Source organism: Medicago truncatula, chromosome 8 (genome assembly GCF_003473485.1).
Source record: "Medicago truncatula cultivar Jemalong A17 chromosome 8, MtrunA17r5.0-ANR, whole genome shotgun sequence".
Classification (NCBI taxonomy): domain Eukaryota; kingdom Viridiplantae; phylum Streptophyta; class Magnoliopsida; order Fabales; family Fabaceae; genus Medicago; species Medicago truncatula.
Window position 1 is genome coordinate 6481231 of NC_053049.1, and position 241282 is coordinate 6722512.

The 241282-nt window shown below is 33.4% G+C and overlaps 18 protein-coding genes and 1 long non-coding RNA gene across 23 annotated transcripts; 12 read left to right on the plus strand and 7 right to left on the minus strand.

Annotated features, from left to right (window-relative positions):
* Positions 1–4960: 4960 nt before the first annotated feature.
* LOC11422014 (seed linoleate 9S-lipoxygenase) lies at positions 4961–10012 on the minus strand. Its single transcript, XM_003627153.4, has 9 exons — positions 9708–10012; positions 8107–8393; positions 7758–7998; positions 7344–7664; positions 7050–7135; positions 6841–6948; positions 6445–6746; positions 6010–6273; positions 4961–5714 (listed from the first exon to the last, which is right to left on the minus strand). Exons 1-9 carry the CDS (start codon positions 9937–9939, stop codon positions 4961–4963), a joined length of 2595 nt encoding a protein of 864 aa, XP_003627201.2. The 5' UTR covers positions 9940–10012.
* Positions 10013–11193: 1181 nt separating this feature from the next.
* Positions 11194–15148, minus strand: LOC25500504 (seed linoleate 9S-lipoxygenase). Its single transcript, XM_013588938.3, has 9 exons — positions 14839–15148; positions 14285–14571; positions 13851–14091; positions 13434–13754; positions 13239–13324; positions 13026–13133; positions 12630–12931; positions 12272–12535; positions 11194–12181 (listed from the first exon to the last, which is right to left on the minus strand). Exons 1-9 carry the CDS (start codon positions 15071–15073, stop codon positions 11428–11430), a joined length of 2598 nt encoding a protein of 865 aa, XP_013444392.1. The 5' UTR covers positions 15074–15148; the 3' UTR covers positions 11194–11427.
* Positions 15149–25310: 10162 nt separating this feature from the next.
* Positions 25311–29363, minus strand: LOC11419911 (disease resistance protein RUN1). Its single transcript, XM_003627156.4, has 4 exons — positions 28633–29363; positions 28158–28449; positions 27009–27102; positions 25311–26098 (listed from the first exon to the last, which is right to left on the minus strand). Exons 1-4 carry the CDS (start codon positions 29124–29126, stop codon positions 25524–25526), a joined length of 1455 nt encoding a protein of 484 aa, XP_003627204.3. The 5' UTR covers positions 29127–29363; the 3' UTR covers positions 25311–25523.
* A 9100-nt stretch (positions 29364–38463) lies between these two features.
* LOC11423972 (dihydrolipoyllysine-residue acetyltransferase component 2 of pyruvate dehydrogenase complex, mitochondrial) lies at positions 38464–45994 on the plus strand. The gene is made up of 19 exons (XM_003627158.4): positions 38464–38636; positions 38739–38823; positions 39495–39571; positions 39694–39782; positions 39877–39920; positions 40972–41027; positions 41113–41187; positions 41278–41370; positions 41541–41786; positions 41892–41964; positions 43164–43261; positions 43525–43610; positions 43687–43762; positions 44378–44445; positions 44532–44598; positions 44685–44780; positions 44874–44976; positions 45079–45174; positions 45596–45994. Exons 1-19 carry the CDS (start codon positions 38604–38606, stop codon positions 45664–45666), a joined length of 1632 nt encoding a protein of 543 aa, XP_003627206.1. The 5' UTR covers positions 38464–38603; the 3' UTR covers positions 45667–45994.
* Positions 45995–49130: 3136 nt separating this feature from the next.
* LOC11421246 (mitochondrial import inner membrane translocase subunit TIM23-2) lies at positions 49131–50013 on the minus strand. Its single transcript, XM_003627159.4, has one exon. It carries the CDS (start codon positions 49898–49900, stop codon positions 49352–49354), a length of 549 nt encoding a protein of 182 aa, XP_003627207.1. The 5' UTR covers positions 49901–50013; the 3' UTR covers positions 49131–49351.
* Positions 50014–51336: 1323 nt separating this feature from the next.
* Positions 51337–57946, plus strand: LOC11418915 (aminopeptidase M1). Its single transcript, XM_003627160.4, has 19 exons — positions 51337–51641; positions 51735–51877; positions 52096–52198; positions 52269–52455; positions 52705–52798; positions 53181–53334; positions 53505–53609; positions 53697–53813; positions 54036–54149; positions 54416–54598; positions 54697–55018; positions 55188–55309; positions 55401–55498; positions 55787–55964; positions 56061–56172; positions 56504–56571; positions 56667–56744; positions 56918–56995; positions 57395–57946. The coding sequence occupies exons 1-19, from the start codon at positions 51417–51419 to the stop codon at positions 57575–57577; spliced, it is 2664 nt and encodes an 887-aa protein (XP_003627208.1). The 5' UTR covers positions 51337–51416; the 3' UTR covers positions 57578–57946.
* A 52-nt stretch (positions 57947–57998) lies between these two features.
* On the minus strand, positions 57999–60741 carry LOC11418916 (uncharacterized). Its single transcript, XM_003627161.4, has one exon. The coding sequence runs from the start codon at positions 60395–60397 to the stop codon at positions 58343–58345; it is 2055 nt and encodes a 684-aa protein (XP_003627209.1). The 5' UTR covers positions 60398–60741; the 3' UTR covers positions 57999–58342.
* Positions 60742–62348: 1607 nt separating this feature from the next.
* On the minus strand, positions 62349–65550 carry LOC11421247 (60S ribosomal protein L18a-like protein). Its single transcript, XM_003627162.4, has 4 exons — positions 65325–65550; positions 63221–63355; positions 63001–63118; positions 62349–62814 (listed from the first exon to the last, which is right to left on the minus strand). Exons 2-4 carry the CDS (start codon positions 63337–63339, stop codon positions 62761–62763), a joined length of 291 nt encoding a protein of 96 aa, XP_003627210.2. The 5' UTR covers positions 63340–63355; positions 65325–65550; the 3' UTR covers positions 62349–62760.
* Positions 65551–68198: 2648 nt separating this feature from the next.
* On the plus strand, positions 68199–72944 carry LOC11422015 (U-box domain-containing protein 35). Its single transcript, XM_024772829.2, has 8 exons — positions 68199–68364; positions 68621–68721; positions 69344–69471; positions 69584–69787; positions 70778–71039; positions 71273–71380; positions 71491–71919; positions 72246–72944. The coding sequence occupies exons 1-8, from the start codon at positions 68199–68201 to the stop codon at positions 72942–72944; spliced, it is 2097 nt and encodes a 698-aa protein (XP_024628597.1).
* Positions 72945–78335: 5391 nt separating this feature from the next.
* On the plus strand, positions 78336–80919 carry LOC112417292 (uncharacterized). The gene is made up of 5 exons (XM_024772830.1): positions 78336–78445; positions 78539–78828; positions 79224–79359; positions 79459–80356; positions 80794–80919. Exons 1-5 carry the CDS (start codon positions 78336–78338, stop codon positions 80917–80919), a joined length of 1560 nt encoding a protein of 519 aa, XP_024628598.1.
* LOC11434046 (midasin) lies at positions 80810–123699 on the plus strand. 2 transcript variants are annotated; one of them, XM_024773834.2, is made up of 77 exons: positions 80810–81195; positions 82305–82627; positions 83641–83707; positions 83791–84011; positions 84100–84309; positions 84584–84753; positions 85358–85467; positions 85563–85682; positions 87216–87285; positions 88632–88754; positions 88870–88945; positions 89068–89161; positions 89253–89387; positions 89463–89519; positions 89618–89794; positions 89889–90014; positions 90102–91820; positions 92506–92573; positions 92654–92849; positions 92977–93081; positions 93214–93519; positions 94110–94303; positions 94385–94460; positions 95072–95222; positions 96027–96100; positions 97962–98109; positions 98326–98424; positions 98690–98790; positions 99135–99224; positions 99308–99373; positions 99550–99714; positions 100021–100228; positions 100356–101239; positions 102410–103909; positions 103979–104150; positions 104242–104310; positions 104875–104963; positions 105043–105294; positions 105597–105732; positions 105851–105936; positions 106026–106120; positions 107274–107415; positions 107529–107618; positions 108732–108855; positions 109011–109171; positions 109353–109466; positions 110438–110587; positions 111916–112095; positions 112176–112358; positions 112457–112558; positions 112658–112882; positions 112980–113102; positions 113613–113694; positions 113794–113924; positions 114035–114199; positions 114427–114502; positions 114585–114697; positions 115501–115562; positions 115666–115779; positions 115992–116060; positions 116162–116318; positions 117523–117623; positions 117720–117832; positions 117946–118169; positions 118280–118528; positions 118706–118930; positions 119025–119183; positions 119270–119491; positions 119572–119859; positions 119936–120079; positions 120252–120458; positions 120544–122256; positions 122358–122639; positions 122748–122927; positions 123006–123104; positions 123182–123307; positions 123407–123699. In XM_024773834.2, exons 1-77 carry the CDS (start codon positions 81091–81093, stop codon positions 123437–123439), a joined length of 16161 nt encoding a protein of 5386 aa, XP_024629602.2. In that variant the 5' UTR covers positions 80810–81090; the 3' UTR covers positions 123440–123699. The 2 variants fall into 2 exon arrangements, with proteins under 2 accessions (XP_024629602.2, XP_003627214.3); XM_003627166.4 differs by having other exon boundaries at positions 117946–118166.
* Positions 123700–126349: 2650 nt separating this feature from the next.
* On the minus strand, positions 126350–135997 carry LOC11430425 (probable ATP-dependent DNA helicase CHR12). Of its 4 annotated transcripts, XM_024773836.2 has the most exons (7): positions 135876–135975; positions 135282–135343; positions 134777–134852; positions 134572–134685; positions 132666–132857; positions 132490–132584; positions 126350–126572 (listed from the first exon to the last, which is right to left on the minus strand). In XM_024773836.2, exons 4-7 carry the CDS (start codon positions 134624–134626, stop codon positions 126507–126509), a joined length of 408 nt encoding a protein of 135 aa, XP_024629604.1. In that variant the 5' UTR covers positions 134627–134685; positions 134777–134852; positions 135282–135343; positions 135876–135975; the 3' UTR covers positions 126350–126506. The 4 variants fall into 4 exon arrangements, with proteins under 4 accessions (XP_024629604.1, XP_039684308.1, XP_039684307.1 ...); XM_039828374.1 differs by lacking the exon at positions 126350–126572 and having other exon boundaries at positions 131894–132584; positions 132666–132827; positions 135089–135343; positions 135880–135997; XM_039828373.1 differs by lacking the exons at positions 126350–126572; positions 135282–135343; positions 135876–135975 and adding an exon at positions 135089–135145 and having other exon boundaries at positions 132336–132584.
* Positions 135998–151134: 15137 nt separating this feature from the next.
* Positions 151135–151866, plus strand: LOC11422016 (uncharacterized). Its single transcript, XM_003627176.4, has one exon. It carries the CDS (start codon positions 151135–151137, stop codon positions 151864–151866), a length of 732 nt encoding a protein of 243 aa, XP_003627224.2.
* A 23111-nt stretch (positions 151867–174977) lies between these two features.
* Positions 174978–176108, plus strand: LOC11418917 (uncharacterized). The gene has a single exon (XM_003627178.4). It carries the CDS (start codon positions 175105–175107, stop codon positions 175666–175668), a length of 564 nt encoding a protein of 187 aa, XP_003627226.2. The 5' UTR covers positions 174978–175104; the 3' UTR covers positions 175669–176108.
* Positions 176109–181289: 5181 nt separating this feature from the next.
* LOC11419912 (uncharacterized) lies at positions 181290–181949 on the plus strand. The gene has a single exon (XM_003627181.4). The coding sequence runs from the start codon at positions 181290–181292 to the stop codon at positions 181947–181949; it is 660 nt and encodes a 219-aa protein (XP_003627229.3).
* Positions 181950–191839: 9890 nt separating this feature from the next.
* Positions 191840–193011, plus strand: LOC11425534 (uncharacterized). The gene is made up of 2 exons (XM_024772605.2): positions 191840–191883; positions 192310–193011. The coding sequence occupies exon 2, from the start codon at positions 192313–192315 to the stop codon at positions 193009–193011; it is 699 nt and encodes a 232-aa protein (XP_024628373.1). The 5' UTR covers positions 191840–191883; positions 192310–192312.
* Positions 193012–193349: 338 nt separating this feature from the next.
* LOC112417294 (uncharacterized) lies at positions 193350–194161 on the plus strand. The gene is made up of 2 exons (XM_024772832.1): positions 193350–193365; positions 193605–194161. Exons 1-2 carry the CDS (start codon positions 193350–193352, stop codon positions 194159–194161), a joined length of 573 nt encoding a protein of 190 aa, XP_024628600.1.
* Positions 194162–211861: 17700 nt separating this feature from the next.
* Positions 211862–212839, plus strand: LOC112417264 (uncharacterized). The gene is made up of 3 exons (XR_003007845.2): positions 211862–212392; positions 212501–212667; positions 212746–212839. It is a non-coding gene; the product is annotated as an uncharacterized lncRNA (long non-coding RNA).
* A 5788-nt stretch (positions 212840–218627) lies between these two features.
* LOC11429454 (uncharacterized) lies at positions 218628–219577 on the plus strand. The gene is given in 4 exon segments (XM_013588948.3): positions 218628–218823; positions 218825–218868; positions 218871–219064; positions 219066–219577. Coding segments are annotated over 4 exon segments (540 nt in total). The 5' UTR covers positions 218628–218656; the 3' UTR covers positions 219201–219577.
* Positions 219578–241282: the final 21705 nt, after the last annotated feature.

The window sequence follows — 241282 nt, forward strand, 5'->3', positions numbered from 1 at the left end:
CACAAGAGGTTGACCGTCGGAACCACTGCCAAAACTGTCGTGCAGGACCATCCACAGATCTGGAGGTAGCTGATGCGGAGGACACAAGCCGCTCGTCACACCACCATAAACGACATCTAGATCTTAAGGAGATAGATTTTATTTATGGGTGGCGGCGACAAGATTTGTGTCGTTCATTCTTTTCAATCTAGTTTAAATTAAAGGGTAATAAAGTAATTTACTTATATAAAACACAATTAATTTCTTATTTTGTTGGTACTCCTTCTTCCATTTCTCTGCACTAATTTTTTTTTAACTTTGCACTTATTTTTTATGGACTTTGCACACATTTTTTCTTTTGACGAAAAGAAGTCGAAAACTTAATTTTTTCGATCAATTCTTTCGTAAAAGTAATATTAATAGTTTGTTTTTCTTAAATTGTTTTTTATTACATTTTTTTGTGTGTGGGGTATAATATAGTTATTGTGGGTGACGACTTAATTGCGTTAACAACATTCTAGTTTTTTTTTTCTTGAAAAAAAGATTAAATGTTTAAAAAAAACATAGAGTGCTTTAGAACACAACAAATATTAAAGAAACATGTGCAGAAGACTAGTGACCTACTCAAAAAAATATGGTCGCAAATGTTTGCAATGGAATTTGACCGCCGCAAAAGTATATTTGATTTGGCGAAAATCACTACAAAATGTAAGGTTTGAAAAAACTGCTGACATTTGCTTGAGCCAAAATCCGTCAGAACACATTTTCTTTTAAAAAAATTGCTTGGGCCAAAAGCCTCCAAAATTGTTATTGTTTTTTATAAAATGTTTTTGCGTCAGTTTTTAACTATTGTAAACACTTGCAGATTTTTTTTATATGTTTTTATAAAGAGAGATGATATTTGTACAACCATTTTATGATAATTTTTGCAGCAAACTTTCTCTTTTATACTCACATAATGTTTTTACTTTATCTCTCTATTGTTTTGATTTTTGTGTTAATATCTACCTTTTTTTTTTGTAAATTTATGGTTGTCCCATAAGTTGTCAATCAAATGGTCGTTCAAATAACACATCTCTTTTATAAATATAATGAGAAAAGTAAACAAATTTTTTTCAATAAATAAAAATTGTATATAGTAAATCAAATATGTAGCAAATATATGAATAAAAAACAATTTAAAACTAAACAAATAGTAAAAGAAAAAAACATAATAATTTAAAATTAAATGTGAAGAGTGAAAACTTAACAAAAAATATAGAAAAATTTATAGAGAATGATGGTAGAGAAAAGAAAGATCTTTTTGAGGCGTATAGAGAAGTATATATTTTTTTTGAACATTATGCATTTGTGGAGGCATTTATCTGTCGCAAAATTCAATTTTTTCCTGTCTTGTATTTGCGATTGCTTTTGTTCGCCACAAAACTTATATTTAAAAATACAATTCTCGTTTTACATCTGCGACAGATTTTATCTCCTGCAACATTCCTCTTCTTTTTACCCCTTACATATGCAACAATTTTTGTGTGCTGCAATGTTCAAAATAAATTCAGTCTTACATTTGCTGCAAATTTTGTTCACCACAAAAGTCGTTTTCTTTTGTCTTACATTTGTGAGTGACTTAGATCCGCAGCAAATGTTTGGACGAAAAAAAATCCCGCCACAAATATCATTTAAAAAAAAAAAAAATTAACCTTTTCATTTGCATGTGACCTTGGCCGCCGCAAAATTGCGTGGGTCTTATGCCCCCTCAAATTTCAGCTGCAAAATCTGTATTTCTTTTAGTATTTTCATTCAAAAGATCTTGATGTGTCTTTTATAAAAGTTAATATTATATTGGCTCAAATAATTAGTAGATAACGCTCTACTTAATGTATGTGTAATTTTTGTGGGCACTTCTACGGTGCAGTCAAGAAACTGACTTTTTTAAAAAAGTTGTTTTTTTTAGCCAATAGAATAAGTTGGTGGTGGACGGTAGCTGCTGTTTTTCGTCTTTTCTTGGTGGCTGTTTTCTGCTTGCTAACTGTTGTTCCTAGTTTAGGGGTTGTTCTGGCAGCAGCTGCTGCCTGTTTTCCTCTGGGCCAGCAACATGTTGCTGTTGTTGGGATCTTGTCAGTAGGCAAGAGTTTTAGCTTGTGTGGTGTGTGTATGGGGTTAAGATGTTGGCTTATATATGGAACCTTTGTAATTTTCCTTACGATTTTGCAGCTTGTGCGTCTTGTACGGGTTTGCTTTTCAATAAAATTTGCTAATTCAAAAAAATAAAAATAAAAAGTAAAAGATTCAGAATAAGGATTATGTTTGTGTTAGATTTATCATATTTTCACTTAATTGTGTATATTCGACTACTTACTTGCATTCGAAAATACACAAAAATCAAATGACATTAAATTTGAGGTCGAAATTTTGAAGTAATTCTCATGACTTCACCAGAAAAGTCATTATCATGACTTCACCATAGAATTTTTCAATTTTTGTTCGCACTATATTGTTCACTGACAAATTTTTCTTATTTAAATGAACAATATTTGTTTGCATTGTATTTTTGGAAAAAGGACAATATTGCTTATTTTTGAAAAATTGTTCATTTAACATAAATTTTTTGGATAAATTAATTTAAAATTGTCTCCGTAAACTTTAGTTCAGTTGGTAGGGACAATGCATAATATATACAAGGGACATGTTCGAATCCCGAACACCCAGCTTCTCCGTATTTATAATGTGTGAATTCTATCTACTATACTACTTGACAAAAAGAAAATGATTTATTTTATGTGTAATTTTTTTGGTAATTTAACAACATTCATACCTTTTGTGCGGGTTTTTACCTTACCTATTAGGTATGAGTCCAATTGTCATTCATAATAAAAGTATACGTAAAGATCAATAATCAAACGGTCCTCGTGAGTTTAACTCAGTTGGTATGGACAATGCATAATATATGCAAGGTCCGGAGTTCAAATCTCAGCCACCACAAAAAAAAAAAAAAAATTACATTGTGTATACTCCTTATAAGGTGAATTCTAACTACTAGACTACCTGACCAATAAAAAAGATCAATAATGAAACGATTTGACTTACAATTAATTGGATTAATATCAAATCAATTAGAAATACCAAGTTTGATTGATGATTGAAATAATTATTACCAGATTTTACTATCTCCACATCAAACCGCACATTATTCTTAAAACAATATTCTTAAAATTAAAAATATGCATCATAATCATTAATTTATCTCCTTAAAAAAAATCATTAATTTATCATTCTCTAAAACAATATTCTTTCAATAAAAAATATGAAAGATTTCTCCATTCTCCCTTATATTTCTCACCCTTCAAAGTTCTCTCTTTTCCTCCCCTCCAAACTCCTAAAAAACCTAAGTGATCGTGTTCGATTAAGATTCATTGATCCAAAGGATATGAATTTCGTGAAAGAAGCTCAAAGAATACTATTTGAAAAAAAAAATATTAAAAGAATTTAGTGATAAAAGTAAAATTATACTTTTCCTTATGATTTAACTCTTTAATTTGACTTTTTCAATAGTAGAAGAATTTGACAAGTGCAACATTGTGACTCCATTTCAATTGTGGGAAGGATAAAATATGAAAACAGGACATCAACTGTGGGGAAGGAGAATAGAAGACTATATATGTGGTTGAAAATCCAAGTACAAAAAGCATTTGAATGGACATCCATCTTGGAAGATTATTTATCGACTGCAGAAAGCAAAAAAAATGTTTAATACCGAAGATGACTTCTTTTTTTTAATACATGAGAAAAAGAAAAGTAAAAGAAAAATGAAAAACTACTACTCCCTAATAAAAGAGGCACCTAAAACTTCGCGAAGAAATCTGCACAAGCATTTCATTTCCGAAGAATATCATCAAGAGAAATCATACAATCCATACTCAGATAAACCTTTATACGCTCCAACAAATTAGAATACATGCAAATAGTCATAGTAACATACAAAAGACTTTATTTCCGCTTTGTAACACAAATTCTAAATCTCAGCATGAAGGATATTAGACCAACCAACACTCCCGTGGAGCCCAAATATGAAGCTTCCATCTTGCCTTCTAAAGAGACAACCAAAGCCTGCAAACTCTAGATTCGTCGGTGCACTTCCATCTACATTAAGGATCACTGAGTCTTGATTAACTCGTTGTCAAGAAACCTCTCGACAAGGTTTAAGAGCATTTTACTCCTTAATATTACCAAAGCAGTTCTAGCCACTTGAGGTTGAGATAAAATAGTTGTTTTGCATTAAAATTCCCTTAAATAAACAAATTGACTAAAAAATTAGAAGCCTTCGTTCATCAAGCAACATAAGTCAAATCCACTCATATGTAGTTAAATTTAAGCACGTACTTTTGACAGCAAATACATCATGTTTGTTTAAGGCCAAACTGACATTTGTGTTCAAGAATTGCCTTTTGTTTCGCTCTCCAGGGTTGGGATTCAAACTTTAGTTTGCTATATTGTGGAAGTCTAACTCTCTACACTATACTCAACCTCTGTTGATCAAAAATTGTCTTTCTATTTTAGAAATTTTCAATTTCTACTTGTTTTTTATATTTATAATTATAATTCAGTAAAAAAAAAATATCAAGTGTTTATAACTAGTACTAATTAAATAATTTTCAAACAATATATATACTACAAATTAAATGAGTTTGTTTGAAAAAAAATTCAATGAATCTTTATAGAACTTTTTAATTTGATTTTGTATGCAAAACACTTGTACTGAACACACTTTACTATATGTGATAGAAAGTAGAATACATAGTGCAAAGCAAAAGTGGAAATTAAACACACTTTATTATATGTGAATAAGAGCTCCCAAATACAGCAGTGATGTTGTAGTAATAGTAGTGCAGACATAGAGACAATAATTATACATAAACCTAATCATCACATTGATGTTATTGGAAAGCAAAAGTGCACAACATATATGAGGAACCACACACAATTTTTTCTAAATAGAGATACTGTTGGGAATTCCTCTGAATGTTAAACCTTCTTCACTTGAACGAAGTAGCAAAGTGTAGGGCAATTGCACTGGTCCGGTGCGGTTTCTCAAACTAGACTCATTGTTCCTCTTAGTGATTTTCCCTTCAATTTCAGTTAGTTTGCTTCCAAACTTTTGGAAAGCTTGAACTGCCCTTGTATCAGATGTCCAAAACTTGTTATTATTCTCTCCAAGATACACTTCATCGGACGCATGTCTTGACAATATCTCGATCACAGAAAGATCAACAAGGGTTTGATACTTTGGTGTAATAGTTCTCAAATACGCCTTTTGAGGACTTTTCACCATCTCATCGTATTCCGGAGTTCCTGGCTCCGGAATAAATCTTCTACTAATTGTTGGACGGTTCAGGATATATCCTCCGTAAGGATATTGTCCGAAATTAACAGCTGCATGAAGAGCAGAAGCAGTCCATATAATAATGGAGCAAGATTGAACCAAGTCTTGAACAGTTTGCATCTTAGGCCACCATGGCTTGTCTTTCAAGTCACCGTGACCCTTTTCTACAGCTTCCTTCCACCATTTTTGAATTTCAGTGTCTTTTTGCACCGCCTCATCTGTTGGATAGTATAAGGAGACATAGTCTTGGACCCATGCCTTAATAGCATCCCATATTTCTAGTCCATCAACAGCATAAGGGTAGTCCTCTATCACAAGTCGAAGGCCGTGAGGGGAAGAGGGATCCTCAACAGCTAATCCTCTGAATCAAACAAACAATATGTTATCAATGCCAATTAACAAGTTGTCCTAACTTTTTATGTAGTAATATACATTTACTGTTACCAATAATTGCAGAACTTTTGAATTAAATTATTTACACATTTTATCATTGTTTAACATGAAGAAAGTGTTATTTTCTATTTTCAATTTAAATTTTAGGAAAGGCAATGATGACAATCAAAATGACTAGATTATGGTTTCCAATATTAGATGGGAAAATCTTGATCTTTATCTGTCGAAATTATATGTTCTCGTGAGTCTTGGTGAAAAATTACCTCTTGATAAGATCAGCTGGTAATGCTTGATCAGTGAAAACCCAATTCTTGTAAACTGCAGAAGAAATCTCAATGGAATTTGGTCCTGGACAAAATGTTTGCTCTATAATGCCGCCAGCATTGATTAGAGCTTGTCGAGCAAGTCCATTGATATTTATTGTGTCACGGTAATGGGGGAATAAAAGCTTATTAATCGGGTGAAGTACACTTAGATGTCTATTTGTTGCTATGATGAATGGTTCCATCACTGCATGAGTATTCAACCTGCAATGTCGTGCATTTTCTTATTAATAATTGCGGTATACATTATCTCTTGGCCAATGCAGGTGTAGCTATGCAGAGTACGTAACTATGTCTGCATCGGCCAAGGGTTATGTATTATATATAGAGATAGAATGAATTTATTTTGTAGATATAGCTATGAAGAATTCATACCAATGGCTCATGAGTTGATGATAGCATGAGTCATTTACAATTACATGAGCCTTTGCCAACATCCAAATTGTACTTTCAACACCTTCATGTGCAGGCAAGAATACTTTGCTTTCAGCACCATATTGGACCCCATTTGAGTGTGGCAAGCTTAATTCGATGGCTAATGGCTTCAAAGTCCCATCATCTTGCAAAAACAAGATTGTCCTTGTAGCATAAGCTTTTGCATTTAAATTTATCCTCTCCAAATATGGCATGAATGCATCATGGTAATCTAAGAGGAATAATCTCTTTCCATCAAGTGCCTGTTCCACAAAATTAATTTCAATCACATTATTTCATAAATTTTGATTGATTTACAAGCCAATGAGTTTGATTGAAACATGTTCATATCATTACCTCTTCTACTGTGATATCACCAAGATTAGTCTCTAAGTGTTCTTTTGTTATTGTGCTATTTTGATCACCATAGACAGTGGCATCTAGTGTGCTTTTTGGTGGGAACTCCTGTTATATCAGAAAATAATTTATACAAAGAAATATGTGAATATTTGAATATTGATAACAAAATACATATTTTAGCAGATATTAATACAATTGGTACTTACTTGAAGAAGACGAATCACATTAGGATTTACACCAGCAAGCATCTCTCTTCCAAATTCTTCATCAGTATTCCATGCAGACTTGCTAACTACACAACAACAAAGAAAATAATGTGAAATTTGATTAATCTAAAATACATCAGTTTACAAATAATGTGACAACAATGATCATTTTACGACTGTCTCCTGAGAAAAAAATACGAGTTTTATGTTGTTTGATATGCTAATACTATAATATGTGAGTGTGACGAACATGTTAACTATAGGTAGGTGGTTTGATTAAGATGAATAAAGTACCTCTAATTACTTGAGGTGGTGGAAACTTAAGGGCTTGTTCACCGTCTGTGCGGAGGATTTCCTTAAGGGCTGGCAAGGGGCTGATTTGGCTGAGTATATCTGTAGGAAGCTTAATTCCACCTTCGAAAAGTCCACGCACTTCATCGAAGCTATCAAACTCATTCGGGGTGAAATTCAGATCAAAAATTACAGATTGTAACAAAGGCAAAACGTCTTGTGACAATGACTTTATTCCATACATAAGAAAGTCTGATGACTTCAAGTGACCAAAATTTTCATCTCTTGGAACATAAATGGCACCAGGTTTCTCACTCTTAAGATCTGTTAAGAATCATATAACATAAAACCAATTAGAACGTTCATATAAAATAGACATGTTAAATTTACTAACCGTTACTTTGGTAGTGAACCAACCTTTTCTAGTTGGTTTTCTACCAGTTCTAACCCTACGAGGGTAGGGATGGGTGCTAGATCCTCCAAGGATTGGACGAACAAGGGCGTCGCCACCATCAGGATTTCCGAGATCATTATAAACATCATAATCGTATATCCTATCCCATTCTTTGCGTTCTCCGGTTCCATCTCCTCTTAGATTCTGCAACTCTTCTTCTCTAAAGTGATTTAATGGAGCTGGTGTTTGACTTGGAAGATACGCCTGTAATAAATTCAATTTACCTTTATTTTCTTATCAAAAAAATGTTAATAATTAATTGTTAGATTAATTTTTTTATAGGTTTATGGTCATATAAAATTCAAAGCTTACATCATTGGTGAAGAAGATGCGATTGTTTTTGTAGCTTTTGAAGTTGTAAACCCATGAATTACAATCAAATTGAACACTTCCACGATTAGGAATATCTTCAAGGGTCACCCTAACAAGGAAGAACTCAGCTTGTGTATAATTTCTTATGTAAAATGCTCCTGGGATTCCAAAGTTAGCATCATATTCAAAGAAAATACTGAATGCATCTTGTCTTGCTCCCAAAGTTGGTAATTGAGGAAGATGTTTGCTCAAAAATGTTTCCTTTCCAACTAGTCCCTTTCCACTTGCTACAAAATTAAAATAACAGATATGAAATTATTTCAAAAAATAAATATTTTTATTGGTAGAAACCAATATCCCAATAAATAAATATAAGCATGATCTCGTGATCTAAAATAATCACTAAAAAGGGACAGTTAAGTAAATAATATAGTCTATTAATGTCAAATTCAAGAACATCTGGACCATAAAGAAAATGAACACATCATGATCTGCCACTTGTTTATGTTCAATTAGTGGAAAAACAATGACAAGGCACCAATTATATAATCTAACGCGTCAGCACTTATTTACCCAAAATATTATTTTATTGTTTTATTTTTATCTCAATATATATTTTAATACTCTGTACATTGGAATTTGGTTGGATATATATGTCATTTAATCATTCATTAATGTAACATTCTTTTTATATTTAATCATTTCATAATAAATAATAAATTTTAATTTTGATTTACTTTTGCATACAAGCACTATAACATCTAACTATACGTGTATTTGGATTGAGGGTTTGGGAGAAAAAGGGAGGGGAAGACTCACTTTTATTTTTTTAAATTACGAATAATGTAAAATATTTTTTTTAAAATATATTAAGTGTTTTTGAAGTATTATATGATTACTTATCATGTTATTAATTCAATTTTCTAAAAATCATTTTATAATGATTGTAATTTAAAAAGGAAAAGCAAGTCCTCCCCTTCCTTCCCCTTCTAAACAAACTCTCAATCCAAACCCACCATAAATAGCTCATGTAGTATTTTCCTCTAAAAAAAAAAAAAAAAAAAACTATTCTCATTTCTTTTCTTTCTAAAAAGTCTAGCAGCTAAATATCCACAAACACCCTTAATGCTGAAAAATAAGAAACTGCAAGTTTAGATCTGCAAATCAACATTATCATATGTTTATGGACTTTTTACAATCTCAAATATACTTATAAGATAAACTAATTGGTTCCTCAATATTTTTTTAACTATTGCTTTCTGTTTCAAAAAGAATGTGTAGAATAAGATAATAAAAAGAGTTAAAATTGTCATAGGAAGATAAATTATTTCATTGGCATGGAACGTAGAGAATAATTTTTATATGATTTTTTCTTTTTTGATAGTCGTATTCACAGTTGATTATTATTAACAACATGAAGGCCATGGTCATGGTGGGGTCAGTTAGCTAGCATATTGAATAAATGTGTGGGGATTCCAAAAACACATAAAGTTAAATATGTCTCTCTATAGATTCAGATAGATTACGAAAGATAATGAATCAGTTTGAATAATTGAAGTATATTTTGGAACAACTTGAATAATTGAAGATAGAGAACAAACCATCAGTCTTTGTAGCACTAATCAACTGCATAGAGACATTACGGCCTAAGAAGGCAGTGGCAGTGTCAACAACTCCACCAACAATGCTGGTGACTCCTCCGATCAAATTTCCGGCAGCGTCGAGGACACCGCCTTTACCGATGGACGTTATGGCGTTGAAGTCCAAAACATTTTTGGGCATCAACACCACAGTCCCCTTGATTTTTTGGCCCTTGTCAAAGATGCCAAACATGTTTGCTAACTCTTTATGTATCAACAAATTAACACTTAATATTTGATGTAGTAGAGTAGAGAAAGAAGCTTGATGAGGTTTATGAGGAAGTCATGTATTTATAGATGGAATATAATGTATACACCAGCTGCAATAAATTTTTTAATCAGAAGCTGTGCTATTCGTGCCAAACGTGGAATATAAAATATGAATTAATCATAACAATGATATTTTTTATTATTATAACAATACGGTAGGTATGAAAGTATTCACAAGATCACTGATTTAGATGGAGAAAATCTGTTGGTCACACAAACAAAGTAGCTCTCTTATTCTAATTGAGTTTTTTTTTTTTTTTTTTGGTATATGTAAAAGAAAGAGGTTAAATCTTTAATGTGTATTAATCCATTTAGACTTGGACCAATCAATTATAGGTGAGATTGATGGAACCAATCAATTTTGGGTCAAGTAGGACAATGACATGAAATCTCATAGCAGCTCACTCCCCGAATGTGGATGAAACCGATTTCTTCTCCACACTGGGAGGAGACACCGATCCAGGCACCTCTGGTCCATCCAAAAACCCTTTTTTTTAACCGAATTCTTCCCTCATGAGTGGAAGGAACCGATTTCTTCTCCATATTGGACACTAAGACTACACTAGGAGGAGACACCAATCCAGGCACCTCTAGTCCATCCAAAAACCCTTGATTACCGGTTGGCACCTCCAGAAGCACAACATCTCCAACTCTCGTAGTCGGTACCCTGCTCGCGCTGATTGCGAGGTAGAAAACCTACTTCACACGTGAGTATCACTTCTTTCTTCAAAATGCCTCAATTTTACATTGATTTCCATTAAAATATCAATTTCAAATTTCCTTCGACAATTAATATAATGTGTAGGTTGAAAGAAACTTGCAAAGGAAGTTTTAAGTTAGTAAAAAGACATGGCAAACATGAAGCATAGAAGTTAGTTCATTTCTTTTGCTATTAATTGGGGGTTTGTTCTCCTCCATGCGGAGTAGTTCATTTCCATTTAGTAAACTTGCCTAATAGATTATACATTTGTTCACATAAAATAAACATTTAACTAGTTGTTGATCAAATAATGTATCTTTGTTAATAATAATATCATTTCTTTTTAATTTTTGTTGTTGCTTTTCTTCATTTTTATACTAAATCATTTTGTTCTTATATTCATCTTCATGTGTTTGTTTCTTGCTCTGCAAGTCTAAACTTGAAACATAAACCTATTAACTAAGAACCCCGTAAGAATTTAATGTCCTAGATCAATCATCAAGTTTATGTGTGTTGAAGAGATATTTATCCCTATCAACAAACACATTATTATATTCGAATGAAAACACCCAAATACAATAGTAGTACACACATAGAAACAACAATTATAAATAGACAATCATCATATTCACATCGATGTACATCGATGTTATTGGAAAGCGAAAATGCACAATAGATAAGAAATAATCCACACAGACTTTTTTTTTCTTTCTAAATAGAGATACTGTTGGGAATTCCTCTAAAAGTTAAACCTTCTTCACTTGAACGAAGGAGCAAAGTGTAGGGCAATTCAACTGGTCCAGTGCGGTTTTTCAAACTAGAATCTTTGTTCCTCCCGTGGATTTTCCCTTCAATTTCAGATAGTTTGCTTCCAAACTTTTGGAAGGCTTGAACTGCCCTTGTATCAGATGTCCAAAACTTGTCATTCCTCTCTCCGAGATACACCTCATCAGAAGCATGTCTTGACAATATCTCAATCACAGAAAGATCAATGAGGGTCTGAAACTTTGGTGTAATAGTTCTCAAATACGCCTTTTGAGGACTTTTCACCATCTCATCATACTCCGGAGTTCCTTGCTCCGGAATAAATCTTCTACTAAGAGTTGGACGGTTCAGGATATATCCTCCATAAGGATACTGTCCAAAGTTAACTGCTGCATGAAGAGCTGAAGCAGTCCATATGATAATGGAGCAAGATTGAACCAAGTCTCCAACAGTTTGCATCTTAGGCCACCATGGCTTGTCTTTCAAGTCACCATGACCCTTTTCTACAGCTTCCTTCCACCAAGTTTGTAGTTCAGTGTCCTTTTGCACTACTTCATCTGTTGGATAATATAAGGAGACATAGTCTTGAACCCATGCCTTAATAGCATCCCATATTTCTAGTCCATCAACAGCATAAGGGTAGTCTTCTAACGCAAGACGAAGTCCATGGGGGGAAGACGGGTCCTCAACAGCTAGTCCTCTGAATCAAGCAGACAATTTGTTATCAATAATAATTATGAAATTGCTCCTAATTTTTATATAGATGGTCCAAATCGTGGTCAAAAAATACCTCTTGATAAGATCAGCCGGTAATGCTTGGTCGGTGAAAACCCAATCCCTGTAAACTATTGAAGAAATCTCGACTGAATTTGGTCCTGGCAAAAATGTTTGCTCTATAATGCCACCAGCATTGATTAGAGATTGTCGAGCAAGTCCATTGATATTTATTGTGTCACGGAAATGAGGAAATAAAAGTTTATTAATTGGGTGAAGAACACTTAGATGCCTATTTGTTGCTATGATGAATGGTTCAACAACTGCATGAGTATTCAACCTGCAATGTCATACATTTTTTTTATTAATAATCATGTCATACAATGCATATATTAGTGTTATTTTTTAGATATATGACTAAATAGAGTTCATACCAATGGCTGATGAGTTGATGATAGCATGAATCATTTACAATGACATGAGCCTTTGCCAATAGCCAAATTGTACTTTCAACGCCTTCGTCAGCAGGCAAGAATACTTTGCTTTCAGAACCATATTGGACCCCATTTGAGTGTGGCAAACTTAATTCAATTGCTATTGGCTTCAAAGTCCCATCATCTTTCAAGAACAAGATTGTTCTTGTGGCATAAGCCTTTGCATTTATGTTTATCCTCTCCAAATATGGCATGAATGCATCATGGTAATCTAAGAGGAATAATTTCTTTCCATTGAGTGCCTGTTCCATAAAATTAATTTCAATCACATTATTTCATAAATTTGATTGATTTACAAGCCAATAACTTTTAATTGAAACATATTTATATCATTACCTCTTCAACTGTGATATCACCAAGGTTAGTCGCTAAGTGTTCTTTTGTTATTGTACTGTTTTGATCACCATAGACAGTGGTATCTAGTGTGCTTTTTGGTGGAAACTCCTGGTATATCAAAGAATAATTGCATAGAAATATATAAGCATTGAGCTATTGACAACAAAATACATATTTTAGCTAATATATATTAAGAATACATTTGGTACATACTTGAAGAAGGCGAATCACATTAGGATTTACACCAGCAACCATCTCTCTTCCAAATTCTTCATCTGTCATCCATGCAGACTTGCTAACTGCTCAAAATAATTGTCAAATTGGATTAATTCAAAAGTGCATGATACTAATATATGCATGAAAGGAACTTGTTAGCTATAATTGATTCGATTTGGATGAACAAGGTACCTTTGATTACATGAGGAGGTGGAAACTTGAGGACTTGTTCACCGTCAGTGCGAAAGATTTCCTTAAGGGCCGGTAAGGGACTAATTTGACTAAGTATATCTGTAGGAAGCTTAATCCCACCTTCGAAAAGTCCACGTACTTCATCGAAGCTATCGAACTCATTTGGTGTGAAATTGAGGTCAAAAATCACAGATTTAAACAATGGTATGACATTTTGAGACAGTGATTTTATTCCATACATAAGGAAGTCTGATGACTTCAAGTGACCAAAATTTTCATCTCTTGGAACATAAATCACACCCGGTTTCTCACTCTTAGGATCTGTTACGAATAAAAAAAGCATAAAACCAATTAGAACGTTTCTACAAAATGAACACATTAAATTCGCTAACCGCTATATTTCGGCAGCAAACTAACCTTTTCTGGTTGGTTTTCTACCACTTCTAACCCTGCGAGGGTAGGGATAGGTGCTTGATCCCCCAAGGACAGGACGGACAAGTGCGTCACCACCATCTGGATTTCCCAAATCATTATAAATATCATAATCATAAACTCTATCCGCTTCTTTGCGCTCTCCAGTTCCATCTCCTCTTAGAGTCTGCAACTCTTCTTCTCTATAATGATTTAATGGAGCTGGTGTTTGACTTGGAAGATACGTCTGTAACAAATTCAATTTTTATTTTATTTTCTCATTTTCCTAATGAAACAAATAAATCCTAGATTGTAAATATAATATTTTGAAACCAAAAAAATAATGTGTAAAAAAATTATAGGTAAAATATGTAAGTTTCCTAAACTTTGCTACAATCATATAAACATATTTAATCCTTAGCTTAGAATTTAAAACTTACATCATTGGTGAAGAAGATGCGATCTTTTTTGTAACTTTTGAAGTTGTAAACCCATGAGTTACAAATAAACTGAACAGATTCACGGTTAGGAATATCTTCAAGAGTCACACTAACAAGGAAGAATTCAGCTTGTGTATAATTTCTTATGTAAAATGCTCCAGGTATTCCAAAATTAGCATCATATTCAAAGAAAACACTGAATGCATCTTGTCTTGCTCCCAAAGTTGGTAACTGTGGTAGATGTTTGCTCAAAAATGTTTCTTTTCCAACTAGACCCTTTCCATTTGCTACAAAATTAAACACATTTAAACATAATCACTAGATAGTATATAATGTCAAATTCAGATATTTCAAGACCAAAAAATATCTAAGTACATCACATCTCTGCCACTTGTTTATGTTCAATTAGTGAAAATTTTATTCTTGACTAGGAAATTAATGGACAGAATAATTTTTGCATGATAGTATTCATGGTTAATTATTAATTTTTTGGTCACGGTTAATTTTTTTTCTCCATGTAATAGCTTGAAAATTTGAATAAGTAGAGAACAAACCATCAGTCTTAGTAGCACTTATCAACTGCATAGAGACGTTACGGCCTAAGAAAGCAGTGGCAGTGTCAACAACTCCGCCAACAATGCCGGTGACACCTCCGATGATATTTCCGGCGGTGTTAATAACACCGCCTTTACCGACGGAAGTTATGGCATTGAAGTCCAAAACATTTTTGGGCATCAACACCACAGTTCCCTTGATTTTTTGGCCCTTGTTGTTTAAGATGCCAAACATATTTGCTAACTCTTTTTTATCAAACAAATTAACACTAGATATTTAATGTAGTAGTAGAGAACGAAGCTTGGTGTAGTAGGAGAAAGCCAATGGTATTTATAGATGGAAGATAATGTATCCACGCTCTACCACATATATTTTTTTAATTGGAAGATAAGCTCCACGTGCCAAACGTGAAATACTATAAAAAAACTTAATTGTACTGTTATTCTTTAGATTATAAGATATCTTTTATAAATATATGATATGATAAAATTTCTTTCTGTTTGGCTCTGGATAAAAGTCTTATTATGTTATGAAAAAAAAAAAGTGTTCCTTTCTTTTTGCCTTTAGGTGTAAATAAACTAGTATTTTCCTTTGAGATGATTTTTGGAAAAAGTATAGTTTGTTTTATTTCATTTTGGAAGCGGTCTTATTTTATTACCTATAAAATTAATTAATTGTACTTTTACTCTTCAATTGTACTTTGACAAAAAATATAAATCCTTTTTGTTTGGCTTTGGATAATTTTCCTATTATAATAAGAAACTCATGATCCTATCATTGTGCTTTTTTGGAGTAAATACACTATATTTTCCTTTGAGATGAAATGTCATACACTCTAGCTTCTTCTTCTTTTTTTTTTTTTTGAGATGTGATGCACTCTAACTTGTGACAAGGATTGTGAATAAGTATTACGGTAGCATTTGAATTACCTTGATGTTTTTTTTTACGGAATATATATCTTGAGGTTACAAAGCTAATCTCTTATCCATAAATTAGTATCTTGTAAAACAGTAAGTACTTGACAAAACAGTACAGGACAAAACAGCACAGCACAGGGCAGAGTAGCACAGGACAAATTTTTATGGTATTGAATAATTTTGTCTTATACGATTTTTTATGGACAAAATGTTATTTTGGTATTTTAGACAACTTATACGTGGGACAAAAAAGTTGTGATGTGGTTTGGTGAGAGACAAATTTTTGTCTTGTCCCTTGCCTCCAGATTGTCATGTCTCTAAAACAGCTTTACAAAATCAAACAATGTACAACTTGGGTTATCATGTCTTATCCTTCATTTTTTTTTAGCAAATCAAACGCATTCTAAGAGTGTGTTTTGATATGCATTCTAAGAGTGTGTTTTGATGAGACAATTAAAAAATTTAATAGAATTTAAAATTTTAGGAAATTCAAATGATTCAATCAAATATCCTTCATTTCTAATTTCAAATAAGAAAATTGAAATTAGGGGTAAATTTTCAAATTTCAAAATTATTAAGGGGTGAATTTGTAATTTCCAAAAAAAATGGGGTTAATTTGCAATTTTTTGAAAATTTATTGGGGTCAAATTTGAAAATTTTGGAAAAAATTTCGGGACCAAAATACAAATTTTAAAAAATTAAACAAATGAAGAAGTTTGAAATTCCTAACTTTCAGGTGTCATTTGAACTTATTTAAATTTAACTTGAACAAAATAATTCATAAATTTCCATCATTTTGAAATTTCTTCAAATTGGAATTCCCTCAAAACATTTCCACATCCAAATACATTTTAATTGTAATGTGATAATATAATATAATGATGATGATTGAGGCAAATACATTATAAATGTAATGTGATAACATAATATAATGATGAACATTGAGCTCAAGTCATTAACCGTTCAGGGAAACAAAAAATCATAGCCTGAATTTTCATCAAATTAGTTTGGCATGCTTTAAAAATGCAAGTCCAGGTCGATACAATATAGATTAATTATAGATTCAATTGTGTGTGTGTTTTATAAGTCATGAGAAATTTAAATCTTTAGAAGAGTAAATAATTTCAATCTATTATAAAAAAATAAAATAAAAAAAGGTTATTCTAAAACAAGAAGTGTTTTTGAATTTTCTCTCTTAGAGGTAAATCTTTTCTTTTTTTTTTAACAAATAGAGGTAAATCTATTTAAGCCACTCTCAGGTACAAAATATAGGCACACCTCTCTTAATTTGAATTCTATCTATTTCTTCCTTTTGAAGAGATAAAGAAAAAAAAATTAATCATGATGAGATTCACTTAATAATTAAACACATTATCTATTTTTTATGTTCATCTCCCTTTAAATGAAATATTCCATTTATTTTAAAAGACGAAGATGATTCTAACCCACTTCTCTCCACTCAAAGTCACAATTCCAACCTTATTATTGGAGTCTATCTCTTTTCAATAGACATAGTTTTATTGATAAGAGTGAAAGCAAACAATTGTTTCTAGTAAAATTTTGTTAGGAGGTTCTAATTTTATACATTAAAATAACATTAATTAGAAAAGTTGATCAAAGATCATGTGGCTAATTAATTAGGTTCTGTGACAAAATTCATTATCAAGTATTCATTATCAAGTATGTAGGGGTGGTTATATTTAGACACGCTTAGATTCTTAACCTTTCATGCGAGAAAAATAGAGTAACTTTAGACAACATTTGCATAAAACATGAGAGATAGTGATGTTTAAAATTAAGGGAAGAAGATGTGAGGAGTTCATCTTTGCTCCATTTCGGTTTGCTCAATTTATTTCATTTCAAGTTATAGATGTATGACATGTGGCAAAAATAAAATCAATGGTTGTGATTAATAAGTTTGGAAAATACATTTGTTTGATGAACAACAAATCCCACGCGCATTTCCTCTTCTGTGGAAAACAACACGCATCCACTGTCCTTTCCTTCTTCCTCTTCCCATAATCATCGCCGTCTCTCCCTCTCGCCGTCGGCGCCGACGCGACTCTATCCCTCTTTTGTTGCACATCGCCTGGCCAATTTTGACCTTATTTACTTTATATAGATCCATTAATCCCTTGCCAAAATCACATTCCTTCTCCAACAAATAAAATAACAATTCATATGTTAATTTCATGATTCAGTTTCTTCTTCTTTCACATCGAATTTACGTTTAGCTCATGTTAAAGAGATTGGAGACATAGATCTTTCTCTTTAGCCGTCGGATTTGTGTTGTTCCACTTCTTCAATTTCTCTCTTGATTTGATTTTTGAGCTGTGGTATGTGGTTCTCTCCAACGACGTTGCGTCGTTTCGCCGCCGCTTTAGAACGGTGGTCGGAAGAAGAGTGGCAGCGGTGAGTATGAGAAGAGGAAGAAGAAAGGTGCGCGTTGTTGTATCTGATAAAACGACAGAGGAAACGTGCGCATGGGTTTTTCTCTTCATCAAACAAGTGCGTTTTCCTAATCTTTTAATCTCAGCCATTTTATTTTTGCCACATGTCATACATCTAGGACTTGAAATGGGGTAAATTGAGCAAACATAAATGGAGCAAAGATGGACTCAGATGTGAGAGAAAATAATCAAGAGAGAAAGATAGAAAGAAAGGCAGAAAAATGGAAGACATCCTTATCCTCTCTCTCTCTCTCTCTCTCTCTCTCTCTCTCTCTCTCTCTCTCTCTCTCTCTCTCTCTCTCTCTCTCTCTCTCTCTCTCTCTCTCTCTCTCGATACGATACGATACGATATGTATGTGGGTCCATGAAATATTTTCTTAAAAGAAAAGTTATTGAATGTTTTACACTTGTTAAAGAGTTTCACATCGGATAAGAGATGACTTGACAATGTGTTTATAAGTGGAGGCAACCTCGCTTAACAAACAGGTTTTGTGCGGTTGTGTTATGCCCAACCACAATTTTTAAGATGATATCAGAACCTCCTCCAAGATCTTTTGTGCCACCTTCTATTAGTTTTTCGCTATCAGGTCACTCATCATTTATATCCATACTCTAGATGTCCAGTTATAGACGTGCGGAATTGTTAAAGAGTCTCACATCGGATATGAGAAGACCTGACAATTTGTTTATAAGTGGGGGTAATCTTCATGTCACGAGCCGGTTTTGTGCGGTTATAAGTGGGTATATCCACACTCTAGATGTCCAGTCTTGGGCGTGCAGTGTTGTTAAATAGTCTCACGTTGGATAGGAGATTGCCTAACAATGTGATTATAAGTGGAGTCAATCCTTGTAACCCCTGAGGCTAACAAGGGCAGGGTGTAACATCCTAGACGACTTTAAGCATTGTCGACTGACCCTAAAAAACCAACACGAGTCTTTTCAGCGTGTTTTGTCCTCACTCGCACGCTTACCGAGAAGTTTTCTGGTAGGTCACTGATAAGTGCTAGAAAGTTGTAATTTAAGTGATATATTTTAGGCACTTTTGTTACTTGTTTTGCAAGTTATTAAGGGAAAAGCCGAGAAATAAGTGATTATTGCCCTTTTACGCTTTATCTATCTTACTTCACCCATTTGTGCAGGATTCGAACTCAAGACATCAAGCAAAGAGAAGAAAATCGAGAAAAGTACAAAAAGGCAGAAAAAGGAGATCACTCGCCTCCAACTCGCCATGGCAAGCAGCAAAGGCGAGCAATTCCAGAATGCAACAAAGATCACACGCCACCAACTCGCAATGGCGAGTAGAAGGCGAGCTTACTCGCCATGGCGAATGGAAGGACTCGCGAGGCGAGTAAGGGCGGTTTAGCCTCTAAATGCTGACGTGGCACAAACCCAATGGGGAAGAAACTTCAACTCGCCATGGCGAATGAAGCAGCTCGCGAGGCGAGTGAAGGCAGACTCAGAATTCTATAAATAGCCCACTCAACCATTTCAGAGAAAGATAGTTTTTACATAGTTTTTCACTTAGTTTCTATCTGTGTTTTTACTTGTAATATTCTTAGAGAGAGAGAGATAGGGCTTGTGCTTTATAGAGTGAGAGTGATAGAGAGTGGATTCTTCATCCTTTGTTGAGACATCACAAGTTGTAATGAATCTTGCTTCTTCAATTCATTCTTGCAAGGCTTCCATGACAATGAGTAGCTAAATCTCCTTTGTTGGGATTAGAGGTACTTGATCATAGTTTAACATGTAATCGTTTGATCTATAAATATATGGTTCTAGCATTTGAATTGATATTGAGGTTATTCTTGCACTTTAATCTTTATCTTTGATTTAATTGTGATTGAGAAATACTTTTGAATCTAGGTTTAGAATAACCATCTATCAAAACATAGTTTCTAGACATGGAATCGATGTTTTGATAATCACCTTGAGTATCCAAACCTAAAGCTTTCTTATCATTTAATAGATTGAGAAATCATCGATTGAACGATAAGATCGACTCTTGAATCATTCAATAGTTTGAGACATCGACCATTGAATGATACAATTGATTTCACAATATTGTTTGGACACGAATGGTGTTGTCGAGGGATACGTGATAATATCAAAGAAAAGCTAGAATCCATGTATGATCATTAGGTTACGTGCGACGCTCGATCAAGGAACTCTAATCCTAACGAGTTTTACGCCCTATTAATCTCAATTTTATCATTTGCAATTCAGTTACTAAAACAAACAATCAACTATCGTTTAACTTGAAATGATATTTGGTGTCGAACGGTCCGCGATATCGCACTAGTCCCTGAGGAGACGATATAAATACTTACTATTGTTTGATGCAAAAATACTACATCAGTCACCCATCCAAAGACTACTCCAAGTCAAGCACGCTTAACTGTGGAGTTGTTATGGAATGAGCTACCAAAAAGAAAATGCATCTTGTTGATATAGGTAGTACCAAACAATTCTTATAAGCCTTCCTTCAACCATGTAGTTCCATACCTACACGGCCTCATGATTCCTCTCATTCCAATGTGATTCGATTACTCTAGAAGTTGTTGGGAGCCGCTCATTATCGTGCCTTGTGCACCGGCGACCACTCCTCGCCCTCGTCAGACGTGGGTGTTACATGCCCACCAACTTCCACTTGGTTTGTCCTCGAACCACATCATACTGAAAGAGGTCTGCTCTGATACCATTTTTCATGAAGAGATGAAATTCTAACTTAAATGGTAAATCATGTGTAACAAAGAAAATAAATTATTTCGATCACTGAATGAAAGTTTAATAGTCCACACAAACCAATTCTCACAAATTGGCATTCACTCAAAATTAAATATAACAAAAGTATAATGGGATGCAAAACATCATAATTCGGAAACAGCAAGCACAAATTTTAAAATATGTAATTTTGGATTCGATAAAAACAAAAGCCAAAAGCCCCGAAATTAAAACAAGGGTTCACAACAATCTTAATAAGACAGACACACAAACAGCTGGAAGGAACACAACGTAACTACAATTGAATCATGAATTTAGCACATCATGAATAAAATAAGAACATACCCAAAATCATATCAACAAATTATAACACGAATTTAACATGAATTTATTAAAAGATCGTAAAAAAAAAATCAATAGAAACTAAACCATTCACTACCCACATGTTCATACAATCCTTATGGTGATCCTTATGGTGAATAGAGACTCCCTTTTACCTCTAGTTCGGAGAATTTGATGAATTTCTATAGTAAAATCTCTCTCCAGGTTCTTCTTTGTGTGTCATCTTGCTTTTTCTCTCCACAACCCTAGTTTTTCTTTGATATAATTTTCTGTTTGTTGTAACTCTAATTTTCTAATGTTCTCGTCTATTTATAATAATCAGCTAAGTTTGTTACTAATATTTTTAGATTACTATCAGCTAACTAGACTGTCTTGCTATTTACACTCCCCTCTGCTTAAATCATTAAAACACTTCTCATCTTACTAATTACACCTCTTTTCTACCTAATTTTACTAATCCACCTCCGTTCGCACTCTACTTTCTTATTCTCTCAAAAAATTCTAATAATTAAATTAATAATATCAAACAAATCAATACTATTGATAATATTAATATTAATATCATCTAATAATAATACTAATAAACTAATATTAAAAATTGGGGTGTTACACGGGGAGTGGTCGCCGGTGCACAAAGCATGACAGTGAGCGGCTCCTGATAGTGTCTAGGCAAATTGAATCACATCAGAATGAGAGGAATTCTGAGAGAGTGCATGTATGGGACTACATGTTTAAAAGTATACTAATATGAATTGTTTGGTACTACTTATACCAACAAGTTGCATCTTCCTTTTGGTAGTCATTTCATAAGAAATCCATTGTTAGGTGTGCTTGACTTGAAGCAATTTTGAGATAAGTGGCCTTTTGGGAAGTTTCTCAAAAAGCATACGAGTGAGGACAAAGCACGCTAAAAAGACTTGTGTTGGTTTGTGGGGCCAGTCGGCAATACTGAAAGTCGTCTGGGATGTTAAAGTGGTATCATAGCATACCTCTCACAATACGATGTGGTTCGGGGACGAACCACGCGGAAGCCGGTGGGCATGTAACACTCGAGGCTGGCGAGGATCGGGAGTGGTTGCCAGTGCACAAGGCATGACAATGAGCAGCTCCTGACAGCTTCCAGGCAAACCAAATCATATCAGAATGAGAGGGATTCTGAGACTGTGCGGGTATGGAACTGCATGGTTAAAGGAGACTTATAAAAATTGTTTGGTACTACCTATACCAACAAGATGCATCTTTTTCATAGCCATTTCATAAGAACTACAAATTTAAGTGTACTTGACTTGGAGCAATTTTGGTATGGGTGACCTTCTTGGAAGTTTTCTAGAAAGCATACGAGTGAAAACAAAGCACACTAAAAAAACTCATGTTGGTTTGTGGGGTCAGTCGGCAATGCTTAAGTCGTCAGGGATGTTACAATTCTCATCTCACAAGTCGGTTTTGTGTGATTGTTGTAGACTCAACCATGATTTCTAAGAACACCCACCATTTGAAGAAAAAAAAGTCGTGAGGGATGTTACAATCATCTCACAAGTCGATTTTGTGTGACTGTGTTAGACTCGATCATAATTTCTAAGAACACCCACAATTGAAAAAAAAAAAAAATCGTTAGAGATATTACAATCATCATCTCACAAATCGATTTGTGTAACTATGTTAGGATTGACTTTGATTTCTAAGAAAACCCACCATTGAAAAAAAAATATCTACAACTTTAGTAAAAGATAGGGTCCATGGTTCCATTCCATACATGTATTGGTTTGTTTTTAACTTCATTGAGGAGTTGTCTTCTTGGTGAGGAGTAATCTATCGTACTGTTATTGTGATGAATCATAGCTATATGGGTTGCATGGTGGGTCCGTGTAGGGTAGTAGCAGAGTTATGGCTTAAGATTTGTTTCATATTGATGACCTTTTGCGCTTGGATTGCTCCAGTCCCCAGTTTGATGCTCTCTTTTACGGTAAGTACGATTAATTATGACAAATTAAAAATGAAAGGTACATCTTTATTCTTGGCTAATGGACAATTATTAAGAGGGCAAAAATAATTATTTGTAAAAAAGAGAGAGCAAATATAATTGCAAAGACTCACAATAATTTGCATTGATATTTTAAATTGATAGTGGCAGTTAAATAAATCAATACACTGACGGGAAAATAATGCAACCAGAGGCATTAAATGGAAAATGAATTATTTCTACCTATACATATAATCATGCTGCTGCTTGACTAAAAAAAAAGAATATAAGTTGTTAAAAAAAAAATATATATATATATATATATATATATATATATATATAATAATGCTGCTAGAAATATTTGACAGCTCTTTTCCCTTTGATCGATTTGCATGTGGTGGATCAATAATGGATCATAATATGGCTTGTGGAACACATGGTGTTTGTACTTTATAGGAGGCCATACAGGTAAGGTTCTGATATGTAAATTAATCTGCATTTAAAAGAAGATTCGTACCAATGCCAACCCATATGAATATGGGTAGTAAATTCAATTTCCATATGGTAATTGATATATAAGATAAGATAACATTTTGCATCGTTGAGTTTTTTTTTTCTGCTTAATCCTATAGGTGTAAAAAGTAGTAAAAAAACTTCAGGGAAATTTAAATCAATCCTTTATACCTAAATTTGATTTATATATAAAGACTAAATTTTAGTTATCTTATCTTATACTTAAATTCTAGATTACTAGAACCTCATTTTTTATTCTCATCGAAAAAACCTTTGATCTCTACAATGAAAATTTTAAATCTTATTCCTTTATTAAGCCTCGGATATCCACTACCTAAACATGAGGTAATCTCTAAAGAAACAAAGAAGTGTCTCACCAACATAGCTCCCTATTCTCATGGTTTCTACGTTGGCTCGAACATTAAACCCGATTACCCCTTTCATCCAAATGTTCCTAGCTATTCTCATGTTTTGAACCTTTTATCTAGACTTATATTTCTAGCAACAACCTTTTGTCTTTTGGTCGATACCTAATATTTTAAACTCATTAAGGATAGATTGGGTATTGAATTCCTTTAAGAAAAGAAAATAATGGGATTATGAAAAGATTGTCATAGGACTACCTTCCATGATCTCAAGACAAATAAAGACTATTAACTCATCATGGTGATGAGCTACCTAATAAAATAGATAAAGCAATAAAATGAAACTGATTGAAAACGAGTACAAGATTAAGAGTTCTAGGTAAATTTTGGTGTGAAATTAATGTTAGCCTTGTCCTGTTTATAGCCTAGAATTTCTCACCTTCAAAATTATAAGTGATCATCCAAATGTCCAAGAGAAGAAACCACTAAATTTATTTCTTAAAAATGTTAGGATCGTAGCCTGGCATTACGGCAGGTCGTAATAACTTTTGATCTTATAAGCTTGATCTTTTACTTGTCTTCCTTCATTGGTAACGTTTTTGAAACTTATATGTTTATAAATTTTTGAAGTTTTGATGAGTTAATTCTCACTTCTTCATTGTTGAAAACATATTCATATTTCAACACGCGTAATTTTAGTGTCCAATTAACGAATCCCCGTAGTATCATTACTGCAGCAAAACCAAATGCATGAAACGCAACTTGAGGATACTCATATTTCACAAGCATTTGTACAACAATTTTTTTTTTTATGGTGCATTTGTACAACATTGATCTATGACTAGTATATTATTATTATTAGGCTAAAATATGGCTTTCGTCCCTGCAAATATGCCTCGTTTTGGTTTTAGTTCCTGTAAAAAAAAATTGTTGTTTTTGGTCCCTGCAAAATATTTTGCTTTTGAAAATAGTCCTTTTCAAAAATCAAAAGATTTTGAAAATAGGACTATTTCAAAAGCAAAATATTTTGCAGGGACCTTTTCAAAAATCAAAAGATTTTGCAAGATTAATTTTCTAATAAATGGGTTCAGTCATAATGTGCCACGTGTTTAAATAATCACAAAAGTGGGGTCAGGGACCAAAACCAAAATGAGATATATTTGCATGGATCAAAAACAAAAAAAATAAAATTACAGGGACTAAAACCAAAACGTAACATATTTGCAGTGACCAAAATCATATTTTAGCCTAATAATAATATATCGTACGTACATAAAATAGACAGAACGATATATCATTGATCAACTTATTATCATCATGTGATGATTCCATTTAGGCACATTTTCTCCTCTACATATTCCATCAACAAAACACAAAAAATATCATATTGTTCTCTCTGTTATTCATATGATGACTTTATGAAATGCTGCATGCATTAGGATTTTCATCACTGAATAGTTGAGGAGGTGGAGTACGTTCAATCACATAAAGTGGAGGATATTGATAATAATACATCATTCCTTCATCAATATTAACCACAGCACCACTCTCTTTTTTCTTGGTTTCTTCTTTGCTTTCTTCACCCCCCATTTCTTCTTTATTCTCACCCTCCTCTTCTTTCTTTGGTTCCTCTGTTGGTTTCTCTTCTGGCTTAGTTTCTTCTTCTGCTGCAGCTTTTTCACCTTCATTCTGTTCTGGCTTAGCTTCTTCTTCATCTGCAGGTTTTTCACTTTCATTCTCTTCTGGCTTAACGTCTTCTTCTGCAGCTGTTTCACCTTCATTCTCTTCTGGCTTAGCTTCTTCTTCATCTGCAGGTTTTTCACCTTCTTTGTTTTCTTCTTCTTTCTTTTCTGGTTCAGGTTCTGGTTTAGGAACTATTTTTGCTTGTTTTTTGGTTTTTTTATAGACATAATCCACTAGCTTGTTTGCATCCATTGTTCCTGTCACAGTTACTTTCCTTGTGCTAAACTCTGCCACTGCTGTTTGAACTCCTACATTAATCAATACAAGTTTTTACATTAATTAATGCAAATAAATTTTGTGAGTAACTTTCACAATGGGGCATGGGGCATACATTACACAATCACCAAACAATTTGCTCAAAAGAATGCCACGATAAGAGGGATCATCATCAATTCATGCTGACTTGGCAATATGATGATGCAAAACATGAAAAGATGGACATGCCCAAATTATAGTCTCTCTGTCCCTTAATAGATGACCTAGTTGACAATATACATTATTGATTTGAGATATTTTGACGATACTTTTCTACTAATTCATAAAGATAAATAATATCATGTAAGATGTTGTTGGATTCGTCTCGATGAATATTTTAAAATATTAAATTTTTATAATTTTTTTTAGTAGAGAATTGAAGATATCAAAGATAAAAATTGGTACATGTGGTTATATCGTGTAACAATTACTCCCACCGTCCCTCAATATATGACCTAGTTGACTCTGACACACGTATCAATGCATATGTTTTATCTTTGATATCTTCAATTCTCTACTAAAAAAAATTATAAAAATTTAATATTTTAAAAATATTCATCGAGACGAATCCAACAACATCTTACATGATATTATTTATCTTTATGAATTAGTAGAAAAGTATGATCAAAGTATGTCAAGTCAATAATGTATATTGTCAACTAGGTCATCTATTAAGGGACAGAGGGAGTACATTGAAATCAAGAATAAACAAAGGGTCTTGTTAACAAGTGTTCTAAGAGCATTATTTAAGAAATCTACTAAAAGAAAGTTTGTCCATAAAATACAAGTCAAACATATATAAAAGTAATAATTATACAATTTCCAAGATAAAAACTACTAATTTTGGATACTTAAACAATACTCTAGGGATACTTGTTAGCATTTTTCATAAACAAATTATACCTCTCATTTGGAGTATCTTTCTCTTGAGTTGTTCAGCACAAGCCTCACAATGCATGGTCACATTAAGTTCTACTGTTGTTTCTGGTCCACTAACCTGAAACACCAACATATTCCCATTGTAGATTAAGGACATATTTATATTGACTAATTGAAATTTATCAATTGACATAAAGACTATTTACGAGGTCCTCGTGAGTTTAACTCAGCCGATAGGAACAATGCATAATATATGCAATGTTCGGGGTTCAAACCCCGGCCACCACCAAGAAAGACTATTTATGAGAGTTTATGGAAACATGTCCACAAGTTCTTTTTAACTGATTTTCATATGCTCTTTTGGATAATATAAAAATGGCGAGCAATAATTTTAGGTTTAATGATGTGTTTCGTCCTTGCAATTAGGCGTCATTTAAAAATGAGTCTCTATAATCGCTAATCCTGGCAATTTACCCTTGCATTGTTTAATCATTTAAAATTTCGTCTTTTTATCAACTTAATCACTGCCACGTCATCAAATTAGCAAAATGACATGGGAATGGATAAAAATATCCTCGTCATCCATTCGTAAAATGACATTTTTACCCCTGTCTTCATCTTCTTCTCATTATAAAGACGAGGGTATTTTTGTCAATTCCCATGCTATTTTGTTAATTTGATAACTTGGTAGTGATTAAGTTGGTCAAAGGACAAAATTTTAAATGATTAAACAATGCAAGGGTAAATTGTCAGGATTGGCGATTACATGAACTAATTTTTAAAGGGTTAATTAAGTTTTTAGTCCCTATAAATATTCACAGTTTTGTTTTTAGTCCTTACAAAATAAAATCACACTTTTTAGTCCCTGTGACATTTTCCTTAAGCATTTTAGGGACCAAAAATGTTGATGGAAATTTTTGACAGGGACTAAAAATGCTGACGGAAAATTTTAAAGGGACTAAAAATGCTGACGGAAAATTTTATAGGGACTAAAAACACTAACGGAAAATTTTGTAGGGACTAAAAAGTGTGATTTATTTTTATAGGGACTAAAACCAAAACTGCAGATATTTATAGGGACCAAAAACTTAATTAACCCATTTTTAAATGACGCCTAATTGCAAGGACGAAACACATCATTAAGCCATAATTTTATTATAATAACTACTTTACCATGTTTTCTGAGATAACATTGTGAACATCTTTGTAGTCCCACAACCAGTTCCACTTTCTTGGTTCTTTCATTGATTTTTCTCTAACGATGCTCTTCCCAAGTTCTTTGAACAAATCATGCATACAAATTCTCCCCATCTCGCTGGTTATGAATGATTTATCAATCAGAAAGTTTTGTAATTCTTCCACTTGTGAGTGCATCCCAACTATATCACCAGTTAAAGTTTCAGTCTTATTTCCCAATAAGCTTCTTACCTTTTTAATAATTTTTTCAATCTCCGCATATTGTGACCTAAAAGACCAGAGAATAGAAATTCCAAATCATCACATGAAAACCACGAACATAAATAACAAAGATTAATTGATAAAACAATTCAAGAGCCAAAAATTAATTGAAAAGTTCATTGAAATTTTGTTAGTATAAACTTAAAAGTGTTGATCACAACTTGCGGCAAACATAGAAAATACTACTTACTTATCCTTTATATCCCAACCAGAGAGATTGGCTACTTGTGTTAGGGCTCCCCTCCATCTTTGCACTGCCTCTAAGTTTCCTTTGAATCTTTCTCCATGCTCAAGAAAGGGTTTTTCATAATCTCCGGTTTGTTTTCGTACCTCAGATGGACTCACATCATAGAAAATAGGTAGAACAGTTTGTCCTTGTACATGGATGCAATCAGCAATATTTACCAATTCTTGCAAGCACCATGTGGAAGAAGCATAGTTTTTTGAGAAAATTACAATCAAGATATGAGATTCTTTTATAGCTTGTAGGAGCTCAGATGATATGTTTCCCCCTTTTTTTAGGTTTATATCATCCCTGAAGACAACAATGCGATTTTTATGAAGAGCACCAAAAAGATGATCAGTGAAATTGTTGCGCGTGTCTTCGCCTCGAAAGCTCACAAACACATCATATTTCCATTTCCTCCTATTTGAAGAGACACTTTGGATGCTACTACGAGTCATTCAAATTGTTAAAGCCAAAGGCCCAAAACTAACTTGCTAAGGATTTTGTATTTTGTTTGCACTGTTGCTTGCTATGAAACTAACATGCTAACTTTACATTGCAATGAATTATATTGCAGCTTAAATAGTTATTGGAGTATTCGTACATTTGAGCCTTTTCCAGGGTCTTTCTTGCTAGCTAGCTTCCACCAACATTCGTATGTAACACCCTTGGAATTTCCCACTGCTAACATATTCTGGTTTTATCTTCCACTACTTTTTCTTCACGTTTCAACGGTACGTTTATCAAAGGGCCTATAGGACCCACTTGCATTGCATGTCGGTTGTTTTCAGCCAAAATGGAAAATTGCAGCAAGTCTTTGATGCATCAAAAAACCTCTTTTTACTAGAATTTTTCAACAACCGTTCATCCTAGGTGGCATTTCTACAGAATTTTAGATTATTTTTTGAAAAAAAAAAAAGTTTTTAATAGGGAGTAGCAAGAAAATACTTGAATGACTTTGTATTTTTGTAACTTTAATGACTTTAGTGTATTTTAGACGAGAAAATAATATATGAGTGATTAAAATAAATTATTTTAATGAGATAATTATTAGTTAGAAGAGAGATATAGACAAAATCACCAAACTCAAAGTCACCGAAGTGTTACCCCATTTAAGATGGGTTGATTAGTAGATGGTTTTACGCTAATAGGTAATTATTGTTTCATGGTTGATTGCAGTTTTTTATTGATCTTTTTTCAATCAAGGGTGATGTATTTAGTATTAGGTTAGTAGATGTTGTCCTCGTAAATTTAACTCACATGATAGAGATAACGCATAATACAGTAAGATATGAGTTTCGAATCCAACCATAAAAAAAAAAAAAAAAAGTCTAGTACATGTCATTTAAGGGGGTGGTTTGATATATTGGGTTGGCACTAGATCTTTAGTGTCCTAGATGACATGACATTTTTAGCTGTACTGACCAGCTATATCTATCTATCAACACATCCTCTTTTATAATTGGTTTAAAAAAGTCCAAAAGTCAACAGGCTACACAAAAAGCCTAAACTTCCGGACGTACAATTTTGTCTTATTTGGTTTCATATTATGCTATATATATATATATATAGCATTCCATGCATCTTCCTTTTCCTTCCACTTTGTTTTCATCGTTTTGCCAGATCTCTTTTCCCGTAATCTTCTTGTGTTGATTCAGTATTCAACATATGTCTTAGGAGTTCTCTTAAGTTTTCTTTCCTGCATAATATTGTGATGAAAGAGCGAGGTTATATTACAAGTGAAAGTGATTAAAGACAAACAATAAAGGGTTAATAGGGTTTTCTCCCGTGTAATATAGGTTATTTCTATTCCTTGTAAAAAAAAAAAATTGATTTACCCCTTTATAATTTTTTTTTTGTTTACTTCTTAATAGGTCATTCAAAAATCAATTTTTTTTTTAGAAATTTTCGTTTTGGAATGACCTATTAGGGGTAAATCAAAAAAACAATTACAACGGAGTAAATCAAAAATATATATAATTACAGGGTATAAATTCAAAAATAACATATATTATAGGGGTAAAACCCTATCAACCCAACAATAAATATGAAGGAAGATGAGTGATTGTTTATTGCTGCCAACTACGCTACACTACACTATTTAACATCTTCATTCTTTTAATTTCACGAATATTAATAAAATTTCTATTATACATCATTTTATATATGGTGTTGATTAAATCATATATAAAGTTGGATTTTTTTTTCACTAAATCATACAAAACTTAAACTGAAATTCAAACTCAAGAATTTAAAGTTTAAAGCCGGATTTTTCATCTATAAATCGCTAAATCATACAAAAGTTATACCTAAACTCTAAACTCAAGAACTTTTCGTGCAAAGCTAGATTTTCACTAAATCATACAAAAGTTAAACTCGGACTCTATAAATTATCAAATCACATTTAGGGTTAAATGTTTTTGATCCACATAAATATGAAAAATTTCAAAGGTCATTGCACGAATAGAACTCTAATAGGCTCCCTGCCTTAAAATAAATAATTGCCACATCGCCTCTAAATACTCATAATAGGCTCCCCGCCTGTAATGGTTCATATTAGAATCCTTGCCTTGAAATCAATAATAGGCTCCCTGCCTTTAATTATACATATTAGACTCCCCGCCTTAAATAAAATCGACAATAGGCTCCCCACCTAAACTAAGCTCCCCGCCTGAAATAGTTCATATTAGGCTTCCATCTTAAAATCAATAATAGGCTCCCCGCCTTTAATTATACATATTATGCTTCCCGCCTTAAATAAAATCCACGATAGGCTCCCCGCCTGAGATAGTTCATATTAGGCTCCCCGCCTTAAAATCAATACTTTCAAAAGTTTAAATCATGAATTATTCTTCAACAATTTCATTTTATTTTTCAGATCATTGTATCTTAGAAATCATGTTAGGTTCTCAAAATAAAGTGTTTCAACAAGGGTTATTCCCACAACTTATATTGCTAAAAGAAACATAAAAGTGAATTGATAGCAAAAGTTGACTGATATTGAAAGCAATAAGATAAATTTGTTACAATCCCAATTATTTACTCGACTTAATTTTGAGTTGATCAAATCTTGAAGTTCGTAATGCAATTGATTGAGGTAGTAAAATCTTCCCTATTTTGATCTCATAATAAATCATCCTTTATGTATCCTTTTTCTCCTTTACTCTGCAAAATCACTCTTTCACTTCAAACCCTTCAATCTTTTCTTTGCAAGCATTTTTGTTCTTCAATTTGACCAGAGAGAGAAGCTTTTTATTTTCCATCTTTCGCAGCCTTATACTTTTCTAACACACTAATCCTCCCACTTCCCCCCCTGCTTTTCGTCTTACCCTTATCTCTCCCTCTAACTCTTTCCTTTTCTCTCTCGATGCTTCTCCTTCTATCTTCTTCTCTATCAATTTGAAATCCTAACCCCAAAATTCGTCTTCTTCCACTTCAATCTTCATGATTTAAGTTCCTTCTAAACCTTCAATTGCGTGTGAATTTCCTCGAATTTTGGTTTGGAATGGTGGAGTATGGTGGTTATGGTGTTTCAGCCGAGAGCTAGTGGAAGGAAGATGGGGAAATTGTAAAAATCCCCTCCCCCTCTCTCTGCATGGTGAATTTACAAAAATGCCCACTAAATTCAACAAAGAACCACATCTTTTCACATGAAAACGAGCTTCTAAACCAAACGCAGGACAGAGTCCTGCGCTCTCGTGATTTTGGGCAAATTTTACCGGTTAAGGGGTCAAAATGACAATTTTTTATTTAATCAGAATTTCTCAAGTATAAAGGTTGATATAAAGGTTGCCGAAGTCGACAACGATAGACAATTGTATCTGGCCAAAATTGAAATAACAAAATGAAAGATGGTGATGTCAACGGCAAAAGTCGTTGTCGGTAGCGCTAATGAAATATGTATGGGATGATTAATAGAGCATATAATCAGTTTATGAGATTAGGAATTGACATAATATATAGGATAAAAACAATTGGAACCAATAAAGGAACCAATAATGTGTGAATATACATATTATCCAAAATTATAAAAAAGAGTGTTGTTGTTATAGAGTTACCAAAAAATGATTGATACTCATATTTACATCAAATGAAATCAAAAAAAGAAGTAGCATCGGTGAGTGAAGATAATCTAATCTAGGATTAGAGTTAAGGTGATTTGTTGAAAGTGCGGATCATGAACACCAAATCTTTGTTTGGAAACGACTTGAACGTGCATATTTTTAGGTGGCTTCTCTAGATAAAAAATTAACTTATCACCTACCTCTAACATATGTTCTCGGCAAAATTTGAACCATTGGCCGCCTAAGTATTTTTTGTAAATTACTCTCTTTGCCGTTATCAAGCGACACTTGTACCTTTTTTGAGCTTGTTTGTCGATGAGTGTGATTGTTTTCCGTGTTCCTTTTAGAAATGTCATTGATATCTCATTTGAGAAGTGTTAGGTATAAAACAAATTGCAGTGTTAATTAGAAGTTATATATATGTACATTTCTAAAACATTTACCAAAGCATTATAAAGATTTATTGTAGGAAAAGAGCATGTTTTATTTTGTTCAAGAGATTAGGAAAACAACATTACAATTAACATGATACTAATTGGAATCAATGAAGGAACCAATGATGTGCAGATTAACATTACATAATAGTTAGGTTTATAAAAGAGATTGCAAGTTTCATAGACTAACCAAAAAGGGATTTTTGCCAATATTTACACCAGACAAAATGAAAAGAACAAATGACATCACAAAGTCAAGATAGTTTACGACTACAGTCCAAAGCGATACGTCAAAATAGTAGAAGTTCAAATAGTTCAACAACAAAGATCTACTATAGAATAACTTGAATTTGCAAGTTCTTCTGTGACTTTTCGAGATCAAAGATGAGCTTACCACCTTTTTCCATCACTCGTTATCTGCAGAAATTGAACCACTGCCCATCCAAATAATTTTCATAGCTTGCTTTATCGGTGGTAATGAGATGACAGTTATGCTGTCTCTGTGTCTGGTCATCAATGAGAGTGATTGTTTTGCGCTTTCCTTTCAGAATTGTTCTTGACACCTCATTTGGGAAATGTTAAACAAGAAAATAACTGCAATATTAGTCTAATGCATATTTACATGGATAAGATGTATGCGAATATAGTTACATATAATTTATAAAATAAATGTAGCATAACTGATTTTAAGCTAAAGAAAATGTAGCATGACTTCTAATTTATTTTCCTATTATCTTCCCATAAAGTCTAGATAAATGCATGCATGTACATTATATGTACCCCGTTGATCAATTAATATTGTTAAAACAAATGGAAGTTAAGCATCACTTCCGCATGTGCATATATAGCTGCCACCATTTGACATTGATTTCTTCGAACATTTGGTGCAACTCTCATAATACAATCCAAACTGTTTAGGATTGAATTTAGTTGTTTTCCAAGTAGCGATGAGTATGTTTCCTAACACAAATTATGCACATGAAATAAAGAATAATGCAATATGTATTTTTAATTTGTGCGTAAAAAAACTCAAAGCATGTTTGTGCATAAAAAAAGAAGACATTGACTAAGTTTATAAATTCAGCAATTGACCTAACCTGAGACAGTTTGGAAAAATCGTTGTACGAAGTACGTTGAGAAGAAGTCGAACTCTGACTTAAGTTCTAACTGAAGCTTTGACTCTGAGCTTGAGAAGTGTTAAGGTCACGACAACAATTCAAGAAGCATGGTCAAAAACAATCAAATCAGATTGTGAAATAATAAGTTACTCTAACACTGTAATATGAAATCATAATGCAAAAAATTATACGCATTAGCGTAACAAAAAAACAGACACACATAAAGTATTACTCTAAACGCTAATATATGTGTTTGTATATTTGCGAGGTTGAAGAAAGAAAATAAAAATATTTTGTATCATTAAATGATAGCGTGAATAAAAATATTTGTGAGGTTGTTATGATTAAACGATATTTAAATTAAATATATAAGTGATAAAAAGATAATAAAATTTCTTTGAAAAAAAGGTAATAAAATTAAATGGAACCTCCTTAAAAAGATTAAATGGAATGGCTACAAAAAATTAAAGGGAAGAAAAAAATATATTGAAATATAATATTAGAAAATAAAATAAAAGGTTCCCAACGTGAATTGAAGAGAGATGCTTGTGAAATTAATTGTCGAGAATTAGTTTATTGAAGTAGCATTCAACAACTTTTGGCCAAAGATCATTCCATTCAATTTTATGCATTAAAAAAAGTACCTATTTTAGTAAGTATTTAATTGATATTGTACTTGGCCTAACTTCTCCTTAAAAATGTAGAGAAGTTGAAAAAAATCGGGTCAAACGGTATCTTAATCTCCCATAACGACAGTGTAGAACCAACTGAATTTGGGAGAAAAAAATTAGAAAATAATTAAAAATAAAAAATATTGCAAAATAGTCAAAAGTTTTTTTTTTTTTGAAAGAATGGTCAAATGTTTTTAAAAATATGAAAATTGGAAAATAGCTAAAAAAAAATCGGTGAGGTATCACTCAACCAAGCAATACTAAAAAAAATTATATGCATTAACCTAACAAAAAACAGACAGACAGACATAAAATATTATTTTAAATGTTAATGTGTGTGTGTGTATTCGCGAGGTTGAAAAAAGGAAATAAAAATATTTGGTATCATTAATTGACAGCGTGAATAAAAATATTTGTGAGGTTGTGATGATTAAACAATATTGAAATTAAATATATAAGTGATAAAAAGATAATAAAATTCTTTTTAAAAAAATAATAAAATTAAATGGAACGGTTCAAAAAATGAAAATAAAATAAAGTTAAATGAAAAGAAAACATATTGAAATATAATATTAAAAAAATAAAAGAAAAGGTTCCCAGCGTAAGTTGAAAAGAGGTGCTTGTGAATTATATTGTCGAGAAGTAGTTTTTTAAAGTAGCATTCAATAACTTTTGGCCAAAGCTCATTCTATTCAATTTTATGGATTAAAAAAAGTTCTCTTTCTAGTAAGTAGTTAATTGATATTGTGTTTGACCTAACTTCTCCTTAAAAATGTAGAGAAGTAAAAAAAAAAATCGGGTCAAACGGTATCCTAATCTCTAACAACGGCAGTGTAGAAGCAACTGAATTTGGGAGAAAAATTGAAAAATAGTTAAAAATAAAAAAAATTGGAAAATAGTTAAAGGTTTTTAAATATATAAAAATTGAAAAAAAGTTAAAAAAATTAGTGAGGTAGCATTAAATCAAGCAACACTAAAAAAAATTATATGCATCAACGTAACAAAAACACAAACAGACGAACATAAAATATTACTCTAAACGTTAATGTGTGGGTGTAAATGTTTGCGAGGTTGAAGAAAGGAAATAAAAATATTTGGTATCATTAAATGACAGTGTGAACAAAAATATTTGTGAGGTTGTGACTATTAAACAATATTGAAATTAAAATAATTGATAGTGTGTTTGACCTAACTTCTCCTTAAAAATGTAGAGAAGTTGGAAAAAAGTCGGGTCAAACGATACCTTAATCTCCCACAACGGCAATGTAGAAACAACTGAATTTGGGTGAAAAAATTGACAAATAGTTAAAAAAATAAAAATTAGAAAATAGTTAAAAGTTATTAAAAATATAAAAATTATAAAAGTTAAAAAATAGTTAAAAACTTCTACTTAAAAATGTAGAGAAGTTGAAAAAAAAGCCGGGTCAAACGATACTTTAATCTCCCACAACGGCAATGTAGAAGCAACTGAATTTGTGTGAAAAAATTGAAAAATAGTTAAAAGTTATTAAAAATATAAAAATTATAAAAGTATTTAAAAAAATAAAAATTATAAAATAATTAAAAAAAATGGTGAGGGGCAAAATGGAAAATGCACCCTATGAATGATGAGGTGACACTAACTACACCCCATCAATAGGAAATTACCAAAATGCCCATCTTAGGGGCAAAATGGTAAAATCATAGGGATTTATCTTTATAATATAGTAAGTAGATGTCTATGTCCAATTGACCACACTGATAATGTATTTATATTCATATGAATTGGCTAGTTGATTAATTGATTCTTAAGAAAGGAACACAATTTGACCCTTGATTATATGCTTACTCATATCAAAATTGCAATTTTACATGTTTTGGGTGAAAAATTAAAATAAATTGAGGCTAGTCGGAATGCTACGAAACTTTACAAATCATTTCTATGTATTTTATATAGAAATATTTTCAACAAAAAAAAATTAACTCAAAATTCGAATTCTACATTGAGATTTTTGTTATTTTTTTTTGGGTTTTCGTCGCTTTAAAAATTTATAATTAATCTATCATTTTACATGCCTATAAAAAAAAAATTACTTGTCACTTTTTCAAACTTTATGTCTAGAAAGAAAAAATATGTAGTAAAAAATAGGAAAAGTATCATATTACAAAATTAAAATATATAAAATTATTTTTCGGACGCGTATATTACATGATCACTTTGAACAATTAACTTTAGAATAAATGATTTTTACATCTTCCTCTTTCGAGAAAAAATTTGAAAACTCAAAATTATATTTTTAAAACTAATAAAAAACACTCAAATTATATTTTGAATTTTTGAAAAATCCTAAAAATGTTAGATGTTGAAAAATTCGATACCTACTTGAGTTCCTAATTCTTTTTCTTTAGGCAGAGTTCCAAAATTTTCAAACTGTTATTGTATGCAAAAGAAAAAAAAATCAAAAACAAAAAAGCTCGCGTGTCCCTCGCTGCTACGGTGTGCTACCTACCAAGAATGAATTCAACAAGCCAACCAACACGAAGCATACGGACAAAGTACGGTACGGTGGATATGTTAGAATCACGATAACTAAAAATAAAATTTGTTTTAAAAAATAAAATTTATTTTTAATTATCTGCATTTAAACATTTTACAATAAAATTTTGTTATCTATAATTGTTTCGTTAAGAGTTAAAATTATATGTCACACAATGTGAATTTATTATTGATCAAAATCATGTTTTTAATTTTATTTGAGATGGTTGTGAAGACATAGTTTAAGTCTAAGTGGATGACCTTGTCAAAAAAAAAATAATTTAAGTGGATGATTGCTAACTCAGTGGGTATATTAAAATTACGAGATTCACCATGATTTTTCAGACATTACATTTTGTAGCTTATGCATAATCATATTGGGTCATCGCGATTCTGACATACCTACCGTGATATCAAACATATATTAAATTTTGATTAATACGGTTGCAAAAATCGAAAAAAGTCGGGAACCATTAATTACCTTTGTAATCAAAGTAGCGCCAAGTACTTCGACCACAGGGGAGGGAAGTTTCGTAGACAGCTTCGCGTCCTCGCTGCTTCTTTCTGGCGACTATGATATCTTAATAACTTTTATTTTGTCTTATAATTATTAAAAAAATATGTACAACATTTTAACTAACTATTTGTCATAGATAAAAATAGAATGTGTGCAAAAAAATAAAAAATAGTTGAAAAGAATGAGTAACTTTTTTTTGGTGGATGGAGGTTGAACCCCAAATCTTACATATATTATATATTATCCCTATCAACTGAAGATAAACTCACGAGAGCAAAATAATAAGTAAAGTACTAACACTGTTTTAAAAGAAAAAAGAATTTATGGGTGAATTAAAATATGGGTGTAATATGAAAATTTTTATAAGCAGTAATAATTTATTGAAATTTATTTAAAGTAGTAAAAAGTAAAGGTATTTTATAAAATAAAAAATAAAGATAATAATTAAGGAATAAAAAAAAGGAAAGAAATAAGGAATAAAATATGTTCTGGTTTGGTTTGCTGGGGTTTCAGCTGCAATGCCCTTTCCATCTTTCTTATATTTGATTTGATCCGATCTCCCACCACCAAACCCTAATTTCAATTCTCATCGCCGTATTCTCAATTTCAATCAATAATGGCTTCTCATTTACTCAATCACTCCAAAAAGGTCAATCATTCTATTTTCCCTTTCACCATATTCTATTTCTTCTTTTTTCATCGAATTCATTTTTTTTATTCAAAGCTTCTTTTTTTTTTTTTTTTATTGCAGTTAAGAAATGCTTCGAGTTTGTTACACCACGACCGTGCTCTTTTGCTTCGTATGTTTTGCAGCGATGTTCAGCCCAGAAATCCTGGTACTTTTTTTTAATTGTTATTTTTCAATATCTATTGCTACTTAATTCCAATGCAATTTTCATTTTTTTTGAGTTTGTTGGTTATAAAAAAAAAATTGAAGTTTTTAGAGAGAGAGAGAGTTGGGGTAGCTGGTATAGTAGAAAAGAGGGTGGAAACTTGGCTTAGGTGGTTTGGGCATGTAGAGGGAAGTTCCGGAGATTTTGTAGCAAGTCGAGTAGATCAGCTGGAGGGCAGGGAAATCACTAGAGGCAAAGGAAGACAGTAAATCCTGTGGTAAGACGAGTAGATGAGATGGTGGGTAGAGGAAGACCTAGAAAAACTATTAAGAAAGATTTAAAGGTTAATGAATTGGATTGAGATGAGATGTTCGATAGAATATTATCGCGTTGTTTGATCCATGTAGCTGACCCTACTTAGTGGGAAAAGGCTTGTTGTTGTAATTTGCTATAGGTACATTGATAGTGATCAAATTAAGAATTTGTGTTTTTAACTTCTAAACAATCTATCTGTGCGAGCAATAGTATAACATTAGAGGTGATGTGGGAGAAAATCACCTTTTGGTGAATGGTAATATTGTGCAGGAACCTAATGATATTATGCTATTGTTGCTACTTTGTGTTCTTTATTTTTTATTTTGATGTATTTATAGTTGTAGTTGGTTATTGTTTAGATGTGTGGAAAACTCAATTACAAGAGCGTGAGTCTTCAGCGAGAAATCATGTCTCTGAATCATCCCCAAACTTTACTGTGAGTAGATATCATTTACTTGACAATGCTACTCAGGCTGTTTCTTGCTTTTTTTACACCCTCCCCTCTGAGCTAACATTCTAGACTGACCCGTATTCTCTTTTTCTTTTTCTTTTTCCTAGAAACTTTCATTTGGTGTACAGAAGAGAAACATGTCCACCATGAAAAGGGGTTACATGAGGGAGTCGTTGTTGAATAGAGAGATTTCACAGTAAGTTGTTTTCATGTCAATTTATTTTCTTTTTTGCTTTAAGATGGGATTACCTGTATCTTACTCATTTTCATTCCACCATGCCCTTCAACAGAAATTCACAGGTTCTGTCTAGGAGAAGCTATTCATCAGCTTCAGGTACAGTTCATCATTCTTTGTCATTTGTTCGTATTGTAGATTCTTTGGTGATCATATCTAAATTACCTTGGTTAAAATATCCATGAGTTGTTTTGTTCTTTGGTTTTATATTCAGTTGAATGTTTGGATTTTGAGTGAACCATCCATATATCTAGGATTTGCAACGTGGGTGAGGCTTCTCACCCAAATGATGCTTTTGATGCAAATTCATGTCTACCAGCACCCCAGTTCTGAAACTTCTATTTTGTAGCTTTTGAAAAAATGAATTCTGAAACTTAACCAAGTAGAATTGTGTATTAAATACTATTAGCCTGCAATAATCCACCTAGTATTTTGACCTGTTATGTTAGTTTTGTTGCTACTGTAAATTATTAATAGTTTCGTTGCAACCCAAATGGAAGGTTGCAAATGTTGAGCTACCTGATCAAATCAGTATGACTTTTTGACTAGTGTTCTTGACAATGGTTTGAGCTATGAGGCTTTTTTAATGTGGTTTTCTGACAATATGTTAAGTATCCATTAATATGTATCGAATCATGTGGATGATTATTCTCCTAAAAGCTTAAGTTGATAGGTAGAGGTGATGCTTTTGTATCTTTAACATGCTCCCTTACATTAGAACTCTGAGCTTGAAGCATGGATAATGCACATACTTGTTATACCTTGTGTTACATTTAACTTATTTACAAAGAATATAGTAGAAGATTCAGGCTCTTGAAAACTAATGGGTTTTTAATACCATGTCAAAGTCCAACTCTCCTAAAACACTTCACTGCTGTCTGCTGCATTATTTATCTTGTTTTGAACTTGTGTTTGCCCCTTACACCCTTACAGGGAGAGGTTAGGTTATGTACTTGATTGTTACCCAAAAATCTCATTGTTTGGAGAATAGTTCTGTTTTTCCAAAAGTTACGAGGATTTTATATTTTTCCGTAATTCCTATTCTTGTTTCCATTTTTTATTATGAAATGAATAGTTAATTTTGGGAATATCAGTATCAATGATTGTGTACTTAATGATCTCATTACCAAATATGGTGAATATCTTTCAGATCTCCCCCCACACCAGGAAATTGGAATGCCTTCTCTCTCGCCTACAATGACAGAGGTTTCTACTGCTCTGAATCCAATGAGATTGCCGTATAGTATTAGTAGGTAATAGGTTATATTAACTGATTCCCAATGATGTGCAGGGTAACATTGCAAGATGGTTGAAGAAAGAAGGTGATAAAGTTTCTCCTGGTGAAGTGCTCTGTGAAGTTGAAACTGTACGGTTCTTGTACCAGAGATTACATCAAATATAAAATATCACTATTTAGATTCCTGTCTGAAATGTGTAAATTGTATTTCAAATGAAGGATAAAGCTACAGTTGAAATGGAGTGCATGGAGGAAGGTTTTCTGGCCAAAATAGTACGTAAGGAAGGCGAAAAAGAAATTCAAGTTGGTGAGGTATTGATATTGTCTAACTCTCTGAACTTTCACCTTTTCTCTTTGGAAAGAGCTCTTTATGCTGTTGTTCAACAGATTGAATTTACCAGAATTATTTATTCCTTTAAACTCCAAACTCTTTTCTCTTATGAAAAGATCCATGTTGGTAACGGGAAGATTTTCTTTCATAGGTAATTGCCATAACTGTTGAAGAGGAGGCGGACATTGCCAAATTTAAAGACTATCAACCTTCAGCATCTGAATCTAGTGCCCCCCCTGCCAAAGAAACACCTGCCCCACCTCCCCCAAAGAAAGAGGTGGCAGAGGAGCCTGCCCGAGAACCTGAGCCAAAGGTTTCCAAACCTAGTGCACCACCTTCATCTGGAGATCGCATATTTGCTAGTCCCCTTGCTAGAAAGTTAGCTGAAGAGAAAAATGTCAGTTACTAACACTTAAACACCATGGTTGAATAATTTTCTGTTAAAGAACTGAACTAAGCCATTTTTATGGCATTATGCAACCTGTTTACTTCATGTATGCAGGTGAATCTCTCCAGCATCAAAGGAACAGGACCTGATGGGCTCATTGTCAAGGGTGACATTGATGATTACTTGGGTATATTTCTAATTTTCTATATGTATGTGTCTGTATTATTTACGCAGTATAGTAGTAACACATGCTTCCCTATTTATTCCTCTGCCTCTCGCTAGTTCTAGGATATTTTTTCTGCGAAGAACTGGGTCAGATAAACAATCAAATTGAAATTTTTTTGAACCCTGATTCCCAAAATTGTACCGGGTAGGTAGCAGAATTCTCCCACAACAATGATTACACTCAATGCTTTTTCTCTTCCCTCTCAGTCTCTTAATTTCCTCCGCTACCTACTATCTCGACTTACAGTTAGTTAGCTGTCCTGTTACACTGTGTAGCTGTCTTAACTTATTTAGAGGTTGTAATCCTCTGCTCTCCTTTTATTTCTCGTTACATATCCAAGTTGGCTGCTGCTTACCGATACCCCCTCAAAGAACGAGTCATCTTGTCCTCTAGTTGGAAATCATGTATTGCTCTTGGGATGCTGGCTGCAGCCTTCCAACTATTCTCCTGATCTGGTAAATTGAAGCCATTTGATCAACATCTCCAATTCACCTGAGGAATTTCCCCTTTTGTCAACAAATGCTTCAGGTTGTACCTTCCATTCATGTTCATCTGATAGCATTGGGGGAAGGTTGGCCCTCTGCTGACTTGGATGTAGGGCTTTCTTCAACAAAAAGACATGAAAAACTGGTGTATTTTGTTGTGTTATGGTAATTGTAATCTCTATCTAACCTGTTGAAATATATCCAGTTCCTCATAAGTTCCAAAAAAAACCAGCCTATATCAAGCAGCGGTTGCAGCTTGATAAAAACCCAGCCACCCACTTGGAACTCTGTTGTTCTCCCATGCTTATTCAACTGTGCTCTCAACTGGTTTTGTTTGTCTCTAGAACAAACTGCCTTCCAGTTCAATCTACAACAGACTGCCTTCCAGTTCAACCAACTCATCAGTTTGCCGAGTTAACGATTTATTTTCTGACCTCAAAAGGGAATAATAACCCCTTTCTAAAGCAAATATAGGAGGATATAGGCGATGCAAAACTTTGAAATGTGTTGTTTTGGTTTTGGTGCCGTAGTTAATGAGCTATAATAAAAAATTGTGTCTGCTTAGTTGATTCATTTAGGCCACTATTTAAGCCTTGTACTTGTAATCACTTTCATCTTTAGTTGATTCGTTGATTGTGTTGATTATATTATAAACCTTTTTACCATCTAATGCAGCTTCTGGTGCTAAAGAAGTTTCAGCACCTTCAAAGGCCAAGCCTGCAGCAGATGCAGCATTGGATTATACCGACATTCCTGTCTCACAAATAAGGAAGGTAGTATATCAAACAAGTCTTTGAAATTTATCTTCGATGATACTTTGTTTCGCACATGAACCAAATACCATTTGTTTAGGACAACGCCATGTATGTTCTCAATTTGTGAACAAAAATTGTGTATGCTTATTGATATATTACTGGAACATTTTTTTTTTTCTGTATGTTTTTTTCTGCAACAACAGTAACATCCTGATCATAATATATCTTGTGCATGCATAAGTGATGCTTTTTCCTTGAAACTAACTCTATATATTTGACAGATCACGGCTTCACGTTTGTTGCTATCAAAACAAACTATTCCTCATTACTATTTGACAGTAGATACATGTGTTGACAAACTCATGAGGTGAGCTTCTCCACTATTATCAATATATTACCTATGATACAAATAATTTTTTATAACTTGAACTCCTCATCTGCAGTTTGCGTACCCAACTCAATTCACTACAGGAAGCTTCTGGTGGTGCCCGTATATCAGTAAATGACCTTGTAATCAAGGTATCAATTTTTTTTTACCAAAATATGTGTTTGATAGTTGCAGATTGTCTTCCTTCGATCCCGTGTTTTGGTTGGGTAGATTTTCACTTGTTTCAAGGACATTATATTTGATAAACATACGTTGTACTCTTTTCACTTGTTTTTGATTAGCTTTGAACAACATCTGAGCGTTTGCTTAGGTAGATTTTCCCTCAGACCTCTGTTGTCTCTCTTTTTGGCCCCTTTATAAATTGTGACTCTTATTCCAGTTTTTCTATCTCCTTATGAATTTATAGAACTCCATGAGTTTCAGGCTAAGACAATCCAAAGAGCAGTGCATTAGTTTTTGCGATTGTCAATAGGAAAGATAGATTTTTAACTCCGACAGTGGTTATTAATCGGCTGTGAAAATCACACAGTGCAATGTAGTGTGAAATTAATTTTAGCCCAAGTCTGTTGCATCATCACTCCTCCAACTTTTCAGAGCGGCTTTACAGTTGTCTGGGTTGCAATTTGTCTGAAATTTACTCATAAGTTGCCAAAAAAAAAGACTTTTTAGCTTAAACCGTCTGTCTTGTGCGGCAGAGATTATTGTCTACATATAACTAAGTTTGATGCTTGCCTTTTTTATTACAGGCTGCTGCTTTGGCTCTCCGTAAAGTTCCTCAGTGTAACAGTTCATGGACAAATGACTATATTCGCCAGTAAGTTAACAGTTTTTAAATGTATGGATTGCAATCAAATTTGTGAATGACCGTATGAAACATTTGTTATTATGTTTTTTGTGCAGGTATCATAATGTGAATATCAATGTTGCCGTGCAGACTGATCATGGACTCTTTGTTCCAGTCGTCAGGGTGAGTGATGACTTCTTTCTAACACTTCAAATACATACACAACCTTTACTTATTCTAACTCAACCTTGTATTCACAATATTTGCAGGATGCAGACAAGAAAGGCCTCTCTACAATAGGTGAAGAGGTCAAACAATTGGCAAAGAAAGCCAAAGAAAACAGCTTGAAACCCCAAGATTACGAGGTTATTGAAGTTTCATGTTAATTCTTCATATTCATCGACCAATGACAACGTCTTGTCCTAGTTTCTGAATTGTTTGGTTGATATACATTGCAGGGAGGTACATTTACGGTGTCTAACTTGGGAGGGCCATTTGGAGTCAAACAGTTCTGTGCCATTGTCAATCCTCCTCAATCAGGCATTCTTGCAGTTGGATCTGGTGAGAAAAAATTAGGATTTTTTTCACCTTTTTATTTATTAGCTGCACTTGTTTTTGTTTATCATAATGATCATCTTTCTGCCTTTGCTTCTACATGAGCAGCTGAGAGGAGAGTCGTTCCAGGTTCAGGTGCTGAAGAATTCAAGTTTGCTTCCTTCATAGCCGTGACCCTCAGCTGTGATCATCGTGTTATAGATGGTAATTATTCTTAATCTGATGCTGTTACTTATGCTATATAATTTATTGATCAATGACATAGATTATTTTACTGTTTAGTGGAGCTAAATCCCTTTTGTGACTTTAAATTTAAGCTTATTTTTGTGATCATGGACTGAATCACCATTTATCCTTGATATTGTAATTGTCTGACAATTTAGTCCCTCAAATATAGGAAATGACAATTTAGTCCATTAAATTAAAAAACAGTCAATTAATAGTCAGTCATTTTCTCAAATTTAACACCACAATTTTAAATGTTCTATATTGTATTACTCTTATGCATACAAGAGAGAAGCTAATATGCAGGCATTTAATTAGTTTTGATGGATGTTTTTTAAAGTGATATTTTGGTGATTCGCGCAGAGAAACATGCTAACAATATGCTTATTATTCTGTTCAGGGGCGATTGGTGCCGAATGGTTGAAAGCATTCAAAGGCTATATTGAGAATCCAGAAACCATGTTGTTGTAAAAGTAAATAGAATGCTCCGATGAAGTACTCAATTCCTTTTTTCGAGTGATATTGTAGGCGGGGGATAAGATTTGATCACCTGGTATTTACCCATTTGGGTTTGGTTGATTTCCCTGACCAATTTTTTATTTAAGTATTTACTCTCTTACAATAAATTTTGAAAATTTGTAATTTTTTAATAAGTGAGGGTAGATAAGGCATTGAATTTTGAGTCCTGAAATCATGTTCTTCGAAGAGAATCCGCCCTTTATACAAACGAGGATTTAACATTTTCTTTGTTAGATGGTGTGAATAATTGAAACACTAATTTTATTTTATTGGCATCTCACCTTGTGTTGATTGAGTATGCATTTCGGTACTAGTATATGTCTAGTGACTAAGATGCAAACTTGAAATCATCAACTCAATTTATATCAAAGGTTAAGATTGTTGAACAACTACTGAAGTTTTCTATTTATTAAAACCCTAATTATAGTTTGATAGTCTAAGTAGACTACAAAGACACACTAGATTTAGTTAGGGAGCTTCTTTTCTCACCTCGTAAGTTATTTTCAAAGAAAACTTTTGGAGAAAACTGTTTTCTACCCTCCAGAACCAGTAGTATACTTTTGAACACTTCTATTTTTATTTTCTGTGTACGTATTTTTTTTTAAACTTGAGGTGAAAAGAAAATCTCTTTTAATTTTATATATTCATTCTCACGGCCTTAAATTGAGTAAAATTTACATTAAATTCATTGAATAAGGTGATGTTTAAATTTCATCAGTGATTTGTCAACAAAACATAAGTTAGAATCAATTAATTGATTTTAATTAAAAAAAAGGGCGATGATATTTCAATTACTCTTGATGACGGACTTGTGTTTTTTAACTCATTAAATAATATGTGAACTGTCATGTAAAAGGGTATGAAATTATTTTTAATATATTGTTGGGGTAAAACTTTTTACTATGTGAACCAATCACAATTACAAACTATTATTTGCATAACTTTTAAGATAAATATGGTTAAAGTTAAACATTTGTAATGATCCAACAGTTGAGACTAATTGACAGTAAAAATCTTTACCCTATCCATGCATGTCTGTTAAATCCTTTTCTTATTTTTAAAATACACTTATCAAGTTTTCTTTAATCACAGAAAGTTAATACTGTTCTTATTCACTAAATGATCAATACAAATTAACAATTAAATTTCAAAAGGGATTGGAGATTTTAACCAATAATTTGGCATGAATCAATGCATCATTCTCTGTACACTACACACAACGGAGTAAAGTCATGGAAAAGGGGGCTAGCTTCGACGACAACACTGTCAAGTGCAAAAAGCAATTTGGCAACATCAAAGACCTCCACCCTTGGAATTTTTAAGGAACCGGGAACATGGAAGAGTAAAAAGCAAAAGATAGATGGATAGATAGATAGACCAAGGAAGCATGAGACACAAATACACAATAAACCATACGAAACAAAAACAATAGGATTGAACCAAATCCCATATCTATGTCCCTTTTCATTTGCTTTAAATCCAAATTACCTCCTAATAATAACAATGATTTTACTATCACGTTGACGAACAAACCACTGCGAACCCATTAACCTCACACCCTCTTGCTATTGAGTGTGTTGCCTTTGCATAAAATACTCAAATTGCTGAGAAGCAAGGCAACACACTCAATAACAAGAGGCAAACTAATAATCAAACTATGTATGCATGATTTTCGGGAACAAAGCAGCATTTAGACATATATAAGTAGTGGTTGATTGTTAGTCATGATACTTCAGGACTCTAGAGTAAATTGTTCATGCGCTCATCGCAACATAACAAGAGTAATCAATATCACCAAAAAGAAGTTCATACAAGGTATGACCAGAACATAGAAGCCACAATCAACTGAAATATACTTAAGTATCAAGCGCAAGGATGAAATCATGATGAAATATCATCAAATGGCACCAACAATTCCTACCACAGAAAACTCTAAAACGAACAGTAAAGTAATAGTGGTTTAACACCCAAAAAAATTGTTCAATTCTGATCAAGCACATGCCAAATCTATCAAATCAGCCATTCAAATCATACATATTGATCCAGCTCTACCCATAACAAAAAAAGAACAAGCAAAAACAAAAGGTCAATTGATGCTATATCCACCTTTAAATTAGTCCTTCCAATTCACAGTTACACATTATAACAGAGCCATAATCGAGTTAAAAAAACATAGCATTAAACTAACAGTTTGCAACATAAGCATTAATTACCAACTACAAACCAACTAGTGACCCAGACACCAGATGCAACACTACTGACATCAAAAAATTGACACTAGTAATAATCTGAGAAATAGAATTATTGAATGCAATCACATGTATCATTATCTTGTCGACAAGTTTTGGTGCAACAAAGCTAACTACCATCACCACATTACATATGGCATACACCTTCCAAACAATTCTATATAATCTATAACTAAAATTAACATCAACAATCTCTCAAAATTGATATTTTTAAGATCAAATCTCACCCTCACACTTCAAATAATTTTTTTAATCCAACGGCAAAAACTAATTGCTTAGAGTGAACAACACAGAAATGTCATTCACTCTATAATTTGCCATTAAGTAAACCTCCATTGTACCGTAACCCAGACGTAAATAAGATTTGGCATTATGATCAATCAAATTGCCCTTCCAAACTACCATATATTAGCAAGTTTAGTTAGGCAAAAGCAAAGGCAACACACTTAACAATAGCAAGAGGCAAACTGTAATATTCAACCTAAGCGTGCATGATTTTCTGGAACAAATCAGCATTCGGACATATAAAAGTGCTAGTATATATGATAACAATGATTGATTATTGACCATGATACCTCCTGACTCTCAAGTAAATTATTCATATGTTTAGTGCAACATAACAAGAGTAATTAACATCAGCAAAAAGTTCATAAATAATATGACTAAGGCTCAGAAGAAGCCACAATCACCTAAAATACATAACCTTCAAAGTGCAAGGATGAAATTCAGATACTAGTGATGAAAATGAGTAAAATATCGCATCAAATGGTACCAAAATCCTGCAAAACTCCCATGATAAGGTGCCAACAATCTCTTCAGTAAAAATTCTAAAATGAGCAGTTTTATACCCAAATAAAAGTTGTTAATTTCTGATCAAAGACATGCACAATCTTTCAAATTAACCATTGAGGTCATTCATATCGATCCATCTAAACCCATCACATAAAAAGAACAGGCAAAAACCAAAGATTAATTAACACTATATCTATCTTCAAATTTAATTTCATCCCAATAATCATAATTACTCATTCCAAGACAACTTCACAAAGTTACACATTATAACTGAAAGCCATAACCAAGTTGTAAAGATATACCACAATAGTTAGCAACAGAAGCATCGATTAATTACTAATTATATTAAGTAGCAACATAGACACAGACACGACATTGATAATAATTTGAGAAAACAGAATTTTGAATATAACCAACCAAATATATAATTATCTTGTCGACGAATTTTGGTGCAATAGAGTTAAATAGTTAACTACATCACCATAATACACATGGCATACAACTTCCAAACAATTCTATATAATATATAACTAAAACTAACATCATTAATTTCTCAAAAAAAGATCTTTTATAAGATCAAATCTCACCCTCACACTTCAAATAGGCACATATCGTTTCGCTACCCGCTTCGCAGCCACAGCAGCTCCAACCAAAACACCACCAACAGCACCAGCAACCGCAGCCGATCTCACCCCTCTCGCAGCTCGATAAACCGCCCCAGTCCCAAGCCCTGCCGCCACACTATTCCAAACATCATCAACATCTCTCACAGCCTCAATTCCACTCTCAATTCCAGCATACAACAACCCAATAATCCCAACCCTATTTCCCCAAGTCCGACCCGAATGCCCAGACGCATTCAAAATCCGATTCACCCTAAGCTTCGCTGTGTCGGTTGATTCAAAGGATCGGATACCTTCGACAAGTCCAACTCCGGCACCGGCGATTGAACCGCCGAGGTAACCGCAACCGGTGTAAAAAGTAAGATTCTCACCCCAAGAACGGCGTTTACGTTTGGCTTCTTCGTCGAAGAGATACTCCGGTGAGGTTGGGAGTTTGTAGAGGTTTTGGATTGGAACTTCGAGGTCTTTGTATGGATTGTAGAATCGGGTTTGAGGATCTTGATCGGATTCGTTATTCGCCATTAGGGTTAGGGTTTCGTGGAAAGGAGTGAAAGCACGCAACGGTGCTTTTGTGTTTTCGAAGGTGAAAGATGAAACTGAACTTTCTATTTATGAAGGAAAAAGAAAAGTGTGGTTTTTGGGTTAGAGAATCTGTTATTAGATTGGAGATTCGGTTCGAATATGGATGGACCGGGTTTGGTTCGACCAGATTAAAGTGAATTTGGTTCAATGGACCGGCAAAGAGTGTTTGTTTTGTCTTTTTCCTTCTTTTTTTTCTTGTCAATCAGTTGTTGTCTCATTTGTGGGAGAGATTAATGGGTTTTAAGTGGAAGTGGTTAAACATGTGAGGGATTACGTTCTACACGGAGTAAAATGTTGGATTTATAAGAGAAGTGACTCATATACCCATTATCAAGGTTTCTTGTGGTCTTGGAGCATTAACCTCAATGTTTTTCTCGTGGTCTCGAGTCTGCTATTGGAATTTGGAAGGGCTCCATGTAAAAGCTTAGGATTAAGAGATAGTTTTAGTATAGAGAAATGTCACCAACACACATTCTAACACACTCTCTCTAATTGGTTGAAATTCTAATGCCTTCTTTTTTTCTCTTTATCAACTAATTAAATGGAGTGTGTTCAGAAAAGTGTGTTAGAATGTGTGTTCCTAACCTTCCTTTTCAGGATATTAGTTTGGGTAAGAGTGCAAACTCCACCATATCTCAAACTTTTTTAACACTGATATTCACCTCTATTTTATTATCTAGATATTCATCTCACTATTATTTTTGCCATGCGCAAAATATTCGAGAGATCACTCTCGAATAATATTTTTTTATGTTTTAAAGGTTTTGAGAAATAACTTAGAGATCGTTTTTTATGATAAAGAGAAAAAAATGGTCTCATATTCAAACCGAAGAGGCTCATATATTCAACATTACTTTAAACGTGATTTACTTTTAAAAATTATTGGATCAGTCGTGTGTATACAAAAGTAATTTATTAATAATAGTTAACACACAAAATATATTATATATACTAATTACTACACAACCAATCTTCCTAAAAAGTGAAATATGCAACAAGTGCTTATAAAAGCAAGGGAGGAAGTATAATCTAGGAAGAATCAATGGATGCCGTGGCTTGCTCATCAAGCAGATTCCACTGACATGATTTCATTATGGTACCAAAATATATTTTAGTATACAGCAATATCTTACCGAAAGTTAAGGTTGGCAGATTATAATAAACAGTGATGCATTACAAAATAACAAATGAAATAATACTAAAAGTTTTTGTTAAAAGATATTCCAACTCACAACTTGCAACCACTAATCATCTAAGGAGGAAAACGATAACCATAAAACCCAATTCAACGTTTCAATCAATGGAATATCTACTATGTCATTTTCTCATCTTGTAATGTTATGACTTATAATTTTCCATGTATAATATAATACTTTAGCCTTTGAAAAGAAAATGTTATAAGTAATCTTTCACTTGGAAATAAAAGAAATTTAGAGTGAACTCTCTTTGGAAAAAAATGGAAAAGAAACATATCATAGATGAATTCAAAGGCCAAACAAGATTACCTAATTTTGCAATTCCAAAACAATATGAACTTCACTTAATACCTAATTTTTCATCATGCACTTTTTCTGGCACAGTGCAAGTTAGGCTTACCATCAATGAAAAGACCAAGTTCATTGTCTTAAACTCATTAGAACTTGTTATTCAAAATACTTGGTTCACAAACTCTTATGGAAAAGTGAGTATTCTTTAAGCACTTTGTGAAATTATTTGGATTAGTTTGTTTTGTTTGGTTGACTTTTTATGTGGCTTTGATTGATTTTTTTAACAGTATACTCCAAGTGATGTTGTGGTGGATGAAGAGGATGAGATATTAGTCTTGGTGTTTGACGAAGCACTTTTTGATGGAGAAGGAGTTTTGGTGATTGAGTTTTCTGGTATCCTCAATGAGCATCTTAGAGGATTCTATAGATGGTACTTCCTTTTTCCCTTTACTATGTTACATTGAACACCTTATTATAACGTAAATATGCGGCTACAATTGCAGTTGTGATACCGATGTAAAGACCTCTAAAACTTTTATGTCGCAGCTGCGATACCGTTGTAAACCTTAAAAAAACTTGCTTGATGAATTAAACGACTCTCACTTGATGCCTTTAGAGTCAATCAAACTTGTGCATTAATTTGAACAGCACTTATGTTGATGGAGAAGTGAAGAAAAATATGGCCACAACACAGTTTGAGGCAGTAGATGCAAGAAGATGTTTTCCATGCTGGGATGAACCTGCTCTAAAGGTATGTGTGTAGAATTCTATTCTTATCATCAATTTATAAGACTAATAGCTTTGACCATTCTAAATTACAGGCAAGTTTCAAGGTAACACTTACTGTGCCATCAGATTTAACTGCATTGTCTAATATGCCAGTTGAAAATGAAAAGCTAGATGGTGAATTAAAGACTGTTTATTTTGAGGAGTCTCCTATCATGTCAACTTATTTGGTGGCTGTTGTTGTCGGCTTATTTGATCATATCGAGGATAGAACTTCTACTGGTATGCAAATGAGTTTATCTACTGGCATAAGCACTTATGAGACCGTTTGGATTGACTTGTTTGAGTTTATCTACTAACATAATCACTTGTGTGACTGTTTGGGAAAGCTTATGGAAATAGCTTAAGACATCTATAAGTTGTTTTCAGCTCATTTTCATAAGCACTTGACTTCAAGATAATCACTTGTGACACATTTGCTTATGCAATCCTCTTATGCTGTGTTGATCATTTTTTGAACTTTCTTTATAGGGGTTGTGGTTGGTTTATATTGTGCTGTTGGAAAGAGTGATCAAGGGAAGCTTGCATTGGATATAGCTGTGAAGGCACTAGAAATATATACCAAGTGAATTCTTCCTTCCCTTTCAACTTTTAGAATACTCATTGTATACATAAATCTACATTTGCATGGAAACTCAACCACCTTAATTTTGTTAACAAAACTGTCTAGATATAAATAAACACTATACGGTATACATGGAAGGAAAGGTAAATATCAATTTCCTTCAATAAAACTCTTTGCTTGTATGAGAGGAAAAGAAGTAAAGAAAGAAGGAAATGATCCATTCAATGGAAAGAGTGTCCAGTGTCCGATATTAACGCGACACCGACACAAGTCGTTACATTTAGTTATTATATTTCCTCAAACTATTACTGATGTGTGTTATGTCCGGTGTTCGTGTACTCTTCCGTTGCTGTTGGTTAATTTTGTCTTTGACATCATCTAGGTACTTCTCAGTGCCTTATCCACTTCCTAAGCTGGATCTGGTTGCAGTTTCTGAGTTTTCTGCTGGAGCCATGGAGAATTATGGTTTAATCATATATAGAGAAAGTGATCTTCTTTACCATGAATTGCACTCTGCACCTGCAAAGAAGCAAAGAGTATGTTTCATAGTTAATCTTATTTTTGACTTTCAGCATTATATTTGTTTTGAAAAATTACTGTGTTTTTGTGAACATGATTATTTAGTTAGGTTCATCTATACTTGAATTGCATGTTGGTGAATTGAATAATCCATCATATATTAATATCCTTCATTTGTTTCCTTTAGATAACAATTGTCACAGCTCATGAAGTAGCTCATCAATGGTTTGGAAATTTGGTAACAATGGAATGGTGGACTCATTTATGGCTCAATGAAGGTTTTGCAACATGGGTAATTGGTTCTCTTAACCTTCTGGATTTGAGTTATAACCATTGATTGATCTATGAATAATCTTCATACTTTGTAACATGTTTTCAGATAAGTTATATGGTCACCAACATCTTATATCCAGAATGGAATATTTGGAGTCAGTTTCTTCTAGAAACTGCTAGTGGTTTACGAATGGACGCATTGGAAAAATCACATCCAATTGAGGCAAGAAAGTTACAGTATTTCTGACTGTAAACAAATAATGATGTTCCACTTCTTTCATTTATCTTTTTCTAATGCGACAGTTATTTGGACGGAGGGAGTATTATTTTGTCTCACACTCCACTTTGTCAGCAAAAAAGGAAATTGGCATTACAAATGTGATTCTCAAGCATATAATGTACATAATATATTGACACAAGTTGCTCCTGTATAACACATTTTCAGGTAGAAATATATCATGCAAGATCAGTTATTGAAATTTTTGATGCTGTCAGCTATGAGAAAGGATCTTCTGTAATTAGAATGTTGCAGAGTTACCTTGGAGATGTTACATTTCAGGTGACAACTGAACTATTGATGTGGACCTAATTATGTCTTTGCATAGAAAAAAAACTATTCATGATTTCATCCTTTATATATTCATTGAATATTTCTATGAAGTTTATACATTTGATATGAAAACCCTCAATGGTTTACTTTTAAATTTAAACTTACATTATTTGTTTGAATTTAGACTTGCATGAAATCACCTAAACAAATATGCTTCTTCCTGCAACATTTCTATCAGTCTGTTTTGACACTGCATTATTTTATTTTTAAACAAGAAATCATTAAGCACATATATAAGGAAATATCAAGCCAAAAATGCAAGAACAGAAGATCTATGGAATGTGCTTTCAGAGGTATCTGGTGAGCCAGTCGACATAATGATGCACAATTGGACAAAGAGCACAGGATATCCGGTTATTCATGTTCAATTAACAGCTAACATTTTGGAATTCAAACAGGTATTATGAAGTTGCAATCAAAACTAACATGCACCATAGACAACAAGTTTTCAACTTTCACCTTTGAAAATAACATTTATTGGCAATAAAATTTGCAGTCGCGATTCCTTTTATCCGGTTTTCATGTCGATGGACAGTGGATTGTTCCAATAACCTTGTGTATTGGTTCATATGAAAGACAGACAAAATTTCTTTTGGAGAAAAGCGACGGAAGGGTGGATATATCTGAACTGGTTCAATATATTGGTGATGATGTAAATTCAAATGAAAATAAGCATGAGGAGGATAGTCAAGAAAATCTATGGATCAAAGTCAATGTTGATCAAAGTGGTTTTTATAGGGTAAATTATGAAGACAAGCTTGCAGTTCGATTGAGGAAAGCCGTACAAAACAATTACTTGCTTCCTACTGATAAATTTGGTGTGTACAAAATCGTAGTGTTATATAAATAGAAACCTATGATATAATTTTTTTCTAGGAAGTTTTATTTAAGAGGATATGATAAGTCACCAATGCATGATCGCAAATGAAATGAGAAGTTTAATACAAACTACAAAAGCCATAAGAGACGTGAATTTTTATTTTACAGGCATTTTGGACGATGGAAACGCTCTTTGTCAGGCTTGTGAACAGTCACTGTCATCTTTGCTTATGTTGATGGATGTTTACAGAAAAGAGTTAGATTATGTTATTGTATCAAGGCTGATTGATGTAAGCATGTACATCTTCTCTACTGTACTTTCACTAATAACCTTGATATCTATCTATAGTGGCACAATATCGTAATTCTTTTTTATGACAGGTTTGTTATTGTGTTCTGAAAATCGCCATTGATGCCATTCCAGATTCGGTGAATGAATTGAAGCAATATTTTATCAGCCTTCTCATGTATTCAGCAGAGTAAGACTGTTGCAAACTTCACTTAAATAATTCACCATAATGGTTGGAATTTCCCTTTGAGTGAATATTTACTTTGATTGTGAATTTTTGTCATGTTCAGAGCATACTATAGATATAGGGTCCACACATATTGTGCACTTGTATTGTATAGTATCATCAGTATGATTTTCTGCATTCAACTTCATGATTAATATCATGTAATCTGAATATGTCTTAAAATCCATTTCTGTTAAAGGCAGTTAGTTTCTTACCTTGCAAGATATTACATACTTTATACTGTTTGTGCAGACAGCTAGGTTGGGATTCAATATCTGGCGAAGACCATTCTAATTCACTTTTGAGGGGGGAAGTTATTGAGGCATTGGCTACCCTTGATCATGATAAAACTCAACGTGAAGCAATGCGCCGTTTTCAGATTTTGTTGAACGACAGAAACACTTCTCTGCTTTCAGCCAACACCAGAAAGGTAATATATATGCAAGCCTTTTTCCCCGTCAAGAATACAAATCATTGTTTTGATTCTATTTACTTTTGACATGTATATTTGTAAAATATTTGTCAGGCTGCTTATATAGCTGTAATGAGGAGTACTACTGGTGAAAGGAGTGGATTGGAGTCTCTGTTCAGTTTCTATAAGAGCACTGATGTTTTGCAAGAAAGAGACAGGATATTGCGTATGACACTAGCCTTTAACCCTTGACTAGCTAGAAGCTTTATTGATCTCTTATGGCATAAGCGCTTATCATATAAGTGCTTAGATAAAATAAAGTAAAAACTGTTTTTATAAACAATCTTTGAGAGCTTATGAAATAAGCGGAAACGGTTTATGGACGTGTCACAAACTGTCTTCATAAGCTCTATCAAACAGTCTCACTCAAGTCAATTTGCTTAATCTGTCAATTTAAACAGACTCTTAATCTGAATGCATCTTCTAGAATTCTATGATTATATTGCATAGAGTGCTAAGTTACTTGATTAAATATGTTTTGTTATGAACTCATGCAGGTTGTATTGCATCAAGTGCAGACCCAAATGTTGTTCTAGAGGTTCTGAATCTTTTGTTGTCTGATGAGGTATTATAGTTTTCTAATGCAAATTCTGGTTATAAGCAGATAAAATGAATTCCCTTCTCAATTGATTGACCTTTGTTCATTGAAATTATTTATAGATTCCAGATCAAGATATTGTTTATGTGCTAGGCGGAATAAGCTTAGAAGGCGGTAGAACTGCAGTCAAATGGTTGAAGGTATGTACTTATCTTGATCCGTGAGAAATAACTAACAGCAATGAGTATGTAATATTTAGCTAATAATATGTTTGAAAAAAGATTTGCAAAGCTGTTCTGAAACTCAACTTAAATTAGTGGATGTCTATTTTGATTGAATTTATGGGATCATTCTGGTTTGATACCTAATGCAGGATAATTGGGAAAGAATCTTGGCCAAATATGGCGGTGGACTCTTACTCACCAACTTCATAAGTCTAATAGTTCCACGGGTAAGAAAATGCAGAGAAAGATGAGTTAGTGGATAAATTACTGAATTTCCAATTTGCTTCAATCTATTCAAACATATTTAATGTGGGTTCTAATGAATTAGTCACATATTCAAGTATACCGAGTGTGAGAACCTATGATGCACCGACACACACGCGAACACCGGACACGAAGTTGACATTGACACGTTGACACTGGTAATAATTTGAGAGAATGAAATAATTAAATGTAACCACATGTGTCGGTGTCAGACACAAATGTACACAGGTGCTACATAGGTGACAACTGTGAAAATTAAGATCAGTAAATGATGTCAATTCCAATGTAATGAGAGGTGACAATATCAGTATGTTTTCAAAATTGAAACCTCTCATTCCTTGAATTCATTCATGATGTGGTAGGTTAACAGCAATGAGGAAGCAGATGATATAGAAGCATTTTTTGCCAGCCGCATGAACCCTTCCATCGTTATGAACTTGAACGTAAGCATCGAAAAGATCCGCATCAAAGCAAGGTGGATTGAGAGTGTGAAGCAAGAACACTCTCTGCCAGACTTGATCAAACAATTAACTCAAAGAAAATGATAACTTTGACATCAATTTCCTATTAGCAAGTAACAATTCAAGTAAGCAATGTGTTCTGCTTCAGCAGACTAGGATATTCCTAATGTTGTTACTATGCATGGAATTATAAACATTGAGTACAGTCTAGTTTATCAATAGTTTGGGCAAAAACAAAGTTACCAAACTACTATATACATCGTTTCAAGTTTGTATCTATGGATTGGACACCAACATGAACACCGTCACACTTTCAATATAAAGTGTCGGTGCTGCATAGTTTGTATCATCCTCGTTTGTATGAACTTTGAAATGTCATGTCTACTCGCTGGATGTTTAAATTTTCAGGAGACTCATAGTTATCTTTATAAAACAACATTCTTTCTAGTCTCATTCATGTGACATGCAATTATGAATAATAATAATACTGTGAGTGACAAAAAGATGATGTTAACTATCCTTTGAATTTTGATTACTTAAACAATGTTTGAACCATAACTAGAAAAAACATTCAATAATCTTACAATCGAAGCATCCAAAACTGGCCATATCATATACACAAAGCATACAAAAGCCACACCCCACTCAAGAAAAGAAAAAGAGCACTACATTACTACAATATCTGTATGTCAGAATTCTCTTTGCACAAGAACTAATTCCTCTGTATGAAAATGAAATCTATATATCTGAATATCTATCAACAAACCATTTAGAGAAAAACTGTTTTAAATAACAATCAAGAATAAAGCAAATATCAATCTTGTAACTTGAACTTGGTCTAGTTTCATTTTAAATATAAGGGTTTTGTAAAGGACCAAGATTGGACCTCCCAATTCCTTGCTTCTCCCTCAAGGAATTCATCTTAGCCATCCTCAACCCAGCTCTAAAATTCTGTATAAAGTTCTGAGCTTTGGTATCAACATCTGGACTAGGACAAAACAACGGATTTGCACTTGCATTTCCAATTTCAGTGGCATTCTTCTCTTCACCATCTTCAGCATAGGGACTATTACTACATTGGCTAACTGGTGACTCAACAACTTCATCTGAATCTGGTGAACCACTCCTCGAACTACCAATGCTATCAACCCTAACATAATCACCCTGAACTCTAAACTTCCACGCCGGTAACTTAAACGGTGGAGGCGGTGGCGGAGGAGGGATAGGAATCAAGGGTGACTCATTACCAGTCATCACCACATTCTTTTCCAATCTATAATTAGAATTCTCTCTTGCCATAGGAACAAGGTAGGTTTTTTTGTGTTTGCTTTTGTTCGAAGTGAACAGGTTGTGAAAAACCGACGCTGGGGGAGGCGGGGGTGGCGGCGGAGGGGGTTGTGAAACAAGTGGCGAAGGTTGAGAATTTTGAATGGTTTCAAAATTTTCAACACTTTTTGATCTTTGTTTCTTCTTCTTTCCTCTTAATGAAGCTAAAAACTCTTTAGTAGCATTCCCTCTTTTCTTCTTAAGAGGAATGCCTGTCTTTCTCTCCGCCATTGACCGCTGTGGCACCGTCTGTGGTAGATAATTCTCAACGAAAAAATCATTATCTTCCAATTTCTCGATCGCTTTCGGTTGATTTGTTCGCTTGAAATTTCCTCGAACACCTTTAGTCCTCATCACCGGCAGTTGTGGATTTAGCTCCTGTTCCGGCACTGGCGAAGAAAATTCTGCAGAAGTAACTGCTGCCGTGTTTACTTCAGATTCACTCCTAATTTTCTTCTTCCTCGCAGCCGGTTGCCGATGCGGATTAAGCTCCGGTTCCGGCACCAGAGAGGAAAATTCCGCAGAAGTCACTACTGCCACGTTTTCCATAGATGCACTCCTGGTTTTCTTCTTCCTCAACGCAGGTATCGGTTGCAGAGGCGGCGGTTGTGAATTCTCCACAACAGAATCATTGATTACCGATTTCTCAACCGTTTCCACTTCATACATCGGATCAACATTTCTTCCAACATCTTCAGTTTGAGAATCTGGCACTGGTTTCACCTCCGGTCGCCGGGAAACTTCACCGGAAGTAACCTTTTCCCGGTGAAATTCATCTTCACTTTCCAATCTAGAGTTCCGATAAGGGAAGTGAATATGAGTATCATCATAAAACCGGTACCGTTCATCGTCAACAACTACCGCCTCCGATCGCCGGAGATCCGAATACGATCCTCTGCTTCTCAACCGGTTAAACGAAGACAGACTAGAATTCTCATACCAAAACGGCGGTGTTTCACTTTCGGTTACTGGTTTCACCTCCGGTTGCCGGAAAGTTTCACCGGAAGTAACCGTCTCCCGGTGAAATTCATCTTCATCTTGAAATCTCGGATACCGATAACGAAAATTTACACGAGTATCATCATAAAACCGGTACCGATCATCGCCGCCGTCAGCAACCACCACCTCCGGTCGACGGAGATCCGGATACGATCCACCGCTTCTCAACCGATTAAACACCGATGGATTTTCATTACCATACCAAAACGGCGGCGTTTCAGTGTCAGGATTCGAAAAGCTTCTACGATGAGTATTATAACTATCAAAACGACGCGGTGTCGTTTGCGTTTCATTGGTGTCGTTTTTAGTAAGAAAACCGCAAACGACAGCGAAGAGAACTAGTATAAGGTTTAAGTAATCCCAAGAGTGTTTAACATCTTGTGGTTTGAATTTGAAGATGTTTGAAATGAAAGAGTATATAGTGGGGACCACAATGAGTATGAAGATTAGGATTGTTATGAGGATGAGGAAGAGGGTGGTGGTTGTTGTGAGGAGGAGTGAGTATGTGCGGCGGAGACGGTGGTGGTTTGTGGTGGTTTTTGGGAGCCAAAATGGTGATATGTCTTCTTCTTGTTCCATTGGAATCTAATAATGTACTATGATGTTTGGACAATGTACTATGATGTTTTTGTGTTTGTGTTTTGGTTTGGTTGTTATGATGCTTTTTGATGAAATGGTTAATATATTTTAGGGTTGATTTGTGACTTTATAGTATAGTATGAATGAAGGGGTGGTTTAGTTTAGGGATGGATTTGTTTTGTTTGCCAGTTGGGAATGTGAAAAAGAAGGAAGAAAAGGTCAGTTGGCAAATGGTAAGCTGTATTTTATGATTTTATGTGAATGATGACAGCTAAAGTAGAGATGGAAATAGGAAGGTAGTAAGGTAAAGCATGTGCATTTTGGGTTGAGCTTCTTGATCTTGACTTGACTTCACCCTAAGAAGAAGTGAGGAGGTACTTACTATTAAGAAGTAACGTGTTTTTATCTAATCTTAAATTCTCAATAGTGGAGCATGGTAATATTTTATGGGGAAAGTATATTTGTACAACTATTTTTTTTGGATAATTTTTCAGACAACTTTTATTCTTTAAGGATAAAAACATTGGATATAATTTATACTTTTCTGCTTTTTTTTTTTTTTTTTTTTTTTTTTTATAGAAATTGACATCATATGCTTTTTACCCGCTCTTGGTTTTTTTTAAGAGTCTAGGAAAAAAACTTACGATTGGAGGCCTAGTAATGCAATTTGATGTTACTAGGACAGAGGCAGTTATCCAAACTTGCAAGTAATATAAACTTGAAAAAGAAAAACAGGGACGGGTATTTTCTTTCTCCATTTTTCCAGCAAATACTACATGATAGCAAGTTAGCAATCCTAAATGAAAAATGTTTGATAGACACTTCGATAGAAAAAGAGAATAAAAAATCTTATGATAGATGTAATATATTAGCGATTTGATAGAAATAGAGATAGAGATGAACGAATCTTGAAAAAATTAGGGTTTTCAAATTCATTATTAATCTCAAAATACATGCATTCCAAAATAAGTAAATGATAATCAACAATCTTGTTCAATTAAAGAAGAAAGTCGGATCAACATTTGCGTATCCACGCCAAGAGAATACAAGCAAAGCTACATATATAACATAATATCTCATTCAACAGTTATACTTGCATGAGTATCTAACATTACAAATGACAAAAAAATAAAAAATAAGTTAAACCCTTCTGTCACTATTATTATAGTAGATTGCAAGGAAAAATTTAATAATTTTAAATTAGAAAAGTGTCACTCGGGGTAGATAGTTAATCTTATTTTTAATTTTTTTAGTTGCGAATATTATTCTATATAATAATATGTCAGCATTTGCAAAATAATTAAATATCTTCAAATGACTTATCTGTTAAAATATGTCTAATGACTTTTATTTTAATTTTTTAAATAGAATATTACTATCAAGATCATCAGAACTATCATAATTTGGATAAGTTTCAAGATGTTTTGAAGATAATTTTATGTTATTATCGTAGAATGATTTAAGTTTTTTTATACCAAATAAAAATAGAAAAATATTCTCATGTGTTGTTAGAACTCACATGTTTATATTTTTGTGAGTAGAATTGATGTTCATTTTCACACATGATTCATACTGTTTGTAACTGCAATTCAGATTTCTTGAGAACTTCATGAAAGTAGCACTCAATTCGATGTGGTAATGTGATGATGTTCTAACTCAATTATGTGCATAAATCATTCCTTACATCGAGTTATTAATACACATTTGTGTCCATATTGTAGCACTCAATTAGGGAGAGAAAAAAGACAAGAGATCACATTTTAGAAAAAAACCTTCAAGACTGGCATACATGAGTGAAACATTTTTGTGTGTTTAAATCAGACTACACTGACCTCTATTTTAATAGCATAGAAAATAACTGTAATAAACATTTATTGATATGATTTATTAATTATAATCATAAAAGTTTAAGCATAATTAAACAAATAGATATTTGAATTTTATTATTTGGTTTTAACAACGACAAAAGAGGCACCAAGTAGAATACAAACTTAGAAAAAAGGACACCACGACACAGAAAGCAATGGATCTTTTCTTTTTCCATTTTCCTTCAAATACATGATAGAAAGTTAGCAACTACTAATTAACATTCCCAAAGACACGTGCATGCATACTAAAATAGGTTCATGAGAATCTAGTTAATTAGGTACATCATGCCTATAATAAGGGAATAGAAACATAGCTTTATGCACCTCATAAAATGGAACTGAACTAGTTTTGCATGCCAAGAGCTTGATCTACCATGTGAATAAGCCTTGCTTTCCTCGTGTAGAAGCTGATGATATTAGAAGTGATTTTCATTTGCTTTTTTCCGTGGCTAATTGATTACATTTAGGTTAGTTGATTGATATTCGGATCTAAAGTTACAAGAAAATAACAAGTATTGTTATCACCACAGTAATGGTGCAGATCAGAGCCTGCAACATCAGCAAAATGGAATAGTTGAGAGACCAAAATCACATGTGGCCGTAAACTAGAGAGACTTAAATGTAATTATCCATAATTTTATTTTCTCGAGAGAAATATAAATGAAAATATTCAAAGCGTGGTTATTGTAAAAGAGGGAGTACTGATGTAAACTTGCTCTCAAGTACAACACTTACAGCGATTGCAGAAGCAGCGAGTCCAGCACGCTCCCTTGGATCCTTATGATAGTAATTTCCAAAGTAGAGAATTGTTGCATAATACCACGTCAATGGGCATGCAAATCCTAGCAGAAAACTGGTAAACAAAAGGGAGGGAAGAGGAGAACATTTAAACATCAAACTATGTCGGCTAAAGAATTGAGACTTGAGAGAGATGAATCTTTACAAAATAACTTACGAGAACCATCCAATGCCGCAACCAAAACATGGAAGTGGCTTGTCAAATTTTCCCAATGGTGGGTGTTCTGGATCTAAGATAGGAGCATAATCGCCCTTTATTCCGTCAGCCGTGGCCATCTAGAGTCTTATCTCTCTGTATATTAAACTCAATTTTAGCCCACTTTTTAACACATATAAGATGCATAATTTCGTATCTGCGTGTTATTCTTCACAACAAGGCATGAGCTTTATCATAATCATCATAGAAGGTAGCAATAGACCGAAACAAAAACCAATACAAAAAGAAATTAGACAAGTGGCTCGCGAACCAAAAGCGTAGCGCTGAACCCTATCATCGCTACTCTATTCTGCTATAGCGCGCTATTGACTACATTCACACCATTACATTATTCTATCATAACCATGTCATGAAACTACCACAAAGAAGACAGTTATTCACCGCCAGCTCACGGATGGCTAAAACGCTTCGCTTTATAATGTTTTTTTTTCCTTCTAACAGATGTAACAAAAACCCAGTCTGCTGTGACGGATACTACTCATTGTGCACGTATGAAAATGAATAAGTTCTACTTTTTGTGACGCCAAGGACCTTTTGACGTGCGATTATGTTTGTCTCACTATTGATAAGAAATATCTAGATTTGAAGTTTAAGTGTAATAGTTAGATCCATCTTGAATGATAAAGGAGTAGGGAAAACAACCTCTTATGGGCTAGCAACTACCATTTATAAAAGGCAAAGAATCTTCTTATAAGGTCAAAATAATCTTTAAACTGTACTGCATAAATTCATTTAAATTCAAGACACCATTGCTAGCTCAATATGATGAAACACAGGATGCTGAGGTTCATTTGCAAACACTACTTATAGTTCAACGTTTAATAGTCGAGGGAGGCATATCCAAAAGTTTCTAAGGTATTGTATATGATGGTATAAGCCAAGATAAAGAGAGCTAACATTCAATACTAATTATCGGATACATTATATTCTAAATATATGAAAACAAGGTTAGCATTATCATATCTACAAATCTTCTATGGCATCTGCATACAAAATTATTGACGCCCTCAGTGTAATACAGGCAGTAATAACAGAGTAAACATCCAGAGCTCAATCCTAGCTACCTAGAGCTAACAGTGCAGAAGAACTAGATAATTTGCTTCCTTCACATGACAATTCAAAATAAAATGCTGTCAAATTCCGGAACTTTACTAAAAAGTACTATCGGACACTAAACGACATCCTCAAAAGAGTCATCCGATCTCAATACTGAATTTCACCAAACTAGTTACTTAAAGAACAGTTTTCAACAAATACTTTTCAGTCCTCAATTTTAATCTGCTTCGCATCAGAGAAGTATAGCATCCACAAATTGAAAATGTTTTGATAATGGATTTAAATAAGGGATTATAATCAGCTCAAAAAAAAAAAAATTTAAGTCAAACTAAGAGGGTATAATATGTTACCTCTAGCTAGTGAAAATATCTAATTCAATAGCAGATCTTCTTCTAAGTCATATATAAATAACATACGATAAAAATATTACACACACAAAGTGAATTATGTACCATAACCTCAATTGACACTTAAAATAACCAAGCATGCAACCAATAACAAATTATAGATGCTAAATGCATTTCAATATTTCATTTCATCTTATACAATCAAGCGGATGCATCACTTGCAAGGCAGAGCAAGAAAGTAATAAACTTAACCAGTTTCCTATCACTGACCATGACCCTGTTTGAGAGAGCTTATAGAAACAGCTTATGACATGCCTATAAACTATTTTCACCTTATTTCAATAAGCTCTCCAGGATAGCTTATGAAAACAGCTTATAGCTTATATAAATACAATTTGACTTTATTTTATCTTGTTATAGATATAACTTATGATACGCACTTAATTAAACAGTTTATGCCTATAAAAATGAAAGATTTCATTCAACAAAAGAACAATTTCAATGAAAAATAGTTCCTACAACGAAGACCCATTTTCCAACAACGAATTTCCTTGAAACCCACCTAAAAAAGTTCCATTTTTACCCCATAAATAGCAGTAAAAATAAATAAAAATTTAAAATTTAAAGGTGTTAAGAGTTACCTGTGAAATGAAAGCAAGGAAAACCAGAAAAATGGATAATTGGATTGTGAAGAAGTGCTTCAGCTCTACATAACAGTGAGGGTTGTTTGAGGGGTATAAATGGGAAGTGAAAAGCGAACAAATAACGACAGTGAAGTGCAGTGAAGTCGAAACTCACGATTTTTTTTATTGTATCTGTTTCAACCATTTGACAAGTACTTTGTCTTCTGCTTACACACGAATGAAAATGTTAAATTCAAGGATCTTGCTTGTGAACTAGTTAAAAATAAAAGCTAAGTCTTGCATTAAAAATAACTTTCTTTTTTAACTTTTAAAAAGTAAAATACACATTTGTCAAAAAAAAAAAAAAAAAGTAAAATACACATTTTTTAAGACAATATTTCATTTTATAATTCCTTAACAAATGTCACAAGGGCATTTGTTAACATTTCATTAAATTTAATAATATCGATATTGTGTGTTGAATTTTCATAAGATACAATTTTTATCGACTATAAATAAGGTATTTAAATTTAAAATAGATAGAATACATCGAAAACAATACAAATTTTTTGTCCCTCACATCAAAGAGGTTTAATATAAGAACAAACTTACTTGATCTAGTTAATAGCATAAAACGACACATAATATATAAGATACAATTAGAATTTTTTATTTTTTTTAAGATACAATTAGAACTTATTATGTTAAAAAAAAGATTTATTTATGAAAACAAACAAAAATAGATATTTTCATAACAATAATGTTGTAGGACAATGCATAAAACATAACATTAATGAAATGATGGTGATGGGTATGTTGAGGGACATGGATTCCAACGGCAGAAATTTCACATAGATTTCAATGCAATGGATTGTAACCGTTGATTTGAGATCGGAAAGTTTAAATTTTAAATTTTGTTTTACAAGGTAAAATAATTTTGACTATCAAACTCATTGACCTCTAAATCTTTTCAAATAATTTTTGTTATAGTTTTCCTACTCTTCTTACGACGGCATCTACAGATCTTCTCTCTACATGCCCAAACCATCTAAATTTGTTTTCTACCAACTTTTCTATTATAGGTGCTACGCTCTCTCTCTTCAATGGTGTCATTTCTAATCATATCTCATCTAGTCTTACCACTTATCCAACACAACATCATCATCCCGCTACACTTACTCGATTAGTATGTTGGCACTTAACCGTCCAAGACTATGTCATCGTCGGTCTGACTAATGTCTGTTAGAACTTTCCTTTCAACTTAAGCAGTACTTTCTTATCACATCAAACCACATGAGACTCTTCTCCATTTCAACCACTCAACTTGAATGCAATGATTTATGACCTGCTTCCATTTCTCCTTCACTTTATACTACGGATCCAAGATATTTATACCATGTAACTTGGGGTTATGTGATCTTCAACCTTTACCTCCAAGGTATAACTACTTCACCTTTTGCTGAAACCACACGCTTCTAAGGCTTGTGATCTCCAAGTCTCTAGTCTCCCATTCAATTCTTCCATCGACTCTTCAAGATAGACTACATCATTTGCAAAAAAAAAAAACATAAATTTCGATGCTAACACTTGGTAGATGTTGAATGAGTGTTCTTTAAAATATGGTTGCCTAAGTATCGAGACTCGAAAAAAAATATGGATGTCAATTTTTTTATAATCTTTATGAATATTTTTTTTACAAGAATAATCTTTATGAATATGACTCTACATTTTTTTTAACGGAAAATATGAATTTACTTTGTAAATAAGTGAATATTCAAAAGTTACTTTTATGACCGTTTGTATTCTTTGATTAAATCGGTTAATTAAATTAGCGGATTTTTTTTGTCAAGTTGTTTAGTGGTTAGAGCTCACACAATTAAATTGTGAAGAAGTGGAGCGTCTGGGGTTCGAACTCGAGCCCCTACATATTATATGCAATATCTCTACCAACTGAATTAAGCCCATAGAGATTAATCTAGCGGATTTTAATAGATAATAATGTGTTAGAAGGTGTTCGTGTAATATTACTAAGATAAGATGGGGATGTTGCAAAGCATGTGCATTTGAGTTGTTTTCATCAGCAAAGCATAGGTCTCTAAGTAGTTCCACAAGATTTATTTCATTTTTTTACAAGTGTTTTATTTCAACAACCATTTGATTGATAATTTTTAGGGCAATCATAATTTTATAAAGGAAAAGAGGTATTGACACAAAAACTAAAATAATAGAGAGAAAATAAAAACATAATATAAGTATGAGAGAGAAAGTTATCACAAAATTTATCAAAAAGTGATTGTATAAATATCATTTCTCTTTTGATAAATCTTATAGGTGCAAGTTGATATGACCGTCTATATTTATACTTTATAAAGTTTATGCACTATTCTTTTAATAAATTAATAATAATGTTTCAAAAGAAAACTTGAGAAATTGTAAAATAACAAAATCAATCAAATGAGACAAGTCTATGTATAAAACCAGGTGCCTTATTCATTTTAAGTTTATTTTTAGATAAGAAGTGCCTTAATTGAAATTGTGGTGTATATATATCATGCCAGCTATATATCTATCTGTATCCTTAACCATCTCTAATAATAAGCTTTAGAAATATTTGTGACTTTTTATTAAAGTTGAATTCATCATTATTATTTGATCCAACTTAGGTACACATATACATGCACGTATAATGAAGTAAACAAACAAGTGTTTGTTAGAAAATAAAATCCAACTAATGGGTTTTGTACTTGAAGCCAGAGGTTTAAAAAGTGGTTAGTAACGGTTTGGTCAATTTAACAAATCAGTTATTATTCATGTATTACATTGAAATGGGATAGAAACAGAGACAAGAGCTTATTTTTCTAAAAAAGTAACTAACCTTAATTCTTCATGCAAATGATTACTAATGAATTAGGAGCTGCCACCGCCGCCAAAACCACCGTCATTGCCATCAACACCGGTCGGAATAGCCAGTGCGCGGTGAAATGGGCGGTGGACCACCTTCTAAAGAAGAACTCCAATTGCATTCTCATTCATGTTCGTACCAAACCTCTCAATTCCAGTAGGTATTCTTCTCCTTATCTCCCATTCATCCTTCTCACATCAACAAAAAAAATAAATCAACCTTTCATCATAAATTTTAACAAAACCCTGTTTTTGTCCTTTCACCTAGATTATCATATTTTAACCTATGATATGATGTATGGCTATAATTTGAATTTAAATAAAACTATTTATGAATATAGAATTGATAATGTGTATGGGATCATGCAACCAAATTATTTGTATTATGAAATTTTGAATTTGGTTTAATGCAGGTGATCATATTGTCGATGTTCCTAAACATGGTCGTCCACCAACTCATGAAGAATTGCACCAATTTTTTCTTCCCTTCCGTGGATTTTGTGCTAGAAAAGGGGTAAGAATTAATAAATTTCCAAAGTTTGAGTAATCTCTATTAAATTCCTACATTTACATCTGAATTAGAAATTATATTTGATGAATAGGATAAATTTCCCAAAAAAATATGTCATGTTTATTATGTTTATATATAGGCTTAATTACTCTTTTGATCCTTAACTTATTTTTTGGTTTCGTTTTGGTCCCTTAACTATTAAAAGTTTCGTTTTGGTCTCTTAACTTACTTTTTGGTTTCGTTTTGGTCCCTTAACTATTAAAAGTTTCGTTTTGGTCCTTTAACTTACTTTTTGGTTTCGTTTTGGTCCTTAACTCTTCCTTCGTCAACCACTTTAGTCCTTTATGTTAGGATGAATGTATTAGAGTTAAGGGACCAAAACGAAACCAAAAAATAAGTTAAGGGACCAAAACGAAACCAAAAAATAAGTTAAGGTACCAAAACGAAACTTCTAATACTTAAGGGACCAAAAGAAAACCCAAAAATAAGTTATGGGACCGAAACGAAACTTTTAATAGTTAAGGAACCAAAACGAAATCAAAAAATAAGTTAAGGGACCAAAAGAGTAATTAAACCTTATATATATTATATACAAGTTGATAATTATGAATGTTGATCATTTTAGATTGAGGCAAAGGAATTGGTCTTGCATGACATTGATGTTCCTAGTGCTCTTACTGCTTATGTCATCGAAAATTTTATCAACTATGTTGTCATTGGTGCTTCTGCTTCCCCTTGGAGTGTTCTTATAAGGTCTTAATAACTAATTAATCTCACATTATATACATTTATTTATAATTACATATTGTAAAACCTTGATTAACATATTTCTCTTTTAACCAATATTCTCATTTACATGTGACAGAAAATTTAAAGAAGTGGATATGTCATCTACCTTAGCTAAGTCATTGCCTAAATCAAGCACATTGTATGTTATATCAAAAGGAAATGTACAACATATTCGACCAACAGGACCTATAAGAGACATAGTTACACTCTTGCAGAATGATCAATTGATGCAGCCAAATAAACTTTTTGCTCATACCCCTAATTGTGAAGATTTAAACAGGTATGATACAAATTATATATTTAATTTTAAAAAATAAGGTTTTGGTCTCATTATCTTAAAAACCGTTTTTCCCCTCCAAATTAAGTTTTTATGAACTTTGGTTCCTCGTATCATTTTTGGGGTCATTTTTTGTTATGTAGTTTGTGAGAGTGTCAACCTAATGTATATGAAGAATTAAAATGAACTTTAATGAAGAACATTTTTAAGTAAAGCATCAAAGGTGTAATTGTTCAAGGAAAAAACACATGGGGTTATCAACTGTTAGGTCGTCAACGTCAAAATTCTACAAATATTAAAATAGTAAATTTAAAATTGTTAGAATAACGACTTGGTTCAAAGGTAAAAGATATGAAAGCAACACAAACAAAGAACATAAAATGTTTGATCATGGAGTTCGGTCAATTGTGTTTATCTCATCGACTATGGCGCAGTTGCATAACCTTTTTATTAATCAAGCATGAGATTTACATGACACAACTTACATTTAAATACTACAATTCAATTCAAATATTGATCTCCGTCCGAGCGACCGATAGACTAATCGATAATTATGAGCCATATCTAGCAAAAATAGTTTAGGATGAATCTAAGAGCCTCTATATGCTATTTTGAGATTCTTGTCCATGATAATTTGTTTCCATGTCACTTAAAAGCAACATATCTGAATTTTTAATTATAAAAAAAAAAAAAAAAAAATATTACTTGAATTTTTTTCTTATTTATTGGTAGGACTAACAACACACATTTGTACAAGATTAGTTGGATACAATTAATTCTAACATATAAATCAGTCATCCTAAAAATAAATAAGATAACTTGCCAAACAAGTGAACAACATGTTCTAATCAAATAAAAAAAAGAGAAAGAATTAATATAGTTGATTTAAAATTCATCAGTCTCTACTAATTTCATGATTGGTGATGAACCTTAAAGTTTTACTCTACTAATTATATGATGTTGTGTATTTTCTTGTCTCATTACTTTATAAAGGAAACCATTCAAAGATGCAAACAAAGCCTGGGAACCATTACATGATATGAAAGATGTTACACTGATGACACCATGTAAATCCAATATTCTTGAAGATAACAATTCACCCAGAGGTCCAAGATTATCAGCCGGAAGCTCCTCGTCGCAAACTTCATCGAATAGAAGTTCTCCTGCCAATAGTAATGATAGTTCAGGGAAACATGGAAATCATGAAGTTATAAATTCAGACAATACTAAGCGCTTACTTTCTTCAAAACCACCAGTAAGTACACATGCCCTTTTCTTTTACACTTGCATTGACGAATTCTAGTTTATCAAGTTATGCATGTATCAAAATAATGAGGTTCTTGAGTGTAATATGTTATATTGGTATGTGTCACAATTTTTTGTACTTTCATGCAATAATCACTTCCAATCATTGATTTGATATCAAACTACTTAGATCATATATGTTTATTAACTTTATTTTCTCCTTTTGCATGAATCATCATATAGTTGCAGATAAGGATTGAGGCAAAAATAAAGAAATTAAAACTAGAATTGAAGAAAACAACTGAGCAGTATGGTATGGCATGCAGAGAAGCTGTCTTAGCAAAACTGAAGGTAACATCATTCATAATGTTATGAAAATTATGCTTGAATTTAACTTTAAACAAATAGATTTAATAAATTAATGAAAAAAATAGTCTAAAAGACGATTATTTTTCATTTAGGCAAGTGAAATTGAAAAGTTTAGAGAAGAAGAAGAGCAAAATGTTGAAAAAGCAAGGCTTGCTGAAGAGGCTGCATTAGCTTTAGCTGAAGTAGAAACACAGAAAGCAAAAGCTGCTTTGGAAGCGGCCGAAATGTCACAGCGTCTTGCGGAAATAGAAACTCAAAAGAGAAAGCTAGCTGAATTAAAAGTGAAACATGAGAAAGAACAAAGGATAAGAACATTGCAAGAAGTTGTGTATAATAGCATTCCATATAGAAGATATGATATTAAAGAAATTCAAGTTGCAACTAATGGCTTTGACAATGCTCTCAAAATTGGTGAAGGGGGGTATGGACCTGTTTTTAAAGGTGTGCTTGATCACACTATTGTTGCTATAAAAGTTCTTAAACCTGATTTAGCTCATGGAGAGAGGCAATTTCAACAAGAGGTAACTATATTTGTTCAATAATTATAAAATATATGACCTTTTTAATTATGAACTAAAAATGCTGACCAAAAAAACTACAAGGACTAAAAAGTGCATTATTTGTAGGAACTAAAAAGTGCATTTTTTATATATTTATAAGGACCATTTACTTAATTAACCTTTTTTTTTTTAAATATGAACTGTCTAGGATGATGTATAAGTGCCAAATACTAGCACTATGACACTGTCTTTTCAGTACCCTCTTTTATTGGCTAAATTTTTTGTATATCCTTACTAATTATTGCGAGTCTCATCGCCCTTATGTACCATCAATATTTTCAATGCAGGTTCTTATTTTAAGCAAAATTAGACATCCCAACATGGTGCTCCTTCTAGGTGCATGTCCAGAATTTGGATGCCTTGTGTATGAACACATGGAAAACGGAAGTTTAGAAGATCGTTTATTCCAAAAAGACGAGACTCCACCAATTCCATGGAAAAATCGTTTTAAAATTGCATATGAGATTGCCACTGGCCTTCTTTTCCTTCACCAATCAAAGCCAGATCCAATAGTACATCGTGATATGAAACCAGGAAACATTCTCTTAGACAAAAACTACGTTAGCAAGATCAGTGATGTTGGTTTGGCGCGACTCGTTCCTGCTTCAATAGCCAACAAAACCACTCAATATCGCATGACAGGCGCAGCTGGAACATTTTGCTACATTGATCCTGAGTATCAACAAACTGGATTATTGGGTGTGAAATCAGATATATTTTCATTTGGTATGATTTTGCTACAAATTATCACTGCAAAGCCTCCAATGGGTTTATCTCATATAGTTGAAGAAGCTATAAAAAAAGGAAACTTCATGAACGTGCTTGATCCAAATGTACCAAATTGTCCTGTTGAAGAGGCTTTGGCATGTGCTAAGCTGGCTTTAAAGTGTATTGAGTATAGAAAACGTGATAGACCTGATCTTGCTACTGTTATTTTGCCAGAGCTGAATCGAATATCACATATTTGGAACTCTGATGAGGAATAAGGATCCATTCACAAAAGTACATGCACATTTTTATTTGTATGTTAACATAAATAAAAGTATCTATTTTATGTTATTATTGAGGTTGCATCTTGATTATGAGATCATGATAAAACCGTAATTTTGTTAAACTTGTAAAATGTAAATTTTGTCAAAATTATAATGGTTCAGTACAATTATGTCGAATTTTCCTTAAAAAAAGCGATTATGTCGAATTCACCATTAATCAAAACATACATTCCATCTACAAAACAAAGTTAGTCAATTTGCGACTTCGAGGTTGTGACTCTAATGACATATGTATGTGACCTAAGTTTCCGATAACAACAAATTACCAAATGAAGATCTTCACATTTGTTAATAATATATGGAGTCAAAGGAAGAGAAACTATAACAAAGACGACTAGGTTTTATTAGTAAAAAGAAAAAAGACGACTAGGTTTTATTAGAATAACAATAACGTGAATTTGCATAACTTGTCAAAATATTACAAGAAAATATGTAATTAAACCTAAAATGTCTCTAATAACTAATAACTTAAAAACCTAAAATGCCCAACAAATAGGAGAATCTAATAACTTGTTATCTAACAAATTTCTTCATTAACCAAAAGAGCTTTCAAAATTAAATACGAAAACATAAATCTTCTTTTGTCCTAAAAACAAAAACCATATCTGAAATATGAGTTGATTTTATTTTTTATACGATATGTATTTTTTAGCAAACCTTTGCCACACTTTAATCTTTGTTTTTATATTTCCAACATCTCAACCTTATTTTGTACCTTCTGCTCCTTAAATTGAACTTGGCGAGAGGCAATCCACAAACTTGCCAACTCCACAAATTTGGCAGTATACTTTGTCACTGACATGTTCCCTTGCTTCAGCTAAGGAACTCGATCTCTTTCTTCCCTCGAACATCTTCTAGAAAGTATCGGTTTAAGAACTCTCTCCTAAACACAGCTCAAGTAACCACAACACCGTCTTGCTCTAGGGTAGGTAGAAGACTCACCCACCAGTCATCAGCTTCTTCAGCTAGCATGTGCGTACCAAAACACACCTTCTGAACCTCTGAACACTGCATCACACGGAACACTCTCTCTATCTCCTTGAGCCTCGTCTGAGCTCCATCAGGAACATATCTACCCTTGAAAGCAGGAGGATGATTCCTCAGAAAAGTCTCTAGCATCCTCGCTTCAGCATTTGCACCAGCATTCGCATTAGGCTGCTGTCCCACAGCTTGAGCCACGGCTTGTAGTGCAGCAGCTAACGCAACATCGTTTCTTCTAGCCATTCTTAATCTCTACACAACAAGCAACAACAACATAAGATAGTATTGCAACTGTTACTAAACTCGAAACGACTCAACTACTTGGCCGGACGGACCGACCTGCTCTGATTCCAATTGTAACACCCCATTTTTCCCAACTTAAAAATTTCAAACATATATCAGAGTATTCAACACAAACGGAATGCTACACTTCACAAAATCATAAATAAGATAATTAACTAATTATCCTTCAACATAATTGCCCAACTTTATAGGGGAGAGCTCAATCAAGTCCCATATCGATGGAACAATGAAAAGTACTCTTAGATTAAATTAATTGCCCTACTTTATTTGAAACAAAAATGAGAACATTGGCATAATTATGCACAAAGTCTTCCCCCTTCATCTATCTCTCCCCATATTTATGCACCATGTTCTCTTTAAGAGCATCTACAATGGATACACTCATTTTTTGTTCTTAAATGGGTCCCACGTGCACATATCACTTATTTATAATTTTTTAATAGTAGTACCTAATAAGAATTCAATCTCTCCAACCCAGCATCTCACAAATTTCTTAAATGAGACTCACTAATCAACTATCAATAACTTTATATCATTACATTTCAATTTTTTAATACTAAAAGAGTGCGGATCCCGCTTAAAAGCGGAGGTCTTAAGTAAGACCCCGAGTATTACAAGACCTTGAAAAAAATTCTCCTCAATGGAGGTGCCTAATAGGTACCGGGTCTTAAATGGTTAAGACTCTCCCATTGGAGATGGTGGTAAAATTTGAAAAAAAAAAAACTATATTTTTTATTTGGTTAATAAAACTTCGAAGTAGTAGTATAAAACTACCTTATTGTTTTCCATGATCATTCTTATGGAGTGAGAACACTTGTTATAAGAACTTATTTGACCAATCATTGGTGATTTTTTTTTATTAGGGTTAATAGGTGTTTACACCGCTATCATATAAGTGAATTTTGATTTACCACTATAAAAAAAAATTGAAGATTTCCCATTGTAAAATGTAGATTCTTTGATTTTGGAGTATCATAATATATGACTGAGCAAACTTGCTTATGTGACATGCTGAATGTGTAATTAAATTTATTTTTTCAATTTTTTGTGTACACATTGATAATGCAATAAAAAGTCATTATTTTTATAAATAAACTAAAAAAAATGTTGTTATTGTAACACCCCGTTTTTCCCAACTTAAAAATTTCAAACATATATCAGAGTATTCAACACATAAACGGAATGCTACACTTCACAAAATCATAAATAACAGCACCTAAAAGACTCAGTGAGGGATAACCACTCACGACAGCAAAGCAACAACAATACTCTCGATCACCTGCAAGTTACTCATACGAAGAGTAACATTTCCAAGCAGAAGGGGTGAGATTTCACAAAACAATAATATTAAACATATAATTCAACAATTATATTTAACAACATGAAAACATCATAATATTCATCATAGATAATAATATATCATTTATCACTTCATTAATAGTTTATATAAAGAATCACAACTTCAACAACTTGGCAACTTAACATCTTTGACTCGACAAATACGACTATGCAACTTAGACCTCTTATATGCATGTGGTACCAATCCAGGGCATCAAGCCCTCAACGTAATAAGTATTAATATACTTTCAGGGCATCAAGCCCCCAACATAATTGAGCTAAAGCTCCAGGGCATCAAGCCCCCAACGTGGTGAGCAAAGGCTCCAGGGCATCAAGCCCCCGACAATGAATGCTAATGCATGGACACAACAACTTAACTTCTTATAAACAACAACCTCTTAAATATATCCAATAATTTGGAACATCATCATCTTAATCAACTTAGACCGACTCATGCAGCTTAGTTAAATAACAAACAGCAACATAGGCAGTATGCAAATCATCATGATATAACAATATCGAATGCAAGTCATCAACATCATAAACATCAACATAATTCATGTAATGTATATACAATTATATAACATTAGCAACAACATTAGATTATACAATTCAGGCTTACTGAAACAACAACAGCAAGATAAATAACTTAGTTTCTAACCTCCAAGATCAACTCACATCAACTCATGCAACAAAGATCGCATTTAACCTAACAAAGCATTCTGTAATTGGGCAGTTTGCGAGGCGAGGGCCTCTACTCGCCATGGCGAATTCAGGTCTAACTCTCAAAAATCCATTCTTAAACTATTTCAGGTTCAGTCTTAATCTCCAATCTTTCCTAATTATTATTAGACATGTTCAGACACTCAAAAACATCTAAGGTTCAACTTAAAGGTCAAAATTACGAAATCATGATGCCTCTCTAGTCACACTTGCTAGGCGAGTGAATCTGCTCGTTATGGCGAGCTGCAAGGTGCAACTCGCGAGGCGGGGAAAACTTGCTCGCGAGGTGAGCGATGAAGTTCATCACTCGCTATGGCGAGGATCATAGCTCGGGAGGCGAGCGATGAATGTTGGCTCGGGCAGAAGTGCAGTTTTTACGAAAATTCACTATTTCTCATGGTTTTAAGCCTAACATTGATTCTTGTAATCATCTTATGACTTATCTAAGGTCTGTAAACAGTTTCTACATCAATCTAACCATTCTACATCAATTAATCCTCAATTCCTTTCATTAACCCTAGTTTTCCAACTTTTCTAATTCAATCCTACACTTGCTAAATACAATCATATGAATCATATAGGTTAATAGAATTGAATGCTAGTCTCACCCTTACCTTAATAATCAAAATCGCAGCTTTCTTGGTGCTTCTCTCTTCTCTTGACTTTTTCTCCCTTTTTTCCAAAAACTGATCGTACGTAATGTTTTTCTAAACTAGGTCTTTCCTACTTATATCTCCTCTATCTACTTTATCTTATTTCTCTTTCTCCCCCAAAACTCTCTAAAATCTCAAAACAACCCCTCAACTCAATATTTATTTTATTTTCAAATCTTATTTTATTAAACAATAAAATAAGTCACAACTCCTCATAAAATCACATAAAATCACCTCAATCATATAAATCTCTTAAATCACACATATATCATATAAATATAATATAAACTCATCTTAATAAATTATAGACTCAATTAAATAATTAAATAATTCAAAGAAGGCGTTACAGTCATCATCCGCGTGTCTTCCTCTCTCATCCATCATTTTCATTTCTTTTTAACCACAAATTTATCTTCAATTGAAACTCATTTTCCTTCAAAATCCAAAGCCCTGATATTGTTTTCCTTGGTCTGTGAGTCTGATTTTAATTTGAAGTCTAAGCTTTGTATTGATATTTTGCCTAATTACTATCTTGTTAATTGTGCAAAATATAAGGGTAGGAGGTCTGGTGGTCTAGCTAGGCTATGGTTTAATGATGTAAATTTGACTATTCACAATTATAATACGAGATTCATTGACCGTTATATTTCTTGTTCTACCACTAATCTTGGTTGGTATGCCACATGAATCTATGGTTTTTCAATTCACGATGAAAAACACAAAATTTGTGATCTTATTAATTCTATTAAATCTAACCATATTAATGATAACCGGCTTTTGTTTGGTAATTTTAATATGGTGATAGCTGATAAGGAAAAAATGGGTGGCAATTCTATTGATTACAATTTAGCTGACTCTTTTAGTAATACTATTAATGGCTGCAACTTAGTGGATTTAGGTTTTAAAGGGAATATATTCACTTGGGCTAATAATCAAACTGACACTAGTCACATTCAAGAGAGACTTGATAGGTTTTTGGCTACTCCTAGTTGGATTGATTCTTACCCTAACTATTGTAACAATCATTTGCTTAGATATGCCTCTGATCATAACCCTTTGCTTTAAATTTTTGGCCTAACAATGCTTGCAGGTTCACCAAAACAGATAGATACTTGCCAAAAGTTGAGCAACTGTGATTCAAAATTCTGACAGTAATCAAATTGTTCACTCTACCTGGTCTCACAGTAAAGGGGATATTCCTAGTAAAATCAAGTCATCTTCACAGCTGGGGAAAAGAAACTTTTGGAGATATTCCTAGGAAAATCTCCAAATCCAGAGGGACCTAAAGCTGCTCAAAAATAAAATTCTTGATACAACTACTTTAAAGATGATCAAAATTCAGGAACAAAGTCTTGATGACCTTATGAAGGAAGAAGAGCTCTGGTGGGCTCAAAGGGCTAAAATTAATTGGCTCCAGGTTGGGGATAAAAATTCCAAGTATTTTCACATCAAAGCTTCTCAACGGAGGAGAAAAAACACTATTAATCAAATCTAAGATGATAATGGAAATACTTGGAGTGATATTGACAGAATGAGCTCAACTTTCGTGGAGTATTTTAGTAAAATCTTTACTTCCTCTAACCCTTTAGATATGCAGGATACTATAGATGTGGTGAAAGACAGAATCAATAATGACATTATAACTCTCCAAAAAGATTTCAGTACAGAAGAAGTGTTTGAAGCAATCAATCAAATGAAAAGTACTGCAGCTCCAGGCCCTGATGGCATGCCTGCTCTATTCTATCAATCTTATTGGGAGGTCATTGGTAATGATATCACTGATTATGTCCTTAAAATCCTTAACCATAATGGGGATCCTGGTAATATCAATCACACTCACCTTTGTCTTATTCCTAAAATAAAACATCCTTCTTTACCTTCAGATTACAGACCTATTGCTTTATGTAATGTCCTTCTAAAAATTGTTACTAAAATCATAGCTAATGGACTCAAAATAATTTTAAATACTATTGTAAGCCCTCAACGAAGTGCTTTTCTCCCTAATAGGCTTATTTCTGACAACACTATTTTGGCTTATGAAGCTTTTCATTATCTAAAAACTCACAAAAATAAAAATAAAAAAGGGAGTGGTTGGTATCAAACTTGACATGGAAAAGGCATATGATAGGGTGGAATGGAACTTTCTTGAGGCTACTCTTTTAACTATGGGTTTCCCTAAAAAATTGGTGTCTTCTATTATGGTTTGTATTAAGAGTGTTTCTTTTTTTTGCGCTTATTAATGGTTACCCTTCTTCTACCTTTAAACCAAATAGAGGTATCAGACAGGGAGACCCTTTATCTCCATATCTGTTTATCATCTGTGCAGAAGTCCTATGTGGCCTTATTACTAAGTATCATAACCAAGGAAAAATCTAGGGTATCTCCATAGCCAGAAATGCTCCTGCTATTTCCCATTTATTCTTTGCTGATGACAACATGATCTTTTGCAGGGCAAACAAATCAGAAGCTAAACATCTAAAGGAAATCTTTGATGAATATAAAAGAGTTTTAGGCCAGAAAATCAATCTTAACAAATCTGAAATGGTGTTCAGCCCTAATATTATACAAAGTGTCAAAAAGGAGTTTCAAGACTTCATGCCTATCCAGATCACTGACTCTATTACCAAATACTTAGGTCTCCCTACTCAGGTTGGCAGATCAAAGACTCACACATTCAACTTTATCATGGAAAGAGTCAGAGCTAAATTAAAAGGGTGGAAGGAGAGGAATCTATCCTTCTCAGGAAGAGGTGTTTTAATCAGAGCAGTTATTCAAGCTTTGCCTACTTATGTCATGAGTATGTTCCTCATTCCCGAGGGCATTTGTGATAAAATAGAGCAGGCAATCTGCAGATTCTGGTGGGGAGGAAATGAAGACAGAAGAAGGATCCACTGGAAAAACAAAGACTTCCTATTCAAGCCAAAATTCAGTGGAGGCCAAGGTTTTAGAACTATGCGCAGTTTTAATGAAGCTTTGTTAGCAAAGCAAGTCTGGAGATTAATTAAATACCCTACATCCTTCTTAGCCACTTGCCTAAAAGCCAAACACTTCCCCAATACAGATGTTTTAAAAGCTAAATTGGGTAATCAACCTAGTTTTGTTTGGAGCAGTATCTACCACACAAAGTGGATTATCAAAAAAGGGGGTCGCTGGTTAATTGGAGATGGCAAAAAGATAGATGTGTGGGATGATAACTGGCTACCTCATCAGAATGGATTCAAAACTGTCTCTAAGCCAACCAATAACATTGATATCAGAATTGTGAAAGACCTCATGGTGGAGGGCCAAAAAAAGATGGCAGCAGAACTTACTTACAATAATAACTTCTACAGGTTTGAAGCTGTAGAAGTTTGTGACCAATACTTTTTTTTTAATATTTTTTTTCAATGTGTAAAGTAAAAGTAGTATTACTACTTATAACATATATAATATAATAGTTTATATTGTTTGTCTCAAGTTTATAAATTAAGTTGTGTGAGCAATCTAAAAAATTAAAGTTGGGTTAAACATATAAAAATATGGTATTATTGGTTAAAAAAATTGACAAAGAGTAGGGTCAGCTGACCCCAAATGCTGCTTCTACTTGCATCCGTGTATGTTACTATGTATAATCTATAACAATGAATATTTAAGTTAGTAAATGTCAAAAATTCATTTTAAACTTATATAAAATGAGTTTGAAATAACTTTTTATTATTTTTGAATATATTTTAAAAATAATTCATTTTTAAAAATATAAAAAAATTTCATTATTACCGACCTGTACGAAAACGTACATATAAAAGCCCTTAAACCCTAAAACCCTTTCACCGCGCCATTCAGAAACCCTGCACGGCACCACAAACCCCACACCTGACACCACCGCTTCCTCCGTTCCGACGAAGCTTTCGATTCTTCAACAAACTCTCTAATTCTTCATCTTCAATCATCTCACGCGAACACAGTCTCCAATTTCATCTCAATTTTCATACTCGTTGTTCAAACGAAACTATTTTATCATTATTTTCGATTTTGATTCTTGTTTTTATATATTCTTACTCGATTAACGTTAAATTTTGTTAGAAAAGTGTTTTTAGGTTGAAATGTCGATTGACGGAAGCTTCACCCTTCATTTGGCGCTTCGGAGATTGCTTGATCGTTGTCCAAAGCTTCAATCATTTCCTCAGATTGAGGCGTTAGCTCAGAAGGCATGGCTTCAATCTTTAATTCCTCTTTTTACATTCGTTTCATGTTTGATTTGACTTAGTTGAGCTTATAGGATCATATAAGTTTAGTGTGAAAACAACTTATGAGTTATTAGGTTGTTCATAAGCTGTTTTCAACTTATTTTTATAAGTTTTCCAATGTGAAAACAACTTATAGCTTATACGACGATAGGTTAACTATTAGCCATTTGCAGCTTATAGTACAAGTGCTTAGCATGATAATTGATAAGCTTGCATAAGCTATTTTTATAGCAAAAACTAAAATAACATTAAATTATTTTTTAAATACCATACGTTGTTTTTATAAGCTATATTTGAGAACTTATGAAAACAAGTAGTTGAAAGTTTATGAAAATTGTCATAAACAGTCATCATAAGTTTTCCCAAACAGTCACACAAAACTTATGTTAGTAGATAAACTCAAATAAGACAATCCAGGTGGACTGTATATTTTATCTGCAATTCACTTAGTTTTTCTATTGTATATATGGTCATGTTTGGTTGACTTATTTAATCTTATCCGATGACATAAGTTTTTCGAGACCGTTTAGAGACTGTTTATGCTTATTTTCTTAAGTTCTTTGATATGAAAAGTGAAAACAACTTATTGCTTATGCAAAATAATTTATCTTTATTTTTGGCCTGTTTGGATTGACTTATTCGAGCCTATCTACTGGCATAAGCCCTTGTGAGATTGTTTGAGAGAACTTAGGAAAACAACTTATAGATTATACCTAAACAATTTCACTTTATTTTATCTTCTGTTATAGAGATAACTTATAACAATTTCACTTCATTTATCTTTTGTTATAGAGATAACTTATACACAAGCCCTTATCATATAAATGCTTATGTATAAGCTGCAAATTAAGCTGTTTATCCAAACAAGGCCTTTATCTTTTCCTTTAGAAATAGCTTATACATAAGCTCGATAAGTGCTTGTGCTATATATATATATATGTTCAAGTGATTAATATAATTATGAGTTATTTTTTAAACTAATTCATTAAAACAAAAAAAGAAAAGAAAAATTGGATTGACGCAATTCAACTATTATGCATTTTTATTTTTTTGTTTATTGCTGTGTACAGGGGAACTTGGTTACACAAGAGGAAGTGGTTAATGTGTTAGTGGGTTTTTTTCTGCATCCTAGTTATACAATTCCATTGATGGGATGTTTCCGGGCAATTGCTAGAAAATTTGTAGATAAAGCTGTTGCTTTGCTTCGTTTGGTACCAAATTTGAGGTCTAATACCGTGGATGATGCTATGGAAATTGACGCAGACATTGTCTTGGATGATGTTGCCAATGTTGTAGAGTACTATGTTGAACAGGGAAGGGGTCTTGATCTTCATGAACATGTTTGTTTAGCCTTCTGTCGTGCTCTCGATCTTCATGAGCAGAACTTGATGAGGTCGGTATTTTATTTTAAAATATGGTAGTAAGAGCCTAATTTTGAGTTATTTTTTGTCTCTAGCCATCTATACTTTTTATGCTCCTTTTAGATTCAGTTTATTGTTAGTAATGTTAATTATTGTCATAGAAAATTAAGATTTTAAATTGATGTTAATTATTGTCATATAAAATTAGGATATCTCTAGTTTCTATTTCTATGAATTATGAAACACTTGGTGTAAAATTTTGTTTATTTGCAAGTCTTGGGTACTTCCCTAAATGCTATAGAAATATTATTATATTGCTATTATGTGGAAATTTATATCGAAAACGAAAAAAATATAGGTATCTGCGTGCACATGTGTGTGGGGAATTGGAGAGCAATTATCATACTACTGGCCTTGTTTTCCAGTTCTATATCTCTTAGGAGGATATAATCTTTCCTTTTTTTATTTGCAATATATTTTTTTATTTTTAAAATTTAATAATGTTAACAGCAGCAATGCAACAATTGTCCTATGTGTGTGCAGTTTGTACGCACTTCCGCATGGATAGTATTTATGTTTAGTTGTAATAATTCTTCCATTTTGTCCAACAAAAGAATTTTTTTATTTTCTTTTATAATTCCTCCATCATTTTTGCATTGTTAAGTAAACTACTTGTAAAAAAAGAAAATGATGTAGAAATCTGTCATCCAATTCTAAATTCTAAATTTCAAACTCAAGGGAGTGATGATTATTATCAACAACTTTGACAGTAGTTATCCTTTTATATTTAGAAATTTGTATTATAGTTAGCTAGCTCTTTTAAAGGGCATATACTTGTATTAATTCTAAGTTTTGTGCACTTTTATCACCATCTATCACCCTATCTTGTCAAGTAGCATACCCTTTTCATAATTGACAATATTCGTTGCTTATTGATAATTTATAATGATCCAGTTATAGTATTGATTTATAGTGATGTGAATATAGTATTTGCTAATTTGTTAACAAGTTACAAAATTGTGATTTGATTCTCTCTTTGGTGCAGTTCTGTATTAAGCTATTTCAAATTTGCACCTGCTCCATTTGAAAGATTTTCAGGGAAACATGTTATGGTCAGTGCATTTATGATGATTTTTTGAGAAATGATTTTAGGATATGCTTTTGCGTATTACCTAGCAATGTCCTCTTTTTTCAGGTTGAGCCCCATGGACTGCATGTTGCTAGCATATCATACCGTTTTCTTGTTTTAAATCCTGAAATTTTCTCAAAGCTTTGGGACTGGTCTTGTTTTCTAGAACTCGAGCCATGCAAATCAGACCTGATATGGTGCAGGGGTGAGATATTAAAAGTTGTGCTCAAATCAGGTTCAAGAGCCAGTGAAAGCTTGAATATTGAAGCTCAGGAAGCATCTGCACGGTCAGTTTTGTATAATTTTTTTTTGCTTTGATGTTGCACTCAAAATGTATTGCATGTTCAATGATAATTTTCAACTTGTCTTATTCAGTTGGAAAGAGTTTTGTGAGGACACATTACTAGAGAAAGCTGGTTGTTTTGTCGAACCAACAGCAGACTATGTTTCTGATTCTCCTAATAGTAGCTTGGATTTCAATCAAGAGATCTGTTTAAGTTCCTTAAGATTTAATCATCATCCCATTGGTTCTCCAAAGGTTCATGGGTTGCAGCCACCTTATAGGAGCAAACGGCTTACCACAAGGTACAACTTATTTGACTCCATACTTTGGTCTATTTCTGCTTTCTATAATTTTATTTGGCAATAGTTAAATTTCAATACAGTGGAGAGAACCTACCGGAATAAAAAAAAGAACTCTGTCTATCTGTTTCCAATTATACTGTTTGAACATTTTTAAATGCTAATTTTATGGTTTTCCTTTGTTAAGCTGTGTAGCTTCTCTCTGGATTGTTTTACCGATACTTCTGATTTCATTTTAGTTAGAACTTAGTTTTTGATATCTTCTCTATAATTTTAGGGATGATATATCAGCAAGTTGTACATTTATATTGACATCAGCAGTGAAGGAAAGTTATGAAAGAGTTCTATTGGCAGCGAGTCAGAAGTGGCCTGTTCTTTTAGTTGGTCCCTCTGGTTCCGGAAAATCTGCTCTTATTTCTAAGCTGGCTGAGGATAGTGGTAACCAAGGTAAATTATACTATTGACCTTGTTATGTTATTAGTTTCTATTTCTTGTTTGCCCATATGGTATAATTTGACCGAGCATGTTTAGTTGGAAGATCACATCTCTTGGGATTTCTTTTTCATCTGTTCTCCGCTATTAGCTAGTCATTATATCTTTCGTGAAAACAATAATCCTGTCTATCTTTATACACAAGTTATGGTGGAATATGTTCAAACATGATTATAAGTTCTTTAGTCAAATTAAAACTCCATTACTCCATTAGGACTTGAATACAGTTAATAGAAGAAAAACAAAATAGTATGAAAGCAATTGCGCACGTATTTTTTCCTGTGAATTACTGTTCATTTTGTGAATTCATGGTGTGGGAAAGAGGTGTGGAAAGCTCATGGTCTTCCTTACTGGGTTTCCCTCAAGGATATGCTTAGGGGTTGGAGAGCTTTCCCTGGTTTCTCCTCGTTTATGTTTGTTTTCATCTTTCATGTTTTATTCTGTTTTTAAGAGGATTTATTATCCCCTTCAGTCTTTCTAATTCTCTCTTTATCTAAATAAATTTCATTTTCTATCAATCTACGTTAATAATTGTTTATGCTCTTATTTTCTTATGCAGTTATATCCATCCAGATGGATGACCAGATTGATGGCAGAACATTGGAAGGGGGGTATGTCTGTACAGATAGGCCTGGGGAGTTTAGATGGCAGCCTGGGTCACTTACTCAGGTTCCAATTCATATCTAACTCATGCAGATGTTTTGGTATCTGTGCCTAGACAAGTTAACAAGAATCTCATTTCTGTATTGTCTTTGCTATCACAGGCTGTGCAGAATGGATTTTGGATTGTTTTTGAGGATATCAACAAAGCACCATCTGACGTACACTCCATATTGTTGCCTTTATTGGAAGGGAAGGATTCATTTGAGACAGGACATGGGAAGGTGATTTTTTTGGCTGTTCACTTCTCTTCTTAAATAAAGTAAATTGTATTCATTTTCTGGTTTTTCTGGTCCATGACCTCCAAGAAGATCATTTTGTAAGATACAACAGTTCTTTGTTAAGTTTTTATTAATTCTTTCACATTATATGCTACTTTTGGATGGATTCTATGATGCGATCTATTCTTACCTTAATTAATAAGCAATATTTCAATTTGACAATTGTAAGTCATTATCATTTAAGGAATACAAGTAACAACCAAATAGATAAACCTTTGGTTGATGAAAATGTTTGGTTTTAAATAAAGGCAAATGCTAACTTGTGCCCTCAAGGGCACATGTTAAGGAACTTATTAAAGAAATATAAGCATAAAAAGTCGTGCATTCAACTTCTTAAAAGTCAATATATTATGTTTTCCAATGCAAAGTTGCTCTTTTTGGGTTGCTTAACATGTGTCCTTAGGACACAAGTTAACATGACCCTTAAATAAAAGTGTATGTGTGTATACACACCATTTGTATATTGGAATGTCTTTCTTATGATGATGATAGAAAATCCAATTTTTTATTAAGACACACTATCGAAGCATGCGGTTTGGGAAACTATAGCTTATTATTATCATTTTGTTTTGCAATTCTTGCATGGAGTACTTCGTTTATAGTTTCTTAGCGAACGCATGCTTGTCCTGGCACCTTGGTGTTATTTCTCATTATGTATTCTGATTTTTTTTTTACAAGATAACAAGGCTGAGCCTTAAAGTACTTGTAATTTAGAGTGAATGGTTGTATTTTAAATCAACTCTCTTTGACCTTAACCCACTTGGGTTGGCCTGGTGGTGTTGGCTTGGGACCTAGGAGTGTGCTCCTCTCAATGTCTCAGGTTCGATTCTCCCCGGTGCCAATATCGGTGGACTAGTTTGGCATCTTAAAAAAAAAAAAAAAACTCCCTTCGCCCTCACATATATAATTGCTGAATAGGATTATGATCGGTTTTCTGTTTAATAGGGTATCATTCTCTCAACAGAGCAGAATGTTACATTTCTCTTCAGTAAAACTTTTTCTTTGGCAAAGTTTAATTTGGGATAAAAAAATCTTTTTATGAAAAGCATAGTAACAAAAAAATGTTACAGTGGTGAGTTTCAAGCATCCTGATGTTGACGCAACATAGTAAAAAAGATAATGAGAAGAAGTTTCTGCTGACTTATCAGAAATAACCATTGGCCAAAAATATAAGCCAATCTCCCTACAGAGCACAGAAGAGGAGACTTCTTTTGAAAATTCTACTACGTTGAGTTGGTTCAAATGCATCTGCTATATGCATACGATTTGTTTATGAACTGTTGTATTTTTCCTTGATATCTTCCACTCCTCTTGCTTAACCAGTTGATCATAATTGATAAGATAAAGATTTACTCTAGGAATGGAATGTACACCTTACCAGAATTCTAGATGGATAAATTCTATCATTCATGTCTAATCTGCGTCTCAATTCCTCTCTACCAGTAATTAATTGTTCAAGTGTTACATATTCTGCAGATAAAGGTGGCAGATAGTTTCAGGATCTTTTCAACTGTTGTTTCTGATTTAGACTCTTCCGAGAGTGCAGGTTCTTACCTTCACCGTTCATGATTTTAGTTGATATGTTTGTAATTCTTTCGGTGTTTATGTATATCATGTTGTTTATTCATATACTTGTTCTCCATTAATTCAGTTGATGTTTGGGGGGGGGGGCTAACTACGTGTAAATTCGTAGATACCCTTTTTAACGAGCATTGGTAAATGCAATCCTTTGCTGCACTTGATTGAAATCCGTCACATGCATCTTTGAGGGTGATTTGGCATTGATTGTTTTAGGCTGTGCTTTATTTTTAGTTTCTATACAGACATCCAGAGTTGAGTTGAAAGGAACTAGGTATTTGGAAAGAGGCTTGGTAGTTAAATGGCTACGAAGTGAAAACTATCCAGAAATACATCATTATTGTAACTAGCAATTTGAAGTAAAAGTTAAGAATGGGCATTGCTGCTCTTCACTGCCTCATCACTATTCCAGTGAAGAGTTCCCAAATGTCTGGGAGTGTAACAATAGCTGTATTCATAATTTATTTTCCTGAACCCTCTTTTATATCCCCACAAATTCTTTCACAAAATAATCCATCTTTTTCAGGCATATTTGTTTTGTAATGAAGAGTATAGGGTTTTGTTACCTTGCCAACAATTTCAACATTAAGTAGTATTTTATTTGCCCAAGCACTTATTCAGGAGAAACCGATCAAATTCGAATAATACAGTCCAAATAAACTCATTTTCTTTGAATCTGGAAATCTTCCTCAGATATAAGGAAACAATTCCGTTCAAGAGCCAAAGACTGTAGTCTTGATTCTTTTTCTTCGTTTCAACCGGTTTTCACTTTCTTCCAGCTTTTACAGCCTCCTGGGTGAAACCACCAGCTTTTGACACTTCTTTTCTAGGGATCTTTCCTGCAAGCGACCCCACCTCAACAATCGTCTCCTCTAGATTGACCTTTCCACAGAATCTTTACTGCCTACATCCCCACACATGATATGTAGGGCCACCTCCTTGATATATGTTCACATACAAATGGTCACCTTCTTCTGGCCGTCCTAACCTAGTCACTTATGGCCCCAACTGTTCACACATGTCTCTTCCACCATTGTTAGTGTCGTTCTAGGTATCATTTATTTGTTGGTTTTGGTGTTCTAGTCACAGCTCCTCACCCGCAAGGGTCTCTCGCTTCTATTAGACCTTCCTCAAACTGACGGGTCTTAGTTTTTAGGCTTGTTCCAAGATTTGTGTTGTTGTATCTATGTCTTTTGCCCATTTTCTAGGTACAATGCAGTTGTACAAGTTTTTTGTTTTTTCTCCCACATTGTGAAATTGGCTTCTCCTATTTTGAGATTATGAACTAGTTGCTGACCTCGGCTGTACTTTAAGGTCAAGATTCACTCAGTGTCCTTTGGAAAAAAATAAGAATCCGAGCACCGGAAAATGAAGATTTGCAAGAGATAGTCAAAGTGAGGTATCCTGATTTGGGGATTCATGCCAACAAACTCATAGGTACTGATTTACAATTTATTTAATATTTTAGTTTGACAATCCATTTTTTAATCATAAATTTTTGCTACAGACTCCTTTAATATCTTGCAACAATATAACTTTATATTTTTGGCAGAAACCTTTGATAGGGTCAGCAACTCTATTTCCATGTTTCAAGTAGCGGGATGCTCTTCTGTCAGGTTCTCATTAAGGTATTTTTTTTTTTTTGAAAACTCGGTATCTGGGCCAAGGATATTTTTAAGAGTAATTATACGCTACCTGTGCTTTTTGGTAATTTTTTATTATTAATGTGGCATTTGGTTCTCCATGGCAGGGATCTCTTAAAATGGTGTAAAAGAATAACTGGTTTAAGGTTTTGCTTTGATGGTAGCTTGTCAGAAGAACAATGTAATTCTATATATACAGAGGTCTGTTTTTTTGGTTTTTTGGGGTTTCTTCACTTTTTTTTTTGATATATATTTCATAGATGCTTCATGTGTAGCTTGTATTATATCTCAGGCTGTTGATGTATTTGCGACCTTCCCTGCTTCATTTGATAACCGGTTATCAATAATGAAAGAGATAGGGAAGTTGTGGAAAAGACGAGATTCTGCTGCTGAGACCTTATATCCCCTCGACAAACCAATATATCAGGTTTTATTTATTGAAGTTTAGCCTTTACTTCATTCTTTTGCCTCATCAGTTTCTCATTTATGATGGTAAATGCAGGATTCTGTCCCAGGTTTAAAAATAGGCCGGGTTTTACTCCAGTACACAAAAACACCTGTGAGTATATTCTGTTGACAATTTTTTAAAGATGATGACATAACTTCTGCGGAATAGTCTCATTTTTCGTTGACTTCGCTTTTATTTTTCATATGCAGTCAAACGAACGCAGAATTCCATTTGTTGAGATCCGTAGTTCGTTGTTTGTATTGGAGCGTATAGCTTGCTCTGTCAAGCATAATGAACCTGTACTCTTGGTTGGAGAAACTGGTACTGGAAAGACTACACTTGTTCAAAATTTGGCTTTAAGGCTTGGTCAGAAGCTTACTGTTTTGGTCTGTTACATATTGCTCTATTATCTGCTCTGTTATTTGAAATTTCAAGGTTTTTTGAGTGTGAGACATGACGTGGTTTATATTTTTTTCACAGAACATGAGTCAGCAAAGTGATGTTGCTGACTTACTTGGAGGATTCAAGCCGGTGGATGAACAGTTTGTGTATTCCCATCTTTATCAGGAATTTATGGCTCTGTTCGCTAGGACATTTCCTATTGAGGTATTTCTTATATTTATTTATTTATTTATTCATTTGTATTTTGTGTGTAACTGTTGTTAATAGCTCTATTTGTTTGTTGACGTACAGCTAAATTCAGAGGTTTCTAATCATCTAGAGAAGATTTTAAATAGCAAGAATTGGGAAAAGCTACTTAGAGGAATTCAACAAGGAGTTGGGAAGACACAACCGCTTATAAGATCCAAAAAGCGTAAAAGGCCAGAAGAACTACTCCAAGCTTGGGAGAGCTTTTATATGAAGTTTGACAATGTCTGTAAAAGTAATCTATCTTCTGGGATGCTTTTTTCATTTGTAGAAGGAAGTTTTGTTACTGCTCTTAGAAACGGTGAGTGGATTTTGCTTGATGAGGTGAATTTGGCTCCTCCGGAAACCTTGCAAAGAATAATCGGTGTTTTAGAAGGGGAAAATGGGGCATTGTGTTTAGCTGAAAGAGGGGATATTGATTATATACACCGTCATCCAAACTTTCGTATATTTGCTTGTATGAATCCAGCAACTGATGCAGGGAAACGGGATTTGCCATTTTCATTGAGGAGTAGATTTACTGAATATTTTGTTGATGATGTTCTGGATGATAATGATTTAAGTCTGTTTATTAGTCAGTTCATTAATAGTGGCCATATACAGCTGGTGAGTAAAATTGTGCGATTCTATAAAGAATCGAAAAAGGAATCTGAAGAGAGGCTGCAGGATGGTGCTAATCAGAAACCACAATACAGTTTAAGGTCCCTTTATCGCGCTCTAGAGTATACAAGTAAAGCAGAGAGAGAGTTTGGATTTCAGAAGGCTTTATATGATGGCTTTAGTCTATTTTTCCTCACATTGTTGGATGGGTCTAGTGCTGACTTAATGAGGCAAAAGATATTGTCTCTTTTATTGGGGGGGAATATGCCTTCAGATGTACCTTTTCACAGATATTTGAGTACCTTTAAATCTGATGGGTATTCTGGGAACTATGTTAAAACTAAAAGTGTCCAGGAGCATCTTGGTAATTTGGCTCGAGCTGTTCTAATAAAGAGATACCCTGTTCTCTTGCAGGGACCGACGTCTAGTGGGAAAACTAGCCTTGTTCAATATCTTGCGTCCATAACTGGGCATGAGTTTGTACGAATCAATAATCACGAACACACCGATTTGCAAGAGTATCTAGGTTCTTATATAACTGATGCTAGCGGGAAGCTTGTTTTCAATGAAGGTGTTTTGGTAAAAGCGGTAAGAAATGGTTACTGGATTGTACTGGATGAGCTTAACTTGGCTCCATCTGATGTGCTGGAAGCATTGAACCGATTACTTGATGATAACAGAGAGCTTTTTGTTCCTGAACTTCAAGAAACAATTAAAGCTCATCCAAACTTCATGCTTTTTGGAACACAAAATCCACCTACACATTATGGCGGGCGAAAAATGTTGTCTCGGGCATTTCGTAACCGTTTCATAGAGATTCAAGTTGGTGAGATTCCTGACGACGAGCTGAGTAAAATATTGGGAGAGAGATGTGAAATTCCATTAAGTTACGCCTCAAAAATGGTTGAAGTAATGAAGGAGCTTCGAATGCACAGACAGAGTAGCAGAGTCTTTGCTGGGAAACATGGATTCATAACTCCTCGAGATTTGTTTCGTTGGGCTGAACGTTACAAGAAATTTGGTAAATCTCAAGAAGACTTGGCCAAAGACGGTTATTATCTTTTGGCAGAACGGCTACGGGATGAGGATGAGAAATCTGTTGTTCAAGAAGTTCTGGAAAAACATTTTCGGGTTAAACTAAACATAGAAAATTTATATGGTCAGGTATGGTCATTTTTCTTACTGTTTAGTTGTTACTGTTTGCGTTGAGCTGCTGCTGCTTTTCCCCACTATATTGCTTCTTGATTATTGATTTGTCAGAGTAATCAATAATTTTGGAGGAAAACAATGGTCACTTTGTATATGCTTTCCTTGAATTAGCTGCACTGCGAAGTGCATACTTCCTGACTAAAGTTTATCTTTGCATGCAATAGTTCAAATTGTATCAATCCAATTGTTGTGAAATTCGCATAAAGATTCTCCATATTATTTCATTTTTCTTTCTTTTGTCATATTCATTAGTTGTTCTGTTGATTACTGGATCATGTAATTTGGATTCAAATTCAGAATACCAATTTATTTTAATTATTACGGGCCATCAATAACCCACTTAGGTTGGCCTAGTGGTAGTGGTATTGGCTTGGGACCTAGGAGTGTGCTCCTCCTCAAGGTCTCAGGTTCAATTCTCTCTGGTGCCAATTTAGGTGGGTTAATTTAGCTTCTTCTTCTTCTTCAAAATAATTATTATGGGCCATCATGGTAATTTCTGTTGTTTTGGGACTGAGTTATTGGTTTTTACTTGAGAAATTATTCCCTTTTTTAAGATTTAAATCAGATTATTGCCTCTACAATATATATTAAAAGAATAAAGCTGAAATATGCTCAGCAAGCTTTTTTAACTGTATTTCAGATTTTGTCTGGAGAAAGCTCTTCATACAATTCAATTGTCGGTTTAGGAGGTCTGAAGAGTCTCGAAAGGTATTGGCTTATTGCTGCATTTTCTCTGTTGACCAAAATCCTTGGTTCACTATGTCCAACTGATGGTTTTGCATATGCAGTGTATTCATGACCAAAAGTATGAAGAAGCTATACTTCCTTGTGGAGCGCTGTTTTGAATTACGCGAGCCTGTGCTACTTGTTGGGGAGACGGGTGGAGGGAAGACCACTGTTTGTCAGTTACTAAGTGCTTGTTTGCAGTTGAAGTTACATATCTTGAATTGTCATCAGTATACTGAAACATCTGATTTTATAGGGGTTGGTTCTTTCATGTTTTTTCTTCCAAATTTTCTTATAACCTATAAGGACACTTAAAAAGAGACCTGTATTTGTGTTTATTTCTATGTACTATTAGCAGAAGTATTGACTAGATGGTGTTTTGCAGGGTTTTCGTCCTATACGAGATAGATTTAGACTGATTTCCAACTATGAAGAGATCATTGAACAGTTGAAGAGACTGAAGGCTTTCAGATGCTATCCTGAAGACCATGTGAGTATAATCATATATAATCATATTTCACTGCATTCAGAAAGCCATTCCTTTCTATGATTGTTTTCTTCGCTTCTCTTCTTCAGTCTATTATTCACAAAGCAAGTGCTGATTTGTCATTTTCTGCCACAGTTGATTTCTTCTGGCGTAGACCAAGCTTCTTTAACTATTGATCTACTGAATAGTATGATAAGGAAATATAAAGAGGGGCGAGTTTGTACTGCTGATGTCATCAAAGAAGAACTTTATGCTTTTGAGCAATTAAAGTTGAACCTTGATGTCTTGCATCGAAAGTGGCAAAGCATATTTGAGTGGCAGGATGGTCCTCTTGTAAAAGCAATGAAAGATGGTGATCTCTTTCTTGTGGATGAGATATCCTTGGCAGATGATAGTGTACTTGAGAGATTGAACAGTGTGTTGGAGCCAGAAAGGACGCTAGTAAGTCAATTATATGCGTAGACATTTTTCTTTGAACTTGCTGTTTAAGCTGGTTTTAGATCGAGCTTTATCGTTCATGGTGTGTTGAATGGTGGTGTCATTACTTGTTCTATTGATTTAGTGGTGATTTTGTATATATGTGTGTTCAGAGTATAGTTAATGCACTTGAATTTAAAAGACGAAGGAGGCTCCTTGTCCCTGCTTGTCCGAAAAGGGTATCAGGACATATTTATCAAGGGAAATGAGAGTTCTTTTGTGCTGGTTATAGAAGTATTATAATTTTTGTTATGATTATTATTAAAAGCAAAATGTAGGAAATAATGTTAACAAAAGAAGAGGATGACATGGTATCTCTCCCAACTAAACCATAATCCAGAAAGATATGGTTAGATAAGAGAGTTCTCTTTTCAGATTTCATGTCTTCTGTGGAAACTGTTGAAGTATGAAATTTTGAGCACATTTTTGACATGAGTATGTACACAATATGCGTATGTAAATTTAATTTGTTTATTGCTGGTGGTAGATATAAAAATCTAATATAATTCAACTCACTCTTCAATTTCTGAGTCTTCTTTTCTTTGTTGCTGCAGTCTTTGGCTGAGAAAGGAGGGCCTGATCTTGAGAAAGTTGTGGCACATTCAAATTTCTTTGTTCTTGCAACAATGAACCCTGGTGGTGATTATGGTAAGAAAGAGCTCTCTCCAGCACTACGCAATCGATTCACAGAGATATGGGTTCCCCCTGTTATTGATTTAGACGAGCTTCAAGGAATCGCTATGGAAAGGTACATTTATTTTTAACTATTAGACGAAATGTTTTTGGAAGAACAGATATTTTATTTATGATTTATTTGATTTATATGCAGAATTCCCAAGTTTAAAGTCCCCACATATGAAGAAAAACTATTATGCATTGTTAATGCTATGATTAGTTTTTGGGAGGTATGTTATTCGTTAATTTACTATTGAAGTCATTAATCGGACATCTTTTGCCTGTACAATGTTCACCACTTCGCTGATAGGATGGTGCCATGATTATCGTGTTTTCACGCTAGCATTCCATGTGTTTTTCTCTTTGTTGAGCAAACCATTCTCTTTACTTGGCTATTTGGCTAGTTAAGTAGAGTCTTGTCACTATCATATCGTACAAGTTTATACAGGCTAAATTGTAGTCCATTCTCACCTCTTCTTTTCCTTGCAAAATCTGTAGTTTTTCATTTTGCAGTTCCTGTTTTCCCCTCTATTGTTTATAAGATGTTCTTTTTTCATGTTTCTTATGAAAGGAGTTGCGTTTTGTCTTTTGTAACGGGTTTTGCGAGTTTGTTTGAGTTATCATTAGGAGGAATTTTTTTCTTCTATATCTTTGTATGATCCATGTAGCACACTCTTCCTTGTAGAAAACGTTCTAGGGTTTTGTTATGGTTGTGTCTAACTTCTTGCTTTCAGTTTTGCAGCTTATAAGTATACATTTATCTGTTGCCATTCCACCATTACAATTCATTGATTTGTCATATATTACTGTTAATTTGGGTTATTATTCGTATGTTTTTCAGTGGTTCAACAAATTACATCCAGGGAGAATGCTTACTGTCAGAGATCTCATTTCCTGGGTTGCTTTTTACAATATAACGGAAGAAAGCTTAGGACCCGAACATGCACTTCTTCATGGAGTATTTCTTGTTTTGCTTGATGGGTTAAGTCTAGGTATGCTCAGTTCGTAGTGATTATTCTTTTCAGCCTCTGTTACTTCTTGTATCCTTACTATATTGAATGATTGATTTTCATTACCTGATTTTTGAGATTGTAATTAAATTTACCTAATCTATATTGCGTTTTTTGGTTTCATCATCTACTTTATTTAGAAGAAATCTAAAATATTATTGTCCTCAGAGTGTCAAATTTTGAAAATGATATGAAACTAATATTGTTATGGTTGTTGTGGTCATGGTATTGATATTGGCAATGAGATAATTTTTTAAAAGGATTGGGAGACAGTGGTGTTTAGTGGCGTGGCTGTTGTAGTTGTGATGGATATGGTTGTTGATTTGGAACTTAGGTAGCTAGATCTGTCATGTCAAAGGCCCTTGGTTTTATAATTCATCAACAACCCCAAAGCTCCTTGGGTTTAATATTTCATCAGCAACCCAATGTCCGATCAATTTCGTCCAAACAGAAGTCACCATGGTACAAAATAATGAAATATGAATAGCTGTTTCAAAGCTTTTTTCTAATATGAAAATACACTTCTTGGGAGAGAATGCTTCAGATGTTCAAAGTATTTAACAAGAATAAATTTCAGAAGCATCAGGGGTATATTGTTTGTGTAATCTTGGCTATGTTATATGGACTACTAGATATTCAAGGCAGAGACACTATCTAGCTACATAGACATTTCACAAATTGTGTTGACTCAACATATTTTACTACATGCGTTGAAGTCCTCGAGTAATAGTTACACTTTATTTTTCTCTTTCTTTCTGGTCTATTGACACTTCCCCACTTTATCAGGTACAGGAATTTCAAAAACGGATGCTGGAGAGCTAAGGGAGAGGTGTTTATCCTTTCTTCTACAAAAGCTGAGGGTATGTTTCTCCCCTTGTTATCATCATACACTTTCTCTCTTTCACTCCCTATTCTTCTAAGGTGAAGTCATCTGATTGGGGATAGCTACTAATAAGACCAACACTGATCATTGGAGGTTATTGGGAGGTCTAATGCCCTTCAACTATTACTTCTGGTGTGTGATAGAAACCAACTGATATAGAAGAATAAAATAGGGAAAATCCCTTTGATTACAGAATAATATTGCAGAACTTCAAGGGTCTGCACCTCCCTAATGCCACAAAATGGCCCCTTCCCAGTCAAGTCCTCAGATGCCCCTCAATCTTCCCATCCCTCCCCTATTTATTCTTAAAACTTAACCTCCCACTACTGACTTAATTAATTATTAATCATAATATAATAATAAACCATAATTGCATAATTAACTACTATAATTATAATAAAACTGACACAATTCTAATAAGATATCTAACAGTGTGTGATCTAGGTCAGAATGTTTTCGTTCAAATGAGTTACAGTAGATGTATAATGTCTTGGATCGAAATCACTCTTATAAAAGAGTAATATTAGTTACTACTCATTATACACGTGCTCCTGTTCCTCTTGTAATCAATGTTCTATATAATATATTAATCTACCATCTTCCGCTGATAACACAGTTTTGCATTATTAGTTCCTCAAAATTTAATGCTATCAGAACAGTACCAGCATTCTTGACCCAATATTTTCCACTGCCAGTTTTCCAAAATTTGGAATCCTGTTGATTGACCCTAAAATGTTTGTCCACTTGTTTTTTGGTGCTTTATTCCAATGCAAAAGATTTGCTTTCATGAGCTGCAATTTCCGGAGATCTTCATTCACTTTTTTTTTATTTTTTTTATTTTTTTATTATCATCGTGCTGGCTTGTTTATGCTTGGTTTTGTTTCTTTTTACTTGCCAGTTGCCAGTGCTACCATATTTTTCTACATTTTTTCTTCTTCTGGGTTTTCTGAACTCACCTTTCAATAAGTTGTGCTTTTTTTTGAAACTCTTAGCTTGGCCAGCCTTCAGATCCTACCTTCTACAGCTGGGCCAATTTCTTCCCGTTGTTTCCGTTTTTTTTTTTTATGTCCAGTAAAAAGTCATGAACTTCTTACTTCAATGGAGTGCTTTTCTGGTTAAATCTACCCTTTGTATATTGTTTCTACTATGAATGTCTCAGAGGCTAGTTGGCCGTACATCCTATGCAACCCATCTTCTGTTTGGATTTGATGCTTTTTGGAGGTGATCTTGGTCTATTTGATCTCATTGCTTCATTTGTTGAATTCCTCGAATCTGTTTCACTAGCTTTGGCTATGATTGCCACTGTTTGGTTATCTGTATTTGTAGTGAACTTTGGGTATGATTGCTATTGTTTGGTTATCTCTATTTGTAATGAACTGAAAGCTTAATAGTTCAAGCTCCAAGGGGATCGATAGCTTAATAGTTGAAGCTTGAAGGGGGCGTGTTAAGAGTCCCACATTGGAAGTGAGATGGCCTGAACAAGTGCTTATAAGTGGGGGGTAATCCTCACCTCACAAGCCGGTTTTGTGGGTTTGTGTTAGGCCCAACCGCAAATTCTAAGAATATTTAACTTTGCAAATGTTCTACGCTTACACAAAATTGTTTTTTTAAATGTATTATGAGGTGAGAGTTAGTCTTGTCCCATGGTTTGGTGCTGTTCTTTTGATGGTCCTATATCTGTGGTCCCACGTTGTATTTGAATTGACTGAATGCTCGTTTTCTTTGATGATAAATATTCATACTGAGCTCAAGTGTGACAAAGCCATTTTTATTGTTTCTAATTCTTGTTCTTCACATTATTTTTATAAATTGGTTGTAAATGGCAACTATTGCTACAGGTTGATGAAAGTAATTTACTATATTCAAAGCTTTCAAGAATGGGAAACTATGGATGGGGTGAATATGGCACAAACGTGGATGTGTCACACAGTGATGATAAGCAACATGATGATTTATTTGGCATCGATCCGTTCTATATCAAGAAAGGTAATAAATGTATATATTGTTACTTGATTTAGCTTTGTTTGCTTAGTGCTTGGATGTCACATTAAGCGTAATGTGGTCCAAGTATAGATATATTGGAGATACAATCATTTTTATGAGGATTGATTTTCCTCCTGCATTGTGGCTTTTTTTCCTCTGAAATACAACCATATAATGCCACATGTGCTTTATTCTGTGACTTTTGGTCTGCTTATATAGGTTTCAGCAGCTGTGAGGACGGTGGGTTTGAATTTAAAGCGCCAACCACCCGCAGAAATGCCTCGAGAGTTTTGCGGGCTATGCAGCTTCCAAAGCCTGGTATGCTTCTTTATTTACTTCTGGTTATCCTTATATTCGGTTATCTATTGCTCATGTTATCGTGGTATCAGTCTCTTGCAAATGCAAAGTAAGACTGTCCACATTAGACCAAAATACATAATGTGTCCGACCCTTCTCTCTGAACTCCACCATGAATTTTTATGGCATAGGGTTACTCTATTTTCTATATATTTCTCATCCAATTCCATCATCAATTTTTCATTGAAGTTATGTTTATGTGTTTTAATTGGATGCTGGTTTCCAGTTTTACTTGAAGGTAGTCCAGGTGTTGGGAAAACAAGTTTAATCACTGCCTTGGGAAAATATTCTGGGCATAAAGTTGTACGGATAAACTTATCCGAGCAGGTCAGTCCATCTCTTTTCTGTTAGGATATAAAATAGGGTGGGGGAGTGTTAGGATTTGAGCTGAAGAGTTAGCTTGGGTAGTTATTAACTAGTGGGGTAGTTAGGATTATCGTGTATAAATAGGGAGCTTATGAAGTTAGATAGGATATTATTGACTATTGGAATCATTTAGACTCTAATGTAGAACGGGAAACCCATGGTGGAGAGGTCTCTCTCTCCTATTCTTTTCTATTTTCTTATTAAAAGTTTTCTTACTTTTCGATACAAATTTTCAGTTCTTAACATTTAATGTCTTTGCAAAGTCCTTTATGGGTATTTATTTTTTGTATGTATTTTTTGTGCAGACTGATATGATGGATCTGTTGGGGTCTGATTTACCTGTGGAAAGTGATGAAGGAATGAAGTTTTCGTGGTCTGATGGGATACTATTGCAGGTTGAAATGTCTTACAATGAAAGCTATCATATTCTTCTCTGCTCTTGATATGTAGTTAACTTCGAACTATCATGTCTGTGCAGGCCTTGCAGGAAGGCTGTTGGGTTTTGCTGGATGAGCTTAATCTTGCCCCACAATCTGTTTTAGAGGTAAAATGTTAATCTCTATTTGTATCCCTTTGTTTCATCAACTCTTTATGAGCACTATTACATTCTTTCTACCTTAATTATTGCTTTTCTGATGCCACTTCTAAAGGTTTGTGTTGGGGACGGGTAAGGGTTTTACCAGTATACAGTATGAGTTGTAACACAGTTCTTTAACACAGGGTTTGAACGCTATTCTGGACCATCGAGCTGAAGTGTTTATACCGGAGCTGGGTAATACTTATAAGTGTCCTCCATCATTTAGAGTTTTTGCGTGTCAGAATCCATCACATCAAGGTGGTGGCCGGAAAGGCCTTCCGAGATCCTTCCTAAATCGATTTACCAAGGTATACTTGTCGTATATTTTGTATTTAAATGTGAACCTCAAGAAGTTGGATGGAGGACTTTAGAAGAAGCTACCTAAAAAAATCCAAAGTCCGAACTCCAAATTTATCTGGCTGTATTACTGAAATTACTGAAGTTATTTAAATATCTTGTAAAATAATAAGGCAATCTTATTACTTTCTTCTTTCCAAGAAAAATATGACCGTAGAAATGAAACAGGTCTTTTGATGTGTTTTTTTGTTAGTAATATGTTTTTTATGTTCTCAACATGCAAGATTTATTAACTGTTCTTTGGTCGTTGACGATAGGTATATGTGGATGAGCTAGTTGAGGACGATTATCTGTCTATTTGCAAATCAAAATTTCCAACTATCCCGGAGCCTTTACTTTCAATGTTAATCTTATTTAATAAAAGGATGCATGAAGAAACCATGCTGAATCAAAATTTTGCAAAGGATGGTTTCCCATGGGAATTTAATCTTCGCGATGTGTTCCGATCTTGTGAGATAATTGAAGGTCTGTTATTTTTATTCCTTATAATTCTGATTTGACATGTATGTTTCTCCAGGTTCTATCTTTTATTACCAATATCCCATGGAGAGTTGTTTTCTTTTATCTTGATATTTCATTGTATTCAATTTAGGTGCACCGAAGCCTTTGGAAGTGCATTCCTTCTTGAACATTGTCTATATTCAAAGAATGCGTACCGCCGCTGATCGAAAAGAAGTCTTACAGGTTTTCAACGAGGTATTTAAGGCCACACCATCAATAAATCCGTACCCCCGTGTTCAGCTCAATTCAGATAATTTAATTGTGGGGAATGTTTCTATCAAGAGGAATGTCACCCAATTTTATACTGCCTCAAGCAATCAGCTCCTGATACAACCTAAAATTTGTCAAAGTTTGGAAGCTGCAGCTCTTTGTGTAAAGCGTCAATGGTTATGTATCTTGGTCGGCCCATCATGCTCAGGAAAAACTAAATTGTTACGATTACTTGCGAACCTAACAGGCAATGTACTGAATGAAGTAAATCTTTCATCCGCAACTGATATTTCTGAATTGCTGGGATCTTTTGAACAATATGATGCCTTGCGTAACCTTCGCACAGTTGTTTCTCAAGTTGAGGGCTATGTTAATGAATACTGTAGTTTGCAACTGAAAGTTTTGAATGGAGCAACATTTAAGGAAACAAATTTATATAGAAGATGGTTTGATTTTTCGTCTAAATTTGACACCTTAGCTTCTGCTTCAAATTATCTTGAAAACTGGAGGAATATAATCTGTTCTCTTAGTTTGTTAGATGAGATCATTGAAAAACTGAAGTTGTGTATAGAAAAGAATTCTCTTCTCTTATCTTATTCAATTCAGGATCTTGATTTAGTCAAGCATACAATTTTAAAACTCAAAGCAGATGATCAGAAAAGGTTGGTTTCCACAAAATTTGAATGGGTTACAGGATTACTGATCAAGGCTATCGAGCGAGGGGAATGGATTGTACTGGAGAATGCAAATCTATGTAATCCCACGGTATGTGATGCATATAATGTTGATAGTTTGCCTTTATTTGGCTGTGAAATTGGGCTTATCAGTGTGTACTTGTGTGTTCTATTGTTAGATATTTTTATCATATTCTGTAGTTTTTTTTTTTGGTAATTATTGTGTACTATACTTGGCTCGGTTATCAACTCGGCGGGGGTACTGGGTCACTGGGTCAATGGTCGAACCAGCGAGTCATTGGTCGAACCGCATAACTGAACCGGATTAAACCGGATAACTCGGTCTATATGAAAAATGTGTACTTGTATTAAACTGATATGGATCAGATTAAACTAATCACTCAATCTCAAAAATAAAAATAAAAAAAATCATAAAACCTACCAATTGTCAAAATCATCAAAATTAATCACTTTATATGCACATTTCATACCTACACAAATGCATACCATATTTAAATGAATATTAAAAATATATATTTAGAGAGAATCAACAATTATTTTTTTTGAATAAAGAGAGAAACAACAATATTAAAAAAATATGTATTTTACTTATAAATATGTTAAACTGGGAACGTTAACGGTTTATTATAATTTAAAATAGAGTTAAATTAAGTTTTTTTACGAGTTAAATTAACAACTACTTGAATCATGGGAGCAATGGCCAGGGTGTTGCTTTGTCTAGGGAACATTAAAAATATAATAAATAAAAAGTAACAGTTATCATAAAAAAGCATGTGGTGTAATGGTTAAGGTTTCTGCCTTGGTTGTTGCTGGTCGCGTGTTCAACTCTTGCCCATGCCAATTTTAAGATTTTTTATTAAAATATCAGAAGCGCGGTACACTGACCCGGCCGGTTTTCAAAAACCGCCGGGTCACCGGTTTTTACCGAGTTTGACCGGTTCTTTCCGGTTCACACCGGTTTAATAGCATACCCGATCCAATACTTGGCTCGAGCCGTTCAGGTGTCCGCTTCCCGGTTCAACCGGCCGGTCCGAGCCGGGTTTTAAAACTATGACTATACTTCTATCTTCGGTCATAGGCCGCAGTGCCCACATGCACCATATTTTTATGCCAGATTTTTGGCTTGCTACCATTATCCACTATTTGCCATTGATAACATTTGATAAAATTATTTGTGTTATTGTGCATAGCAATGTCAATCTGTATCTTTTAATTTTTTTTTACCTGTTTTTGTTTCTAGGTTCTTGATAGGATTAACTCTTTGGTTGAACCTAGTGGATCAATCACGGTCAATGAGCGTGGAATTGTTGACGGAAACCCCCTGGTTATCCACCCACACCAAAGTTTCCGCATGTTTCTCACCGTTAATCCCTGCTACGGTGAGGTTTCTCGAGCTATGCGTAACAGAGGAGTTGAAATATTTATGATGGAGCCTTACTGGGCTTTGGATGATGCAAGTGTAAGCTCTGAGATTATTGAACTCAAAGATGTGAAGAGATTTCTCACTTTAGCAGGTATCCCATTTGCTCAATTGATTGATTCAATGGCCAGAGCCCACATGTACGCTAAAAGTGAAGGTTCAAAGCTTAATGTTCACTTAAAGTATCTTGAACTTTCACATTGGGTCCATCTTTTTCGGCAGCTTCTCATGAATGGCTGTCGTCCCATCTGGAGTCTACAATTGAGTTGGGAACATACATACCTCTCATCATTCTATGTCGATGGGGAACAAATTATCAATTTTGCAAAAATCAAATATTTATCTGTTACTGGTTTGTGTAGATATGATCCTTTGACAGAATGTCCATTGGGCTTGCCAGGAGGATGGCCTGCGACATTGGGGTTAAGGGATTATATATATTACTCAAAAGAAGCTTCAATCACACAGAATTGCATGTATCTGGAGTTCCTGGGAACTCAATTTGCATCACATCAATATCAAATTGCTCAGAGAAGGTACTCCAGAGATAGTTTGCAAACTACTGCTGATCATGTGAGGCCATATTTGATGGATATGAGGATGTTACATGATATTATGTTTCCTAAGACTTCAGTTGGAATAATGCCACAATGTGAAAGTGAATTTGAATTCAACTCAGAATTGGCAAACAAAATGCTCTTATTTGCAGCCAATTGGACAATTGAACAAGCAACGGAAAGTGATTTTAAGTTGTATCTTCTCAGGTTTGATTGGTTTAGTTCTCAGCTGCAGCCTTTCTGCCAGTTCTTCGATAACTTCCACAAACTGATAGGGCAGATCATCAAACATCCTATTTGGGAATATATATCATGCCGAAGCAAACTAGATGTTGATATGCAGTTGATGCCATTGTTATCACTTGATTTAGTTGATTTGGCAGCTCCAGATAGTGAAATTAAATATCTCTGTAATGCCATTTGTTGCTTTGATCCGCTAAGGTTAACTTACCAGCAATGGATTACTGAGATTCAGTATAGTTTTACAGATGCAGTGAGTTGCTTTCTTCCAGTTTTGAAGTCTCTTCATGTGTTGGAAGATGAATTTCTGAAGAAACTCGTAGCTTCAACTCCTAAGCTAATTGAAGATAAATCTTTTGATAATTTAATACAGTTATACTCTGACCTTATTGAGGATCATGTATTATTCTGGCGTTACTTCAGCTCTTCAATGTTTGACCAGATGATAATTTCTTGGCATTCTTTGCTGAAAGCTGCTGAGAAGCTTATGACTATCTGTCCTGAAGCTGTAAACCATTTTTTGGTAAGCTAAGCATAATGTTTTTCTTACAATTATTTTTAAAAAGTAATTAACTTTTATTTCCTTAAATAGATGGAGAGCAAAAATTTGGAAAGGTTTTCATCTTCAGAAAAATCCTTGCTGTGGATTCATGGCGGTCACCCATTTTTGCCCACCTCGTCTGATTTACATGATAAAAATCAGCAGCTTCTAAAATTGACTGAACCGCTTTGGCCAAGGAAGAGAGCAAACAGTAGTAATCAAGGTTTAGTTATGCATTCCTTTCTATTGTTTTTTTATGGGAAAGTTTAGCATGGATATTGAGCATCCATTAATTTCTCTGTTGGATAATGCAGGAATATTGAACATCGATCAAGTCGATGTTGTAGCATTTGATCATGATCTTCGCTTCCTTGTAATGCAAGGTATGTTAATATTATATTTTCCCACTCATACATTGATATTTCCAATATTAACCCACAATAATATCCTTAAGGAAAATACTTTGTAGCTCTAATGGTTTTCTGAAGGTGTGGGAGTTGTCCTATTTATTATTCATTTTGATTGGGATGATTAAATATTTATTCTGCAGATATGTGGTTGATTTGATTTTACGTCTGAAAGTTTTCATCAAACATATATTTAGAACAGGACTTGGTCTCAATCACACAAACTAATTGTGTTCTTTTGGCACATAATGTGATTTCTATGTCAATATGTTGTACGAATCATGATAGTTCTCTTGAGAAGTCTTAGCCCAGTTGATTATAAAGTTATACCCATTTATGATTTTAATCATTTCTGCGTATATATGGTTGGCAATAAAAATCCACGGAAGATGTGATAGCCTCTTAAAACATGTAGCCTGAATGTTTCTGGTTTATAACTGATTGACTGTGCACATATGCCAATTTTATTTTCCTTTGAATATTTCTCATTTGTTTAATTGGGAATGCATCTTTTTCATTGTTTATTCTGTAATAATGTAGATATCTCCAACTCCTCGTTTATGATAGCGAAACGGAGTCATGAAGATGATGGTGTTCATATTATTGAGAAGTTAGATGAGGCATATCAGGTTCGTGCCTTTTATGTTGTCATTGAAAACTATAAATGCATGTGTTTCTCTTTGATTTGTTACTGAACTTCATTTACAGGTGCTGTCAGGAAGGTTAGAGCATGAACAGAACAAGTTGCAAATGAATACTGGAACCAAAGATCTTTCTGCTTATGCCGAAAATCTAGCTTCTTGTTGTTTGTCTACACCTGAGTTGTTATGCCAAAAGTCTGTATTTGAGGGTGTGCAGGATACGTTTCCTCCAGCTGATGCTACCAGTCTATTCTGGGACATGGAGTTACTAAAGGAGCTCACATCTGTGCCTTTGGACGAACTCGAAGGGTTACACCAAGTAATATCGAGAACAATTTTCTATTCAAGTGTTTATTGGTAGATGTCTGTTTAGCAGCATAATCAATTCAGTATGCGTGTCTAATTACGCACTTAATTAAGTCAAGCTTGGTTCTCATGAATTTTTTCAGCTTTAATAGTATTTCCTTCTTTTCGGGTAGTTACTATAGCTGAGAGAACCTACAATTTGGTTTTAAATGAAGATTTGATTTATTAGATCACTTTCTTTCTGTTATACTACAAGTAGTTTGTATGTATAATGGATTATTTTAAACATAATTTTCTCTGTTTATCTGGTTGTAGGTTGTTGGACGTCTTTCCTACCTTTTGGACTCTGCTTTAAAATTTTCTTTGAGTTTCTCATCAAGACCCCCACAAATGTTTTCACCACATCAAAAGATTTTGTGGACCCTGAATGCTTGGACTTCAATGGATGCAGGTTGGTGCAGGAATTCAGATGTGTTGTATTAACATTCTTCTCTATGAATTGGCTCAGATAAGGTTTTTTAATTTATTTTTTCTTTGGGATTTTTTTCCTGGGCTGGCCGGGTTTGTAGTGAATATGAAAATTGCAAGCTTTGTTCTTGAGATGTGGTTTAACTGGCATGAGTCTTTGTGGGCATGCTTTCCTGAATTTGTTAAGGTATGTGTTTGTGCAATTTCTCTTTTTCATATTTAGTTTTTTGTGGTTGTGTGCTTTTTGACCATTTGTCATGTTTGTTCTTGCACCAGAATTTCTCTAAGATCGAAGGTTTTGATAATATCAGTATTGCATTACCCCACACGCTCATTCAGCCTGTTTGTGCTTCCACTGTGTTACAGATCACGTGAGTTCATTTTATTAATTATTTTGGTTTTTGTTATATACTGCTTCTATTTGTTTTAAAATATACTGAGGTTTTTCTTTTTCATGTTGGATGCTAGAACACCACATTGGTCTCATTTTTACGATTCCTTTTTGTTTTTCCTTAAAACAGTTAGGGAAGTATAGCAATTTTAGATTATAAGCTACTTTTTTTTTTTTTTTTTTTTATCCTTCCTGTTTATGCCGTCTGAAATAAAAAAAAGAAATTTGACAAGTGAAATAATATGAAAGATTTGTTACACCTGTGTGTGCTAAAATTTGTTAAAAGTGAAATACGACTGTAGGTGAATTTCATAGAAATGGTTTATTAATAAAATGGACAAGTCTTTCTGATTTCTTCCAATAATTGAATGTCACTGCTTAATTCTACTGAGAAATGAAGCAGTGAGAAAATGGATCAGTCTTTCTGATTTCTTATGAACTGAATATCAAGATTACAAGGATAAAATGTATGGTATTTTTGGAGTAGATTCTAGACTACAGCAGTTACACAACTGCATAACTATCTATCTAACTAACAGTTGTCGACAGCTGTTTGAAACAGAAAAGATACATAAAAATAAAAACGTTCATTTGGTACATATCATAAACATACAGACACCCATTACTAATTTCAATATTGTGGCTTATTTGCCCATGAAGTATGAAGATTTTTGATTTGTAGAGATTCGGTGAGAGAAAGAAGAGTGTTTTACTGTCCTCAAGAACAGCAAGTAAAACACAGTTACAGTGGGATTATTACTACAGATACACTATATATGTAGAAATATTCTGCAATGAATAAATATGAGATAATTTCTAATTTTTGGAAGCTATAAAAATCGGGAAATATATCCGAGAGCATAGAGTTCAAATCCTAATTAAGAACGACAATTAAATGCTGCTAAATACTAGATATTTACCAATACATGTAGACAGATCCTTATTGAATTCAAATCTGAAGGCAGCTATTTTTCTTCCATCACATTTGGTTAAGTACTAGTCAATGTGCATCTTGCCAGTATTGTATCATTTGTCGTTTGTTGCATGAGTACTTGTTATCTGTAACTTGTGGATATTGGAAGTCATGAGCTTGGCCTATGATATTTCTCATCACTGTTCATCATATATTTCAGGGAAAGCTCACATGCTGTCAAGGAGTTTTGGGTGCAATCTCTCAAGTGTAGAGCTTCCTTGTCCAATTTGTGGAATTGCTCTCACCATGGGACATATTTGCCTAAATTTCTTTTGTCTGCTGCCCGTGCCCTTTTCCAACAGGTAATATTTAATGTTTTTTTTTTTTGTAATTTTTTTATTATTCGTCATTCATTGGACATAATTTATATCAAATTGTTAAACTAATTCTTGTTTATGGCTTTGCTTGAATGCAGATTATTTATGCGCACAGAAAATCATTTGATGCTGATCAATATGCTGCAATTAAATATAACTTTTCTTCTTTTGAGAGAAATATGGCTACAGTATGCTCTTTATTTATTTATTTAAATTCTTACTATGGCTTTTTGACTGTTTTGGTTGTTTTGAGAGTTATGGGCATTTTGAAAATATCTTATGTTGGGCATTGCTTGTCTGTTTTCCTAATTATTTAAACAAATCGTGGTACTCCTTTTTTAATTTCTTCTTTTTCAACAGTTTAATTTTTGTTTTACTCAAATATCTTCCCAGAACATATTTATCAGAATAATGCTACAGTTAAGCTAACTAATAAATGTAGCTATACCTGAGAACAAAATTTAAGTGGAGTTAAGCAGTTGGCAATGCCTATGGGGCTGTTCTCTGATAATAACACATATGTGGATATGTATATTCTGGAAAAAATAATACATATTTTGTTTTTGAAGATCACCACAAGCACATCCGAAACTTGATCCAAGTTTTGACCTAAGCCTCATTGGTTCTTTAATCGAATTGTTAGCTTCTGAATGTTGTGTTAAATTTTAGTTTCAATCTTCATTCAATTTCATATGTTCAGCAAATGAGTAAAACATGTTTTGATGTCATTGAATTCAATTATCCTTGTTCTTCTGATATTTTGAACATGTAATGCTAAACAACTATAGGGATGGCATTTGACTCAAAATTAATCATGAGCTAATCCCTCCCTTAGTTAACAAATATGTTAGGCTTTCGGAAGGTTTTCTTAACACGAAGAAATCATGGAATACAAGGGAGGATATATATTACTACCTCCGGTCCTATTTATAAGAGAAATTTAGGTCAACAAAAGTGAATGTATTTGGACTGAATTTTTAACTAGATACATCAACTTTTGTTGACCCAAAATTCTCTTATAAATAGGACCGGAGGGAGTACTCCAGTTTATATTGTACTGGTGATACACTTAGTTGGACAATACATGCAATGTGTATATATAAGTACATTTATATATAAGTTATAAGTGAGATTCATGGAATTCATAACAGAGTCTTTTTTTCCCTTTGTTTTAACACCTTTTTGATTCATGTTAGATTTTATTGAATATTAAATTTTTTGGTTTTTTATTCATTTTAATTAGTAGTTCTGATAATGATACTTCAGTGGTCTTATTCCCATTCCTTTGTAACTGAATCCAGGAAGAAAGCATCCATTTGGTGAGCACCCTTGTTGGTTCATCACGACACCACAGATTGAAAAACTCGGTGAATAAGTTCATTGTTCCGCTGCTTAGGGAGCTGTATATTCAGTCCACTACCACTGGTAATTATTTGCCTCTTCTTCCCCTCAATTAATCAAAATATATAATTACTGACTATTTGTCCCTTTATCTATGGCCAGAGAAGTATAATCGTTTTGGTTCATGGTTTTGAACCATCTCACTTCTAACTTTTTTTTCCTTCATATATATATACCAGATTTCAATTTCAATTATACTATTGGTTGTGCATGGGCACACATTGGAGCATTACGCATTCATCTCTTGCTCAGCTATAATGAAGTTGATCCTGTCATGAAGTATTATTGCAAGTACACTCAGCTTGAAGAAACAATATCATCACTTGAACTTGAAATTCAGGTATTCCAAAAAGTGCCTTAATTTGACGGATAACATCTCAATTTTCTATTATATTAAGCTCTCCGTTGTTTAGCATTTATTACATCACTCAGCAATATTCCTCATTTACCATAGTTCATTACTGGAATAGCTCTGTGCATCTCTAGAGTGAATTAGTTTTCATTTATTTAATTATTTTCAGGTTCGGAAAGAGTGCGGGTATTTATCAGGACAGTTTTTGACAGTAGAAGCTGATAAAAGAAAGGCTGAAAGGCTAGAAAAGCTTCAAGCAGAGCTTAGAAAGCTGCAAAGAAAGGTTTATAGATTCTTATCTCTTGATTCTCTATCTAGATATTCATACTTTTTTCCTTATGCGTACTTAAATATATATTTTATGTTGGATTTTTAGTACAAACTCAGTATTTTTAATAAATGATGCCTACTTCAAATGAGTTTAATAATTTACTGTATCCTTGCTAAAAATATGTAGTCTTTGCTGACGCTATGCATTTGCAAAATAAAAACGGCGCCTCTTTGAATTGTAGGTTGGTGGTCCAAAGTTCTTGATCTTTGCATATGGCTTTCCCTAGTTGCCACTACCCATTTTGCTTTTATCTTGTCATAATTCTTCCTCTAGCAAGAGACTAAATTAGTGCTTTTAATTCTTTCTTGTCTTGCAACACCGAGCTTACTTCATTGGTGGCTTTTTACTGCTCGACATTCAGTCCTATACAATATTGTGGGTCCTATAGTTTTTCCGCCAAGTTTTCTTTCAATCTTGAGTAGCATACTTTTTCTATCTCATATCAGATTCAAAATATTCCTCTATTTACATTTTGGATCTTCTGGGTTTACATCTCCCTCTATTTTCTCGCCATTTTGTATGATAGACCCAAGAGACATGAACTGTGATTCTTGTCTTATTGTACGATCAGCAGTTTTCAACTCTTATTTGGAAGTCATATGGTTTATGCTAAACTTGCATCCCACACGCTCTTGTTCGAATGCAATTGGCAGTGCAAAAGTATAAATTTTTATTAACATATGTTACGACTAAATTTCTTTAAATGGAAGATTGGGCTTATTCTTTGTCCAATTTCCTACATTACTCATATGCTTGTGTTATTATTGTTTTATTGTTTTCTTCGTGCATATCTTTTTTAAACTTTTTTCCCTCTTTCTATCTGTAATTTGACCGGAATGGCGGAAATTAACTTGTTTTATGTCTGTGGGCGTGCTTCACTATTGTCTTCCATTACTTCTAACTTACTTTGGTCTTTTACTCAGATTGTGTTCCGCTCTGAATCCTGGAAATACAAAAAGTTAATGAATGAATGTGATGAGTTTCTCAAACACATTGCTTCTTTGGAAGTTTTAGTGGGTAATGTTGAAGCAGAGGATCTACAACAGGTTATTGACCGCACTCACAGTTGGCAGGTATAACTATCTAGGCATGTCATTAAGGTTGAACTAATTTGGATTACTATGTATAAATATTTCTAGTTTTCTCATTCAAATGTTACTATTATAGTTTATTATTATAGTTTATTCAAATGTTAGTATTATGTTAGTATTTTGTTTATATTATTTAAAGAAAATTAAATTTTATTTAAATCATCTTGCGGCTGAAAGATATAAAAATATAATAAAACTGTTGGTAAGATTGTCGTATTTATAAAAACAATAGAAGTTACCAAACTAAATTATATTTTGAAGTGATAAAGAAATGGAATTCAATATATAGTTGTTTTTAGATTAAATAGAAACGTAAGAGTAATTAGTTGAAATTTAAAGGAATCAACTACTTAAACCAGAGATCATCATTCATCATAAAAGAATAGATAAGAAAATAACAAAACTACCTAGACCAGGTAATTAACTATACAATGCTCACCAATCTCTCTTCTTAAAGAAACCATCCTCTGGGAAACCGTAAGGAGGCTATGAACACTACTTTTATATACTTCAATTACCTGTCCGCGAGAGTTATGATATTCCTTCTAATGAGTTTTTGACCAATGAAAGAATGCTCCTAGGTTTTTATTGACTTAACATTCACTCAAAATGCCATCAGAGTCAACAGCATGTCATCTAACAAGGTGACAATACAAAAGGTAGCTGTATATAATTGATCTAGTCACAATGGATTTGAATTCTGAAGGAAATGGTCATTAGAGTAATGAGAGAAATTGAATTCAATAGAAAAGGAAGGATTTTGCTAAAGTAGCTGCTAATCAAGTACTCTTGTAACAAAGGTAGAAATGAAGAAAGTGAAATCCGCAACCTGCAAATCCTTTCAAATTCTGATATATGAACCATCTGTTAATTTAGAAGAAACCAAAGGAATGATAATTCTTAGCATTGCGAGATAAATTTTCCAGGGCTAGAGTAAGTGTACCAATTATCTTGTATCCCAGTGATTTTGCCAAGCCCAATAGGTATTCTTTATTTGCACTGGATTTCCTGACATCACAACAAAACTGATTGAATAGGTATTCTTCTACAGCCATCAATTATATGAGCTAAGAAGATCAGATGCAAATACCAACCCTTACTGATTGGCTTGAGACTAACATGCCAACTAAGAATTAGATGATCTCTTGTACCAAGTCCTTCTTGAAACTAAATACAGTCTATCATGGTAGAAAAAAAGGTCGCGTTGAATAAAGTCTATCAGCATATATCATATCCCATAGAGGTTGTAGTGAAAGTTATTATCGTTGGGCTGTCATTTATTTATCTTTATTTCTGATTTTGAATTCCAGGAAACAGCAATGTGTTTCATTAATCGATTGACGGATGAGTACACGGCATATAATGACATTATCCAACCAATTCAAGTCGCTGTATATGAAATGAAATTTGGGTTATCGCTGGTTCTGTCAAGCTTCTTGGAAAAAGAATATTTGAGAAAAGTTGGGCATGAAAACATCAACCTGGTTACGGTAACACTGTCATTTTTAAATGTTTTCTTGTATAAATTCATTTATTTCCTATTTGGAAGCTGACATTATGAGCTTTACAGGATATGATATATATACTTATGCGCTTCCCTCGAGCTGCTTCATGGAAATTCATTTCCGTTGAGGACGTTGGAGTAGACTTGCATTCATCATACAAGCTAGATTTTGGGACAGACTTTTATTTGAATATGGGTTTGATAGAAAGGCTTATCACTCTTTCAAGCGGCGTTTCTGCTGATAAGAAGGTAAATAAATTATTGGATTAAAATCTAACTCTAATTTAATATATGGATTCGGCAAGTTCTATTTTGTTAATTACTTTGCATCTGAATTCTGAGAACAGGTATCTGCGATGCGATGTAGAGCTTCCATCTACTGGAACATTCTTGTTCAAATTGCATATTCTATAGCAAACGCAAAAATAATCGACCGTGAATCTTATATGGTCTGTTCCCATGCTCTGGTTTTGTATGCCAACTAATTCAATTTTATGAATCTGTTGAAATAATTATATGCTTATAACACCCTATATCTTCTGTACCAGCTTTTGCACAAGATATTTGACGAGTTTGCCAGTCTTTGGATGAGTATGAAAGTTTATGCCAAATCAAAAAGCGATCATGACGCTCAACAGTTCAAGTTTAAGCCTCGAGCATTCCAAATTGAGAGTATTATGGAGCTTGAAATACCAGCTCTTGCAAATTCAAGTGCAACCGAAGCATTTTCCGATTGGAAAGAGTTTTCTTATGAAGAAAAGTCTGCTGACAATGTAAGACTAATTTTTTATGCTCAATTTCTGCTCTCAGTTAATTGATTCCATCGTTTATATATTAGTAACCTGAAATGAAATCTGTTCAATTAATTAGATGGAATCTTCAGAGGAATGCGAAATATTGGATGAAGAATGGAAACATCTGGAAGAGTCTATTCTGGACAATGTGGTTCTCATTCACAGTCAGTTATTTGGATCTGGTGATCTAGTCCAAGCTGTGAGTCTGTGTAGCCTTTACTTCTTTTTAAGTTAAAATATGATTTGCAAATTGGCGTTGAAAGATTTTTATGCCTTATTTTTTTACTGGATACATGTTATAAATATAATCAAGTCTATATTAGTTAATGTTTTATGCGTTTTATCCAGAATTGGAGCTTCACTGGGTACTGCATCAAAATATTGAATTTGATGGGTTGGCCATGGTCTTATCACCAATTTGTATTTTAAAATAAATTGGTCAATATTAGAGTGATTTGTTTTTATTTTTATTTTTATTTTTATTTTTGTATTTTTCAACATGACTTTTGATTGCTTCATCCAATTTAAGTAGTTTTTTTTTCATGATCACCTTACACAACCAAACCAAGTGAGTCATATGACTTTTATAAGACCTATGTCTGATCAGTTGTTTTCAGTGGTCGTCCGTCCACCTGTACCAGTGCTGATTTTTATTTTTATCTGCAGTTGTTTTTTGGTATCTCATGGTAATATGACTGTATTTTTTCAGCCTGGAATCTTCGAAATTTCTGATGAAGATCGGTTGCATTCCTTCAGCGAGTCATATAAATTGGGTATCAATTTAATCAAAGGTAATGATAAGTTCTGGATATGATTTCAAGTTTTGTGTCTGGGCACGACTTATGATTTTATATTATATTTTCTAATTCTAAATTTTTTCCTTCGCTCAGGTGCCCACTCTTCAAATCTGGCCAGCTTAGATGCTAAGCTGATTCCAGAGCACTTATTTTATCTCTCTATCGACTATAGAAGGAAGTTTCATTCATCATCCAAATCCGCTAATAGATACAATTTTTACAAGGTGTTTCCCAGTTCTGTTGTTTTGATATTTTGGAGCCTTGGATTTTTTCCCCTTCTTCTTTTTGTGGTTGTGTCATGACCTGTGTATCATTTTGTTCTTTGTGGATCCAGGATTCAAATGCTCATGAGATTGAACAAATGCTGAAAGTACTTGCACCGCTAAGACAGCAGATCACATCCCTTTTAAATGAGTGGGAAGAGCAGAATGATCTTCAGAGATTTTTGGATGTCATTGACATGCTCTTGACTCTTCCATCTGATATCCCTCTAGCTAAGGTGAGCAATTACTGTCTAGACTCCCAATCTTTCACAAAAGTTGATTTCCAATTTAGAGATTAATAGAATTAGAGCGGTGTTTGAACCTCTAATGAAAATGAAGTTGTCATATATACTCATGCCCTAGCACACTTTTTCAGTTAATATACAGTCTTATAAAAATAGAAAACAAAATGATTTTATCCATGACTCAACTGTCTATTCTTCATCTATTCTCTCCTCTTTAGGCTTTTTCAGGGTTGCAGTTTTTACTTCACAAGGCTCAAGTTATGCAAGAAAATCATTCAAAGTTCACCTTCTCAAGTATGAATTTTCTTTCAAGTAATGTAGTTAAAATTTTCTATGCTGTGTTTTTACCAATTTTTATGGTTTTAATGACATGCAGATCAGTTGAAATCTGTTTTTGATCTGATGTCATCATGGCACAAGATGGAACTGGGCTCTTGGCCCGTGTTGCTCGATGAGGTGATGGATCAGTATGAGAACAATGCTAAAAAAGTGAGTGGCACATTACTTCATTTTGTTGTTATAATTTGTTGTAGTTGTATTGTAGGACCCCACAATGGTTTGTAGCGTGAAAGCTTTATAGCACTAGGTCACCTTTTTTTTCCTTCTTATTTGTATCTTGAAATGATAAAAATTTACTAAAAGATCTAAAAACACGCGAGTGGAGCCCCTGCTAGAAATGCACTTATAAAGACTAAAGGCTTTTCCCACTTTAGGCCGTTTGACCGTATGAACCAACAGGCACAATAAATCCTTGTCATGATCGTTTTAATGGTACACAATTCAACTCCTAATCTCTGCAATTGTTGCACCTATACCTATTAATTAACCTTTCACTCTTTGATTTTATCCAGTAATGAAAATAAGAATAATAGCAAATTTAAATAAGTCAAATTAATGAAAACAGGAGAGTGGGTTGAATGGTTATCTTAAAATTTGTGGTTGGGACGAACATAACCTCACAAAACCGGCTTGTAAGGTGAGGATTGCCCCCACTTATAAACATATCTTTAGGCCATCTCTCAATCAATGTGAGACTCCTAACAGGTTAATAGTAAATTGATAATCAGGAATCAAATACCTAGTGTTTAATTTTCATATTTAACTTGCTAATCTAGGGCAGTAAATTATCATTAGCTTATTTTGCTGGCCGTATTAAAAGAATGATGCATAAAGTTCTACATGTATTTCAGAACTAGGGAAAGTGCTTGATCTAAATGTTATTCTTTTTGGTGATATCCTGCTTTATTTTATGCCGCAATAACTTAATTCTTTTTGTCTTGCTCTTGTTGCAGTTGTGGTTTCCTCTGTACTCTCTTCTTCTATCCACTACTTCTGATCAATCAATTTTCCAAAGGTAATCTATAATTAACATTCAGCCTGCTCATTTGATGTTTCATCTTTTTAGATTATGTGGCTTTCTTTTAGAGTAACTTTTATTTTTCATATGAATCTTGTAGCCTGGAGGACTTTATTCAGACTTCCAGCTTTGGGGAATTCAGGAAACGGCTTCAGCTTCTTTATGCTTTCCTTGGTCAAAATCATACAAGTGCATGCCTGAAAATTAATTCCAGGTATATTTAGAAGTTGTGTTTTCATTGATATGTATAAAAAATACAAGCGCTTATTGAATCCAATAGATAATATCAGTTTAATATTCTTATGACACATCCTATTTTGTTGCAAATGTTTAGAATTTTGTCAAACTTCTTCTACTTGCAATTAAATAGATTCTTTTTTAGTATAAAGTAATATAGTTTTTTTTCTTCATTGCTGGACACTGCAGCTGTTGTCGGACGGAGCAGTCAACATTCTTGTACAATATGTTTGGATTTTATGTGCAGTTCTTACCAACGTGAGTTCCTTTCGGTTGTTGTTTATCCAATATCTTGTCTTTTATTTATTGTTTTCATTGGCCTTGTTATGTGTCTGAATGTATATTATGCACCTGAGCAGTGTATCGAAGCACATTGATGCTAGTAGGAAAGAGATTTTGACTGAACTGAAAGATTTGGTGAAACTATGTCGGTGGGAGCAGGATAAGAGTTATTCATCGATTGAAAATTTGAAAAAGAGTCGACAGAAGCTGAAGAAACTTATAAAGAAGCATACTGTAAGTAGCATTACTCTGCCTGCCTGTGGTTTAGTTTTATATGTAAAGATAATTGGCTATTGAAAAAATAGTCGAGTGAATTTGGCCTCTCTTCTAATTTTAATATTTATCCACAAATTTTGAGTTGACTTTCAATTTTTGTGTTTTATTATGCTGTTCAAGTTATTTCATGTTAGACCTGTGTGTACAAATGCTTTTGTATAACTTTATTGGCTTCATACAGGGTTTTAGTTTCCTCCCAATTTTAAAATCTTTTATTTTAAAAATTTTAATATTAAACATATCTATATTTATATTTTATTAGATATTAAAAATTATTTTTAACTTTTGTTAGTAAATGTGGGAACAAGACGTGTCTCATCCTATTGGTTTCTAACACAACCCTCCTTTCAGGAAAAAATTATGACTAAACAAATATGATGAGAATTGTGACTAAATATGATGAGATAGGCGGCATCATTGAATAATTAAATCATGTTGGCACAATAAATACTAAATTTAGGCAGCATATGATAGCTTACCTTACTATGTCTCTCCTATCCTAACTATCAAACGGGTCCAATCTATAAATGTTGTACTCCTTTGATACTTTGTTATGCTTATTTTTCATGCAATTTTGTTATACTTTGTTATATAAAATTTTAATTTCTTATTCTGTGTGTGACTATATATACTCATTAAGGATAATAGTTAAGTGTGTTTAGTTTTCGGACTCATTAAGGATAATAGTTAAGTGTGTTTAGTTATCGGACTCATTAAGGATAATAGTTAAGTGTGTTTAGTTTTCTTGATTTCATGGGAAACAAGCTTAATTATAACGGTCATCTCACAATTTGAAGGAATTGATGTAAGGCTATTTTTGGAATAATAACATTAAATGGGCATAGAATAGTTAACTTTTGCTTTTATTCGAGTCCAACATTTTTTGACATTTTTTTGCTTGTAATGAGTCCAGAGTAGTATATCTTCTTTTATTTATTTATTTATTTATTTTAAATATATATAAAAATTGCTGTCTTTGTTGGATGGATACCTAACAGTTTCATCTTCAGCTTCTATATTCTATGTATGCATTATAAACTGTAAAGCATTTTTGTAACGGTAGCTGTTCTTATTATACTGTCGCTTCCCGATTTGTATTTTCAATGATTGTGTAAATATTTGTTCGATCATAATTTTCTATGTTGTTCTCTTAATGGTGAAGGATATTCTGCAAGAACCTATGGATAAGCTCATTCGTGATGTTCTACACAAGGGTTCAATCAGCGGTGTTTCTGATTTGCCATTGTTCAGTGATGAAAACAGGTTATCTTATTTGACATCTTATGGAACATGGACTCTGCAATTTAATAATATTTTGGTAGTTTTTTATTCTTAAGTTGTTGGCACTCTCCGGTGTAGGTTGATCTGGTTTGAAAACTGCAGCATGGCATTAGACCATGCTTTTGAGAATTTGCTGCTTAAGAAAACCTCAGCATTTGATGTTTTACTTTTACAACAGAAAAATGCTAAAGGTAGGTATTTTTTCCTTTTGTTTTCTTGTCATTTTATTTTGGTGTTCCTAGTTTATTTTTTTGGTCTGATTTGCTTCTTATTGCGAAATGCTGGAAATTGGTAATTTATACAGAAGTTGGAAGCACATTAAGATCTTGTGATTCCCAACGTACACTATACCAGGAAGGATGGAAAGATGTATGGCATATGATTGAAAATATTTATATTAAAGCAGTTGACTCCGGTAACATTTGGAAGGAAGATAAAAATAATCAAAGGAAGAGTAGAGCTTTGTCTGACCTTCTCAACCTTTTAAAAACGAGTGGGTTGTCTCAACGCAAGTCTACGCATAAGGTGGTATGAAGCTGAGCTGTTTCTTTTCATGAATATCTAGATTAATTATTCATTAAGAATTGATAAAAATATTTTGTTTTTCTTACCTATCTTTTAATTAAACTAAAATACAGGATGAGCGAAAACCTTGGTGGTTCCTTCAGCTTTCCGGGAACATGGAGTGTCTACTTCTAGAAAATAGTAGATTCGCCAGTCCATCCTTGGAAATTGATGGTAAAGTAAAAAATAAAGATGCCCCTGAAGAAAGCCCACTTACGGAGTGGAAGACAGCTATTGAGCATTACTTCAAGAGTGTTATGTGTGTGCGTCTTCTGCAGGAAGAGATATGCCTCGATCCTCATAAAGATATAGCTCCTCAACAGGTAGACATTTTTTCTAAATACGTGTAGTGTTAGGTCTCTAATTTGTTTCATACCCCACCTCAATGGTAGGACTGAATATCACACCCACCTCTTTCTGTGTGCCTTCTGAGTGTTTTTTTTTTTTTTTTTTTTTTGTCGTACATTCGGTATATTGAATGTGAGCTTGGTTCTCTTTAGGTTACCAGGTCCAGTTCTTTCCTCAGTCAGCTTGTCCAGATACAACAGGACCAACTTGCTGCTGCCAGTGTATTTAGCGAGAAATTGAAATGCTTTAGAGAATTTGCAACTACTATGGGAAAGTTGTTTTCATTTTCCTCCCCCACTGATAACAGTAAAAGTTATATGTGCTCTATTGTTCCGCCAAATCAGCTTGCTACTTACAAATGCATGTGGCAACAGAAGGTAAAATTGTAATTACATTTTTATTTGGATGCTTTATTTGCTTTAGTGTTTTAAGCATCTGATATTAATTATCTTTATGTATTTTATTATGCAGCAATTATTTGATAGTCTGTGTGCTACATCAAATGGAGAATTACTTTTACTAAGGATATTAGAAAATAGCCATTTAAACACTTGTCAAAGAACAAGACCTTCAGCGAGTGAGATGACCGCTTCCATTGAAGAATTCTTACCAGTGTTCTGTAAATCAAAGGTGAATAAATAATGGTTTTTGGTTTTGAATTGCTTTAAATTTGCAACTTACATATGGTCTTATATTTATGCAAAACATAATCACAGGAATCATTGGATTGTTACCTTATTGGGGGGTCGAAAGCTGTCACTACAATAGCATCCTCACATCTTTCTGTTGTTACTCAAGAAATGGAGCAGCTGGTATCCGAAAATTTCAAGGTCATAAAGGATTTTAAGGATCATTTTCTTGTACTACAAGCGAATGGTATGGATAGAAGCTCAGTTAAAAATGTTCTGATTCATCATTTTCAAGAAATAATTGACAAGGTATTTAAACTTTGGACTTGACCTTCTGAAATCCAGAAAATTGAATGAGAAGCCTGGATTCATAAATTTTCTCTTTTCAGGCAAAATCAATTGAGGAAGAATTTATCACTGCAAAGAATGAAAATTCTAATCCTGTAGATTTATCTGAGAAGGACCATTTTTGCGGAAGACAGTGTGCGGAGCCTAATGCTAGGTTTGATGAAGCCCTGAAGTCCACATATCAACACATTACATCTGTGTTGCAGAGTTTATGTTCGCCCAGCACTATCCCTTCCATGATTAACCTTGGTTCATGGGAACTACAATTTGTCGCAAATCTCAGTTTGGACATGCTATGTGATGATCTTTTCAAAACAATCACTTTTGGGGTAAGTTTTGTTTAACGGCAGGTTATTTCAACTGTTCCTTTCTTGGTGACCAAAATGATGATATGGTTGCTTGTAGGCGAAACTGGTGAATTGTTGTGACAATAACATTAGCAGTTCTTCCAAAGTCGGAGCCCATTTCCAAAATCTACATACGCTCGTGGATCTATTACTGAAATTCAGTGACGAGCTCTTGAAAAATTTCTTTGCTATGCACAAATCAGTAAGCTTAGCACTCACTTACCTCTTTCTGTGGATATGCATAATTTTTTCTCCTGATAGCATAATATATGTAATTGGCATATTCTACAACATTTTTAAAGTTCTGTGAAGTTTTTAGTATTGTTGTTTGAGATGGATAATCTAATTCTGTATATTTATATATCGATTTGCAGGTAGCAGTAACAACTCATGTGATTGCAAATATTTTAGTTTCTCTATTTTCAAAAGGTTTTGGAAGATTAACAGAAAACCAGGAGGATGATGGAACCCTTGATAAATCTGAAGATGCAAGTGGGACTGGCATGGGGGAAGGTGTTGGACTAAATGATGTCAGTGATCAGATAACTGATGAAGATCAGCTGCTGGGAACACGTGAACAGGTTAGTTTTTGGGCTTTAATATTGCATTATATATGGCAAAATTGGATTCTCAAGGTATGTTAACTGTCTTTTGTCAATGATGCAGAAAAAGGAGGAACAAGAGGAGTCCAAAGAAGTGCCAGGCAACGATAATACAGGTATAGAAATGGATCAGGATTTTCAGGCTGATGCTGTAAGCCTTAGTGAGGATTCTAGTGAAAATGAAGATTGTGATGGTGAGAATGAGGAACTTGAATCAGAAATGGGTCCCACTGGACCAGATAGTGAAGCAGTTGGAGAAAAAATTTGGGATCAGAATGAAGATGAGACTCCCGATGATACAGGAGAAAAGTATGAATCAGGACCTTCAGTTAAGGACGGAGATGGAAGCAACAAAGAGCTAAGAGCCAAGGATGATTCTACCAGCGATCAATCTGGGGATGACAGTTGTGATGAAGGTGATGCTCAGAATGATGAAGCTGCAGCACAGAATGAGTTTGATGATGAAGAAAATGGAGACGATGTAAATATGGACAAAGAAGCAGCACATTCTGATGCTACTGGATTGAAGCCCGATGAACCGGATCACTCTTCTGACATGGAAATAGATTTGAATGCAAACGAAGATGTGGATCCTATTGAAGAGGGAGATCAAGAAGGGCATGATGATTCAGCTGAGAATGGAAACCAGGAAGATGAGACATGCCCGCCTGATGAAATTATGGAAGAAGCACATACTGAAGTTGATGTATCCTCTGAAAAAGATGATCTAGGTCAAGAACATCAAGAGAATGATGACATGAATTCCATGGATCCAAAGAATGATACATCTGAATCTTCTGACGTGGTTAATCCGCAAGTTTCCAATGTTGATTTAGCGTCACAGTCCAAAAGTGATTTGCAGACATCTGGTTCAGAAAATATAGCGTCACAGTCAAATTTATCAAATAGCCATCACGATTTCGGCAACCCTGCTGTAACGGGAGGTTTTCCTTCAAGTGATATGTCTGAGATGGATATTAATATGTCAGATTCATCAAATACTGGGGGATTTAGTAAAACTCAACCTAAATCACACCTTCCACAGCACGAGCATTCATTTTCTCAAGAAAAACAAACCAATCCTTCCCGAAGTACAGGGGATGCACTTGATTTCAGGAAAGAAAAAATAAATGTATCTGGTGATCTCCCTGAGGATAATATAGAACATCACGGTGAAATGGATGATAATAATGCTGATGAGTATGGATATGTTTCTGAATTTGAAAAGGGAACAACTCAGGCTTTGGGACCTGCAACGTTGGAACAGGTTGATAGAAACATTGATGTCGATAAGGTTGACACAGAAAGTCGTGCTGGAGAAGATGCAAATTTGCAGCTTGAGAAGCAAAACTCAGAAATAGATTCTGTAAGTAATTCTTCCTTACTCCCTAAAAATGAAAAAAGGGATCAAGCGAATATGCCAGTCATGGAGAAATCTCAAGATGATGGATCAGTAAAGCCTCTTGGTAGTGCAAATATTGATCCTGAAAGTCATTTGGAAGATCTAATTTCTATCAGTAGATCATACTTGGGTGAGAACACACATAAATTAAGTCAACTTTCTGTGAATGATGAGGAATTGGGAAAATATCACGAACCTTGTGATGCTCCTGATCATGTGAAGGATAATGCTACTGCTCTCTGGAGAAGATATGAACTTAGCACTACAAAGTTGTCTCAGGAACTGACTGAGCAATTGCGTCTTGTATTGGAGCCCACAGTGGCCAGCAAGCTCCAAGGGTATTATAAAACTGGAAAAAGGATACATATGAAAAAGGTAGCTGACGTGTTCTGATTAATACGTATGAACCTTATAATAGTATGCATCTGTTCATGAAATGTTAGTGCTTACTCTCTTTTCCTTTTAAAAAATCCCAGGTAATACAATTCATAGCAAGTTATTATCGTATGGATAAAATATGGCTTAGGCGGACCAGACCCAACAAACGTGATTACCAAGTTGTAATTGCTGTTGATGATTCACATAGCATGTCGGAGAGTTGCTGCGGTGATGTTGCTGTGGAAGCTTTGGTTACAGTATGCCGTGCTGTTTCTCAACTTGAAATGGGGAGCTTGGCAGTTGCAAGCTTCGGAACAAAAGGAAACATAAATTTGCTGCATGATTTTGATAGCCCATTCACTGCAGAGTCCGGGGTTAAGGTTAGCAGGATTTACACAAGTCTAGTTTTTTTCTTTATTGACATCAGTACTGTGCATTTGTTGAATATGTTGAAAGGATCTGATTGTTCGTTTTTGACTGAGGAACAGATGGTCTCCAATCTGACATTCAAGCAAGAGAATACTATTGCCGATGAACCAGTTGTTGATCTGTTGAAGTTTTTGACCAACAAGCTAGATGCTGCTGTTGTAAAAGCACGACTTCCATCTGGCCATAACCCCCTACAGCAACTTGTTTTAATAATTGCAGACGGTCGTTTTCATGAAAAGGTATGTGATTAACAATCTGGCTGCCTCATTATATATTCATAACTATTGCCCTCTTTAATTCAATTGTATCGTTTTCAGGATAACTTAAAGCGGTGTGTTAGAGAAGCATTAGCCAGTAACCGGATGGTTGCGTTCTTGCTTCTTGATAACTCTCAGGAGTCAATAATGGATCTTATGGTACTTATTCGCTTCCGCAAGTGACTTTTATGATTTGCAAATTTTCTTTTCCCTAACCTTGACTTTCTGTACTCCAGGAAGCATCCTTTGAGGGCGGAAAGATGAAGTTTTCCAAGTACATGGACTCCTTTCCCTTTCCCTATTATATCGTTCTGAGGAACATTGAAGCACTGCCTAGGACTCTTGCAAACCTACTGAGACAGGTAAGCTTGAGTTCTTTTTCCTTTATCCGAGGCAGAAAAAAAAGTGGAAAATAAATAGTATTACGAAAATAATGTTATGTTTTGTTGTGTTTATTTCAGTGGTTGGAGCTTATGCAACATTCAAATTACTGACTGGTTAAAGACTCATTGAAGACGTGCAAAATCCATTTTTGATTTCAAGAATGCAGATACAACATGCTTTATATTGAAGAGGGATTAGAAAAAATCATTGGGTTACTTGGGTGTGAATTTTGTATATATGAAAAGTACACGAAATTGTATAGTATTAACAATTATACAGTTACCAAAATAAAACAATTATACAGTTGTGCAATCCAATGTACAGATCTACTTTGATTAATAAGAATGTCATGTTTGCTGCATTTGATGAATCTTACTAGCAAGTGATTTTGAACATGTTTTTGTACTTTAATTTATATCTTTGTGGCTACCACGGCCGCTTGGGTAAGATTAAGCTTTAGAATTGAAGCATTCAAAGATGATTAGAGATTAAAATATTATTAGAATTTGAGCACAAGTACAGTCACATTTCAATTGTGCGAGTGAGATCCAACATGATGAAAACAACACAACATAGCAGTAAAAACCAAAGGGTTGTTGTTCCTTTGCTTTACAGAAGTTACTAGCACAAAAATAACAACAATGGTTTGAATCCCTACAAAAAGTAGTTTATGAAACTGTTCTAGACTTGATGGCTTATTTTTAAATATCTGACTGTTCCTTTGCTCTTTAAGTCCTTTCAATTGCTCACAAAATGCTAGAAATGCTTTCATGGGGAGTTATGCCATGTTCGTTTGGATCGGAGTTACGAACCGATCACTAGATTGGAAATTAGGATGCACGAGCAGCAACAATAGTATGTTAATCTTTCCACAATTAACTCATAATTCAACATCAAAAGTAAAAGCTTTAGGGTTCAAGTCCTCACAAGGAGAATACTAACATAACAATTTAAATACTAACATTTGTCATTATAAAAAAATCATTCATAATTTGACACCGATAAACTATAATTTAAAATTCAACAATACGCCAAAGATTAAAATTCAACATGACCAAAATTGACAACCCAATATAAAATACACCAAATTTCTACTAACACTTTATGCATTTGCAGTTCGAACTAACACATATATAACACTCCATCTTTAATATAACATCCAAAGATATACCACCATATTCCTTGTCAATTCAACACCAATATTTTTCTCTTTATCAGTTAATCAGCAAGAGGATGACCTTCTAACTTTGGCTCCATCGGATGGTTGTGCTCTCATTAACAATATCCAATGGCCATTCATTGAATTTTGACAAAAATACACGCAACCTAAATAGGCATTCATGTTTTTTTGACTCAGTATCTTCTCAGTTCAATTTCTTCTTTCTTCTAGATTACTTTGTACACCCTTTCACAACCCAACACTAACATTGGCGACCTTCTTTCACCACCATGATGGGATTTCTCTATAATTAAGGTAAATTCGACCTTTGTTTCTTGTTAAGGAACCCATTTAATTATATCATCTCTAATTTTTCATTTGTTATATACGTGAAAAAGTAATGCGCCATATCTACTTCATTATTGCCAAGTTTTGAAACATCGGAACAATGTTATCTTTAGAATCGACATTAGGTTTCAAATCAACAAAAGCTCACACAATGTTTGGTTTCAATCCGACAGAAGCTTTAAGAATAGTTGATTTTAATTCACCGCTAGACTCAACAATATTTGTTTTTGACTCAACAAAATTATCAATCGGATGTTCAACATAACTATAAATAAATAACAAAACATAAAAAAGTTAAATTATAAAATAATATCTTACAATACAACACAACTGACGGAATAAAAAAACAACCAGGGTTGACTGGATCAATAGTTAGAACCCGACCTAGGATCGGTTGGTAACTCTCCATATGTTCGTCACACCAGTTTCTAAAAAAATTCAACAAAAAACAACAATATAAACAGGTTATTAAACGACTATTATTTAAAGACGAAGCGAGTATTGTGAAACCATAAGGACACAACACAATTATTAACTGTAATTACTAATACAATCATCCTAATACTATTTTTTTTTTTTTTAAGAAGCTAAACTAACCCCCTCAAATTGACACCAAAGAGAATCGAACATGAAACCTAAAGGAGGAGCACACTCCCAGATCCCAAGCCAATATCACTAGGCCAACCTAAGTGGGTTCATCCTAATACTATTATTTTGCAGTATGCAGGTCTGTCCATCCCATAGTGGGACATAGGTCATGGGATAAAACCGCAAGTGCACGGTCTTACCGAAGTAGTAATAAAAGAGTATCGTTCCGACAGAGAGTTGTTCAATTCAATTAACTTTAGTTGATAATTAGAAAAGAAATCAGTTGCAAAAATGGGGTTTTCAAACGGTTGAAAGATAATATAATAATAAAAAGAGTCTTGGGATTATTGGTTCATCATAACGACAAATCCTTCACAAACCAAACTATTAAACCTAGAACCTTATGTTAGATCTAACTTCTAAAGACAAGTTTCTCTTATGTTCTTCTAGCAATCAAGCCTATTTCGCCGACTTGATTACTATTAGATTTTGGTTCCTTTAGCAACCAAACCTATTTCGCTGACTTGATTACTATTAGAATCCTTGAAGTTTGAAACTTAGATGTCTCAAGGATTGCAAAGACTATTTCGCTGCCTTTACAATCCTTAACTAATTTCACTTGTTCGAATATCAAAACTCCACTTTCGTTTCCACAGTTTGATAATGGTTAATTCATGTTAAAACGGTGAATTTAGATTAGAAACTAGGGTTACATAAGATTAGGGTTAAAGCTTGGTTTGATTAGGATTATGTCATTAGACTTATCCAACAATCCCAAGACAAGAGAAGTCTACTCACTCATGTTCATCGTAGACATGGAGAAGAAGGAAAAGAACTTTTATTAAGAAAGACAATTGTCACTTATTGAATTCCAAGAATAAAAGATGAATATTTGTGATGGCTAGCTCCTCTATTTATAGTCTTATTGTCGACTTAAAACCTAAGCAACTATTCACTAGAATATGAAGCAAAAGCAACAAAAGAGTCTATGGGGGGTGGCACGGCCGTGCCAACTGGTGACACTGGCCGTGCCAAGGTTCTGACTTGGGGAAACATATTTTTGTCTTCAATCTTTCGTATTTTCAACCCGAATCAGCTCCTAATCCTCTTTCTTTTGTTTCAAGACTCAATCCATCAAATATTCGTTCCTGAAATATAATAATATGCAATTGAAGTAAAATAGCTCTAAAAAGAAATAATATTTAAATAAAATAAACTTAAATCTAAATAAAACGAAACTAAATATTATACTAAAACGACTAATTATTGACTCATCAAGAGGATAATTAGATTATAGTAACTTGTTTGGAAAAGGTTCCTTTTGATAATGATAGAAGATGTTTTAAAATATGGCTGTTCTAATATGGAGGCTCTAATTAAAATTTGGACTTCTATGGCTGCTCTAGATTCTAGTCGCATTGTTTTTGAATTAATTAATAGTTAAATAAAATTGTAAAAATAAGGAAATAGTTAAATAAAAGGTCATGCTGCATATCAAATGTCCTAATGAAACTTGTTAAAAGAAGTCAAAAGTAATAGATTTGCACCAAAAATTATAAATTTTTTTGATGATTTATTTTTTAAAAGGCTTAAACTCACTTTTTATCCCTTAAGTTTGCAAAAGTTGCAATTTTGATTCCCTATTAAAAAAAATGGCAAAAGTGATCCCTTATGTTTAGCCCATTTTGCAAAACCTCAATTTTGACCTGGTCAACCATAGGTGTCATGCAACATCACTTAAAAAATTGCCAGCTAGATATTTTTTAATTAAAAAAAAGAAAGGAAAAGCCACATGTATTTATGGAATTAAAAAAATAAAATAAAATAAAAGGATTAAAGAGGGGAGCCACGTGAGGTGTGAGATGATTCTTCTTCTTCTTTAATTTTTTCCCATCTCCTCTTAAACTCATCACTTCAATTTCAAATTCAAAGTCATATGTAGCTTAAAAATCCAAAAATTCATAATCCCAAAAACTAGCTGAAATCTCTTTCAGATTGTTCACCCTAAACCTTCACTAATACCATACACCTTAACTGACTTGTAAAACTGATTCATGAACAGAATTCAATCCCTTTAATATTGTTAACCATTACAATCCAACAAATCTCAGATCTAGAATGATACTGGAATAATGTTTGCTATTTTGAGGTTTTCAGTTTCGAAATTGAATCGTTCCTTGTTTGGATTTCGTTTTAAGCAAGAGTGAAATCAATGAATAAGGAATGTTGTGAAGGGGTTTCTGGGTTTTGTTTCAAAGAAGAGTGGACCCATGACCGTTGAAAATGAATTGATGAATGTTGAAGATGATTCGATGAAAGTTTGGAGCATGTGAATAAGAATCTCGCCTCAAATTCATGTGGAGGGATTAATGAAAAGAAGACGAAGGCCATCTATGTGGGTCAGATTCATCTGTTTTGTTGGGGAGGGAGGTGGCAAACAGACAGCAAGATGACGGCGAGGGAAGAAGGGGGTGGTGTGGATTCGGATTTGTTTGGGAGAGGAGGTGATGTCTGCTTCAGTCACGTGCTCTTCAATATATATTTTTTAATTTGTTTAATTATACGCGTGGAATTAAAAATTAAAAAAAAATCAAAAAATTTACAGGTGGCATGACACATAACGTTGACCAAGTTAAAATTGAGGTTTTGCAAAAGGGGCTAAACATGAGGGGTCATTTTTGCCATTTTTTTTTTAATAGGAGGCCAAAATTGTAACTTTTGCAAACCTAAGGGGTAAAAACTGGGTTTAAGCCTTTTTCAAAGTAGCTAAATATACCTGTAAATAAAGTAGCTAAATATACTACCATTGTGTATGCTCTTAGACCTCAAGACATGTTAAAACGACTCTTATTCTATATATATATATGTGTGTGTGTATAATGAGTGAGAGTGTAAAAAAATTTAGAATAGCGACTTGCAAGCCAATAAGTTTTCTTTCATTTGCCAGAAAGTGCACAACAAATTTGCTGGAGAAGTTGCAAAGATGTTTTCAAATCCATTTCACAGAAGCCAAAAGGTGAAGGGGACAGTGATATTGATGCATACGAATGTTTAGGATATCAACGCCCTCACTTCTGGTTTAATCAAAGGTGGAATCAATTTTCTTGGTGGTATGACTAGTGGGGCAAATTTTTTAATTTTTTTTTTGAAAATCACAATATCCGTCACTTTGTTACTCTCGCTTTTACTAGCTTTGTCCCTAAACAGTACTTGAAAAAAATATCTTCGTCCAGTTTCAATTATACAACAAACAATATATTAGATTACTACTTCTTTCAAAAAAAAATAATAATATTAGATTACTACTAATACAAACAATTGTAAGGGTGAGACTAACTTTCTCTAATTCTAAGTTGTATAATTTTGAAATTGAGTTTAGCATGTTGTAGGTTGTAGTTATGGGAATTTGGGAATGAGGTTTTGAAGTTGTAATTGGTTGTTAATAGAGTAGAAAATTCGTTGAATTTGTGTAGAATTGATGTTCAGATCATGAGTTATTCTTAGTGCAATGTTTTATATGGTTTTGAGTGCCTTAACATGTATAGAAATTGTTAGACAAGTTTTTGGATCAAATTTGGGCATAAGGAAGTTAAAATTGGGATTTTGGGGTGAAAAGTGGGTTTTTTCCCGAGTTGCTCTCTGACAGCACGTCCTGTTTCATGTTCTTGCGTCTTTTTCACACATTTCTGTTTTGAATTGGCCTTTGGTGTAAACATGAAAGTTGTAGATAATTGTGTTAGCTTTCCGGTGGCTTTGGTTTGACTTGAAAATGATTTTTGATTTTGAGATATGATGAAAATACTCCAAGGAGGTCTTAGTGAAATTTTATGAAAATTCAGCATAACTGTTTCTAAGTTAATCCAAAACTTATGGAATAATTCCAAACCTCAAAACTAGAGGTACTAGGGGTTCAATTAAGTTGTTTAAGAGTATCTAACATATGCTTGATGAATTATTATATGAATGTATATGTTGATGAATATGATGTTATATGATATTGTTCATGATTGATGAATTATTATATGAATGTATATGTTGATGAAAATAATGTTATATGATGTTGTTCATGATTGATGAATTATTACATGAATGTACATGTTGATGAATATGATGTTACGTGATGTTGTTCATAATTGATGAATTATGATATTATGATGCAAAGTCGTCGTTGTTGTCGTTGCCGATGTTGTCGTCAATGTCGTTAAAGTTGTAAGTTTTTGTCTAAGTTGTTTAAGTTGTTGGTTGCTGAGTCCATGCATACTCATATTAAGTTGAGGGTTTGATGCTCTGGAATGTATAATCATTCATTTAAAGTTGAGGACTTGATGCTCTGAAATTTATAATCATTCATTTAAAGTTGGGGGTTTGACGGCCTATGAGCCTTTTTCGCTCTATAGTTGGGGGTTTGATGCCCTGTGAGCCTTATTCGCTGTTAAAGTTGGGGGCTTGATGCCCTGATTGGTACCACATGCATATTGCATTTGTTGAGTCGCTGTTGTTGCATTGTCAAGTTGATGTTGTTGTCGTTGCATTGTCGTTGATGTCGAGTTGTCGGTGTTGTCGTCGTGTTGTCAAGTTGTCGAAATAATTAATGAGTAGTTATTGAGGAATTATGTAAAGCATTGTTAATGATGATTTGAAGTTAATTGATGATGTATAGTTGGAATTATGTGAAGCATTAACATTGTTTAATTGTTGTTGTTTATGTTGATAAATTCTCTTACTTAAATTATTGTTTATTAGTTTTACTAATGATGAATATATGTTGTTATGTGTTGTTAAATTATTGTTAAATTATATGCTTATTATTATTGAATGTGAAATCTCACCCCTTCTGTTTGAATGTTGCCTCTACGTGGGTAACGTGCAGATAACCAGGATTAGCTGTTGGAGTGAGTTGACTCTCTCACGTGTCGTCTTAGGGTCGCTCTGATACATAACAGGATGGGGATCTTTGAATTGTTTTCCTTGTGTTACGTATTTTTATGAATTATGTTGATGAACCACTTAGAATGGAATTTTAATAAGTTGTTTATGTTTAGGCCGTAGTGCCATTTTGTTGAATAAAGAAATGTTTTTCCGCTGCAATGTAATTTGAATTATTGATAAAAGATATTTTAAATAAATAGTAATTTTACTCTATTTATCTTTTAAAGAAGTGTGACATCATGTTTAAGTTGAATACTCTGATTATTATGCAAAAGTTTTCAAGTTGGAAAAACGGGGTGTTACAATTTCAGTACAGTACAATCTCAACTTCAATTTCAATTTCAGTACAGTAACCATAACTTAACCAAAACCTAATTCAAACAATTTAAAGTAACCAAAACCTAATTCCAATAATTTTGACAACTCAATTTCAATTTCAATGTTTCATACAATATAACCACTGACCTAAAAACTAACGTGAGAAAGCAGAGATCATGGTGTTTCATACAATATAACAACTCAGAACGATCTTTCATTAAAAATACCCAAGTACATCTTGAGAAATCATCAATAAAAGTAACATAATACTTGTAACCTAAGGTAGAAGGAACACGACTAGGACCCCAAATATCAGAATGAACAACATCAAAGGGAGCCATAGCTCTATTATTAATACGATTAGAAAAAGAGACTCTAACATGTTTTTCTAATTGACAAGACTCGCACTGTAAATACTCCAACTGAGGAAGACCATACACTATCTTCTTCAATTTTGATAGACTTGATGATACCCAGACAACCTCTGAGTCTTCTGCTCTTGTTTCTAATTCCAATGACCGTGGTAGTGGAGTTCGTGGACGTGGTCAAGGCCGGGGACGTTGTTAAGGGTCCGTTTGGTTCGAGAGTTTTGGAGGGGAGGGGAGGGAAGGGGAGGGGAGATTTTTAATTTGAAGTGTTTGGTTCAATTTTTAGAAGGGAAGGGAAGGGGAGGGGAGCAAATCTCTTTAAAATTTTATTGCATTGCCATAATTATCCTTAAATTAATTTCAAATCTCAATATTAACCTTGTAACAATTTTATGAGTTTTTTTAGGGAGACTGTTTTGTTATGATGTTTATCATTATTTTTTTTAAGGAGAAATAGTTAACAATAGTCATAGTCACTTTCATGTGTCTTATTTGTTCATATGCAACAAATTTCATTTATCTTACAATTGTTAATTAATAAGCACTATCCATGATTTTGAAAATTCTTATGTCATATATTTAAGAGCTATGCTATTTTTTACGAAAGTAATTGGAAAAAAATGCAAGGATTACAAAGAATTGCTCTTATAAAAAAAATATTACAAAGAATTGCTCCGATAAAAAAAGCCAAAAAAAAAAAAACAATATGATGCTTGGAGCAAAATACATGAGCCAGTTTAAGATAAAATAGCGGCTTAGATGTGTGCTTGTCTTTGTCAGTTTCTGAAATCGTAAATGTTAGAACAAAATGTGTTTCACAATGAACCTTATTAAGTTTTGATGATAACAAGGTATTAAAAATTGTCAATTGGTTATTACTAATAATTGTTCAAGTGTACAGGACCAAAGGCTACTCAAGTTATTTCAATAGGTCTTGGAAGAACAATGGAAAGAAAAAGAAATTCTGAGCATCTAAAGAAAACTGCTCCTGAAGCTGAAGTGCTTCTGAAGTGATGACGTCATCAGAAGCAATATCTTCACCAGAAGCTACGTTTGATCCTTTAATCAAACTGAAGATTCAAAGTAGCTAACTCTCAATTCAGTCTTATCCAAGAAGAACGAAGAATTGAAAGGGAGGTATCAACGGATATATGGATAGCACTGAGCATTTGTCTCTCGTTAATAGAGTTGACAAAGTACAAGTGTACAACCACTACCTCCACTACTCTGTTTTCTGTCTACGCTACAAGACAAAACAACAGCCATGCCTGCAGAATTTGTACACTCAAGATGGGAATGAATTTGAAGCTTATTCTTCAAAGGACTACACCCAAATCAGGCAAAGGATCACTGGTGGATAATTTAAATTAGCAAAGGCAGGTGCAGATGAGTAGCAGCTTGGCCACAAAAAGGAAGCAGAAAGGCACAAGCACAGAACTCTAAAGCATACCTTGTGATTCCGTGCAAATAGCCGCTCCAGCAATCGGTCGACCAATTGAAATTTTCCACATTTTCCAATTATCTCATTCACAGGAGGATAAAAATCTATACAAAAGCAAAATATAGCTCAGTTTAAGTATAATTGATAATGAAATTAGTTAAATCATCCAATCCGACATTACTTACATGAACCATCAAAGACTGATTCTAAGAGGTCAGGATGGTTACAAACTTTCCTAAGCTGAATTACCAAATTATTAAGACTCGTTGGAGAACGTCCTGCATCAAATTGGCACACAGAAGGTGCATTTTGTACGCTCTTTCTGATTTCCGATGAGGAGTGGCCTGCTGTTGTAAAAAGCCAACATAGTTTTGTGCCTTCAAATTTTATGTCATCAAGCAAACTCAATATTACATGTACATAATCAATTTTATGACCCAATTTGGTATAGAAACTACATAAATGGTGCACCAAATCTCTATAAAAGTTGGTTCAAGACAATTGAATAAGGGTTCAGTTCAATTTTTCTAAACTGTGGTAGTTGTGGCACAAATAAAAACAAAACACCAGGCCAAAACAAAAAACATGCAACAACAAATAAAAACCTCAGAATCAAAACCAACACAACACACATCCATGTACTTGTTCAGCTCAAGGAAAAGGATAAACATGGACTCCCACTTAAAAAATTCAGATTTAAGTGCATCAGCCATCAATCAAATTAAATATCTTATACATATCAATAAGTTACTATTTTATATGTTATCATATTATTATCCATACAATCATTGAAAACTGCGGCACTGCCTGTGAATGTCAAGAAAATAAGGCCACTGAAAACAAAATTTCAACATATTAAACTATTATGTTTGTGTTCAAAGCATTGCCTATATATAAGGGATGATAAGCACAAGACAGCTTCCATTGACCTTAGCACAAGTTTTTAGCAACTCTATAACTCTTCAGCATGGCCACAACCTTAATTAACAAAAAAAAGTCATTCCAATAAATCTGGATGTTTTAATCTTCTGAAAACATTTCACAAATAACAAATAAAGCAAGTTTCGATTAAGCCGCATCCAATATGTCATGAGCCCAATTTTTACAACTGTGGCTGTCACCATAATTCCTAGCACTCAAGGACCATGACAAAATTGCAATAGTGAAATATTATACCAAGAATCAGGTTGAGTTAAAAATGTTGATTTCCTCCATTAAAATGGAAAAAACTCCTCAAATCAAAGGACCGATACACCCTCATGGGAGCTTTAGCCGATATGAAGATTTTCAATCCCACAGATACTCACACCATCCAGGTGTCCTATTTTAAATGAGTTGTCCTAAAATTAACTGACCCTGTGTAAAACCGATACTGCTTCAAATTTTCTCAGGTTGAACAACAGACCCTAACAGAGCAAATTAACAATAGAAATTAAGAGTTACTACAGTTGAATTTAACTATTACTGAAATCACCAAGCACCACAAAATCACCAAGCACCACAATCAATCATGCTTCTTACTACCTCGCACAATCAGAAAAGGTAATTGCATAGTCACAGCAAGTGATTCAATCTGACAGACATGTTAAACATAGAACAGAATCGATGACACTGAAATTAATACAAAAAAAGGTTTCTTGAGCTTTTACTGCCTCACAAAGAACTGAACTAATGATACTATGAAATGAATACACAAAAGGTTTCTTAAGCATCAACACTTTAATTTCTTCAAAATCTATTCAAAACATTCCAATGCAGAAACCAAGGAAATACGAAAAGTTCTTATAAAAACTAAACTTTTGGAATAGTAGCTTCTTGTATAAGTTGACATTAGTTTCTGATCGCAATTTTCTCATCTAACTCCTTTGTGAACAGCGTAAAATAAGCTAATAAAACTTTTCCACAAGTGATGTATTGTATACCCATTTCAATCGAAAAGATTCATAAGATAGACTGGCAATGTTCAAAAAAGTAAAAAACCACTACGCAACATTGAAGAATATCTAGAACCACATAAACCATAACGAAAATTGGAAAGGCAAAAAAGAAAAAGGAGACATAAACCAAGCAGACAAGAAAAAGAATCTTCACCTGTGAAAAACTTGAAAGCAGCTGGTCTACTTCTCCTGTGTAATCCAAAACACATCTTGCTTCTTATTCATGTCCAACCCCGGATCAGCAATTATAGGCCTTGCACGTTGATGACTAATAAACAACACAAGCACATCAAATAATCAATCTCCATCCCTAAAATAAAACAAAGCAACAATGATGGATAAATGAAAAGAAAACTCACTCTTTCCATCCAATGTCACTGGTATGATCGATGAAATTAAGATCCCGCGGCAAATAGCTAAATGTGTGAAGTAGATCTACTCATCCAAAACCAACAAAACAAAAACAACAGTCAATTCTCAAAGCCAAACATCATAAAAAACATACAAAATCTTAAATTTCAATGCTCAAAATAGATGAAAATGCAGAGAAATTTCATGGCACAGAAGGCAAAATCCAAAGTATATTCAGAAATGCACATGTAGCAAACAAAATCTGATTGAAGCGTTGGTTCATGACACAAAACACAATCACAAAATTCACAATCACTTACTTGAAAGACCAAAATCGAACCGTCACAGTTACATTTTATTTAGTTTTATGAGAATCCAATGACACAACCTCTAGATATAACTGTTACGGCTTCCTACGCATTGACGAATACGCAGGTGAACTTGGAGCGTGATTGGAGACTCCATAAAACCATTTAGATGACGAAGTTGTTAAAGATGACGGCGAATTCGCACCTTTCATAGCTTCAATCCTTTCATTGCTTCAATCGATCTGAATCATTTTGATCACACCGAGCCTACAACAATCAACAAATTTCAACAAAAAATTAAATAAAATGAATAATAATCCAAACAATTCAAATAAGTAAACTATCAAATCAGCCACACATAGCTTAAAATTTCTTCAACTCATAAAAACCGATCCAAATTGTAATTAAAGATGAGTAAATTGCTTCTTTTTTATTCTAAGAACAACAACACAAATTTATCTCTCACAACAAACCAAGTATTTCTTTTCACTCAAATTTTTAAAACCCTTTTCTAAATAACATATATTTTGTAAAAAAATTCTGAAAACATAATTTTCTGGAAATTTCTCTCAAATTTTTTACAAAACAGAATCAATAAACAACAACACAAAACCAAGGAATCAAAACCTCAATTAAAATCAAAAAAACCCTTTTCTGAAAACATGCAAGCAAATTTCAAACCAAAACCCACAAAATTTCTGGAAAATTAAAATATTCGACATGCAAAACACTGATTGAACAAATAACACAAAAATAATCCAATCATGATTTTCAATTGATCAAAGGAAGAGGAAGTTACCTACAATGAAGACCAAAACCAAAATTTGTGGAAGAAGGAAGAAAGATAGCAGCAGAGGAAGGACTGTTTTTTTTTCTTTTTTGAGAGATGGAAGGAACGATTTTTTGTTTTGAAGATGAAATGAAATGGGTTTTGTACCACTCCATATATATAGGGGGAAAGACAGAAATTACTAATTTACGAAAATGCCCTTTCATAAGGGCAAAATGGTAAAAAAAGGGACAAAGATTGTCCTATATAGTAAAGTAGATAGAAGTTCCGAACTATCTTTGTTAACTTTATCTCTTAGTAAGCGAAATCTCCTTTCAACATGCTTGCTTTTTCCATGGTTAATTGATAATTTTCTAAATCAATTGTTAGCGAGAAGTTTCATTCAAGCAATCTCAGTAATCTTCAATTCTTCAAGCAACATTTTAATCCATAGTGCTTGACAAGCAACAAATGTATCATTTCATATTTCTCTTTTAACTACTCATTCTCTCTCATATAATTGATTTATTTTAATTATTACTAAAATACACTTGAGGCACCAATACATCAAAAGTAGATGATAGCCAAAATGAGATTCTTTTTATTCTCTATTTTTCTCACAACATGGTGTCAATGCTTTTGTCCTTCCTGGTCTCTGTCACTCTTGTTTTTTAGGTTGAGGAGTGCTATGGACAGTCTCTTTCTAACATTCACCCTCTTATTGGGTGAAATTCATGTGGGTACCACACATTGGAAATGATCCCACATAAAGTGGTGAGACCCACATGAGTTTCACCCAATAGAAGGGTGAGTGTTAGAGAGAGTGCTAGAAAGAGAGTGTTCTTAACATTTCTCTTTTTAGGTTTACTTGAAAGAGTTGAAGTTGTGGTCCCTTGTATCTCTTTCCTTAAAAAATCTTCGATGTGGGTTCTTTTATACATCTATTATATATGCTTCATATTTCTCTCCTTATCCCCTCCTCTCTCGCCCTCTCTCTATCACATATTCCTGTACATAAAGATATGCTCTAACTTTAATAGGATCCCTCAGCAAATGGATGGTGGGACTGAACCCCTCAGATTATGCAGTCCTTAGGTCAAATACCAAGTTTTTTTTTTTAAAAAAAAAAAAAATCAAATAAGATACCATATAATTATTTGTCTTGTGCATCAACCTTTAAAATGGAGTACAAAAAATTGTCATGTACATTTATGTACTGTCTTATACTTTTTTGTTCATTATTTACTATTTTGTGAATCAAACGCACCAAGTAAATATTTTCAAGCATAAATAATTTTTTATTTAACATTATAACTAAATTAAATTTTGCATAAATTGATTTATTAAATATAATTTTACACTATCACAAAATCGAAGACACTGTGCTATTCAGCGAAACCAACATTAATCCATCTATTATCACTATGTAGTTTTTGTACATTGGCAATATAATTATGTGGACACAGTGCTTTGTTACAATTAAGTGGGTCAGAGTAGAATTAGATGTTTTCCAATTTCGTTGCTCAATTTAAATATATTAAAACAAATTTATTCATATTATTAAATTTAAAAGTAAAAACTGATTTTGTTTTTTGTTGAATGTGACGTGGGGTTTAGGTTTCAATAGAAGATAATTTAAAAATATTTATTTTTAGTTCAATTTGATAACTTAGTTGGTGAGTTTTGAGTGAAATAATATTTTCAATATTCAGTTAATTTAAATTGTAGTTTTGTTAATAGATTATGAGAATTTGAAAGTTTTAAACAAAAAAGAGAAACGAGAAAGAGACTTAATTGAAACAATGTAAATTTGAATAGAGAAAATCAGAGAGATCAAAACCCCACATACATTGAACTAGAGGAACCAAAATTGCAGTTAAGTTTTAAATTTGTTATTATAATTTTGTGCCATATTATCATATTTCTATAATAGGATGAAATTGTCAAGATCACAGAGATGACATCATACAGACAAATACAAGTTTCCATGGAAAAAAGGAAAATATAAAACTTTCCATGCAATTGACTTCAACACAAATGTCATTTTAGTTAATATATACTAGTTTTATCTCTTTTCTATTATACTTTTTAAATCAATTTATTATTAAAAATTACTTTTTATTGTTCTTGTGAACTTAACTCAATTGATATTAACAATACATAATATATACAAAGTCCGAGTTCAAACCCCACCACCACAAAAAAAATAACTTTCACTACCACAAAACCTAAAACACTATCCCGTAAAATTAAATGTGTATTTAAATTTACGGTAAATTTAAAGAAAATCACGGATTTTGTCAAAACCATTTTGATTCCAAACCACTCACTTCAATGCTATCAATTTGCACTATGTAGGGCCTTCCATCACACATACTACTAATATAGTACTCCACTTGTTTGGAAAGGAAAAGGTCCCTCTTGATAATGATAGATGTTCACAAATAAGATGTAGTTAGTTTTGACAAATCAACGGTTTTCCCCTAAATAGCAAGATGTTCTTGATATTATATTGTGCTCCCTGATTTTCGGATATCAAACCATTAATTGATTTGAATCGTCAATCTTTGAACTCTCAATTTTTATTCGTGGGAAGGGAAAAAATGAGTAAAAACCCTTATCGAGACTTTGGATTCGGGGGTTGGTTTCGAATAGGGAAGGTGTTAAGCACCCTAAACGACTTTGGTACTCCGAATGAACCGCTTACCTAGATTATCTTGTGCTAAATTCATTTGCTTACTTGAAAAAATTATTACCTAAAAATCTAAGTGAAAGAATGGAGGGAGAAGAAGTATGTTTTTGGTTATTTTTATTTGATTTGGAAGGACAAGTCCTCTGCCTACGTACCCTTTTGGGAAAGGGATCAAAATCGACGTAGTTCCACTAAAAAATTTCTTGTGGGTTAGGTTGATTTTAAGATTTTTTGAAAATGGTTTTAAGAAGAGAAAGAGGCCTCAAGGCATGAGATAAAAGAAATGAGTGAGGTTGATTGAGAGTTTGATTAAGAAAATAAAGGAAAAAAAGTTATTAAGAAAATGATTTTGAAGTTTTGCATATTTGATTTTTTTGAGAAAATGATTTTTTCTAAACTAACGGTGGAAACTAACGTAACTTCGTAAAAAAAAAACGAGCGGAAAGCGGTAAATAAATTGTGGTAGTGTCGGTGCTTGTGTTACCTACATTATTACATCAATTCCTAAATATAACCCTAAGGCCTTTATGCCAAAATAAAATGCAAGAAATAAAATTACACCAATTCCCTATTTATACACACTAAGTCAATGACAAAATAAAATGATGAGAAAATTAAATATGCATGCTATGATTTAAGACAAAAATTAAATCGTTAGTAAGCATAAGAAATATCATGGTGAATGAGACATAAGAAATAAAAAAGCAAGGAATTAAGACAAGCAACAATTAAGATCATCATATAAGAAATAAACAACAAATTTTAAGAGAAAACAAATAGGATGGATTTTTAAAATTAGAGAAAATTAAAATGAGGAGAACAATATTTTGGATTTTTTCTAAACACAAAAAAAAAGACAAAAAGTGTAAAAACAGTATTTGAAAATAAAGACAATTAAAAATAAGAAATAAAAAAATTGGCTCAGCAGGATTTAATCTTGACCGTTGGATGAATCCAGAGGTCCAGATCTGAATCTTAAGATCTCATCACAGCCATAGGATCTAAGATCCAACGGTTTTAAAAAAAAAACAGAAAAAAGGAAGGATATACTGGAAGCACAGTGACCGTCAGATCAACGATCTGACGGTTCAACAGCAGGCACGCAATATTCCACATAAAAGAAACAAACACTCAACCACATACGAGATGCATCATCGGCCGTTAGATCTACGATCTGACGGCGTAGCTTTAACCATACACGACAATACGATGGAAAAACACACATGGAATTAAAATAAAATGATGAGGTTATATAAAGTGGTTTCAACAAAAAAAACAATGTAAATCAAACAATCCTTCTCTCTCTAAGTTAAACTTAGAGAGAGAAGCTCTCCCTTCCCTCTAAAAGAAACGTCGTCGGAGAAGATGAGGAGGAGTGGTCGGAGCTGCTCCGGCGCGGTGGTCGGCCACAGCGCCACCGCGTCGGAGCTTTTTTTTATTTTTTTTTGAATTTTTTTTACATCAAAAGCTTCTTCTCCTTCTCCTCTATACAAATCCGGTATTAGTTTTAAAAAGGGCAGAGAGATTTGAGCTAGATCTAGCAAAGAAAGTTTGAGTGAAATTACCTTCGGTTTCAAATCAGAGAAGTCTGGATCTACTACTTTAAGCTCGGATTCACTTCCTTCTTGCTAAATTCCTCCGATCCAGTTCGAATCCAGTCCGATTTGCTTCACTCTTCTTCCGTTTCTTCGCGATTCGGTTTGTACAGCTTACGTTGATGATGATGACGAGTTTGGTTTGTTCTTGTTGATGTAGTGGTTGAATGGTTTATAGCTTATGGATTACGAGATCACTGTGTATGATTTTTGTTGTTTCTGTTGGAATTCGGAATATGTGAATCAAAGGAAAATTGTTGTTGTTTATGTGCTTTCTGTGATTTTGTGTTCATGAATGTTCATGAGGATTCATGAAGTGTTCATCGTTTTGGGGTGTTTTGATCTGTAACTAGATGAGAGAGAAAGGGAAAAGGTGTTTGTATGTGATAGGGACCAATCTGACCCGTTTTCTGACTCTGACGCGTTTTTCTGACTCGCGTTTTTCTGACTCTCTCCTTTAGTGTAGCAGTAATTGCAGCTATTTATACTGCTAAAAACTAGGGTTTTGGATCAAAGGACCAATAGATTTTGGACACCTGGACATGACTGAAACTAAAGACTTAAAAAAAATCGATAAAAAAAGTTAAAAAGGAAATACTTGTAATGAAAATGGGAAACATGACATTCAAAGAAAAGAAGGAAGTTAAAATCAAATGATGAAAAAATAAAAGAGGAAATTAAATTATGAGAATCAAAGATAAAGATAATAATAAAGATGGAGAAAATGAATTAATAAAATTAAAAATTGTCTCTTTCGGAAACCAGAATGAGGTACTCCAAAGTAACCTCCCTGTCGAAATTTCGTTTGAAATGATTAAAAAGACGCGATTTTTTTTAAAATACGATTATACCTTTGACTGTTATGACTAAAAACACTATAAAATGCGTTATAAAAATGCAGATTAAGTGATTTTAATTGTTGTAAAAATGCAAGCGGGGACTTAAATGCAAGATAAAAGTTTTTTTTTTTAAATGATTAAAGACGAAGAAACACGAATTTTAAATAGTAAAAAAACGAATAACAGAGAAAATGGATTATTTTTAAATATGGACAAAAAAGATTTTAAATGGTCCAAATTTAGGATATGACATATATTGTACCAAACAAGTCTTTAAGTTTATTTTTATCCATCTCTTAAATGTTATTTTTTAAATTTGCTTATCCCTCACTCTAAAATTCCTATTTTGTCCTCATTCGAAATATATAATTCAAATCCTTTTCGCAGAATTTTGGATAATATAATTTGAGTTCTGCCAAACTTGAAAAACATATTATAGTTGATACGAAGGTCACTGTTAACCATCGTATCATCCCCATAAAAATTGCACAACAATTTTAAGGATGATATGAATGGTCAGTCGTGACCATGATATTATTACCCCACCTAAAGAGTAAGTAAGAAAGAAAAGAGAGTAAGGAATGAAGAGGGGATTTGTAAATGGAGAATAATGCAACCAATGATGAGTTGTGCTCTTCTGGTCTTCTATTTTCTCTTTATACCGAAAAACAACATTCGAAGTTATCTATCGAAACCTTTGAAAAAAAAAATCGTTTCATAGTTATGAACCAAACAATTCAAGAATTTTTAGGGGCCAAAAGAGCTCAACTCATCAAAAATATGTTTTTACCTCCAACGACAGTTAACTATCACTCGGTCAATTTCCAGCAGTGGTTAACTGTCCTTTTTGTTAGTTATGCAGACAATGGTAATTGTAATGTCAACCAAGCCACAAATCGGTCAGTACCTGTAACTAAGAACTACAATTCCCGAAGCAGTACAGCAAATATGACAACAACACTTTCTCATAAGCAACAACATTATACATAATCATTCATAATTCACTATTATTACATCAATCTGACACTACATTAACTATTCATAATCATTCATAATTCAGAATTACGAGTTTTTTACAACATATTACACAACAAAGCATAAAGAAACTTAAAAGTCCAAAAAATGACAGCAAATCTCTTCTGCCAATTTGGGTAGTTGTAGTTGGAACGAATACAAAGATATAGTTTATTATTTTCAATCACCGACCTAAACATGGATGCGACATCACCATCATTATGAATAACATGAGGATAATAGACAATTTTCTAGAAGTTTTTCCCCCCAGATCTACGCATGATACTTGTACAAATACATGAGATGTAGTATGATTTTCACCAAGATGGACAGTATTCGTTAAGTTGCCCCTTCAACTCATCCAACTTGTCTGCGTGGGTTAAAAAAACCTTAACCGTCCTCTTGAAGGTGTAATATTGGACATGAGCTTCAACTTTTTCATACTGAGACATGATTCACTTGACAGAAGTTGATACAAGAGCAAATATTAGAATAAAATGAATGAAAGGTAAAGTAAATTTTTTATCAAACAGATACATATATTTATATAAAGCATATTCCCATGTCTCAGCCTCTTCGCTCTTGTATAGCTTCTACTCTGTAGACGATGGATGTATTGGAAAATCATCTTTCAAAAAAGCAAGAACAAAATGATTAAGGATTAATCCAAGACACATGATGTGGGTTTTTTGGTTAAGTGACGGGCTACCTCTAATTGAAAAAAAAGCCTATGAAATTCTGATTTCATGAGTTGTCAACTCAACTACAACCTTATTATAACAAGTTGCAATGATGTGACCTATGTCTGGTAATGTCAACTGTTGAAGCAAATGTGTTTTATACAATGCCTCTGAAGTTTTGATTATAACAAAGTCTAGAAAGAACAATTGGATATGTTAATGTATGTTTAAGTATGCAAGACCTTAGAATAAATAAAAAGTATCAAATCAAGTTTCGGTTCTAAAAGACCAAGATTCTGAACATATACAAACACATTTGAATCAAGTGAGAAGGTGAAGAATATACAAACACTCTGAAGATCACGTTAGGATCAGAAAACTCTAATTGGATTTGTCATCTACTAAATAGCTCATTATCAGATTTGGATGATATAGTTTGTCCTCTTCTTGTAACACCCCGTTACCCAAAAACAATTAAATAACAAATATTAATCAGAGTTAAGCACCAAACGGGCATGCCACATTGCAAATTCAAAATTTCTTAAATAGAAAATAAAACTCTTTAATTCAACATGTTTAATAACTTCAAAATCATGCAGCGGAAAGTTTGCATTTCAATAACAACAACAACAACGGTTAAATTCTCCAACAACATCTTGGCATTAAGCCTAATCAACAATAAGTCAACCAACAAAGGGCCACATCAACAAGTTCCAAAAATTGATACATAGGAAGGAAAACAACAATAATATAATATAATAATTCTCATCCCACGTATCAGAGCCCTAGACACGACTCTTGAGCCACCACCGACTACTCAGGATCACCTGCAAGTTACCCATAGGAAGGGCAACATTTTCAAGCAGAAGGGGTGAGATTCACAACAATAAATATAGATATTAAAAATCTTCAATTGAATCTAACACCTTATAACATCAAATACATCATCTTGTAAATATAAATAATTAATTCACAAGCAACAACAACATCATCGGAATCCACCCATCAAGTATGTATATAAATGTACATATTCATCAACAACATCATCATCATCAAAGCAACAACTAAGACTCATGCAAATGACATGACAACACTGCTAAGACAACACCTTAGACTCCTCAATAGATGCAATTATGCATGTGGTACCAACCAGGACCGAAGCCCTCACCGCTGTTGAGCAACTAGTGCTCCAGGACATGAGTCCTCTCCGCTGTTTATGCATATGCAATGGACCTACTTGTGTATATCTACATACAACTGACCATGCATACAAACTCCATGTGACTCCACTTAAACAACATCTATGATTCAATAAATTTTAGCATACATCACAGTCATCAGTAACAACATCTAGTAGAGGTCCAATCATCCAGAACTATGCACAATTAAATATAACTATGCTTAAACAACAATATTCCATCACAACCATTCATGCAAGCAAAACAACACTCAAAACTGCACAGCTCGCCTCGCGAGCACATCTGCTCGCTATGGCGAGTTCACAAAACCACTTGCTCGCCATGGCGAGTTCAAGGCAAACTCGAGGCGAGTGAAAAATAGGTGCTCTCGGGAAAAATAACATTTTCTCACTCAAACCTCAATACTAAGCTCCCTATTCATCTTTTTAACCTAAAACTTGTTCCAGTCATCATTAATATCATCTAGGTACCTTAAACCATCCCCAAAACATCTTATAACAACTTTTCAAAAATCAAGTTTTGTCCAGGCTTGCTCGCCATGGCGAGTTGGTCTGCTCGCGAGGCGAGCGATGAAGTTGCTCACTCGCGAGGCGAAACATGAATGCTCGCGAGGCGAGCGATGAACTTCTGTACGGGCAGAAAACTGGTTTTTCCCAAAAATCCCATTTTTCTTCCAATCACTCCCCAAATCAGTTTACAGATATAAATTAACTTTCTGTATGCACTTAGAACCTATTTCTAGTATCAAATTCACACTTCCAACTCCCAAAATCATCATTCCAACATAAAATCCAAAATCCCCAATTTTCACCAAAACCTGTTAAACTCAAAATCAGAAATCAATAACTACACTATTGAAGTAAACCTCACCCTTACCTTAGAATTTGCAGAAGAAATGCACAGCAATAAAGATTCTTGGCTCTAACTTGCTCTTCTCTCCCTTTCTCCCAAAAGTTGGTTTTCACGTAAAAACTGCTTCTGACATCTATTTTCCTTACTTCCCTCTTACTTAACTCCCTTTATTTTCATTTAACTCCCCATTAATTTTAATAAATTCTATTAACTCCCCTAACACCAAAATAATTATTATTTCACACTTATTCTAATTATTATTAAAATAAACCATATAATAAAATATACACACCACATAAATCACCAAAAATCATATATATATATAGACTCCACATAAATCAAATAATTAAATATGACAATTAGGGCGTTACACTTCTGACCACGTGCAGAAACAAACAAAGAACTTCAAGAACAGTTGGAATGAATCAAATAATTTCATTTGAAGCAAAGGAATTTCGAATGACCTTTCAACGATATTATCCAAATCAAGAAACATTCAAGCATCTATGATTAAGCTTTCAAAGACTCAAATTTATGCGTTGGTACCTCTTACACGTCTCTCAGATTTCTTGCTATATAAGGATCGGAAGACATGAAGAGAAAAAAACACTTTGTAGTTTTTGAAATTGCTCTTACTCTGTCAAAATCTTAGCGCAATAAACACTTAAGAATTTCTTAATTACAAACTTATATCTTAGAAATTCTAATATCTTAAAGAGTCCTCTCTGAATTGTATTGATTACACCTCTGATTGTATATCAAATGTAAAACTCAAACGATCTTTATTTGATTAAGTTAGATTATTAGAAGTCTCATTCAGTTGTGATTGAGCATTATAAGTATCTTGCTTGTGTGCTTGAACATTGGGAGTATCTTGCTTGTGTCCTTGAGCATTGGAAGTCTCTTCTTTGTGTGCTTGAGCATTTGTAGTTTTTAGTGATTATAGTAAAAATCTCTTGGACACTAGAATACTTTCGGTTTGTGAGAGGAACTAATATAAATTGTTCGTTCTATGTTATATATCTATCTCTCTCTTTGTGTGTGTTTTTAAAACATTGTATTCATATTCTTTGTGAGACTATGAACTGAAGCTCGAGACTCAATTTAGATTTAGGGTTAAATATGTTTTTGGTCCCTATAAAATTGGGATCTTTTAAGTTTAGTCCTTACTTAATTTTAATAGTTCTTTTAGTCCCTAATAAAAATTTATGCACTCACTATTAGTCCTCCTCAATTCAAATTTGTTTAATTTATGCTTAAACTCTTGAGTTTTTGAACAATTTTTTGGAGACGTGTTAAGAACATTACTAAAAGTTCCTCTGCAAAAAATTGTCGCAAAATTTGATTTCTAGGCTCAGATTTTGTTAATTTTATATTTTATTTTTCTCGTTTTAAAAAAATCATATTTAATTTTTTTCATGTTAAAAAAATCTAAATTTTAGTAAATGAACCTTTCATAGTGTTCTAAACTTGTCTCAAAAAAATGGTTCAAAAATTTAAGAGTTTAAGAATAATTAAACAAACTTTGTTGTAACAAGGACTAAAATTAGAAGTAATTTTCTTTTGTAAGGACTAAAAAACCTATTAAAATTAAGTAAGGACTAAACTTAGAAGTTCCCAATTTTATAGGGACAAAAATATATTTACCCCTTAGGTTTATATAAATTCTGATAGTGACCTATATAATACGAGATATATATCTCCTTCAAAAAAATACGAGATATATATAAATTCTGCAACATATACTCCCTCCGTTCACATTTATAAGCAAAAAACAACTTCTTAGGTACATCCAATAATCAATGTATCTAACCCATAAATATGACCGGATACATTAATTATTCAATGTACCTAAAAAGTAATTTTTTGCTTATAAATGTGACCAGAGGGAATGTGCTTTTAACAAAATTTTGTAACCCTATAAGAGTTGGCACCCGACATGTATATCCTTTGTTGGGTAAAGTCAGTGGCGTAGTCAGGACCCTAGGTCAGAGGGTTCAAACTTTTGAGCGTTCAAACATTTGAATACTTGAATGTGTACTTAAATGACGTATTGAATTTCGATGTATCGAAATTGGGAATACATTCATGTGTGTCTCTTTTATTAGTTTTTATCCTTGAATTTATTTTTAGATCATCAATTTAATACTCATATGTGTTTTCGCTGTTCATTTTAGTACATAAAATTATGGGTGTTCGCGGTTTGTTTTGGTTTGGTTTGGTTCGGTTGACTTTTAAAATAAAATTCTAACCAAACCAAACCAAAACAATGTGGTTTGAGTTGGATTGGTTGGTACGGTTTTTTTGAGACAATACAATTTTTTATTTCCAACTTTAAAATCGAGTTAAAAAGCTAAAACACAACATTTTCAACAATATTTTTAATTTCATCCAACATTACAATTTTATTTTCACCAAAAAACACATATCAAATAATAAATGTGGACAAAAAGTATTTCATATGAACCCACCGGCCACTGTGGCTCCGCCAGTGGGTAGAGACTAATTATTAGTGAAAGTGGTTTTACTAAACTATCTCTCCGCCAGTGGGTAGATAAAGTTGATACTAAAGTAAAAATCCCGCAACAAAATTGGGTGGGGGCTTTGCCTCTTACCATTAAAAAAAATAAAAGTTGATATATAGATTATTAAATGTAGATCAAAAGAAAATTATTCCAAAAAAAAAATAAAAATTGATACATAGATTATTAAATGTAAAGGAAAAGAATACGATGTTTTATAACATGTCGGGAAAAGCAAAAGGTTGGGGAAAGAATAAAAAAAAAATTGTAATTGATAAAGTATACTATTATGTATCATTGGTTGATATTGATCTATTTTTTATATTAGGTAATAATAAATATTTATCATGTGTCTTTTTATGTATCATAACAAATATTAGTTCTGTATCTTTTTTTTATTGTATTTTTAAAGGCAATCTATATATAGAGGGTTAAAAAAAATGGATATGACCATGCAAGGAAAACGTGTAGAACAAAATGGCTCAAACTATTAAAATTGTCGAATTACTTTTATGGAAAGCAGTGCCTCTACAAAGATATAGAAATGTGCCAATCTATTTTTATCCCTATTGAGATATGTTAAATAATTTAAAAATTACACATTCTAACCCAAAAATCCAACTGCATCATAGGATTTTAATCATCTTCGTTCAAATCTCCTAACTAAAAAAATAAAATTTCAAAAACTCCAAATTTCAATTAATTTTTTTTGGTAAAACCAAATTTAATGAAAAATCTTACCTTTAACTGCCTCTCAACCGTGTATTTAAAAAACTTCACAATTGGTATATATTTACCTAATAAACTAAAACTCTACTATAGTATAGTGATGCTACTTTATATAGTCTTTTCCTTCTTTAATATGTATCACACTCGACCGTTATTAACACTTGAATTGATGACAAATAGGTAATAAGCTGTGCCGCTAGACCTTTCTGGATGACAAAACCAATACTCGTAAACACAACATTCATGAACCTATGAGACATGACATTATATGCATGACCTTTTGAACTCTATGCAGAAGGTCAACAACCTCTGGAGCTAGGAAACTGAAAGTGTCAAAAGCAAATGGTTTAAAATCATGTTGATTGTGAGAACACGCTTTCTCATGTTTGGCCACTTTGCTTGACGCAGCTTTTACGACTGTCTATCCTATCGTAAAAGGCCGACACCTAATCCCACAAACGGTGAAAACCCAGTACAAGTATAGTCTGTTAAAATTTAAAATCATTTCAAGTTGCAACAGCCATGCATTGCAATAACCTCGACGGCCGCAATTTAAAAATATTAAAAAGCATCCCAAACTAACCTTATGAAGTAAGTTTAGTCTGTATATATATATCTGCCTTACATGGCTTCAAAAGTACAGTCCACATTCACAATACACAAATAGCATTTTGAGCTATACGAGTGAATTAGCTAAGCCAAATTAATTAAGGTACGTACTCAATATATTCATTGTCCTACGATTAACTTTTGTAGTGTTTATAAGATACAAGCATTTAGCAAATAATAACCATACATTCATGATATTTTATGTACAGTTAATATTGCATTAACCCTAGTGTGCATCTGCTAAACTTTCTTTCTGCATGTATTGATAGTTATCTTGCAAAACTCATCAATTTGTTGCAGTGCACATTTGATATTAAGGTGGACGGTGACAACATAATTTTTTTAAAGTTGTAGCTGTAATTCTATAAAACTCACAAAGAATCCAAAACATAATATGCTAGGAAACAATTAGTTTTCCACAGTGCAGGAGTTTACTTGAATTCTCTTTTCATTTTATTTTTTTAGTTTTTAACAGAGTTAACAATTAAAGAATTTATTTGATTAGTAAAATTGTTTCATTTTTTAAATAGGAAAATAGAAATGCATATAATAGTACAAGTACAAATGTAAGAAGAGTACCGCAAGTAAAGTTTTGATTCTGACAACCTTGACCCAAAAAGAAGAATAAAAGGAAAATACTTCAACCCAATTAACATACAAACAACCCAAACTCCCACTCAAGTACCAAACCAGAAGAAATCATGCTCCATACCCACTCCATCAAAAACAAGCATCACAGGAAGCCACAAAGGAGCCAAACCCTACTCAAAAGCACCCAACCATGCAGACTACACAAAGAACTATCAGCACCAATAGAGAACATAAACTGAAAAAACGATATCATTACGGGTCGTTCAAATGGATCATACAACAAAATGTCAGATCAACATAACCCCAAACTTGGAGTACATGTTTGCTGCAAACATGGTCATACCGAATTCCATTTGGAGTTATCTTCCTTGGCAACGTGTTTTCTCGTGGTTAGTTTTTTTGCGAGGGGTATGAACAAATGCTACAAAAAGTTGAAATATATATATTATTAAATGTAAACCATCACTAAAAAAGTTGAAATATATATTATTAAATGTAAAGCAAAAGAAAATTCTTGACCAAAATAAGGAAAAACAAATTATTCACCAAAAAATAAGTTGATATATAGATTATTAAATGCAAAGCAAAAGAAAACTACGATGTTTTACAACATGTGGAGAGAGCAAATGGTGGGGAAGAATAAAAAAACATGTATCTTGTATTTATCATATATATTTTTTAACGCATCAATAACAAACATGTATCTTGTATTTTTTTTAAATTTATTAATAACAAATATTTTTCCTTTTTACGTATCATTGCTTGACATTTATCTCACTTATTTTTTATATTTATCAATAATAAATATTTATTTTATGTCTTTTTTTTATGTATTATAATTTTATAAAAAATACTGTTTTCATATTTTTAATATTTTTTATTTAATTTGTTATACGTATTATATATAGAGTCTATCATGAACATGACCAAACAAGTAAAAGTGAAGAACAAAATGGATCTAACTATTAAAATTGTCGAATTACTTTCATCAAAGTAGTGCCTTTACATAGATATAGAAAGAGATAGGTTATTTGAACAACCATTTTTTAGAACAATTTGTGAAACAACTAAAATATACAAAAAAAATTGTAAGTATTAAAACAAAAACCAAAACAATAAAGAGAGAGTAAGAGCATAATATAAGCGTGAGAGAAAAACTTGTCTAAAAATTATAACAAAATAGTCGTAGAAAATCATTTCAGATATAGAAATATGTCGGGCTATCTTTATCCCCTGTTGAGATGTTAAATCGTTTAAAATCTCTCCACTCTAAACAAAAAGAATAGAGAACTAAAATTCAACCGGATCTCCTTCAAAAAAAAAAAAAATTCAACCGGATCATAGGATTTCAGTCATGTTACGTTAAATCTTTTAATTGAAAATTAAAATTTCTATTACCAATTTTTTTTCTCTAGAATTTGAAATTCCAATCTACTTTCAATTTAATGAAAAATCTTACCTTTAACAACTTCTCAACTGTGTATTTCAAACATTTCACAATTTGTATACTTTTTGGTGTTGACTATGCTCCTCATAAAGGGGCTCAAAACAGTCACCAGTAGCAACATGATACTTTTCATTAACCCAACAAAAGTAACCTCTCATGATATTTATTTATCCCAAAACCAAAAACCGTAGCAGTAAAGTAAATATCCCTTCTACTCAAATTTATTTATCTTTCTAGTAGTATATTGAGTACATATTAATAACTATAATAAAATAAATCAGAAAATAAATAATAATTTTCTCAATTTTGTTTCATCAACACTAAAAACTGCGGTCTTTGATGCTCCATTTTTTTTTTTTGCTTTCAAAGTAATAGGTTTTTTTTCCATAGGTCAAAATTGTTGTTGTATGGTATCATGAAAAATTACCAAGTCTCACTTCGTAAGTATGAGATATATGGTACATTAAACAAGTTATGACACTAATCTTTAATATTTCATGGTTGTTTTGAAGGAGAAACGATGAACAATGAAGTGGCAAATTATGGAGGTTCAACAGAAACCGCACCGAATAAGGAATCAAAGAAAGGATGGAGAAAGGTAATAGAGAAGATACGGAGTTGGTTGTCCTACAAAAACAAGGACAAATGGTTGGAGGATATGAGAGGGAACTTGGGTTTAATAGCGACAGTCATCGCAACAATGACATTTCAAATGATTTTAAATCCACCCGGTGGCGTTATGTCGATTAAAGATGGGGAAAATCCACCCAGTACCGACGCAAGTCCACCCAGTACTAACGCAAATCCACCAGATGCCGACAATTATGACAAAATTTGTACTTTTGTCTACAAAGAACGTCTATGTCCAGGTGAAGCTGTCTTAGCTGTTAGGGACTCTAGTGGATATCTTGAGTTCCTTATTTCGAACACAATTTGTTTTATTGCATCACTAAGTGTTTGTCTCTTGCTGGTGAGTGGAATTCCTATGCATCACAGGTTTCTTATGTGGCTTTTATCAATAGGGATGTGGGTCACTCTCACAAGCCTTGATTATTCTTATTTAATAGCTGCGGTAATGACAATCCCAGATAGTGTTTATGTTCGAGCTACCGAAGTTGTTAACAAGGTTTTTTTTACGTGGATCGGATTGTCCGCATTTATTGGTTTATGCCATACACTAAGGTTGGTTACTTGGGGAGTGATTGTTTTCCTGGAAAGAAATAAGAAGCCAAAGGAGACTCCGATTTGCTAGTTTTTTTAAAATTTCATTACTATGAGTCTTTATTTGGGACGTCTCGACTGTATAATATGTATGAACTTGTCTTTATTACGTGGGAGCTAGTGCTAATAAATTAATTAGTGGTATCCGTATGGTTATAAGTTATCTATATATTATGTATGAACTTGTCTTTTGTTATATGAGAGTGCTTGTAAGTTCTGTATAGCTCAGAGAAGTGTGGATATTTTACAAAAGTTTTGGGGGAGTTATCATACTGAGGAGCATGAATCTAGCCTTGTATGTTCAACATCAGCTAAAAACAAAAGGAAAAAGAAGTAGACAAATAGACAAGTTTCACCGAAAAGCATAAGTAGTGAGCACATCCAAACTCATTCTAAAAAGGGTGTAATCAAAAGCAATCCTAAATATTTGTGATTGTTATGTAGATGGTTCTTAATAAGTGCTGGTAGCTAGCTCTGTTGTTTCTCATCTTAGTTTCTTTGGTTTAAAAGCAATGCTTTAGCTAGATGATTGTAGTTCCTTTGTTTCTTAAGAATAGTCTTGGCTTGCTCTCTCAGGTGTAACCTATCTGTATCGGGTTCAGGCCCTCTCCTGCCTTTATTGCTTTCTTTTGCCTTTATAAAAAAAAAAAACTTGGCTTAGGTAAATGGTAGATAAATTTGGAAAAATAGTTTTATATTTGGAGTACGGTATCCATTATTTTTGGATCAATTCAACATTCCAACAATTACCAAGCAATTGTGCCTTCCTAGTAAATTCAAAATGAGTAGAAAGAGAACTTTTAAATTTTTATGAATAGACCTATTTTTGAAGTTTTTGTGGTCTTGTTTTTCTTCATTTTTTCTGTTTTTGTTTATGAGACTTATTTTTTACAAGTGTCTCTTAGTTCTCTTCTACCCCACCCCCAACTTAGAATGGTGTTAATTTCAGAAGCATCCTCAAACTTAAAATCAAATCGAAGAAAGCATTTTAATGCTTCTACCTAAGACTACAATAAATTTGTTATTTTGCGACACATTTCTATAGAATGTTGACCTTACTTTGCGACACATTTCTATAGATTAATTTTATATTTGGGTAATTGTAACTTATGCAGTTATCGATATCGTTGGCATTGGTGTATCTTCATTTTCCTCATCGACGTATCGACATCAGAGCAACATGGTAACGCGTTTTCGCCACTTTTATCTTTCCCGCTCCTTGGCTTTATTATTATTTTCACTTTTGGTTGTCAAAGTTCAAATTCTTTTGCTACTTTTATATACGTTTTGCTACTTGTTGGTTCCAGTTAATATCCACACTCTACTTTTTGCATAAATCAATTCAACTAAATATGTTACCATCAACTCAAGATACTTTATTGAATCACTTGTTTATGTTTTATTGAATCATTTTATATGAATGTAAAATTCATATTTTAGTTTATGGATTAGTTCATACTATCGATTAAGAATTAATTTAGTTGTGTCATAAAAATATTACTCTAACTTTCTATTAAAATTACTGTAAGACTGATTTTTTTTTTTATATAAATAAATTCTCCAAATAGCGACGTTTCAAGACCGCCACAATACCCCTTGCAACAGTTGTTGCAACAGGTTATTTGAACCGTCGCAAAACAGTCATTGATTAAAAAATATAAGTTAAAATCGGCAAAGACAAGTGCCCTCAGCCGATGACTAAAGAGTATATATATATATATATATTGTTTAATAAATGGAACACGATTAAAAATATTGTTTAAAGAAACTATAAAGAGTATATATATATATATATATATATATATATATATATATATATATATATATTGTGTTTTGAAAATACAAATCAAGTATTTGTCATTGATTAAAAAATATAAGTTAAAATCGGCAAAGACAAGTGCCCTCAGCCGATGACACATCAAGTGAGGATAAATAATACATCCAAATTGTATATATGGAAAGTACACGAAATTGTATAGTATTAACAATTATACAGTTGTGCAATCCATTGTACAGATTTACTTCTTTGATTAATAAGAATGTCATGTTTGCTGCATTTGATGAATCTTACTAGCAAGTGATTTTGAACATGTTTTTGTGTACTTTAATTTATATCTTTGTGGCTAACACGATTAAGCTTTAGAAATGAAGCTTCCAAGATGATTAGAGATTTAAAATATTATTATTAGAATTTGAGCACAAGTATAGTCACATTTCAATTGTGCTAGTGAGGTCCAACATGATGAAAACAACACAACATAGCAGTAAAAACCGAAGGGTTGTTGTTCCTTTGCTTTACAGAAGTTACTAGAACAAAATTAACAACAATGGTTTGGATCCCTACAAAAAGTAGCTTATTTTTAAATGGTTTTGTTGATCGTCGGGTATCATTTAATGGATTATTGTTGTAATTTGCCTTCAAATTAGTGTTGCTGGAAACTCACATATCGTGATACGATTTTGAGTGGCACGTCACGATTTTGGTGGCAGAATGGGTGGTTTATGCTGAAGGCAAATCGTGGCGCGATTGGTGCAGGTGTGACGCGATTTGTGGATAAGGTTGTCGTACCTTGCGCCATACGCTTCAACCGTGGCGCGATTTTCTCTGGCGCGGCGCGATTTTGTTTGTCACTATGTACTATTTAAGTGTTTCAGCTCATTTTTGAGTAGAGGGGAGAGAGAACTTCAAGAGAGGAAAACTTGGGAAATCAAAGGAGATAACTTTAGGGTTGAGGGTCTTTGATTAGAGTTCTCTTGGGTTGGGAAACATTGTAAACACCTTGAGTGAGTGAAAATCATTAAGTGTCTTGTTCATTTGTGAGATTGGGAAAATGGGTAGAAATTAAGTTTGTTCTTTGCGAGCTTGTTTAAGCTAATTTCTTGTAACCCATTTGTATACTTTTGTAAGAACTCATTGATAGTGGATTAGAGAGATCAATCTCTCCCCCATATTAGGTCAAGTTGGACCGAACTGGGTCAACAATCTTTGGTGTGTTTTGTTTCTCTTCTCCCTTTATCTTTTTCTTGTGGTTTTGTGCTTTTCACTTTGATTACTAGATTAGATCTAGGTGTTGTTATTATTGTTGTTTGTGTTCACTTTGATATTGGTTACTACTTTCCTTTGCTCTACACATCATAGTTTGTATTGGTGTGATTTTGAGTCCGAATTCACAACAATTATCTCTGTTTGTTGCTATACAATTTTGATATGAGAGATGAGTTTCATCTAATCTCTTACCATTATCTTGTGGTCAATTGTGGGTGGTTGCTATATAACTTTGGATCACTAATGGGGAAACATTCAAATGAAATTTTCTAATAGGAAATGTTAACTAGTGCTCGGGCACTAGTTAAGGAATTATAAAAATAAATATTTTCTTGTAAATTGTCTGTTTTACTTTTTGAAACTTGAAAAAATGTTGCTTTTAATGTTAACTTTGTCCTTTCTTTATATTTTTATTTGCTTAACTAATGCCCCAAGGCACTGATTAATATGACCCTTTTCTTATAAGTTGATATTGCTCGATGTTGGAATATTTGCTTATTATCACACGTCTAATGTCATTTTACTCTCGGTGGCGGAGCCAGAAAAAAAAAAACTCGGATGAACCACTAAAATTAATTATAATATATAAATATAAATTAAAGTTATAATAAACATTAAGTTTGACGAAGTTTAATTAAAAAGTTAGAGTGGATACTTAAATAATTAGCTTCTTCTTTTGGTGTTGTAAATTCTGATTTTACGACAATCGCTTTTAAGTCCTTCCAATTGCTCACATGTACCTCAAAATGCTATAAATGCTATCATTGGGAGTTATGCCCCGTTACTTGGCAGAGTTACGAACTGATCACTGGATTGAGAATTAAGATGTAGAAGCAAATGTAGAAACATGGTTTGAACTATTTATCTAGACAAACTCAACACAAAAACATTTCAACATTTTTCACAATTAACTTGCTCATAATTTAACAACAATACATCACCATTTAAGGGAGCTTGAATAACTCATCTGATTTAAGCTTATAGATTAAAGCAACGAAGAAGTTAAATGTCTAGGATCCAAAGTCTTGGCAAGGACAATACCAACATAACAATTAACACACTAAATTTGTTTTAACTTTTAACAAAAAAATCATCATTCATAATTCAACACCAATAAACCGTTAAGCTTATCCTCTTCTTGAACTCTGTGTCGATAAGGACACATCTCAATCTTATCTTAGTTCATAACAAATCTGACCACCAAACTGATTGGCTTCAATTTGCACCATGTAGGTCCCCCTATCTTGTACATTGGCAATAATACTACGTAGACACACTGATGTCATCTATGTGACCTTAGCATTTTCATGCTATTACATAAGTACGATAATATTCCTTAAAAAAAAACATTTTCTTATTGGCTACAATTACGCACACACTGTCATCTATGACCTATTATAGAAATATTATGATATTCCCTAAACAAAAACACTTTTTTTACAAATACAAGAATTTATTGACATGACTTATATTTAAAAAAAAACTTTATGTTATGAATATCATAATTATCTCATAAATTATGTCGACAAATTAAGTGACATCATTTTATTTATCTCATAAATCATACTTTTTTTTGTAAATAGCCTTAATAACTTATTTATTAAGTTATATCATTGTCCTTCTTTATAAATAGAGATTATTATATGTAACATAATTGTACATTATAAAATAATCATAGAATTTCATCTCATTCTCTTTAATCGTTCTTATTCTAATAGTTTCATAACACTTTCTATAAAACTTGCTTTCAACATAATTATTTTTTTAACAAATAAAAACAGCAGAAACACCGGTTGAAGCTTTCAACAAAAAATTAATTCACAGGTAATCAATTTGTTCATGAGGTGCTAGTGGTTCATTGGTAATAGTTGACCGTATAATTTTATGGAATAATAATTTTTTTGTCAAAAAAATCATTTTTTTACCATTTTTTTTTAATAAAATTGATTTATTAGAAAATAACTTTTCATCTGCCACAAAACCAAAAACACTATCTCCTATTAAGTGTGTATTTTAATTTATGGTGAATTTAAAAAGGGTTAAATATTTTTTTTCTCCCTATAAATATATAAACTATTCGTTTTAATCCACTTAAAGAATTTCTTCAACTTTTAGTCCCTAAAATTTTTCCAACTTCACTTTTGATCCTTACTCTTAAATCAACTCATGTGTAACATTTATATTTTTGAATGAAATTGTACAGAAATATGTACAATATTATAACAATTTATAAAAACAAATGATTTGTTTAACGAAACGTGAAATAAATATGAAATTTTCAGTGTCAAAAGCATAAAAATTCATATTTAATATTTTGTTAATAAATTCTAATTATTTTTAGAGAGATTATTATAATATTCTAAAAATTCTTGAAAATTTTATTCTAAAATATGAATATATGCATGAGTTAACTTAAACACATGTAGCAAAAGTGACGATGAAAAACCTAAAAGTTAAAGAATTAAAAGTCATTAAAATAATAGAACAAAAAAACATATTTAATCCTTAAAAAAATTACGATCCATCCAATTTATCACAACCATTTTGATTCCAAACCAATCACTTCAATCCTACGAATTGTCACTATTTAGTCCTTCACATTGACAATAACACTGCAAAGAATAGGAGTCACAATTATTTGCACTATTTAGTCCTTCACACAATAACCCCGCAAAGAATAAGAGTCAAAATTAAATGGGACAGAGGAGAATTAGATTATAGTACTCCACTTGTTTGGAAAATGCCCCTTTTTGATAATGATTTATAGATGTTTTCAAATATTGCTGCTCTAACTAAAATGAGGATTTCAATGGTAGTTTTGACAAATCAACGGTTTCGATGCATCTGTTTTTTTTTTTTTTGGAACTATAATAGTTAAATAAATTAAAATTTAATAAAAGTTATGTGCTTTACATTTTTAAAAACCATAGTAACTAAATACATTAAAATAATATAATAGAGAAAATGTATGCTTCCGAAAAAATAATAGATAAAAAATATAGAAAAAAGGAAAAAAAATCTCTTGTAACACATGTATTTATTTTAAAAAGATTATAAAAAATTTAAGGGTTTTGCAGGGGATACAACATTACAAAATTTCGGGTCCGTTTGGTTCGCAGGTTTTGAAGGGGAGGGGAGGAGATATTTTAAAAATTTTGTGTTTGGTTCAATTTTTAGAAGGGGAGGGGAGGGAGAGGAAGGGGAGCAAAATCCCTCATAAGTTCATTTATTGCTCCTCCGTCAAATTGAAGTTTTTTGGAGGGGAGGGGAGGAAAAGAAAGATGAGTTAATGCAATTATTTTTTATTTTTTTGGTCTTAGATGAAGTGGTAATCCACTGAAAATAAACTCACACACAACTGTGAGGTCCCGGGTTCGAACCCGGGTCATGACGTCCGGCCTTGCAATTTCGGCATTTGCCAGTTGAGCTAGGACTTCTAGACGAGTTAATGCAATTTTAATTACATTGAATTCTTCAAAAAAAAAAATTAATTATGTAACACCCCGTTACCCAAAAGTAAATAAATAACAATAATCATCAGAGTATTTCACCAAACGGGTATGCTACATTGCAATTTCAAAATTCCTAAATAGAAAATAAAACTATTTAATCAAACCACTTGATAAAATATGAAAACGTAGCAGCGGAATAGTTTTCAATCCAACAACATCCTACAGCATTAAAGGCCTTGGTATAATCAACAACGTTGTTCAAAAGACAATAAAGACTCCACATCACAAATCCAAAATTCGATACATGGAAAAGAAACAACAAGAATATAAATAACAGTTCTCATCCCACGTATCAGAGCCCTAGACACGAATCTTGAGCCACCACCGACTACTCAGGATCACCTGCAAGTTACCCATAGGAAGGGCAACATTTTCAAGCAGAAGGGGTGAGATTCACAACAATATAGATATTAAATCTTCAATTGAATCTAACACCCTATAACTTCCAATATTTTCACTTAACTCCCCATTAACTTTAATAAATATTAAATAACTCCCCAAACTCCAAAATAATTATTATTTCATACTTATTCTAATTATTATTAAATAAATCATATAATAAAATAATGCACCACATAAAACATCCAAAAATCACATATATACAAATATATGCATATATATACTCCGCATAAATCATCAAACATCATATATAATAATATATATATATACTCCACATAATAAAATAATTAAATAAATAACTAGGGCGTTACAACTCTCCCTAAATTACAGAATTTCGTCCTCGAAATCTTACCTCAAGCAAACAACTCCGGATACGACTCCCGCATCCTACTCTCCAGCTCCCAAGTCAAACTTTCACCAGCCGCTCCACCCCAAACGACTCTCACAAGAGGTATCTCTTTACCTCTCAAGGACTTCACCTTCCTGTCATCAATCCTCAATGGCATAGTCTCAACTGTCAGGTTGTCCCTAACCTGCACATCATCATCCCTCGGAATCACATGAGAAGGATCCGCAACATACTTCCGAAGCTGAGAAACATGAAACACATCGTGCAAGTTCGAAAGATGTGGTGGCAAACCAACTCTATATGCCACTGTACCAATTCTCTCTGAAATTTGATACGGACCAATGAACTTAGGAGTCAACTTTCTCGACTTCAAAGCCCGACCAACACCCGTCAAAGGAGTGACCCTCAGAAAAACATGATCACCCTCCTGAAACTCAAGATCCTTTCTTCGCTTGTCATGGTAACTCTTCTGTCGACTCTGCGAAGCTTTCATCTTTTCTCTTATCAACCTGACTTTCTCAGTAGTCTCATGAACCAAATCCGGTCCCAACACAACACTCTCACCCGACTCAAACCAACACAAAGGAGTCCTACACCTCCGACCATACAAGGCTTCGAACGGTGCCATACCAATACTCGAGTGATAGCTGTTGTTATACGTAAACTCAATCAAAGGTAAGTGACTGTCCCAAGCTCCACCTTGCTCAAGCACACACACCCTCAACAAATCTTCCAATGATTGAATTGTCCTCTCCGACTGACCATCTGTTTGAGGATGATAAGCCGAACTCAACCTCAACTTCGAACCCAAGGCGTCCTGTAAACTTTTCCAGAACCTAGAAGTGAACCTCGGATCTCTATCCGACACAATACTCGACGGAACACCATGAAGTTTCACCACACTGTGAATATAAATCTCTGCTAACTGCGCTACCGGATAACTGATATTGATAGGAATGAAGTGTGCCGACTTCGTCAACCGGTCGACAACAACCCAAATAGCATCATGCCCTCTCGGAGTGTTCGGTAAACTCGTCACAAAATCCATAGAGATACTGTCCCACTTCCACTCCGGTACATCTAACGGTGTCAACAACCCTGCATGCTTCTGATGCTCAACCTTGGACTTCTGACAAATCAAACAGGCATAAACAAACTGAGCAACATCTCTTTTCAAACCGGACCACCAAAACAATTTCTTCAAATCATGATACATTTTTGTAGCTTCCGGGTGAATACTCAACCTACTCTTGTGACTCTCCTCAAGAATCAACTTCTTCAAATCATCATTGTCAGGAATACAGACTCTACCCCTGAACCTCAGCACACCCTGATCATCAACCTTGAAATCACTATCCTCAGTGTCATTACCTGAAGTCACCAAATCAACAAACTTCAAATCCTCCTTTTGAGCTTCTCGGATACTGTTCAAGAAGTCACTATCAATCTTCAACATTCCCAACTGTATACTCTGGGGTGACAATTCACAGACAAGACTCATGTCTCTGAACTGTTCTAACAACTCGAACTCTTTCACCATCAAAGCAGACATGTGCAAAGTTTTCCTACTCAAAGCATCAGCAACCACATTGGCCTTACCAGGATGGTAATTCAAGCCAAAATCAAAATCTTTCAGTAACTCTAACCATCTTCTCTGCCTCATGTTCAATTCCTTCTGATCAAATAAATACTTCAAACTTTTATGATCACTGAACACCTCAAATCTGGAACCGTACAAATAATGCCTCCAAATTTTCAAAACAAAAACCACTGCAGCTAACTCCAGGTCATGTGTAGGATAATTCTTCTCATGAACACGCAATTGCCTAGAAGCATACGCTACCACCTTGCCATCTTGCATCAGAACACCACATAAGCCCAGCTTAGATGCATCACAGTACACAACAAACAGTTCTTCTGGTTTAGGTAAAATCAAGACAGGAGCAGTTGTCAATCTTCGCTTCAACTCATTGAAACTACTCTCACACTGAGCATCCCACACAAAAGACTTACCCTTACAGGTCAACTGTGTCAACGGAAGAGCCAATTTTGAAAACCCTTCTATGAACCTGCGGTAATAACCAGCCAAACCCAGAAAACTTCTGATCTCAGTTACCGACTTCGGAGTCTCCCATTGTGATACCGCATCAACTTTTGAAGGATCCACTGCAATACCACTACCAGAAATAATGTGACCCAGAAAGCTCACTTCACTTAACCAGAACTCACATTTTGATAACTTAGCATACAACCTCTTTTCCTTCAACACCTGCAATACAATTCTCAGATGCTCTGCATGCTCCTCCTCATTCTTGGAATAGATTAAAATATCATCAATAAATACCACAACAAACTTATCCAGAAAAGCATGGAAAATTCGGTTCATGTACTCCATAAAAACACCAGGCGCATTAGTAACACCGAAAGGCATCACTTTGTACTCGTAATGACCATAACGTGTCCTAAAGGCCGTCTTCTGCATATCTTCATCCTTCACCTTTATCTGATGATAACCAGACCTCAAATCAATCTTACTGAAAATCTTAGCACCAACCAACTGATCCATCAAGTCATCAATTCTAGGAAGCGGATATCTGTTCTTGATCGTAACTTTGTTCAACTGACGGTAATCTATACACAGTCTCATACTACCATCCTTCTTCTTTACCAACAACACCGGTGCTCCCCAAGGTGAAACACTGGGTCTTACAAACTTCTTATCTAACAGATCCTCCAATTGTTTCTTCAACTCAGCTAACTCAGAAGCTGACATACGGTACGGTGCCATCGACACCGGCTTAGTTCCTGGAACAAGATCAATTGAAAATTCAACCTCCCTCTCCGGTGGTACATCAGGAATCTCATCAGGAAATACTTCTGGAAATTCATTCACTATAGGTAACCCATCAATCACAGCTTGATTTTCTAACGACAATTGTGCCATTAGAGAATACATCAGGATACCATCACGTTCAAACTGTTTCATCTGTTTTGTAGACAGAAGCTCAACCTCACCTTCTTCTTCAGCAGAAGAGAAATGTAACGTCTTACTAAAGCAGTTGATATGAACTCGATTATACTCTAACCAATTCATACCAAAGATAACATCCATACCCGTCAACGGCAGACAAACTAATTCAATCACAAAATCTCTACCAAACATAGATATGGGACACCGCAGACAAACAAGAGAAGTGGTTACTGAATCCTTAGCTGGAGTTTCAACAACCATTTCCCCTTTCATATCAGATATAACCAAACCCAACTTATAGGCACATTCAATAGCAATAAAACAATGAGTAGCACCAGTATCAATAATAGCAATTAAAGGAATACTATTAAAGAAACAAGTACCTCTGATAAGTCGGTCCTCATTAGGAGTCTGCGTACCAGACAATGCAAACACCTTTCCACCAGTTCTAACCTTCTTCGGCTCAGGACACTGTGAACTGATATGACCCTCTCCATTGCAGTTGTAACAGACAATGTCCCCACGCTTGCATTCAGCTAAACTGTGACCCTTCTGACCACACCCGAAGCACTTCCTATCATCTCTTCCACATACATTACTCTTGTGGCCTTTCTCACCACACTTGTAACAGACAATCTCAGCTGGAGCATCTCTCCTCTTGGGCCTCCTGTCATCACTCATCCTCTGCTTTCCCTTGTCAGCAGGAGCACTGTAAGGCTTAGGACGATTCTGATGTCCCTTACCCCTCCTCTCACTCATTATCTTGTAATGAGCTTTGGTGTCTTCTTCATAAATTCTACACCTGTTAACCAACTCAGAAAAGACTCTGATCAGTTGATATCCAATGGCTCTCTTGATGTCAGCCCTCAGTCCATTCTCAAACTTGATACACTTGGAGAACTCAGCTGTCTCCGCACTGTAATGAGGATAGAATGTGGCAAGCTCCACAAACTTTGCAGCATACTCTATGACAGACATGTCACCCTGTTTCAACTCCAGAAATTCAATCTCTTTCTTACCTCTGACATCCTCTGGAAAATACCTGCCCATAAACTCCTTCCTGAACATGGCCCAGGTTACCACAGCATCATCCTGTTCCAACACAGGCAACAGACTAATCCACCAATCATCAGCCTCTTCAGCTAGCATGTGCGTCCCAAACCGCACCTTTTGAACCTCAGAACACTGCATGACCCTGAATATCCTTTCGATCTCCTTCAGCCATTTCTGAGCACCGTCAGGATCATACCTACCCTTGAAAGTTGGTGGATGATTCCTCAAAAAAGTCTCTAGCATCCTGGTTCCATCACCACCAGTCTCAACCTTAGGTTGCTGTTGAACAGCTTGAGCTACAGCTTCAAGCGCAGCAACAAGGGCAGCATCACTACTTCCAGTCATCTCGGAATTCTACACGACAAACAACAACTCAGAACAACAACAAAAGCAACATTAAAGTTGACACTCTAACCTAGGTGGCTCAACACGACTCTACTACTTGGCCAGTGTAATGCCCCAATTTTATTTAATTATTTTTAGTTATTTAAAGTCTTTTTATATGATTTTTAAATGATTTACGTTGATTTTGTGGTGTGGTATATTTCATTAAATGACTATTTTATTATTTAATAGAATAAGTGAGAAATAGGATTTAATTGGAGTTTGGGGGTTTTACGAGAATTAAGTAAACTTAGGGGGAGTAAAGTGAATATTGAGAGGTTATATTTATTAAGAAATAGAAAATAGAAGGGAGAGGCAGTTTTCACGTGCAACAGAGAAAAAAAGAGAAGAGTCAAGGAAAGGGAAGAGAACCAAGAAGGGCTGCGATTTCGATTATCTAAGGTAAGGGTGAGGCTAACTTGCAATGATTTTAGTTTATATAATTCTGATTCTGTTTAATAAAGATTATGAATAAATTTGGAGAATTGGGAATTAGGGTTAAGGAGAGAATTGATGATTAAATGATGGAATTAGGGTGAATTGATGTAGAAATGATGAACAGACCTTAAATGTTTCATATATTGATGTTTAGAATCAGTTTTAAGGTTAGAACAATGGGTTTGGGTGAATTTTTGAGAAAAACTGTAACCTGGCCGTACTGTTATTCATCGCTCGCCTCCCGAGTGATGAACCTCGCCATAGCGAGTGATGAAGATCATCGCTCGCCTCGCGAGCAGGAGTGGTCGCCTCGCGAGTTGCATTTCGCAGCTCGCCATAGCGAGCAAGTTTACTTGCCGTGGCGAGTGTGGGCAGAGAGCTTGCAAGATTTCGTGTTTTTGAGCTGTGAGTTTAACCTTGGGTGTTTATGAGGGCCTGAACATATACCTTAATGATTAGGCAAAGTTTTAGAATGAGATTGAACTTGGAATGGTGTCAGAATGGAATGGTGAGTAGTTTACCCTAACTCGCCATGGCGAGTAGAGCCTCTCGCCTCGCGAGTTGTCCCATTTCAGAAGCCTTGTTTAGGATTTGGCGATCATTTGTCGCACGTGATGATATGAGTAGACCCATGAGGTAGGGGAGAAGTTATTCTTGATTATACGGAGATTCAGAGAGGATGTTTATAATGTTTAATGACGTCGACTTAGGTTGATGAACAACGAGGGGATAGTTATATAATATGAAAGATGTTGATATGAGTCCTACTTGTTGTATATGATGATTATTATTATTGTTGTCTCGCTGCTTGTTATTATATGTTGTTGTTGATTGAATATGATTTGCTGCTGATTGTTGGTGTATGCATACATGCATTCAATTGGATTATACAAGATGTTGGTTCAGGTTGTAAGGTTGCAAGTTGTCGTTCTAAGTAACGGAGTCATAGATTGTTGATGTTGACCAAGTTGGGGAGTAAGTCATAAGTTATTATGCACAGTCGTTGTCGTTGTTGTTGCCTATGTTGTCGTTGTCGTAGTTAAGTTGTATGCTGATATACACAAGTGGAGTCCTTTCATGATTAGGAAACTGTTGAGGGCTCATGCCCTGGAATGCCTTGTCATTCAATCTGTTGAGGGCTCATGCCCTGGAATGCTCGTCATTCAACCGTTGAGGGCTTATGCCCTGGAATGCCTTGTCATTCAATCTGTTGAGGGCTCATGCCCTGGAATGTTAATCATTCAATCTGTTGAGGGCTCATGCCCTGGAATGTTCATCATTCAAAGTGTTGGGGGCTTATGCCTCGGAATGCTTAGTCATTCGTTGAGTTGAAAATAGTACCCTGTCGTTCGTTGTCGTTGATGTAGTGGATGATGTTGTCGTTGTCGTTGATGGTGATATTGTCGTTGTTGTAGGTTGTGTTGTGGTCGAGTTGTTGTTGTCGTTGTTGGTTGATTTAGTAAGAGTTATTAAAGTCGAAGAAGTATGAATATTATTGTTGACTTATATGTTGCTTATTACGTTATTTAATTAAGTTGATGATTTATATATCTATTATTATTGTTTGTGAATCTCACCCCTTCTGCTTGGAATTGTTGCCCTTCGTATGGGTAACTTGCAGGTATTGAAGTTTATTAGAAGTGGTAGCTCAAAGTGTCTAGGGCTCTGATACGTACGGGATGGGATTTTCTTATTGTTTTTCATTCCTATGTATCAAATTTGAATATTGCTGACGTAGCCCTATGGTTGTTGAATTTATGTTGATAAGGCTCTATGCCAAAGATTTAATTATGGAGATTTAAACTATTGCTATCGTTGTTTTGATGCAAATTTTCCGCTGCAAATTTAATAATGACTTGAAGGATGTTTGTTAAATAGATTTTATATTCTATTTAAGAAATTTTGAAAATGTAGTGTGACATGCCCGTTTGGGAATTACTCTGATGCATGAATTATTAATTAATGGATTTTTGGGAAACGGGGTGTTACAATTGGTATCAGAGCAGGTTGGTCCGTCCGACCATGTAGTAGAGTCGTGTTGAGCCACGTAGTGTAGTGTGTCAACTTTAATCTGTCTTTTGTTGTTCTGATTTTTGTTTGTGGTGTAGAGTTTTAAAATGGCTGGGAGAAATGATGCTGCTATTGCTGCTGCGCTTGAGGCTGTAGCTCAAGCTGTAGGACAATACCCACAAGCTGGTGCTGGTAACGATGGAGTAAGAATGTTGGAAACTTTTTTGAGGAATCATCCACCAACATTCAAAGGAAGGTACGACCCTGACGGAGCCCAGAAGTGGCTCAAGGAAGTTGAAAGAATTTTTAGAGTTATGCAGTGTTCAGAGGTGCAGAAGGTGCGGTTTGGTACGCACATGTTAGCTGAAGAGGCAGATGATTGGTGGGTAAGTCTTTTACCTGTGCTTGAACAAGATGGTGCTGTGGTGACCTGGGCTGTGTTTAGGAGGGAGTTCCTGAGCAGGTACTTTCCGGAAGATGTCCGTGGAAAGAAAGAGATCGAGTTTCTTGAACTGAAACAAGGTGATATGTCGGTAACTGAGTATGCTGCTAAATTTGTGGAGCTTGCAAAATTCTATCCACATTACACTGCCGAGACTGCGGAATTCTCAAAGTGCATTAAGTTTGAAAATGGTTTGCGTGCTGACATTAAGCGGGTCATAGGTTATCAAAAGATCAGGGTATTTTCTGAATTGGTGAGTAGTTGTAGAATTTATGAGGAGGATACGAAGGCTCATTATAAGGTTAGGAGTGAGCGGAGGAACAAGGGTCAGCAAGGACGTCCGAAGCCCTACAGTGTTCCTATTGACAGAGGAGAGCAAAGATTGAATGATGAGAGGAGACCTAAGAGAAGAGATGTTCCTACTGAGATTGTTTGCTACAAGTGTGGTGAGAAGGGCCACAAGAGTAATGTTTGCAATGGTGAGGAGAAGAAGTGCTTCCGATGTGGAAAGAAGGGGCATACGATAGCTGAATGCAAGCGTGGGGATATTGTTTGCTTCAATTGTGATGAAGAAGGACATCTCAGTTCACAGTGTACACAGCCTAAGAAGGTTAGGACAGGTGGCAAGGTGTTTGCTTTAGCTGGTACTCAGACAGCGGATGGGGATCGTCGGATCTGAGGTATATTTTCGAGGACGAAAATTCTTAAGTTGGGGAGAGTTGTAACGCCCCAATTTTATTTAATTATTTTTAGTTATTTAAAGTCTTTTTATATGATTTTTAAATGATTTACGTTGATTTTGTGGTGTGGTATATTTCATTAAATGACTATTTTATTATTTAATAGAATAAGTGAGAAATAGGATTTAATTGGAGTTTGGGGGTTTTACGAGAATTAAGTAAACTTAGGGGGAGTAAAGTGAATATTGAGAGGTTATATTTATTAAGAAATAGAAAATAGAAGGGAGAGGCAGTTTTCACGTGCAACAGAGAAAAAAAGAGAAGAGTCAAGGAAAGGGAAGAGAACCAAGAAGGGCTGCGATTTCGATTATCTAAGGTAAGGGTGAGGCTAACTTGCAATGATTTTAGTTTATATAATTCTGATTCTGTTTAATAAAGATTATGAATAAATTTGGAGAATTGGGAATTAGGGTTAAGGAGAGAATTGATGATTAAATGATGGAATTAGCGTGAATTGATGTAGAAATGATGAACAGACCTTAAATGTTTCATATATTGATGTTTAGAATCAGTTTTAAGGTTAGAACAATGGGTTTGGGTGAATTTTTGAGAAAAACTGTAACCTGGCCGTACTGTTATTCATCGCTCGCCTCCCGAGTGATGAACCTCGCCATAGCGAGTGATGAAGATCATCGCTCGCCTCGCGAGCAGGAGTGGTCGCCTCGCGAGTTGCATTTCGCAGCTCGCCATAGCGAGCAAGTTTACTCGTCGTGGCGAGTGTGGGCAGAGAGCTTGCAAGATTTCGTGTTTTTGAGCTGTGAGTTTAACCTTGGGTGTTTATGAGGGCCTGAACATATACCTTAATGATTAGGCAAAGTTTTAGAATGAGATTGAACTTGGAATGGTGTCAGAATGGAATGGTGAGTAGTTTACCCTAACTCGCCATGGCGAGTAGAGCCTCTCGCCTCGCGAGTTGTCCCATTTCAGAAGCCTTGTTTAGGATTTGGCGATCATTTGTCGAACGTGATGATATGAGTAGACCCATGAGGTAGGGGAGAAGTTATTCTTGATTATACGGAGATTCAGAGAGGATGTTTATAATGTTTAATGACGTCGACTTAGGTTGATGAACAACGAGGGGATAGTTATATAATATGAAAGATGTTGATATGAGTCCTACTTGTTGTATATGATGATTATTATTATTGTTGTCTCGCTGCTTGTTATTATATGTTGTTGTTGATTGAATATGATTTGCTGCTGATTGTTGGTGTATGCATACATGCATTCAATTGGATTATACAAGATGTTGGTTCAGGTTGTAAGGTTGCAAGTTGTCGTTCTAAGTAACGGAGTCATAGATTGTTGATGTTGACCAAGTTGGGGAGTAAGTCATAAGTTATTATGCACAGTCGTTGTCGTTGTTGTTGCCTATGTTGTCGTTGTCGTAGTTAAGTTGTATGCTGATATACACAAGTGGAGTCCTTTCATGATTAGGAAACTGTTGAGGGCTCATGCCCTGGAATGCCTTGTCATTCAATCTGTTGAGGGCTCATGCCCTGGAATGCTCGTCATTCAACCGTTGAGGGCTTATGCCCTGGAATGCCTTGTCATTCAATCTGTTGAGGGCTCATGCCCTGGAATGTTAATCATTCAATCTGTTGAGGGCTCATGCCCTGGAATGTTCATCATTCAAAGTGTTGGGGGCTTATGCCTCGGAATGCTTAGTCATTCGTTGAGTTGAAAATAGTACCCTGTCGTTCGTTGTCGTTGATGTAGTGGATGATGTTGTCGTTGTCGTTGATGGTGATATTGTCGTTGTTGTAGGTTGTGTTGTGGTCGAGTTGTTGTTGTCGTTGTTGGTTGATTTAGTAAGAGTTATTAAAGTCGAAGAAGTATGAATATTATTGTTGACTTATATGTTGCTTATTACGTTATTTAATTAAGTTGATGATTTATATATCTATTATTATTGTTTGTGAATCTCACCCCTTCTGCTTGGAATTGTTGCCCTTCGTATGGGTAACTTGCAGGTATTGAAGTTTATTAGAAGTGGTGGCTCAAAGTGTCTAGGGCTCTGATACGTACGGGATGGGATTTTCTTATTGTTTTTCATTCCTATGTATCAAATTTGAATATTGCTGACGTAGCCCTATGGTTGTTGAATTTATGTTGATAAGGCTCTATGCCAAAGATTTAATTATGGAGATTTAAACTATTGCTATCGTTGTTTTGATGCAAATTTTCCGCTGCAAATTTAATAATGACTTGAAGGATGTTTGTTAAATAGATTTTATATTCTATTTAAGAAATTTTGAAAATGTAGTGTGACATGCCCGTTTGGGAATTACTCTGATGCATGAATTATTAATTAATGGATTTTTGGGAAACGGGGTGTTACAGCCAGACGGACCAACCTGCTCTGATACCAAATTGTAACACCCCGTTACCCAAAAGTAAATAAATAACAATAATCATCAGAGTATTTCACCAAACGGGTATGCTACATTGCAATTTCAAAATTCCTAAATAGAAAATAAAACTATTTAATCAAACCACTTGATAAAATATGAAAACGTAGCAGCGGAATAGTTTTCAATCCAACAACATCCTACGGCATTAAAGGCCTTGGTATAATCAACAACGTTGTTCAAAAGACAATAAAGACTCCACATCACAAATCCAAAATTCGATACATGGAAAAGAAACAACAAGAATATAAATAACAGTTCCCATCCCACGTATCAGAGCCCTAGACACGACTCTTGAGCCACCACCGACTACTCAGGATCACCTGCAAGTTACCCATAGGAAGGGCAACATTTTCAAGCAGAAGGGGTGAGATTCACAACAACAATATAGATATTAAATCTTCAATTGAATCTAACACCCTATAACTTCCAATATTTTCACTTAACTCCCCATTAACTTTAATAAATATTAAATAACTCCCCAAACTCCAAAATAATTATTATTTCATACTTATTCTAATTATTATTAAATAAATCATATAATAAAATAATGCACCACATAAAACATCCAAAAATCACATATATACAAATATATGCATATATATACTCCGCATAAATCATCAAACATCATATATAATAATATATATATACTCCACATAATAAAATAATTAAATAAATAACTAGGGCGTTACAAATTACATTGACATAATTATCCTCATGTTTATTTTTAAATGATAAAACCGTCCTTATTAAAAATTTAAGTGTTTTCAACATATTGCTTATTACCATCTTTTTTGTAACATGCCAATGTCAATTTTTTTTTTTAATTTTTTTTTCTTAAATATTTTTGTAAAATGACAAAACCATCCTTAACGAGAACTGCATATTCTTGTCTTCTATTTTTTTTTTACGTGAATTCACTTTTTTGACTAACGTTGCTTTTATTTTTTTATTTTATTTTGATATATTTATTTTATAGTTTTTAATTGTATTATATATTAAAACATAATTAATAAAATTTGTAGAAGATTTTTTTATAAATATATTTTAAAAATAATTTCTAGCAATAAATTTTTTATAAATATTTTTATATTGTACTAGATTATTTTAGAAGTGCTCTAATATTTATGAATATCTAATATTTTGTTAGAATTTTTGTATTTGATTATTTATGGAGTTTTTGGTTACTGAGTTTTCATGTTTAAATTTTTATGAAGTGAATAATATAAAAATCATGATATTGTTTTAAGGTTAGAGGGATAAAAAAGTAATTTGGTTTTAAAATCCCTCCCCTTCCCTTATGAACCAAACACATATTTAATTAAAATCCCTTCCCTCCCCTTCCCTCCCATCATTTGAACCAAACATATATTTAATTGATATATCTCCCTTTCCCTTCCCTCCCTTTCCATTCCCTCCATCCCCTCCCCTCCCCTCCGTTGAACCAAACGGACCCTTAAGGTTTGTCAAGGCATTAAAAATATGAGAAATAAAGTTTGAAAAGCGAAAAACTCTACATTTTTTTTAATTTGTATGAAAATCTTGGTCAAATAGTTTTAAACTAATTTGTTCAAAAGAAATTCAAAACTTAATTACTAATAATTCAGTGAATGTAAAATATATTTGTCATAATGAAATCATCTTTGAAAAGGAAAATGATTGTTCCTACGAAAACTTTTCCAAGAATAAATAACGAAGGCATCTATTTTAACCACTACCTGCATGTTTTCTGTTACAGCGCTGCTTATACACAGCGGAATTGTTTTTCAAGAAAAATCAGTCATACATTTCGCGGTTTTTCGTTTTTTTCTCTCTTCGTGGTGAATAGCACAACTCGTGTAGGCAAAAGGGAGGATATGAGTAACCATTTTTTGTTGTCTTACTAATGAAATTTCAGAAGTTTAGACTTAGTCTTTTAGTGTACTCATGTTTCCTAACCTTTTTTTGTCTTACTAATGAAATTTTTATATTAAGTTCCTCAACATGGGTCATAAACTTAGGGCACATGTACTCATCATCACTCACTTGTAATTTGTTATTTGTTCCACGATATTGATGCTCCATCATAGAAGAATATGTAGCCAACAATCGACTTTCTATCCCCCGTGTCTCCACACCAATTTGCATCTCTTTAGGCAACCAGTTTGTATATCTTCCCTGGCCCCAACTTAGAGTCCATATGTTATTACTTTTAAGAATATGATACCACTAATTTTACCATTGAAATCAACATAATTAATCATTTTTTTAATAATCGTGTGTAAATCTTAAACGACTAATATTGTAAGATGGAGGGAGTACAAATGATTAGTAGCTTATTTATAGCAGTTATAATAGCGTCATTGTAGTTTGAGATACATGACAATCAATGTTTTAAGAGTGTCGATTATATATGTATTGAAATAAAAAAGTATCAGTTATATAGTTGTCTTAAATCTTTATGTTTGGTGCTTCTGTTGATATGGTGGACTAAATAATTGAGTCTAACGTAAATGGTTGTTGTACAAAATGTGTGACTATTGTGATTTGGAAAGATAATGAGTTTGATTTCAACTAAAAAATATATAGCAAGATGTTCTTGATATTATATTGTACCAAACAAGTCTTTAATTAAGTTTATTTGTTTTTCCATCTCTTAAAAGTAATTCTCTTTCACTTGCTATAAACCCCAATTTTTTCTCTCTCTTTCAAATCCATCAATGAACTAGAAAATCTATAAATGAATCTTAATTTGTACATGACTCTACTCCCCCGACCTCCCTTAACCCGTAAAATCTCTATCCCTTCTTCACTCTTTTGTGTCTCTCTTCTCTCACTATCTTATCTACGTCTACTATATATGCCTCATATTTCTCTCCTTATCCCCTCCTCTCTCTCTCTCCCTCTCTCTATCACATATCTCAGAATGGAGATATATGCTCTAGCTTTAATAGGATCTCTCCGCAAGTGGATGGTGGGACTGAACCCCTTGAATTATTCGATCCTTAAGTCAAGTACCAAATTTTAAAATAAAAAAAAAAAAAAGGTGTCGTATAAATTATTTATCTTGTGCATCAACCTTCAAATATAATGGAGTACAAAAAATTATCTTGTACATTTATGTATTGTCTCGTACTATTCTATTTATTATTTACTATGTTGTGAATCAAACGCGTCAAATAAATAATTTCAAGCATAAATAAATTTTTATTTAACTTTATAACTAAATTAAATTTTGCATAATTGATTTATTAAAATAATTTTACACTATTCGAAGACAGAAAGATGGCATCACATACAGACAAATACAACTTTGAAGACTTGTATATGGAAAAAGGAAAACATAAAAATACACCTTTCCATGCAATTAACTTCAACACAAATGTCATTTTAGTTAATAATAATTTTATCTCTTTTCTATTATACATTTTAAATCAATTTATTAGAAAAAAACTTTTCACTACCACAAAACATAAAACACTATCACGTACAATTAAGTGTGTATTTAAATTTATCCTCCTAAGTTTAACTAAGTTGATATGTATAATACATATGACATAATATGTAGGGTAAATTAAAAAAAATCACGGACTTTATCAAAACCATTTTGATTCCAAACCACTCACTTCAATCCTATGAATTTGCACTATGTAGGTCCTTCCATCCTACATAACACATAGTACTACTAAACGGGACAGAAGAGAATTAGATTATAGTACTCCACTTGTTTGGAAAAGGTCCCTCTTTTGATAATGATAGATGTTCACAAATTAGATGTAGTCAGGGTTGACAAATCAATGGGTTTTCCCCTAAAGATACTTTATATATATTTTTTATTTTGTTTTAAAAGACCAAAAATTAAAGACTTATTAACAAACTCTCTTTAAAGCATAAGACGTGTCTAAAAGAGATTAAAAAGCATAAGACATTCACTTAAAAAATATAGTTAACTGCCGTTCAAATTTTCTTAAATCAGTTAAATCATTTTTTAAATTGGCAACGAGGGGTATTTTGGATAACTTGAGGTGCATAAGAGCAATTGATAGGTGCCTAACGAGCAATTTTCCCTTTTTTTTTGTGTGTGGGCGAAGCATTGAGTTTGTTTCATACCTTGCAATGTTTAGGCGACATGCAATTTGACAATGTCGTGGCAGACTCAAAAACAACCAGTAATTTCATTCTAACCGAAAAAATGGTACAAAATTCAATCATATTGTTACATCTTGTAGACGTCTCTTCACTACCCACTTTACAAACTCTCGGTCGAGTTTAATAGACGGAAGCAAATGAAGTAGATCATGCTCTTGTAGGAGAGACCACATTATAAACTTTTTTCTTTTGGATAAAGACCAGGAGGAAGGTTAGGTATCAAGGTGAATCTGAAACATCCCAACTAGGTTGCCACCCTACATAAACCCCAATCCTTTACCACATTATAAACTAGTCTCTACATTTATATCGATATTCCCCATTGCATTAACAATCTTATTATTAATAAAATGCTATAATCAACTTTCCTTAAAATATATATATAAAAAAAAGTTCACATAACCAAAATTATTATTTCATCATATTATGTTTCAAAAAAAATGAAAATGACAAGCTTATAGAATAGGGTTCATACAAAATTACCAACTTTCAATTTACGTCCCCATAAATTTTTTTGGCACATTTTCATTTATTCAAAATATTTTTCCACGCAATTTTAATTCATGTTAAAATCCATATTGTTTACCTATCTTTCAATTTTTAAATCATTTAATGCAGACAAGTTTATGACATTTTAAAAAGTTCTTTCACAAAAATTTAAAATTCTTGAACATTGTATGAATTAAATATGCTTTTTTTAATGTCGAAAGTTCAAGATAAAAACAATGAAAAAATTGGATCTTGAAATCAAATTTTAAACTTAATTTTTGCGGAAAAACTTTATACAATGTTCTAAACATGCTTAAAAAATAGTCAAATATATATTTAATTAATAACAGAGACTTAAAGCTTGTGCATAATTTTTTTTAGGGACGAACACACATATATTTTTTTCATTTGGCACAAACAATGAATGTTGGCCGTTGAAATACACACACACATATATATATATATATATATATATATATATATATATATATATATATATATATCTTCTGGTCACTATTATAAATAAAAATCAACATTTTACATTCATTTACTAAATTATATATGTGGTCTATAATAAAGACAATATATATAATTAATTGAATAAATAGAAAATATAGATTTTTACTTATAATAGTGATCAGATTGTGACAGAACATGTCAGCCGTATAATAAAAAACATGCCATTTAATTATAATTCTTTCTAATAGAGTAGTTATTGTCAATTTATGTCATATAATACCAAAATCTATGAAACACAATTTCCACAAACTCTTATGAATCTACAAACAAAAGTTGCCTATATATAGTGCAATAATTAAGCTTTTACCTACAACACTCTACCTAACATTCAAAAACGTTAGACAATTGCAATTGATCATCCACAATCAAATCAAAAATATGAGTATAATTCCCCAACAAAATCCTTCTAAAGATAATAAATGGTTAGACGATATGAAAGGTAGCATAAGTTTAACAGCTTCCCTGATCGCAACTCTGACATTTTCACTTGCCACTAATCCACCTGGTGGCGTTGTGCAAGCTAGTCTTGATGATAGCAACTATTGTTCCACAATATTAAATACCAGAATGGTAAATACCACAATATGCTTAGGAGAAGCTATCTTGGCAACTAGATTAAAGGATGACTATCTAGCTTTTTTGATATGCAATACATTTTGTTTCATTGCATCACTTAGTGTTATTTTTGTGCTTGTTAGTGGAATTCCTATCAACAATAAATTTTTAATATGGCTTTTATCAATAGTCATGTCCATCATACTCTCAGGCCTTGCTCTTACCTACTTGTTTGCTGCAGGAATGGTCACTCCAAACTCCCTTTGGGATACTCCTGGGTCTGGGTTCGGTAAAGCTCTTATTTCTTGGGTTCTCGTAGTTTTAATTGTTTATATCATTGTCCTGGTTTGCGCCTGTGTGAAGTGTGCCAAAAAATGTTGCTCGTAGTTGTCTTATAATACTCCCTTTGGTTTCAACTATAAGAGAAAGTTACCTTTTAGGTTCATTCGGTAATTAATGTATTTAGTTCTTAATATAGACTAAATGTATCATTTATTGAATGAATCTAAATAGTAAATATTATCTTATAATTAAGATCGGAGCAGTACTTTTGTTTGTGTTTGGCTACCTCATTTGATATGGTGGAATAAGTGGCAGAAGCCACAGTTCTGGTGTAGCGTAAGTGGTTATTGTGTAATATGTACGTCTATTGGAGAGTTTAAAGTTCGATTTCATGTGTTAAAATATTGGCAGAAAGTTCCTAGCTTTTTGATGTTATGTATTGGCAAGCATGCACTAATCATGTGCAAACTTGCATGGTGTAAGAAGTCAAAAATAATTGTGTTATCATTTTATAATAAATAATTGTTGTTTTCAATAAATAAAAATTCCTTGTCTTTAATTATAGCACCATTATAATTTCTATTGAAGGGAATGCACATTATCGATGAATGGACTAATGCTGATATACATAGTCATTTCAATCTCTAACTTGTTCCATAAGTCATGAAACTACCAATACTAACTGTACTAATCGACTAACTTTCATAATAACAAACTAGAATGTTAGTTAACAACATAGATAACTTGTTTAATTAACAAGTAATCAGTATCTAATCATGAATTACAACATTCAGACCTCCTAATTCATGATTGCCTTCTTCAAGGGTTTTATTTGAATGTTTGTCAATTGCAGTTCAGTTTTGCAATAATAAAGTTCCAAACTATCTTTGTTAACTTTATCTCTTAGTAAGTGAAATCTCCTTTCAACATGCTTGCTTTTTCCATGGTTAATTGATAATTTGCTAAATGAATTGTTAACAAGAAGTTTCATTCAAGCAATCTCAGTAATATTCAATTCTTCAAGCAACATTTCAATCCATAGTGCTTGACAAGATACATTAATTATTCCATGTACCTAAAAAATCATTTTTTGCTTATAAATGTGACCGGAGGGAGTGTGCTTTTAACAAAATTTTGTAACCCTATAAGAGTTGGCACCCGACCTGTATATCCTTTGTTGGGTAAAGTCAGTGGCGTAGTCAGGACCTTAGGTTAGGGGGTTCAAACTTTTGAGCGTTCAAACATTTGAATTTCGATGTATCGAAATTGGGAATACATTCATGTGTGTCTCTTTTATTAGTTTTTATCCTTGAATTTATTTTTAGATCATCAATTTAATACTCATATGTGTTTTCGCTGTTCATTTTAGTACATAAAATTATGGGTGTTCGCGGTTTGTTTTGGTTTGGTTTGTTTCGGTTGACTTTTAAAATAAAATTCTAACCAAACCAAACCAAAACAATGTGGTTTGAGTAGGATTGGTTGGTACGGTTTTTTTGAGACAATACAATTTTTTGTTTCCAACTTTAAAATCGAGTTAAAAAGCTAAAACACAACATTTTTAATAATGTTTTTAATTTCATCAAATACTACAATTTTATTTTCACCAAAAAACACATCAAATAATAAATGTGGACAAAAAGTATTTCATATGAACCCACTGGCCACAATGTGGCTCCGCCGGTGGGTAGAGACTACTTATTAGTGAAAGTGGTTTTACTAAACTATCTCTCCGCCAGTGGGTAGATAAAGTTGATACTAAAGTAAAAATCCCGCAACAAAATTGGGTTGGGGCTTTGCCTCTTACGATTAAAAAAAAAAAAGTTGATATATAGATTATTAAATGTAGATCAAAAGAAAATTATTCCAAAAAAAAAAAAGTTGATACATAGATTATTAAATGTAAAGGAAAAGAATACGATGCTTTATAACATGTCGGGAAAAGCAAAAGGTTGGGGAAAGAATAAAAAAAAAATTGTAATTGATAAAGTATACTATTATGTATCATTGGTTGATATTGATCTATTTTTTATATTAGTTAATAATAAATGTTTATCATGTGTCTTTTTATGTATCATAACAAATATTAGTTCTGTATCTTTTTTTTATTGTATTTTTAAAGGCAATCTATATATAGAGGGTTAAAAAAAATGGATATGAACATGCAAGGAAAACGTGTAGAACAAAATGGCTCGAACTATTAAAATTGTAGAATTACTTTCATGGAAAGCAGTGCCTCTAAAAAGATATAGAAATGTGCCAATCTATTTTTATCCCTATTGAGATATGTTAAATAATTTAAAAACTACACATTCTAACCCAAAAATAGAGAACTAAAATCCAACTGCATCATAGGATTTTAATCATCTTCGTTCAAATCTCCTAACTAAAAAAATAAAATTTCAAAAACTCCAAATTTCAATTAATTTTTTTTGGTAAAACCAAATTTAATGAAAAATCTTACCTTTAACCGCCTCTCAACCGTGTATTTAAAAAACTTCACAATTGGTATATATTTACCTAATAAACTAAAACTCTACTATAGTGTAGTGATGCTACTTTATATAGTCTGTTCCTTCTTTAATTAATATGTATCACACTCGACCGTTATTTACACTTGAATTGATGACAAATAGGTAACAAGCTGTGCCGTTAGATCTTTTTGGATGACAAAACCAATACTCGTAAACATAACATTCATGGACCTATGAGACATGACATTATATGCATGACCTTTTGAACGCTATGCAAAAGGTCAACAATCTCTGGAGCTAGGAAACTGAAAGTGTCAAAAGCAAATGGTTTAAAATCATGTTGATTGTGAGAACACGCTTTCTCATGTTTAACTACTCTATTTGACGCAACTTTTACGAGTGTCTATCCGTAAAAGGCCGACACCTAATCTCACAAATGGTGAAAGCCGAGGACAAGTATAGTCTGTTAAAATTTAAAATCATTTCAAGTTGCAACAGCCATGCATTATAATAACCTCGACGGCCGCAATTTAAAAATATTAAAAAGCATTCCAAACTAACCTTATGAAGTAAGTTTAGTCTTGTATATATATCTGCCTTATTTGGCTTCAAAAGTACAGTCCACATTCACAATACACAAATAGCATTTTGAGCTATACGAGTGAATTAGCTAAGCCAAATTAATTAAGGTACGTACTCAATATATTCCTTGTTCTACGATTAACTTTTGTAGTGTTTATAAGATACAAGCATTTAGCAATAATAACCATACATTCATGATATTTTATGTACAGTTAATATTGCATTAACCCTAGTATGCATCTGCTAAACTTTTTGCATGTATTGATAGTTATCTTGCAAAACTCATCAATTTGTTGCAGGGCACATTTGATATTAAGGTGGACGGTGACAACATAATTTACTTGAATTCTCTTTTCATTTTATTTTTTTAGTTTTTAACAGAGTTAACAATTAAAGAACTTATTTGATTAGTAAAATTGTTTCATTTTTTAAATAGGAAAATAGAAATGCATATAATAGTACAAGTACAAATGTAAGAAGAGTACCGCAAGTCCGCAAGTAAAGTTTTGATTTTGACAACCTTAATCCAAAAAGAAGAACAAAAGGAAAACACTTCAACCCAATTAACATACAAACAACCCAAACTCCCACTCAAGTACCAAACCAGAAGAAATCATGCTCCATACCCACTCCATCAAAAACGAGCCAATAGAGAACATAAACTGAAAAAACGATATCATTACGGGTCGTTCAAATGGATCATACAACAAAATGTCAGATCAACATAACCCCAAATTTGGAGTACATGTTTGCTGCAAACATGGTCACACCAAATTCCATTTGGAGTTATCTTCCTTGGGAATGTGTTTGGTATTGCTATTGTTGTTTTCGCTGCTGTTTTTATCTTTTCTCGTGGTTAGTTTTTTTGCGAGGGGTATGAACAAATGCTACAAAAAGTTGAAATATATATATATATATATATATATATATATATATATATATATATATTATTAAATGTAAAGCAAAAGAAAATTCTTGACCAAAAAAAGGAAAAACAAATTATTCACCAAAAAATAAGTTGATATATAGATTACTAAATGTAAAGCAAAAGAAAACTACGAAGTTTTATCTTTTCAAGAAAAAAAAACTACGATGTTTTACAACATGTGGAGAGAGAAAATGGTGGGGAAGAAAAAAAAATTATTGTAATTGATAAAGTACATTGTGATAAATAAAAAATATATATTTCTTTATGTGATAAATACTTTTTTAAATAACTATTTATCATATATATTTTTTAACGCATCAATAAAAAACATGTATCTTATATTTTTTTTTAAAATTTAATAACAAATATTTTTCCTTTTTACGTATCATTGCTTGACATTTATCTCACTTATTTTTAATATTTATCAATAATAAATATTTATTTTATGTCTTTTTTTTTATTTTTTATGTATTATAATTTTATAAAAATACTGGTTTCATATTTTTAATATTTTTTATTTAATTTTTTATACGCATTATATATAGAGTCTATCATGAACATGACCAAACAAGTAAAAGTGAAGAACAAAATGGATCTAACTATTAAAATTGTCGAATTACTTTCATCAAAAGTAGTGCCTTTACATAGATATAGAAAGAGATAGGTTATTTGAACAACCATTTTTTAGAACAATTTGTGAAACAACTAAAATATATAAAAAATTGTAAGTATTAAAACAAAAACCAAAACAATAAAGAGAGAGTAAGAGCATAATTTAAACATCAAAGAAAAAATTGTTTAAAAATTATAACAAAATAGTCGTAGAAAATCATTTCAGATATAGAAATATGTCGGGCTATCTTTATCCCCTATTGAGATGTTAAATCGTTTAAAAACTCCCCACTCTAACAAAAAGAATAGAGAACTAAAATTCAACCGGATCATAGGATTTCAGTCATGTTATGTTAAATCTTCTAATTAAAAATTAAAATTTCTATTACCATTTTTTTTCTTCTAGAATTTGAAATTCCAGTCTACTTTCAATTTAATGAAAAATCTTACCTTTAACCACTTCTCAACTGAATTTGTATACTTTTTGGTGTTGACTATACTCCTCATCGAGGTTCCAAATTCTTATTAGTATGGTGACGTGGGGACATGAGTATTGATCCCCATTTAAAACGAAAAACCATAGCAGTAAGGTAATGATACTTTTCATAAAGGAGCTCAAAACAGTCACTAGTAGCAACGTGATACTTTTCATTAACCCAACAAAAGTAACCTCTCGTGATATTTATTTATCCCAAAACACAGTAAAGTAAATATCCCTTCTACTCAAATTTATTTTATCTTTCTGCTTAGAAAGGAAATAAATATGAAAATTTAGAGAGTAAATATTTAGTGATAGATTTTTTTTTTCCATTACTAATTTCTCTTGGTAAAATTAAATTTTCTAGTAGTATATTGAGCACATATTAATAACTATAATAGAATAAATCAGAAAATAAATAATAATTTTCTCGATTTTGTTTCATCAACACTAAAAACTGCGGTCTTTGATGCTCCATTTTTTTTTTTTTTGCTTTCAAAGTAATAGGTTTTGTTTCCATAGGTCAAAATTGTTGTTGTATGGTATCATGAAAAATTACCAAGTCTCACTTCGTAAGTATGAGATATATGGTACATTAAACAAGTTATGACAATGATCTTTAATATTTTATGGTTGTTTTGAAGGAGAAACAATGAACAATGAAGTGGAAAATCATGGAGGTTCAACAGAAACCGCACTGAATAAGGAATCAAAGAAAGGATGGAGAAAGGTATTAGAGAAGATACGGAGTTGGTTGTCCTACAAAGTCAGGGACAAATGGTTGGAGGATATGAGAGGGAACTTGGGTTTAATAGCGACAGTCATCGCAACAATGACATTTCAAATGATTTTAAATCCACCCGGTGGCGTTATGTCGATTAAAGATGGGGAAAATCCACCCAGTACCGACGCAAGTCCACCCAGTACCAACGCAAATCCACCAGAAGCCGACAATTATGACAAAATTTGTACTTTTGTCTACAAAGAACGTCTATGTCCAGGTGAAGCTGTCTTAGCTGTTAGGGACTCTAGTGGATATCTTCAGTTCCTTATTTCGAACACAATTTGTTTTATTGCATCACTAAGTGTTTGTCTCTTGCTGGTGAGTGGAATTCCTATGCATCACAGGTTTCTTATGTGGCTTTTATCATTAGGGATGTGGGTCACTCTCACAAGCCTTGCTTATTCTTATTTAACAGCTGCGATAATGACCACCCCGGATAGAGTTTATTTTGAAGCTACCGAAGTTGTTAACAAGTTTTTTTTACGTGGATTGGATTGTCGGCGTTTATTGGTTTATGCCATACACTAAGGTTGGTTACTTGGGGAGTGATTGTTCTCCTCGAAAGAAATAAGAAGCCAAAAAGTACAAAAAATACAAAGGAGACTCCGATTTGCTAGTTTTTTAAAACTTCATTACTATGAGTCTTTATTTGGGACGTCTCGACCATATAAAATTATGTATGAACTTGTCTTAATTACGTGGGAGCTAGTGATAATAAACTATTATGTATGAACTTGTCTTTTATTATGTGAGAGTGCTTGTAAGTTAATTACGGTAGTACACATGCATTGCATGAGTAAAAGTTACCTATAATGGATTGTCATAATATAAGTTATATTGTAACCGTTCTAAGGTGCACAGCAGCAAAAAAACCATTCAAAACAGGAGCCAAGGAGCACAGCAGCACCTGCTCTCTAAGCCAAAATATGAGACATCAAAAAACACCACCTTTCAATTTTATCTTGACAATATCAATCACTTTGGAGACCAAACATTCTGTCAAATGCACTCAAAAGATTAAAGCGGATTCATCAACCAATTTGAAAATACAAAACATCCGTTTAACAAGGTATTTCTGTTAAAAATAATGTCATTAAGTTACAACCAAATACATCAAGTCGTTGCATGCCAAATTAAATGAGACACTTTTCTACCTTTCTTGCCTTTGCAAAGCGAATTAAACAGCAAAAAATTATCGACGAACTCAGTGCTCCAACATCCAACTTTTCAATCCAACCATATAAGAATTAAATCCCAAATATGTTGATCTTAGTGCAATTTAAAAACAAATGACTTGCTGGTTCTGTACCATCAAAGTAGTAGACGCAACACTGTTGATAAACGTCCTGAATGACTCCTCTCCTCCATAGTTCCACATTGTTGGAAGCCTATCATGCAGTAATTTCCATCTGATTAAAATAATTTTTGACGGCACGGAAGTGTCCCACAAATATATACCTCACTGCAAATCACGATTTCACCTTTTCTTGTTGGTAGAGTGTCTTTTTCAAGTAAGGTAAGACCTCTCTATTTATAGGCGAGTAAACCCTAATTTTGCGAAAAAGCTATTGCACGATGCACACAAGCTCCTGCACATCAGATCTTAGAAAACATTGTTTCTCTGTTTTCTTGTTATGTTGGTGTGGCACGTGGCTATTAGCAGGCATCACGTCATTGACAGTAGTTGACCATTTGATTGTGCAAGGCATGGCTCCTGGCAGGCATCATGCTTCTTCTAGTAGTTGACTCCACCGTAATTCTTCATCCCTTGTTCCATTTCACTTCACTGAAATGTCAGTAGTGACTATTCCCCAAGAAATCACTTTGATAATCTTGTACAAAGTATAACATGACCACAAACAGGGGCGGTTTCACCACCCAGCTAACCTGGGCACGCGCCCGGGCTCAACCGATACTCAGGACGGATCTTTTTGGGGATCTATGGGAGCCATACCATTCCTCAAGAAGTTTACTCGGTTGCATTGGAATGTAGGGACTTGAACCGGCTCCCACACTAAAATCAAAACAAGCTAACCATTTTATCTACTTACCACTTCTTGTTACACATTGAAACGGTTTTGTATATATTATATACAATTTTGGCACCCCTAACAAATATAATCAGGATTCGACACTGCGCATACTTTCTTTGTATCGCTACAAGAAATTTACAACAAATTTGAATTTTTGTGACGGCCAAAATCCGTCAATATAGGAAAATTTATGTAGCTAAATTCGTCTGTCAGTGCCAAATGGCTGTCACGACATGTTTTCCACCTTTACCTACGGTTTTTTCCGTAGGTAAAACTTATCATTATTTTATTTGCCTAGACTCTATAAATTTCCTGACTCCGCCACTGACCACAAAGTTGTCTGGTTTCCATAATTTTCATATTCTAAGGTCGCTGTTCTTCATTATTTTGCACTTCTATGTGTATCAGTCGATTTGTTTACAAAAAAATGAACTAAAACAAATGATACTATGCTAAAAAGTCTCTAAACTCCTAAATAATGCTAAATCTCATATATGACATACCGTCATCACAACCCACACTTGAATTTTTGTTTGTAATCAAGCAATACACTTGTGAAACAAAATTTGGAATAAAATAACAGTCACCCTGAATGATAAGAACACCAAAACGTGTTTATCTCAACCGACAATGGAACTACCAGTATTTCATGCATTATTTTGCTCAAAGGGTTCCAGTTCTCTAGACTTCATGTCAGTAGGTCCAAAGAATTTACCACATAGATGCTAGCTAAAGCATAACCATTTTCTACCTACTTAATCTACTTAAAATTGAAATATGGCAAACACCAATCGCCATGCATGTGCCAGTTGACCATACAACTTGAGGACATTCTAAACGCGAATTAAAATACATAAAATATACACACTTTTGGAGTACTTTATATGTTAGAACTTGGCTAGGTAAATGATGGATAAATTTGGAAAAATAGTTTTATATTTGGAGTACGGTATCCACTATTTTAGGATAAATTCAACATTCCAACAATTACCAAGCAATTGTGCCTTCCTAGTAAATTCAAAATGAGTAGAAAGAGAAGTTTTAAATTTTTATGAATGGACCTATTTTTGAAGTTTTTGTGGTCTTGTTTTTCTTCATTTTTTCTGTTTTTGTTTATGAGACTTATTTTTTACGAGTGTCTCTTAGTTCTCTTCTACCCCACCCCCAACTTAGAATGTTGTTAATTTCAGAAGCATCCTCAAACTTAAAATCAAACCTAAGAAAGCATTTTAATGCTTCTAGCTAACACTACAATAAATTTGTTATTTTGCGACACATTTATATAGAATGTTTACCTTATTTTGCGACACATTTCTATAGATTGATTTTATATTTAGGTAATTGTAACTTATACAGTTATCGACATCTTCGTTGGCATTGGTTTATCTTCATTTTCCTCATCGACGTATCGACATCCGAGCAACATGGCAACACATTTTCGCCACTTTTATCTTTCACGTTCCTTGGCTTTATTATTATTCTCACTTTTGGTTATCAAAGTTCAAATTATTTTTCTACTCTTATCGTCTTTTTGCTACTTGTTGGTTCCAGTTAATGTCCACACTCTACTTTTTGGATATATACATCAATTCAACTAAATATATTATCCAGAATCCAAAGTTAATTTATCTTATTGTCAATTTAGATATCTCGTATGGAGTTAAAAAGGGAAGTGTAATGTTTTATTTGTTTCACATTGAATGGGATTAGGTGATCTTGTGAGAGCTTCTCCGAAATAAATAGCTAATGAAATCAATATTGCGCTTTAGGTGCAGTAGAGAGTGATTTGGTGTATCGGCCGAAATGTGCATTCTTTAAAAAATATATCAAAAAGTAGTATTAATAGTTTAATTGCATATTAAGTTAGAATCCATGACTTTAATGACTTTGTTGCTTATTTTTGTCAATTAATGTTATATCTAATTTATTTTAGGTGGAAGACTAAGAATCACCAAACGGAGTATAATGTTCTTTGGAGTCAATTCAACTTGAGTTGATCAAAACAATTTTCTTGCCTGACCATCTGAATAATTGATTAGTTTTTCATGTTACCAACTCAAGAAACCTTATTGAATCACTTGTTTATGTTTTATTGAATCAGTTTATATGAATGTAAATTTCATATTTTAGTTTATGGATTAGTTCATACTATCGATTAAGAATTAATTTAGTTGGTGTCATAAAGATATTACTCTAATTTTCTATAAAATTACGGAAAAACTGTATTTTTTTTTTTTTTTTTATAAATAAATTCTCCAAATAGCGACGGTTCAAGACAGCCGCAATACCCTTTGCAACAGTTGTAGCACGGGTTATTTAAATTGTCGCAAAACGGTCAGCGACACCCATCACCTCGACTATTGTGTAACTATCGTAGGTGGCAAAACTTGCGACGGTTTGACCTATTGCAAATCCCCTTCTTAATCGTCACAAAGAGCTTTTTGTTGTTGTAGTGTAAATCCATAAAGCGGAAACAATATTAAAACAATTATGAAAGTCTAATTGGCTTATATAGTGGTTTGCCACTGAAAGAAAGGAGATATGTATGAAAACTCAAAGTGGTTTAGCGTAGGATATTATAAACATAAAGAGTCGCTTGAAAAGGCTCTATGTACCAATAAAACTACCTCAACGTGTGTACGTACAACCAATAAGCAAGTAAGGAATGAACGAAAAGCTCAAGAAATGAGCAATGGATGGAATCCATTCCACCTGAAAGAAAAAGTAGAGAATGGAAGGTTATGCTAGGTAACACATAAGATGTTTTTCTTCTTTCTTCTGAAAATTCCTCCTTTGAACCGTCGAGCAAAATGCATTTATTTTTGTCCATTAGAGGTAGACCAAGAATTTCTTGAAATTTTCATCAATCAGAGATTAGTGTTACTAAATTGATAAATCTAAAAGAACAAGTAATATTTGTTTAATTAAAACAAATCCATATTTAATATTCATGCATCATAGTCATCATATCAAGAGCAAAAAAATTGTCTAAGCAAAAAGGATTAAGCATAAAAAAATGATTGGAAAATCCCATGGGTTACCTCCCATGCAACTTTGCTTTTACGTCTTTAACTTGAAGATTGATGGCATCATGGTTCGTTTAAACCGGTGACACTCTCTCGGTTTTAACCGTTGACCATATACCTTAAACAATGTGTTTTTTTTTTAGGTTTTGCAGCTCTACTGCTCCATAAGGTGACACATCTGCAATGATGTAAGGACAATTGTGATGATTAATTTAAAATTAAATTTTCTTGTATTGGACTTTCATAATCTATTTCGTCGGATTTAAATAATATTTTTCATTTGGTGAATGATCACAATGTTTTGAAAAGCAGTAATGGCTCATCTACTTCTTTTTGGGATGACAATTAGCAATTGGTTACAAATTACAATTACAGGATTTGGAGCCACTCCCATATCATATCTCTCACTTGGTGACTGCCAAAGTTGTAGATGTTGTTCAAACAACAGTTCTTAGAAATTACTTTTAGTATTCTAGTCTTGCTTCACTCTCTTCAAAAACAAATTTTGCTGCAACGTAACATAACATATTTAATTGGCGAGTAAAGTGCATCAGAGTAAGCATATTAACAGAAAGAAGAATTTTGAGTGTAGATTGAATATAATTACAGAGATTCAAAACTAAGTGTAATTACAGTATCATTCATGTATTGAAATTTATCTCTGCAATTTGACATGTAATTACATGACTGTTTTGTTTTGCTCCGTGCAATGTAAAAAGAGACATGTTAGGTTTCCATTGAGTACATGCACATAAAATAGTGTATCAAATATCCCTGCAACTTAATTTTTATCATGTAAATTGCTCTTTTTCTCTTTTTCGGTATCTAAAATAAGTACAAACATAGTACAGTTCACGAGCACGATGACTTCTTCTGCGCCAGCTGCTCCTTCATCATAGATTCATAGGTACAAGTATCCCCAAATGGATAAAATAGCAGATAGTGGGTTAAATCAAAGATAATTATTGATAATAGCTACCATAAGAGAAGAAACAATCAAAACCTATAACCCATTTATAATCAGGTTTGGACCATCAATAATTTTTTGAGTCATGGTGAGCCTCCATAAATAATTTTACCCTTCAGTCCACCGACGATCCCATCAATAATTCCACATGCAATTTCAAAATAAAAACAACACAAAGATAAAAACCCAAATATTTGCAAATGATAGTCAGATTTAAAAATACAATCCTTCTAATTGCACTCCCCTACTACACACTCTCCAACACTTAAAAAGTTCAATTAAAAAGATCAATCAACAATAATAAAAACTAAAAAACATTTATTATTCCATCCCACTAGGAGTTGGAATAAGCCGGGCTGGGCCGAGCTGAGTTTTGCTTAAATAGGTCTGGCCTAGTTGAAAAAACTAAGGTCTAAGCTTTGACCTTTTACTTGTCAAAGACTTTATTTTAAGTTTGACCTGACCTTTTTAAAAGTTTGGCTTGACCTATTAGCTTGTCTAAAAGCCTAGTTTGTATTACGAGTTTCAAATAGAGTTCATTCATCTATTTTTCTTTCTTTTCAATTTGTCCAACATACTTAATGTAGAGATAAACATTAATTAGATACACATTAAAATAATAAAACAAAATTGTGAAATTTATAGATGGATATAAACTCAAAAATAATCTTGTCTGATAACAAGAAGAATTTCAAACTTAATCTGATAACCATACTTAACTTTAGTCATATTATTAGTACCAAGCCTCAAAAGTTCACTCAAATCAAATAACAATATGGGTATTTAATGATAACTTAACAAACTTTCAAATAGATTGAAACTGAAAAGTAAATCAGCACTTAAGCAAGAAAAAATGCATAAAATCTTCAATGTGATAAAATCATTTTTTTTTTGTATTGCTATATAAATAATAAATGTGGGATAATGTAATATACTAATATACGGGTCGGCCTAATAGGCTTTTTTATAGCCTAAGCCTAGTCAATTTAAATTAATAGGCTTTTTAAAAAGCTCATGTTTGACCTATTTATTAAATGAGTAAGGTCGGGCCGTACTTTCAGTAGGCCGAGCCATATACCCTTGACGAGCGGCCTGGCCTATTCCCCGTCAAACATCCCACAATTGAAAGAAAAAAAAAAACACCTCTAACTTCAATAACAGCAACAAAGCCAGCCTAATTAACAATCTACAAAACAATAAATTCACCAATTGGAACTTGAAAAAATATTCTATTAACATTTTTCTACAAAAATTCATTTCTTTGTTCAGTTACAAAGAACATTGATTGAGAATTTGAATTCCATGAAAAAACTAGGTGCATTGTTTTTTTCCTTAAAAATAGGTACATTGTTTGACCCATCAAGTCATCTCCATTATTTGATTAGGGAGGAGAACCAGGTGTTTGAGAGTTGCTCTTGTTAGATAACTTTGTTTTTCAGCATAATGATCATTTTTTTTGAATTCTCATTCAAGTTTCTTAAAAAACAAATGATGACGTTACAATGCTTATGAGGTTTGTTCAAGTACATCAAAAAAAATTTATTACATAGAAAACTACTCACTATGTTTATAATGTATTAAGACAACAACAAAAAAGTTTATAATGTAATTTTGATTAATTTTATTCAATCATTTAATCTAAATTATATATGAAGAATATACATGATTTTGGGATAACTTTTTCACTTCCAAGTATACTCTTAAATGAATTTGCCTATAAGAATACTATATTGTTGGTGTCATTAAAAAATATAGGAATTTAATTATATTATATTTGTTATATTGTTGGTGTCATTGAATAAGATAAATATAATTTATTACAATATGAAAGTGAAACATATCTATAATCTATAATTTTAATCGAAATCAACACTTTTTAAAAACTATTGTTAATAATTTGTATGCGTTAACAGCGCCATAACAAGAGTGGATATAGACGGGCACGAATTCCCGTCTCAATGCTAATTAATGTACATTATTACCAAAATGTTTTTTTTTTCTTTTTGCATTCTTGAAAGTAGAAAATAGATCAATAGTTAATAAAATAATTTGATAAAAAATTTAATTAGCATTTATTTTAAAACTGTGGGAGTAGAAAATTGAAGAAATTCGTTTAAAAACCATCTTCAATTCCTTTTCTCTTAAGACTTTCGTAAAAAAAATAAAAAATATTTTTTAACAACAAAATAAGATATTATTGTTAAATCAGATGTAAGAATAAGAACTACTAAACCCAACAACTTAGTCGAAGTACATGTAGTACTAAACCCACGAAAAATTAGCACCAAGAAAACCTAACCAAAGGGAAGTAGGAAAGTCACAAAACCGCTAGACAACCTAAAAGACCACAAAAGATGACATGGAAAAAATACCATTCCTAAAGGAATCCCTAAAACCTCGAACTAACGAACAAACCACTCGTGATAAAGGCATAACCTCAACCCAAACCCACCTCACACACACCTATCCAACGAAAACTACGCATTGAGACCCCAAAACCCCAAGCCAAGCAAGTGTATACAATCAACAACCACCTCATCCATTCCCACAACACACATTTTTCACTAAATCACAACCCTCATGCGTTAAGAGTTTGTTAATCAGCGTTGGCCTATCTTCATTAAATGACGCCTCAATATTCATCTCCATGTTGAAAATCCTCTCCATCTCAACTCTATTGGTGTCAATTTTAGAATTAGGATATTTACCCAAAACACCATAAAAAATGCAAACCTCTAACCCCCAAAATATTCTCTTAATACCTCTCTTTTAAAACGGATCGAGAGAGTAAAAAAATGAAGAAATTTGTTTAAAATCAATCGTCAACATTTTATATTAATGAATAGATTTCCTTTAAATGAAGAAATTACCCTTTGATGAATTGAGAGTAATTTACCCCTAATGACAAGTAGGATTTGATTTTGAAATGAAGGAGATGGATAACACATGTTGAATGAAAAAGATGAAAAAGTTGATGTTCTTGAGATAAAAAAGGCAACTGATAATGAGAAAAAAAACCCAAAATACATTATCTTTGATGAATTGGGGGTACCCCAAATGACAAATAGGATTCAATTATAGAACGAATGAGATGGAGATCACTTGTTAAATGAAGGAGATGAAGAAATTTAATGATCTTAAGATGAAAATGGTAATTGATTTGAAGAATAAAGACGAAGAAAAGAGGATTTATTTTTATTTTTTTTAAGGGAAAAGAAGATTTTTCTTTGATAAGGATAAATTACCCCATTTCATCAAGGGATAATGTAAAAGTGACAAATTCTACGGTACCGGTACACCAACCCTTTAATTTTATAGGTAAATGAGTTGTTTTTTGAAGAGAAATATTATTTTTTATTATTTATAATTATGATGATTAAACCTTATTCATCAAAAGTGTAAACAAAATATATATATTTTTTTTAATTTGTATCGCTCATAATAGAGAACTTTGATTATTTTATGGAAACTTCTATGGTATACTCACAAGATGAGGTATACCGGTAGTCTTGCATCTTAATTTTATAAATTAATAATCATTTTTTATGTAGTAAATAGCTATTTGTCAATATTTATATTTTATCGAACAACATTTCATAAAAAAAACATTATTTTAGTGTTTATAAGAATCATAATAACTTTTTTTTACATATTATCGTAAAAAATAATAAATGTTCTCAATTATGAGTGATAAAAATTCAAAAAAAATAATATTTCGTTGCCACTTTTGATGAATAAGATTTAGTTATTATAATTATAAATGATAAAAAAAAATATTTTTCTTCAAAAAACAACTAATTTAACTATTAATTTAAAGAATGGGTATACCGGTACACTCAAATATATTGGGTGTACCATAGAATTTGCCTTATTTTATATGATAATATGTAAAAAAAAAAATGACTATGATTCTTATAAACAATGAATGATGCGTTTTTCTTCTGAAATCATATTTTCTAAAATATAAATGCCGACAAATAACTAATTATTTCATAAAATTGATCGTTAGTTTATAGATTTATGAAGCAAGAGTACCGATACACCTCAATTTACGAGTGTACCGTATAAGTTAAAAAAAAAAAAACCAAATTGGAGGTCTATTCATTAGGCCCGTTAATTTAGTCAAACATTAATATTTCTCATTTCCATTCACACTTACTACAAAATAGTTCAAAAAGGAAGAAAGATTTAAAAAATAAATAAAAAATTCCTTTAACAGTATGCAACAAAACAACAATTTCTTGCCTTCTGGTTTTTCCATTTTCATGCAAAATGCATGGGGACATGCGGCATGTGCATTCATCATCACTTAAACCCAAAAACCATAGCAGTAGGAATCCAATGCTGCTTGCCTATATAAAGGGGGCTCAAAAAACTCAGAATTCTACGTCATACTTTCACTCAACCCAGCAGAAGCAATCATAACTCACTCCCCGGTAAATATCTCTTATACTCAATTTTATTTTATATTATCTTTCTGCTTATTAAATAAAACAATCAAGCAGTGATAAAAATAATTAGAGAGCAACAAAATATGAAAATTTATAGAGTAAATATTTAGTTATGAATTTTTGTTTCCTCAAAAACTAAAAATTGTGGTCTTTGATAAACTAAAGCAACAATTTTTTTCTTTCAAAGTAATCGGTGTTGTTTCCATAGATCAAAATTGATGTTGTATGGTATCAGGAAAAACATTCTAGTCTCACATTGAAAAATTAAAATAAAATCTTAAAATAAGTTTATAGAGAGTCACTATCATCCGTCACACACTTTAATTAGAAACAAATTTTTAAGAGTTGTATATGGTGCATTAAACAAGTTATGACAATTCTTACATATTTCATGATTGTTTTGAATGGCAGACAATGAACAATCAAGTGGATAATCATGGTGGTTCAACAGAAACCCTAACCAATAAGAAACAAGAGAAAGGTTGGAGAAGGGTTTTCAAATTAGCAGTGCGTTGGTTGTCATACAAAAACAAGAATGACTGGTTGGAAAAGATGAGAGGGAATTTTAGTGTAGTAGCAATATTCATAGCAACAATAACATTTCAAATGGGTTTAAATCCACCGGGTGGCGTTAGGCCTGCCGAATACGGCAAAGATAAAATGGATGATGATATATTAGGTGCTGAAAATTCCACGTCGACGCTACGTGCGGGTGAAGCTGCAATGGCTGTTGTAAGCCCTGAAAACTATTCCAAATTCCTTTACTCGAACACAATATGTTTCATTGCATCACTTAGTGTTTTACTCTTGCTTACCAGTGGTATTCGTTTGAGTCATAGGTTTACTATGTGGCTTGTATCTATAGGGATGTGTTTCACTCTCACATCTCTTCTTGTTACTTACGACATAGCAGTAGGAATGATTACCCCAGATATTCTCTGGGATGATACGTTGGATTTTCTTTCAACGTTGCTTTATATTTGGATGGGATTGTTTTCCTTCTCGGGTTTGTTACTCACACTGCGTATTATTATTTGGGGAATTAGTGATTTCCTCAATAAACGTGAAGGTAAAAAGGCAAACAGAACTCCAACAAAGACTCCAACCCCTTGATTTAATCGTACAATCTTTAATTTCGACTATAATTAGTGTGTTAGATGTTGAGTATATGTAAGATATGTATATGTTTAAATTTTATCCTTGTAAGGACTGGTATATTTTTTATTTTTTTCAATAAGCAAATGTTAGTGATTATAGTTTGCTAAGGGGAGGAAAAATATTTGGGGAAGTGATCCAACCATGTATCTCTTAAATGTCCTACCCCTAATTAACCACTTCATTTGCTATGTATTTGTGTGGAAATTGTATTTTTTGTGTAATATAAATGTGTTTATGTTTTTGTTTGCTCTGTACTCTTTTTTCCTTGCTGGATTCTTCTAGCAAGGTTTTTAATGAGGCAGATGTTAAGTTTCCTTAATTATTTTAGTTTGGGTATTGGTCTAATCCCCCAAATATCTTTGTATTTTCTTTTTATATTAATAATATAGCTCTTGAGTGTTGCACACTATTTTTTGTTTAAAAAAGGTAGTATATGTTTGTTTAAACTCGATCGTTGTAATTTGTTTTGTTTAATAGGCTAAAAGAACTAAATTAAAATGTAGAGGGGTACTCCAACCTAAAACGACAAAAGATAATTTTTTGTTTAGAACTAGCATTGAATTGGTTGTCATACAAAAACAAGGATGAATGGTTGGAACAGATGAGAGGAAATATGAGTGTAGTAGCAGTATTCATAGCAACATTAACATTTCAAATGGCAATAAGTCCACCCGGTGGTGTTAGGTCTGTTGAAGAGAACAACAAAGCTCAAAAGGGAAATATATTATGTGCTGACAATGCCCTTTCGGAGCTATGTCCGGGGGAAGCTGCTTTGGCCATTGTATACCCTGCTGACTATTATGACTTCCTTCTTTGGAACACAATATGTTTCATTTCATCGCTAAGTGTTTTACTCTTGCTTATGATCAGTGGTATTCGTTGGAGTCATAGGTTTACTATGTGGCTTTTTTCTATTAGCATGTGTTTCACTCTCACATCTCTTCTTGTTACTTACCGAATAGCAATATTAATGGTTACCCCAGTTCCTGTCACGGGTGGTATTAATATGGATTTGCTTTCAACGTTGCTTTATATTTGGATTGTATTCTTTGGCTTCTTAGGTTTGTTACCCACAGTGCGTATTATTATTTGGAATACAAAATAATACGAAATCAAAGATGAAAAACAAATACAAAATCGAATACGAAATCGAATACGGAATTGATGGTTTGAAAATTCACCTGTGATCGGAATCGACCATGTTCAAACGTTTGCTTCATCTTCGATTTGATCAGAATTGAAGGTTAGTTTGAATACATGAGAGAGAGTTGAAATGTGTTTTTGTTTTAGTGGAATAGAAATGTGTTCTGATATAAAACACTACTAAATTAGTAATATTAACACTACTGAAAAAGAAAGTTACCAATGTAACACTTATTAAAAAATGTTAGAAAAATCTCTATATTAGTAACCCATTAAGTAAGTGTTGCAAGGTGAATGAATGTTACTAAAACACATAAGTGTAGTAGTGGCATAGTCATCATATCAAGAGCAAAAAAATTGTCTAAACAAAAAGGATTAAGCATAAAAAAATGCTTTTACGTCTTTAACTTGAAGCTTGATGGCATCATAGTCATCAAATTACAATTACAGGATTTGGAGCCACTCCCATATCATATCTCTCACTTGGTGACTGCCAAAGTTGTAGATGTTGTTCAAACAACAGTTCTTAGAAATTACTTTTAGTATTCTAGTCTTGCTTCACTCTCTTCAAAAACAAATTTTGCTGCAACGTAACATAACATATTTAATTGGCGAGTAAAGTGCATCAGAGTAAGCATATTAACAGAAAGAAGAATTTTGAGTGTAGATTGAATATAATTACAGAGATTCAAAACTAAGTGTAATTACAGTATCATTCATGTATTGAAATTTATCTCTGCAATTTGACATGTAATTACATGACTGTTTTGTTTTGCTCCGTGCAATGTAAAAAGAGACATGTTAGGTTTCCATTGAGTACATGCACATAAAATAGTGTATCAAATATCCCTGCAACTTAATTTTTATCATGTAAATTGCTCTTTTTCTCTTTTTCGGTATCTAAAATAAGTACAAACATAGTACAGTTCACGAGCACGATGACTTCTTCTGCGCCAGCTGCTCCTTCATCATAGATTCATAGGTACAAGTATCCCCAAATGGATAAAATAGCAGATAGTGGGTTAAATCAAAGATAATTATTGATAATAGCTACCATAAGAGAAGAAACAATCAAAACCTATAACCCATTTATAATCAGGTTTGGACCATCAATAATTTTTTGAGTCATGGTGAGCCTCCATAAATAATTTTACCCTTCAGTCCACCGACGATCCCATCAATAATTCCACATGCAATTTCAAAATAAAAACAACACAAAGATAAAAACCCAAATATTTGCAAATGATAGTCAGATTTAAAAATACAATCCTTCTAATTGCACTCCCCTACTAACACTCTCCAACACTTAAAAAGTTCAATTAAAAAGATCAATCAACAATAATAAAAACTAAAAAACATTTATTATTCCATCCCACTAGGAGTTGGAATGAGCCGGGCTGGGCCGAGCTGAGTTTTGCTTAAATAGGTCTGGCCTAGTTGAAAAAACTAAGGTCTAAGCTTTGACCTTTTACTTGTCAAAGACTTTATTTTAAGTTTGACCTGACCTTTTTAAAAGTTTGGCTTGACCTATTAGCTTGTCTAAAAGCCTAGTTTGTATTACGAGTTTCAAATAGAGTTCATTCATCTATTTTTCTTTCTTTTCAATTTGTCCAACATACTTAATGTAGAGATAAACATTAATTAGATACACATTAAAATAATAAAACAAAATTGTGAAATTTATAGATGGATATAAACTCAAGAATAATATTGTCTGAAAAGAAGAAGAATTTAAAACTTAATCTTATAATCATACTTAACCTTAGTCATATTATTAGTACCAAGCCTCAAAAGTTCACTCAAATCAAATAACAATATGGGTATTTAATGATAACTTAACAAGCTTTCAAACAGATTGAAACTGAAAAGTAAATCAGCACTTAAGCACGAAAAAATGCATAAAATCTTCAATGTGATAAAATCAATTTTTTTTTAATTGCTATATAAATAATAAATGTGGGATAATGTAATATACTAATATATGGGTCGGCCTGATAGGCTTTTTTATAAGCCTAAGCCTAACCAATTTAAATTAATAGGCTTTTTAAAAAGCTCATGCTTGACCTATTTATTAAATGAGTAAGGCTGGGTCATGCTTTCAGTAGGCCGAGCCATATACCTTTGACGAGCGGCCTATCAATAAAGGTGAAGGTCAGTCAAAAGGAAACCACTCCACCGAAGATTCCACACTCTTGATTTGATCGTGCAATCTTTAATTACGACTATAATTAGTGTGCTATGCATTGAGTATATGTAAGATTTGTATGTTTAATTTTTATCCTTGTAATAAGGACTTTTTTTTTCCTTTGAATAAAAAAATGTTGGTGATTATAGTTTGCTGAGGGGAGGAAAAATATTTGGGGAAGAGATCAACCATGTATCTCTTACATGTTCTACCCCAAGTTAACCACTTCATTTGGCATGTATTTGTGTGGAAGTTGTCTTTTATTTATATGTAATATAATTATAATAAATGTGTTTATGTTTTTGTTTGATATGTACTTTTTTTTCCTTGCTCAATTTTTTGTAAGATTTTTTATGAGGCAGTAATTATTATGGTTTGGGTATTGGTCTAGTTTTCCCAAATATCTTTGTACCTTTCTTTTTATATTTATAATAGCTCTTGAGTGTTGCACACTATTTTTTGACCTGTCTGGAAAATTCTAACATTTAATTAAATCACACACGTTGACTCAAACCCAAAGTGTTCTTAGCTGAAGGTTCCCTTAAAATTTATAACATTTGCAATTCCTATCTGATGAAATTCCAATACATCATCATTCATCAAAACTTTATAAGAGAAAATTACAAGCAAGGCAAAAAATAAAAATGTTTCCTGCAAAAATTCCGCAGGTAAAGTCGCTGCAAAGCTATTTCCGCAAGTAATTCCTCAGCAAACTGAACCAATCCGCAGAAACATCGGCAGGAAATTTACTCATTCATCAACCTAATTTTTTTATTATTTTCTATTAATGAATGCCAATAGCCGGATTAAAAGTCATTTTTTATTATTTGTTTAACAAAGAAATTTATTGGGAACTATTGTGAGTGAAATTTGGGACATAGCATATGCGGTTTTTAAAAACATGTATAGAGGTAAAATATCCAAAAATAGCATATAATCAAAACTAACAATGGCAATAAAAACCTGTTCTTTATGACAAAAGCACTAGTCATAAAATACATCAAGTCTCCATCACTATGAAGCTGCAAAATATGCATAATAAACATTTCAACAAACACTAAAATATGACAAAACACTCTAGTTACAGTATGACAACTTGTTCTAATATTCCATGATGCATGTTATGTAATTTTGCAATGTCTTCAGCTCTTAGTCTTGCAGCTTGCTCTTCTGCCAATTGTTTCTCAAGCCTTGTAGTTGCCTCCTTCAACTTTGACTAAATCTACAAAACCATATGATTGATCAAACACAAAAAATAGTAGGAGAAATATTCAATTAGGAAAGATAATTAACTACTTAATAATACACATATTTTCGACAATGGAGCAAATTACTTCATATGCTAATATATATATATATATATATATATATATATATATATATATATGTGTGTGTGTGTGAAAAAAAGGCAACTGTGTAGACAAAGAGTCCAATAGAGAAACATACCAAAATTCGACACTCCAAATTACTAGTTATAAATATGATAACTAATGTTATCTTCAACAAAATCATTGTCATCTTCATCGACAACTTCATCAATGTGCTCATTTAATTCACTGTTGGGGTTTGAAACATGGGAAGAAGATCCAACGAATCCCAAATGTTTCATAAGGACATCAAGTTTTTTATTAGTATTGATCATCTCTTTTTTCTTGCCGTTGCATTTGTTGCCTCGTATCGTATGCAACTTCTCTTGTTCTTGTCTTTGCAACGATGCATTTAAAGCATGCACTTGACTTCTAAAAACTTCAACCTCTTATGAATTAGCATGTGTGTTTGTTTGTTGATTTGAAAATGGAATCAAGGTTTTTGATATAGATCCAAGACCAAATATCCAAATCAGTTGGCATGTCATAAGTTTGTTGACTGTCAACTTCATCCTCTCCTCGACCAAATGTGGAATTCTGAGTAGATAAGTCATCTTTTTTTGTTCAAATTTGTCCTAAAAGAAAAAAAGAAGTTCAATGCATCAAAAATAAAAACAGAACAGTTTTACAGTTATGCATGTCAGGACTAAAAATAAAAAACATGAAGATAAGAACAAAAATACATAACATATCAGAAATCTCTTATTGCAAATGGAACAAAATCAAAGAGTACTGTGAGAACAACAGATCAAAGAGTCCAACTCCATGTCTCTTATTATAAAGTTAAAGTCAGATCTGATGTTCTCACAGTACCTCATGAAAGAATTTGGGAACGACAAGCACTCTTTGATTTGATGTTCTCAATTATATTAAAAATCTCTTATCACAAATGGAACAAAACATCAACAACATCAATAGGAACACATCAAAGAGTAGTTATGAGTCAACACATAGGAAAATTATAATATATCAGAAAAATTTAATAGATTAAATAATAATATACTCACATATGCAGATTCAACATGCACATCCATCCAACTTTGATCCTTTTTGCGACGTGTACGGAAATAAAACCCAGTCAACGGCGGATCTGCACCTTTTTCCTTTTTCTGTATATTATCAAAAATGTTATAGGGTCATTAATTTTAAATACTATATTATGAAATATAATAAAAACTTATAATAAACGATGGGGAATTGATCCTCCAGTGTGAAGAGATGCACCAGCCATAGAATTGTGATTTCTTTTATTTGTTTGAGATTCTTTTTTGAACTTGGAGGACTTCCAATATTGTGTCGATTCATTCTACACGTCCTCTCCCATCCAACTTGGTTTATCCTCCATGTTTTTCCGAACTTCTTGCATCAACCGAGACATCTTAGCTGCACCCCTTGTTTAAAAAAAATAAATTGCGCTTTTACCTTGTGTTTTGGTTGCCATGTAAACGTTTTCTGTAATAATCAGATAAGAAAAAAAACTTAAAACATTATTTAATGATACTGAGGTTCATCAAACTATAATCAATTAAAATAACCATTTTAATTGATCCATTTATCCACACCTGAAACTTATGGATATTATATTAAGAAACTTAGTTAGTCATAATCAGAAACTTCATCAAACTCCAAAGCACATGGTATCAATCAAGTTTTACTTAAATCTGTTCTAAAGAGGTTATGTTATGTCATAATCAGAAACTTAGTTGATAATTACCATGAATGAGTCAAAGAAATCATCTTGGTGCTTTCCTGATAATTGCTTCCATGACGGTTTTCCCTCTTCTAATTGATAGCGTATAATGTGAGCAATTTCTTTAACTACCAATTTTCGGTGATCAAACCTGCAAAATGTGTTTCAAACAAGTAAAGTCTTGACTCAACTCAAAGGTATGAAATTACCAACACAAACTAACTACATGCACCACCAATATTTCTCAGGAAAAAACTCATCCAAACATGTTCCAAAGCCTTAAAGATATTAATTCAAAATACAAACAATTATAGTTTCAACATATCATATTGTGTGTAATATCTTATTGAGTCTACAAGCATCTAATCCTCACACCACATATAGCATGTCCAGCAACTAAAGATTCCTAATTTCTCTTAATCTTACAGTTTAAACATCTAGAATGTTAGAAAAGTTAACTCCAGGATATAATAATGTACACGAAAATAGTTGAACCAATTTATCCATTTTTCATGCTTCGGATGTTTGTATCGTCAAATTGTTGAACCAATTTGTATATTTTGAGTCTACTACATGTGTTTTTATGTTAACTTTTTTTGTGGTAACTTCTTCATGAAGCTTGAACAATATTCCTTAGCTTGAATGGTTCTATGACCTTTTGTCATTGTTCTAACTATATTGTTGTTTGGATACTTGTACTATATTTTGGTGTGAAAAACATGCTTCTTATTAATTTTATAACATATTATTGCTCTCCAATTTTCTAGGTTGATACAACTGATATGAATATTCAAACGAAGGAATCACAAACCTTTAGAACCAATAAATTTTTATTTAATACTTCAATGCTGTCATGGTTTTATAGATCTATGATATTTAATTTGTGATGTTGGTTTCTTGTTTGTCCTTGGTTTTCCCCAATTATTAACTCTACACTTTTAACTTTTGAATTTATTACTCGATCAAGTTGAAAGCTTGCAGATCTCTGCGCTCTGCAGAATGAGAAGATGGGTACATTGAAAGAGCTCATACCCGATGCAACAAGGCTTATGAATGCTAGAGTTTTCCAAGTTTCTTCAATATTATTTAATTTGTTCAAACTTATTTGTTTTAACTAATTATATAAATGTTTTTCGTTTTATGTCTTATAGACGGATAAATTATCTTACATGCTTGATGATGCCGTCATGAGGAGCTTTTTCATGCATCAGAAGAGGAGTCGTGTTTCAGCAATTTATGGAGTCTTTTTCACAATGTCAGTCACATCTACCTCTGTTAAGATCCATCTCATCCTTCATGTCAGGATACACCTCTATGTCCACCTACTTAATATTTATTATATGGTTTTGAGACTTAGATTGTAACTTTTAGTTTCAAATAGAATGCTATAATACTATATTAGTTATGATTTCAATGTATTTTGATGCAAAAGTAGTGTGATACTTCTGAGCGCAACCAAAAAAAAGGTTTTTGGAATAAAAAATTAATATGATTTCTATGCATTTTTTGTTTTCTAAAATGCTTTTTGATACTTGTGATTCATCTTGTTTAATATTACAAATGTATTTTGAGAAAAAATTGGAAAATTTTCTACACCTGATTTTATTCAACGGAGAAAAAAATATAAATTGCTATTAGCGACAAAATCGAATATGTCGCAACATAAATTTCCAACAAATCAGCAACAGAATGCTTGCAACGTGTTGTAAATTTCCAGATTATTTGTGACGGATATATTCCCTAGGAAACTTTTGTTTGATATTTGTCCAGGAATTTCTAACAGAAATGTTGTGATGGCAGAATATCGTCGCAAATTGTGACGTAAATGAAAACCCTGCTAATGGTTTCCAATGCTCATCATTACTAAGGATTTTTGGAGCGTCAGAAAATCAGTCACAGAACAGTACAACGGTAATTCCTACATTTTGCAACAGACTAATTTCGTCACTAAACGTGAGTGAGTTTTTTAGTAGTGATCAATTAACTATAACTATCGGAAAGACGGGCACTTTAACTATCTATATTTTAACTTAATTTAATTACGTGTTTTTCATTTAAATTTGAAAATATATTTAGTGTCCAGAATTCCACTAATGTTGGCATTGATTCTAATTTAAATTTAAAATTGAAAAAGAATTGACTTAATTGCATTTTTGGACCCCTATCTTTCCAAAAGTTGCGGTTATGGACCCCTAACTAATTTAAATACAAAACAGCCACCCTATGTTTTGATTCTTTAGCAGTTTTGGACCCCCAAGGTAAAAAAAAAAAAAAAATATGACACGTGGCACCTCACTTAGGGTGCCACGTCAGTGTTGACCGAGTCAACAATGGACTGGAGGTCCAAAACTGTCAAAGAATAAAAACATAGGGGGTTGTTTTGTATTTAAATTAGTTAGGGGTTCATAACCGCAACTTTTGAAAAGATAGGGGTCCAAAAGTGCAATTAAGCCAAAACAAAACAAAACTCCGAAACAATAGTTAGTTAACTTTTGAGTTCTCTTTATATAATGATATAGATAATAATTATTGAAGTATTTATTAATTAATTATGCAATCATACAATGAGTATGTATTATAAAATACTCCCTTTGTTCCTTATTACTTGTCGCATTTAAAAAAAAAAAAATTATTTACATATGATTTTCAAAGTTTAATGCAACATATATTATTGTTTTGTCAAAAATGTGTAAATAAAAATACATTAAGATCACTCCTGTTATGGAGATGCTTGCACAACAAGCTCCCTACTCATGAAAACCTGTCTGCAAGAGGATGTCAGATGCCTTCAGTTTGTAGCCTATGTAATCTTTCTATAGAATCAACTCAGCATCTTTTTATTGATTGTGGCTTTGCAAAAAGCATATGGCAATGGCTTAGCTCAACTCTAAATACTAACTGTGATTTTGCAAATGTACTGGAAGTTGTGAATGTTTGTAACAGAAGATGATCTCCTTTGTTAATTGGTGGTACTTGCAGCCATTACAAACTGTTTTAGCACTATTTGGTTTTGCATGAATCAAAAAATGTTTGCAGAAAAGACCATTTTGGTCAGATCAGCTATAAACCTTATTATCTCAAGTACATATTTAGCACGTAATAATGCAAAGATTCATGCTTCTTCATCAATATCTGATATTATTGTGCTATTAAAAGCTTTCTCAGTTGAGCTGAATTTTGGAAATGCTCCAAGAATCAAAGAGGTCATTTAGCAGCCACCTATTCTAAATTGGGTAAAATGTAACATTGATGGAGCATCAAATGGAAATCCAGGGCCATCAGCTTGTGGGGGTATTTATAGAAACTCAAATGCAAATTTCTTAGGGGCATTTGCTTGCAATTTAAGCAACTCAAACTCTCTTGATGCAGAACTTAATGGTGCAATGTTGGCAATTGAATTGGCACATCAGAAAGGTTGGTCCCATCTTTGGTTTGAGACAGACTCAACTTTAGTTAATTTGGCCTTCAAGTCTTTAAAAATAGTTCCTTGGCAGTTAAGAAATAGATGGGAAAATTGTCTGTTTATTTGTTCCTCTATGTCTTTCTTTGTAACTCGCATCTATAGGGAGGGGAACCATATTGTGCTGATATTTTGGCTAGTGTTGGTTTAGCTTTGCAAACTCATTTTTGGTGGGATGATGTCCCTAATCAGATCAGATTAGACTTTGCTAGAAATAGGTTACGGCTTCCCTATTTTAGATTCTGCTAAGTTCTTAAGGGTTTTGGTTTATGTCCTCTGTCTTTTGTGTTTTTCTTCTTCTTTTTTAATGCAATATCTATAGGGCTTGCTTCTTTTGCAAGTTTCCTTTTCCTAAAAAAAATACATTAAATGAGATAATAAATAATATAATTAAGCATATTAAAGAAGAGAACAGAAATAATAGTATAGAAAATAATAAAATTTATAGATGGTCTTGATATGTGTTAAAAAATGGAAGGCGAACACTTTAAATGGTGAGAATTCAGACTCCACTCTAATATTAGTATGATTGGATATGTGATTATCACTCAATCATTCCATAAAATATCATATAAATAAATTTTTTAAGAGAAAATTTATAATGAATTTTGTTTACTGGATACTAGTATTTAGACCCGTGCGATGCACGGGAAGTTAAATATGACATTGATTAATAAATAAGGTAATCGTAAATGAAACAATAATAGTTGTAAGTGAGCATGAATTAATGTGTCCAAAATAAAACCAATAAAAACTTGAAGTAATTTAGAATTCTCGTTATCACATTGGATAGACAAATAAAAATAACCAAATGCAACTACTAATATAAGTTTGTCTTGAGTAATAATATACAAATTTGTGGATAATAAAGACGTGTCAATTCTCAACAATTGAATCGGTAAAACTCATTTTTGTGTCCATGACTTTTGGTGATTTCAAATCAAAAATTCATCATAAAGATGATGATAAACCTGACATGAAATAAAATAAATTTGTATGATTATACACGATTGTTTTAAATGACAGAAGGTATAAAGAGAAATACAAATTACATAACAATATATAAAAAAAGTATAAGAAAAATGCATAACATATTGTTAATTTGTGAAACAAATTTAGTTGATAAATTTTGACTTTTTTGTCAACAACAAAATTCTAAATATTATTTCTTACACACGCGTGTGCGTCCACACACACACACACACACACACACATATATATATATATATATAGATCGAAAGAAAGGCATTATTTTAAATAAAAGTGCTTTGAAAAACATAGCTAGATGCGCGCAACATTAAACAAATAGAAAATATATACGAATATGTATATGTGTAAATTATCTATCTTAAATTCTGAAAGACTTCTTTGTAGACAACATTATTAGTTTTGTTGGAGACACGTCCTTCGCATCGCAAATCAGCATCTTCAGCCCATCATCACGTCCGTGTGAAAATATGGGTTTTGGAAGATATATTCCAACATTTTTGAGAGATTGTCCTTGACTCTTATTGATAGTCATCGTAAATGAGACCATAATAGGAAACTATTTACGTTGAAATGTGAGAGGAAGTTTTGTATCAGATGGAGATGGAGACAAACTCAATCTTGGGATATATACATTTTGTCCAATACTGTTTCGTGATATTATCTTTGCCTCAAGTACGAAATTCCTCATTTGCGTAATTATAAGGCGCATACCATTGCATAATCTAAACGGTTGATCAATATTTCTCAATAATATAATTGGAACTCCAACCTTGAGATTTAACTCATGGTTTGGCAAACCTGAAGATTTGACGGTGTTCAAAAATTCTAGAGTGAGAATCTGATCAGGACCATTAATATTTTCATCATGTGTAGACGGATTATCAACACTTAAGTATGTTTTTTTCTCACCAGGAATCATCTATAAAATGTAATTGTTCAGTGAATTATCATTGGTAGGTGCTAAAATTGCCCTATCTTGAAAAAATGAAATATCACTCATATTCTCCAAATGGTGGATATGTGCTATTAACAATTGAAGAAATTTGGTCACCTGAGTTCTTGATCAACATGTCATCTAATATTTCAATTTCAGCATCCCCATCATTGTTGTCTTCAATATTTCCATCTCCAACATTTAAAATCCAGTCAGAGAACTCTTTGAGTTCATTGACATCAGAACATGAAGATCCAATTTGAAGCCTCATGTTTTTGGTCAATTTTAAGACTCGACAATGTTTCCAAAGGCGCGATGAATTAATGCTAGCATCAACAACATCATGTCTTGGTGCTCTTGGAATGACCGAAAGAATTTGCCTGAAATCACCACCCAAGACGACCACTTATATAGAGAGAGGTAGTGGATTAGTTTGGCATAAAGTGCCACATATCTAGGAAAAGTTACTTAACAAAAACAAACAATAGATGAGGGTAGGTCAACAAAATAGGAAAGTTAGTGGAAATCAAACTAAGATTATTATGAAGAGAGAAAAAACACGGTTAGATTCTATTTTGATGAGTCTATTTGTTATAGACTTTTTAAGAAGTAAAAAAAAATCACTTTTAAAAGTGTGCATCCAATTGTTACAATTTGTAACAAAAAATAGAATCTAAAATTTTTTCCCAAAATAAGAATCAAAATATTAAAGCAATTATAAATAAGATAATTCGTTTTATATAGTTGTATCCAAACAATTAATGGAAAACAAACTAAGATTATTATGAAGAGAAAAAAGAAGAAGAAAAAAAGTTACCTAGTAGTTTATGAGTCTATTTGTTATAGCCTTTTTAAGAAGTAAAAAAAAATCACTTTTCAAGTTAAAAATAAGGACTCTTGCTAGTAGTTTGAATAACTTGGTTGGGTTAACATTTTTCTAAAGTTGGTTTTTCACATAAAATTTATTTGTGCTTATAGCAAAATATGAGTTATCATTTAAGAATAGGCATGCATATAGTTTTTGCCACCATATGAAGAGAGGATATTGATGATGCTACGAAACACAATAAAAAAAAGTAAGTTGATTTATTTTGGTCACCAACGCAAGTGATTTTTGGTTACCACCACATCATTCGATAGAGATAAAAAAAAAATTATATAGATAGAGTGACATTGACGTGGACAAAAAAGAACGTAAACATGTTATTTTTGGATGTATGACATATGCACCAAAGTACCAAATGTTATAACAACCAAATTAGCAAATGTGAAGCAGATAAATTCCAAAACAAATAACAATTAAGAAGGTACTTATTGAGTAAAAGAGAAAAACGACACAAAATAAATCTAAGTAGTGTAGACTAAGAAGAGCTAAAATATCAATCTTCAGGTTCTTGCTTAATTTTGACAATTTTCTGCAATTTAGTGGTGGACGACCGAGTTTGACAATCAACGTCAATATATATTGCATCTGAGTCGGCGTTTCTCTTTCTCAAAGACTTGGATGGATGAGTATCTTTATGAATAGAATTAGCTTCATCACCAAGAAGCTACATGAATAATAAACATTCATAGCAATAGTTAATTTAATAAGTTTTATGAGTACTTTTAAAGTAGATATAAAGAATATTTAACTACCTTAATGTTATCATCAGTTTGGGGAGTAATAGGACCTATGATATCAACATCATCTTCACCATTCGGAGGAGCAGCATGACACTCAATATAATACCATTCGGACATCTTTTTGACTACATAGGTATAAAACCTTTGTTCAATATTTTTTTTGATTGATCTCTAGTTTGAAAAGCATTTCCTTATTATGTAAGGTGTCAAACTCGGTTGGATAATCATTTGTGGTCTTTCCCTATTTTTGATTTAGATTAGTAAACAATTAAAACCAATGTTTATTGTTTTAATAATATAACATAAAAAATACAAAAAAAAATAATATACTTAAGTTCATTATCAATACCATTTGTTCTTTTGCAGTCTTTCCAAAGTGCTGTGAAATAACTCCATCAAACAACACAAAAGTAGTTGACCCACTATCATCCATAACATGAATGTGCACCATAAACCTAAAATGAAAAGTGAATATACATGAAAGATTCAATAACCTTATAAGGAATCACTAACCAAAAAAATCAGTGACCAAAAGAATAAAAGTGGTGATGATGCAACTTGTCGTTTATATAATCATGCACATAGTAAGTTATTACAAACAAAAACAAATTGAAATTAGATTTGCTAATTATATAAGTAACCGAATAGAAAGAATAATTGAGTTTAGCTTAAAAAAATGAGTGAAACATAAGAAAAATTAATATGGAAAACGTTACCTTTTTGTAGCTTCGACTAATGTATCACATTTTTCACAAAAGTATTTTGTACAAACAGGTTCAACCTTCTTGAAACATTTATCGCATGAAACATAGCACCACTTCTTATTGGTGTCTATGTCAATAATTTTAGCCAGGACAACACATGCACCCACCTGCATAGTTATTAAATTTATTTAAAGAATAATAATTAGAAAATTAAAACACAAAGATATGGATTAAGAATTATTTAACAACATGGTATAATAGTATAAGTCAAAGAAAATTAGCATAAAGTTGTAGACCTGTTTACCTTGTGTAATATCTGAAATTGTCATGTTTTTTGTTTGGAGTAGATCATTAGACAAAGAAAGTGAAGATTATGTTGTCATCTGAGTGACCCCTTGGGTCAAAGATGCATTGTCAGTTTCCATTCTATCGTAAAATATAAGAAAATCATACTTAACAAAAACAAATTTCAATAATTATCAATATATAATATATGTGTAATAACGATAGGTTAGTGCATACCCTTTCTTGTAGGTGCAACATTCTTCAATGTTGGGATTTATAAGCAACTTGGTTTAATCAAAAAAATACGACGTACGATTAATTTGAAATAAGATGATTTAATCGAAGGATGAAGTATGACTTATAAATACTATTTGATGTTACTTATATAGAGAGTTGAAAGATTAGTTTGGCATAAAGTGGCACATATGTAGACAGAGTTAGTTACCAAAGACAAACGTTAGATGATGTTTTTTCTTTTCTTTGGTGGCACAAATTTAATGAGAATTTTTTTTAGCAAAAGTTTGTTTAGAAAAACATAGTTACAAAAACTAAAAAAAATATGGGGATCGGTGTTTATATTGCCAAATAAATAGAGAAAATAGCACTACCAAAAAAATAGAAAACAAACTATGATGTCCATAAAAAAAAAAATTATGAAAGGAAAAAAAAAACGTATTTAGTAGTTTATGACACAAATTTAGCAAATGTTTGTTCAATTGCATAAATATATGTTAAATAATAATAATAATAATAATAATAATAATGAGATGTCAATATTAAATTTAGCAAAAGTTTGTTCAATTGCTTAAATATATATTAAATAATAATAATAATGAGATGTCAATATTAAAATGACAAAATTAACCTCAAATTTTGGCTCCAAAAAGCTGTTTAAGACAACTTAAGACCTTTTATAAATAAGATATATTAAATAATAATAATAATAATAATAATAATAATAATAATAATAATAATAATAATAATAATGAGATGTCAATATTAAAATGACAAAGTTAACCTCAAATTTTGGCTCCAAAAAGTTGTTTAAGACAACTTAAGACCTTTTATAAATAAGATTCGGTATCCAATTAAACTTGAAAGTAACTAAAAATGTACTACTTAATAAAAGAGTGTGTTATTTGAACAACCATTAGATTGACAAGGACGACCATAATTTTAGAAAGAAAAAGTATATTGACACAACCAAAACAATAAAGAAAAAAAAGTAAAAACATAATTTGAATACTAGAAAAAATTGTCATAAATATTATTAAAAAATGGTCGTACAAATACAATTTCTCTTAACAAAAAATCAACTAATGCATTAACAATTGAAGTTCAATAAAAAGTTATGAAAAATCAAAAGTTGATCAATAATCAAAAGTTATGAAAAATCAAAAATTGCTTTACTCACTCAGTAAAAGCCCTTCTTATAGACCATATATCAATTATGATTGAGATCGAGTTATTATCGTATCAAAAATGAAACAAATTTGCACTTCATGATTGAACCTCTTTGAGCAGGACCCAGGCAATTGAATAATGCAACTGCGCACTATATATCTTCTTCAAAAAAATACGAGATATATATATAAATTCCGCAACATATACTCCATCTGGTCATATTTATAAGCAAAAAAAAAAAACTTTTTAGGTACATCCAATAATCAATGTATCTAACCCATGAATATGACCGGATACATTAATTATTCAATGTACCTAAAAAGTCATTTTTTGCTTATAAATATGGTCGGAGGGAGTGTGCATTTAACAAAATTTTGTAACCCTATAAGAGTTGGCACCTAACATGTATTTCCTTTGTTATGTAAAGTCAGTGGCGTAGTCAGGATCCTAGGTCAGGGGGTTCAAACTTTTGAGCGTTCAAACATTTGAATACTTGAATCTGTACTAAAATGTTGTATTGAATTTCGATGTATTGAAAATGCAAATACATTCATGTGTCTCTTTTATTAGTTTTTATCCTTGAATTTATTTTTAGATCATCAATTTAATACTCATATATGTGTTTTCACTGTTCATTTTAGTATATAAAATTATGGGTGTTCGCAGTTTGGTTTGGTTTTTGGTTTGGTTCAGTTGACTTTTAAAATAAAATCCTAATCAAAACAAAGCAAAACAATGCGGTTTGAGTTGGATTGTTTTGTAGATAAAGTTGATACTAAAGTAAAAATCCCGCAACAAAATTGGGCTGGGCTTTGCCTCTTACCATTAAAAAAATAAATAAAAGTTGATATATAGATTATTAAATGTAGATCAAAGAAAATTATTCCAAAAAAAAAAAAACAAAGTTGATACATAGATTATTAAATGTAAAGAAAAGAATACGATGTTTTATACCATGTCGGGAAAAGCAAAAGGTTGGGGAAAGAATAAAAAAAAAATATTGTAATTGATAAAGTATACTATTATGTATCATTGGTTGATATTGATCTATTTTTTATATTTGTTAATAATAAATATTTATCACGTGTCTTTTTATGTATCATAACAAATATTAGTTCTGTATCTTTTTTTATTGTATTTAATCTATATATAGAGGGTTAAAAAAAATGGGATATGATCATGCAAGGAAAACGTGTAGAACAAAATGGCTCGAATTATTAAAATTGTCGAATTACTTTCATGGAAAGCAGTGCCTCTACAAAGATATAAAAATGTGCCAATCTATTTTTATCCCTATTGAGATATGTTAAATAATTTAAAAACTACACATTCTAACCCAAAAAATAGAGAACTAAAATCCAACTGCATCATAGGATATTACAATATTACAATATTTCCCTCCAAGTTCTAATGTTATTGGCTTAAGATTACTTATTGCAGCTAGTTCAAGTACAGTTTTTCTAGTGTCCATCAATGTAGTGAATGCTAACTGCAAAATTATATGTAAAAAAATGGAATTTGTATACTAAACAATGAATCGATTTTATCCCGTGAATGCTAAGTTCAGGATAATATGTCTTGATATCTTTCATTACTTATCAATTTTATAACCTCTCTTATATAAGGCATAAACAATGACTACTATCAATATCATATTCTATAAACAAGAACTACTATCAATATTCAATATCATATTCTTGATATGACCTAACACAGACTTTCATGAAATTTAGACCGATCATGCTCTCAAACATGATGCATTTTGATAGTATAACCAATAATATGCATACCGGATTGGAATAAGCAGTTCTGAAACAAGCAATTCTCAAACTTAAAGCAATTCTGGCTTGTCATAAACAAATCAAAAACAAATTCTGAAACTTAACGCAATTTTCCAAAGTATGTTCTGAACAATTCTGCAACGTTCATAGATAAGCCTAATCGACTTTAGTTCATTAAGCTAATTAAAACAATTTTCCAATTAAAAATTTCCAATCCCCAATTCTAAAACCCTAAACAATTCCCAATTCCCAATTATGAAACCCTAAAATCAGCCATTGGAGAAGGAAGGAGAGATTGGAGATCGATTGACTTACCTTGGATTAGTGTGGGTGAGAACTGTGAGAAAGTGACGACTGGATTTAAAGAAGAGTGATGGGTTAGAATTTCAAAAACGAGTGGTGGAGAGAAGAAGAGAGGTAAGAACTGTAAATCCTGAATGCCTTTCTGAGAGAGAAACGAGAGTGATTGGGTTTTGCTTGCGAAAAGAGAAATAGAGACAAGAGGCCAGCTGAGGAGAGAGAGAGAGAGAGAGAGAGAGAGGATGCGAGATGAATTATTGGCGGATTACTTGTTTTGTTAAAACATTAGTGACAGATTTAATCGGTCGGTAAACCAACAGTCCTGCATATTGACGGAATTTTTCTGCCATTAATATTAAAATAAGAGTAATTATTTTTCTGTGTGTAACTGTTTGAATTATTGAAGGGTTTATTCTGCCACGGATGTTATTGAGGGTGTTTAGACCGTCAGTAATTACTGAGGGTCTAAATCCGTCAGTAATGCAATTTTGAATCTGTCACTAATTAAAGGAATTATTGTAGTGGGAGCATGATGAATAGATGACTCACACTTGAGGGGAGGTGTTGTTTTGCAAGTGAGTTATATGTCCACATCGGATAAAATAGTAAAGGTTGAAATAAGAGAACCCATAAATTCATTGCCTTAAGGTTTTGAGTAAGAGTGTGGTGTCTCTCTTGCTTATGCGGTTGTTCTAACCTCGATGTGGATGATCCCCTAACTCCCCAATGACCCAACACCTCTTACGTCTATGGTGAGCCTAGGTCAAATTTCCACGTTGCAATCTTTGACTTGACTATGAAACCATGCTAATAAAGAGAATCTGAGAAAAAGAGAGAATAACAAAAGAGATTAGGAGATAATAAAATACTAAATATATTTCGTAATATTCCAACACTCTCCCTCAAGCTATAAAACTAAATAAGGTTTAAGCTTGTTGCTAATTAACCATGAACATTGGAGCTCAAATCAAACCAACTAGTATTGTAACCAACTAAGAAGAGCATCCAATAAATGAGAAACGATCAAAGAAGAAGCACAAACCAAAGAGATGAACAATCAGACGGAAGAATGAAATCAAACCCGACGAAATCAAACCAAATCAGGCCAATGGAAACCAAAAATATAAACTAAGAGATAAGCAACCAAACAGAGAGAGAGGGAGTCAATCAAACATAATGGTCTAGAGCGAGGGGAAAGGCAACCAAAAAGAAGAGCGAATAGAGAAAAGCAACCAAACATAACAATTAACAGGAGATAATCAATCAAACAGAAGAAAAGGAAACATAAATTTGCTGCATGTCGGAGAGTTGTTGTGGTGATGTTGCTGTGGAAGCTTTGGTTACAGTATGCCGTGCTGTTTCTCAACTTGAAATGGGGAGCTTGGCCGTTGCAAGCTTCGGAACAAAAGGAAACATAAATTTGCTGCATGATTTTGATAGCCCATTCACTGCAGAAGCCGGGTTAAGGTTAGCAGGATTTACACAAGTCTAGTTTTTTTCTTTATGGACATCAGTATTGCGCATTTGTTGAATATGTTGAAAGGATCTGATTGTTTGTTTTTGATTGAGGAACAGATGGTCTCCAATTTGATGTTCAAGCAAGAGAATACTATTGCCGATGAATCAGTTGTTGATCTGTTGAACTATTAGACGATGTTGTTGTAAAAGCACGACTTCCATCCGGCCATAACCCCCTACAGCAACTTGTTTTAATGATTGCAGACGGTCATTTTCATGAAAAGGTATGTGATTAACAATCTGGCTGCCTCATTATATATTCATAACTATTGCCCTCTTTAATTCAATTGTATCGTTTTCAGGATAACTTAAAGCGGTGTGTTAGAGAAGCATTAGCCAGTAACCGGATGGTTGCGTTCTTGCTTCTTGATAACTCTCAGGAGTCAATAATGGTTCTTATGGTATTAATAAGAATGTCATGTCTGCTGCATTTGATGAATCTTACTAGCAAGTGATTTTGAACATGTTTTTGTACTTTAATTTATTTATTATCTTTGTGGCTAACACGATTAAGCTTTGGAATTGAAGCTTTCAAAGATTATTAGAGATTTAAAATATTATTAGAATTTTAGCACAAGACAGTCACATTTCAATTGTGCTAATGAGATCCAACATGATAAAAACAAACAACATAGCAGTAAAAACCGAAGGGTTGTTGTTCCTTTGCTTTACAGAGGTTACTAGAACAAAATTAACAACAATGGTTTAAATCCCTACAAAAAGTAGCTTATTTTTAAATGGTTTTGTTGATCGTTGGGTATCATTTAGAAGAGCAATGGATTATCTTTGTTTATTGCTATACAATTTAGAAGATGCATTTTTTGTGGACTGAAGCTCCTCAAACCACATTTGACCATCTTAAAAGTACCTCTGCTAAATGAGTCACCCTTCTTGTTAGCTTGAATCATGACAACTAATAAGAAATGTATGTGCTGGAGAGAATATATTTTCCAAATCCTTAAGAGGGTAGTACCATATGTAACTTTTTGCATAATGAATAAAGAAGAGAATAAGTTTTACAGTATTTGTAGTCTTTAACTATCCTACTAATTTACGGTCTTGCATTTCTTACAGTACAAAATGCATAACAATTAATAATCATTCATATAGGTTAGGTTGATCCTATAATTCTTATTTCTTAGTACAATATTGTAGTAAAATTTTCAACTTCAATTTTGTAAGAGAAATTCTAATCTCAATTTCAACTGAACTCCATAAACTCTGGAGCAAGTTTGATGGTACAGCCATAACACAATTAATCATGGATTATTTTTCACCTCCTCCTTGGTGGCGGGGCCTGAATGGGTTGAGAAGAACTGAAAAATATTATTTTAATGGTCAAGGATAAGAAAAAAAAATATAAATTTTAAGTTCGGAAGACATTTTGCACATAAGTGCAAAAATTCAGGGGGATATTTGCAAAACATCATGTTGACTAACAGAAGAATTTGACGGAGGGGGTAAATTGACTAACGTTGTACAATTTCAGAGGGGTAATTGAAATTTTGTTAATATCAGGAAGTAATTGACGAAACTTACAATTTCAGTGGTAATTGTCTATTTACTCAAAAAAAATTCTATAAATACAAGAACTTGTCGACATGACTTATATCGGAAAAAAACTTTATGTTATGAATATCATAATTATCTCATAATCAGACAAATTCTTAATGACGTCATTTTATTTATCTCATAAATCATACTTTTTTTGTACATATTCTTAATAACTTATTTATTAAGTTCCGTTAAGGGGGTTTATCAGTATCTCACGTTATCTGACACCTTTCTGAAGCGAGGCTTTTTTGATGTAGCATGGCTGAAGCAGGTTCCGTTAAAGGTTTCAATATTTGTTTGGAGGCTCCTTCGCAACAGATTACCTACCAAAGACAATCTTATCCGTAGGAGAGTTCTTCTTCATGACGCCATTTTTTGCACAGGTGGATGTGGGTGTTCGAAAACGACGAGTCATCTTCTTTTCCGATGTGACATCTTTGGCAGTGTATGGCACGAGGTTTATTAGTGGCTTCAGGTCTCATTCATTTCTCCTGACTCTGTTGTGAGCATCTTATTCAGTTTGGTCACATGGCGAGGTCACCACGATTTACACATTCTTTCTTTAGAGTGATCTGACATGCTTGCGTTTGGACAGTTTGGAAGGAAAGAAACAATAGGATCTTCAAAAACAAAGCACTGGACTTGCTTCAATTACTAGACAAAGTAAAGTTTGCTTCTTTTTCTTAGTTAAGGGCGAGTAGGCTCACTTCAGCTTTCAGTTATAATGACTGGTGGCGACACCCGTTAATTTGTATGGGTGTTAGGGAGTAGTCTTCTTGTCCATTTTTCATTATGTTTTGTGTAGTAACAGAAACCTGATCTTGTATTTTTGGAGGATGACTCTCTTTGCACACCTTGTGCGAGATGATTACTCCCTGTGTTTAATCTAATTTTATTTTGGCTTCTTAAAAAAAAAAAACTTTTTTTTTTTTTAGGGAAAAAAAAACTTATTTATTAAGTTATACCATTGTCCTTCTATATAAATAGAGATTATTATATGTAACATAATTCTACAATACAAAATAATCATATAATTCCATCTCATTCTCTTTAATAGTTCTTATTCTATTCTAGTAGTTTTATAACACTTTCTATAAAACTTGCTTTCAACATAATTATTTTTTTTAACAAATAAAAACAGCAGATACACCGGTTGAAGCTTTCAACATATAATCAATTTGTTCATGAGGTGCTAGTGGACAGTGGTTCATTGGTAATAGTTGACCGTATAATTTTACGGAAGGAAAGCTTAAATTCCACCTGAAAAGATTGTAAAATGGTAACAAATGTCAATTTAGTTAATAATATTTTTTTGGTTTAATTGCACTTTTGGACCCCTAACTAATTTAAATACAAAACAGTCCCCTATGTTTTGATTCTTTGGCAGTTTTGGACCCCAAGACAAAAATAAAAATAAAAAAATTGACACGTGGCACCTCACTTAGGGTGCCACGTCAGCGTTGACCGAGTCAACAATGGACTGGGGGTCCAAAACTGCCAAAGAATCAAAACATAGGGAGCTGTTTTGTATTTAAATTAGTTAGGGGTCTATTACCGCAACTTTTGAAAAGATAGGGTCCAAAAGTGCAATTAAGCCTTTTTTTTTTTATCAATAAAAATCATTTTTTTTACTTTTTCTTTATAAAATTGATTTATTAGAAAATAACTTTTCATCTGCCACAAAACCAAAAACACCATCTCAGATTAAGTGTGTATTTAAATTTGTCAAAAAAACAAGGGTTGAATATTTTTTTTAGTTTCTATAAATATATCAACTTTTCGTTTTAATCCTCTTAAAAAATTCTTCAACTTTTCCAACTTCACTTTTGGTCCATACTCTTAAGTCAACTCATGTGTAACATTTATATTTTTGAATGAAATTGTGCAAAAATATGTAGAATATTTATAACAGTTTCTAAAAAAAATAGAATTGTTTAACATAACGTGAATTAAATATGAATTTTTCAATGTCAAAAACATAAAAATCATATTTAATGTTTTGTTAATAAATTCTATTTTTTGAAGAAATTATTATAATATTCTAAACATTCTTTGAATTTTATTCAAAAATACGAAGTATATACATGAGTTGACTTAAAAACAAGAAGCAAAAGTGACGATGGAAAACTTTTAGTTTGGAAATTAAAAGTTGAAGAATTTTTTAAAAAGACTAAAATGAATTCTTGATATATTTATAAAAAAAAAAAAGAGCAATGGTATTTGTACATCCATTCCATGACAATTTTAGTGACAACCTTGTTTTTCTCTCTTCTTATTGATAAAAACAATGGGGAGAAAAATGAAGAGAGAGGATAAGACCATCGTGTGAGTATGAGTATGAGAGAGAAAGTTGTACAAAAGTTGTCACAAATTGGTTCTACAAATATATTTTTCAAAAAAAAAAAATTAACCCTTTAAAAAAATCACGATCCATCCAATTGTGTCACAACCATTTTGATTCCAAACAGTCACTTCAATCACTATTTAGGTACCGTTTGGCCTGGCTTTTTTTTTCAGCTTTTTTACGATTTTAAGGAGAAGTTAGGCCAAACACAATATCAATAAAGTACCTTCGAAAAAAAGTACTTTTTTAGAATGCATAAAATTGAATGGAATGAGCTTTAATCAAAAGTTGTTGAATGCTACTTCAAAAAACTACTTCTCTATAATTTATTTCACAAGCACTTATCTTCAACTCATGCAGGCAATCTTATCTTTTATTTTTTAATATTATATTTCAATTTGTTTTTTTCTTCCATTTTTTTTTTTGGAACCGGTCCATATAATTTTTTTTAAAGGAGGATCAATTTAATTTTATTATCTATTTTTGAAGGAATTTTATTATCTTTTATCACTTATATATTTAATTTTAATATCGTTTAATTATCACAACCTCACAAATATTTTTATCTTGATACAAATATTTTATTCCCTTTCTTCAACCTCACAAACACATACACACATTAGCGTTTAGAGTAATATTTTATGTATGTTGTTTTTTTTGTTACGTTAATGCGTATAATTTTTTCAGTATTGCATAATACGTACAATTATTATTTTTATAAAATTTTGATTTTAATTAAAAGTACTAGTATAGATGTCTAAAAAAAATTATACTTATATATATTTTACACATTTATAACGTAACAAACTATGCATATCCTTTTCTTATTAAAAAAACTAAACATATATTTTTCAATGACACCAAAATGTAACAAATATAATATCATATAATATAAATTCTTATCTTTTTAAATGACACCAAAAATATGATATTCTTATAACAAAATTTGTTATACGGTATAATTGGAAAAGAAAAAACAAACTATTCTCTAGCTTAGCTCAGTTGATATAGACAATGTATAAATATATGCAAGGTCGCGAGTTCGAACCCCAACCACCAAAAAAAAAAATTCAAATGTACAAAAAAAAAAAAAAAAAAAAAAAAAAAAAAAAAAAACAGCTTTCCAAAAGCTATAACGAAAGTACTTTAACGAAAAAAAAGTCTGACCAGTACCTTAGTCCTTCACATTGATAATAACACTGCAAAGAATAGGAGTCACAATTATTTGCACTATTTAGTCCTTCACACAATAACACCGCAAAGAATAGGAGCCACAATTAAATGGGACAGAGGAGAATTAGATTATAGTACTCCACTTGTTTGGAAAAGGCCCATCTTGATAATGATAGATGTTCACAATTAGATGTAGTTAGTGTGACAAATCAACGGGTTTTCCCCTAATGATACTTTATATATTTTTTTCTATTTTGTTTTAAATGTAAAAAATTAAAGATTTATTAACAAACTCTCTTTAAAACATAAGACGTGCCTAAAAGAGATTAAAAAACATAAGGCGTTCACTTCAAAAATATAGTTAATTGTCGTTCAAATTTTCTTAAATCGGTTAAATCATTTTTTAAATTGACGATGAAGATATTTTGGATAACTTGAGGTGCGTAGGAGCAATTGATAGGTGCCTAAAGAGCATTTTTCCTTTTTATTTATTTTTTTGTGTGGGGGAAGCATTGAGTTTGTTTCATACTTCCAAATTGCAATGGTTAGGCAACATGCAATTTGAAAATGTCGTGGCAGACTCAAAAACAACCAGTGATGTTTTCATTCTAACTGAGAAAATGGTATAAAATTCAATCATATTATTACATTTTGTAGATGTCTCTTCACTACCCACTCTACAAACTCTCAGGTCGAGTTTAATAACACAAACAAATGAAGTAGAATGCTTAGAATACATTTTCCAAACTCTACAAACTCTAACTAATGACCAAACTTTGAACAAAAATATTGATTTGTTTCTATAATGACATGAAGAATGCTTAGAATACATTTTCCATGAACTTTCCATGCAACTTGTTTTTGTTGACTAAAGTCCCCATGCACTTTCCATGTAACTAACTTTCAACAAATGAGATTTAAACTATTAATTGAGATTACAAAGTCAAACTCTAACTAACAACCAAACTTTGAACAAAAATATAGATTTGTTTCTATAATAACATGAAGAATGCTTAGAATACATTTTCCATGAACTTTCCATGCAACTTGTTTTTGTTGACTAAAAGTCCCCACGCACTTTCCCCAATAAAATGAGTATTCCCCAAAAATGAGTATTCCCCAACAAAATCATCCACAATAAGATGAGTATTCCCCAACAAAATCATTCCGGAGATAAATGGTTAAAGCATATGAAAGGTAGCATAAGTTTAACAGCTTCCATAATCGCAACTATGACATTTTCACTTGCCACTAATCCACCTGGTGGCGTTGTGCAAGTTAGTGTTGGTGATAGAACCGTTGTTCCACAATAATCCCACAATATGCGCAGGAGAAGCTATCTTAGCTACTTATATCATGATGAATATTTAAGATTTTTGATATGCAATACAATTTGTTTCATTGCATCACTTAGTGTTATTCTCTTGCTTGTTAGTGGAATTCCTATCAACAATAAATTTTCAATGTGGCTTTTATCAATAGGCATGTCTATCGTAATCACAAGCCTTGCTCTTACCTACTTGTATGCTGCAAACATGGTCACTCCAACTCCATTTGGAGTTCTCTTCAGGGACTGGGTTTGGTGTTGCTCTTATTGTTTGGGTTTGGATTGCCATAGTTTTACTTGTTTATATCATTCTCGTGGTTTGCACCTGTGTGAGCTGTTGTAGAAAATGTTGCTCGTAGTTGTGTTATGATACTCCCTTAGGTTTAAACTATAAGAGAAAGTTAGTTTTTAGGTTCATTTCAATAAATAATGTATTTAGTTCTTAATATACTAAATGTATCATTTATAGAATGAATCTAAAAAGTAAATGTTATTTTTTAATTAAGACCGCAGTAGTACTTGTTTGGTTACCTCATTTGATATGGTGGAATAAATGGCAGAAACTAGAAACTAGAGTCCTGGTGCAACGCAAGTGGTTAGTGTGTAATATGTAAGACTATTGTTGGGTTTAAAGTTGATTCCATGTGTTAAAATATTGGCGGAAAGTTCCTAGCTTTTTGATGTTATGTATTGGCAAGCATGTACTAATCATGTGCAAACTTGCATATTATAAGAAGTCAAAATAATAAATTTATCTTAAAACTTGTGTATTTTGTTCTTTATTATTAGATATTAAGTATCAGATCAATTTTTTAAAAGTTACGAAAGAAATATATAAATAAAATGACTAAACTATTTATAGTAAATTAACTATTGATCTCGTAAGGGAAGATAGTCAAAATCGCTATCTTTAATTCTTTTCAACATGCTTGCTTCTTCCATGGTTAATTGCTAATTTGCTAAATCAATTGTCAAAAGAAGTTTCATTCAAGCAATCTCAATAATCTTCAATTCTTCAAGCAAACATTTCAATCCATAGTGCTTGAAGCTTCACCAAACATAAACAAGTAACCTACAAAAACCTTCTAGCCAAGCCAACACTTTGACACAAATATGGTATGGGCACAAATAAATCAATGAAATATTGCTATAGGACAATTACTCATGGAATCTCTTCAATGCATTAATTCAATCAATTCAAATTGTAGTTCTTTTTAATAGATTATGAGAATTTGAAAGTTTTAAACAAAAAAGAAAAACAACAAAGAGACTTAATTCTTCTTCAAAAAAACAAAGAGACTTAATTGAAACAATGTAAATTTGAATAGAGAAAATCAGAGAGATCAAAACCCCACATACATCGAACTAGAGGAACCAAAATTGCAGTTAAGTTTTAAATTTTTATTATAATTTTGTACCATATTATCATATTTCTATAATAGGATGAAATTGTCAAGATCACAGAGATGACATCACTTACAGACAAATACAAGTTTCCATGGAAAAAAGGAAAATATAAAACTTTCCATGCAATTGACTTCAACACAAAAGTCATTTTAGTTAATACCAGTTTTATCTCTTTTCTATTATACTTTTTAAATCAATTTATTATTAAAAAATTACTTTTTATTGTCCTTGTGAACTTAACTCAATTGGGTATGAACAATACATATACATAATATATATAAATTCTGAGTTCAAACCCACCACCACAAAAAAAAAATAACTTTCACTACCGTAAAACCTAAAACACTATCCCGTATAATTAAGTGTGTATTTAAATTTACGATAAATTTAAAGAAAATCACGGATTTTGTCAAAACCATTTTGATTCCAAACCACTCACTTCAATGCTATCAATTTGCACTATGTAGGGCCTTCCATCATACATACTACTAATATAGTACTCCACTTGTTTGGAAAGGAAAGGTCCCTCTTGATAATGATAGATGTTCACAAATAAGATGGAGTTAGTTTTGACAAATCAACATTTTCCCCTAAATAGCAAGATGTTCTTGATATTATATTGTACTACCTCCGTTCCTTTTTAATTCTCACTTTTAGACATTTTACACAAACCAATACAATCAATAAATATTACTACTTTTGATACAATACTTCATACTTTTACTATAATAATCTTATTTATTTAATATCTGTGCTCGTGATTTTCGGATATCAAACCATTAATTGATTTGAATCGTTAATCTTTGAACTCTCGATTTTTATTCGTGGGAAGGGAAAAAATGAGTAAAAACCCTTATCGAGACTTTGGATTCGGGGGTTGGTTATGCGAAGGGAAGGTGCTAGCACCCTAAGCATCTACGGTATTCCGTAGGAACCTCTTACCTAAATTATCTTGTGCTAAATTCATTGCTTATTTGAAAATTATTACCTAAAAATCTAAGTGAAAGAATGGGGGGAGAAGAAGTATGTTTTTGGTTATTTTTATTTGATTTGGAAGGATAACAATCCTATGCCTACATACCCTTAAAGAAAAGGGATCAAAACTGTAACGCCCACTTTCGTTTAATCGTTATTTAATCGAGTTTAGGCAATTATATTATAATTATATAATATATGCAAGATTTTGATATGTTTTGATGATTTGTGGTGATTTTGATGATTTGATTGATGACGTGATAAGTTATGAGTTTTGGAGGATTTGATAAGATTAGAGAATTTATTTTATTGTTAAATAAAATAAAGATTTGAAAATAATATAAAATATTTAGTTGAGGGTTGTTTTGATATTTTAGATAGTTTTGGGGGTGAAAGTGAGATAAGATAAGTAATTTGGAAGAGATATAAATAGGAGAAGACCTAATATTTTAGAAACTCATTGTACGTGAAAACTTTTGGAAAAGGGAGAAAAGCTTAGAAGGGAGAAGAGCATAGAGAGGGCTGCGATTTCTTCATAACCAGGTAAGGGTGAGACTAATAATTCAATAATGTTAATTACTGTAATTCTGATGATTAGTTGACAAAGTTAGGATTGATTTAGAGAAGTTTTGGAATTAGGTCAAAACCCTAAAAATTGATGATCAAACGGTAAAACTTGTTAGATTGATGAAAGAACCGTCCTTTAACCTTAGAATATGTTTAGGATGAATTCTGGAATCAAAATTAGGCTTTGAACCATGTTGTGTGATGGATTTTTGAGAAAAACCCTAGTCTGCCCGTGCTTCTGTTCATCGCTCGCCACGGCGAGTGATGATCCTCGCCTCGCGAGTGATGAACTTCATCGCTCGCCACGCGAGCCCCTTTCCTTCGCCTCGCGAGTTGTTTGGTGCAACTCGCCATGGCGAGCAACCCTTCCTCGCCTCGCGAGCTTAGGCAGAGTGCATGTCATATTTCGTGTTTCGACCTTTTTAGTTGAATCTTGTATGCCTTTGAGCACCTGAACATACCTAGTATTGATTAGGAATGAATGTAGGATCAGAGGGAACCCAGAACAACCTTAGTTTGGGAGTTGAGTGGTACTCGCCATGGCGAGTAAGTACTCTCGCCTCGCGAGTACAACCAGGATGAACTTGTTTATGTGTTTATGCGATCTGTGTCGCACTTGTTGATCAAGAGTGAACCCCTAACTGGTAATGAGACCTAGTGATGTCGTTTAATGCAGACTGTAGAGTTGTTTAAGTTATATTAATATTAATTGAATATGAACTATTGTATTGTATATTCATGCAAGATAAGAAGATGTGATAATGATACAAATTATGTGCTTTGATATAATGATATCATCTTGTTATGTGACCTGTTTATGCTGCTTCCGTTATTTAACTAAGTGCATAATTATATGATGAAGTTTAGCTCCAAATTATTGGATGCATGTTGATAAGTGATTACGATGTTTTGTTCATATGTGTCCATGCATAGCATATCATTGAGCTTAGTCCTCACCACGAATATTAGGAGCTTTGTCCTCCGCACGTTTTATAGGAGCTTTGTCCTCCGCACGATTAAAGTATATTAATACTTATGATGACGATTGGTACCACATGCATATAAGGAGTCTAGGAGCATTGTCACATTGTCATGATTAAGATGCCTTGTTGATGATGAATGAATATGTGATTACGTGATAAGCGTTCATTGATTATGTTATGTTGTTTATAATGATTGGATATATGATTATGTGATAACTGTTTAGCATTTATGCAAAGTTAATAATGGAATGATTATGATGTTAATTTATGATTCGCAATTACATTGATTAATGTTATTTTATTATGAAATCTCACCCCTTCTGCTTGAAAATGTTGCCCTTCGTATGGGTAACTTGCAGGTGATCGTGCTTAGTGTACAGTTGCCGTCGTGAGTGGCCTTGCCTTCACTGTGTCGTCTAGGTCGCTCTGATACGTAACGGGATGGGGTTAATGCTATAACATGCTTCATTCTTTTACGTGAACTGCCATGATAATTTATGCTTTGATAAACTCTTTTGAGATACTTGTTGGGCCTGCGAGCCAAAACGTTTATGATTTATGTTTATGATTTTCCGCTGCAAATGTTTAAGATATTGGTTAAATTATTATTTAACTGTTGGATTACGTTATATGTGATATCCCGTTGCTTGATGCTTACTCTGATAAATGTTATGCTTTTAAAGAAATTTTAAATATTGGGAAAACGGGGTGTTACAATTGGTATCAGAGCAGGTTGGTCCGTCCGGTCAATTAGAGAGTCGTGTCGAGTCTTAGTAATATTTATATTACTATCTTATGTTGTTCTTGCTACTTTTGTAGAATCTCGGAAATGGCTGGAAGAAACGATGCTGCGTTAGCTGCTGCTCTACAAGCTGTTGCCCAAGCTGTGGGACAACAACCTAACGTGAATGCCGGTGCGAATGCTGAAGCTAGGATGTTGGAGACGTTCATGAAGAAGAACCCTCCGACTTTCAAAGGACGTTATGACCCTGATGGAGCCCAGACGTGGCTTAAGGAGATCGAGAGGATTTTCCGGGTTATGCAGTGTACGGAGGATCAGAAAGTGCGGTTTGGTACTCATCAGCTAGCCGAGGAAGCTGATGACTGGTGGGTTGCTCTTCTGCCTACCCTTGGGCAGGAGGGAGCTGTTGTGACTTGGGCTGTTTTCAGGAGGGAGTTCCTGAGAAGATACTTTCCGGAAGATGTTCGCGGGAAGAAAGAGATCGAATTCCTTGAGCTGAAGCAAGGAAATATGTCCGTGACAGAGTATGCTGCCAAGTTCGTGGAGTTGTCGAAGTTCTACCCGCACTATACTGCTGAGAATGCTGAGTTCTCGAGATGCATCAAGTTCGAGAACGGTTTGAGGCCCGACATCAAGAGGGCGATTGGGTATCAACAGCTGAGAGTTTTTCAGGATTTGGTTAATAGCTGCAGAATCTATGAGGAGGATACCAAGGCTCACTACAAGGTAGTGAATGAGAGGAAGGGCAAGGGACAGCAGAGTCGTCCTAAGCCGTACAGTGCCCCCGCTGACAAAGGTAAACAGAAGATGGTCGATGTTAGGCGGCCTAAGAAGAAGGATGCTGCGGAGATTGTGTGCTTCAATTGTGGTGAGAAAGGTCACAAGAGCAACGCCTGCCCCGAGGAAATCAAGAAGTGTGTTCGGTGTGGTAAGAAAGGTCATGTTGTAGCTGATTGCAATCGTACAGACATTGTGTGCTTTAATTGCAATGGAGAGGGTCACATTAGTTCACAGTGTACTCAGCCTAAGAGGGCGCCGACTACTGGGAGGGTCTTTGCTTTGACTGGGACTCAGACAGAGAATGAGGATCGTTTGATCAGAGGTACTTGCTATATTAATAATACTCCTTTAGTTGCTATTATTGATACTGGTGCTACGCATTGTTTTATTGCTTTCGATTGTGTTTCTGCTTTGGGTCTTGATTTGTCTGATATGAATGGAGAGATGGTTGTCGAAACTCCGGCTAAGGGTTCGGCGACTACTTCTCTCGTATGTTTGAAATGTCCTTTGTCTATGTTTGGTCGTGATTTTGAAATGGATTTAGTTTGTCTACCTTTGAGTGGTATGGATGTGATTCTGGGTATGAACTGGTTAGAGTACAACCACGTTCTTATTAATTGTTTTAGCAAGTCAGTGCATTTCTCTTCCGTCGAAGAAGAAAGTGGTGCAGAGTTTTTATCTACTAAGCAGCTGAAGCAACTGGAACGCGATGGTATCTTGATGTTTTCATTGATGGCTTCTTTATCTGTTGAGAATCAAGCAGTGATTGATAGGTTGCCGGTGGTGTGTGAATTTCCTGAAGTTTTTCCAGATGAGATTCCTGATGTGCCTCCAGAGAGAGAAGTTGAGTTTTCTATTGATCTTGTTCCTGGAACGAAGCCGGTCTCGATGGCACCTTATCGTATGTCTGCTTCCGAGTTATTTGAGTTGAAGAAACAGTTGGAAGACTTGCTTGAGAAGAAGTTTGTTAGACCAAGTGTTTCACCTTGGGGAGCGCCGGTTTTGCTAGTAAAGAAGAAAGATGGTAGTATGCGGTTGTGTATTGATTATCGACAGTTGAACAAGGTAACTATCAAGAATAGGTATCCACTTCCGAGAATTGATGATTTGATGGATCAGCTAGTGGGTGCACGAGTTTTCAGCAAGATTGATTTGAGATCAGGTTATCACCAAATTAAAGTAAAGGATGAAGATATGCAGAAGACAGCTTTCAGAACGCGTTATGGTCACTATGAATATAAAGTTATGCCTTTCGGTGTGACCAATGCACCTGGAGTGTTTATGGAGTATATGAATCGCATCTTCCATGCATTTCTGGATCGGTTTGTGGTTGTGTTTATCGACGATATTTTGATCTACTCCAAGACTGAAGAAGAACATGCTTAGCATCTGAAGATTGTCTTACAAGTGTTGAAAGAGAAGAAACTTTATGCTAAATTGTCTAAGTGTGAATTCTGGTTGAATGAAGTGAGTTTCCTTGGCCATGTTATTTCCGGAGATGGTATTGCTGTGGATCCGTCTAAAGTCGAAGCTGTATCGCAATGGGATACTCCTAAGTCCGTTACTGAAATTCGAAGTTTCTTGGGTTTAGCTGGTTACTATAGAAGGTTTATTGAAGGATTTTCTAAGTTAGCTCTTCCGCTAACGCAGTTGACTTGTAAAGGTAAAACTTTTGTGTGGGACGTCCATTGTGAGAAAAGTTTCGGTGAATTGAAGAAGCGTTTGACGACTGCTCCAGTGTTAATTTTGCCGAAGTCGGATGAACCTTTTGTGGTATATTGTGATGCGTCCAAGTTGGGTTTAGGAGGTGTGCTTATGCAAGAAGGTAAAGTGGTAGCTTATGCTTCAAGACAGTTGAGAGTTCATGAGAAGAATTATCCTACGCATGATCTCGAGTTGGCGGCCGTAGTCTTTGTATTGAAGATATGGAGACATTACTTGTATGGTTCGAGATTTGAGGTGTTTAGTGATCACAAGAGTTTGAAGTATTTGTTCGATCAGAAGGAATTGAATATGAGACAGCGAAGATGGCTCGAATTGTTGAAAGATTATGACTTTGGTTTGAATTATCATCCAGGTAAAGCTAATGTTATTGCAGATGCCTTGAGTAGGAAGACATTGCATATGTCCGCCATGATGGTCAGAGAGTTCGAATTGCTTGAACAATTTAGAGATATGAGTTTGGTTTGCGAATGGTCACCTCAGAGTGTGAAACTGGGTATGCTGAAGATTGATAGTGAATTTCTGAAAAATATCAAGGAAGCACAGAAAGTTGATGTAAAGTTTGTGGACTTGTTGATTGCTAGAGATCAGACTGAAGACAGTGATTTTAAAATCGATGATCAAGGTGTGTTGAGATTCCGAGGAAGAATTTGTATCCCAGACAATGAAGAGATTAAGAAGATGATTCTTGAAGAGAGTCATAGAAGTAGCTTGAGTATTCATCCGGGAGCTACGAAGATGTATCATGATTTAAAGAAGATTTTCTGGTGGTCTGGTTTGAAACGAGATGTGGCACAGTTTGTGTATTCCTGTTTAGTTTGTCAGAAGTCGAAAGTCGAGCATCAGAAACCTGCTGGGATGATGGTACCTTTAGATGTGCCAGAATGGAAATGGGATAGTATATCGATGGATTTTGTGACGAGTTTGCCGAATACTCCGAGAGGGAGCGACGCAATTTGGGTTATTGTTGATAGGTTGACGAAGTCAGCTCATTTTCTACCTATTAATATTAGTTTCCCTGTTGCCCAGTTGGCAGAGATTTACATCAAAGAGATTGTGAAGCTGCATGGTGTTCCTTCGAGCATTGTATCAGATAGAGATCCAAGATTTACTTCTAGATTTTGGAAAAGTTTGCAAGAGGCTTTGGGTTCGAAGTTGAGATTGAGTTCGGCGTATCATCCACAGACAGATGGTCAGTCGGAGAGGACAATTCAGTCGCTAGAGGATTTGTTGAGAATTTGTGTTCTTGAGCAAGGAGGAACTTGGGATAGTCATCTTCCGTTGATTGAGTTCACTTATAATAATAGCTATCATTCTAGTATTGGAATGGCACCGTTCGAGGCTTTGTATGGTCGGAGATGCAGAACTCCGTTGTGTTGGTTTGAATCAGGAGAAAGAGTGGTCTTAGGACCAGAGATTGTTCAGCAAACTACTGAGAAAGTTCAGATGATCCAAGAGAAAATGAAGGCGTCGCAGAGTCGACAAAAGAGTTATCATGATAAGCGTAGAAAAGATCTTGAATTTCAGGAAGGAGACCACGTGTTTTTGAGAGTCACTCCTATGACTGGTGTAGGACGTGCTTTGAAGTCAAAGAAGTTGACCCCGAAGTTCATTGGTCCGTATCAGATATTGGAAAGAGTTGGAACGGTGGCTTACCGAGTGGGTTTACCGCCGCATCTTTCGAATTTGCACAACGTTTTCCATGTGTCGCAACTTCGAAAGTATGTTCCGGATCCATCTCATGTAATTCAGAGTGACGATGTGCAAGTTAGAGACAACCTTACGGTAGAAACTTTACCGTTGAGGATTGATGATCGTAAAGTGAAGACGTTGAGAGGCAAGGAGATACCTCTCGTGAGAGTCGTTTGGTCGGGAGCGACAGGTGAAAGCTTGACGTGGGAGCTTGAGAGTAAGATGCTGGAGTCTTATCCAGAGTTGTTTACTTAAGGTAAATTTTCGAGGACGAAAATCTTTTAAGTGGGGGAGAGTTGTAACGCCCACTTTCGTTTAATCGTTATTTAATCGAGTTTAGGCAATTATATTATAATTATATAATATATGCATGATTTTGATATGTTTTGATGATTTGTGGTGATTTTGATGATTTGATTGATGACGTGATAAGTTATGAGTTTTGGAGGATTTGATAAGATTAGAGAATTTATTTTATTGTTAAATAAAATAAAGATTTGAAAATAATATAAAATATTTAGTTGAGGGCTGTTTTGATATTTTAGATAGTTTTGGGGGTGAAAGTGAGATAAGATAAGTAATTTGGAAGAGATATAAATAGGAGAAGACCTAATATTTTAGAAACTCATTGTACGTGAAAACTTTTGGAAAAGGGAGGAAAGTTTAGAAGGGAGAAGAGCATAGAGAGGGCTGCGATTTCTTCATAACCAGGTAAGGGTGAGACTAATAATTCAATAATGTTAATTACTGTAATTCTGATGATTAGTTGACAAAGTTAGGATTGATTTAGAGAAGTTTTGGAATTAGGTCAAAACCCTAAAAATTGATGATCAAACGGTAAAACTTGTTAGATTGATGAAAGAACCGTCCTTTAACCTTAGAATATGTTTAGGATGAATTCTGGAATCAAAATTAGGCTTTGAACCATGTTGTGTGATGGATTTTTGAGAAAAACCCTAGTCTGCCCGTGCTTCTGTTCATCGCTCGCCATGGCGAGGGATGATCCTCGCCTCGCGAGTGATGAACTTCATCGCTCGCCACGCGAGACCCTTTCCTTCGCCTCGCGAGTTGTTTGGTGCAACTCGCCATGGCGAGCAACCCTTCCTCGCCTCGCGAGCTTAGGCAGAGTGCATGTCATATTTCGTGTTTCGACCTTTTTAGTTGAATCTTGTATGCCTTTGAGTACCTGAACATACCTAGTATTGATTAGGAATGAATGTAGGATCAGAGGGAACCCAGAACAACCTTAGTTTGGGAGTTGAGTGGTACTCGCCATGGCGAGTAAGTACTCTCGCCTCGCGAGTACAACCAGGATGAACTTGTTTATGTGTTTATGCGATCTGTGTCGCACTTGTTGATCAAGAGTGAACCCCTAACTGGTAATGAGACCTAGTGATGTCGTTTAATGCAGACTGTAGAGTTGTTTAAGTTATATTAATATTAATTGAATATGAACTATTGTATTGTATATTCATGCAAGATAAGAAGATGTGATAATGATACAAATTATGTGCTTTGATATAATGATATCATCTTGTTATGTGACCTGTTTATGCTGCTTCCGTTATTTAACTAAGTGCATAATTATATGATGAAGTTTAGCTCCAAATTATTGGATGCATGTTGATAAGTGATTACGATGTTTTGTTCATATGTGTCCATGCATAGCATATCATTGAGCTTAGTCCTCACCACGAATATTAGGAGCTTTGTCCTCCGCACGTTTTATAGGAGCTTTGTCCTCCGCACGATTAAAGTATATTAATACTTATGATGACGATTGGTACCACATGCATATAAGGAGTCTAGGAGCATTGTCACATTGTCATGATTAAGATGCCTTGTTGATGATGAATGAATATGTGATTACGTGATAAGTGTTCATTGATTATGTTATGTTGTTTATAATGATTGGATATATGATTACGTGATAACTGTTTAGCATTTATGCAAAGTTAATAATGAAATGATTATGATGTTAATTTATGATACGCAATTACATTGATTAATGTTATTTTATTATGAAATCTCATCCCTTCTGCTTGAAAATGTTGCCCTTCGTATGGGTAACTTGCAGGTGATCGTGCTTAGTGTGCAGTTGCCGTCGTGAGTGGCCTTGCCTTCACTGTGTCGTCTAGGTCGCTCTGATACGTAACGGGATGGGGTTAATGCTATAACATGCTTCATTCTTTTACGTGAACTGCCATGATAATTTATGCTTTGATAAACTCTTTTGAGATACTTGTTGGGCCTGCGAGCCAAAACGTTTATGATTTATGTTTATGATTTTCCGCTGCAAATGTTTAAGATATTGGTTAAATTATTATTTAACTGTTGGATTACGTTATATGTGATATCCCGTTGCTTGATGCTTACTCTGATAAATGTTATGCTTTTAAAGAAATTTTAAATATTGGGAAAACGGGGTGTTACAACCCTTATCGAGACTCTAATCTTTGAACTCTCGATATTTATTCGTGGGAAGGGAAAAAATGAGTAAAAACCCTTATCGAGACTTTGGATTCGGGGGTTGGTTATGCGAAGGGAAGGTGCTAGCACCCTAAGCATCTACGGTATTCCGTAGGAACCTCTTACCTAAATTATCTTGTGCTAAATTCATTGCTTATTTGAAAATTATTACCTAAAAATCTAAGTGAAAGAATGGGGGGAGAAGAAGTATGTTTTTGGTTATTTTTATTTGATTTGGAAGGATAACAATCCTATGCCTACATACCCTTAAAGAAAAGGGATCAAAACCAATGTAGTTCACCTAAAAAGTTTCTTTCTTTTTGGTGGGTTGGTTGATTTTAAATTTTAGAAGAAGGTTTTAAGAAGAGATAAGAGGCCTCAAGGCATGAGAGAAAATAAAGTGAGGTTGGTCAAATTTTAATTACAAGAAAATCAAGTCTATTATGAATATTAATTCAATTAAGCATTTGATTAAGAAAATAAAAGGAAAAAAAAACACTTGGGTTACAAGCCAAGGTTTATTTAAGAAAATATTTTTGGAGTTTTGCATATTTGATTTTTTTGGTAAAAATGATTTTTCTAAGCTAAACGGTATGCTAGCGTAACGACGTAAAACAACAAAAATAAGCGTAAAGCGGAAAATAAAGTGGGGTAGTGTCGGTGCATGTGTCGGTGCTTGTGTTACCTACATTATTACATCAATTCCTAGATACATTCTATGGTCTCAAGAGAAATATGATAGCAATAAATAAAATGCGCAAAATAAATTACATCAACTTCCTAATTATACATACTAAAAATAATACCAATGAAATAAAATGACAAAAAATTAAATATGCGTGAGATGATTCAAATATACTACAATAATAATGACAAAACAGTAAATAAACAATTAACACAAAGCAAAACATATTTTTTTGTAATTTTTAGAGAGATTTTCAAAAGTGAAAGAAGTGCAGAAAGTAAAACAGGGGTATAATTAACGAAGTTGGGCTTAAGCAGACACACCGGACCGGTTCGGATTACTGGACCGTGGGCGGGGCGGTTAGACCCGCCCGGTTCGGATTGATATATATAGGGTGTAAGACCCATTTTCCTTCATTTTCTCAAATCATTTCTCTCTCTTACTTCTCTTTCTCCCATAAAAGCTCTCTCTTTCTTCATCTTCTCCGACGGAAGGGATGGGTTCCGGCGCGGTGGCCGGTGGTGCACCACCGTGCCGGAGTTTTCAAAACACTCCTTTTTCAAAAACAATTACATATTATTATATCCTTTTTCGTGTAGATGATAGATCCGGACTTAGATTTCAAAGAAAAGCAATAACACGTTCTAGATCTACAATCAAACAAACGGAAATAAAATACTACCTTCTTTACCTCGGATTCCGATCTGTTCTAGCAAGGAGGAGCCGAATCGGTTTGTGCTTCAGCGCTGCAAGGCCGGTTCAGTTTCTTCTTCTTCCTTCACGCTCCGGTTCTATTCCGATCCTTGACACTGTAAACTTGTTCGCGAATCCTTGTTTCCTTTCTCCGATTCGGTTCGAATTTGAGACTTGTATCAAAGCTTGGATCTAGATTTGTTGTTGTTTATGAGTTTCTGGTGAATTTGTGGTTGTTGAAATCAAAACGGAAAACGATGGATGATTTGTGAGATGGAATGGATTCGGTTTGATGTATGAGTTCGGAAATTATTTACGGGACTGGGTTTTGTTCGTTTTCTTGCAATTTTGCTGTTTGATTCGAAAATTCGGGAAAATGGAGAGAATTAGGGTTTGTGATGTTTGATAGCGGCTGCTGTTGTCCGGTTTTTCTTTGTTTGCAGCTAGGGTTTTATGATCTCCTCTTTCTGTCTTTTTTTGCAGGTTTCAATTTATACCATTAGGGTTGGATAGAATAAGGAAATTACTACTGATTTGCTGGATTTGGCAACAAAACTTTGACCCTATGAACTTGCCTAAACATGTGGGCGTACGGAGAAGAAAAGACAAAAGGAAAAATGGACCCTTGCTGAAATTTTTGGACTTATTGACTTCATTGGACAAAAACGGAAAATAAACATTTATTAAATAGAAAGAGTAACTAATTTTAAAATCAAAACTAAAATTAAAATTAAAACGATGGAAATTAAATACTGAAATAAAAAGAAAATAAAGAGAGAAGAGGGCCCGACTCGGAATAAAAAAATGAGGTACTTCAAAGTAACCTCTCTGTCGAAATTTCGTCTGAAACGACGAAAATTACCGACTTTAAAAATATGAATAAAAAGGGTAAGAATAGAGAAAAGACGTCAAAATTTGGGGTATGACAATATCTCATTTTATATATTTCTCTTTCCACAATAAATAACTAAGGATAATATTGGTAAAACAACATTTAATGTTGCATTGAACTTTGAAAGTGACAGTTAAATTGAAACAAAATTTTTCTCCAAAAGTGACACTTAAAAAGGAACCGAGGGAGTACCAAACAAGCCCTTTAAGTTTATTTTTATCCATCTCTTAAATGTTATTTTTAAATTTGCTTATCCCTCACTCTAAAATTCCTATTTTGTCCTCATTCGGATTATATAATTCAAATCCTTTTCGCAGAATTTTGGATTTCATAATTTGAGTTCTACCAAACCTGAAAAACATATTATAGTTGATACGAAGGTCATTGTTAACCATCGTATCATCCCCATAAAAATTGCACAACACTTTTAAGGATGGTATGAATGGTCAGTCGTGATCATGGTATCATTACCCCACCCAAAGAATAAATAAGAAAGAAAAGAGAATAAGGAATGAAGAGGGGATTTGTAAATGGAGAATAATGCAACCAATGATGAGTTGTGCTCTTCTGGTCTTCTATTTTCTCTTTATACCGAAAAACAACATTCGAAGTTATCTATCGAAACCTTTGAAAAAAAAATCGTTTCATAGTTATGAACCAAACAATTCAAGAATTTTTAGGGCCAAAAGAGCTCAACTCATCAAAAATACGTGTTTACCCATAACGACAGTTAACTATCATTCGGTCAATTTCCAGTAGTAGTTAACTTTCATTTTTGTCAGTTATGCAGACAATGATAATTGTAATGTCAACCAAGCCACAAATCGGTCTGTCTAAGTACCTGTAACTAAGAACTACAATTCCAGAAGCAGTACAACAAATATGACAACAACACTTGCTCATAAGCAACAACATTATACATAATCATTCATAATTTACTATTATTACATCAATCTGACACTACATTAACAATACACGAATGATTGAAATTCAACAAAAGTGCAGAATTGCGAGTTTTTTTACAAGATATTACACAAGAAAGCATAAAGAAACTTAAAAGTCCAAAAAATGACAGTAAATCTCTGCTGCCAATTTGGATAGTTGCAGTTGGAACAAATACAAAGATATAGTTTATTATTTTCAATCATCGACCTAAAAATGGATGCTACATCACCATCATTATTAATAACATGAGGATAATAGACAATTTTCTAGAAGTTTTTCCCCCAGATCTACGCATGATACTTGTACAAATACATGAGATGTAGTATGATTTTCATCAAGATGGACAAAGTATTCGTTAAGTTGCCCCTTCAACTCATCCAACTTGTCTGCGTGGGTTAAAAAAACCTTAATCGTCCTCTTGAAGGTGTAATATTGGACATGAGCTTCAAATTTTTCATCCTGAGACATGATTCAGTTGACAGAAGTTGATACAAGAGCAAATATTAGAATAAAATGAATGAAAGGTAAAGTAAATTGCTTATCAAACAAATACATATATTTATATAAAGCATATTCCCATGTCTTAGTCTCTTCGCTCTTGTATATCTTCCACTCTGTGGACGATGGATGTATTGGAAAATCATCTTTCAAAAAAGCAAGAACAAAATGATTAAGGATTAATTCAAGACACATGATGTGGGTTTTTTGGTTAAGTGATGGGCTACCTCTAATTGGAAAAAAAAGCCTATGACATACCGATTTCATGATTTGTCAACTCAACTACAACTCTATTGTAACAAGTTGAAATGATGTGACCCATGTCTGGTAATGTCAACTGTTGAGCCAAAATGTGTTTTATACGATGCCTCTGAAGTTTTGATTATAACAAAGTCTAGAAAAAACAATTGGATATGTTAATGTGTGTTTAAGTCTGCAAGACCATAGAATAAATTAAAAGTATGAAATCAAGTTTCGGTTCTAAAAGACCAAGATTCTGAACATATACAAACACATTTGAATCAAGTGAGAAGGTGAAGAATATACAAACACTCTGAAGATCATGTCAGGATTATAAAACTCTAATTGGATTTGTCATCTTCTAAAAAGCTCATTATCAGTTTTGGATAATACAGTTTGTCCTCTTCTGACCACGTGCAGAAACAAACAAAGAACTTCAAGGACAATTGGAATGAATCGAATAATTTCATTTGAAGCAAAGGAATTTTGAATGACCTTTCAACGATATTATCCAAATCAAGAAACATTCAAGCATCTATGATTAAGCTTCTGAAAGACTCAAATTTATGCATTGGTACCTCTTCAACGTCTCTCAGATTTCTTGCTATATAAGGAGAGGAAGACACGAAGAGAAAAAAAAGAACGCTTTACAGTTTTTGAAAGTGCTCTTACTCTGTCAAAATCTTAGCGCAATAAACATTTAAGAATTTCTTAATTACAAACTTATATCTTAGAAATTCTAAAGTCTTAAAGAGTCATCTCTGAATTGTATTGATTACACCTCTGAATGTATATCAAATGTAAAACTCAAACGATCTTTATTTGATTAAGTTAGATTATTAGAAGTCTCTTTCAGTTGTGATTGAGCATTATAAGTATCTTGCTTGTGTGCTTGAACATTGAAAGTATCTTGCTTGTGTCCTAGAGCATTCGAAGTCTCTTGTTTGTGTGCTTGAGCATTTGTAATTTTTAGTGATTATAGTAAAAATCTCTTGAACACTAGAATACTTTCGATTTGTAAGAGTAACTAATATAAATTGTTCGTTCTATGTTATATCTCTATCTCTCTCTTTATGTGTGTTTTTAAAACATTGTATTCATATTCTTTGTGAGACTCTGAACTGAAGCTCGAGACTCAATTTAGATTTAAGGTTAAATATGTTTTTGGTCCCTATAAAATTTAGACATTTTAAGTTTAGTTCTTACTTAATTTTAATAGTTCTTTTAGTATCTAATAAAAATTTCTGCACTCAGTATTAGTCCTTTCTCAATTCAAATTTGTTTAATTTATGCTTAAACACATGAGTTTTTGAACAATTTTTTGGAGACGTGTTAAGAACATTACTAAAAGTTCCTCTGCAAAAAATTGTCACAAAATTTGATTTCTAGGCCCAGATTTTGTTAATTTTTGTCGTTTTCAAAAAATTATATTTAATTTTTTTTCATTTTAAAAAATTCTAAATTTTAGTAAATGAACCTTTCGTAGTGTTCTGAACTTGTCTCGAAAAAATCGTTCAAAAATTTAAGAGTTTAAGGATAATTAAACAAACTTTGTTGTAACAAGGACTAAAATTAGAAGTAATTTTCTTTTGTAAGGACTAAAAAACCTATTAAAATTAAGTAAGGACTAAACTTAGAAGTTCCCAATTTTATAGTGACAAAAAATATATTTAAGCCTTAGGTTTACATAAATTCTGATAGTGACCTATATAATACGAGATATCCCCTTCAAAAAAATACGAGATATATATAAATTCTGCAACATATACTCCATCTGGTCACATTTATAAGCAAAAAAAAAACTTTTTAGGTAAATCCAATAATCAATGTATCTAACCCATGAATATGACCGGATACATTAATTATTCAATGTCCCTAAAAAGTCATTTTTTGCTTATAAATGTGATCGGAGGGAGTGTGCTTTTTATAACAAAATTTTGTAACCCTATAAGAGTTGGCACCTAACATGTATTTCCTTTGTTATGTAAAGTCAGTGGCGTAGTTAGGATCCTAGGTCAGGGGGTTCAAACTTTTGAGCGTTCAAACATTTGAATACTTGAATATGTACTTAAATGTCGTATTGAATTTCGATGTATCGAAATTGCAAATACATTCATGTGTGTCTCTTTTATTAGTTTTTATCCTTGAATTTATTTTTAGATCATCAATTTAATACTCATATATGTGTTTTCACTGTTCATTTTAGTATATAAAATTATGGATGTTCGCGGTTTGGTTCAGTTGACTTTTAAAATAAAATCCTAATGATGAGATAAAACCGCAAGTGCACGGTCTTACCGAAGTAGTATAAAAGAGTATCGTTCCGACAGGGAGTAGTTCAATTTAATTAACCTTTAGAGATGATTAGAAGAGAGAAGAGTTTGTAGATTGGGGGTTTTTAAACGGTTGAAAGCAATATAATAAAAGGGCCTTGGGATCGTTGGTTTCATCTAAATAACAAGTCCTTCTCAAACCGAAACCATAAGCTTATAATGTTATGTTAGACCTAATTTCTCAAGACAGTTTCTCTTAAGTTCCTCTAGCAACCAAGCCTATTTCGCTGACTTGATTACTATTGGATTTTGGTTCCTCTAACAACCAAGCCTATTTCGCTGACTTGATTGTTATTAGTTCCCTTGAAGATCGAAACTATATGTCTCAAAGATTGCAAAGCCTATTTCGCTGACTTTGCAATCCTTGTCTGAATTCACTTGTTCGAATATCAAAGCTCCACTTTCGTTTTATGAATTGATATTTGGAATAATGGACGAACAATTATCAAACCCTCCACTTTCGTTTCCACAGTTTGATAATGGTTAATCCATGTTAAGACGGTGAATTCAGATAAGAAACTAGGGTTACATAAGATTAAGGCTTAGGGCTTGGTTTGATTAGGATTATGTCATTTAGACTTATCCAACAATCCCAAGACAAGAAGAAGTCTACTCACTCATGTTCATCGTAGACATGGGGGAGAAGAGAGAAAGCATGAAAGTAAAAGACAGGAAAATAAAGGAAAGGAAAAGAACTTTATTGAAAAGCAATTGTCACTTATTGTATTCCAAGTAAAGATGAATATTTAGTGATGGCTAGCTACTCTATTTATAGTACATAATTGACTTAAAATCTAAGCAAGTATATTCCTAGAATATTCCTCGGTAGATTGTGCGCCAAAATAGAATAGCTTGGAGTCAAAGCAAAAGCAGCAAAAGGCATCTAGAGGGTGGCACGGCCGTGCCAAGGCTAGCACGGGCCGTGCCAAGCTTCTGACTTGTGGGAGATATATTTTGTTTCCCAATCTTCATATTTTTGTGTCCAATCTGCTCTAAATCCCTTTCTTTTGCTCCAAGACTCTCTCCATCCAATATTCTTCCCTGAAATATAATAAATTGCATTTTAAAGTAAACTATTCTAAAAAGGAAATAATACTAATATAAAACTAAATAAAATCTAAATAAAACTAAACTAAAAAGCATATTAAAATAACATATAATTGACTCATCAAACTCCCCCATACTTGAATCTTTGCTTGTCCTCAAGCAAAAGGCATAAACATAGTAGCATCAACAGTTAAATCAAATGACAAATAAATTTAAAGCACATGTCTCCTCAAGGGCTTAAATCCCATATGTACACTAATCACAAACTCAAGTATTTCTTGAAATTTTTATTCTACCCAACGATCAAGTTTTAAGTGAGTGTGTGTGTGAAGTCCAACCCTTTTCTTGCTCCTGTATAAGATAGGCATAATGAGGAAACATGGTCTAATCCTAGCACTAAACTAACCAAGAAAAATTCCTTCTACAATTCATATAAGAGAGATGGGAGTTTTTGAGAATCTTTGTTCTTTTGCCATATGCACATTTTAAGTTCTTTATTTAAGGAACAACATTTTCACGTAGGAGGTCGGAGGGCCTACCCCCTTCCCCAATCTAGATTCAATGGTATTCCTTAAAACATCGTCTTCACGTAGGAAGTCGGAGGGCCTACCTCCTTCCCCAATCTAGTTTCAACAATGCTTTTTAAAGTTTTTTCTCAAGATAACAATCACCTTCACGTAGGAAGTCGGAGGGCCTACCTCCTTCCCCAATCTAGATTCAGTGATGAGATCTTGGAATTATTTGGCTTTTTGGCTTTTTATGGTCTCCCTTATACTCACTTATACTACTGGCGCTTTGAGAATTTTTAAAGGTTAATGCACCACTAAGATTAAAACGTGTTTCCTTAAATTACCTATTCATACACTTACTCAAGGGAAGCAACTTTGTGTTTTTCTCATTGAAGAACTTTATTCACTTTAAAACAAGATGTGGGTATATCAAGAAGGCTTAAAACACAAGAGTTTGCTTTCATGTACAAGAATCAACAAAATAAGAGGAGACAATGAAAATTTTTGTGTCATGATGTTTTCAATAAAAATTAGCTACTTAATCATGCCTTTTTCAATAAAACAAAACAAAAGAATAAAGTTCAAGGGAGTTTGGAAACACTACGACTAAAGACACTTTATTAGGCTCCCCACACACTTAGGAGAAGCATTGTCCTCAATGATTCAAGAGAAAAGAAAAATAAAAGAGAAGTAGAGGTAGAAGAAGAAGAAGCAGAAGAAGAAGGAGAAGGATAAAAAGGGAAGAGTGGAAGAGGAAAGCTCACATTTTTATCATTGAGGTCCATATGGAGGACCTTGGAGGTGAAAGTGGTGCATCATGTTCCGAAGCATTTGGTTATTTTCTTCGGATATGCGGTTGCCCCTTTGGACATCATGCCTTATGCTCATGAGTTCAACACCTTGCCTTTGTTGCTCGGTGTTTATTCTTTCAACCTCGGTAGTCATCCATGCCCATCTTGCATCCTCATTTGTTTCATCTTCATTAGGGTCATGGTATGCCTCATCATGGTGCAGTTGTGCACCTTCCTCTTCCTGATGCAAGTGTGCATCCTCTGTTTCTTCATTAGGCTGCTCTATGTGCACCTGTGGGTCATCAGCAACATACAACAAATTTGCTTCCACCTCGGTGTTAGTTCGAGATGGGTTAGGCAATAAAATCAAGATGGGCACATTGAGTTGGAGTGTATAGACAAAGGGGACTCGAGTTTTGATGAAATTCATAGAGATGAGAGTTTCTATGTTTAGTCTATTGTTACCCTCGATCTTGTTTATCCCTAGGTCTTCACTCACACCGAATCGCCCAGCTATGTATGTTATGATACCACCAACTACTATTTCTCCCCTACTATCGGACCTATTTCCTATAAGGGAAAGGTAGTCAAGCAAGTAAAAACAAGTGTTAATGGGTTGGTTGTGCAACATAGCCCAAATCATGAAGAGTTCATCATTCCTAGTGTTCCCTAATTCTTTCCGTCCCCTAATGGTACAAGCTATAACCCTTTGAAGGTACCTAAGTACGGGGTTGTGAATGTTGCTAGCTTTGTTGGCACATGTGTTAAATTGGTCAAGACCGGTGATTTGCTCCCAAAAGGCGGCGGGTTGATAGTTAACCGGTTTTAAATTTTGATCCCAAGAGTCGTGGATGAACCCCGCATTTGCGAAGCCCATCTCATCACAGAAGTGCTGAAGAGACATCTCATAATCAATATTCAAAAGCCGGAAAGAAACTCTATGGTTGGGGTTATCAAAGTTCAACCTATCTTTTGTAAAAACAATAGAACTTAAAAATTCATAGGTGAAGTTTTCATACCCTCTCATAGGTTTCAACATATCAACCCATCCTAGCCTTTCTAGCAAATTTAACACATTATCTTTAATACCTAGCTTATTCATATCATGGTTATCAGGGTACCTGCAAGGTTGTAGAGGTTTAGAGATTAGAAGTTTGTACCTATCCCTTTGCTTGTTGTCCCGGAAGATGATGCCATGATTTTTGGCTTGTGCTTTCTTCTTTGGGGGAGGTCCTCCGGATGAGCTTGCAACTTCCTTTCCACTTCTCTTTGAAGTCATTGCCTTGAACTTGCCTTTGGTGTGGTGGTTTGGGTAAGGGTTGTTTTGGTGGAAAAGGTTGGATTAGTGTTGTGGTGAAGGTTTAAGTGAGTTTTGGGGGTTGGGTTATGAGATTGGTGAAGAATTTTAGGTTTTTGGGTTAGGTTTAGGAGGGTTACGAATTTGGGGATGTTGTTTGAATGGATGAAATTGGTTTTTGAATGGTGGGTTAGGATTGGAATGGTGTTTGTGATTGATTGGGTGGAGAAAATTTGTGAATAGGTGTGAGTTGGGGGTAGTTGTGAAGGTTTGTAGTTGTATGGTTATGGAGGTTTGAGAGAGAAGGTGTGAAGTAGAGAGAAGTTTGTGTTGGAGAGTGAGGGAAGAAGAAGTCCAAAAGGTAGGGTTATATTTACCTGTGGTCGGGCACGGCCTTGCCAAGCTTGGCACGGGCCGTGCCAACATTCTGGACCTTGGCCATTTGTTTGGTCTATGAGGGTCTAGCACGGCCGTGCCAGTGTGAGCACGGGCCGTGCCAAGGTTCTGGAAGGCTAGGCATCAAAATTTTCTGTTTTCTTGAATTTTTCTCGGACAATAACCTACAAAATAATTAAAAGAAACAAAAAACAAAAACAAAAGCAGTTAAATGCATGGGTTGCCTCCCACGAAGCGCTCGTTTATTGTCATTAGCTTGACGTTAGGAAAGTGTCCTTAGAAAGGATCAAAGAGGTCATATTGTGTAGTTGACGCTAGAAAGCGTTCTTTCACATTATGTACTTCAATCATGTTACAAGAATAAAGAGCGGGACCTTTCATAACATTTTCCAGCTCGAACCCAATCATTGCATCACTTGCTTGAAAAACTATCCTTCCACTCTGAACATCTATTATAGCACCTGCAGTAGCTAGGAAGGGTCGTCCTAAGATTATCGGGACATCAAGGTCCTCTTCTATGTCGACCACTACAAAATCAGTCGGGATATATATCCCTTCTATTTTAACGGGTATGTCCTCGATGTAGCCAGCTAGGGGGATAGTAGAACGGTCTGCTAGGTTTAAGATCATCTCGGTCGGTTTAAGCTCTCCTATTCCCATCCTTTTAAAGAGGGATAAAGGCAACAAACTTACACTAGCTCCTAAGTCACACAAGGCCTTGTCAACGGTTTCTTTTCCTATCACACAAGGGATGGCAAAACTACCTGGATCTCTAAGC

Bases quoted from the DNA above. Each gene is read 5' to 3' on its own strand.
- LOC11422014 (XM_003627153.4), bottom strand. From the start codon at position 9,939: ATGTTTGGCATCTTTGACAAGGGCCAAAAAATCAAGGGGACTGTGGTG. The intron at 7,999-8,106 runs GTAAGCTTTGAA...AATTTATTACAG, and splicing joins GCATCTTCTTCACCAATGAT to GCGTATCTTCCAAGTCAAAC. The intron at 6,949-7,049 runs GTAAGTACCAAT...CTGATATAACAG, and splicing joins ATGTGATTCGTCTTCTTCAA to GAGTTCCCACCAAAAAGCAC.
- LOC25500504 (XM_013588938.3), bottom strand. From the start codon at position 15,073: ATGTTTGGCATCTTAAACAACAAGGGCCAAAAAATCAAGGGAACTGTG. The intron at 14,092-14,284 runs GTAAGTTTTAAA...AATTTGTTACAG, and splicing joins GCATCTTCTTCACCAATGAT to ACGTATCTTCCAAGTCAAAC. The intron at 13,755-13,850 runs GTTAGTTTGCTG...TATTCGTAACAG, and splicing joins TAGAAAACCAACCAGAAAAG to ATCCTAAGAGTGAGAAACCG.
- LOC11419911 (XM_003627156.4), bottom strand. From the start codon at position 29,126: ATGACTCGTAGTAGCATCCAAAGTGTCTCTTCAAATAGGAGGAAATGG. The intron at 28,450-28,632 runs GTAAGTAGTATT...CTGGTCTTTTAG, and splicing joins GGTTGGGATATAAAGGATAA to GTCACAATATGCGGAGATTG. The intron at 27,103-28,157 runs GTAAAGTAGTTA...TTGGTGTTTCAG, and splicing joins ATGTTATCTCAGAAAACATG to GTTAGTGGACCAGAAACAAC.
- LOC11423972 (XM_003627158.4), top strand. From the start codon at position 38,604: ATGGCTTCTCATTTACTCAATCACTCCAAAAAG. The intron at 39,572-39,693 runs GTGAGTAGATAT...TCTTTTTCCTAG, and splicing joins AATCATCCCCAAACTTTACT to AAACTTTCATTTGGTGTACA. The intron at 44,446-44,531 runs GTAAGTTAACAG...TTTTTTGTGCAG, and splicing joins ACAAATGACTATATTCGCCA to GTATCATAATGTGAATATCA.
- LOC11421246 (XM_003627159.4), bottom strand. From the start codon at position 49,900: ATGGCGAATAACGAATCCGATCAAGATCCTCAAACCCGATTCTACAAT.
- LOC11418915 (XM_003627160.4), top strand. From the start codon at position 51,417: ATGGAAAAGAAACATATCATAGATGAATTCAAAGGCCAAACAAGATTA. The intron at 54,599-54,696 runs GTATTATGAAGT...TAAAATTTGCAG, and splicing joins ACATTTTGGAATTCAAACAG to TCGCGATTCCTTTTATCCGG. The intron at 56,572-56,666 runs GTATTATAGTTT...AATTATTTATAG, and splicing joins ATCTTTTGTTGTCTGATGAG to ATTCCAGATCAAGATATTGT.
- LOC11418916 (XM_003627161.4), bottom strand. From the start codon at position 60,397: ATGGAACAAGAAGAAGACATATCACCATTTTGGCTCCCAAAAACCACC.
- LOC11421247 (XM_003627162.4), bottom strand. From the start codon at position 63,339: ATGGCCACGGCTGACGGAATAAAGGGCGATTATGCTCCTATCTTAGAT. The intron at 63,119-63,220 runs GTAAGTTATTTT...TTTGTTTACCAG, and splicing joins TGCGGCATTGGATGGTTCTC to TTTTCTGCTAGGATTTGCAT. The intron at 62,815-63,000 runs GTAAGTGTTGTA...CTGATGTTGCAG, and splicing joins TCGCTGCTTCTGCAATCGCT to GCTCTGATCTGCACCATTAC.
- LOC11422015 (XM_024772829.2), top strand. From the start codon at position 68,199: ATGATTACTAATGAATTAGGAGCTGCCACCGCCGCCAAAACCACCGTC. The intron at 71,040-71,272 runs GTAAGTACACAT...ATCATCATATAG, and splicing joins TACTTTCTTCAAAACCACCA to TTGCAGATAAGGATTGAGGC. The intron at 71,381-71,490 runs GTAACATCATTC...TTTTTCATTTAG, and splicing joins CTGTCTTAGCAAAACTGAAG to GCAAGTGAAATTGAAAAGTT.
- LOC112417292 (XM_024772830.1), top strand. From the start codon at position 78,336: ATGATCAAAATTCAGGAACAAAGTCTTGATGACCTTATGAAGGAAGAA. The intron at 78,446-78,538 runs GTATTTTCACAT...TGATATTGACAG, and splicing joins GTTGGGGATAAAAATTCCAA to AATGAGCTCAACTTTCGTGG. The intron at 78,829-79,223 runs GTAATATCAATC...TTGTATTAAGAG, and splicing joins TAACCATAATGGGGATCCTG to TGTTTCTTTTTTTTGCGCTT.
- LOC11434046 (XM_024773834.2), top strand. From the start codon at position 81,091: ATGTCGATTGACGGAAGCTTCACCCTTCATTTGGCGCTTCGGAGATTG. The intron at 87,286-88,631 runs GTTCTTACCTTC...CTGTACTTTAAG, and splicing joins AGACTCTTCCGAGAGTGCAG to GTCAAGATTCACTCAGTGTC. The intron at 105,937-106,025 runs GTATGTGTTTGT...TTCTTGCACCAG, and splicing joins GCTTTCCTGAATTTGTTAAG to AATTTCTCTAAGATCGAAGG.
- LOC11430425 (XM_039828373.1), bottom strand. From the start codon at position 134,626: ATGTGTTTTGGATTACACAGGAGAAGTAGACCAGCTGCTTTCAAGTTT. The intron at 132,858-134,571 runs GTGAAGATTCTT...TAAAATTTGAAG, and splicing joins TGCTTTCAAGTTTTTCACAG to GCACAAAACTATGTTGGCTT. The intron at 132,585-132,665 runs GTAAGTAATGTC...GCTTTTGTATAG, and splicing joins ATCAGTCTTTGATGGTTCAT to ATTTTTATCCTCCTGTGAAT.
- LOC11422016 (XM_003627176.4), top strand. From the start codon at position 151,135: ATGAACAATGAAGTGGCAAATTATGGAGGTTCAACAGAAACCGCACCG.
- LOC11418917 (XM_003627178.4), top strand. From the start codon at position 175,105: ATGAGTATAATTCCCCAACAAAATCCTTCTAAAGATAATAAATGGTTA.
- LOC11419912 (XM_003627181.4), top strand. From the start codon at position 181,290: ATGAACAATGAAGTGGAAAATCATGGAGGTTCAACAGAAACCGCACTG.
- LOC11425534 (XM_024772605.2), top strand. From the start codon at position 192,313: ATGAACAATCAAGTGGATAATCATGGTGGTTCAACAGAAACCCTAACC.